The sequence below is a fragment of the Ursus americanus genome, chromosome 18 (genome assembly GCF_024610735.1).
Source record: "Ursus americanus isolate L20-20 chromosome 18, mUrsAme1.1.p, whole genome shotgun sequence".
In the NCBI taxonomy this organism is placed as follows: domain Eukaryota; kingdom Metazoa; phylum Chordata; class Mammalia; order Carnivora; family Ursidae; genus Ursus; species Ursus americanus.
In genome coordinates, this window is record NC_142144.1 from 31,119,304 (window position 1) to 31,407,661 (window position 288,358).

Below are 288,358 nucleotides of genomic sequence, written 5' to 3' on the forward strand. Positions count from 1 at the left end.
ACATACACAGCAGACAACTCATTTATCCGGAGTTCTCTGAGGTGTACGTGTGCTTGCCTTCGTAGAGGAGAGTGGTGAAGCAGCTTACCTGTGTCACTCAGCCTGGTGGGTGGGCCGTCTCGAAGCTCCAGTTCCAAGTCCAACCACTGCACCACTGCGTTGGCCTTCGCCCTAACCAATCTCCTGTGGCATTTCTTCCGGGAAACCCCCCACCGCGCTGCAGGTGGGCCTGTTGAGGTCCTCAGGGTGAGAAAGGTGTTGCCCGTCGTTTCCCCCCTTCGGCTTCAGAGCAGTCTTGTAAGACGGATGTTTTATCCCCCTTCTCATCAGCAAAGAAGCTCCAGGAGATGAAAGCCGTGCCGGAGGGCACACGGCTGAAAAGTGGGCCAGCCAGGACTCAACAGTAGTGACCCCGTCCACCCAGGACAGCTCGTACCAGGATCTCAGCCTGCTGCCCTTCGGTAACTGTAAACATCGCAGCCTCCGAGTTCGCCGAGCTCTTTCCAGGTGATCTCATTGCTCTTCACGGGATCTTTGCAGGTGGTTCTTGTAGCTGAGCTCACAGGGGGACTCTGAGGCTTCTAGCAGGGAAGCCCGGGAGCCCCGCTCAACTCCAGCCAGCGGATGCCCGATCAGCAGTTGCATCCGTTGTCCAACAGATGCCTCTTCAGGGATGCTTCGCCACCTCCAACCTGCCCAGTTCCCAGCTGCCCCTCGCTGCCTTGCTCCACCTCTTCTGACATCAGGAAGAGAGCCAGCAGCTCACCGCCCTGCTCTCTGCTCGCCTCCCGCAGTATCACCGACTATCCCGTGACCTCCTCTCTTTGCATTCCCAACTCCCAGCATCCAACCCACTCCGAGCTGAATAGGACCCCAGACATCACGAAGCCCAATTCACTCTTACACAGGTGGGAAAACAGAGGCCCCAAAACCCAAAGGGACCTGCTTGAGGTCATCCAGGGTCATTGTAGCTCTCCTGAACTTAAGAAAGCCCCCCACAACCCCTGCACTTTGATCAATACCCCTCATCTCCTGCCACTTCCTTTGAACCCCATAATTCTTCATCCCTCAGCGCAGCCCCTGCAGCTCCATCCCAGAAGCTGGGGAGGGTGCCGGCACCCAGACACCAGCGCCGTGTCCGCGAGCCGGGGGTGGGGACTTTGCAAATGACAGACTCTGCTTCCAACCCACCCTCTGATCAAACAGCAGCCCTCCGGAGGGAGGAAAGGGAGGGATTTTACCATCCTGACTCCTGAGCCCAGGGGCTACAGAGCTGGCACTCCGTCCTTGTCCTTGTCAGGAGGATCCGAGGATTGGGTGGGGCTCACAATAAGGGCGAAGTGTCCTTGTGACCCAGAGATGTGAACATGAGCAAATGCTGGAGTATCTTGTAGGAAGCACTATCACTAGGCCAGCAGCCCCTGACGTCATTTCAGACAAATACAGAAGATTCTCTCAGGGTGCGTTTGTGTTGGGTTTTGGGGGGTGGGGGTAAGGGGCACAGGTGTAGCATAGATCTGACTTGCCTTTGTGACCTGCCACTCACCCGAGAAGATGGCAGGCACGATTAGAACAGACTGCTAAGGGGCGCCCGGGTGGCTCAGTCGGTTAAGCGTCTCCCTTTGGCTCAGGTCATGCCCCGGGGTTCTGGGATTGAACCCCGCGTTAGGCTCCTTGCTTAGCAGGGAGTCTGCTTTTCCCTCTGCCCCTTCCCACTGCTCATGCTCTCTCTCACACACACACACTCTCTCCCTCTCTCTAATAAATAAAATATATATTTTTTAATCCTCAAAAAAGAACACACTGCTAAAATGTTGAAGTCTCGTTGGCTTTTGCTTTTCGGGGTTAAATATAGAATTTCAGGATTCCAACTGTTGAGGAGGTGTCCTGACGATGATAATCCTAAAGTCTGTGTTTGCTTATTTGTAAAGTGGCGTGATGGGATCTAAGTAGCTTGCCACACAGGGTGCTCGTGGAGAAGGGCAGATAAAAGAGGGGGGGGGCGGTGGTGGCACCTGGGTGGCTCTGTTGTTAGGCGTCTGACTTGATTTTGGCTCAGGTCATGATCTCAGGGTCATTTTGCCAAACATGCTGAAGTAATTCAATGGGGAAAGGATAATCTTTTCAAGAAACAGTGCTGGGACAATTGGGTATCTGTATGGGGAGAAAAATCGAGTCTCAACCTTTACTTCACATTATATATAAAAATACACCTGAGGGGGATTATAGGCCTACACATAAAAGCTAGACTGCAGAACTTAGAGAAGAAAACAAAAGAAAATCTCCATAACCTTGGGGTAAGCAAAGATTTCTTAGATAGGACACAAAAAGCACAAAGCCTAAAAAGGGAAAAATTGATAAGTTGAATTTCATCAAAATTAAAAACTGCTGCTCTTCAAAAGACACTGTTTAAAGAAAAAAAAAATGAAAAGACAAGCCACAGACTGGGAGGAAATATTCATAGTTAATACATCTGATAGAGCTCTGCAGCCAGGATATGTAAAGAATGTACAGCTCAAAAGTAAGAGGACAAATAACCCACATGTTTTAATGAGCAGCAGATTTGAAAGGCTGCTTCAGAGAAAATACACACATACCCAAAACGCACGTGGTAAGATGCTCAACATCACTGGTCACCGAGGAAACGCCAGTTAAAACCACAGTGAGATCCCAGCACACACCCATAAAATGGAAGATTCCGAGGAAGAACGCTGACAAGACTATGGAGCACCTGGGGCGCCTGGGTGGCTCAGTTGTTAAGTGTCTGCCTTTGGCTCAGGTCATGATCCCAGGATCCTGGGATCAACCCCTGCATCAAGCTCCCTGCTCAGTGGGAAGCCTGCTTCTCCCTCTGCCTCCCCCCTGCTCGAGCTCACTCTCTCTCTGACAAATAAATTAATTTAATTTAAAAAAAAGAACATGGAACACCTAGAGTTTCTCACCCACTGCTGGTGGGCACATGAAAAACTACAAACACTTTGGAAAGCAGGTTGGCAGTTTCTCATGAAGTTAAACATGACACCTAGCCTCCAAACCGGCAAGTCCACTTTAGGTTTTTTTCTTTTTTCTTTTTTCTTTTTTCTTTCTTTCTTTCTTTCTTTCTTTCTTTCTTTCTTTCTTTCTTTTCTTTCTTTCTTTCTTCCTTTCACAGAGAGAGAGAGCCAGCGAGAGAGGGAACACAAGCAGGGGGAGTGGGAGAGGAAGAAGCAGGCTCCCAGCTGAGGAGCCCGATATGAGGCTCGATCCCAGGACTCTGGGATCACGCCCTGAGCCGAAGGCAGACACTTAACAACTGAGCCACCCACGCGCCCCTCAGGTATTTTTCTTAAAATCAGTGAACACATATACCTGAACAAAGACTTTTATTCAAATAGTCACAGCAACTTTTTTCATAAGTAGTCAAAAGCTGAGGGGCGCCTGGGCGGCTCAGTTGGTTGAGTGTCTGCCTTCGGCTCAGGTCACGATCTCGGGGTCCTGGGATCAAGCCCTGTGTTGGGCTCCCTGCTCAGCGAGGAGTCTGCTTCTCCCTCTCTCTCTGCCTCTCCCCACCTGCTCGTGTTCTCTCTCTCTCTCTCAAAAATAAATTTAAAAAAATTTTTAAATAAGCAGAGAAACCTTGGATTTAGGGTTTTTTTCCCCTCACATCTAGGAGTATTGGCCTTTAATGATTAATGAAAGATTACTGGAGTTGCTCTCACTATACCTTTATATAGATAGAGATAGTTAGATAGATACCTTTTTCTACCTACCTTTTTTTTTCTTAAAAAAATCACTTTGTTTTTCTTTTGCCTTCCTCGTTGTCTTGATCTGCATTGTTATATGCTGTTATCCCATGATTTTTTTAAAGGTTTTTTTTTTTTTAAGATTTTATTTATTTATTTGACAGAGAGAGAGGCAGCCAGCGAGAGAGGGAACACAAGCAGGGGGAGTGGGAAAGGAAGAAGCAGGCTCATAGCGGAGGAGCCTGATGCGGGGCTCGATCCCAGAGCGCTGGGATCACGCCCTGAGCCAAAGGCAGACGCTTAACGACTGAGCCACCCAGGTGCCCCTATCCCATGATTTTAATAGAAATAATTTCTTTCAAATATTTTAATCTTTTGATGTCAGTTTGACAAGATATTCGCTACCATTGGTCAGACTTATTTCAATGCAATCAAGTGGTCTCACTGCTTCCTATAAGTTCTTATCTGCCATCCTTACATTTCCTCCCTATGGGACACCTCTTTGGAGGACTTATTTTTCAGAGAGAATACATGCATTTGTGTAATTAATTCCCATGGCCTGCACATATAAATAGTTTGATTGTATATAAAATTCTTGAATCCCATGTTTTTCTTTCAAAGCTTTGCAAATGTTGTATTATATTCTAGGCATAGAATATTTTTATTTTCCTATATTTTTCCTTATAGTATGTTCTGGGGAAAATAAACTGTAAAAGATGCTTCAGGGGAAAAGATTCTGTGATCACATAACTATGGGAAATGTTCCATACACTTGGAATTGTGCCAGACAAAGCAGCATAGTAAAGGCCAGGAGACACCCTGAGGTAATGAAGATGGTCTAACTTTATTTTCAGTGTATCCAAGCTATTTGACCATAGTAATATCAAGAAAAAAACACATGACCAATAATACGGTAATAGCTAAGATTTGTTGAGAGCATCCTATGAGCCAGGCCCTGTTCTAGGACTTAGTCTATGTATATCAGCTCCTTGGATTCTCACAGCAGCTCTATGTGGCTGATCGAACTTTTCAACCCATTCTAACAGATGAGCAGACTGAGGCAAAATGAGCTTAAGCAAATAAGCTAGAACATGGTGAATTCAAACCCAACCGGTCAGCTCTACGTTACAGCCTTAAGAGTCGTCAAGTAAGGGCACAATCAAGGCAACTTCTCTACCTTGTCCAAGTCTGAAACACACAACAAAACGTCTCATTGCACCAAAAAGAAGAGGAAACTTTCCACCCACCAGCCTCTAACAGAATTTGCCGCTGCCTTTCAGCAAAGGTACTTCGGAGGGTAATCTGATTATCGTCAGCGCAAGTACTCAAACTCGGCTGTTGGCCCCCATCCAGGACCCATCACTGAATACTCGTCACCTCATCAATTCAGCCTCCTCGACTGACGGGCAAAACAACATCCAAATATTCATCGCACATCTGTGCCGGCAGATTATACATTAGCAATTCAAATCTGGCCGGCGCCCCGGCCATTCCTGCAAATGCGTCTGTTTGGGTGAGATGCCTCGTTGTCTGGGACGGATAATAAGGCAACTCGGTCTAATCTTGAAGAACAATCAACCCATCTTGCGAAGGTGACCGGCCGTGTGTGTGCTTGCCCTGGCAGCGTCGGAACAATGGCCCCCCAACGCACTCGACTCAGCTGGCGATGAAGTCCCGTCCTGATTAGTAGCCGTGGCTGGTGTCAATCATCACGGGCTGCACCATTGTCCTCTGGTCCCCAACACAGTTTATTTACAGGAAAACAAAGGCTTTGGGGGGCTATGGCTGCTTCCCAGAGATTGCAAAATAGATTGAGCTGTCAAGCGCACAAAGTAGATGAAGATTAATGAGTCGTGTGGACAATAAGTGGGACGAGATGACCATGAATATGCTAATGGGCATTATCCAGATACACCGTAATTGCTACCAAAATTAAAAGGTGGCAGGAAGACGATGGGTCATGAGGTGACAGGGAGATAATCTTGGATGCTCGAGACACTCACCCCAGATAAGATTCTCCACAGGTTTCCTTCCCCCGATTAAACCATCCCGGAGCATCATTGTTCACAAGCCGTCTGAATAGGCTCCTTTTAAACAGGATGTAAGGGGTGGGGTAAGGGGTGAAGCTGCAAAAGTTACTTTTGGGAAAGGTGTCATTAGAAGGAAGGTGCTGATCAAAGGTGAGAAGCGATCAGCGGCCGGGCTCCCTCCTCCTCTCCCAGGGACAGAATGAGGGACACCACTTCAAACTTGGGAAACCCCCCCCCCAGCCAGAGCCGCAGGGATTATTACAACTATAAGAATGCTATTTAGATCACCTTTCAGGGAGGAGTGGGTGAGTTTTCAAAGTATTCCAATACTTCCATGATTTTTTTGGAAATAAACATGATAGAGAAATTTGAAGAATATAACGTGTAAAAAGCAAGTGAAATCTTGTTTCCATGAATGATTTGATTTTGGAAAATCCTTATCCTGTAGAATGGTGGCATGACTGATTCCCAGCCAGCCCTGCAGCATAGCCCACAGTCTGCCACGTGGCGGGCTGCTGTTGTCTGTCTCTATTCACCCCTTCCTTCTTTTCCATCCTCACGTCTGTGGATTGCAAGTTTGAAAAATAACATACTGAAGCAATGCTCTGAGAGGCCGTGAAAGCTAGGAAGAGAAAAATTTTCTTGTTTCATAGTTTCTATCCTCCGGGGGACCTGGGACCCTGAGCCTCATTCCCGGGAGGTCTATGGAGCACACCCCTTGACTGTTCAGAACTCCCTTTGCTCCTTCAGGGTAGAGACGAAGCCCGTACTCCCTGGTCTACCCCAGGGAAAGGGCTGGCAGGAGGAAAGCAGGTTTTGGGAAGAAGGCAGAGGGTAGAAGAGAGGAAGCGAGGTCAGGAGAAAGAAGGGGCCCGGGCACTATCTCAGGCTGACTCCGTATGGGCTGAAATCTGCCTCACATTGGGAAGAAAAGGGATTTTGCACAAATGTACGAAGCAACCTCACCAAGAGGGGGTGGAGAAGAAGGCGCCGCCTGAAGTCACTTTGGAAATTCGTGGTTTCTGTAACACTAAAGGCAAAAGGAATGACACGGAAGCCTTTCACTCTAGTTGACAGAGTGGTTTCCCATGGGGTGAAGGTTAGTTCTGAAACTACTCTGTGTGCACTGGAATCGGACAGTTACGTAAGCGGGCAACAGATGGTGGGAGGAGGTTTCTCACTGTGGGCGTGGGGGTCGCAGGTGAGCCTGAGGAGGGCGGAAGGGATCGAGGCTGGAGATAACAGTATGAACTCCTGTTTCACTTAATATAGACACAGACAGTCACACAGAGAAATACGTATAGGGCCGCCTGGGTGGCTTGGTCGGTTGAGCATTGGACTCTTGATTTCTGCTGGGGTTATGAGCTCAGGGTCGTGGGATCGAGCCCCACCTTGGGCTCTGCGCTCAGCAGGGAGTCTGCTTAAGATTCTCTCCCTCTCCCTCTGTCCCTCCCCTGGCTCTCTCTCTCAAATACATAAATAAAATCTTTTTAAAAGTTGTTTTAAAAATGAAGACATACATATAGACATGCATATACACACAGGTTGATATACACACTGCGTGTCCTTGTCTTCTCAGCGGAGAGGCCTCGAAAACGGCCAGAACACTTTGGCAGCAACAAGCCCACAGAGCACCTGAACCATGATGTCTAATTCCATCCACCAATAGAAGGAACCAAAGCTCCATAGAATAATGGCTGATCCCAGGATGGCACAGAAAATACGCGAGCTGAGCCTAGGGCAACGAGTAACGCCAAAAACGAAGAAAGTGCTAAAAAAAAAAAAAAAGTTTAAAATCCACATTGACGGAGTGGGAGCTAGGTCATTGAGACACAGGAGCGACAAAATAAATAAAATAGTACCAGATTATAATCCAAAATATAAAGTAAATATCCATGAGTCCATAGTGATCGAATATTGACAAACAAATAAATGGAGGCAGGAAACCAATTTTTCTGGCAGAAGATATCCCCACGTCAAGGAGGTGAATCATAACTCCCTATTTGTTAATTTGGGGGCTATGCATGGTGACTTCCTTCCAAAGGCGACACTATGGAGAGAGGGAACAAGAGTTACTTGATAGTGGGGCAATCTGACCGACACCACTTGGGCCAACTGACCAAGGTCAACAGCAACAGTGACCAGGCATGTTGACGGGATGTATCTTTGATATGCTCCATCCTCCCCCAAACCCAGAACCCCAATCTCATCAAGAGGAATAGATTGGAAAGTCCCAAAAGAAAGACATTCTACAAAACCTCTGATGAACACTCCTCCAAACTAATCTTCGAACATGGGGCGAGTCTGAGGAACTGTCCCGGACAAGAGGAGCCCAAGGAGCCGTGACGACTAGATGTAATGTATCATGGATGGGGTCCTGGGACAGAAGACGGACATGGAGTAAAACAGGTAAAAACAAAGAAATCCAAATAATGTTTGGGCTTTAGTTAATTATAACATATCACCAATGGCTTATTAACTGTGACAACGGAACCACACTAACAGCAGAAGTTAATCGCAGAGATAACGGTGAGGAGTACACAAGAACACTCTATCATCTTAGCAAGTTTTCTGTGTGTCTAAAATTGTTCTAAGATAAAAAGTCTATTTGGAAAAAGAAGTTTGCAGCATCGTTTGTGCTTAGTCATAAGCTAATAGCAAGGCTATTCCTTTCAGTTTTTTAAAAAATATTTTCCTTATTTATTTCAGAGAGAGAGAGAGAGCATGGGGGAGAGGGGAAGCAGATGCCCTGCTGAGCAGAGAGCCGGACGCGGGGCTCGAGCCCAGGACGCTGGGATCATGACCCAAGCCAAAGGCAGATACTTAACCAACTGAGCCACCCAGGCGCCCCAAGGCTACTCCTTGTAGTAATGGGTTGTGCTTGCATGGCCTTCCAAAGGTCAAGCAGGAAGCAGCCCGAGTTCCTAGCTGCAAGTGACAGAAATCTACTCCGGGTGACTGACGCAGACGAGGACTTTGCTGTAGAACATTGGGGAGCAGGGGCGCCTGGGTGGCACAGCGGTTAAGCGCCTGCCTTCGGCTCAGGGCGTGATCTCGGCGTTATGGGATCGAGCCCTACATCAGGCTCTTCAGCTATGAGCCTGCTTCTTCTCTCCCACTCCCCCTGCTTGTGTTCCCTCTCTCGCTGGCTGTCTCTATCTCTGTCAAATAAATAAATAAATAAATAAATAAATAAATAAATAAATAAATAAAAGAACATTGGGGAGCACGCAGAGTATGCGAGACGGCCTCAGAGGCCATGCAGCTGGGACAGGGTTGGAAACCACATTCAGAACGGGCCCCGTGGAGACCCCACTGCTGCTGCCATGCCCCCTCCCAGGAGTTCACACTGCGTAGTTTACACTGTCGGCCCTCGGATGCAGCCCCCAGCCCTGCCCCCTCAGGGACACTGTGGAGCTGCTGTTGCTGCCGCGACCTTGCCAGCAGGGCTTCTGCAGGGTCCCTCCTCCGCTTCAGTAGCTCGCAGTTCAAATCAGGGGTACGAGTCTGCCTTGGCCAAGCCGCGGTCACGGTCCCGCTTGATGCAAGGGAGCCGCGGCCATGAGTGTTTGGCATTTTCAGTTCCTACAGTGGGAGGCTGTGAGGAGAAGCCTTCAAGAGGAAACTGAGGGCTGAGCTGGGTTTTACTACCAGGCGCGATAAATTGGCGTTTCCTTTCCCTGGGTCTACGGGCAAAGCCAAGGGCAACCAGATAAGATGAGGAAACGGTCACCAATGAAAAGAAGTAAGGACCTCGGCTCTAGACGACCCTGATGGCCCGCCACACCTCGCTAAATGCAACTGAGGTGGGACCAGAATACTTGTGTTTAGTCAAAGCACTGAACAGGTGTTATGGACTGCGTTGTATTCCCCCAAATCCACATGTTGAAGCCCTAAGCTCTAACTATATTTGGAGACAGGGCCTTTAAGGAGGTAATTGAGGTTAACTGAGGCTGTAGCAGTCAGGCCCTAATCCAATAAGGACTGTGTCCTTATCAGAAGAGGAAGAGACACAATAGCTCGCTCTCTCTCTCAGTGCGCATAGAGGAAAGGCCATGTGAGGACACAACAAGAAGCAGATGTCTATAAGCCAAAAAGAAAAGTCTCACCAGGAACCAACGCTGTTGGCACCTTGACCATGGACTTCCAGCCCCCGGAACTTTGAGAGAGTAGATGGCTGTTGTCTGAGCCCCCCATCTTTGTGTTTGTTAGGGCAGCCCGAGCTAAGGCAACAGGTGTTCAGGGGGAGTTATCCTAGAGCTGGCCGTGCTCTTGTTTTCTTGAAGCTCTCATCATGGGTTCTGCAGAATGCTATGAGGAGAATCCCCGTTGTACAGACATCGCCTCCACTGAGCAGAGTCCACTTCCTGCCTCGGTGTCAGCGTTGTTCTCTCCAGTGGTCCCTGCACACAGCAGAAGGGGCAAGGGCAGGGGGCAGAGCTCTTGCTATGTAGTTAGACAACTCAGATCCAGAGTCCCTGCTCTGCCACTTCCCAGGTGGTGACATTGGGCGAGGTACGTCTCTGAGCCTTTGCTCTGGGGTGAGAGCCTGAGCTCCTCCTGGTGCGGCTGGAAAGGGGAGTCCAAAGGGGCCAGCTTTTCTTACAAAACACGGTATTTGTTCCCACATAAAGGCGAGCCCCGCAGAGCCTGTGACTTCCTTTCAAACAGGACCTTGAGACGCCAGCAAATGTTATAGGAAGAACACAGTGCCATTGGCTATCCTGAGCAAAGGTCATCTTCACTCCAGGCAATTAAAAATACAGCATCAGGGCAGATTACAACAAAACAGCTTTAAAAAGGAGAGAGAGAGAGAGACATTTGAATATAGACAATATTAGACATTTTAGAATTTTTATTGATTTTCTTAGTAATAACAGTATACGGTGATACAGAACTATGTTCTTACCCTTGGAGATTTACGCTGAAGTATATAGGGATAAGGAGTCGTGATGTCTGGAAATTGCTTTCAAATGGTTTTGCAAAACAATTTTAAAAGAAGTAGAAGGCGAGATAGAGCAAATATGGGGAAATGTTAAAGTCGATAATGAGCTCATAGAAATTGGTGACCTTGACTGATCCGTTTTTCTTCCTCCAATCACCATCTCCTCTCCACTCACTGCCCAGATCCGTTCTCCAGTCTACCGGGCACATGGTGGGCACTCGATACATTTGGTGAATTCATATTAAAAATAAAATTCGCTTTACCTGCTAACATTTGCACAGCTAAGCAAAGACGCAGTTTCAAGCCATTTGCAAAGAAATACCCACAACTAATGACTTTCATAAGTAAACATAATCTCCTTAAAATCACAATCGAACATTGATTTTTCCTCCCAGAGTCTAGTGTCAAGCAAGAGCCCACTTGTCCTCTGTCCGAGGATGCTCCCGCTGGACCCCACATTCTCAGGAGACCCGGATTCCAGCACCCCACGCACTTCTCCCAGTGCTGCACGCCCCACTAGGGTCCCTTCCGCGGCAAGGTCTTGGGAGCAAACCATGTGGGCAAAAGCAGTCCCATGGAAAAATGTGCACGTGCAGTACATTTTTTAAAAAATTATTTAAACCAACTGGCATTGGAAAACATTTATTTGCAACCAGCTTGTAAAAATTAAAGTAATGGAAACATTACCCAAGAGGCAATGAACTCTATCTAGTTTCTTGTTTGAGAATGAATCAGACATTTAAAAAAAACAACAATTTTCAGATTCTTTCATTGTTTCAATTCACCTTCTATTGCTCTTTCTTTTGTTCCAAAGGAAATTTTGTGCATGATAGAAAAATTGGAAATCAAGGGCAAGAAAAATAAAGTCATCCTCACCTTGAGATGACTGTCACATTGTTGTAGGTCCTTTTGTGTCATCGTCATAGTAATAATAATAATGGTAATAATAATAATAATAATAGATATTACCATGTAGTGGGTGCTTACTGTGCACTGGGCATATTTCAGTTCCCACAGCAGGAATATGAGAATGGTGTATTAGTCAGCTGTTGCCACACTCTTGCTGCCTAACGAACCACAGAACTCGGTGGCATCCAATGATAAGCATCGATTTTTTTTCACTTACACGTCTGTGCTTGGGCTGGGGCACAGGAGGGCGGCTAGGGTTGGCTCCAGGTTCCAGCTGAATTCACATTTGCTCCACAAGACTCCATATTCTCCTCAGAACAGCAGCTGTCAGAGACACATTCTTCCTGTCGAACATCAAAGAAGCACCAGAGAACATGAAAACACATCGTCTCTTAAGGCCTTAGCTCTGCTGTTCACATTCCCACTGGTTTAATCAAGCCTCTTGGCCAAGTCCAACACCAGTGAGGTGGGGAAATCTGTTCTGTCATTCTGGGAAGAGCAAGGTCATAAGATGTTCCAGGTTTAGGAGAAACTGGAAAGAGGGAGAAACTACCTCTTCCCAGGAGCCTTTAAGAAGGCGTCAAAGATGACCTTCACGAAGTTTTGTAAAAATTGCAGTTTTTTGGGGCACCTGGGTGGCACAGCGGTTAAGCATCTGCCTTCGGCTCAGGGCGTGATCCCAGCGTTATGGGATCGAGCCCCACATCGGGCTCCCTGCTCCGCTGGGAGCCTGCTTCTTCCTCTCCCACTCCCCCTGCTTGTGTTCCCTCTCTCGCTGGCTGTCTCTCTCTCTCTGTCAAATAAACAAATAAAATCTTTAAAAAAAAATAGCAGTTTTTTACCAAATGGCTCACAGAGGAGGGATATTCTGGGTAGAAGTTGCAGGTTAAGGGACCAAGGCGTGGGGAGAACATACTGAGTCCTGAAAGCCTGGTATGAGGGGAAGAGAGCCAGGAGGGAGGGGCAGAGTCAAATCTCAGAGGATTTTATGAGCCAGGCTAGGGATTCTGAGGGTTGCACTTTGTTCTAGAAGCCATGAGGAGTCCGTGATGGGTTTTAAACAAAGAAGAGGCCTGACCAGCCCCGCACAAGGGCCAACAAGGGGCGGGGAGGTTCATGTGGGTCTCCTCACTCCCAAAGCAGCAGTCTTCCCAGGAGGACCCCTACTTCCGGTCACCCAAGGCCCCAAATGCTGGTGTGGCTTCCTCGCCCCCACACCCCCACACTGAGCAGCACCACCAGGGCCTCACCCTCACGGTGAAAGAGGGCTGACGAGGATCTTTCAGTGATCCTAGGAACGGGCACTGCCCTGTTTCACGTGACCTACGTACGAAACTTGGATGGCTGTAGACCACTGATATAAATTCCCAGTCTCTATAATATTTATTTTAGTTGGTGACTAGGAATGTTTGAACAGCATACAAATTTACGGTCAGAAAATATTAGCTCCTAAACATGCAACCCTGCACCCCAAATCACGTCTTTAAATTCAGATTGTTTTCCCATTCCATCATTTGCAATCAGTGTTCATCTTGGACAGATTTTTACAGGTCAGCCCTACACCAGGGATTTATTTACGCCCATAAACAAAACCCCGATATTAATCGCAAACTATTTCTGATTCTCGGTTAACATTCTTAAACATCTTGTGTCCCAGGGGACTCTTTGCCCTGTCATATGAAGATGATGTTTCAAGATTTATATTTCCCCAAAGAAGCGAGGAGATCATAAAACCTAATGTATTCCGTGGTGCGGAATGATAATTTCGCGAAGAGGTGAGGGAATATTTCACCGCGGATCATTACAACATCCATGTAAGTTGTTAATATACTACTTACTACTTCCCTTTAAATATTCATCCAGCTCCTGTTTACGGACTAGCTCCTAAGCCCCCAGTGTGGGCTGTGGGTGGCTCGGGCACCGGGGACGGGGACGATTAGGACAAAGCTGCAGACTCTGGGTAGGAGGGTTGTGGATGGACATCGAAGGGAAGAAGCTGCCGGAGACAGAATGACCAGTTGTAAAGGCTGGAGAGCAAGAGGGGAGAGAGTTTTGGCAAGGAGAAGGGGCTGGGGTGGGGGAACATCAGGGTCTAGGACTGACACTGTACGTGGCCGTGGGACATGGCCAGGGTGGGCAAAGGAGCATGTGTGTTTGTTTCGTGGAACCAGAATTAGGACGTTTTAGCACCAATATGGACTTTGTATTTGTTGAGACAGGGTGAGGAGGAGACAATGGTTAGAGATCACCTAGTCCGACCTGCCCATTCCACAGATGAGAAAATCAAGGCCCCAGGAGTGTCCCCAGGTTCCAGGTGCATCAGAGGCTCTTCTTCAACCCGCCCCCCCAACCATCACAGCTGTGATCTTTCCCTCTCAGAACCGCTCAGAGGACCACAGGCTGGGAGACGCCCCGAGAGATCCCAACTCCTGACCACTGGACAGACAGCGAGACGCACCTGAGGTCACACCGTGAGGCCGTGTTAGAACAGGGCCAGAGCCCTCACCCCGTGATCTACCACCTATCCTCTCCCAGCTGCCCTGAGCTCTCAGATGTAGGGACGTGGCTCTGTGCCCCTGACCACAAAGCAGCCACCTGCTGTGATACCCCAAGCACGCGGTGGGCTCCTCGGTCCCCCCTCCCTCTCCACTACCAGCAGGGTCCTGGCACAGCCACCAGCAGGAGAAGCTGTGATCAGAACCTCTTGTCTGCACGCATCATGTCCTTTAGAGCCCCCTCACTTCCTTCCCTCCTGTCACGTGAGCCACCCCATTTTACAGACCAGACCACTGAGGCTGGGGAGTGTCAGAGCCCATGTGAGAACCAGTCTTCTGGTCTCCCCAGATCAAGTGCCCGGCTTCCTAAGGTACTATCCCTAAACTAGACTGCTCGCTGGGATTGGAATACACCTCTTTGAAAGCGTTTAAAAGCTCAGGGAGTTGGGCCCGGGGAGGGGGTCCCCACCAACTTTCCTTGACAAAGGCATCTTCCACAGCCTCCCAGATGCACAGGGGATGCCCCGTGTCCCTGCGGAAATATCCCATGTGTGGGCGACTGTCGCCCTCTGGTGGCTGAAGGGCAAAGTGCTTCATCGCCGACTGGGAGAACAAAGACGCCATCTCCATGCCTCCTTCACTGGCCTCGGGAGAGTGGGGGGGACAGGTTTTTATCCTGGGGGCCCCGGCCTTTGCTGCCGTGGCTCCACTGACAGAGGAGATGGACATCAGCTCAGGAGAGAGCCGCTGAGGCCTGGCTGCGGGGCTGAGTCTGGGGACTGACGAGAAGACGTGGCTTGCCTGTTGCTTGGGCAGGTGCTCGTCTGGGGGGGTGCTCCAGTGCTCGCCAGGTGTCAGTCCCCCTCAGAACCCAACCTGCCTGCCCCTCATTTGCCACTGAAACCCGACCTGAAGGCCCAGCTCTTGCCGTCCCCTGCAGGAAGCCTCCCCCCCTCCCCCCACACTCTCCCAGAGCAGGTGACAGCTGGTGACACCTCTGTTTCCACCTCTGCCACGGGTCAGGGTGAGCAGGGACTGTAGCTGATGTCTGCTCAACTTTAAACTTCTGACGGCAGGGAGTCGTCTTATTTGGCTCCCAGAATGAGGCCAGGCCCAGCTTGGGGTGAGCGAGCATGTTTGCTGAAAGAGAAAATACCAGCCCAGTCCCGCTCTGCTACAGGTTTGAGGATGAGGCCACAGAGAGAATATCTGGGGAGGGTGGGGAGGACTGAACAAGCCACCTGCCCTGCATGTCCCCCCACTTCTCCAAGGAGTCCTCAGAGCCGCGTATTTGGCAGGTGTCCTCCGGGCCAGCCTCGGGAGAGCGAGTCGGCAGGCCCCGGGATGGATTTGGGGGGTTAGCTCTGTGCCTGTCTTCTCGTCTATACAATAGGAGCAGCTCATACCAACTGACCGTTTCCAAACCTTAAGTGAGACAACGGATGGAAACCCACTGACGGCACGGTCAGTCTTGCTGATAACCACCGGGTTCTGGGCCCTGGGTAGGCCTTTCCCACCTACTCGCTCCCTCGCTGCAACTACGCAGCATGGTGGGCCCGAGTCTGGGCGCGGGAACCAGGCTGCCCCCATCTGAGTTCTTGCTCTGACACTCGCCAGCTCTGGCGCTTTAAACGTGTTATGCCATTTCTCTGTGTCTCCAACAGCCCGTCCAGAAAAGGGTGATGACACCGGCGCTCCCATCACAGGGTTGTTTTGCGGACCCAGTAACCTATGAAGGGGCGAGAACAGTGGCTGGCATGTAGGAACGTAGGAACGGTTTGGAAAAGCGAGCTCTTCCCGCATCACTATGTATAAGTACTTGTCGGGAGCCTGGCTCGGCCCAGAATCGTGTCTCTCAAAGACGGAGCTGAGCTGCCTTTTACATAAAGATTGATCTTTCTAATGCACGCACTGGGGATAAGCTTCTTCAGCCCGCAGCCAGCATGCCATTGGTGTGGGAGGAAAAATATTGTAGGCCTTAAAGACATTTGTGGCTCAACGTGTATTGAATTAATCAATGAATTAAGAGATTCTTTTTTCCTCTACATAGATGCGCCCTCCCTGCGTGGACTGGTAAAGGCGGCAATAATCTATAACAGCAACACTGGTCGTGATCGCCAAGGTCTGCCGGCACCAAGGAGAGACCAGTGGCAGTCAGAGGAGCCGTCCATCTCCTGAGAACCCTGAACACCGCCGTGTTAACCCAGCACCATTTAATATTTTCATTAATGACTTGAAGGATGGAATCGAGACCCAGCTAATCAGATGTCCGCACGATACAAAGCTGGAAGGGATCTTAGCTACTTTGGAGGACAAGATTAAAATACGATCCAAGCTTGACGAATTGCAGAGATGGGCCTAAATCAATAAGGAGAACGGCAATAAAGACAAATGCGAGCTGCCGCGCACAGAGCCGAGGAAATTATCCAGGTACCAAAGGGCGACGAGAGAAATGAGTCGGGAGGGGGCCGGGAGGAGCTAGCTGGAGGGAAAGTCATCAAGTCATAGCATTTGTAAAGTGGAGGCTCAGCTCTGTCATCTAGTGGCCCTCAAACATCCATGAGTTTTGAGAATCACCGGGAGAGCTTGGAAAAAGGCAGAGGTCCAAGCCAGGGCCCAAGATTATGGCTCAGTAGGCCTGGAGTGGGGCGAAGATGATTCTGGTGCGGGCCGTCCCCGGGAGGCCAGAGCCTGGCGGGTAAGCAGGCAGCTTCTGACCACCCTGCTGCTTCCCAAATGTTTACTCTGGAACACTTGTCCCATAGGTGCTCTGCAAGAAGCAGCTCCCGTGATCCCATCAGCTTGGAAAAACTCCCTTTTAGAAAGAAAAACAAAAAAGCACAAAGTAAGTACAGCATGTTTATGATGCCAAATTTTTCTGCAATTAATTGGCTTAAACCAGAGTCTCCCAAGCTTGTGACCAGGGAGCCATATCTTCATGTGACATGGGGCAACGGCTTGTGGAACACTCTTCAGAAAATGGGATTCCCATTAGAGACCCTCCCTCGTCAAATTCTCCAGGATGTCTCGGTCCTTTTCACTGCCCTGCACTGAAACATATCCAGGGGGCTGGAGCTTGAAATCATTTTGACCGCTGCTCTGTCAGACTTCCCTGGGTCCTCTAACGTTTAAGGGGAGGGTGAAAAAAAACTTGCTAGAGGTTTCTATTGCCTATTAACAGTGCGCCATATCCCAAATTAAAGGGAGGGAAGGAGCTTTTCCTTGTTTGTTCATTGTCTTCCTTGAGCTTGCTAGTTCAGAAACTGCTAGTTGCCTCCCCATGGCCTAGTCTCTTTGCTGTCTTAGTAACAGAATCCCCATAGTGTTGAATGAGGCCATGTGTCTCACTATAAAACCACATTTCTCAGCCTCCTTTGCAAATGAAGTGGTCAATCAGATACACGCAGAAGTCACTGGGGAGATTTCTGGGGAATTACTTTAAAAGGAACTTACACATTTGGAAGGCACCCTTTTTGCTCTCCTCACTTCCTCTTCTTCCTGCCTGGAACACAGATATAGTAGGAGCACTGGCAGCCATCTTGGGCCATGAGGTGAAATCATGGATGGAAGCCACTCAGTAAGTGAGGATGGTATTGCAGAAGGCAGATTTGGATGGCATTGTGAAGCGACCAGAGCAGCTCTGTGCTACCTAAGAGAAAAAGATGCTCCCCTCTTTGGTTTAAGCCATTGCTTTTCAAGTCTCTTATTACTAGCCATTAAATGCAATTTTGAATTCACAGAGAGCAGAACCATCAAAACCTTTATGCCGTTTTCACAAATCTCAGCCATGCTGGGCGGCCATCCTGACCATGTCTCTACGTGTCCTTGCTGTGCCTGCGTGTGTGTGTGTGTGTGTGTGTGTGTGTGTGTGTGTGTGTGTGTGTGTTCTTACCCCATCTTTGGCCGAGGCGGTTAAGTGGCTTGGCCTCAGCTGTCTCCTGTGCAGCCATGCCTGTGTCTTTGTCTGCCTCTCCCTTTTCTCCACCATTGAAATTAAGTACAGAATGGAATCAACTCAGAATGACATTTCTGAGAGCTTCACATCGTTCTGAACCAAACTTCCCTTTTGGAATCTCTGTCTTTAGAACACCTTTTTCTAGAGTTTTGTAAACTTCATTCCTGTGTAAAACCAGGTGAGTGGCTCCTGAGACGAGGGGGGCTACATAGAAACTCCATCTCAAGCATTCCCTTGTATCACCAATGGGACTTGCTGAAAAGGCAAGGAAAATCAGACAATTGTAAAGAAAATCTAGAGCTGAGCAAACTCAAGAGTCAGATACACAGGCTTCACTCCAGGGATGGATCAGACAGCAGAAGGGTCCCCTCTGCAACCTATGTCCTCTCTCCCACTTAGCTGCCTCCCAGGGCCAGGAGCCCATGGAGCTTCTGGGCTGGGCTGCTCAGCTGTTAGCACCCCCCGGGCCCTACCACGTGGAGCAGGCTCCCGTTGGCCATATAGGCACCTGCCTAGAGAGAAAGGGAGATCCACTGGAGTTCCCCTTTGCCTCTGGCCACGTGACCTCACACAAAAAAAGGTCTTTACTTTTCCTGTCTTGTTCTTTGAAAGTCCATTTGCAAGGAACTTTCTTCAGGATCAGACCTGGTGAGGCTGTTGCACTCTCCAAGAGACGCACATGGGAGACTCCTGAGAGAAGGGACTCGAGTCTGGTGAGTGCCTGGTGGCCGACAGGTGCACACATCACCAGTCGCCTGCACTCCTGCCTGTTCTCCTCCTCTTCCTGAGCCGGCCTCACTAACTTCGCCGCAAGGCCTCTTCACTGTTCACTGTGTGACCCCAACGTACATTCCAAACCCACACAGAAAGTCTATTTTCTCCCAATAATACAGGCCACCTGCTCGCCCCTAAAGACAGGCAGGAGCCTGGTGTCACACATTCCACATTCCCAGTGGCTCCTGGTGATTGAGGAAATGCACGGACACGTGAATGCACGCTGAATGAACACTGAACACATTAAGTACTTAGAAACCTGGACCAACGGGTTACTGCTGCGGGGAAGTTGAAGGCAAATCTCACAAGGTTTTACTCAAGGATAATCAGAATCTTATCCCTGATACTCGACACCACAGTGGACCCCACTCTTTCTGCACAGCCCCCAGACGGTAGCCTCTCCTTATCAATAAGCATGGCGCCCCATGCTTCGTCTTCGGCCTCCTTTGGCCAAATAAACCAGTCAGGGCTCAATTCTCCAATTGACTGCATGGCTCAGGGAACAAACCCTCAAATCTGATTACAGGAAAATTCATTACTTGAAGTCTTCCCTCAGGGTTCAGAGCTCATAAAAGAAACCTCCAGAGGCCCTGGCTTAAGGGAAAAGAGGCCCCCCTCGCTGCTGCGAGGGTACAGATTGGCAATAATTAAGCTGAACTAATTATGGTCAGGCCCCCCCGGTCAGTCCTCCCAGAGCAGGGCTGCCTCCGGACGAGCTGGTTTGCAGAGCAAGAACTTTTCACTCACACACAGAAGGAACATCCAGTCGATCTTGGTATTAAAGAGCACCACCCAGATAGGGTCCTCCCGCAGGCAAAGCAGGGACAGGTTGCAGGTGCACCCGCAGGGACGCGGTTAGAGTCCCCGTGAGGCGAATGCGCAAGGACGCTCTCCCGGGGAATCTGCCGCTGCCGGATCCATAAGGATTTCAAGGCAAACACGACCACAAATATCAACACATAAAGACAGACAGCAAGCTAGGATCGATATGCACATTTGATTTAATATGTTAACAGATGACACGGAAAATCAGGGACAAAATGAGCACCCCAAAAGCAAAAATAGTCAATTGTAAGGCAAGATTGTTGGCCGCAGAAACAGCAGCTAGCCAGCGTCATCAACGTGGTCTTTGCAATGCTCAACCTCACTCTAGAAATAAAACATGGGAAAATATATCACACACTCAGAGAATGTCTTGTCTTTTGAGATGGGTAGAGCGGTGTCTGATGGTAAAGCACATATTCACAAGGGGGGTGAATCGGGCACCCCCATCCCCTGTTGGTGAGAATAAATCGTGCAACTTTCGAAGGCAAGTTGTCAGCAGATAACAAAAGTCTTAAAATATGCATGTCCTTTAACCTTGTCACTTTATCCCGGGGGCAGTGGTTCTCAAGCAGGGGCTGTTTTGTCACCCAGGGGCACTTAGCAATCTGTGGATATTACTTGTCAGGATACGGGGGCGGGGGGCAGCTACTGCCTCTCGTGCATAGAGGCCAAGGATGCTGATCAGCCCAACAGGAATGACTGGTCCCTTCCAGAAGCCCTGCCTTAGGGAACAAGCTCAGGTAAGTACACAGGAACATACATCCAAGGCTATTCGATGCAATACTTTATACAAAGTTAAAAGATTCAAAACGGTGCATGTCAATAGGGGACTCGCTCAATAAATCGTGCTTGGTGCTTGGTGCACACCAGAACGCCACATGGAAATAGAAACATTCGTCGTATACTGCTAAATGAGAATATCTGGGTTCAAAATCACATACCAGGTAGAACACTGCTTTCTTGCATCTAGAGGCACAGAAAACAGTCTGAAGGCTTGAAACCGGCATGTCACGTTCGACAGTGGTTTTCTCCAGGTGGAAACGGGATCGGTGATTTCAATTGTTGCTTTTAGCCCATCAGTGTTTTCTGTTTTTCTTCCAACAGCATGGCCGAGGGGGGCCTTGCCGTGCAGCATTTGAGACCATTTGAGAGTCCGACGCTGACGGTCCTGGCTGGGTCCTCTCCCAGCCCTGGGAAGACCCGACAGACCTGGTACTGGTAAGCCTCATTCCCAAACGCCCGCACACAGCTGGGCTGTCCCCGGAGACAGGCGCACCCGCAGTCCCCATGAAGTCACCTCAGGGCATAGCAATATTTCCCTTTTCTCTTCCTGGAAACCACCCAAAGCAACAATTTTTATTAAACCTGGAGACATTTAAAATTCTGGAACCAAAATTGTTTGTAAGGGCTGCCCAAAGCGGGGAAATAAGGTGGGAAACTGAACAGGAAGAATGCATGAGGAAGTGGAGAGAAGGCCACCAAATAGAATTCTGCAAACGAGAAACACCCCCACATGCAAAACTGGAGTGGCTTATTTATAGCAGTGGGAAAGAGGGGTCACCGGCTAGCAAAAGGTCGTTTTCTGGACATGGCTGGGTTTGAAGAAACGGAGCAGGTGAGCAAAATGAGAAGTCACCCAAACTCGAGTATGTGCAGGAAGCAGTTTTCCTCTGAAGCAGCCCAGGAGATTAAATTTTGCATGGCAAGAACAAACACCACTCCCCCCAGCGAAAGAAACACAAACAAAAACCAGCTTCTTACCTCCACGGGCTGGGGAGCGGTCAAGGCTTAAACAAAGTCATGTAGCATGCCCTGCATTATTTTTTACAACCTCCTTGTCCTGGGGACCTAGTGGTGAAGCGGTCAGCCATGCTCCCTGCCTCTGCAGAGCTCCCAGTCTGGTGGGGGAGTCAGAGTCAGCCACATAATTCCACAAATTCCAAAGCACTATGGGGGGCGGGGGGGGGGTAGGAGCCGGGGCTTTGGAGGCAGACAAACCCAGGATCTAGCCTCTACTACTCCATGAACCGTCTCAGAGACTGTCTGCTTACCTGCCCAACGCGGGGAGTACCACAGCCCCTAGCTCGTAGGACTGTGGGGTCTACCGAAGCTAACGGGGCGTGTAAGTCAGCCTGCCTGCGGCCAGCACGGAGCAGGTGCTTACTAGGTGCTTGCTGCTTGCATTAACCTGGCTGACAGCAGCAGTGCGAGTATTATGACGGGCAAGCAGAAGTTGTAGGAGGAGGACTCCTTTAGATGGCCAGTCCTGAAAGCCCGAGGAAACGGAACAGGAGTCTCTGGGAATCCACAAAATCCTGGGGGGTGATTGGGATTCCAGCAGCGTGAGCGCGTGGCCTAGCTGGATCTCAGGGGCCAGGAGACCCCTGCTGACATCTGCACCTATTATAAAGCAGAAGGCCCCCACCGCCACCCCATCCTGCCTCTCCTGTCAGCAGGTGCGAGCAGCCTGGCAGGAGCTAATGAAATGTTTACTGAAAAGATCAGCTTGTCAGTGGAGCCTGGACAGATGGCTATTGATCCTCCGCTCGTCTGTCACCCCTGTGCCATCTGAGACCACGTGTGGGAGCAGGTTCTCTTGGACCCAGAGCCCAGGGCGGGGGCTCAGGCCCCAGGTACAGTGGCACACAGGAGAAGAGGCTCGCAATGTGAGAAGGTCTCCGACATCTAGGGCATGGTCAGAGTGGTCTCTGAGCCCCTGGAAGCCCCCTCCTCTGGGGTCACGGAAAGAGCACAGGAAATCGCAGACCGGTGTTCAAATCCTGCCTTGATTATTTTGTGACCTTGGGCTGTGTGAGGTGCGATGATTCTCATCTGTAAAACGGGAACAATAACACCTGCCTCATGGAGGTGTTTCAAGACCTAAATCAGGAAGTAGATATCAAAGTTCTAAGAACTAACATTGTTGAAGGGATGTTTGAGCTTAAAACGGTGAGAAGTGAGCCCACAATGAGAACTCTTGTCCTAGTCCCTGAATTCTCCTAACATGAAACTCCATTTGGTGGTCTTGGGGAGTCTGGCTTGTAGGATGTTCTGAAGAATTTGACCTTTGACCTGAGGGCGTTGCTGAGCCACTGAGGGGTGTGACTTGATAAACTATGGGTTTAGCAAGATCATTCTGGCAGTAGGGGAACAAGGCTGGAATTTGTCACCGCTAAAGTAATGGCAGTAGGAATACAGAGGCCCCTTGGAGATCAAAGGTATAGGCCTTGATGATTAATTGACTGGCTGATTGGACGTGAGAGATGAGGGGATGGATGACTCCCATGTGCATGGTGACCCTTTCAATGAGACGGGAAGCCCCAGGAAGAAGCAGACAAGGGGAAAACAATGAGCTTATCTGGAACGCTGTGAGCGCGAGATGCCTATAAGACTCCCAAGTAAGATGGTCTCCCAAGTGGTTGGACGGGAGCCTGATGCTCAGGAGTAGATCTGGACTCCAAAGGGTTCGGAAGTCCTCGCCATCATCGTCATCACCATCGCTTAGTTGGTAATGGAAGCCACCAGAGTGGACAGGGCTCCCAGGAGGATGCCTGATGAGGAGAGAAAGGGCCGGAGGGGACAGGCAGAAGGGAACGCCTGTAAAGGGAAGAGAGGTTTCATGGAAGCCAAGGGAGAGTGAGTTTCAGGAAGCAGGGAGGCAGTGATCAACAGTAGAAAATTATATAGAAAGATCCTATTTTTTTTAAAAGCCCTAAAACGTGTCTTCTGAATTTAGGAACAAGGAGGTTATTTTGAACTTGGGAAAGCGTTTCTGTGGGGCGAATAGGAGTGGGTGGAAGGCGAGACTCTGCATAGAGGGTGCAGACGGCACAGCCAGGGAGACGGAGAGGGGGGCTGGCCCTGCAGGGCGCTGCGGGGCACTTAAGACCAGGACCAGGTCTCCTGGATCATTGGGAGTATTGCAAAGTGGGGGAAGAAACCAGGACAGAGAGAGAGGGTTGAGACAGAGGAGTAAGGAAGGAGATCCCCGAGGGCACGCAGACCCTGGGCCCAGGGAGGGGCCTCAGGACCCCTCTACAACTACAGTGCAGCCTTCAGTTAACAGGGAGGGCAGCTGAGCCCCAGCAGGAGGAAGAGACGCTAAGCAGAAGCCGCACCCCTCCCTGTCTATCCTCTTGGGGCGGGAGGTGAGGCCCTCTGATAAGGACATGGAGGGATGGGGTAGGGAATTAACGCAAGGCAGGAACTTGTAAACAGTCGCTGTGAAGAGGCAGGAGGAAGGGGGGCGCAGGAAAGGCCTGCCAGGCCGGTGGAGGACCCCCTGCATAGAATCCTCCGAAGTGAGCGGTGAGCCGGAAAGAAGAGCTGGGATGGAGAGAGGCTGAGGATTCAGACAGGCGGTACCTGGGAGCTGACGGCGGAGATTTTGGGGAGGAAGGTCTGCAAGGACCCCCACCCCCCCCCCCAAGATTGCCGGGCCAGGGAGGCAGGGAGAACAGGCTGTCTGCGGACACTGGCGCTGCCGTCCACCGAAGCTTCTCGCTCTGCAGGAACGGTGACACAGCTCGCTCTGTGAACGGTGACACGGCTGGCCCCCAGGCTCAGAGAGGGCGCGGCTGGGCACTTCAGACCGCAGGTGCACCTGGCAGGTGGACCGAGGGGCAGGGCAGGCCGGGGAGCGGCTCACTGTTGACCCCGCGGAGCCACGCAGCCCTCTGCTTTCGTCTCAGCCTCAGTTTCCCCACCCAGCCAATATGCAGAGCGTTTCCAGGAATCCCTTAGGCCCCGGATCACGGCGGGCGTTCTGTTGGAGCGGGGCTCACAGGCTGCGGGCGGTGCCGGCGAGGGGAGGGCAAAGAGGCCAGCCCCGAACACCAGCGCCGTCGCGCCGCGTCCGGTTAATTAACGACAGCGGGTCCTGTTAATTAATAGCTTCTTTCGAGCTTAAGTTAGGCGGGGGAGGTGTGAGGCCTTTCTTTCTACTGCCCTTCCCATTAACCGGCGCTTGGCTCGGTAAATGTGAATTTGGAGGATGGAGGAAGCCAGGCCGGGGTAACAATGCTGCCTGGAATGCAGGCTAATTGCTGTTAAGTGTTGAGCCAGCAGCCCTGGCCCCTGACGATTAAGGGCTTTGGAGTCCTGGCTGAAACCACGGAGGGTCAGCTGAGGCTTAACCCCTTGGTGACCGGCAGGAGGGCGGAGAAAAACCCCAGGGGGTCCTCCTGGGTTTATGAGCACGTGTGTGTGCTCAAGGTGCCCTGCTCGCCTGTGAGCCGGTTGGAGCCCTTCCACAAGTTTGTCCTGAGGGTCAGGTATCCGTCAAGAGAACGCTGGCAAAAATGTTTCGTGCCTCCATAGCACCAGCTAGGCCCTCCCGTGACTATCATTTCCTTATGCGGTGAGAAAGGTTAAGACTTACTCTCGTAGCGGCTTTCAAGTACGTCCTACAGTATTACTAGATGTATCACCATGCTGTACGTTAGACCCTCCAATCCGGAAGTTATGAGATCAATATCTTCCTTTGACAAGTATCTTCCATCCTCCTTTCCCACCCCCTCCACTACCATTCTTGGCTTCTATGAATTTGGTTTTTTAAAATTCCACATACATATGATTTACATATGAAATACATACCATGCAGAATTTGTCTTTCTCTGTCTGGCTTATGTCTCTTAGCATAATGCCCTCAAGTTTCATCCAAGTTTTTGGGAATGGCAGGGTTTCCTCATTTCTCATGGCTGGATAATATAACTCATCAATCTTACATACATATATCATATGTATGTCTCACATCTTCTTTACCCATTCATCTGTTGAAGGACATTCAGGGTGTGTCCACATCTTGCTTATTGTGAATAATGCTGCAATGAATATGGCAGATATCCCCTCGAGAAGAGAGAGAGAGCAAGAGAGCATGAGCAGGGGGAGAGGGAGAAGCAGGCTCCCGGCTGAGCAGGACCCTGGGATCATGACCTGAGCCGAAGGCAGACACTTAACCGACTGAGCCACCTAGGTGCCCCCATTTTCTTCTGATACATACCCAGAAGTGGGGTTGCTGGATCACATGGCAGTTCTAGTTTTAATTTTTTGAGGAAACTCCATGCTGTCTCCCATAGTTGCTGTACTATTTGTGGATTCTTTCAGTGTATTACCTATTTGAAAAATAAAATTTTAAAAAGGATATCCAATCCACAAGAAGTTCCTATACTCCTAAGCGTCCCTTGTGAGTGGAGGGTGTAGTTGTGAGCTGGGCAGGGTCAGACAGAAGGTGTGAGGAAAAAGAGGAAGACACAAATTTGACAGTTCCGTGGTGGCCAAGGCTGCACAGGAAGCAGCCCCTGCTCTGAGACTGATCCTGTCCACCTCACCCCCCAACCCACAAACCTTTTCTCTTTCCCACCAACCTTGGTGGATTCCTGGCTTCTTCCTTCTTTTCAGAAAGGGTAGAAGTAGAAAGTTCAGAGTGGATGCTGTCCCATTTCCAGTGCTTTCTCTCACAAGATGGATTCGGAGCACTGGAACCCAGCACACGAGTGGCAGTGGGGGAGGGGAAGATGGATGGAGGGAAAAGAGCTTTCGAGCAGGCCTTCAAGAGTCAGCTCATTCTTCAGCTGAATCATCGACACTCGGAGCTGCCGTAGGCAGCACCAGGGCTGGGATCACAGGTGGGCCCGCTGGGTGGCCACCGGAGCAACAACTCCTACCACGCAGACTCCAGAAAGACGCAAGATGGGGGAAAACGAATTTACTGGAACTTCTCACAAAGATTATTCTGTGTGGTTACAAGATTTCAATAAACCTCTTTTTTTAGAGCGGAAGGAGTCATGAGTCACCTGAGGGACATGCTTGGGTAAGAAACGGTCTCAGAGTGGGCTGGGTTTGGGTTTCACCAGGGAGGCAGTGTGCACGTTCGCAGGCAGAGAGCTCATTTTGCCAGCACAGAAGAGAAGCCGGGCTGGCGGCGGTCACCAGCAATCCTCCTTCTCAAATGGGGCTCAGCCTCTTCAAAAAGTAGCTGTCTGGGGGACACCTGGGTGGCTCAGTCAGTTGAGTGTCTGACTCTTGGTTTTGGCTCAGGTTGTGATCTCAGGGTCCTGGGATCAAGCCCCGCAGTGGGCTTCATGCTCAGCAAGGAGTCTGCTTGAGATTCTCTCTCTCTCCCTCTTGCATGCCCCCCCCCAAATAAATAAATAAATCCTTTTCAAAAAATCAGCTGTTTGGTACAATATCCTTTATATAAAAAAGGACAAGGGGCTATATATACGTATGTCTGTGTGTATGTGTGTGTATACATGCATGCATGTATGTATATACATGTTAGTCCACGCATGAAATATCCCTAGAAGGATCCAGCAATGTGTCCACACTGGGTGCCTCCAGGGGGACCTGAGAAGCCCAGAGACTGTCTCAGTTAGGAGATAGGATAGGCGGTTTTAAGAAGTGACCCCAGGATACAAGGCTTAAACAAAACAGCATTTCATTTCCCTCCCACGAACCAGGGCTGGTCTAATGGCAATGAAGTGTAGGGACTCCCAGGCTCCTTCTGTTTTGTTGTCCTGCCATCCCAAGGGTGTTGCCCAGCTCCACACAGACAAGGACCTCTGCACTCCGGCCATCAGGAAAGGGGGAGTCAAAGAATCAGCAGGCATAGGCACGTCCTTCAGAGGGGCCCGGCGATGTTAAGCACGCTGCTCCACTCACCCGTCGTTGGCCAGAACTCAGTCACTTGGTCACATGAGGCAGTGTCCTCGGCTGAGCCGTCAGAGCCTGGCTAAAATTTGGGGCTTTATTTTTAACAGAAGAAGGAAAGCATAGACAGAAGGGAACAACTAGGGGTCTTTTTTGCACTAGGATGAAGAAGACATTTTCTCTTTATATATCCATCTTCTACCCTTCGAACCATGTGCATTAAGAAAACCTTTCGGTTGGAACAGTACGGCACACTGGAAGTCACAAATTGAGCACATGCATCCACCTCTCCACGGTGCCACGGACTCATTAGATGAAAACAGAAGGTATTTTTAAGAGAATGAAATCGTAGCAATACTAGAAAACAAGACAGCATGGCAGCAGATCAGAAAGTCTGAGAAAACACAGGAAGCTGGAAGCAGATGCAAATGGGTTAACTGAGAAAGAGTAAAGGTAAACCATAGCCCCAAACTCCAGGACCAAGAACTTCCTTCTCAAGGGAGTTCCAGAGAAACTCCCAACTCAGACCCAAGAACTCAAAACCAGAAATGCAGGGCATCATCAGAATAATTGAGCAAGGGACTGAACTCAGTAGGGGCCCCCACCTTTCTCCCTTGCCCCTACCCCCAACCCCTAAGGAGAAACCATGTTTCTTGGGTCCCTAAGACTCAAAACTTACTTTCCAAAAACTGTGGGTGCTCTATCCAGGAAGGGATCCTAACATGGGTGTCAAAACTCAGAAGTAGAATAGAGCCTAAAGTCTCTAGATACTCACCAGGGACATTTTTGTCAGGGGAAAAGGGTATTGCTTGGTCCAAAAGGAAAACATAGTGAAGTGCTCCCGTCCATTACTGAAAACTCTTCTTACAGTGGCAAGTATGGGCATCCCCAGCTTGCAACCTAGAGGTAAGCCTGCTGACCACACAGCCCAACCGCTGCTAGGAGCCTGTAGCCCGCCCTCCCCTACAAGCAAAAGGCCACCTGGGAAATGGGCCTTGCCAGCTACTTAAGCAGATTAATCCAGTCCTTCATTTATGAAAGTGAATGGACACCAAACGTTTGAGGAAAACCCATAGCAGGAAAGCTAAACAAAGAAAACTAAAAGGAGCCACCTTGGAAAAAAACAAGACACAGTAGGGAATGTTCAGGAAGAAAACTCTAAGTACCTTTGGACAGATTTGAATGTTAAATCCCTAAAACAAGAGCTAGCTGCCATTAAAAGGGGAGCCACCAAGAGAACAAGAAATCAATTCTGTACATTTAAAGGGATTATCAAAATTTAAAAATCCAGCAAACAGAAGGAATAATATGGCCAAGACTGAAAACCAAACCAGTTATCTGGAAGTCAATGAAATCTACAACACAGGAAAAAAAACACAAAGCAATGAAAAATGAAAGAGAAGTCCATAGACAGAGGAAAGACCCAGAAGGTTCACATCCATTCATTCAATAGGAGTTTGAGGAAGAAAGAACCGCCCCCCCCCCACACACACAAAATAAAGAAAGAAAAAAAGAAGAAAAGAAAAAAAAAGAAAAAGGAAGGGGGGAGATCAAAGACACAACAGAAAATTTTTCTTAGCTCGGGGAAAACACAAATCTTCAGATTGAAAGAGCCCATCAAGTACCAAGCAGGATAAATAAAAACAAGATTCAGACTTAGATACCTACTGCAATTTCAGAACCCCAAGAACAATGATAAAAATCTCAAAGTCTTCCAGAAAGAAAAAAAAAAAAATAGGTCAGCTACAAAGGAGTGCAAAAGTGACTAACATCAGACTTCACATCAGAAATACTTTTAAACAGGTCTTTAAAATTCTAATGACCTATGAATTTGAGCCTAAATTATACTTTCAGCCAAACCAGCAGTCAGCTGTGCTGGGAAATCTTATGATGGCGGCACTCAAATTCACAAATTACTCAAGGGGGTACTGCAGCAAAGCAAAAGGAATGCAAGAGTGAGATTTCAAGGAACGTGAGATTAAAACAAACTAGTAAAGAGCAGTGATAGCTGAGTAAAAGTGAGGAAAGTAAAAATGAAATTAAATGGCAGCTTTGACATAGGAACTATAATAAATAATATGGTAACAACTCTGTATGGTGACAGTTGGTAAGCAGACCTACCACGGTGATCACGTCATCATGTATACAGATATCGAATCACTACGTTGTACACCCGCAACCCATAGGATATTGCACGTCAATTCTAATTCAATTCAATTAACTTTAAAAATAAAGTGGGAAATTCCATTAAAAAAAAAAGACAGATTTGAACCTTGACAATTTTGTGGTTGTCGTTAAGTACAAGGGATTTTCTTTATTTCACTGTAGATCTGATTTCATTTTGTTCTGCTGTGATTGATATTTACATAACCACAGTATGGTAAATGCTATTTTTATTGGGTTTAAGTATTCAGAAGTTCAAGCCTGGAAGACTTGACTATGGTTCTGGAACAGAATGTAAATGTTATAAACCTTCACAGTGGGAAGAATGACGATGGTATGTATTGATGTGGAAGAACGCACACTCTGTGAGGAAGCAAATGTAAGTTGCAGAGTAATACGAATAGTGTGACCCCACTGATGTTTATACACATTGTTATAGACGTATTCTACATGCCCAGTCGAACACCTGGAAAACCTTCACTCACTTTTACTTTCTACACGTCTGTATCTTTTTGAATTTATACAGGCAGGCATAGATTCAAAAAATTTTAAATAGAAATATTAATTTGAAGATTGCTTAATTATTAGCCTGCCCGAGGGACTTAGGGTTTTTGGTAAGGCCCAGATAAAAACCCCTCAGTTAAAGAACGACATGTTGTGGAACTCGCAATCTAAAGCCAGGCAGAAATGTTGGCTGTTCTAAATTTGTAAAAACAAAACAAAAAAAACTGTCTGCAGACCAAAAACCAGTGAAAGATCAACACTGCCATCTGCTGAGGACTTCTTGGAGAGTAGGCTGAGCTGAGAAGGCTTTCTGTTTTAGTAAATGACGGTACCCCCTGAGACCAGCACAATCCTGAAAGCTGGTTTATCTTCTCCCGGGAGCAAGGACTACTAGCAGGATCATACAGAGAGACGCTCGGGAGGGCATGGGCAACAGTTTCAGAAATGGGGTGTGTTCAACCTAGCAAGCACTGGCCCAAGGGACAACAGGGTCTCCAATATCCGACACGGCTACACTGGGGCAAAGGTTTGGTGTGTGGGACCAACGATGAGGTGGGATAGCATACCCGAAAGGACCTTTTCATAAGTATTCCTCTCCAAAAATAACTTATACTGTCCTGTGAACTAGTGAATGCATCCCTGGTCACTAAAAATGGGTAGAGAGGCAGGGTAACCCTCCATCCTGAGGTTACAGAAAGAATGTCTGTCTGCATTTCTGAGATGTTAGCTTACATGGCCTTGGTGCTCGGGCGTTTGACAAATCCCTACTGGGTGCCTACTATATGTCAAGTAGTGTGCAAGTCCCCTTACAGCCAGAGACACAGATCCATAGACTGGCTTTTGGAATGACGCCAACAGAGCCAAGGCACCAAAGAGTCCAGAAGGAGTCAAACTAGATCTGGTGAGGCGTCTGCCAAACCCAACTCGTGTTTAGCAAGCACTGGATTTCCATATCGCACTCACCCCGCTTAGGACACATTCCTTAAAAACCTAGGCCCTACAATCTAATAAACAAAAGTCTTGTTCCTTTTTAAAGTGAAGTTTGAAAATATCGACATCCCAATAAGATCAAAGCAGACTTCATTCATTGATTTAAAAAGAAACATAAAGAAAAAACTACATCAGGATCACAAAATATTAGAACTGGAAAGACTTTTCTAAAATCATCCGGTTCACTACATTTATAAGCTGGGCTGAGTTCTGGAACGCTGTAAGTAAGCATTCTGAGTGTTTTTTTAATCTGAAGGACAGTGCAAGAATAATAGACATGAATGATATGTACAGAATCTGCTATATTGTCAATGCTCAATAACCATTTAAGTATAAAAAATATTCTTTCACTTTAAATAATTTAAATCAAAAAGCCCCAAACTTCATCGTACTAAAAGGTACTGGGTTCTAAAGACAGCCCACTGTCTTAGGGGAAAAAAAAAAATCAAGTGTGAGAAAAATACGAAGAAAAGGACATGGGAGTAGCTGATGGAAGAAGTGAACAGAACAGCAAGAGGGAAGCCAGGGATTAGTGGGACCACAAGGAAGGACGAAGGAAGGGAGGCTGCAGGCTGCAATGCCTGTATGAAGAGCTCACAGGCCCTCCATTTGGGGAGCCCCAGGGTGGAAGACTTTGCTTCTGGAAAGTAAATACACAGCTCCATAGCTGCATTCTGTCAGGTCAGTTCAGATCCATCCCGAATTCCTGAAACTGGATGTTCATTCATTCAACAAGCTCTTCGTGGGGCCTGCTCGGAGCCAAACCCCGCTCTGGGTAAGAGGGTCACAGTGAACCACCTGGTCCTTGCTGCGGGGAGGCTCATTTCCAGCTACAGAGGCCAGTCTTGCAGCCGTTCAAGGACAAGGCCTTAGAGGGAAGCGTGCATACACTGGGATGTGGCTTCATAAACAGAACGTGGCTTGGAGGTCTGCAGAGAAGACAACCCTAACCAGTGGAACTGGGTTTCTGACAGGACACCCCAATCACACCATGCTCCTGAGAATCCAAGGACCCAGCAGAGTGAGCCTCCAAATAATCACTGAACCCGCTACTGCTCAGGTGCTAGGAAAGGGAAATGTATGCGAGCCGTCTGCTTCCTTCAAGGCGAAGAGGGAGAGAAAAGTCCTAAAAATCCTACGGGGGTTAAAATGGGAATGAAACACAATGAGAGGTTGTACCAATGACTGGGAAATGTTGCAGGGATCTGTGGTCTCCCAACATGTTGCAGTATATACCGGTAGTCCGTCCCTTTTTATTTTTGAATAGTAAACCACTTCATAAATAGAACACCTTTTTTAAAAAAATCAATCCACCAGTTGGGTGGACATCTCGATTGCTTCAATTTTGGGCTATGATGCTGCTATGAACATTCACCCACAATTCTTTGTGTGGATGTTTTCATTTTTCTTGGATAAGGGTTGCCAGATATAGCAAGTTAAAATGCAGGACACCCAGTTAAATTCAAATTTCAGGTGATTTTTTTTAGTATGTCTCAAGCAATATTTGAGATATTCTTATATAAAAAAATTATTTGTTGTTTACCTGAAATCCGTCTTGTATTTTATTTGCCAATCCCATTCTGTGTAGAGATGTAAAAAATGGAATTGTTGGCTCATATAGTAGGTTCATATTTGACTGTCTTAAGAAACTGCCCATCTGGTTTCCAAAGGGACTATACCACTTTACATTCCAGCAATATCGGAGTCTAGTTTTTTCTCATCCTCACCAACACTTGGTGTTTTGTTTGATTATAGCCATTCTAGCGGGTATGGAGTGGTTTTCATTATGGTTCTAATCTCATCAACAGTCTTCAAGAAATTGTGTTTATTAGCCATTCGTAGATTTTCTTGGGAAAATGTCTATCAGACTTTTGACCAATTTTTAATAGGGTCATTTGTCTTCTTGAGTTCTAAGATTTCTTTATGTATTCTGCATACAAGTCCTTTATCAGATGCGTAATTTGTAAATTCTCTCTCTCCATCTTTTGGCTCATCTTTTCATTGACAGAGATTTTTTAAGCCCAAAAGATTTTAATTTTGATGATGTCCAACTTACGGTTCTGCTTTTTTAATGGCTTTTGCTTATGTCAGTTTAAATCTTTGCCTAACCCAAGTTCATAAAGAGCTTCTCCCGTTTTTTTCTAGAAGTTATATAGCCTTTTACCTTTATCTGTTCGCTTTTATTTTTAGGTCTACAATGAAGTTAGGGCCCAAATAACTTTCTTTCTCCCTTCCTTCCTCTCGTTTTTAATATGGGTGTCCAATTGTTCCAGCGCCATTTATTGAAAAGACCGTCCTTTCTCCAATTGAATTGTCTTGGCACATATGTCAAAGATCACTTGGTCATACATGCAAGAGTTTATTTCTGGATTCTCAATACTGTTCCATTGGTCCATATTGCCTATCTTCACGTCAATAAAACACTGTCTTCATTGCAGCTTCATAGTAAGTTTTGAAATTGGGTAAGTCCTCTAATATTCTTTTTCTGTTCTTTTCAAAAATGATTCTGTTTTAGATACTTTGTATTTCCATGTTTTAGGATCAGTTTGTCAATTTCTAAACAAAGCATTTTGCTGGAATATTGATAGGGATTGAGTTGAACATATGGAATAATTTGGGGAGAACTGCCATTACAATAGTACTGAACCCTCTAATCCACAAACATGGAATATTTCTTTCTGGGTTCTCTTTGTGCTACTGTGAGTGGATTTTTTTTTTTAATTTGGGGGGGATTGTTCTTTGCTAATATAGAGGATTTCACTAGATCTTTTGTGTGTGTATTGAACTTGTATTCTATAACCTTGCTAAATTTACTAGTTCTGGTTGGGTTTTTTTGTTTGTTTGTTTTGTGGGTTCCATAAAATCTTACAGGGCCATGTCATTTGTGAATAAAGATGGTTTTACTTTTTTTTCCTACTTTAAATGACTCCTTCTTTTGGCGAAGGACAGCAGGAGCTGGATAGAACCTCCATTACAAGGTTGAATAGAAATAATGAGAGCGGTATTCTTGACTTGTTCCTGATTTCAGGAGAAAAGCACTTTCCCCCCATTAACGTTAGACGTGGTTTTTCATAGATTGAAAAGTCCTTCATTAGGTTGAAGAAGTTGCCTTCTATTCCTACTTTGTTGAGTATTTATCACGAATGGGTGCTGAATTCTGTCTCATGCTTTTCCTGTTGTCTATTTAGTTGATCATATGGGTTTTATCCTTTCTTTTATTAATAAGGTGTAAAAGATTGATTTGGGGATGGTAAATCAAGCTTGCAGCACTTGGATACACTCCATTTGGTCCTGGTGTTTTTTTTTGTTGCTGGATTCAGTTTGCTAATGTTAAGGATTTTGTATCTATCTTCGTGGGATTTAAATTACTTTTCAAATATAGGTATTTAAAAGTACAAATTTCCCTTTCAGCACCACTTTAGCTGTATATCATGAATTTGGATGTTTTCATTTTCACTTAGTTAAAATTATTTTCTAATTTCCCTTGTGATTTCCTCAATATGAGTTATTTAGAAAATGTGTAAATTTGCATATATTTGGGGATTTCTTTCTGTTGGTGACTTCTAATTTAATTTCAACATGGTTAGAGAAGATACTTCCTATGATTTCATTTTGTTATTGTTGAGACTTGTTTCATAGCACAGCATATGGTCTTCCCCGGAGAACGTTCCATGGGGACTTGAAAAGAATGTGTGTTCTGCTGCTGGTGGGTGGTGTTCTGCAAATGTCAGGACAAGTTGACTAACAGCGTTCTTTTATATGATTTTTGTCAAGTTGTCCTATCAATTATTGAGAGTAGGATATTGAAATCTCCAAATATTATTGTTGAATTGTCTATTTCTCCTTCCAAAACTGTCACTTTTTCTTCATGTATTTTGGGGCTCTGTTGTTAGGTGCATATACATTAATAGTTGTTATATCTCCCTGATATACTGACCCTTTTTTAAAAAAAAGATTTTATTTATTTATGAGAAAGAGAGGTAGAGAGAGAGAAAAAGCACAAGCAAGGGGCGGGAGAGGGAGAAGCAGACTCCCCCTGTTGAGCAGGGAGCCCAACAGAGGACTCCATCCCACGACCTAGAGATCATGACCCAAGCCGAAGGCAGACACTTTAACCGACTGAGCCACCCAGATGCCTCATATATATTGACCCTTTTTAAAATCATTTGGAATGTCCTCTATTTCTATTTCTTGTCTCAAAGCCCACTTTGCCTGATATTAATACATATATACATATGTATTAACATGAATTATATATATGTGATATATATATGTGATATATGTGATTATATATATCACATATATATAATACATATTAATTCCAGCTTTCTTCTTTTGTATACCATTTTAATTTCTCTTGATTTTTCAACTCTTTTTTTTTGAGCATTGTGTTAGTGCTTGGTCTAGGGACTACAATAATATGCATTTCAATTTATCACAGTCTTCTTCAAATTAATACTAACATAATTCCAATAAAACATAGAAGTTTGTTTCAATACAGCACCATTTCCTACTCCCTCCTTTGTGCTATTATTATAATATACATTGCATCTATGTTAGAGTGTTACCATTATTGCTTTATACCATAACATGCCATTTAAAAAAGAAAAAAATATATTTATTGTGTATGCAAATGTTTCCCCAAGATTCCCATCCTTTGGTTATTCAAAGTACTGCCATGAAAGGACTTTGCAAATGAAATTAAGGTTACTAAATGGGGAAATGATCCTAGATTATCCAGATGGGCCCAATGTAATCACACTGTAATCACATGTAATCTATGAACAATACAAGAGGGAGGTAGAAGAATCCATCAGAGAGAAATGCAGTGGAAGAGAGAACCAAGATGGGGCAGGAGAGGAGATCAAAGAGATAAAGTATGAAAAGGACCCACATTACTGTTCCTGGCTTTGAAGATGGGAGGAAAGGAACCAATAGCCAAGAATTGTGAGTGGCTTCCAGAGGCTGAGAACAACTCCTCTGACAGTCAGCAAGGATATGGGAGCCTCAGTCTTACAACCGTATGGAGCCGAATTTTACCAAAACTTGAACAAGCCTGGAAGTGAATTTATCCTAAGCCTCCCAAAGGAATGCAGTACAGCCAACACCTTGATTTTGACCTTCTAAAACATGGAGCAGAGAACCAACTCAGGCACATTATGCTTGGACTTCTGAACTACAGAAGTGTGCGATCACAAATGGGTATTGTTGTAAGCCAGTACATTTGTGGCAATTTGTTATGTCAGCAATATATTTATATAATCCTTTATATTTACTCACGTATTTACCATTTCCAGTAGTCTTCCTTCCATCCTGTGGATTCAAGTGACCATCTGGTGTTATTTATTTTCATTCTGAAAGGTTTCTTTAAAAGCAGATCCACAGGCAACAAATGGAGTCTTTTTATCTCTTTAGTTTATTGCCCTCATTTTTGAAAGCCAGTAGTATCCAAATCCTCCCAGCCAAAAATCCCTGGAGCTTCCTGAAAGTGCAAGCATCACCCATGAACCCACAGTCCCTCCGCTGGTCTTGAGTCAGAGATTCCCAAGGGGACTGTTATCCTAAGCAGGCTTTACGATTAGATGTAGAAATACCAGACACTCTGGGGCCTACTGGGGAGAGTGGCAACTTAATTGGAATCTGCAGGCCCTAAATCTGAGTCATAACCACAGGATGGATGTCCAGCCCTTCTGAGCTGGCTAGAGGGGTTCAGGGTAGCAGGAGTCACCTTCCCTACACTCTTTTGATTCCAAGAGTTGGGAAAGGAAGGAAAGATCTGAGCTTGGTGTACAAAAGTCTACTCCGTTGTACCCAGTGCCCTCCCTGAGCCTCCCCTACTCAGGAACCAGAGAGAGTGTGCCTGTAGGCCCTCCATGGCATATTTTGCCTGTACTGTTTATAACTGCTGTAGCCTGTTCAAATCTAGGTAGGTTCGCTACATATTGAGAACATCTAGAATGTTCAGCTTTCTAAGTTTGGGGGGGGGGTTGTTGTTGCTTTTATGAGAGATTTTTGAGGCCTCTCTCTCCTTGAGACTGAGGTGAGCACTAAGGCTGGCTCTGGGGCTTGCCCAGCTGCCACTGGGCCTCCCAAGCTACAAGGCTTTGAACTCCCAAATCAGACTCCCAGGGAACAAACCAGGATTGAAAGAAGCTCACAAAGTGGAAGGCCTGTGAAGGAGAGATGGCTACTCCTGAGCCTCTTACACATTAGCTGCCCTCTCTGGCCTCACCCCTAGAAATCCACACCCAGTTCACCTTCACGCATTCCCTAAAGGCTCCTTCCAGCCCTCTGTCCCCTCCTTAGGATACTCAGTTAGCCACCATCTGTCCTAGTTGCAAAAATCAGGTGAGATCATACATATGAAAGCACTTGGAAAAACTCAAACACTAGGTAATGACAAGTGCAATCATCTCTTCATGTCTGGAATTAAGTCTCAAAACTGTATTTAATCCATCCCTGAGTGCCCACATCTATTTCAGCTTATGAATCCAATGACCACCTGACTCCTCCTGTGAGTACCATGGGTGCCAAGCAACAGTTCTACTGTTATTTTATGGTTGGCAATGTCCATAACCTTTCCCACATAGCTTTTCCTTTTAAAATGTCTACCACTGGGGCGCCTGGGTGGCTCAAGCAGTTGAGTGTCTGACTCTTAGTTTTGGCTCAGGTCATGATCTCATAAGTCAGTGGATGGAGCCCCCAAGAGAGGCACCTTGCTCAGGCTCAGGAGGGGAGCTGCTTGAAGATTCTCTCCCTCTGCCCCCCCCCCCACTTGTGCACACACTCTCTAAAATAAATCTTTAAAAAAAAATAAAAATGCCTAACATTGCCAAATAGTTTCTCAATCACACCTCCCTTTAAACAAAGAAACAGACCTCCCTGTACACCATCTACTACATTCAGATCCCAAGTGTTTTGGTGCTGCCTACCACAGCGCGTGCACATTTTATTATCGGTCTACACCAATACTCCCTTAACTTCCAGTTTTTCTTACCCTCTCTCAATAGATTCTTTCCCCTTTGAAATACTTAAGTTGCCAATCCCCCTTTATGATTCTATTCTTTCTAATAGAAAATAGTTAATTTCTTACCTTTTCCATTTCTCTTTAGCTCTCATAAAGTATCCTTTATTTCTGTAATGATTTCGTGTTCTTTCTTTCCCAATTCTTAAAAATTATGCATGGCTGAACCATGCACGACTGAGCCTTAGCTTTTATAACATCAAGTTTTTCTACTCATCTTTCAGAATAGCTCCATTGTTTTGTAAATCCTCAACTGTAAAACAAACAAAAAGTGCAGAGTTGCAAGATATGCCCATAAGACCACATATGTAAAAACATTTTTTCTAAATTCGAAGAGACCAGTATATAAAGCTGGTTCTGCTGTTTCTCTGAATCTATGTGTTAAAAATAATTTCACTTTTTTTCCATCTTTCAACAAAAGCTCTATATCCTGGTTATGTGTCTTATTATGGAGGAAGGGGAAAAAAAATCCCTAAGTCCAGTCTTTGAATTGAAGTGACAGTCTGTAACGCAAGAGCAAGCCAATCCACAAAACCACTCCCGACTGTTAGTCAAGAGTTTGGGGGCCACACCTCCTTATCCACTATCTGCTCAGTTTTCTCATGAGCCAAGTTCCCACTCCCAGCATACTAACTGTTCAAATCTACTTAAAAAAAAAAAGCAAAGCCTATTTCTACAAATTATGCCAATTCTCATAAATCCTTAAATTAGGAAAGATGAAAACACTCTAAATTTCTTTTGAAAATAACTGCAAAACTTTGAGAATCAAAATAATAACATCACTTTAACACAACCTTAGCAAATCTGCTGAGCAAGAGGCAACATAGTTCACAGGCAGGCAGGTCCCAGCCTGCCCACTGACAGATCAGCAACCCCTGCACACATGGGAAGAAGCTATGACGCCCACGGAGGCACCTTGGGGCAGGTGGGCACTTCTCAACCACGTTACAATGTAACTTGTACTGGGGAATAACTTAAAAATTCTAATGTCTATCTACAGCAACTACTTTTCATAACAGCATGGCTCGGGATCCAATATACACACTTTATTTTAAATTACGCCACTAGCACTTGGGAAAAAAGTCATTTATTTGCATTGCTTCCATTTTTCTACTGTAGTGTTAGGACTTCACGTAAGCATCGCTCTTCTACTTCCTATTTACAACTCATTCAGAATTTTACCACAAATACAATATACACCTTTTAAAAACTTATGGGGAACTGCACTTTTTGTTTTTCTTTCCTCTTTACAGGTTTCTCAAAATCATTCAACTTAAATGGAAATTTATATGGACATTCTCTGTACACATCTGAAAGGGCAGAGATCACACTGATAAAGCCAAAAGAATTTTGCACAAATACAATAAAATACAGAAAACAAAAACTATAGAAGATGTTATTTGGGGTACAAATATAAACAATACAGTACCATTTGAGTAATTTAGCAACATAACACTCATACTTTATAGAAATAAAACTGCAAACCTGGAGAATGCTCTGACAAATATTAAACATTATATATACAATGAGGTAAATGTACCTTGGTCTCTTGAGAGGTAATTTAAGTTTAAAGCAATTGACATTTTGAAGCATCTCCTTGACATATAAAGAAATATCAAACACCCCATTCCATTGGCACAATGTGAAAAAGGGATATCAAAACACGGTTCATGATATTCAATTCACAAATCTTGTTAAAAAATAAAAACAAATTCACTTAAGTTCTTTTTTTAAGCTTTAAGAAACAGGTTGAATGTTATTAAATACATTCTTTAAAGTCTACAATTACAAATAAGATTGCATAATGGTGTTGAAAAGTTTAAATGTACTGACAATCCTCAGAATGTCTTAGAATTCCAGCATTTCCAGAGAGAGGGCCCATTGGTAGTCCAGCATTCCAAAACAGACACTAGGAGCTACAGATTACATGTCCAGACCTATTCTTTAGGATCTCAGAAATATCTGAACTGCTGTTTCCTGCCAAGCTGTAACAGAATCTCCACCATTTGGAGCCAGAACACTGCCACAGTCAAGAAACAAAAATCAACAGTTGACTTACAATCCCTCTTTCAGCGCAAGGATAAAAATAAACTCTAGATAGGACATGTCTAATGGGATACGGGTTTTGTTCTGCATTTTAATTAGCACTATGCCATCTTGTTTTATAAAATACTCTATGTGGGACAGTTCTCAGATGTAGCGGCGGAACTAACGGTAGCTCATGCATGAGCTGCAAAATGGCCAAGTGACCACTTAAATTTTGTAACGAGAACTGAAACGTGGAATTCTTGATGTTATTAACCATGTCACTGTGCACGGACTCAAGGCACTTCTTGAGCACTATCACTACGGCAGAATTACAGGCTCAGCTCTCCGGACCGCACCCTGTCCTCTAGAGGGTGGGATGTGCCGCTGCTTCTGGCACAGCTCCTACTGCCATAGCTGCTGCCTTGCTGCCTTCCCACTCCTTGGCCATAGCTTAAGTCACAACAGGGCAGCCAGCAGGGCCATCATCCACCCCACCTCCAAACTCAGAGAACCCTCCCAGCAACATCCAGTGACTCAAGGAAATGGAAGCATGTCCCCCACTTCCATCAACCATTTTACTATAGATTTCAAAAGCAGCTATTCAGTCAAAAGGCTGCTGAGGGGAGATGGGCGGGGAAGCATGGCGGCAAGGCAACTAGTCTCTGAGGCAGAGACCAGCAGGAAGGCAGGTTGAGAGAAACTTAAGGTGAAGTTAGGAAGGAAGGACCAGGGATTCCTGTGCCCCACTGGGTCATACCTCCCTCATCCCCATTCCTCCGGGGAACTGAAAAAATGGATGTGGACAGGTAATTGGTCTGAAGGTATATTTTAAACCAAGTTTAATTTTGGAAGGTGAGCATCTGAAGATAGGCAGTATAAACAAAGGCTTGTGTATCTAAATGACAAAATTAATACTCTAGTCAAACGTATCTGCAGTTATGGCCATAGTAATAATGATCTATTTCATTTTTAAGTGACTTTCATTTTCAATATTAACTAATTGGGGTTTATCAAACTGTCATTAGCCAAAAAAGGAATTTGCTGCAGTAATATGTAAACCGAATTTAGAACTAAACTCCAACTTTTAAAAAAATTCCCTGACTCACCAAAAGTACATTTTAACCACTTAGGCAAAAATAGTATAATTGCAACTCAATCTTTGATTTAATAAAGAGTATCTTCAGTAAAAGTTGATTACCCTACATGAAAGTGAGAAATCATGTATCTCAATTTTAAATCAGACAAGAACTTTTGGTATGTTCTTAAAATTATATAAAAATAGTTTTAGCATTGGTCCCCTGGATTTCATAAAGCAGATCTGGTAGGCTTAGAAATGGCCAAAAAAAAAAAAAAAAAAAAAAAAAAAAAAAAAAACCATATATATATACCTAATCACAGAGCTAGAGATTATTAAACAGGAAATACAACACAATTATAAAACAAACCCCTCAAACTCATTCATTTGCTTTGACAAAATCATGGTAGCTACAAAAAAAAGCCCTCAAATTTGGAGTCAAAATATTAACCTCTAAGCACATTTTCCCCATGATGTTTTTAAACACATGAAATTGACACTAAATTCCTATGCATATGTCATTCATTCTAAAATTACTTTGGCTTTAAGACCAAATAGTCTTTCAAATTTATTCTATGTTTAACAGGTAAGACATAATCAGAATGCAGCTCAGTCAGAGTAAATGGCCACTATCTCTTACCAAATACTATAAAGGTTATTCTGACCCTTTCATTTGGAAATTGATAGCACTATAAAGTCAATGTCTTGCCTCATTGCTATGATAGTTTTTCTCCCATCAGAATAAGATCACAGTGATAAAGAGAGCTCTGAAAACTGTAAAAGCCCTAAAAGACTTTTAACACTGGAAGTAAAAACCAGTTATTATAAGCTAGTTTCGACTTAGTGTGAAGACCCTGACGAGTTTGCTTTAAACACTGAATTTGACTGAAAACATCTGTAAATGGAGAACCTATACTCAGAATGTTCTTTAGCTACCATTCTCCCAAATATCAAGGGTGTACTAAACTTATTACCTAATCATATAAATTAAGCAGTGGCAGTATCTGCACACAGAAGGAAAGACTGAATTAGAAGCTGCCTTCCTCAAAGTGTAGTGAGACCTCAGAACCACGCTAACTCTAACCTTAGTTACAAAGACAGAAAGTCCACTGAACACGGACTCCTACATAACAAATGTGACTCTCTTGCACACCTGTTACCTACTCAAATGATTAACTACCTTTACCTCTAGAAAAGGCCTATTATTTAACATTAACCATACCCTAATTTTAAATGTAATTCATTTCTTAAAAAAATAACACTGTCTTTGATCAGATAAAGAAAAAAATGGCTTATAGAATGCCACAAAACTTTTCACAAGCAGCTAGACAAATTTTCCCTTTTAGAAAAATTAGTCTGTATGCTACAAGTTTTAAATTATTAGAGTACTATAAGCATCTACAGTGCCACTTGAATTTTTTAAGGTATACTGAGACAACACAATTTAGATGCAAAAGCTTGATGTGAGAATATTCAAAAATGACCATAACATTTACCAATTAATGCCACTTCATTTCTTTAGTGGTTTAAGCACATTTTGGTAGGAGAAAGGCATTTTCAAAATGGAATACCAAATGACATACTACAAAAAAACCTTCTAATAAACAAAACAGAAAAAGTCTGGGTTACCCAGATAAATAAACTTTTTGAATTAAAATACTACACCTTTTAAGACACACAGACTGTAAGCAATTCTACTCATTTCCATTAGAAAGACATAGAAGCGGCACTTACTGGTATAGTACAATCCCATTTTGAAGGCATGTAATGTTCTGAATATGTGAAAGAACAGTAATAGTATACAAAATACAATTGCATAAATTATGTTCCTCACTACTATATGAGGTCATTTTTAGACTCAAGATAAGAGTTTTATAAGTATTAGTTTTAAGATCCTGAAAATTATAGAACAGTACATTCAAAGTCTGAATCAAGGAAACTCTTTAGTGGTTCAGAATCCTCTGAGAATGTACTAACCAGGAATAAATCACTTTCTTTAAAAATAAGAAATGTTTCGTATAACTCAACAATCCAGCTCCTTTACCCTTAAAGATGATCTTCAGCACAGCAGAGTTAACCTAAAGTTAAGACCAGCAATCATCTTTAAAAAAAAAAAAAAACCCAAGTTTTGTGTTAATAAAAAATAAAGGTAGACTACACAACATTTTGTAACTGTCCTGGGAAAGAAGTGTTCATAGTGCACAGAAAGGACCCACACTGTTGTTTCCTGGGTCCAAAGAAATCCTGGGAAGTTTCTTGTTGACCTTATTACACTGTTGCAAAAGGAAGCAACATCCTTCTATTCCCTCTCAGTGAGGTAGAACAATTGACCTCCCAAATTAAAACCCAGGAGCAGATCTGAAGGAAAAGTAGAGTTCAGGCAAAGCTGCAGAACTACATTTTGATGCCTTCCTGTTGACTGAGTTGTGACAATGTTTTCTTAATCCGCAAAGCCGTAAGCCTCGCCGCTCCGTTGGCATACCAACATTCTCTCATAATTTTAGCCATTACCCTCAAGGCCTGCAAAAAAAATAGAATAAAAATAATTAATGAGTGCCAACGAGTGCTTGCCATTCATCTGAATAAGATGTTTACTCTGTACATCTTCTTTCCAAGTGACATATGTCCACGTTTTTTGTTTTGTTATATTTCCACATTATTTGTAATAGCAAATGAATAGAAATGACTTCAATTCCCATCAGGGGGATACTGGTGTCAGCAGCTGGAAAGCAGATGGATGAGGGCCAACTTACTTAGCAGACCTGAAAAAGCTGCATCCTAAACCAGAGCTGTCAAGGCAAAAAAGAACCTGACTCACACAGAAACTCCCCTAGAACCAAGGAATTAACTGCATTGAGTTCCTCTGATGTGAAGTTCAAGCTAAAAACAGGAGGATCAGCCAAAAGAGCTGGAACCCCAGATACCTACCCCACCCCAACCTTCACACGGTTGAGCGCCTGGCCCACTCCCACCCCAGCAAAAGACTAGAGGCTGTATCTGAGAGGGTAAAACAGACTTCTGACTTGGGGAACATGCGGGCAAAGTTCCATGTTGACAACTCACTAAATGATAAGACCATAGGTTTTCTCCCCAAAACACAGGCAGCAACTTGTAGATACTCCTCCAGGCAAGAGACTGAGAGAGTCTTCTCTGGGAAATGTGAGCCCAAGAGGAAAGACCTGAAGATACCGACACATCAGTGGCTCCCAACCACTGATGGAAGCAACCCAGTTAGGTCACCCTAAAGGTCACAGTGGATAAGCTCCGTTCACACGCACAAAGCTTCCATCAGCTTCCAGTGTTCTGTCATTAAACATGAAGAGAAGAGGAGTTTGATCAGACATCAGAGAAAGCAGTATGAATGCAGAAGCTGATACAAAGAGACCAAAGTAACTTGGACAAAACAGTTGTACAGAGAAGAAAATATCAACAATTTATTATTAATATCCTCAAAGAGATAAAGAAAATACTCAGATTCATCACTGACAGTTTTTTCTTCTTGTTTGACTTTGGAAAAATATGACAGAAGAATTGGAAAATAAACCTGATTAAAAAAAGATAAAAGTTGATAAACCTAGCAGAAAGTTTAGAAAAAATCAGGGACAGATAAGAGGGAAAAGATAAGAAAATAGGAAGGCCTCTTCAAGAGGTCTAACATTCAAAACTAAAGTGGGAGAAAGAGAACGAAGGAAAACAGAAAGGAACAAAATCAAAGAAATACTTAAGGGACATTTCCTAGAAATGAACATTGGTTTCCATATAAAAATGACCAAATGTATGTGATATACATATACTCATTCCACAAAATTATAAATTTATGGAGAGCCTACCATTTACCACATACCATCCTAGGTACTGGGGATACAAAAGAGAACACACAGACAAAATCCCTATCCTCATAAAGCCCATGCTGTAGGGAGCCAAAGCATATCATTAATAAACAAGTGAAATACATGGACTGTCAGTGGTAAGTGCTAAGGAGAAACATCATTTAGGGAAGGAGATAAATACGCCAAGAAAAGAAGGTGATATTTTAAATGGGTATAATGTCTACTAACAAGGTAACATCTGAGCAGAGACTTAAAAGATGGGGGAAGTTGAATTAACCAAGAAACAGGAAGTCATGAGGTCCAGGAAGGAAGATTCATTGTAACAGAGGCAAAGGGAATCCCAGGACAAAAGGTGAGGGATATCCCAAGATGAAAGCTGCACAGTTGGCCTAGGGAGCTACATGTCCAGACTGGAAAAGACCAGAAGGTTCTGGAAGATACTTCTTCAGTTATTCTATTCGTTTCATGTTCTTAATGTGTTTCAACTACTGAGAGGAGATTTATAAAACCACAGAAAAGTGAAAGACTGTATTAGTTAAAGTGAAATAGAGAACTAACCAAATGGAGAAAAAACAAAAATGACAACAATGGCATTAATTCAGCAAGATGTGACAGTAACTGCAAATTGCATCTGTGCTCTTCATATTTTCTATTAACTTTCCTCATGCTTAAAAAGCCATCTGTTTAATAATGTGCTCTATTTATTTAATGAATGCATGAATACTTTGAGTTTGCACTTTGTAATATCAAGATCAAATTTGTAAAAGACAAAATCTAGCCCAATTTCATTTGTTAAACGTGCAAATTCTCTGAGCACGCTAAGACATATTTTTATCTGGGCCTGGATATTTGATTTTGTTGGAGGTAGCTACGGAGCTCTATTGATGTCTTGACTATTGATGCCTACATTATTTTAAGATGTAAAATCAACTACCTAAGTCACCAGCTTTTTATTCCTCTTAAGCTATAAAACTTCACATCTGGAGGAAAATGCTCTGCCTTGTCAATATTATAATAATGACAGCTAGCAATTACTATAGATTAAATAAAATTTGTCTTACGAATTCTTTAAATTTACAAGTACAAAAACATTTCTAAAATTTTTTTTAAGAGCTGGGGTTGAGAATCTCAGACACTGCTAGAAAGCATTTTCCCCATATTCCTGGTGAATGGTCACACAGGCAATCAGATGAGTAAGGTGTCAAATCATCGGAACCATCCTCCCGATCACCTTATCCAACTTCCTCCTTTTAAAAGGCATGTTAGGGTCTGGAAAACTGCAACGATTTGCCCAAACTCTGAAACTGGTGGCCAGGCTGGTTTAGAATACAGGCTTCCTAATTTCCATCCAGCATCCATTCTACTGTTCTGGGCTGCCCTGATGAAAAGGACACATTCATTTAAAATGCAAGTGACTTCTATTTGCAGAAGAAGTGATACTATATATAGAAAACCCTAGAGCCTCCACCAAAAACACTACTGGAACTGATAAATGAATTCAGTAAAGTTGGAGGACACAAAATCAATGTACAGAAATCTGTTGCATTCCTATACACTAATAATGAAACCGCGGAAGTGAAATTAAGAATACAATCCCATTTACTATTGTACCCAAAACAACAAAGTATCTAGGAATAAACTTAACCAAAGAGGTAAAAGATCTGTACTCCAGAAATTATAAAACACCGCTGAAAGAAGTTCAAGACGCTGCAAAGAAACGGAAAGACATTCATTCTATGCTCATGGGTTAGAAGAACAAATATTATGAAAATGTCTATACTACCCAAAGCAATCTACACTTTTAAAGCAATCCCTATCAAAATACCAGCAGCATTTTTCATAGAACTAAAACAATCCTAAAATTTGTATGGAACCACAAAAAGAACCAAAGGAATCTTGGAAAAACAAAACAACAAAACTGGAGGTATCACAACTCCAGACTGTCATACTACCAAGCTGTAGTAATTAAAACAGTATGATACTGGCATAAAAATAGACAAAGAGATCAACAGAACAGAACAGAAAACCCAGAAATGAACCCACGATTACATGGTCAATTAATCTTCAACAAAGGAGGAAGATTAATGGGAAAAAGTCTCTTCAACAAATGGTGCTGGGAAAACTGGACAGCTACATGCAAAAGAGCGAAACAGAACCACTTTCTTACACCACACACAAAAATAAACTCAAAATGGATTAAAGACCTAAATGTAAGACCTGAAACCATAAAAATCCTAGAAGAGAGCACAGGCAGTAATTTCTTTGACATCAGCTATAGCAACATTTTCTAGATATGTCTCTCCAGGCAAGGGAAATAAAAGCAAAAATAAACTATTGGGACTACATCAAAATAAAAAGCTTCTGCACAGCAAAGGAAACCATCAACAAAACTAAAAGCAACATACTGCATGGGAGAAGATTTTTCTAGAGAAAGAGAGAGAGAGTGGGGGAAGGGGCAGAGGGAGCAGAGAGTCTTAAGCAGACTCCGCACTGAGTGCAGAGCTTGACAGGGGGCTCGATCTCACCACTGTGAGATCATGACCTGAGCCGAAACCAAGAGTGGGATGCTTAACTGAGCTGCACCACCCAGGCGCCCAGAGAAGATATTTTTAAATGACATAGCTGGTAAAGGGTTAGTATCCAAAATACATAAAGAACTGATACAATTCAATACCCAAAAAAACAAAGAATCCAATTAAAAAATGGGCAGAAGATGGGGCGCCTGGGTGGCACAACGATTGGGCATCTGCCTTCGGCTCAGGGCGTGATCCTGGCGTTGTGGGATCGAGCCCCGCATCAGGCTCCTCTGCTATGAGCCTGCTTCTTCCTCTCCCACTCCCCCTGCTTGTGTTCCCTCTCTCGCTGACTGTCTCTATCTCTGTCGAATAAATAAATAAAATCTTTAAAAAAAAAAAAATGGGCAGAAGACACGAACAGACATTTCTTCAAAGAAGACATCCAAACGGCCAAGAGACACATAAAAAGATGCTCAGCATCGTGCAACATCAGGGAAATGCAAATCAAAACTACAATATCACTTCATACCTGTCAGAACGGCTAAAATCAAAAACACAAGAAACAATAAATGTTGGCAACCACGTGGAGAAAAAAAGAACCCTCTTACACTGTTAGTGGGAATGCAAACTGGTGCAGCCATTGTGGAAAACAGTATGGAGGTTCCTCAAAAAATTAAGAGAACTACTCTATGATCCTGGAATCACACTACTGGGTATTTACCCCCCCAAAATACAAAAACATTGAAAGGTTTACGTGCACCCCTATGTTCTCTGCAGCATTATTTTACAATAGTCAAACTATGGAAGCAACTGTGTCCACTGATAGATGAATGGATAAAGAAGATGTGATACATACACAACGGAATATTAGCCATAAAAAAGAATGAAATCTTGCCATTGGCAACAACATGCATGAAGCTAGAGGGTAAAATGCTAAGCGAAGTTAGTAAGAGAAAGACAAATACCATATGATCTCACTCATATGTGTAATTTAAGAAACAAAACAAACGAGCAAAGAAAGTGAGAGAGAAAGACACAAACCAAGAAACAGACTCAAAACTACAAAGAACAAACTGATGATTACCAAAGGGGAGATGCATGGGGGATGGGTTAAATAGCTGATGGGGATTAGGGAGCGCACTTATTTAAAAAAAAAAAAAAAAAAAGATGGTGAACCTAAATCCATCCATACTGATAAGTGAATTAAATGTAAATGGATTGAACATTCCATGTAAAAGACAGATAAAATGAAAATGCAGGTGCCTTCTTCATTGGTAGATTTAAATACTATTCTGATAAACTGATGGCCACTGCCAATGCTCCATGGCCCTTTTGATGTCCTTGAGTTTGAACATGAAAACCAAATTATTCTGTTTTTCACTCACTGGTTTAACTGCCATGGGAAAAAAAAAAAAAAAGAAGAAAAGAGAAAGGAAAGGAAAAGAAAAGAAGCAAATTTTCCACATACTAAGCAGAAGCAGTTTAGAAAATTGTGTAGTATCCAAAATAAATACTCACTTCACAACTCTGCCATCTGTTTGGAATATTTGGCCTTAACTTCTGTTCACAAACAACTTTTCTCATTTCTTCAACTGACGGATCAGAAGGTACAAGATCATAATAAGGCAGCTGGTAATCTTCATGAATTCCTATATTGGTCAAAAAAAATTTCTTTAGAAGAATTTACTTAGATAATGCCAGACCATTCTTCGTCCAGGAACACCCAAGAGTTCTATTTCAGGGTTCCATTAATTAATTAGCTTAGTGGAACAGGGCTTATAGCTTGCCCTATCTCATCCACATCTGCATCAACCCATCTCTCTGAGTTGGTACTGGGCCCACACCTTGAAACTAAATATCACTATGGGATCAGCAAAGGTTATTTTAATGATGGTTAACTATGAGCTGTAATGACCTGATTGATATTTTCCCAAAGAACCCTCATGTGCAAGAAATGAGAGTTTTTATTCTGTGAGTTCTCAGCCTTGGTACAGGGATGTACACTCTACCATGGAGATGTAAAACCTACAAGCAAATCTGAGGTGCAAGTTCTTTACCTCTACTTGGATCTGCCCTTTTTGCTATAATACAGAGACACGCTCTCCCTCTTACTGCCACATAAACCTGAGACCCTAGTCTCAACCAAGCCTGGGCCCGCAAGATGAGAAAGTATTGCTCAAGTAAATATCCACACTGCTCAATCTAAAATAAACTTAAAATAAATTTAGCTTAAAAAGTAGTGTAATGGCAATGTAACTGTATTCTGTATATGTAACTTCCAGCTAAGAAGTTAGACAAAATAACCACACTCTCGGGAGTGGGGGGAGTGGCAGTGGGGGAATGAGTTTGACCCAGGTACATGCTAGAAACAGCTTCCTGGGTGGCCTCTCAAGTAGTCATCCATTCTAAATAACTATATTCCAAGATAACAAGGCCTTGGTTCCCGATGCTTCCCAAGATTCAAATGGAAATAGAAAAAGAATACACTAGAATAAGCGTGTCATGTCATTTCCCCTTACTGCAGGTTTTATCTCCTTTATTTTCTTTGGCACTCTCAGTGATCACCTGGTGAACATAATTTTGGACTGTTGGTGTGTGTAATTTCATTCAATTAAAAAAAAAAAGGCTATTCTGAAACAGCTTCTGTTCATGACAAACTGTTGGGGGAGGGGGAGAAATTTACCACCAATGGAACATCGTCGAGCTATTTCCCAGAATACTAAGCCCATTGCATAGATGTCGGCACGTTTGAAGGATTCAAAGTGTTTCATATTTATGGAATCATCTAAAACTTCAGGGGCCATGTACCTAAAAAAGAAGTCAGCAATTTACTTTATGAAATGGTGGTCACATTACTTTTGAACTGTTTCATATATTTGCTTTTTCTCCTGAGAATTTTTAAAAAAATCGGTATGAAGACTTCTCTTTCCTTTCAGCATGGTTCTGTTACTTTTTAAAATGATTCATACTTCGTGGGGCGCCTGGGTGGCACAGCGGTTGTTAAAGCGTCTGCCTTCAGCTCAGGGCGTGATCCCGGTGTTCTGGGATCGAGCCCCACATCAGGCTCCTCCACTATGAGCCTGCTTCTTCCTCTCCCACTCCCCCTGCTTGTGTTCCCTCTCTCGCTGGCTGTCTCTACCTCTGTCAAATAAATAAATAAAATCTTTAAAAAAATATATTTATAAAAAAAATAAAATAAAATGATTCATACTTCTTAATTTTCCCAAAGTTCATAAAGTACAAAGTGAAAAATCACTCTATTACTACTACCCAGTGTTAACACTTTGATCAACATTCAGATACCTCTATACATATATAGACATATATACACAATATTATATAACTAAGATCATATTAAACTCAAGAAAAATATTAAATATCCAAACTGATTTGAAAATTAATGGTATCAACTAAATAAATGCCATGAAAAGCTGAAACAGCAATTTCATGCTATTTACCTGCCTTAGGATCTTAGTTTCCAATGAAAGACACATCTGTAACAATCATGACTATTATAAATGTCTCAACATACACCACCTACTTTGTCAAGTACTATGCAGGGACCATATATTTTAATCTGGAAGTCTTCTCACTAAAACAGGATGAAAGGAAGGATGAGGACATAATCCAGGGAACAAAATAATAGATAAAAAATGAATGCCAGTCCTCCTCCTGATGCTACATTTTAGGGTTCTGAAGTTTTAAAAACCCTACTGAAGTTATGGATCAGGATTCATGAAGACCTACAGCAACCACTGTCCTGGGTCCCTAAGTCAAGAGTTCTGAGAGTCCTTGCGGTATCCAGAAATCATAAATACAACTGAGATAGAATGAAGCTTGGTTCTATCCAAGGCCGAGGCAGTAACGTGAAGATATGCTGTAGCAACATGCTGTGATAATACACAGAGTAACGCCTTTTGGGTCAGAAAGGCCTAGGTTCAAATCTCAGCTCTTCAGGTTACCATCTGTATGAGGCTGACCCCATTACTTAACTTCTATGGGGCTGTTTCCTCATCTGTGAAATGAGGGCAATGTCACCTATCTAGTCATGTTCTTTAGAAAACTCATGAATTCAAAAATATTTACTGAGGATCTACTGTAATGGATTCTGGGAATACAAGGCTGCTCTCAAGCAGCTTGCAATCCAATGGAATATATCCACAAATAAATGGAGAGTTATAATGTGCTAAGAGCCTGAACGGTCCAGGTTTAGCCTGCTATGAGAGCCCTTGGTAAGGGCACCTCAGTCCAGAAAGAGCTTCCTCTGAGAAAGGAAGGGTGAGTACAAATCGGGAAACAGCAGGGCAAAGTCTGTTCTAGGATACAGTACATGCAGAAATTCTAAGGAAGAAAGAAAGGCGCATTTCCAGACACTAAAAATCAGAAAATAGTTCAGCTACAGTATAGCATTTGAAGAGAGCATTAACTGAGATTACACACACACACACACACACACGACACATTAAAATGATTGGCACATACTGGGCACCCTATAAACATCAGCTACTATTGTTCTTATAATTAATATAACGAATGATAATATTTTCTGGAAGGGCCACCTTTCATCAGCAGGCATCTTTAAAAGTCAGGTAACCTTGGCTTCAGAACAGGCAAGACCATGAGATCTTCTACCTGTGGGCAATCTAATGAAGTACAGGTTTGAGTTTCAGAATATATGTACATACAAACGAGAAGGAAATGAAAAAGAAGTTGATTTCAGAAGATACTGAACACTATTCACAAGCATACCTTTTTGTTCCCACTCTGTGATTTGGAGCAATATCAATCGTATCTGTGGCTGAATCATGTCTCACTGCCAGTCCTAAGTCTGCAATACAGCAAGTTCCGTTCTTCTTTACCAAGATATTCTTGGATTTCAAATCTCTATGAGCAATGGCTGGTTTCCCTAAAGAAACAAAAAGTAAATGCAATTGCTTAAAAGGTGATACCAATCACTACTCTCCCCTTTAGGTTCAAAGCCTCTACTCCTGTCCCAGGGTCAGAGCATTTCAGCCCACATCGCCCACAATACCTGGACAATTACTAAACAACCTCAAGTGAATCGGTATACCAAAAGTTGCTGAAATCACATTTCTTCATAGAAAATAGAGAAAATAAGATGCTCCAAAAAATGGTGCTCAAAAAAATGTAAGTCTAACAACTCAAAGACTGGGTGTTAAAGATGTTTGTTTGTTGATATCTCATGAATTATTTATGGAACTCTTGTCACAGACTGAATTTCAGTCCAAGGACCAAGCATCGACACCGCTTCCTTTACCTACCAACTGTAATGTACTCCGTATTAAATTCACAATCTTTAATACTAACAGTGGAAACCCTGAGTCCTCCTACATTGCTGGTAGGAATGTAAAATGGTGCAGCCACTTTGGAAAAAAGAGTCACAGTCCGGTAGTGCCTCAAAACCATTAATTACTGTATAATCCAGTAATTTCACTGTATAAGAGAACTGAAAACACATACCCCCCCCACACACAAAGAGTGTACACCAATGTTCATAGCAGCATTATCCACAAAAGCCCAAAGTGGAAACAACCCAAGTGTCCATCAACTTGATGGGCAAATGTGGTCTATCCACACAGTGGAATATTACTCAGCCATAAAAAGGAAAGAAGTACTGACACATCCTATAACATGGATGAACCCTGAAAACACGCCAAGAGAAAGAAGCCAGTCACAAAAGACCACATGTGATACAATTCCATTTGGAGGAAATGTCCAGAAGAAGCAAATCTATAGAGCCAGAAAGTAGATTAGTGGTTGCCCAGGATTAAGGAGTTTGGGAGGAAATGGGGAGTGACTGCTATGGGCACAGTGTTTCTTCCTGGAGTGATGAAAACATTCTAAAATGGACTGTGGTGATGCACAACTCTGTGAATACACTAAAAGCCAGTGGACTGTACACTTAAAATGGGTGAATTGTATGGTATGTGAATTATAACGCAATACAACTGTTATTATCAACAACAGTAACAATAACAAGATGAGGGAGGCTAAGATGTGAAAGAGCACATGTGTGTAGTAAAGTGGGGAGTGAGGGAGCCACCAGGTGGCAAGGGAATAATCACTAGAGGAGAAAGATATATTGGCACAAAAATCATACTGTTAACAATTTCATAACTAAAATTTAGTATATAATTTTTCAACTATAAAATGATCTCATGCAGTCTCCTTATCTCAGGGTCAAATATAATTATCAGATGGCCAGACAACAATAGGTGGCATGTTGATTTTTAAAAAGGATTTTTCACATTACATTTGATAGTATACATAAAAACACACATTCTTTCAGACTTGAATTCTAAAATCGAGACCCTCAAAAATCACAAGACTAGATGCTACTTTTAAGAACTCACACACATATCAGTATTATTACAATGACTAGAGAATCTCTAAACAAATTCCCATATTCCTAACTCCACCTGAGATTTCCAACAGAAAGATAAAATAATTTCATTAAAAACCTCACCTTTCAAACATCTTCATTTAGGCTGACTTCTTGCAAAAATTTTCTAACAGACATTAGATTCATGGGAATTTAAAGCTTAAATAACATAAGTACTTTGAGTTACCTTGGGTACCAACGATCTCCATGTGGAGATGGGCAAGTCCACTTGCTGTGGACAAAGCAAGTTTTATCATTCCTTCCACAGTAACTGTGTATCTGTTCAAATAATCAAAAAGGGATCCATGCTCATGATAATCTGACACCAACCAGAGCTGAGTCCATGTACCATTGTCTGTAGAGTAGAATAACATGTTTCAGATGGGTTGCAGAACATCGATTTATCTATTCAAAAGTTACCACTTTTTACTCTCAATCCTGAATTCCACAACTGCAACATGACGACGGTACCTTAGGTTTGTATATTATTTCTTTCACATTTTCACTTTGTCTTACACTTTCACCTACGTATCTTTTAGATCCTCTGAGTAAGCCCCCTATTCTTGAGATAAGGCAAAGATAACTAATCCCATTTAAGAGATAAGGAATCATAGTTCAAAGATGGTGATTTTGAAACTACACAGACGGTAGCAGAGCTGGTACTCCTGAGTGGCTAGAGAAATGTCTGGTTCAGGTTGGGTGGTCAGTGGTTGTTTTTGGAAGGAGGAAGGGAAAGCGGAGCGGGAGGAAGATGAGAAGTATCTGGAGCCTAGTGTGGCCACAGTAGGAATGGAATAGTATAGGACAAAACTGAAAGTGAGCTTAAATGAAGAAATGCAAGCTTTAATCAACAGACTATACATTCAGTTCACAAAGAAGCCAGATAAGAGGATTATGATTCCAAGGTTTCTAGCTTAGAAAAAATATAAAAATAGTGGTATCATTGACACATGGGAAAACCGGGACAGGAACTAAAATGTCAAAGAGGAAAAAAAGCTAGGGCTGAACCCAGTTTTACACAAGGTGATTCTGAACCTCGACAACTAGGAGTATGTATTCCAAAATTTGTAAACTAATACGTGGATTTGAAAAGTGTTTTCCTATGGGAATCATGGTATAGATTCCGGCCAGGCTGCTAGTTGAGGCTGGTCCACAAAAGCCTATTTAACCGAGGAGTAGCAAGAAAACCACATGCTAGGAAGCAGCACAATTCAGTAAAAGATACACATTTGGAGTCATTCTGACCTGGGGTGAAATCCAGGGCCCAGTTATTATTGACTATGTGACCTCAGATAAACTTCTTAACCAATGAGGCTCTGTTTCTTCTTTTACACAGCAAGAACATCTTACTTTTGCAAAACTGTTAAGAAGATTTAAAAAACAGGACAACTAATTAAGCATTTAGTGGAATGCATGGCTCATAAGAATTTAAATGGGCTGTCTCCTTCCCTATTGGTTGTAAAAACAAAACAAAAAGACTCCACAAGAACAAAAACCCACCCCAATTCACATAAAACAGATTCTTTATTTTGAAGGTTGTTACTTGAAGGAAAGCAACTCTGATTAGATGAGATTAAGAAAGGTATTTTCAGAAGATTCGGGAGGGGATTTCTGGGTACTTTCAAAGAATTTAGATACTCATGACACTAGTCCTTTATAAACTTTATATATAAACAAAGTTTATTCTTCACAAACTTTATAAACTGATTCTATTCAAACTTGTACCTTTTCTTTTCCCTGATACAAATGCATTACCATTTTTATCTGCATGCTTATTAATCATGACTGAATTCTGAAAGGCTGACAGATAAAGAGGAACACAGGCAGATGGAAGAAAAGGAGGTTTTCTGAGGTAATTAACAAGAGAGGCAGAAGAAGGATATGTAAAAGGCTGTCTGATATAAAGGGCCGTCTGAGGTGGAATTAACTAAATCAGGAGAATAAAGATAAAGGAGAAGGGAACTAGGGTGGATGGGCTAGGTTCTGGGAAAAGTCCATTAACCCCTGAAAAAGAAGAAAGAAGAGGGTAGAGAAGACCCAAGAGGGTTGGTCAGCCAGTTCTCATGGTGACCACCAGATGACAGCACCAGCTTGTCTGTTGCCTGAGCAAATGGGAAAAGAAAGTTCAGGGCAGAGCAGCAAGGGCATTTTGTGCCAGGGTGAGGTTTGAGCCCCAAAAGACAGATTTAAAAGCAACCACCACAGTGGAGTTTGAATTATGCACGTGGCTAAGTCCTTCAAGGGAACTATTACTGTTTGTAGACTTAGAGCCTTCATACAAATCAGTAAAAAGACTTTTAGAAAACAAACACAACTACTAAGAAATAATAAATGAACGCAGAAAATCTAGAGTCACAGAACATTGTAAGATTTAACAGTTGGGAGGAAGCCAAATGGTGCCAAAGGCAGAAAAAAATGAAAACTAAGGACTTGGTCAAACTATGGTCACTGCTTTTGTTTATTTGTTTTGTTTTTACATTAAGTAATACTGAATTGGTAATAGCCACTGATAAATCACTGACTATATCCATCACATCCATCACTGCCCCTAAGTCACAAAAAAGAGATAATCAAGGGGCCCCTGGTGGCTCAGTCGGTTAAGTGTCCAACCCTTCCTTTTCGGCTCAGGTCATGATCTCAGGGTTGTGAGATCAAGTCCCAGGTAGGGCTCTGTGCTCAGCAGGGATTCTGCTTGAGATTCTTTTCCCTTCCCCCTCCCTCTCTCTCCTTATCTGCTCCTCCCCCTGCTCATGCTCTCTCTCTAAAACAAAATCTTTAAAAAAGAGAGAGAAATAATAAAATATTATATGGCTCCTAATGTAATATTGATATATACAGATATATCAATATATATATCAATATGTATCAATATATAATATACAACATGTTGTATACAACATACAAGTATATAATACAAAGTATACAATATATAGGAAGGAATACAATATTTTCAGGAAATCAATAAAATTACTCAGATTTAATCTCTAATCCTAACTACCAGTTTTTAAATACAAGGAGCAAGTTCAGAGATACGAGAGAAATTCAATCAACACAATCCAGAATGTGATAAGCCCTACAGGACAAACAATCCAGTTTTAAGACACTGCAAGAAGAAAAAAAAATGAAGAGGAACAAAGGAATTTTAAGGGATTTAAGATAAATATCAACCAAATGCCATGTGTGGACTTTGCATCCTAAAGTGGGTAACAAATTGTTTAAAAAAAAAGACTATTCAGAGGGGAGAGGGTGGGGGAATGGGCTAGGCCGGTGATGGGTAGTAAGGAGGGCACGTATTGCATGGAGCACTGGGTGTTATATGCAAACAATGAATCATGGAACACCACATCAAAAACTAAGGATGTACTGTATGGTGACTAACATAACATAATAAAAAATTAAAAAAAAAAAAAGAATACACAACTGCAGAAATAGGAAACTGACAGGATACTGATGACATTTCAAAAATTGGCAACAGTAGTGTGGTCACATTGCATTAAGATTCCTTAATCTAAAGATACAAATGAAAAGTGTTTATGGATAAAAAGATATGCTATCATATCTTTGGCTTCAAATAATTCAGACAGAGCAGAGGAGGCGGAATCCGATCAAATATGATTGGCAATAAGCTAATCACTGTTGAAGCTGGGTGACAGGTGTTCATTATAATCTACTCACTCTACTTTTCTAAATATTGGAAATTTTCTGGAAATAAACTCTAAAAAAAAAAAGTAATACATGCTAGTGGGAATAAATTTGAAAATACAGAAAAGCGAAGGGGAAAATCATTAAACAATATTCTGAAGAAATAAATTTTGTTGAGAAAAATGGGAAGGGAGAAGAGGAAAAAGAGGACCATGGTTCTGGCCAATCTCAAAGAGAAAATGATAAAATTTTTTAAAAGTAGGAAAGCTGGGAAATGCAAGTGATTGCAGGCAGGGATGATGAGAGTTCTTTTTTTTTTTTTTTTTTTTTTAAAGATTTTATTTATTTATTTGACAGAGATAGAGACAGCCAGCGAGAGAGGGAACACAAGCAGGGGGAGTGGGAGAGGAAGAAGCAGGCTCATAGTGGAAGAGCCTGATGTGGGGCTCGATCCCAGATCGCCAGGATCACGCCCTGAGCCGAAGGCAGACGCTTAACCGCTGTGCCACCCAGGCGCCCCGGGATGATGAGAGTTCTAACACGAGTCTCTGATGAAGCCACAAAAGCAGGAACTGTGGGCACAACCGTAGGAGCCGAAGCCAAGACAGCAGATGAAGTACAGCGTGAAGCCACTGCTCCTCGTCAGTGCTCATTCTGACTCTCCACTGACATGGCTTCCGCGCTTCCTGCAGCATCGGACTGAGCCAGGGCCCCAGGCACCTGTACCACAGGCAAGAAAGTGTCTAGACGGTTGGTTATCAATGGGCACAGTGGTCCTAGAGAAATTATTGCTCTATTTAATGGAATTGATTTAAAAGTTTATTTATTTAAAAGACTACTTAAACCCTGCCAACTTAAAACAGAATACACTGAGAAGTTATTTTTGCTCTTCCTATAAATAAGGTCATTAGTATCTATTAGAATGCCCTAATGGTCATGAAGAAATTTAAAGGAAACAGGGCTCTAACTCTGGGCTCTAACTTATCTCAAAATTTTGAGCAACTGGAGTTTATAAAAATTCTACTTTTTCTATGCTATGACTATACTCAAATAACTGCCTAAAACCAAAATAACAAAAGCACATCACTTTTAAATTTAAATACAGCTCTTTTATAAAACAATTAGAGATTTAGAAACTTAGACTCTTGTCAAGAGTCAAGAAAATCTTTTAAGTTCCTGTTTGTAAAGGTTTCTAATATATTCTATTTCACTTAATGGGTCTAATCTATATGACAAACATTTATTTTTCATCAAATCTGACAATGTTTAGTAGCCATATTTGTAGAAAAGCTCAAGTAGATTTCATTATACTCACAGGAGAAGCAGATGTTACTGACCTTTATTGTCTGCTGCTATAAATCCCAAGATGTTTTCATGACGTAACATTACGGTCTGATAAATCTCTGCCTCACGGAACCATGAGCGCTCTTCTCTAGAGGAGAATATTTTAACAGCAACTTCTTCTCCTCTCCACTTTCCTCGCCAAACTTCTCCAAATCGACCTTTGCCAATACTTTCTTGTAACACAATAGTTCTTGCAATTGTTCTCTGAACAAGCAATGGTAAACCTAAAAATAAAAATAGGCATTAAACAGTGACAGAATAACTCCAAAAGCTCTGTCTTTAAGGAACTGAACAATCTCAAGAGCGACAGACTACATTTGCAAAAATAGTAATTCATATAAAATGAAAATAAGATAACAAATATAATAAAAGAATCTAGAAACTCCTGCTAGAGGGTCCAGGTAGGCTTTACAAAGTAAATTGAATTTGACTGTCCTTTACAGAAGGGATAGGATCACAGGAGAAGAGGAGAGAAGGTTTTCAGGTAGGAGGAATATTAAAGCACAGGTAGAAGAGGGAAATGAATGGATGTTTATAGAACCAGCTCAGTTAAACAGAAGGCGATGTGTGTGGTAAAGCAGTGGAAGAGAAGGGAAGCTGTCATCAGACTATGAAGAGTACTGATTGCGGAGCTCAAGATGACTAATGAGAGGGGCGCCTGGGTGGCTCGGTCAGTTAAGTGTGTGCCTTCAGCTCAGATCATGATCCCAGGGTCCTGGAATCAAGCCCTGCATCAGGCTCCCTGTTCAGTGGGGAGCCTGCTTCTCCCTCTGCCTCTGCCTGCCACTCCCCCTGCTTGTGCTCTCTCGCTCTCTCTGTCAAATAAATAAAATCATAAAAAAAAAAAGATGACCAATGAGAGCTGTGGATGAAACAGGAACTATTAAAAATGTCTAAAAAGAGTTCATGAATGAGGAGAAGCAATTTAAAAATCTTGTTTTAGGAGGATGAATCTGGTAACGGTTTTATTGATGGGAGGAGAAAAGTATGTGAACACAAGAAACATAAAATCAGTATGTACAGACCACACTGATTTTAATAAATCAGTAAAAATTATCACAGAAACCATTTCAAGACAAGCAATTTACATGCTAGGAACTGGCTGCGTAGGCAACATTAGTATCTTAAAGAATGATGCCAAGTAACTTAACGTTGGTGTGATGGGACACTGGCATTATTTCACTATCTGAACATGCCCTACTCTAAAATATGTATTTTTAAAATATTGCCACACTCACTTGTTTACAGAAAAGGATTTATCACTACCTACAACATTTAAGTATCACTATATGTGGGACTATTCCAATTCACTTAATATCATATCCCCTTATGAACTAAGTAAGCGTCATCTCAAATTATCCTGACCCTGACAATAAAAATACCAGTATAAACCATGTTCTACACTAGCATTTTTTTCATACAATCTATACACATAAATTTGTGTAACTTATAATTTATATTCAGAGTTCCTTGCTAGACCAAATTAACCCAATGCTAGTAAATAAAATTATGTGCTCTTTGGTTTCCTGATGTGAAATGCTTCTATATTCAATCCAACCTCTCGCTGCCTCCCTGCTCACCATGGTCTCAGGGGTCCCTGAAGGCTCCCTTGAGAGACCTGGCTTCCAGTGCAAGCCTGTATGTGTCCTACTGTCATAGACAGAAGTCACTTACTGAATATACATGGCCAAAGTCAACAGATGACTTCAGGCCAAGAAGTCAGTTTCTTCATGCTTACAGGACTCAACAGATACACATATAAATCAATATATATTCATTTCCTTAAAATAAACAGACATTTGTCATTGTGAACTTTATGCACTATCAGATGGGATTTCATGCTTCAGTCATATTCTTCTTCCAGTCACAACTTCTGCTTTAATGTTCGTTTAGTCACTTGATTAAAAAATTAGTGAAATTTTAATTATGTGTATTTTCAAATCTTCATTTTATCCATGAACCTAGGCTTTCTTTGAAGCTGATTTATATTTTTCAAAAGACAGTATATCTCAGTCTCTGTTCCATATCTGTGATGAGGAACCAGAAGCCCAAAAGAAGAAACATGGTTTAACCAAGGTCAGAGCCAACCAATGACAAAACTTGCACTGGAATCTAGATCTCTTGACTCCTAGCCCAGTGTCAAATTACAATATTGTAGAGGACAGGGGTCTTCCTCTCTTAGCATCCTTTCAAAGCACATGTAAGTGAAAAAATAAATCCCTTTCAGTTTAAACATGAAGCACTGCTATATCAAAATCCACTTCGAGGGACGACTCTGGCAATTAGCCAGTCTATTTCTGAAACCACAAGAATCAGCAAATGGAACTGAGAAAAGCAAACATCACAGAGGCCATGGATCCATAAAGCTATATTAAATAACAAGGTGGTTAGACATTTTTCTAAAGTGAGAAAATCATTAGTTTAACAAAAAAAACTGGGTCTGAGCTTAAGACAGCAATTTCATATGTTAAAAAAGCAAATAACCTTCACAATTTCAAACATGTTTTCTGTCATGATTGCTTTCAAATATAAAAATAAAGCTGCTGAACAATCCTGAATAGAACGGGTAGTCATAGATCATTTGAATATCTATGAACTTCAGCCTCATTAAGAAAATAATTATCCTTATTCTTTCTATCTCATGGAATCATAAGAAGGTGAGAAAGCTTTGAAATTTATACAAACATGAAGCTGACTTACAAGTACATTCTAATTTGTCTATGCTAAACTAGTCATAGTCAGACCTTTATTGGGCTTAAAGTTGGAATTAGTATTCACACTATCCCAAGTTTTAAACGCACTAAGCCAAAATGGCTTAGCCAAATAATAAAATAAATACTACAGTTAACTTTTAAAAGACTTCTTAGGAAAAAGGAAAAATAATTCCATTACCTGATCCAGAACCTGATGTCGTCATATCATAAATTAAATCTTTTAATGTAGTGCCCTCTGAAATAAAAGGACGATCTAAGGAAGGATCCTCTTCATTTGGTACTCGATGGTGAATGACAGTACGGTTATGGCAGATATAAACCATCAACATGAGCGAGATGCAGACAAAGCAGACCGGTCCAGCAATGACAGCTGCCAATTCGACGGGACCAAGGCCAGATGATGGCTTTCCTGAAAAAGGGCCTCAAATGAAATAAACATCAACAATAGCAAAAACACTGAAGGTGGGAACCACAATTTCCTAATCCTCCACATTTCCTATACTTGGCCACTACTCCCATTAGTCAGAGAGCCTCGTTCCAGAAGCTCATAGGGCTCAAATCCAGAACAAGTGAATCATCCAGTCTTTACCCACTGGCCCCTCTTTCATGATCACCAGCTCAGTCAACATCCACTTACTCTTCCTCTGCTCTTCAGCCTTCATCTAAGGAAGTTTAACTTTCCCATTCTTGAGATCTTAATTTGGATTTCTTACGACAGAATCCTAATTCTAGTAATTTCTTTTAAGAAGAGTACATGGGTCCTTATACACTGAATACTTAATTATCTACATATGGCTATTGCTTTTATATATGGAAAATCTTGGCTGACCTAAAGAATTTTGGGTAACAATAAACGTTCCACCGCCTTTAGGTATTTAAAAAAAGAAGAAAAATCTGAACTTTTTCTTTTAGAGGTAAGCAGTGTTACCTTGTGCTAAATGCATAAACAATTTTTTTCTTTATTCCTGAAATTGACACTTTTTTATTGTATGTAGTTGGCTAAGTATTTTTCAATAACTTCATTAATTTTGCTAGCATATTCTTTTCTGTCTGCTTGTATGTCATTTTCTGGAATTTTTGTAGTAAGCATATTGGATCACTTAGATTTATCCTCTATATCTCTTCATTTGCTCACTGTTTTTTCTCCCTGAATTGTAACACAATTTCTCAAGGTTGTCTTGCCTTAAGCTTGTCTCACACTAGGCTATAAAATCTTGGTCTCCACTCTGCTACTCACTTTCAATATTACATTTTTAAGAATAATTCATCAATTTAGCTTTTCACCTAAAAGTGATCTTTAACTGAAAATGGACTGTGGACTGTCTGAAAGTTCTTCTTTATCATGAGGTAAGTCTTTTTCATTGGACGACATCTACTCTGATTTACCCAGTTCAGTTCACTTCTTTTGAACCACCAAATCTTTCATTTGGTAATTTTTTTGCTGTTTGCTTAACAGAGACCTGGGAATGAGGGACTTATGTATGTTTAGCATTAGAAATGAAGTAAGTTCTTCACAAGGCTTTATGAGCCTTCATTTAGATACTTCAAGCCCAAACAATGGAAATGGGAAATTCTGGAATTGTAATTTTCTTTGTCATATTAGAATTGCAGATACCCTAAACAGAAGTCAGAAAAATTATAGTCTGATAGAAACTTGCCCTGGGGAAGCTTCCCTATAATGCTGAAGATCTGGTTTTACTTTGCTGTTACCACTTGAATGGAGGACTGCCTCCCTCTGTAACCTACAGAACTGGCCCTTTTCTGCTGGGCCACAGTGGTGCTTCCTACTTCAGTTAGCATGATGCCTGGACCAACTGTGAGTGGAGAGTGAGCACTGTGGTCTGCCTCCCTGAGCAATGAAACCAGGTGCTTCCTCCTGAAGGAGAACTGAGTGTTTACTCCTGTAACCTCCTCACCCCAAACCGCTCAGCTTAAGGTTTGGTGGGATTTTGTAAGAGGTCCTTTCACTTACTTCTTTTCATATGGGTAGTCAATCTTCACTAGTCTGAAGTTATCTGCACTATAAATTATAGAAGTTTCTCATAAGTGCAGGCATGAGGGTGGTATTCTTCCATCAATTTGGCTAGCATGAATATGGGTTTCCTGCATTTTTATATTCCTTTGAGTATGACAGTAGAAATGTGGGATATGAGGAAGGTGATGAGGAGTTAAATACATGTGCTCAGACCAACATCTCAAACCAGAACCTGAAAATTAAACTAATCCTAAGAGTATATAAAGCCTTCAAATTCCTAGCTCTGCCAGGACATTGTAAAATGTAAACTATGGCAAAGGACCAAAAACCTAGAAATCACATATAATGATTTATACATAAAGATCACAAAGCAAGGTTAAATTGCAAAATGAAGGCATCTGAACTATTTAGTGCTGCTCTCAATTCCTGCCCATTAGCAATTGCTTTAAGAGCCTGAAGCATTATACTAGGAAAAGAAATCCACTCTGAGGACAAAGTAGGGACCCCCTGAGGACGTACTGCTATGGCAGCTTTGTCAGAATTCGCCTTTAAGAGGCTAGCCTTTTAGGCCTAACAGACCTCAGAGAAAGTCTATTATTGGAACCACGTTGTCAAACAACACACAACCAGAAGTCGGGATCTTGACTACTCCTGTGACTCTACAACTATGGACAAGTTCCTTCTTGCCTCAGAACTGAATAAGCTGACAAAGTCTACAGTTAGACAAAGTTCTATAAGACCTCTTTCAGCTCTAAAACATTAGTCGGAATCAGCTTTTCTTGTAGTATTAAGAAAAAAAATCTTATACGACAACTTACCAACAGTTGGGAGTTCTATTTTATTGCAATGGTCCTGGTTGCAGCAATAGGTTGTAGTAACAGACCCAGTTTTTGAAGATGGTGCACATACAAATGGTCTGTCTCGAGGAATTAGGTCAATTTCAGCTATACACATGCTATTGTGTATAACTTTGTCTGTGGTCTCTGTGACAGAGACAAAGCAGAGCCCATCTGTCACACAAGTAAAATTATCTTTTGTACAAAGGTGGCAGAAACACTGTAATGCTGGAAAAAGAGAACAAGATTCTATTAGAAAAAAATTCTCCAGGTTAACAATGTGAAATTATCCCATATTCACTAAAACAATACATTCCTGATCCTATTATAATCATACAATTTATTTGCACTGTTCAAAAAACAAAACTCTTATTACTCTCAGAAGTTCCAAATTCTGTGAGAACCACACATACGTAGGAGCCAGTATGATAAAATCTGGACCCACGTTTTTTTTCTAAAACTTTTTTGCTTCCAAGTATAGAAAATTCTTATAAGTAATTTCATTAAGTTAAGGCAAGCATAAGCCCTCCTATTTGAAACACAGTACATTTAAATTTTTAATGGTTATACTTATTCTTACCAGTTCAAAACTATGTATTCACATACCCCCGTTGGGAACCAACATGTGAAAATACTTCTACCTACTCATGGTAGGTTGGAAACGCCATTTGGGTGGATTTATGGCAATGGAATAAAAAGGAAATAGATTTGTACTAAGCCAGATACTCTCTCCTCTTGTGCAAACCCTAAGAAAGACAAATATCTTCTAGCTAGGATTAGTGTACTTGCTCAGTAAGCCAAGGAGACTGCACCAGTAATAGATGAATGTTCCAATCACACACCCAACCATAGACTGGAGAAACACTAGCTCTATGCCCACTTGTATCTTTTGATCTTTATGACTCAATTCAAGAGGTGACTCCTTTAGGGAAGTCTTCCCCTAATTACCAACACCTTCCATATACACAGACACACACACACTCCACCATGCTCTCCAATGAGGTTAAATGCTGCCCAAAGCACACACTGCTTACCAGAATTGCTAATTTTTTCTCTCCCCTATGAAACTATAAGCTCACTGAGGGCAGAGATACACAGTAATCATTTCTGTAAATCTGTATTTAACACTACGCCTGGTACATACCAGCATTCAAAAAAATTTTTTTGAATGATAGAACGGGTACTTACATTCCACTACAATCTCATGAAACTGCAAAACACAGATATGTCCTTAAATCCGAACAAACTTGCCTATTACTTGTTGGAGAGGAAAAAGTTACAGTCCAGATATGTAGTACATAGAATGGCTACTTATGATAAGACCAAAGAGGTCCACAGAAACTGTATATCTAGAAAAAGAATAGCTAGGCAGGCAGGATTAACTCAGCAGGCTTGAGTTGCTCAAACCCTGCACATTCCCAAGAAAGGCCTCTCTTCAGGCCTGGCCCCTGGCCTGGCCCTAGGAAATGAGCTCTGAGCCCTTGAAATATTCTCCCTGATAAGAATGCTACAAGCCTGTGTGACTGAGCCCCAATAACAACTCTGGACACCACGACTCTGCTGCACTTCCCAGACTGGCAACACTGAGCACATGCTGTCACACTGCTGCTGAGCTACAGCACGCACCTGTGCTACTGCACTGGCCGAGGACACCTGGAAGCTGGCATCTGGTTTCTCCTAGGATTTGCCCCATGTGCCTTTTCCTTTTGATAATTTAATATATATCTTTCCCACTGTAATAAACCATAACCATGAGTACAGTAGCTTTTCTGAGTCCTATGAGTCCTTCTAGCAAATCACTCAGCCTGAAGGTGGTCTTGAGGACCTCAACTCACTTGCTAAACCCAAACTCAGGAATGTCAGGATCCCCTCAAGCAAGTGCTTCTTGGTTGCTGGCTTAATTAATATACTTGTTTATTACCTTTACAAACCAGCAAAGTTTTACCTTAATCATTATTAAAAAAAAATGTGTTCTTCTTAAACTACTTGGTTTAACTCCTTCCAACCATAAGAACTCAAAAAGACTATTTAAAGAGACACAATCATACCCTAACATTTAAAAATTATTTTTAAAAGTTTTTAAATTTGTTATTTAAATTACATTTAGTTAACATATAGTATTATTAGTTTCTGAGGTAAAATTTAGTGATTCAGGGTGGCTCAGTCGTTAAGCGTCTGCCTTTGGCTTGGGTCATGATCCCAGTGTTCTGGGATCGAGCCCCACATCGGGCTCCCTGCTCAGCGGGAGGCCTGCTTCTCCCTCTCCCACTCCCTTGTTTGTGTTCCCTCTCTCGCTGCCTCTCTGTCAAATGAATAAATCTTTTAAAAAAAAATTTAGTGATTCATCAGTTGCATATAACACCCAGTGCTCACTATCAAGTGCCCTCCTTAATGCCCATCACTCAATTACCCCAGCCCCCCACCTATCTCTCCTCCAGCAACCCTCAGTTTTTCTCCCAGAGTTAAGAGACTCTTATGGTTTCCCTCCATTTTCACCTTATTTTTCCTTCCCTTCCCCTATGTTCATCTGTTTTGTTTGTTAAATTCCACATGAGTGAAATCATTCTAACATTTAAAGATAATTAAAAGAGATGGTGGTTATTCATGGTGAGGTTTAGGGGTGATTATAGGTTCAATTTCCTAAAGAGGAATTCTGAATAAGAAACCCATGGACTGGTTTCAGGGATACATGAATGCCATGAAACTATCAAATGTTGTATGTATTTACATTTTGGAGGTCATAGCTTTCAATAGAATCACAAAGGGGTCTACCACCCACAAAAGATTAAAACCACCACCATCGGAGATTATCATCATTCTCTCCTGAATCTCCTTTACTCATGGTTAGTTAGTCAACCAATATTTTCTAACCATTAGCTTTATCAGTTACTGTGCCAAAGCGTAGTGTACAAAGATTGATAATTCATAGTCACAGCCCTTGAAGAGTTCCAAGGCCTATAGAAAGAGAACACCATAATACAATGTGGTAATTGTATATATAAAAAATATTGCCATGAATACTATCTCAGTTCTAAGACCTTCACCTTCTCCCTTAGCATATAAGAAATGAGACCTAAACACTTGGTCTAACATTAAGACTTTTACTTTGGGGGCCCAATTGACCACTCACATTACAAACGCAATCTAGGGCCACATGCTTCTCACAACAATCATGTCTTTCATGACCCTGGTCTTTACAGATGCTATCTCTCTGCCTAGTTTAAACCACCTCTCATCCTTTAAGATGCTATTCAAACAAAATCTTTTCCATGACAGGCTCTCTAAACTCTCCCCTACTCTTAAGTGGGCAGGTCCTTATAATATGTTCCCAGAGTCTTCTTTGTATACCTTTAAGATAGAACAAATCAATCAATTTATAGTTTGTTGTAAAAGTGTCTCTCATTACACTAAGAAGGGCCAAGGTTTTTTTTAATTTATTTTCCCACCAGTGAATCCTGGACTCTTAGTGATCACAAAAATATATGCTAAAACAGTGTTTCCTAAAGAGGAGGTCACAAGAATATTGGGAGAAGAAGGGGAGTCTAAGAATTGTGTACAAAATTTCGTTAATGTTTTCATTTAAAAGATAAACTAAAACGAATGATAAAAATGCTGAACCATAAGTAACCACAATGTAAATAAGTACTGTCAGTAGGCTTTCACTGATGCTTCTTCAGTTGCGTTAAAATCTCCTTCAGGTGAAATGTCCTGATGGCACACTGTAAAAGCAAAGCTCTCATAGTAACTAACCAACAGTGAAAAATACAGGAAACTAGAATCATCAGAGCATATGACAAAACAGGTATGGTATATTCAAAGCCAAAAGTCTAACAGCTAATACCATATATATGCTACAAGTATTAATGGATCCTATCTTTGTAGTACAACTGCAAAAGCTCATTAGCAGTAAATGTGATTGGAAGTATCCAATGACATTTTTCCATTCTCACTTCCAGCATGAGCTAGTGTAGACAGCCATTTAATAAAGATTTCAGTAATGACATAACATTAACCTCATCTTCAAATGAACACCACAGCTGACATCTCATTAAAATTGGTATTTGAGGAATGTTTGCTGGCAAGTGTTTTGGTTAGATTATGAGGTCTGACTATCCTGAACTTACGAACAAACCTTGAAGTCATTAATAGCACCTTGCACAATATTACTTATGGAGAATGGGTACTTGCAGCTTTTAGTATCACTGAAGATAAAATACAGAAACAGATCTAAAATGGAATGAGACCTAAGGCTATTGTTTTTCTACTGTGAAACCTAAACATCACCTGTCACACTGAATAATTTTATTAATTTGAAATTTGTTAGTTTTGTAGTGTCTTTGTATTTAATTTGCAGGCTTGGTTTATAGTTGTAAATGAGCCAAAAACAAAAATTTTATATCTAGTTTCATAGCTATACAATTTAAGTAACATGAAAAATACATTCTGTATGTTTCCTTCCAAAGGGGTCATTACTTATGGCAAGTTTGAGAAAGTCAGTGCTAAAGGGCTTCTCTTAACAAGAGTCTTTCAGTAGGAACAGGTAACTGGACAAATATAAACATTACTTAACATAAAGCTTAACCAGGTAAGGGTTTATTTCTTGAGGAAATTTTAAAATTCTATTTTACCACTTTAAATCAGAGTTGAGATGGAATACAAGATTGCTGTTAAATGTATGAGATGCAGCAATATAGTTTAGGGAAAAAATAAGACAATTTAAAAATTCCCAGAATTCATGAACTTTAATTCCCATTTTTAAAAAATTCCAATTTATCTTATCAATAGATAGCTCTGACCCCTAGTTATCTCCCTTTCTTAATTAGGTTGTTGTTTTGTTGATTTTTAAATGCACTTACAGGGCAAAATTTCTACCTAACAAAGGTATACAATGATGTCTTCTTCCCACCCCACAGCTCAAATTTCATGCCCCACCCTGCAGCATCCTTTAACACCTCGTCAACTTCACTCTTTCATTTAATTCTGCCATTTTTCGTTGAGCCTATCCATATGCCAGATGCTGCGCAGGACTGAGAGTTCACTAGGGTGGAAGAGTACGCCATTAAACAGATCACTGAAATCCAGAGTCTGGAAGAGAATGATCAAAGTGCTTCGAACTCTGCCAAGGTAGAAGGGAAGGCAAGAAAAGCTTCACAGGACATCCAAGTCAGAACTTGGAGAATATGTAAATCTGATCAATAGTTTAAGGTGAGAAAGTTGTCCTGACAGGGTTTTCTTTTCTCAGTGGCAGGATTTCATCTTGGTGGCTATTATCCCAAGTGTTAATGAGACCATCACATTTAAATAAGTATTCAAGATACTAACCGTAACGGTTTCATTTCATCAACAAAATGAACATAATACCTTCCTGACCTATTTCATCATCTCAATAAGATCGTCAAATGAGATACTGTACATTAGCACATTTTGGAACTACTAATATAAATCGTATGTGACCATACAGAATTATCAAATATAATAAATGGCAGTGTTTATTTGTAGGCCACTAGAGAAACACATCTTCCCAAAAGTAACATGTAAAATTCCACTCTACAATCCTAGACAGACAGGGCCATAGGAAACCTCAAGATCATCTCATTTTAATTCAGTTCTATCATTTTACTAATGAAAAAACCCAAACCTAAGAGTATCAAAATAAGTTATAACAATATTCTACCCATATTACAGGTCGATGTGAATTCCCACTACATTATCATCACAAATGTGATGGTGTTGGTATCTGTATGTTTTTTTTAATAATAATTTTTTATAATGTTATGTTAGTCACCATACAGTGTATCCTTAGTTTTTCATGTAATGTTCCATGATTCATTATCTGCATATAACACCCAGTGCACCATGCAGTACGTGCCCTCCTTAATACCCATCACCGGCCTATCCCAATACCTCCCCCCCAATCTGTATGTTTCTGTGTTGGTATCCATATGTTAAATAACTCAAACCTTTCAAGACTCCCCAGTGGTTCAATAGTACGGCTTCCTGTTCAGACCTCTAGAGTTTGGCTCTTTTGCCTGACACCAAAGATAAGAATCAAACTCCCTGTTCAGGACCTTTCTCCTACCCTGGCCACCTTTTGCTTCTGTGCCCTAGTATCTACCAGCAGCCACAGCTTCTCCATTCTAAAACGCACATTTTCCCACACTTTAACTTCTGAAATCTGCATCTGCATTATAATCAAGGTAAAAAGAAAACTCCAGTTTCTGGACAGAAAGTTAAGACACGACACAACTGTTGGAACCTCTGCACGTGCAAACGTGGCCATGTACGGAAGGGATTATTCACTTAATCACCACTTTACTCATTTGCATTGGTAGCCCTCCTAAAACTAAAATTTAGCTTAACCTTAATCCCTATTAAAGTCTTCATAAAGATTTCACTATGGCTCAGCACTACAATGAAAAACGGCTGTATTCACAGAAAATTGTCAATCCCGTGCCAGAAAATACAATTACTAGCAATAGAAATTTCCAAAGATTGTAGAATAAATCACAGAATTTTCAAAATTTGAAGATGTTGGTGTGATGTGAAAGACTGTCAGAAACCAAATATCTAGCTATCATCAAAGAAAGTGACAACAGTAACGAGAGAGAGCAGGATCCTTATCATCTTCAGTGATGGTGATAAATCCCAAGTTGAGATTCTGGCTCTTGGTCCCACCTATAAAGGAAATTTCCATCACTGCCTCATTTCAGTGTTTCTGGAGGTCAGTCACACATCAAAACACTATTACTTCTACCTAGTGCTTGGGCCACCAAGGGCTGATTCACAAGCCTACATATCTGGCTAGACAAACGGAAAAGTAGACAGCCTGTGAAGAGTATATGGATCAGACATATATGACCTCTGCTGATTAAATGAAAACTAGTACCAGAAACCTTGTCTTCCCAGGCCAAGAGTGATAGTGTCTATAAAACTTATCCCCCTTTTTATGTATATACTTCAATACTCTTTCCTTTTTCAATGCTTATTTGGTCTCTCAATCCTTCTTCCACTCCATCAAGAACTTGACTGAAACATCTGATGAAATTCACTAGTGAATTCACAATATTTTTTTCTACAATTCTTTAGGATATGAGATGCACTGACACATCTTTATTAGTTTACATGACATCACACTTCCCTAACTCACGTCCACAGTCAGCCTTTTGCTGCATTTCAGATCTACATCTTTACACTTCTTGACCTTATACTTGAGTTCCAGACTCATATTTTTTTTTTAAGATTTTTATTTATTTATTCGACAGAGAGACAGCCAGTGAGAGAGGGAACACAAGCAGGGGGAGTGGGAGAGGAAGAAACAGGCTTCCAGCGGAGGAGCCTGATGTGGGGCTCGATCCTATAACGCCGGGACCACGCCCTGAGCTGACGCAGACGCTTAACGACTGAGCCACCCAGGCGCCCCCAGACTCATATTTTAACTGCCTTCCAAGAAATGCTCTGCCTGGCTTGCTTTTTAGTGCAAAGTCAACACATTTAAAACCAAATACAATATTATTCCTCTAATAGTGGTATTTGTGATAAAAGGGCCTCTGAAAGGACCCCTAGATTCTTTCTTGCTGAGACAGTTCAGCAGTTAAAAAGGAACAGAGGGATGACGATTTCTCTCACCAGAGACTGAATTCCAATTTTTTCACCACTCTGACTTTGCTGGTCATGACCCTTCTTTTCCTTCCCCTTCCCATTATAACACAATTATACTCTACTACATAGTGAGAGTATTTCCAAATATTACAAATATGCGCCAATGGGCAGGTGAAGGACATGCACAGTGCCTTTTATTCAGTCTGCTTAGCAACTGTTAAAAACAGAAGCTTATGGGGCGCCTGGGTGGCACAGAGGTTAAGCGTCTGCCTTCGGCTCAGAGCGTGATCCCGCCGTTGTGGGATCGAGCCCCACATCAGGCTCTTCCACTACGAGCCTGCTTCTTCCTCTCCCACTCCCCCTGCTTGTGTTCCCTCTCTCGCTGGCTGTCTCTATCTCTGTCGAATAAATAAATAAAATCTTAAAAAAAAAAAAAAAAAAACAGAAGCTCATACCACTGTTGGCAAAGATGAAGGCAAAAGTTAGAAGTTGTAACAAATCCTTTCAGATACTAATGGCAACCCCATTACAAGCTAGTCTATATCTCTACTCCAGTTCTTCTGCCTTCCCCTCTTCCCACTGCGCCCAATGCCATGCCCTCTCTCAAGGGGACTTGTCCTCTTCTACCTGGTTCCAGCTCTGGGGGAGGCATATGTATGTTCTCTTCCTCTTTAAAAATATGCTGCAAATCTCTGTAAACAAGGCTAAAACCCTGGCCACCAACTGAGTTTTGTTCTGCAAAGCACTCAGTGGTTCTTCTCAACTTCACCCCTAACTTTAAAGTTACCTGGCAGCAGTAATGTCAAAGTCAGCTTGTCAAAACACCAAGTACCATACGATGTGAAAGTGAATTCTCTAGTCTAGTCCAGGTAACACTGGACTCTCAAATTAAGGGCTTCAAAACAAAAATATGATTTATCCAGACATTTCTCCAGAAAGTCCAAGCACTTAAGAAACATCATTTCTGATTCAACATACAATTCCAACCTGGAAGACTAGAGGCACACCTAAATTCTCAATCACTTGTTTTTCCACAATAATTTCATTTTCTAGTCTCCTGAGCTCCAAGGAATTAGTTGATATAACGTTAACTGATATCAGAGAAAAGCACACTAAGAACAGGCTGCCTAAACAGCAAGATGAGATTTAATAGGGGCAATTAATACAAAGGCTTTCATTTAGGCTCAAAATAACATAAACTGCGCAATACAGGATAAAGATTTGCTTAGCAGATTTGGGGAATCTGCTTAACAACAGATTTTAAAAAGAGTCAACAGCACTTACTGTTAACTGTAGCCATGGTGATGGGGGAGATAGAGGGAGAACTGGGCACAAAATTCCACAAATGTCCAAATAATAAGTAATCAGTTAAGTGTTACTTGAATATCAATCTGCCGTGTAAATATGAGTCAGAAAATCAAAGAACGAATTCAACAAAGTTCGATCTGAAAGGTGTCCTAGCTGTGGAGACAATCACCTCATTTTATAGATGTAGTGCCAATTTACATTACTCCAATATTAAATCAAATCATGAGCTCAGGATGTGGCAAATTTTGTTTCATAAAAATCACTTCCTAACTACAGCTCCTCCCTACAATGAACCGACTGCCTCACAGAAGATTATGCATTCTCTGTCATTAGCGGTATTTAAGCAGAGGCTTAATAACCAATAGTCAGAATTTGTGAAGTAGGGATCTCCTACACTAAGTAAAAGGTTAATCTAAAACTCTACAATTCTTTTTTTTTTTTTTTTTTTAAGTAGACTCCAAGCCCAGAGTGAGGCCCAGCATGGGCCCAACATGGGGCTTGAACTCACGACCCTTCAATCAAGACCTGAGAGCTGAGATCAAGAGTCGAACACTTAACTGACTGAGCCACCCAAAGGCGCCTCTACAGTTCTATAAGTAGTAAGATTCTATTATTTTACAAGTTACATCAAATATTAAACATTGATGTTTTCATTTTTTTTTGACTAATTGAACTTAAGTTGACATCTTCAATGTACAGCGATTACGGCAGTGCATCTCATTTTATGATTGGTTTGTTCATCTATTTCCTTCATTAAACTGTGAACTTCTTTGGACCAGGGCCTGGGTTAGTATTTTATGAGTACTTTATGCATCTCTACATTCCTAGATCCTGGCACATGGGAAAGGATCTAGTAATTTCCTTGAATAAACGTCCCAGGAGTGTCTCTTTAGTATGTGGATGGTCGCTACCACCAAGGTCCTCAATAAAATGGCCAAGCAAGCAAATTTTCTCTTTTACCCTTTACCACCCTCATCTTTGAAGTCCTTTTCCCATCTCTCAATGCTCTCTTTTCAACTGTCAAAAATTCGCACTTAGGTAGCTCCCTTGAGCCCATTTGATGTATCCAGAATAACCTCTTCCTCCATATAAATGGAAGGCAAGCTGACACTTTCAAAATGACACAGGAACATACCCTCTGACCCAGAAGGAATGTACCCTATAGATACACTTTACGTGTGTAAAGTGCCTTACATACATGTTTATTAATTTCCTAAGAGTTTATACTAGATTGTTTCTAATCTTGGCTATGAATCTATCAATAAAACCAGTAAAATAACATGATGATATCACTATAAAATAAAAGACCATAACATCAAAAAAATTGATGTTCTCTACGTATTAATGTAGACTGACCCCTACGATGTATTAAGTAAAAATCTGCATCGTGTAGAATAGTGTGTTTGATATAGCAACATCCGTGCTAAACAGCAAAGGAAGGAAGGAAAGAATGAAGGAAAATGCACACACACAGATACTACAAAGTACCTCTCTGGAAAAACAAAAGAAATAGGTAACACTGGCCTCCAAGGAAGGGAACTGGGTACCCAGAAGACAGGGGTGGGTGGAGACTTTTCACTATGCCTCATTTTTTCCTTTTGAATTTAGAAAAATGTGAGTGTATTAGATCTATTCAAAGTTACAAAAAAATTAAAAATGCCTTTCATGATCCATCCCTCTCCCCTATACTATCTTCAAAACTCCAACTCAGGGTATTTACTCTATGGAGTATAGACACTTGATGCTGATTTCGAAACTTTAACGTTTTTTCTAGAAAACAATTTGCCAAGATATAGTAAGAGCCTTTAAAGCCTAGTTCTTTTTAATCTAGTAATTCTACTTCTACTTGTTCCTTAGTCTAAAGGAATAACAGGAGATAAGAGCAAAGATAAAAGCACACAGATGTTTGTTACGGTATTTTATGGTTGAAAACAACCTGTATGAATGACAATATGGCAGTGACAAATTATGATACAATCATAAATGGGATACTATAGAGGCATTTAAGCTGATATTTTAGAAGCATTTCTAAGGACAAGGAAATGGTCATACTATTAGGACTATATACAATGTGATTACAATTTCATCGCTATCGAGTGATCATCTTGTTTTATTCAACGACGAGTTGAGGGGGTATGTTGGTATATATAACAGATGTATGCACTGTGCCTTACCCTAGCCTTTAAAAAGAAATGGAGAAACTTTCATTTCTGACAGTTAATGCTAAAACAATAACTGAGTATCTTGTTTTTCCTCAATCTAAACACACTTCTATAGTTTCTCATTATATTTTATGTTGACTAGTGGGTATTACAAGAGTATAGTAGTTAATATAACGGAACTCAGAGACAAAAAGACTTCAGTTCAAATCCTATCTCTGCCAGACAGCCTCTAAGTAATCTTGGGGAAACTGCTTAACTTCTTTGAGTCTGTTTTCTAAATTTATTACAACAGCAATCTCAGAAGGTGAGGAATGAAATAACATATACAGATACAAGAATACTTAGAATAGTACCTGGCACATAAAATGCTCAACAATTCATTTATGCACTCATTCAACAGGTGTTTAATAGCACGCTTACCACATGCCAGTCCCTGCTATATATGCTGGACAGAGAATCAGAGCAAACCTTTACACAACCTTAGAAGACAACACTGACACACAATATACAGTGTGCACATAAAGCAGTGAACACTACGAAGCTATTTCTGTATCTCTCTCCACTCACAGATACCATTACAGAGTTTTCAGCAATATGACTGTTTGAACAGGGTTAGGCCCAAGAGCTTCACTATAGTAGCATGAGATGTACCTACAAGAAAGTTTATCTTCAGTTCCAACCCAAATTAACAAACTGTTGGAACACATCCAGTGTGCACATATCCCTAACTAATAAAGAATCATAACTAGCGGCACCTGGGTGGCTCAGTCGTTTAAGTGTCCAACTCTTGATCTCAGCTCAGGTCTTGATCTTGGGGTCGTGAGCTCAAGCTCCATGTTGGAGCCTACTTTGGAAAAAAAAAAAAAACTCATAAAATGTTCATGCTAAGAGCACCCTGATAATTTCTGATCTTAACCTTGTATTTTACAGATGAGGAAACAGAAGTGCCCAAAAAGTTACATCAACATAATGTAGATATATTCTAAAAGCAGAGGAAAAAAAAGATTGTTAGAAAATCTATGGTGATTTCCCCCAAGTAGGATAAGATGGAGGACTCAAGCCTTTCCCTCCGGAAAGCAAGAGTGGCTATAGGTGATGTGACTTGGTTGCACAGGTACTGAGGCACAATGATGAACCTAAATGAAAGCGGCAAATCATTCCGGGCTTGAATGAAGTTGAAACAGCACTGTGGTAAGAGAAGGAAGTGGCAACCACCCACGAGCTGCCTTTGAATTAAAGGAAGAGGAGAGTCACACCTGGGCCTGCAAACAGCAAAAGGCCTACTGGAGCCATCGTTGAAGAAACAAGTTGGGGGCACTATGCAGTTCATAATTTTAGAAGCACAGGGTAAGGCCTACTCATCTTTTACCAGAAAAGAACAGTGTACGCAACCTGTGTGGGAACAAAGAATACAACTTGAGGAGGACAGAGATACCTAGGATGAGATTCCTGCTCTCGAGGAATTCACAATGTAAGGTAGAGAGCAACATGTTACGGACAGAGGGTAACACACACAAAGTGCTGAGAGAGCAGAGAAGGGAAACTTCTCTCAAAGATGGCACCTCCCCTGTGGCTTACAGAAGGCTAAAGAAGAAAGGAAATTCGTCCCAGGGAGAAGCTGTACAAAGACATTGTATATAGACTCAGAAATAAGAGACTTAAGTAGTTTAGAAAAATGTAAATAGATCATATAATCATGACATAAACAAAACAAAAAAAATTAACAAAATTCAGCACCTGTTCATGATAAAATACAAAAGTCACTATATAAAAAAGTCAGCTTTTCTTAAACCATCAATAACTAGAAAACAAAAATTCGGGACACCTGGGTGGCTCAGTTGGTTAAGTATCTGCCTTCGGCTCAGGTCATGATCCCAGGGTCCTGGGATCGAGTCCCACATCGGGCTTCTCACTCAGCAGGGAGCCTGCTTCTCCCACTGCCTGCCACTCCTCCTGCTTGTGCTCTCTCTCTGACAAATAAATAAAAATCTTAAAAAAAAAAAAGAAGGAAAATATATCATTTACAAAAGCACCCAAAATCAAATATCTAGGAATAAATCTAAGAATATGTAAGACCTGACCTCTAAAGGGAAAGCTTCAAAGCGTTACTTATTTGACATAAATTACAAAGGATATAAAATGAAATTTATGTATTTATACATGGAGGAACATGCCAGCCTCCTCACTGTAAGATTCAATACTATAAGGTATCAATATTCTGCAAAGTGATCTATCTGTAGATTTTAAAAAATCAAGTCAAAATCCTACAGAGAGTGTGTGTGTGTGTGTGTGTGTGTGTGTGTGTGTGTATGAATTCACAAGCTGATTCTAAAATCTGTATGGAAAAACATCCCAAGAACAGCGAAAGCAATAGTGGAAAACAATGATTTTGGAAGACTTACACTATAAGATATCAAGACCCATCATAACATCATAATAATTAAGACAGTGTGGTATTGGCAAAAGAACAAATAGACCAAAGGAAAAGAACAGATTCCAGAAACAGATTCTCACATATAAAACTACTTGATTTATAACAGTGACACTGCAGTGCACTGGGAAAAGGAAGGTATTACCAACAAATAGTGCTAGATTAACCAGACATACATATTTTAAAAATAATAAAATACACACACACACACACACATATACACACAGAGGAATATTACTCAGCCATAAAAAAGAATGAAATCTTGCCACTTGCAACAACGTAGATGGAGCTAAAGAATATCATGCTAAGTGAAATAAGTCAGAGAAACACAAATACCGTATGATTTCACTCACATGTGGAATTTAAGAAACAGAACAAACGAGCAAAGGGGAAAAGAGAGTGAGGCAAACCAAGAAACAGACTCTTAACTACAGAGAACCAACTACGGTTACCAGAGGGGAGGTGGGGTTGGGAGATGGGCTAGATGGGGGATGGGGGCTTAAGGACTGCACTTGTTGTGATGTGCACCAGGTGCTGCATTTAAGTGCTGAATAACTAAATTCTAAACGTGAAACTATTATTACACTGTATGTTAACTAACTGGAATTTAAGTAAAACTTAAATTAAGAAATTATACACTGGGGCACCTGGGTGGCTCAGTCGTTAAGCGTCTGCCTTCGGCTCAGGGCGTGATCCCAGGGTCCTGGAATCGAGTCCCGCATCGGGCTCCCTGCTCCGCTGGGAGCCTGCTTCTTCCTCTCCCACTCCCTCTGTTTGTGTTCCCTCTCTCACTGCCTGACTCTCTCTCCCTGTCAAATAAATAAATAAAATCCTTTTTAAAAAATTATACACTGATTGATATATATATATATACATATCATCCCATAATGAAAAATCAACTCCAGATGGGCTTTACATCTCAGCATTAAAGTTACAGCAAGAAGCCTTTTACATGAAAACACAGGAAACATTTTCAAGACATTAGGTTGAGAAAAAGTAATCAAATAGGATTCAAAAAGCCCTAACCTTTAAGAAAAAATAACAGATGTTGGATTACCACTACTTTAAAATGCATTAAATTTTGTCAAAAAGACACCATTCTCCTTTACCACTTTTCTATTTGTATCTTTTTCTTTTTTAGATTTATCAAGTATTTGTCTATTTTGGTAATGTGCTTAAAAAGAACCAATTTGGTATTTTATAGATCAAATCTATTTTTCCTTTTTTTCTAAATCCTTATTTCCTTTATACACACTTAGTTGTTCCTTCTCCGGGTTGATTTGTATTTAGTTCCTTCTCCAGCTTGCAATGTTCTTGCTTCCAAATTTCCCTTTGGGTACTGCTTTAGCAAAACTCCCACTAGTTTGGATACATAGAGCTCCTGTTGTTGTTCATTTCTAAATGGTTTGTAATTACAACTCTAACTTCTTCTTTACCCCAGGGATTAGTTAGAAGAATAATTTTATATTTTCAAGTGGATATATTATTTTTACTTTTAGTTGTTGTGAATTTCTAATTTGGGTATTTTTTGTAGACCTTCATATCATCAATTTCCTGAAAAACTCAAGAAGTATTTTAAAAGAATACTGTTCATCATTACAAAATTGGAATGCATGAAATCTTTATTATGTTATTCAAAAATTATTTTCTTCATCTATGCTGAATTTATCAATTTCCTCTTGGATTTTTAACAGTTTTGACCTTATATATTTTGACACTCTTAGTTGCATAAAGATTCATGACATGTCTTGAGAGATAGTACTTCATCAATAGAAAATACACACCTCTTTCTTCCCTTTAATGCTTTTGTAGCTTGGATTTTGTCGGGTATTAATCTTAACTGTATTTACCTTTTTGGGGTCAGATTTGCCTTTTTCTATTCTACTATTTTCAACATTTTCACATCATTTTAGGTGTCTTTTAAAAAAAAAAAAAAAGCTAAGTTTGAAGGCCTCTGTGTACATATTAATCCAACCAACGAATGTGACTTTTCCAACAGGGAAATTCAACTCTTTATTTTTATTAAGCATTAATGGACTTATAACTGCCATACACTTACCACTAATTTTTAAAACTTAGGTTTTATTTTTATTAAAGTTATGTATGTATAGAGTTTAAGGTGTCAAATAGCTCTACAAGACTCTTGCCCCACCCAACAAAAGAAGATAGCAGCTCCCCAACACCCAGCCCTTCCTATTTCCTGCTCCACAGAAGCAATCACACTTTCTATACTTAATTGAGTCTCTTGGTATTTAGCTTTATGTCATTCCCATACCTTTTCAGGACAAAAACTTACTGAATTTAGCTAAAATAGGGATGGTAGACACACTGCTGGAAATTTCAGAAACTTGATGAACCACACATATAGTTACACAAGTTTTAATTTCTTGACTTCCTTAGTCTGCAATGTTCGTCTCCCTTGTCAAACAAAATATCAAAGCAAGCAGCAGTTCAATTCTGGTTGCAGTCTCCTAAAGGAATATGGCTAAATTAAACCACGCAAGGACAGAAAAGGCCAGCCAAAATGGAGGGACTTTTATAATATTTTACAATATTCATGTTTTTATAATATTTTATAATATTTCTAACCATTAAATCCACTACCTCTTTTGGGGCATGAGGATGTGAGCACTAGTGTTGTCTGAGCTCCTTTTAGAAGAACCAACCAAAGTTTTCAGATATCACAATACAAACATCCAGAGGCTTAGCACTGTGAATATGGGTTTCAAACTGCTGTTAGCATTGATGCTACCTAGCATTTTGACTACTGAAGAAGTCCTCTAGTAGGGGGTTGGTTATTAAAAGATAAGGGTTTGCCAGGGCTTGATGATATTTAGCCTTTGGAGAACTGAAGATAACAACCTAGAATTATGCTGTATAGAATTATGCAGCATATGTATAGAATTGATGGCATCTCTATAGAAGTCAATCATTACTAGGCCCTAGCAATGGTTTAGAATGGTTCATAGGTGATTGTACCCATTTGCTCCATGAGACTTCTCCAATTCCAGGATCTCTAAGCTAAATTAGATGCAAGCACCCAATTGCTTAGAACAGCTATTTCCTTAGGGTATACCATCTGTTTGCAATGCCCAGCTAATTCTGAGTCTGTTGCTCCTTGAAAACTATCCCCTACAGTTCCTGCCTGACTCCTAAATCCAGATTTATTGAAACTCCTCCCTCCTTCCTCTTTTCCCACCATAAGGCAAGGGAAGGCTAGATCTGACAAAACTTAAATGATCAGTAAGTAAGGGTGGAAAGTCCGTAGCTAAAAGAATATGTGGCCTTGTTTTTTGGGTTTTTTTTGTTTTGTTTTGTTTTTAAAGAATAAAGTGGAAGAAACAATTGTGATCTTGGAAGAAAGACTACATGAGGGCAGAGAGAGAACCAAGCTTATAAATGCATTATAAATAAGGAAGAGAACAAAAGTTAAAATTTACCATGGGTAAGGTGAAAGCAAAACAATGGAAAGAAAAAAAATACAGCATTTGTTCACAGGAAAGTGATCTACAGTAGTAACTGTGTTAATTGGTTTGTTTTTTGGTGATTAGGGAATTTCAAATTTGCAACGCACAACTATCCTTTGTAATTTAAAAAAAAAAGAGAGAGAGAAAAGAAAGAAAAGGAAAAGAAAAAGTCATGACAGATCTGTGCTTCTCAATCCTTTAAGAATGTCAAAGAAAAGGCCTAGAATGTGTATCCCAGAGGTGCAGGACCCTGGTTGTTTTCTTTCCTTTGGCTATATCAAATACTGATTTGTCTATATTTAGAGAGATCAATGACAGAAACACATCTGGGATGAGGAGCTATTACAGATTTTTTTTTCAATTAACCTCCACCAACTTTTTATTATGAAGATTTTCAAAACATTCAGAAAAACCGACAACTGCGAACACCTACATACCTACCACCTAAATTCTGTAGTTGTTACTGTTTTGCTATATAGACTTTATCATTATTTATCCATCTATGTATCCATCTGTGGAGGTCTGATTTGATAGCACTTAAAGAGATCTTGCATAAATTTAGTCAATTAAAAAAAAATCCTTCTCCCTATCGGAGACATGGGTCAGAAAACGGATGCTAAGTGAACTTCTAAGTGAGGAAGATGCTGGATTCCTGTTTAGTCATTAGCTGAATTATTATCCTGGAATTATCCTGACTATCCTGAAATACTAAATACCTTCTGAGCCCCCGTTTCCTCATCTGTAAAATAAAGTGAGACAAAATGATAATCATGACCCCTTTAGTTATGATCCTTTCTAGCCTAAAAATTCTGTTTCTGTGAAAAACAATTTTCTTAATAACTGCCATTTACTTTGTGTTTTTTATGTGGCAGGAAGTATGCTATTATCTCATTTAATCTTCACAGGTCCCTTAAAATTTTTGAGATACCACATTCATGAAAACTACCAACTGTTTTTAGTAGCACATAGCCACTCTGACCTATTTCCAGGTGCACTTCCCTTTCACATTTTCAGTACTTTTTACTAGCATCAATTCTGTACTGCTTTGGTGGAACTAGCTGGAACCAGCAAACAGAAATTATCTTTGCTCACTGAGAAACATGAGCAACTCTAGTTCCTGGTTTGCAATCTTTTTTTCCAAATGTAAAATGAGATAAAACAGCTAAAACTACTTTAACTTGTTTATTTTGGTAAAATAATTACGTATAATTATTGTTGAAGAAAATCTACAATACACAATCTTGGTGTTTTTATTTAAATCTGTTGCACATTGAAAAACAAAATTAAAATGTCAGTTTTTCAATTGCAGAAAGTACTCAAATCAACAGCCATGTGCTAAACAAAGAGACTCAATTAGAGCACATTACGGTTTGATCTGGGAATGAATACATCAAGTAAAAAAAAAACAACAAAGACCATACATATATTGTCGTGTCTGTATAAATGAAAAGCCATAGTTAACTGACTTTCTACATTCCTCTTCAGGTTTAACTATCTCCTCCATGTTCATTACTCTCAAATATATATATTAGTTCTCCCTTCTAAAAGAAAAAAACATTTGTTTTTGCTTTTTTCCATGGGAGCTATTTGTATTTCAATGCATATTTAAAGATCTTATATTGTAGAAATGTAACAGGATGCCTGCACAAGGTGTCCTAGAACTATAAATACACACTATTATGTAATCAGTGAGGTTCACACCTAGGAAATCTGGATGGAATGGTTATCCTGAAGCAAATGAACAAAAATAAGGAGTTCAGCCCTGTTGATTAGAAGAAAGAAACACTGGAACTGCAGAATAAGGAAAGTGAATCTACTCAAGTCATGGACAGTGATAAACCCAAACTCTTCACTTGATTTCCCATGCCCCTTATACAAAGAGTTCTATGATAGATTCTGCTCAAGAGCAGGAAGGAACTTGTTTTTCCCAATGAAATCGGCATGTCTCTAATTAAAGAATACCCTTCATGATGACATATGTGGGTATCTTTGATATGAATATTGGGGTTACTATGCAACCTATACGTGTAGGGACACACTCTCTGAGTAAGTGTGGTCTCTCCAAAAGGAAGCCATCATTCCCAACATCCATCACCCAGAAAGGAGGCAGCTCTTCAAATAGGAAACCCAAGCAAAGACAGTCTCTGGACCTTGCTGTTTTGGCCCTGTTTGAAGAAAGATAAATGCCTGGTGGCAGCACTCAGATGATGTCTGCCAAATGGAGACAGGCCAAAAGATAAGGACATGAGGAAAATGTCTTTGTAAGCCAGCTTGAACAGTTTCATGTTGCTTTCTCTATTCATTATCCTCCAGCTTTTAGCAAAGCTTGATTTAAACACTGCAGCCTTACGTCAGCTGTTCAGTGGCATTAGGCTAAGACCAGTGTGTCCATACTCGGATCACAGCCTTAGCATGAAGAAGAAAAATGGTAGCATGCTCCTCTATACATGTTGAAGAGGAAACCTGAGAAGGAGAACCAGAGCTGAGGTCCAGCAATCCCTTACCACTTAGAGATTCTCCCTGCATTGCATCTTTGTGTCTGGGCTCCTTATTATTAAGGAAGGTGGCAGCCTCCCATAAATGCTCAATAATAGGCAATGAGATGCAAACTATCAGGTTCCCTTATTGCTCCCATTGCTGGAAAACTCAGAGCTGACTATTGTGTTCAACTACAAAAGCTTTCCTCAGCTAAAAGTTATGGATAATTGTTCTTTCTTTTCCCCTTTTATTCATTGGTTCTTATCTTTCTGATCATTAGTTCTGGTCTTAATGCATATGTTTTTATTTCAAGTTTCCTAAATCCTTTTTCGGAAAACAGCCAGAGTACACAAGCCAATCAGCGAATAAATTTTTCCCATACAAGAAAGTTACAAAATAGGAGCGCCTGGGTGGCGCAGTCATTAAGCGTCTGCCTTCGGCTCAGGGCGTGATCCCAGCGCTCTGGGATCCAGCCCCACATCAGGCTCCTCCGCTGGTAGCCTGCTTCTTCCTCTCCCACTCCCCCTGCTTGTGTTCCCTCTCTCGCTGGCTCTCTCTCTCTCTCTGTCAAATAAATAAATAAAATCTTAAAAAAAAAAAAAAGAAAGAAAGTTACAAAATAGTGTTCATCTCAAAGCTATGAATGCTAGAGAGGTTGAGAGCCTGTTTGCTGGACTCTCTTCTACCCCACCCAGGAACCAGAGCAGATTCCCAAGAGGTCAAAGAGAGCCTGAAGGCTAATGTCAGTACAATCAGATCACAAATAACTCTGAATACATACTTCTTTGGCGTAGGAAAGGGTAAAGGGAACAAATCATGGATCTGCCATCCAGGAGAGAATATATCAGTGAATGGAGCAAGGCTCCATATCTAAGCTAGGAGTTCAGTGTCAAAATAAATACTCCACTTAAGGTGGCTTTTTAGGGCACCAGAAACAAACAGAGAGAGAGAGAGAATGAGATGGAAAGCAAATGTTGATAACTGGTTCTTTGCCCAAGATTCTCTCCCATTTCCAACCATGTTCCAGTCTTACATCTTTGCTGCCTACTCCTTTTGACTATGCTACCTCTACCTCAAAATCAACATGTTCAAACCAGATTTCATTTCCCCTTAATCTTTCTTTCAGCAAATTAATTACTAGTTAAAGGTATTATCCGGGTGTAAAAATCCTGGTCATTCTTTTTTTATTTCATGCAGTCCTTAATTTTTGTACTTCAACTTTCTACAACTAAGATCTACTGCCATTCAACAAGTATTTACTGAGAGCCTAAGATGCACCAGGTACTTTCTATGCACTATACACTGGTGAACAAAACAAAAATATCCATTATCATAGAGCTCATATTCTAGAAGGAAGGAGGAGACAACAGACATAGTAAATAAGTAAATATGGGTAAGTAAATAAAGGACTTCAGAAGGTAGTAAATGTTACAAAAAAGAAAAAGTAGAGTAAGATAATGACAATTTTTAAAAGGGTGGTCAGGATAAGCCTCATTGAGCAAGAGGTAACATCTGAGCAAAGATGTGGAAGAGGTGAGGAAGGAGGCTGTGCAGGTATGTAGGGAAGAGCATGGAGGCAAAGCGACAGCCATGCAAAGGCCCTACTACCAGCTCCTCCAATTTCTTCGAAATGTCATAGAACCAGCCTTCTACTCCATTCCCAGTGCCATCACACAAAGTCCAAAATCTCCTAGGTAGTCACCCTGCTCCATTTCCTGTGTGGTGCAGTTAGACATTCATTTCGATTATTAAAACTATTCACCTGATTTTCATGGTCCATAATTCTTTGAAGCCACCCCTTATATCATGAACCTCCACTCCTTCCTCTTAAAATTCTTGAAACTTAGCATGTTCCTTCTTCATATGCATCATCCTCCCCTGCCTAGGAGAGCTCTCTCTCTGCCCCTCACCCACTCTAAACTCTATCCATCCCACAAGGCAGGAGATCAATTCCTACCGCTTGTATAAAGCAGTGCCTGTGGTTGCTATTATTGAATCTGTATTTATCATATTTCCCAAGCATCCTATTTCTTGAAAGCAAGTCATCCTCTTTTCTCTACTTCCCATTGTATTGGTCACTACTAAATATTCGTTAAGATTAAATGAGCTATTTCTCCTACAAAGAAGCTCTTTGCCAACTTAAAAACACTTTTTTAGAGGCGCGCCTGGGTGGCTCAGTGTTAAGTGTCTGCCTTCGGCTCAGGGCATGATCCCGGTGTTCTGAGATCGAGCCCCGCATCAGGCTCCTCTGCTGGGAGCCTGCTTCTTCCTCTCTCACTCCCCTGCTTGTGTTCCCTCTCTCGCTGGCTGTCTCTCTCTCTCCCTGTCAAATAAATAAATAAATAATCTAAAAAAACAAACAAACAAAACACTTTTTTTAAAAGATTTTATTTATTTATTTGACAGACAGAGAGAGAGCACCAGCGAGGTGAGCGGCAAGGGGAGAAGCAGGCTCCCCACTGAGCAGTGAATCCAACATGGGGCTAGATCTGGAACTCCAGGATCATGACCTGAGCTGAAGGCAGATGCTTAATAAACTGAGCCACCCAGGAGCCCCTTAAAAACACTCTTATTAGTGGGGTGCGCCTGGGTGGCTCAGTCCATTGAACATCTGCCTTCAGCTCAGGTTATGATCCTGAAGTCCTGGGATGGAGACCACATCGGGCTCCCTGCTCAGTGGGGAGTCTGCTTGTCTCTCTCCCTCCCCCTCTGCCTCTGCCCCTCCCCGCTGCTTGTGCCCTCTCTCACTTGCTCCCTCTCAAGTAAATAAATAAAATCTTAAAAAAAAAAAAAACACTTTTACTAGCTTTGATAAACTACTGAAAGAGAGAGAATCATTAAAAAATGGTTTTACCATATTAAAAAAATGCATGGGGGGGTAGAACAAGCCAAAGTGTTCATGATAGACAGTGATAGCTTTTTTCTTTTCTCAATTCAAATTTCCAGTTACTTTCAGGTCTGTGCTCATGCTACTTTGAAAAGCAAAGAGTTTGCTATGAAAATATATTAATCAATACAAATAGAGAATGATCAACTACCATTAGACTCATCAGAGAGATTCAAATTACCTAAAAATATAATTCAAAGACTGTAAGCATCTGAGTAACCTGCAGTTGTGAGGAGGCAAACTATAATTTAAACAAGCTGAAGCAAATTCTCATGGTTAAAAAAAAGAAGAAAAAAACCTTCCTCATGGAGTGACCAAAACAAGGTATTTAATGTATATGAAAGCAGCATGATGTACAGGAAAGAATACATCCTCTGAAATGCTCAAGTGCAGGGTCCACCATTTATTAACATCATGACCTCAATTTCTTGGTCTGTAAAGTGGAAACACAGAAGCTCTTCTTTTCACAAACTTTCATAGTTACAAACTAAGTTCCAACCTGAGCAAAACTCCAGTTAACTCTGCCTACCCAAGCAGATGGAGTTAATGGAAATGCACAATCATTTGAACCTCGGTGGTTAGACTACTGTTAGTCTACAGACCTCTATTCTATCCGAAGCAGTGTCTTTTTTAATAAATATATTTATTATTAAAAGATGAAAGAATATTAACATCTTTGGATAACATCTAAGAGAGCTGAAAAGAATCTTGGGTTGGAACCAATGTCATCAAACCTACAGTTACCTCTTGAGCATTGGTCAGCTGGACCTAGTAACAAATGGACTTAAAAAAAAAAATCTTTTGGAATGGGGCACCTGGGTGATGCAGTCATTTGAGAAGCAACTCTTGGTTTTGGTTCAGATGGTGATCTCCATCCAGTCACAAGATGGAGCCCCACGATGGGCTCCACACTTAGTGAGGAGTCTGCTTGGGATTCTCTCTCTCCTCCTCCTCTGCCCCTCCTGCTTGTGCTCTCTCACATGTGCTCTCTCTCTCTCTCGCTCTAAAATAAATACATCTTTTAAAAATTTTTTTGGAAATTAACTGGCACATAAGTAAGAAGATTTTGTGCTTTTATACAACTACCATCCAGGGTTGGTTATGAAAATTAAATGACATTTATTTATTTATTTATTTATTTATTTATTTATGAGCACAAAGCAGGGGGAGTAGCAGACAGGGAGGGAGAGAGAATCCCAAGCAGACTCCGCACTGAGTGTGGAGCCCTACGAGGTGCTCCTGCTTCATCTCACAACCCGGACATCATGACCTGAGCCCAAACCAAGAGTCGAGGCTTAACCCACTGAGCCACCCAAGTGCCCCTAGCATGTTTTTATAATATATTCTTTTCAGATTGATAAAATGGTACATGGACCACTGAATCTTCAAGAAATGTCAAAGCAACCTGTGTGTAATATTTTTTTTTAAGTTAGAAATCATTCTTTATAATGTGTATTCTCTTGGAATGCCAAAGTAAGAGAGTGGCTTTACAAAAGGCCAGATCTGATCTATAAAATTGGACCCATACAAATGGAATCCAGACTTACTCCACTTTCACTCTTCATAGTGTTTGAGAAAGTGTTTGTCTAAGGCAAAAAGCCTACAAATCAACCAATCATAAGTCCATATAAAAAAAAAGGTAACCGTAAGAAACCTACCTGCATTACCTGGGTCAAAACTATACAGCTAAAACTGGATCTATTGCAAAGTAGCAACAAATCTTAATGTTTATGAATAATGCTTGGATTTGATACTGAGGAAATTCAGTTAAGAAAGGCATTAATTATCCTAAGTATTGGAGTTAGGCTGGGTCAAAATAGACCGTAATTTTTAAGAAAATTCCGAAAGTTTTCTCAAGCCAGTTCTATGGGACAAAGCATGAAAATCCCTGAGAAACATGCCAGCATCTGCCCTCAATTCCAGAAGCAGGAAGCAAAGATGTGACCCAATCACATGATAATAAACCACAGTCCATCTGTTCAGAGAACTTGCATTATGTAAGCCACAACCAAGAAAGAACAGCAAAAGGCAGGCAGTTTGTTGACATGTGCAGAGGGCTCTGTGGTTAGGAAAGACATATTCTCACATCAGAAGGGCCATCCATAAAATAATGGCAAAACCCAAGGCATTAGAAATGAACATATCTGATGCACTACAAAGGTACTACCAGAATCTGAGTTCAGATTAACTGTTTCAACAGGCCTAGAAGAACCTTGCAGCAAAGGTCTTCTCCACATAAGCAGCCCTCCCCAGAGGAACAGATTTATCTCCCTCTCGATTACTTTGATCATGTCAGTTCCCTACTTAATTTCAACAACAAAGGAGATCTAAAATTCTAAACCTAGACCATTGAACTGCAAGGCCTTTCAATTACATCCATTTTAATTAAACCCCAAACCATTTTACCATCTTTTAAACTACTAAAGCCTACTCTTCTCAGTCAATAAGCTCTACACCAGGTCTTTTTATCAACAATATAAAAAAAGATACTGACCTTCTCTTGAGGACTTTTTAACCACCACCACCACCACCCCTCCTCGCCCAGTCCATCAAAAGTCACTTTTCATAAATTCTGTGAAATTCAAGATAACTTCATTTAGGTAAGTCACTCCATTAACCCTGCCCTTCCCCCTCCAAGTCCTTCATACTTTAAAGAACACAGATTTGGAATGAGATAATCTAAATTCTTGTCTTAGTTCTGCCTGACCCTGAGAAATTCACCTAATCTCGATGTCATTTTTTTCCCTTGTAAACTGAAGTGACTTAGAACTTTCACCAATCGAACGCTTACCCCTGGTGGGCAGCCCATAATACTATTTCCCTTATTCACCCCACTTAGATTACCTTTTTATTTTGTTTCCAGTCACATACTATAGAGTTTTCAGAATCGGGAGAAAGAAATAGTGGTTAATACATCCAAACCCCACAGTACACAATAAGGAACTTAACTCTAAAGAGGAACTTGCCAGCCAGTCAATAAAAGTTTTGGTTCTGCCTTGGAGTAGGCCCCAGGACAGCTTACCACTCATCAAATCCTCCTCTGCCCATTTGAATTCGAGCTACCCTTCAAAGTCAGTTTGAGTCCTAAAGTGTCCAGAAAGCCTCCCTCAATCACATCAGCCTGCATTAATCATTTCCCTCTTTGGCTGCTGGTGCCTCTCTGTAAGGGTGATATTAAAAATACTTAACAACTGACTCCACAATGGTACCAACCAATCAGAAAGGATGTCAATCAATCAAAACACACGTGGCCCAGTGGAAAACTGCTGGTTAAACATCAGCCTTACCTATTACTATCAATATAAAATAGCAACCTCAACCTCCAATACAACTTTCTCATTTGGTCTTCAAGACCTCTTGAAAAAGTAGGTACCATCTAGATTTTCTGCATAACTAGAGGTGAGGTTGGGACTAATAATCGAATCTAATAACCAACTGCTTCTTTCTTCAACATCACACAATTTTCCCATATTATATACACAGAATTGTCAATTAAAATTGCATAAACTGTACTTACATAAAACAGTATAAATACTAAAGGAATGCTCAGTCAAATGAAATTCATTTAATCAACAAGCATGTAAGTGGAACAGAATATAAACACAGTGCTAGGTTCTGAGAGCATAAAGGAAAGAAAAGGCCTATCTTTGCCCTGTGGGGACCTATAACACATTCAAACGTAGAGATAAATAGCAGCGCACGACGGCAGAAATAAACAACACAAACTATAACCCTAAGTGCTACACAGTTCGGAGAAATAAAGAATTCAGGAACTAAACCAGTACATGAAGCCAGAACTGAGAACTTCTCTCCTCATACTCCCAAAAGGGGCAAAATTAAGTATATAGTTAAAAGGCTAAAAAAAATCAGGAGTCAGTGGAAAAACAAAAATCCCTGGAATTGAGGGTTTACAGTAGTAGCAAGAAGCGAGATCTTTGGTTGAATACTCAGAGATGGCTCTAATAAGCCTCTAAGCACCGAATACAAATGGAAAATCTTGTAAACCCTTTGTGAGGATGGCTGAGGAAGATTAGCTTGGCAGTAGCCTATAAAAAAAATCTAGATGAGAGAAACTGGAAAGCAACTAGATTCAAGGCATAACAGGTAGGACTAAACTGACGGCTGCATACAAAGAAAGGAAGAGACATTCAAGAGGCATCTATATAAAGAAGAGTTGGGCTCTAGGTCTGTTTTCAAAGAAAAAACTTACGTGATGGCAGAAAGGAAACAGGATTCTCACATGGGATATATATGTAGACATACTGGTACAGTACTAGCCTGTGTACTAGGGACAGGGGACCAACTTCCCTAGAGAAATCAATATTAGAGGAGAAGCCGGGCAGAGAAACACAAAACTGATACCCAGACAATAAGGAAAAACTGCAAGGTCTTAAAAAGGAAGCCAAATTATAAATTTAAAAGTGCATTTGAGCTTCTTCAGAATGTATGAAAGATCATCATCAACATCACCAACAAGCGTGGGCAGACCAGCTGAGGTAGTCTAGACTTAAGAATAATAGCACCTGGATCAGCTTTGTATTGTATGCATGCCAGTGTAGTCTGTAAGCTTCTCCCCAGCATGGACTGAGCAATGTTCCTTATGTCAATTAAGCCTATTATTGTTACTTCAATACATGAACACTTAGTGTGCCAGGCTAAGTGGAAAAGAGTGAACTATGCTATTCGAATTAAGAGTGGTGCAGAAATGTTACTTTTTGCTTGATACATAACTACTGACTCTCCCAATTGTCCACATATTTATCTTGCCCCCACTCCCTAGGCCAATGTCAAAAATTCAGTTTCCTCTAATGTAGGCCCAATATGAAGGGACTCCAGGAATATACTAGGAGTCAGAAGGAAGCTAACATGACTTTCATATTGTGAGGGTAAAATAAAAAAATGAATAATAAAGACCAAGTGCTCATTAGTGAACTGAAAAGAAATATGAGCTGTGCCAGACAGGGTGTATGTGTATTCACACATATTGGTGTGTGTGTGTGTGTGTGTGTATACATATATATATATATATATATATATATATATATATATATGCCATATATATAAAAGCGTGCGGATTTTGGAAACACTGAACTCTGGGTGCAATCCTAACTCCAATCCTTAGTAATCGAGTACTTAACCTGTTCGAAATTCAGTTTTCTCATCTATAAATGGGGCAAAATGCCAGTAACCCTGAGGGTTTCATCGTGAGCATTAGATAATGTACTTTGGTGTACTTTACGCATCTACATCATAGTAAGCTCTTAACAGACAGTAGCTATTGGCACTCCCATTCTTGAGTTTTTTGCTTTTTAAAACATTTGGTATTCAATTTTAGAGACAGAAATGTACTTTCACTGTAATTTAGCTTCTAACACTAAGTAAGGATCTATATTTCAGTTTCTAGTATTTTAGTCTCTATGTTAACAAAGTTTTTCACTGTTCTTTCCACGGAGATTGGTTATGACCACGTACCCCATCCTGACTTCATATTTTGGAAAACGGAGCAAACATTCTTCCTTGAAAACCAACTACACAGAGACTACTGATTCAAACTATTGTCACTCAAGAAAAGGAACAACACTAGTAATAGTCCTTCGAAGAAATAAAGTGTTTGATCAATTCACAGAGTCATTCCCATTCAAACATTCCAAACCCCGCAGAGTGAGCAAACGTTCAAGTTTCTACTACGAAAACAATCTGTAGCCTTCTGGTTACTGGATTCACTTCAACAGTTCCCAGACGCACGAAAGAAGAAACATTCCGCACATCTTCATGCCTCCTTCTTCTCACACAAAGCTTCCCGGTTCCCCTTCCAAAGCCACCCCTGGCTGGAGAAGCAACCCCTCTTGGCAGGGTCGGGCCGGCGCCCACAGCCAGGGCGGCCCTGTGACCCGGGGGTCTCCGCCACACGTCACCCCCTCCCACCGTCCGGCAGGCTCAGAGTTCCTACCCGGCCCGGGAAGCCCCCCGCGACCCCAACCCCGCCCCGGGCCCCGGGAGCCTCGGGCACCCTCCCGCTCCGGGTGGGGTGCTCAAACAACGCCACACGCCGCCCCAGCTCCGCCAGGCCCGGCCAGCCGCACACCCCCTGGCCCTCGGTCCGCGCCCCCTCGCTCCCCAGAAGGCAGCCCGGCCCTCGGACCGCTCCGCCCGACGCCACCTCCCCGCTGGGAGCCGGGAGCAGGAGCCGCCGCCGGCTGCTGAGCACGTCCACCCGCGCTCGGACACACGCCCCCGCCCCGCCCCGCCCGCGCTCCCCGCCCGGCGTTCGCGTGGCGGCAGCCAGGCCAGGCCAGCCCGGCCCCGGCTCGGCGCCGCCACCTGCGCCCCCGGCCCCGCGCCATGTTTGAGAAAGAGAGGGAGCGAGCCAGAGGCCGGGCCCGGCCCGCGCGCCCCGCAGCCGCCCGCCAGCCCCGCCGCGCCGCCGCTCACCCGTCGTCCCCGGGACTAGCGTCGCCGCCGCCGCCAGCACGAGGAGGAGCAGCCGGGGACGCGGAGCAGCGGCCGCCGCCTCCATGGTCCCGCCGCCACCGCCTGTGGCCCGGTCCGGCCCGGCCGCCGCCTCGCCTCACCAAGCCTCGCCTCGCCCCACCTCCCGCCGCCGCGGCGGCCTCGCTCCGGCCCTTTGTAACTGCTCGGGGGCTGCGCGTCCATTGGCTGCCGGGCTCCCGCCGGCCCCGCCTCCCGGCTGTCTGCGAGCGGCCGAGCGGGACCCAGCCTGGAGCCCCGCCTACAGGCCCTCTGGGCAGCCAATCCGCAGCTGCAGGCGCCGGCCTCTGGCCACGCCCCCAGACTCCCCAGGGGCAGTGCAGCCAGACCCCTGCCCCAGCCAGAGCCGTTCCCCTCTAGGAGGAGGCCGGATGGGGGCACGGTCTAGCGCACCCCGGCCTGACCTAGCCACCGGCCCCGGAGGGCTAGGGTCACTCTAGGGGTGTGTCTGGGTGTGAGTCGCTTTCGGAAAAAGGCTGTGGCCGCCCTACGCTCTTTTTTTGTAGCCTTCTCCAAGCACCTAGGATCTAGTACTGACCCCAATCCCAAACCGACCCCCATTCACAGCCCTGCACCATCAATCCCCAACATGTTCACCCGGATCCGCGGTATCGTCACGCAGCCTTCAACTTCCACTTCCCGGATCCACGCCTCAACTTTCAACATCCCCCCAAAATCTTTCCTCAGTGCCTTCCATATACGACTCAGTCTTCTGTTTCCTCCCGCTGTCAGTGTCTAACCCCCACCAAATTCCAGGCCCCGAAAGTCCTGAAATCCTGGCCTCAGACTTCATTCAGATCCTGAGCTCCGACACGCCCCCGAATAGCCTCTCTCCCTCTGGAACAAAGAGCAGACCCAGAACGGGGCTCCAAACCACATTCCTTCCTTCTGACCTCTTCCTGATCCAGGTGGGAAAGGGAAGGTGCCCACCCCCACCTCCAAAAGAGTAGGACCCCCCTTCTTAGCTCGCAGCACTCCTCCTTTGGCGAAGGGGGGGCAGTCAATACTTCGACTTGCCTCTGACACGCCTGCACAATAATTCTGAGGTGTCACTAGAAACCCAAATAAACTCAGCTACGTTTTCATTCTGAATTCGTAATTTACTGTGAGACGCTCCACCCACCTTCCCTCTGGGACACCAAAATGAGCTCCAGATTTGTAATTCTTCCTGTCAGACTAGTTCCTCTCTTCAGACACAAACACAGCCGAGGAGGCTGTTACATAGAACAGAGAACATTTTTCCACAGAACCTTTTAAGGAGAAAATTTTATTTTCTGTGTGATCTGAGGTTGAAATTAAATAAACCTCGGTAGCGGGAGTCAGAATCACCCTCTAGCATCGATTTGTAAATCACTTCAGCGCTGCTCCTCCGTGAGCGCTTGACCTGCCTGCGAAGACTTCCCGGCCCGAGCTGTAAAAGGGCAGCGTGGGGGTGTAGGAGCTGGGATCGGACACCTGCCTTGTTCCCCTCCCGGGTAGGACCTTTACTTGAACAAGTCCGTTAACCTTTCTGGGTCTCCATGTCTTCTTCTGTAAAATGGAAATAGTATCTACCTCCCAAGGTCAGTGAGAGGACATAAGATTGGGGGTTCCCCTCCCCCTCTCAAGTTCTACTTCTAGGCCCTCCCTCCAGACACCTCATCAGCTCTTCCCTGGACAGGTAAGGGGGGGCGGGGGTATACACTGAACTGCCTACCTAGGGTTGCCGCTACTACCGAAAACACCGCCTGGCCTGCGCTCCTGGGCGCCCTTGGCCGCTGGAGACCATCGGCAACAGGCTCTCGTCTTGCCCCCCGCCTAGGGCCGCCCGAGCAGGCGGAGACTGCTTCCGGCTGGCTCCAGTCCCGATCTGCTCTCTCAGTTCCAGTGTTTTCACTGAGATGTGGAGGGTAAGTCAGGGTCTTACGATACCTGAGGTCTGTAGACTGTTTTTTCACTGCTCTATTCTCAGTGTCTTCCATGAGAGCTCAGGAGGTATTTATTGTATGTCTGAATGAATGAATGAATGAATGAATGAATGAATGAATGAATGAATCACTTCAGATGAGTGAAGTGACCTTCTCTCGTTAGATTCTTCATCGCTAAATGAAATATTATACCTACCCTATTTATAAATAAAAGGGATTGAATTACACGTCTTGGGCCCCTTAGATGAGGTAATGTGTCTGGAACAGCGTTTAAAACATAGTAAATACATTTTTTTTAGAACATGGTAAATATTTAGTTAATGCCATTTCCTTTGCCCAGCCCCTTCAGGCTCTGTGTGATTCTAATCAGCATTTATGTTCTGTTCACCTGTGCCTCCGCCTTGCAGAGCCTCAGTTAATCAGTGTTAGATTATCTTCTATGACACACTTCCAGTTCCCTAACATTTTCCATGGAATTGAGTGTCTTCATTAGAACACTGAGGAACGGGAAGGAGAAAGAGACTATTTTTAAATTTTATTTTTCCTGATATTAGGAAGAAATTTCCATGAGCCATGGATCCATAAATAAACTACATTGGAATGGAACGATAAATTATAAGTTTAAAATCATGGTTCTCAAACTTTAAAATGTCTCCAAATTAGCTGGAGAACTTTTTAAAATGCAGATTCCTGGGTGTTAGCCCTAGAGGGTCTGCATCAGTTCATCTGAAGGAGGTTCAGGACTCTGCATGTGTAAGAGACCCCACGTGATTCTGCTGCGGTGTCACCAGGCCACACTTCTAAAGACACTGGTTTAGAACGTGTTACCTTGAAATTCAGTAAATAAAAATGCATGTACTCATTTCACCTTTTGAGAAAGGAGGGCAATGGAAAGAAGCCTCTGACTTTGGAGGCCTAGCTGGAATTCTGGCTCTACCATTTACCGGAAGTAGGATCTGTGCACACTCTTGATTTTTCTGAGACTTCACATCCCCCAGTGTGAAATGGGATAATGACACTGACTCATCTATTTGTTGTAAGGTCTAAATGAGCTATTGCACATGAAGAATCTATCATAAATGTTAATTCCCTTCACAGTCTCTATAGGTTCTGAAAAAGGCTTGTTTACTCTGTCTTGATTTAATGGGGAAGAAACTGAGGCAAGTCAGCTTCAGAGCCAAGACTAAGAGACTCTCACTCCAGTGCCTTGTCCTCTGCACAATGCTACTTCTCAGTCTTCATGCCAAGAACGTTGTTTGCTTTTCCTTTGGGATTATTCCCTCAGGTAAAATGTTTTCTCCCAAATGGAGAGCAGAGACGGTTAGCTGTCTAAACTATAGTCATTCCTACATACACTTTATGAACAGAATTCTCATTTCCTTTGGGAAAGCAGTTCACCTAGCTAAAAATCTCAATTTCCCAGGCACCTGGCACCTAGATATGACCACGTGACAGAGTTCTGGCCACTAAAATATAAGAAGTCTACCCGGTAGAGCTTGTCTGGAAGATACTGTTTTCCCTATAAAGAAGAGATAGACTTGTCACATTGTCACCTTCTTTCTGTCTGGAACAAAGTTGCAACAGCTGGAGGTACAGCAGCCATTTTGTGAGCATAAGGATGGTAGCCATAACCAGGGCTAGTAGAGAGAAACTAGGAATGGATAGAGTAGATAACTAGGAATGGAGAGAGTCTGGGTCCTTGATAAATTCCTTGAGCAACTGTACCAGCTCGAAATGCTTACCACTGAAGTTCATATTATATGAGAAAAATAAACATCTCCTTTTTTTTTAACCTTGAAACACTTAAATTCTGGTCAATGCTATCTATCATGTATTTTGTCTCTATCTTATTTTTTAACCTACAAGCTAGTATTGATTTATACCATAATAATGGTATCTATTACTAACTTCTTACTTACTAACTTCTGGGCTCCTAACTAAATAACAAATCACCTCAAAACTTAGTGGCTTAGAATAATAACCATATATTATTTCTCATGAGATTGTGGGTAGGCTGGGCTGTTTTTCTTGGTCTAGGCCAATTTAAGCTGATCTCAGCTGACCTCACATATGAGTCTGCTATTGGGTGGCAGGTCAACTGGGAGCTGAAAAGATCTATAATTGTGTAGTGCAGCTCCTTTATGTGGGTTTTCACTCTCTAGCAGGCTAGCCTAGGTTTGTTAACATGACAGTTCAGGGATCCAAGATAATGAATGGCAGTGTACAAGTGGCACATCATTTCTGCCACCTCCCATTAGTTTGGACATGAATTAGGCCAAGCCCAAATTCGAAGGGTAGGGAAATAGATTCCACCTCTTGATAAAAGAAACTGCAAAATCACATTGTAAAGGGGCATAGATACCAAGAGAGACATAAGTGTGGCCATTTTTTGCAAACACTTTTTACCGCTTTTTCTGATCTTTTTTTTCCCTTATCCCTAGACTTTCCATCTCAAATCACTTTAACCCCAGCTGAAGTATATCCTTTCGAATTCCCGTTAGAGGGAGCTGATTCGGTAGCAAAAAATTTTAGTTTTTGTTTGACTGAAATGACTATATTTAATCCTTATCTTTGGACAGTGTTTTCACCGGCTACAGAATTCTAGATTGGCAATTGTTTTTTCTCAACAATCGAAGCTATCATTCCACTGTCTCCAGCTTCCATTGTTGTTTATGTGAAATCAAGTATTAGTCCATTTCTCCTTTGTAGGGAATTGGTCTTTTCTGTCTACTTTTTTAAAATAGACTTTATTTTTTATAAATAAAAATATTTATAAATGTTATAAATAATAAATAAAACATTCATTTTTTAGGTTCATGGCAAAATTGAGCATAAATTACATAGAGTTCCCATATATTCCCTGTCCCTACCCAGGCACAGTCTCTGGCACTGTTAATATCCCCTATCAGAGTGGTACATTTGTTATTATCAATGAACCTGCCCTGACACATCATTATTACCCAAAGTCCATAACTTACTTTAGACTTCACTCTTTGTGTTGTATATGCTATGGGTTTTAACAAATGTTTAATGACGTGTATCTCCCACTCCAGTGTCATACACAGCAATTTCACTGCCCTGAAAATCCTCTGTGCTCAGCCTACTCATGCCTCCCTCCCCCGAACCCTTGGCACCCACCGATTTTTTGCTGTCACCACAATTTTGCCTTTTCCAGAATGTCACATAGTCAAAATCATACTGTAGCCTTTTAAGATTGGCTTCTTTCACTTAGTAATATGCATTTAAGTTTCCTCCCTATCTTTTCGTGGCTTGATGGTTCATTTCTTTTTAGCGCTGAATAATATTCCGTTGTATAGATTTACTAGAGTTTATTTATCCATTCATGCCCTGAAGGATATCTTGGTTGCTTCCAAGTTTGGGCAATTATGGATGAAATGCTATAAACATCCCTGTGCAGGTTTTTGTGTGGACATAAGTTTTCAACTCATTTGGGTAAATACCAAAGAGCATGATTGCTGGATCATATGATAAGAGTATGTTTAGCTTGTAAGAAACTGCCAAACTATCTTCCGAAGCGGCTGTACCATTTTGCATTCCCACTAGCAGTGAATGAAAGTCCTGTTGCTCCATAGCTGGCTGCTTTTATTTGATTGAATTTTTCATCTCTAGAAGTTTCATTTGGTTCTTTTAAAAATCTTCATTTCTCCTCTCGTTATGTCTCCATTTTTTTCTTTATATCCCTAAACATATGAAGCATATTTATAATAGCTGTTTTAATGTACTCGTGGGATAATTCCGTCTACTCTGTCATTTCTGGGTCTGTTTCTGTTTACTGATATTTTAGGCTCACATTTTCCTGCTGCTTCTTCCGTCTAGTGACTTTTTACTGGATGCCAGACGTTGTAAATTTTAGGGTATGGAATGCCTTATTTTCCTGAAGAGTCTTGAACTTTTTCTGACAGTGAGTTAAGTTACTTACAGATTAATTTCACCCTTTTGAGGCTAATTTTAAAACTCCTTTGGGACAAGTCCAAAATAACCATTATCCTAAGACTAATTCTGCATCACTTGTACGATATGTTCTTTCTGGAGTCTCTGTTAAATGCTCTATAGAGTCCACAAGGTCTCTCTGCTCTGCCTGGAGAGGACTCAAATGGTTCCTGAGCTGGTCTGAACTCTGAGAACCTGTTTTATAGCTTCTCGGTATTTTTTCTTTCCTCCAAAGTTGTTCTTACCGCCCTTGTGGGGTTTCACTCTCTGCACGCACGGATTAGTATTCCGACAAAGGATCCAGAGGCCCCTGATGCGGAGTTCTCAAACTCCCTGCAGAGCTCCTTCCTCTCCCGAACTCGGCCTTGCGCATCTAGCAGCGCAGGGTCCCTGAGCACTGATCCCGAGCTCCTCAAATCAGAAGAAACGCCGAGCATCTGTGCTTGTTGTTTATTTGCATATCATCTTCTGCGACGAGCCTGCCCGAGCTTTTTGCTCCAGTCTCATATTAATGATTCATAGGAGTTACCTATATAACCTGGATATGAGTCTGTTGCCAAATGTGTGTATGGTGGATCTTTTGTTCTGTTATTTTATTAATGTTATTTTTTAAGGAGTAGTAGTTTTAATTGTTTTTCTTTTTAGTTAGTTCTTTTTGTGTTCTGCCTAGAAAAAATTGCCTATCCTCAACCACACAGATATTCCTCTATGTGTCCCTCCGGTTGCTTTAAAGTTTTAGCTTTTCCATTTAAGTCTTTAAGCCCCCTTGAATTAACTCTTGTAGAAGATGTGAGGTATGAGTCAAGGTTTAATTTTTTCCTGTACTGACATTCGGTTGATCCAGTATGATTTGCTGAAAAAACTTTTCTTTCCCTTTGAAACTACGCTGGTAACTTCTTAAAAATTATTTGTATGTTTGCAGGCTTATTTCTGGACTCTCTTTTCTCTTACATTGTTCTAATTGTCTATCTTAGTGCCAGTATCACTGTCTTGATGACCGTACTTTATGGCAAGTTTTAAAATCATGTAGAGTTTGCCTCCCAAATTTGTTCTTCTTCTTCAACATTGTTTTGCCTGTTGTAAGAAGTAAATTATAATGATAGTTTGTCAATATCTACCCAGAAAAAGCCTGCTAGAATTTTTACTGGGAATTGCACTGAATCCGTAAATCAATTTTGGGAGAACTGACATCTTTACGATATTGATTATTCTAATCTACAAGCATGGTATCTTTTTCCATCTATTCAGGTCTTTAATATCTCTCAACAATGTTTTATAGTTTTTATTGGGAGAAGTCACTCATAACATTGTTAAATTTATTTCTAGCTAAACTTTTATGTTACGGTAAATGGGATTCATTTTTAAATTTCATTTTCTAATTGTCATTTCCATTGTTTTCTAAAATTTTAAGTTTTAATTCTACTGTAGTTAACAGTGTTACATTAGTTTCAGGTGTGCAATATAATGATGCAACAATTCTCTACATGACTCAGTGCTCATCATGATAAGTGTCCTCTTAATCCCCTTCACCTATTTCACCCATCCCCCACCCACCTACCCTCTGGTGACTAGTTTGTTCTCTAGAGTTAAGGGCCTGTTTCTTGGTTTGTCTCTCTCTTTCTTTTCTCTGCTCACTTGTTTTGTTTCTTAAATTCCACATGTGAGTGAAATCATATGATATTTGTCTTTCTCTGACTGACTTATTTCACTTAGCGTTATACTTTCTAGCTCCACCCATGTTGTTGCAAAAAAAGATTTCATTCTTTTCTGTGATCGAGTGATAGTCCATCACACACACACACACACACACACACACACACACACACACACACTTCTTCTTTATCCATTCATCTATCAGCGGACACTTGGGCTGCTTGCATAATTTGGCTATTGTAAATAATGCTGCAATAAATTTAGCGGCGCATGTATCCCTTTGAATTAGTGTTTTTGTATTTTGGGGGCAAATACCCAGTAGTGCAATTACTAGGTCATAGGGGAGTTCTATTTTTAACTTTTTGAGGAAACTCTATACTATTTTCCACAGTGACTGCACGAATTTGCATTCCCACCAGCAGTGCATGAGGGTTCCTTTTTCTCCACATCCTCACCAACACCTGTTGTTTTCTTGTGTTGTTGATTTTAGCCATTCTGACAGGTGTGAGGCGATAGCTCACTGTGATTTTGATTTGCACTTCCCTGATCAGGAGTGATGTTGAGCATGTTTTCATGTGTCTGTTGGCCATCTGGATGTCTTGTTTGGAGAAATGTCTGTTCGTGTCTTCTGCCCATTTTTAATTGAATTATTTATGGGGATGTTGAGTTGTATAAGTTCTTAAATATTTTGGATATTAACCCTTTATCCAATATGTGATTTCCAAATATCTTCTCCCATTCTGTAGGTTGTTTTCTAGTTTAGTTGATTGTTTCCTTTGCTGTGCAGAAGCTCTTTATTTTGATGTAGTTCCAGTAATTTATTTTTACTTTTGTTTCCCTTGCCTCAGGGGTATCTAGAAAAATGTTGCTGCAGCTGATGTCAGAGAAATTACTTCCTGTGCTCTCTTCTGGATTTTTATGGTTTCAGGTTAGATCCTTAATCCATTTTGAGTTTGTTTTTGTGTATGGTGTGAAAAAGTGGTCCAGTTTCTTTCTTTTACATATGACTGTCCAGTTTTCCCAATGCCATTTGTTGAAGAGACTGTCTTTGTCCCAATGAGTATTCTTACCTTCTTTGTTGAAGATTGATTGTTCATATATTCATCGGTTTATTTCTTTTTTTTTTTTTTAAGATTTTACTTATTTTATTTGACAGAGATAGAGACAGTCAGCGAGAGACGGAACACAAGCAGGGGGAGTGGGAGAGGAAGAAGCAGGCTCATAGCGGAGGAGCCTGATGTGGGGCTCGATCCCATAACGCCGGGATCATGCCCTGAGCCAAAGGCAGACGCTTAACCGCTGTGCCACCCAGGCGCCCCCATCGGTTTATTTCTAAGCTCTCTATCCTGTTCTGTTGATCTATGTGTCTCTGTGCCAGTACCATACTGTTTTGATTATTACAGCTTTGTAGTATATCTTGATACCTGGAATTATGATACCTCCAGTTTTGTTCTTTTTATTATTTTATCTTATTCTTTTAAACAGTTTTGTTCTTTTTTAAAGATTGCTTTGGCTATTCAGGGTCTTTTGTAGTTCCATACAAAATTTGGAATTGCTTTTTCTAGTTCTGTGTAAAATGATATAGGTATTTTGATAGGGATTGCATTAAATGTGTAGATTGCTTTGGGTAGTATGGACATTTTAACAATATGTGTTCTTCCAGTCCATGAGCATAGAATGTCTTTCCATTTGTTTGTGTCATCTTCAGTATCTTCCACCAATGTTTTATAGTTTTCAGAGTACAGGTCCTTGGTTAACTTTATTCCTAGGATATCTTATTATTTTGGGTGCAATTATAAATGAGATTGATTTCTCAATTTCTCTTTTTGCTGCTTCATTATTAGTGTATAGAAATGCAATGGATTTCTGGGGCGCCTGGGTGGCACGGCGGTTGGGCGTCTGCCTTCAGGTCAGGGCATGATCCCGGTGTTCTGGGATCGAGCCCCACATCAGGCTCTTCCGCTGTGAGCCTGCTTCTTCCTCTCCCACTCCCCCTGCTTGTGTTCCCTCTCTCGCTGGCTGTCTCTGTCTCTGTCGGGTGGATAGATAGAATCTTTAAAAAAAAAAAAAGAAATGCAATGGATTTCTGTATATCGATTTTGTATCCTGTCAACTTACTGAATTTATTTATCAGTTCTAATAGTTTTTTGGTGGAGTCTTTAGGTTTTCTATATATAATACCATGTCATGTGCAATAGTGAAAGTTTTACTTCTTCCTTGCCAAATTGAATACCTTTTATTTCTTTTTCTTGTCCGATTGCTGTGGCTAGGACTTCCAATACTATGTTGAATGAAAGTGGGAAGAGTAGACATCTTGTCCTTTCCTGAACTTAAGGGAAAATCTCTCAGTTTTTCACCATTGAGTATGATGTTACCTTGTGGGTTCTTCATATATGGCCTTTACTGTGTTGACGTATGTTTCCTCTAAATCTACTTTGTTGAGGGTTTTTGTCATGAGCGGATGTTGTACTTTGTCAAGTTCTTTTTCTGCATCTATTGAAATGATCATTTGATTTTTATCCTTTCTCTTGTTGATATGTGTATCAGGTTGATTGATTTGTGAATATTGAACAACCTTGCGGGCCAGAAATAAATCCCACTTGATTGTGGTGAATGGTTTTTTTAAGGTATTGCTGGATTCAGTTTGCTAATATTTTGTTGATGATTTTTGCATCTATGGTCCTCAGAGATATTGGCCTACCGTTCTTGTTGTTGTTGTCGTTGTTGTTGTTGTTGTTGTGTCTTTATCTGGTTTTTTTATCAGGGTAAATCTAGTCTCATAAAATTAATTTGGAAGCTTTCTTTCCTCTTCTATTTTTTGGAACAGTTTGAGAAGAATAGGTATTAGCTTTTCTTTAAATGTTTGGTAGAATTCACTTGTGAAGATGTCTGGTCCTGGGGCTTTTGTTTATTGGGAGTTTTTCGATTATTAATAAATTTCATTGCTAGCAATTGGTCTGTTCAAATGTTCTATTTATTCCTGATTCAGTTTTGGGAGGTTATATGTCTCTAGGAATTTATCCATTTTTTTCTAGGTTGTCTAATTTGTTGGCATATAATTTTTCATAATATTCTGTTATAATTATATTTTGTGATTGATTATACAATTTTATATTGTAATTGTTATTTCTTCTCTTTCATTTATGACTTTATTTGAGTCCTTTCTCTCTCAATGAATCTGACTAAAGGTTTGTCAATGTAGTTGATCTTTTCAAAGAGCCAGCTCCTGGGTTCATTGATCTGTTCTATTGTTTTTTTAAGTTTCTATTTCATTTATTTCTGCTCTAATCTTTATTTCTTTCCTTCTACTTGTTTTGTTTATTCTGCTTTTCCTAATCCTTCAGGTGTAAGGTTGTATTGTTTATTTGAGATTTTTCTTGCTTCTTGAGGCAGGTCTGTATTGCTATAAACTTCCCTCTTAGAATAGCTTTTACTGCATCCCAAAGATTTTGGACCATTCTGTTTTCATTTGCATTTGTCTCCATGTATTTTTTCATTTCCTCTTTGATTTCTTGGTTGACCCACTCACTGTTTATTAGCATGCCAGTTAACCTCCATGCATTTCCATTAAGTTTTAATTTTTTTTTCATTTGTAGAAGCTATATTTGGATCTTTTCCAAATCTGTTTGGCCTTCCCTTACTGTTCCTTGTTTCCAATGTGTGTTTTTCAATTTGATCTTTTTTTTTTTAAGCATTTAAAGCATTGGTGTTTTTTAAAAACATTGCAATCACAGGTATTTCATAATTGTGTCTGTATATGATAATGCCAGTACTCGAACTCTCGGGGGCCTATTTCTGCGTCTGTTCCTCATTCACAGTGCATTTGTATACATGTTGTTCCTTTTCATTGAAAGCAGTACATGTTCCTTGGGATTTTATTTGCAGAAATTCTTTAAGGTCTGAGGTAAAGGTTGGGTTCTCTGTGGAGGATTTACATTTGTTCTTGCAACGCACACCACGAGCAGTCTTGAATTTTGGGGGGTTTTAATGTGTTTACTGTTTAGAACACATAGGTAATATGAATTGGGGCTTTAGAATGCATGAGGGACAGCTTATGCGTCCAGATTCTCAGTGAAGACATTATTTTCCTTTTTTTGCGCAGCACCCATGTTCTTGCAACTCCCTGGTGGTTGATGAGATTAATCGCTATTTCTGGTTCACCTTTTCGCTGGGAGTGTAGACCTCTGGGGTCTCATCTTTATGCAGGAGGTGTCAGAGGCCTTGCATGGCCCCTGATCTTTGTGCTCTGTGATTCCCAGAACTCTGTGAGACCAGACATCAGAAAGTCAAGTTCATCCGGTTCAGTAAGCGCCCTCGGAGCCACAGCCAGCGGCAGTGCTCCAGTTACCATGATGAGCCCCTTCGTTCACTTAGTATTTTGGCCCAAGAATCTCCTTACTTTCTTGCCAGCCGATGAATGCATTTTGGAAGATATATTTCCCCAGCATTTTTAGGTTTATTCCATGGGAGGGTCAATTCACCAATTGTCAGGAATGAAATTCCTACTGCCTAACCTCCTCTGACACAGACATTTTAAAAATCACTATCCAATTTTCTGCTGCCGCGTACCACGGTTGTGACTGTTACAGGTATCAGAGGGGATTCAAACAAAAGCTATTTTGCCAATACAGTGCAAAAGAAATTCGGCTTCTGGCGTTGTCTCTGCTGCTTTTCAAACATTAAAAATATGCTCACAGGCTGTCTACCCCACTCGCCTCTGTCAAGCTGGCTTCCCCAAATGCTTGGGTTGCTTTAAGAAAATGTTTTGTTTTGTGTTTTGTATTGTTTTGTTTTCATTTAGACTTTTGTTATGGATGTCTCCTTTTAAACACACTGTGGATAAAGAATTTGTCCTCTGGACACTTTCTCTGCTTTGGGGACTTTATTTATTTGTTAATTTTTGATTAATTTTATAAACGCCCCATGGATAGTGGGAAACAGAAGTGGGCTCTTTTGTGCACGTGAATTTTGGTGTGTGTATATGTGAGTATTTTTAATCCTGGTAGTTAATCTTTGCTTAATTTTGACTGCTTGATCTGCAAAGAACAGATGTGCATTAAGCTCTCCCCACTGCCTTCCCTGTCTCCCCAGAGACACATCCTCTGGCCTTTACCACCCTCCTTACCTTGTCATAAAACTGTAAAGCAATGCCAACTTCCTGGCCCCTGTGATTTAGGGCTGAGGGCTTGCAGGCTTGAACCGTCTTCTCTCTGACCCTGAGAAGCAGTCCCACGGCTGTATGCCACGGCTCTGTTTGTACCAGTCTTGCCCTCAGGGGGCCGGATGGTAAGCAGTCCCAGCCTCCCTCTCCAGGACCTCACCTCCAGTGGGAAGACAGCGAGGTTTCTGCCTGTGCCCATGTCTAAGCTGAGCTGAGTGGGTGCGGCATGCAGCCGCAGGGGCCAGGCTCTCAGAAGCATCTCACTTGCATCAAAAGCTATGACCAGGACAGACTTTTAGGAGAGATTTCGAAGAGCCTGAGCATTGGATGAGCACTGCTCAGGTAGGGGTGCACCATGCCAGCATCACCAACTCTGGCCCCCAGAGTACAGGTCTCCATTCCTCCTTCGGGCCCCAGAATGCAACTGAAACTCTTTCCTCATTTCTGGTAAGACGGTGGAGACGACGAGGTACTTTCCAAAGGAATTTAATTGTGAAGCTTAAGGAAATGAAAGAAGAAAATGTCGTAAACCATCAAGCTTATAGAATCTATGTGATTCTGTTTCTGGAAGGTTCTGCTCCACACTGTATTTGAGAGTTCCATTTATGTATGACTTCATATTATTTGAGATGGGCTCCTTCCTCCCAATCCCAACAAAAAGCCAGTGTGGGGGGAGAGGGGTCAGGCTTCCTGGATGCACTGCTTTCTGTCTTCCAGCCCTCACGGGCCGGGTTGAATGGGGAAGGGCAAGGGGCCCCTGGAAGGACAGGACTAAAGCATGAGGTCTTTCCATGCAACTGTTCTTCTTTCCTCTCTTAAACATGGATAGGTCACCTCCTTCCAGCCCAGCCCTTGTTTTCCTGCTAGGAGCTCACAGTTAAGTGAGGGAGAGGGCTGCATACAATTAACTTATTGTAGGGTCCTAACTTCAGTTATCTCCAGACCACCTCCCAGATCCTGCATCAGGTTTCATCGAAGAAACAACAGTCTGACTTCCCAAAGCACACACACAAAAAGTCATTTACATTTTTATTGAAAATGAAATTTTTAATGGTGCCAGAAAGATTACATTTAAGTGACCAAATGTGGCCTATGCCACCCCATCCCCTCCCTCCCTCCCTCCCTCCCTCCCTCCCTCCCTCCCTCCCGGCCCTCCGCTCATGCTAACGTCTACCCAGTTAGGCTTCTCCCTCCGCTTCTCCCACTACCTAGATCTCTATCATAAAAGCCCTGGGCGTCTGGTGGGCAAATGGACAACAGGTCTTGGAAGGCTGCCAGAGAGGGCAGGCGGGACAACTGCTGCTGTTTGTGTCCCCTGCGGGACGGCGGGACAGGTGTGGCGACGGTGGCGGTCTTCCCTCTTACCATTTTCTCTGTCCATCCCCAAGCACTATTGCTCCCTAGGATCTGTGCCGGGTCTTTCCACTTCGACTCAATTCACACCTCTTCCTGGACAACCTCAGATGCTCCCCCGGCTTCCCCTGGCGCGGACATGCGGATGACTCCCAAATCCCCATTTCCCCAGGAATTCAGCCTCTAAGTGCCCAGGTCCTTCCAACGTGTAAACTCCTCCCTGGGGGAACCTGGAGCTTGAGAGGGACCCGTCTGTGGTCACCTACCACACTCTCTTTAGGACAGCAAAACCATGGCTTTTATAAGTAGGTTATTGATGGTGTAGCTTGGAAATCACCCTGTGTCTTGTTTGCTTTTTGGTCTTTCTTTCCTCCCTGGCAAGTTCTGGACTGGGATGGGGGTGGAGTGGAGAGTGAATAGCCTTTTTGTGTTTCAGACCAGATTGGGCATCTCCAAAGCATTTATTTGTAATGTTTCCGGGCCCATCAAAGGATTCGGTTGGATTTCCTAAGAGACAGATCCCTGGATTAATTGGGTCATGTGTCCCCTCACTGTGGCCATGGAGTGACATATCTTAATCTTGGCCTGGGACTACTGCCCACCCAATGGACCAATCACAGTGGCAACTGATTGAGATTACAGTAATTGGTTTACGTCAGTCGATGGATACTCCCAGAGCTCGCCCAAACCACACGGCTACCCCACTGTGGAGAAAGAGAGAAGAGGTAGCAGGTGAGTAAGCAATCAGTGTTCTCTGCAACGTTCCTCTTGAGCAATGGCTTGCAAACACTTTTTTGTACGTGATCCGTAGTAAGAAATACACTTTACATTGTGACCCAGTACCCACCCCCACCGGACCCCCACACAGCTGTAACTGAACCTCCACAAACCGATATTTACCCTTTGCTTGCTGCTGGGACTACCTGCTGACATTCTGTAGTCCTGGCTTCTTGACCAGGTAACACTCAATTCTATCTCAGTTTTTTTAAACTCCTGGTCGCCATGCACTGGATTGATTTCACAACTCACTAGTGGTTCACAGCCCACAGTTTGAAAAATGCTCTTCGTAAGGTTGCATGAACCGCTTGCATTGTTTAAATAGTTGTTAAAATGTGTCATAAATTTTCCAGGAACGTAACAGGGAAGTGTGTGAGGAAGCGGGAGTTGAATTAACGGAGAGTACAAGGTTGGGAAGCATAGAGGGGTGGTGCTTGCCACTTCTGACTCGCAAAGCAGGCCTTGGGAGCGGAGAGTTTTGAGTTCCAAAGTGGGACTCCAGCTTCAAGAAGCAAGCAGTCGACAGGACTTAAGCCTGGAATAGATCTGACTGTGGCCACAAAGGCCTTTTCTGGAGGCGGCGTGGGTATGCAGTACAGCTGGGTGCCCCAAGATGTTTTGTTGCGTGATTTTTGTTACCCAGAACCCAACTCCAACCTCTGACCCAACTCTTTAACCCCTTGGTGACTGGATTATTGTGAGGAGACAGACGCTTTTTGATCATGCTAAGGCCAGGCTAGCCCAGGCATGTGTCTGTGTATGATGTGGAGACCGTGTGCGGGTGGTGAAGATAAATGGGCCGTGTTACCCATTTATATAACGTTACATGACATACACAAGTAAATAATATATTTTTAAGGATACATTAACATGATAAAATAATTCAGAATAGTAGTTTAGTAGATGGAGAGAGAGAGATACAGGGAAAGGACACAGAAGGGCCTTCAACAGGGATGGTAAAACATTTTATTTCCTAATCTAAGTGGTAGATATGTGGCTGGTTGTTTCATCATTCATTAAACACTAGAGACGCAATGTACGCACACATACATACGCACACACAGCTACTGGCGTATATGACAAGAATATAATAAGCCACGGACCCTGTGTTACATGAGCTCACAGACTCAAGCGGAAGACAAACGTAATCACGACTACTATATTACACAATGAGATCATAAGAGACATAAAGAAGGAATTTTTTCTGGCTATTTATATGACCTTGGGTAAGTCATTTTATTTCTTGAAGCCTGAGGCTCTTCTGATACATTTGATACATACACGGATAGACAGACAGACATATACCATAGGTTTACTGCGAGACCCAGTCGATATGTACTGCATGAGAAAATGTCTGACGAACTGTAAAACATGTGAGATAATATTATCACTCTGGGCATCTTTGCAACTGCTTATTTCTTCTGTGAAACTGCTATCCCACACAGTTTTGTGCTCAAGTGGCAGTCTGAGGAAGCAGGTTGTAAGTGACTGTAAATTATTCTCAATCGCACATATTTTGCGTCTAGCACAATGAGGGACAGAAAGAAAGGCAGCACGGACTACTACTGAATGGCTCGAGATTGCCAGAACAGGGACTTGAAGCTTCAGAGACCCCGGGGAGGACTAGTCTAGGGGGACCAGGACTTTGAACTTGTGGGCTACGGGGGGTTAGTGCTGAGGGGAGAGGACTGTGCCTCCCCTTCCCCAGGGGCTCTTTCAGTCCAGCTGGCAGACCCCCACTGTCATTGTCACACGAGGCCCTGGCAGGTGCTGCTCCTTCTTCGTGCCCAGGCGGAAACATGGACACAGATCCCTTCCCCCGGCTCTTAGCAGCCTAAGAAAGTGCAGGAGCACTCCGGCTTCCACCGCTTGCAGGGTAAGCTCTCCGTCAGGATTCCCAGCCCAGTTCCTGCCCCTCTGCCATGTGACACACCTGGCACCGTCCAGACAGCAGCACAGCTCAGCGGGCTCCTCACTCAAGCTCCTGATTTCTGGCTCTTTGCCATCTCCACGTGAGGAGTTCCACCCCAGAGTTTGGAGGTTTGTTCTTGGGCATAAAGTGAGAATTCATTATAAAGACTTAGGAGTCTCGGTTCAAGGCCGCTCCAGGCAAACTGACTCCTGAACTTAGGCTCCAGACATTATCTCTCTTGGGATAGAGTATGTCCGAGAGATGATGGGAGACTGAAGTCCCGGGTTGGAGTTAGGTCGTTGATCAGTCCGAGGCCCAGCCGAACAGGTGGCACATGCAGATGGGGTAATTTGAAAAACGTTTAATAAAAGGACTGTTTTCAAAGGGGTGGCAGGCGACGGAGAAACCACGAGGGAGAATGCGGAAGCCCACAGTGCTCCTTGAGGCCCCAGTAGCAGCAGGTGCTGGTACCAGCCCAGGCCTGAACAGGTGCAGGAAGAAGGAGCTCCGGGCACCTGGAGAGAGAGGCCTGCACAGGATGCCCCTTGACAGGAGTTGCGCAGTTCGATGGAGGGATGCAGCCAGACCATGGAGAGCCCAAAGACGGGAAACTGGCAGATAAATCCCCAGACCTTGCACTCCTCCCTCCCCCCATCTCTAGCCAGTTGGCCTAACCTACCTGGGAGTACAAGGAAACCCACTGCTGTGTTCCAGGTGATCAGAATGCAGGGCACAGAGCCAGGTGGGTCTGGAGGAGCAAGGGATGCACACGGCCTCACTGTGCAAGTGGGGGGGCAGGTCGAGGGGGGCCAGTCTGAGCAGCACGGCCCACCAGTCAGGATGGGGGAAACCAGACGGTATCAGAGATGACAAAATCACTGTCAAGCAGTTGATTCAGGAAGACCACCTTCAGACCACAGGAATTCAGAGACCCAGAAGGCCCCTGGGAGGCCGGGGCATGTCCTTGATGGCTGAATTCAAGTGTCCCTGTGTTTAAGCAAGGATAGAGGCACATCTTTGCGGAGATATTTTTGGCATGCAAGAATCGAATTCATCTAGCAATTTCCCTTGCAGCAGCAGGTTGAATTTCCCATCAACTGTTTTCAAGGACATTTAGAACCAACGCTGTAGCAGACGCTCGTGATTGACTTTATGAAGCAATCTGGAGTGACTTAGTGGCATGAATCAGGTGCAGCGATGCAGAGGACCTGGGTGTGAGACTTCACCTTGCCTCGAACTCGCTATGGTTGTTTCAATTACTCTCTTCCCCTCTCTGGGCCTTAGTTTCCTTTTCTGCTGTGTGACAAGGTTGGCTGTGATCTGTAAGACCCCTTCTGATTCCAGCATGCTGACTTGCACAGAAACTATACGACCAGACCAAGCCTTGACACACTGGTCTTGGCGATGATTTTTGGGGATAGGAAACCAGAAGCCAAGCACCAAAAGCAAAAATAAACAAGTGGAGCCACGTTAAACTAAAAAGCTTCTGCTCAGCAAAGGAAACCATCAACACAGTGAAGGGGCAACCTACAGAACAGGAGGAGATATTTGCAAATCATATATCTGAGAAGGGGTTAATATCCAAAATATATAAAGAACTCATACAGCTCAACAGCAACAAACACACAAAAGAGAACCCTGATTTTAAAAATGGGAAAGGACCAGAATGGACATTTTCCCAAAGAAGACATCCACATGGCCAGGAGATACATGAAAAGATGCTTGATATCACTTATCATCAGGGAAACGTATATCAAAACTACAACGAGATATCACCTCACACCCGTTAGGATGGCTATTATCAAAATGACAAAAGATAACTAGTATCGGAGAGGATGTGGGGAAAAGGGAACTCTTGTACGCTGTTGGTAGGAATGTGAATTGCTACAGTCATTACGCCAAATAGTATGGAGGTTCCTTGGAAAATTAAAACTAGAACCACCATATGTTCCAGCAACCCCTCTTCTGGGTACATATCCAAAGGAAATGAAATCAGTACCTTGAAGATCTCTCTGTGCTCCCATGTTCACTGCTGCATGATTCACGATAGCCAAGATATGGAAACAACCTAAACACACACACACGCACACGCACGCACACACCAGAAGAATATTATCCAGCCTTAAAAAAGAAGATAATGCCATTTATGACAACATGGATGAACCCGGAGGGCATTATGTGGAGTGGAATATGACAGACATAGAAAGAAAAATCCTGCATGATCTCACTTATGTGTGGAATCTAAAAAAAGTCGAATTCACAGAAGCTGAGAGTAGAAGGGTGGTTACCAGAGGTGGGGAGGCAGAGGAAATGGGGAGATGTTGGGCAAGGGGTACAAAGTTGTAATTATGTGGTATGAATAAGTTCTAGAGATCTAATGTACAGGGCGGTGACTACAGTTAATAATATTGTATTATAGGGACGCCTGGGGGGCTCAGTCGGTTGAACGTCTGCCTTTGGCTCAGGTCATGATCCCAGGGTCCTGGAATCGAGTCCCGCATCAGGTTCCTTGCTCAGCAGGGAGCCTGCTTCTCCCTCTGCCTGCCGCTCCCCTGCTTGTGCTCTCTTTCTGACAAATAAATAAATAAAATCTTTAAAAAAGTACTATTGTATATTGGAAATTTGCTAAGGCAGTAGATCTCAGGTGCTCTCACCACACACACACAAATACACACAAATGGTAACTATGTGGAGAGATGGATATGTTAATTAGCTCAACTGTAGTAATCTTCACTATGTATATGTATGTCAAAATGTTGTACACTTTAAATATACACAGTTTTATTTTTTTTTTTTTAAAAGAGCCAGTCCTGACATACGAGCACAGCCAACTTGGCAGTCACTCTGCGATTCCATTTTGTAAGTTACAAAATTGTTTCTTTGAAATCTCTCCTTAAAATTGCTCCATTTCTCTGATGCAGCAAGAAGGCAAGAGAAAATAATTGCTTTCCAGTGGACTCATGCCCATGAAAACAAACCCAAGTGTACTGCTGCTAAAAAGAATCCAGTCTGCCACACTTCCTATTTATTTGGCTTTGGGGAATTGCGCAGAGCCGAACCGAGGAAGGCACGATACACCGCACTGAGTCATCACCTGAAGCGGCCTCCTCCTCCCAGAGCCTCCTGCCGGCTGGTGCGAAGGCAGGACCTCCTCTCCCCGCGAACCGCTCGGTCCTACGTGTCTCCACCGAGGAAGCCCCGGCGCTCACTTCCTCATTACAATTGCTGCCCGCAACGTGCGCTTCTGGTTGAAGTTAGCAAACAACACAAAGCCAGCCCGAGTGAGCACTCTTTCTTCGGTTCCTGGACTGCAGTCAATCCGATTTCTGTTGTGTTTGCCTGCCTAGCGCCTTTTCCCGACTTTCTCAACAGACACCGCAGTCTCACCTCCTTCTCTTCAAAATCTGCCGGGGTTTGGCGGGGCTGCCGGGCGCGGATTCCCGACCCCCTCCGGGTGATGACGCAACCGAAGCCTGACCAATCACAGAGCCCCGTCCCGCGGCCTGGAGACTGGGGGCGGAGACCGGCGGAGGCTGGTTGACGCCGCAGCTGGGACTTAGATCTGGTTAAGCACGGGGAGGAGAGAGCAGCCTTCTTCTTACTGTTAGCTAAAGAACAGGTCAGGAGCTTCTGGTGCCCTATCCTCGCCAGGATGAAGCCATCCCAAGTAAGAGAAAATGGGGCATGAGCACACAGAAGAGTCAAGATGAGTGATGCAGGGAGAGGCATGGGAGTTGAGGGCAAAAAACTTGACAATACAATTTGTTTACTTGGACACAGGGATCCCAATGCCAGGCCCCCCACTTTGTACAAGCATCAGTAACTCTCCTGTCCTAGGTAAGCGAGAGTTAGCTGGATTTCTGCCCCACAACCAAGGAAGCCTGAATAATACAACAATTGGTCCCTGCAAATGGAGATTTGTAAGAGACCCTAAAAGGTGGGACTGGCTCAGGCAAGGTGGTGCAGATTCACAAGGATTCCTCTTTCCTTGGGGGAGAAGCTGGCATTCCAGGCCTTGGGCTGTCACTGGCTGTTACAAGAAGTCTAGGTCTTGTCAGGATGTTGGACCGGGTCGTCCATGCACTACAAAAAGGATGCTTCCATCAAAGCCAGGCTGTTTGAAAGTGGAGGGGAATTGGCAGGCAGATAAAAGAGAAGCAGCCTAGGGCCTGCGTAGACCTTCCTCATCTCTTGGAGCTTCAAGCCAGCTCAGGCCAGGAAGCTGAGTCCCCAGGAGATGGACCCTCCTCCAGACCTGTGGCCAAGAGAAGAAATCCCTCCACTATGGGTTCTGGGTCTGGTTTGCTCAGTGAAATTCTCCCAAGTCCCCCAAGAGGCAGGGCCAAGAGAAGAGCAGGGGAATTTGTTCCTCTACCAGAGAGGGAGTTTTTGCCATCCCTGTCCAGAAGGATGGGATATAGGTAGTTGGCTGATGACAGCCAGAATTGCTTCCCCGTTCCATTTTTTAAAAACAGAATTTTGCAAACATATCTGGAGTGGTTTCATGCATCCTTTAGTCAAAGATGGCAAGACTCATCGGCCTCTCAATAATAACCTGATCCAACTATTGCTTTTTCAATTATTCTACACATATTTATTGAGCACCTACTAACTGGCAGATCTCTTTTAGATCCTGGGGATACAACAAGGAAGAAAACCACCAACCAGCCATGACTTCTGACTTGGGGAGTCAGCCATTTGCCTCCAGCGTTACCCCACAGTCCATTCAGCTCACAGAAGTCACAGTGGTCTTTGCAAAACAAAAAAATCAGTTCATACACTGTCAAACCTAATGGATCTGTTGAGAGAAAACATCTAGATCATTGTATCCATGTCAATAATAAAATGAATGCTCGCAGCAGGAGGCGAGTACACTTGTGACTCTATGTATAGGAAGAGTCAATGCTGGTTTTGTGTTCTCTGGCAGCGGAAAATATCATAATGATACATTCAATTGTATAATCTGCTGCCTCCAAAAAATAAATAAAACCAGTTTGTGTCCCTCTCCTGCTTAAAACCCTCCAGTAGCTTCTCAGAGGGACCAGACAGAAAATCCAAGCGCCTTACCTTCGTCAGCGGGAGCCGCGGTGATCGGCAGCTGCCTACGGTCCTCCCTCGGTGGGCGCCGGCTTCCCCCTCACTGCCTCTTGCTTCAGCTCTACCAGCGTCTCTCTGCCCCTGGGACATGCCAACCGAGCTTGCATCTCAAGGCCTGTACCTTTGCTGTTCCTCCTTCTTGGGACACTCTTCCCCCAGATCTTTGCAAGCCCATCCCCTCTGCATTGTTCAAAGGTAACAGGATACTCAGTGGGACTTTTCTCATTGTCCAGGAATTCCAGCTAAAGCCCAGAGATGAGGACAAAGAGGTTCTAAACATCCACCGGTTCAAGAGAGCTGCCTCTCCACACACACCCCCCCCCCCCACCCCGTAGCACCAGTTTCCCCTGCTGGGGCTTACTGAAAGATGTCAGAATGTCCCTATCAGCTGTCCTCCATGCCTCCTTTCCGATCTTCACGAGATGACTGGGACAGAGAAAATCAAGTGGGCTAGAGCCAGAATCCTCTGCTTTGTGGGGAGAGCAGTGTTCGTGATGAGAGCTGACGCTCCCCCTAAGCCAAATACTAGGGAGGCGCCAAGGAATCAGCCATAGAGAGGGGGTCCCCGGGAGACTGCTGTTCCCAAGCTGAGGATCATTTTCTAATCTGCCCCTAGACTTCTGTGAGGAAGGTAGGAAGGCGGGCGTAGTTTCCAGCTGGAGGTAGGGGCAGAAGAGGAGCTACTTGTACTCCCACTGCTGTCTGGCAAGACGGTGGGGCGAAATGGACACTAAGAAAGGGGGCTGGGCTTAGGTCCTCCGGAGGACTCAGCACCATTTGAACACCTGCCACAGAGAGGGCGTCCGTGGCCACTGAGGAAGGAAGCAGGAGAAGCCAACTTAGAAAGAACAGCAGCTGTGGCCAGGTGAGTAAAGACACTCTTGCCCAGTTTCCTCTCCCTCTGCCCCACCCCCCCGCACACACACTGGGACAGCAGGGCCTTGCAGAAGGATGGGGGGGATAACCTGACTGTACTCGGTCCCCATCTTCACTCCCAGCCGTCAGCATCCGAGCTCAGGAGGGGCAGGGCAGATTTAAACCACTTGAGATTGAAGCGTAAAGGCAGACTGGACTTGTAATCAATCACCCAGGAGGTCATGCAATCTTCCCGGGTCCGTCCTGGGCCCATGTGCCCTCAAGGTACATTTCTCCCCCTTTCTTTTGTTTTCACTTGCCAATGTACGTTTTCTTTCTTCAAGGAATTGCTCTCTATCCTGGTCATACTATCTCAGAATGCAGAATTTGGAAGAGATGACCAGATTTGTATAATCTTTTAAATTTCCCTTGTGGTTAGAATATGGAGGCTTTCTATTTATTTTTGCATCAGGTTTGCTTTTACATTTTCACAGCACATTATCCATTATATCTATGTTTTAAAATTCATACCCGTAGATTGTATGTAGGATCTTTTAATTTTTAAAATGACTTCTAGGTCAGTGGTTTATAGACTTTTTCGTTATAATCCTGTGATTCAGTGAACCACTTCAATCCATAGATAAAACTCTTTCAGCTCAGGAAATTTTCTCTCATTATTTTGTTAATTAATATTTCACTTCTGGGGCGCCTGGCTGGCTCAGTTGGAAGAGCATGTGAGTCTTGATCTTGGGGCCGTGAGTTCAAGCCTCATGGTTGGGTGTAGAGATTACTTAAAAAAAACTCAAAAAAACTATCCATTCTTCTTCCTGATTCTAAGACTCCTGTTACGTAAATATTGGAACATTATTTCTATCTTCCTCTCTCTTATTTTTCATCTGACGGATTTTTCTTTTTGTCTGTGTTTTGAGGGGATCGTGGTAATTCTTATGAGTTTATCTGATAACTCACTAAGTCAGTTTTCTATAGTCTGTATGCTACAGTTCTACTTTATTTGGGGGCACATACAATTATTTTGTCTTCAGGGATTGTTTCTTGTTCTCCCAGTATTCTGTTTCGTGCTTCCTCTGCCCTCTGTCTTTTCACCGAAATGCAAATTTGAATTGCTTCAAAAGTTACCTCCTGCTTTCTATAATGATTCTTCTTAATTGGCTCCGATCGATCTTCTGGTTCCATTTTGAGGCCACTTAGTCTCCTCAGATGACTAACAGATGCTTGTTATTCGCCGGTATTTATAAATATGAAAGTCTGTACTGAAAAGGCCTGACGGGTCTTCCGAGCGCGGGGAGCAACCACGCAGGTCGCTGTGAGCTCTCCTAGCTGCTCCCGGAGCACGTGTGCCTCCAGCCCCTGCCGGCACCGTCCTGCCGAAATCAGCAGCCGGACAGACTCACAGGCAGACACTGCCTTTGTGGTGCTTGTCAGATACCTGCTCAGGCCAGGTTTCCATCTCCCAGAAAGTTCTCGAGGTTTCTGCCTGGTTGGCGTTGTTCTGGAAACAAAACCCATTAGACGGAGCGTGATTTAGCAGGTTTTGCGGGGCCCAGCCTAGAGACCTCCAACTTGCGATTGCAAGAGTCTCCCTAAGAGCTTTCTCAAAAGTACTGGAACTTAGTGCACCCCTGCCTTTCAGTGACTGATGGGGTCTAGTTACCACAGCTCCCTTGTCCCTCAGGCGGTGCCTATTGATTGCGTACTGGCTCCCGGAGTTCCTAAGAGGAGAGCGTGACCTGGCCATCCACAGTAGCGGCTAGATGCCCCCTTTATAGCCTGCCTTCCCTTCTCTGTCTCACCTCCCCACTTCCCTGTCGGGTGTGTCCTAGGGTCAGCCCCCACATAAACTACTTGCAAATGAATGCTCATCTAACCGTGACCCCAAATGACAGAGTGTGGCAGGCTCTTTAGAAAGTTCTCTCTCCTGGTGTGGAGAATGAACCAGAGAGGGAAGCTGGAAGCCAGGAGATCAGCCTGGAGGTGTGAGCAGCAGTCCCACAGAAGGTAAGAGAGGAGCCAACACCCCAGTGTGTCTCAAGGACCAACACCTGCAGCAGAGCAGAGAGCCCCAAGATATTGGTTAAATATTGTGACATTCAGAAGAATAGAAATAGCCATCGTGGAACTATCTAGACTTTGTTGAACATCCTAGCACTTACCTTTATGTTTTTTAAATTGTTGTTGTTGCTGCTGTTATTACTACTACTTCTAAGGAAACATTCGGTCCATATTTGTTGAATGATGAGGGAATGAAGAGATAAATGACTCCTTGGCTGCTGGCGGGGTGGCAGCGCAGTCACTGAGAGAAGGCCCGGGGGGAAAGGAGCAAGTCTGGGAGGAGGGGTGGGGCAGGCAATCTCCTCGACAAACAGATCAGATAACAGGCCACTCTGGGTACTTTTTGGAACTCAGGGTGCCGGGCAGGCGGAGGCAGGGCAAGCCTAAGTCTGTTCATAGTCATTGCAGCACGTGCTCCTGTCCATCAGGAGGACTCCAGCCCCGGCGCCGAGCGGAAGCCTGGAGCCCTACAGAGCCAGATGATAGCACTTTCCTTGTTGGATTTCAGGGAGGAGGAGCAGAGGGCGAGGGCAGGCGGAAGCGTAGGCCTTTCACCCACTTTAGGGCTTGGGGCAGTGGATCGTCACCCACAGGTGTAACTGCAGCAATGTGGACGGGCTGAGCCTGAGCCCTGGCTTGAGTCAGGTGGATTAGAAGACATCACCCAGCAAGGCAAGCTCCCCAGCTCCTCCTTCCTGAGACACATCAGGGCAGGCAAAAGACAGTGAGCACTTATGGACACTTACTCAGTGTGAGAAGACCCTTTCTAGAGCTTTCAACAACTTAATAGTAGTTCTCGTTACTATCTCTTTTTTATGGGTGAAGAAACGGAGCTGCAGGGAAAGGTTGAGTGTAGGCGACGATTTTCTGTAACTTGCCTATGGTGACAAGGCTCTTCGGGGACAGAGACCAAATTCAAACCCATACGAAGGCCTGCCTATGCGAGACTGCTCTGTCGGTGGGAGTACAAGGTGGAAAGCAGAGGGGAAGTCAGCCAACGGGGATCAAAGGGCTGCGAGGAGCTCAGCGGTGTCTCGGTGACCCGGGAGCTCAAGGAGTAATCAGAAAAGTACTTCTCCAGCGGCTGGGGGGGCAGAGGCTGCACACACACGCTCGCCTCAGCTGGTGAGGTCTGTGGAATTGGGGGAGAAGGAGATACATGCGAGGTCTGCAAGGGTCTGTGGCACGAGAATGCCTTCGGCGAGTTTAAAAAATGGGGAGCATCATCTGTCTTCGTACTTCCAAATCCGAACATAGTCCTGGGTACAAGGTCATCATTCAAAAAGTACTTCTGAACGGATGAATGAACAAACAAAAGACCTACCTGATTTTTCTCAAAGACTTGAGCCCATATCTCATCTTCTTAAAATCTTCCCAACACGTGCCACCAATCGCGGGATCAAGTTCAAATGCCTTATCCTAGAATTCAAGGCCAACATGATCTCACCTCCATCTATCATCCACCACCACATCCTCCACGCTCAGCCCTTCCCTGTGTGTGCTGGAATTTTCGTTTGTGTGCTTGTTTTTTCTCAACTTCCTGAGTCCTCGTTTTCTGGTCATTGTAAACCTCACATTTTGGGGGCAGGAACCGTTCCTTCCGCACAGCTCATCCTGGGTGGAGCTGCCAATCCCAGTTACAGGCACACAGCACAGGTGGGACGGATCAAATCCTTTCCAGGAATTAATATAATCCCAGAAGGGAGACGTCTCTTTCCTCAGGCCAGTCTCTGCGGTGGTGGGGCAATGTAAGCCTGGGGCTGTCTGAGCAACCCCCGCTGTGCGAAGAACTCTTATTCCTCCCTGGAGGGAAGGAGGCCAAATACAGAGAAAAGCAGAAGCAAGAGAGCAGACAGACAGTCAAACACACACACACACACACACACACACACACACACACACACACACACAGAACAAAGTGACCACATCACTTGAGTCTCTTGCAATCCCCGTCCTTCCTCCTGATTTCCAGAGCCAATACACTCCTTTTTGTGTGTTTGTTGTTTTGTGTTTTTGGCTTATGAATTTGGCTTGTGTCTCCCTTACTGACTAGTATTCAGTTGTACTGGATTGCTGACAGGTCCCTGAAGAGCACGCTGTCTCCTTCTGGCACTCTCCACAGGTTCAGACAAGGTAGTGCGCGCCATAACGAAGTCCAGAGGGTGCAGGACATGTGAGAGTGGCTCTTGTGATCCATCCTCCTTGTTTCCTCGGTTCCCCTTCCGGCACCAGCACGCGGCCACACTCAGGTTGGCAGACAATATCACCCTGGACCTTCTCCTTCATGCTTGTGTCCACCGCCGCCCATACCTTCCCAGTCTCTCGGCTCCTCTGGGGCCTCCAACGTCTGCCTTTTCGGGGGGCCCAGCCCCTCATGTATGTTGACAGCTGCTTCTGTCATTCTGGTTCTGCTTCTAGGTGGGGGACCTTGGACGCTGTGGGCTTCAGACCTTGAAAGTCTACAATACAGACTCAGATCAAGTACCCAAAGCCCTCCAGCACTGTAAGGATGAACTCTTGGTGGCATACTCCTTCCCTTAGTGTGCCTCCGAGCATCGGTCTGTTTCTTGGCCTGAGGTCCATTCAGGAGCAGAGCGAAGGCTTAGAGACCTTTCAGCCTCTGTGTTTCAATTGTGTGATGAGAACACCAGGTGTTCAGAGGAGGAAGAACGACAAGAGGTGGACAGGTTCAGGGGACTGGGGGATGTTGGGGACGAAGCAGTCTGCACTGGCTATCAGCAAACAGTGGTGACAGTTGTCCCGACATGGGGTGGGACACGAGCCACAGCCTGGCAGAGGAGCCTATGTGACTCATTTAAGTCTCCATGAGGACACTGAGCTGGTGGCCTTTGGCAAGCGACAGGAAAGCTGATGTCCAGTGAAGGGTCTGGAATGCCCAGGATTTTGACCTTCGTTGTCAGACACTGAAAGGGCTCAGGTTGCTTCAGGGCCTCTACCGGGAGGACCAGTGGTTATATCTATTCCAGGGCACAAGGAGGACGGAGAAGCCAGGGCAGGAACCTCAGTCTCCCTTCCTGCGGTTAGCAGAAGGAGTCGCTCCTCCTTCTGGCTGTCCCCGAACTCCCCATCTTGCCCTGCCCACTTTGTGACCCGTGGCCGTGGTGGGCTCTGACTAAGATGGATGGCATCTTCACTCTGTGACCTCAGGAGCCTCCTGCCCCCCTCCTCTCTAGTTCCTGTCCATGCCAGGCAGCTCCCAGCCCCCCATCACTCGGTAGGTGGGCCGGTCCTCAACAATGCACTTCTGGGGCTTTCCAACCTATAACTGCCTTATTTATTCTATGACTCATTAGAGATTCTCATCACTCTTCCATTTAGGAAGCCCCTAAGTGGAGGTTCTGGGCTGTGCGTGCTTTTGTTTTGTCCTCAATTTCCTTCCTACCTCAAGGACTATTTGGGTGGATTCACTTTGCCGAGTTTCTGGGCCAGCCCCGCTGAATGGGAGGAAGCGTCCCGGCATGCCCCTTGCCTGGTGATTCTGTTTCTCCTGCAGGCTCAAGCCAAGAGCCAGAGCATCACAGACTCGGAGCCGCAGGGAGCAGACAGGCAGCCTCGTGCACGGGCTCCTTGCAAGGAGCTGACACAGACCGAGTCTGAAAGGAGCTCTACCGCTCCCCAGATAGGCGACCTGGAACAAGTGAGTTCCTGGGCCTTGACTTTTTTCTTTTTTTCATTTGTAAAGTGGAGGTGAAAATACCTACCTTGCAGGGTTATTAAGTAAGGTAAATGGGCCTTATAATAAGGCTGATGTTTAATAACCGGGAGCTGATATTAGGGTTCTTTTGTCCCCACCTCCTTGAAAAAACAAGGCAGGCTTGCCCAAGGTCATGCGTGGCACAGGCACAGTTCACCGTGGTTCTCCTGCCCACCCCACGCTGCCCCACCAAGGGCGAGACAATAGGCAGGCACGCAGGAGCATGACGGGAAAGCCTCCTGTTCTCCGATCATCTCCGAGGGCTGTGTCGCAGCGGCAGCGTGAGCACACCCGCCCCCGGGCCGCGTCCACATCAGTGGTGGAGAATAAAGGAACCAGGGGCAAAGAGTCAAACATTAGAAAATGCCTGGAAAAGATGTTTTTATGTTCACTTACATGGAAAAAAAAATCAAAGTATACAGCACGAAGATATATGTGTCTCAGAAAACTCATCCTCATGAACCTGTTGGTTCAACGGCAGTTGGAGTTCGAGAGTTGCCCCATGGAAGTCGTAAAATCAGGGGGTGGGGGTGGGGGGAAGGGCCGCCAAGGGAAAGGTAGCCATTAGGCGCTATTTCTTGTCTAGCTTCAGACCATTTGGAGCTTAAACTTTTCCAGCAAGTCAGTTATATAAACAGATGCCATACTAAACTATGATCGTGTAAAAATATCAAACTCCTAAAGCACGATGGCAGTAATATTTTAGGAAATACACATTAAAGTCTGGTAATATCAGAAAATACGAATGGGATCATTTGAGCAGTTCTGTCTCTCTGTATGAACAGCCAAGGACGGGTGTGTGTTATGGATGCATGAAGAATAAAGCATTCGGTCGGCACATAACTTAGATAGGGGAACATGTCTAAACACTGACTTTGTGAGAAAACATGAAGGACATCTTACACTCAGCAACAATGGTTAAAGGAGGAAATCACTTTCTGAAGGAGGCAGTGGGCAGAATGCCAAGGCCTTTGTTTTCAGCTCGCTCTTAACCGTGCTGGGATGCGTTCACACTGCACGGGGTCTCCTGCAGAATCTAGCACCAAGAGATGGATCAGATTTTATTTGTGATCTGAGTCCTTTATGTCTTCAGTTCTGAGTGTATTGAGGTATGTTTTCTTTGGTTGCTGTTGTGACGAATGTGTAATAAAAAACTAATATTTACAACATTTAAACCTTTTAGATTTCAGTGTCAACTCTTCACATAAGAAAAACTGGAAAACTCTTAAGAATCATTGGAAGGTCATTACTTCCTGGCATCTGTCATGAAACTGTTTTCGATACACAGAACAATGAGCCTATTAGCACAGCCGTAAGTTTTCTGGTCCAGAATCTTCCCTGCGCTCAGTGGGGAGGCCTGTCCCGTGACCGCCATGTCAGCGGTCCGCCACGCTTCACAGTAGTTATCCACAAGACGCACTCCGTGGGGGCTGGAGCCGTGCCAAATGACCTTCTGGGGCCTGCAAATGAATTGTGCCACATTACTTTCGAGATCTCACTTCTTCGTGGCGTACCTCATTGAAGAACAGATTGACATAAGTCATGAATCAGGTGCAACTCCTGAGCCGTTCATGGCCTGACCCCACCACTGGGAACGTCACCCTTTCCAACTGGCTGAACGCCCTGTCTTCCAACCCCACCCAGCTCGTAGCTGTTCTCAGACCATACTCTCTGCTTTCGTGAATCTGAGCCTTTGCTCACAAGGTCCCTTAGTCTGGAGTGGCTTCTCTTTCATTTTCAGACCAGGGATTCCTTCTGGTCTTTCAAAGTCCATTAAATGCCTCTTCTTACAGGCAGCCTTCTTGACTGTCAGCCCCAAATAAAGATAAATCCTTCCTTTGTGCTCCCATCATCATTATCTGTTTCTCCATTTTACAATTACAGTGTTCTGTCTAGAACTGTAGCTAGTTGGTGACTGTCCTCAGTGAGCCTTGTAAAGGTTTGGGGTGATGTAGCTTATTATTATGGCTTCTGGGTGGGCATCGGGCCTGACATAGGATAGACATTGAGGAAAGCTTTGCCAAGTCGTTCTAATCTTTTATTTATTTATTTTATTTTTTTAAGTAGGCTCCATGCCCAGCATGGAGCCCAATGAAGGCCTTGAACTCATGACCCTGAGATAAAGACCTGAGCCAAAATCAAGAGTCAGACACTCAACTGCCTGAGCCACCCAGGCACCCCAACCAAGCTGTCTTGATCTTAATAGCACGTACCATTTCCACAGAATTAGAGCACAGCTCACAGCACAGAGTTACAGGGTCACCAAGAACAGCACTCCTTGCCACTTGCCGAGTGCCTACTGCGTGCTAGATGTTCTCACACCTGTCATTTTACGCTCCCAGCAATCCTGTGTACAGAGATGGTTATCTTGCCCATTTCACAGTGAGGCAGCTGAGGCTCAAAGAGTGGAGGAGGCGTGAAAGGTCCCTTATTAAGGTTCTGGCCTCAGGTCTCCTGGCTGCAAAGCTGGGGCTCTCTCATGGCCCTCAGCTGCCTCGCTGAGGCTCCGGGCCAGCAGCAGCCCAGAGGGGCAGCTGGTAAGAGCATCCCATTGTTAGAACGTCTCCTAAAACTGTCTATCACACCACCTGCTTTGAGGGCTTACCCCCTGCTTACCAGGAGGGATCCGTCATCACGTCTCGGCCATCAAAGGAGTATATCGGAACATGCGTATCGAACTGACCTCCGTGGCCAGAAAAAATTGAGTCCCAGTTGTTGAAAAGTACTTGGCCCTGTGGAGATAGAAATGCCGCATTGAAGTCACTGTGCTATGGGCCTGCGAGTGACTATTTATTCATTCTTCAAGGCCGACAGGCTACCCCATGTCAGAGCCACCAGCCCCCATCCCAGGGCCTGGACAGAGCGGGAACTCAGGAAATGTTTGTGGTTTGATTTTACAATCCATCCTTGAACACTTTTGGTTTTATAGCTTATTTCTTGAGGTAATTTCTCTTATTCTAGGTATATAAAGGCTCCTGTCCATCAAAAGTATGTTTTAATCTTTACTAACTTTTATTTTTATTGATTTATTTTTTTTTAAAGATTTTATTTATTTATTTGACAGAGAGAGACATCCAGCGAGAGAGGGAACACAAGCAGGGGGAGTGGGAGAAGAAGAAGCAGGCTCCTAGCGGAGGAGCCTGATGTGGGGCTCGATCCTAGAACACTGGAATCACGCCCTGAGCTGAAGGCAGATGCTTAACGACTGCGCCACCCAGGCGCCCCTAATTCTTATTTTTAAAAATTTTCTACATATATACCAAACTTCAAATTCGTGCCAGGGCATGTGCCGCTCTGTACTGTAGGTGAGAGGGAGACGTCTCTCTCACTCCTTCTCCTGAAGGAGCCCAGTTCCCTTCAGTTATTTGTATTCCAAGAATACCAGTCATGTGAGTGGGTGAATGTGGCAGAACGGAACCTTAGGGAAAGAGACAGAAAGGGCCAGGTGTGGGGTCCAGATGGAACTTGCTAGCCTCGAGGTACCAAATTGGAGCACGGGGGTCACAGGAACTTAAGGGTCTCGAAGTATCCGTGAGATATGGTGAGAGGTCAGGATCCAGGATGTGTGTGAGCAGTGACAGAGCTGTCCCTCTGTGCCTTAAAGGAGCCGGCTATTTCCATGGCGGAACAGGGGTCCTACAAGGCCCTGCCTTGCCAGCGAAAGGGGGCAGAGAAATATCTGCCAGGTTTTAGCAGCTTAGATGTGCCGAGAGGACCAAAGTAGGGGGCAGGACAATGTGGCTCTGCTCTGGGACCAGTGCTCACCAGTTCTTCTCTGGTGCCGTCTAGCCAATGCCCTATTGAGAGCAGCCTCCGGTGGAACTGAGAGTCTCGGACTGGGCATCAAGAACCTGACTTCTGTTTTCTAGTGGCTTCCGGCAAACTCCTTTCTCCCTCTGTGCCTCAGTTCCCACACTGACAATCTGAGGAAAGGATAACTCCCTCTTTTATTGGAAGTGTCTGTGAAGATAATGCATATAAAGCACTTTGTACTTGTCTGCTCTAAGGGTCCTACTGTCCAAGCAGGAAGGGCCATGGTAAATATCAGGAAACTGAGGCACAGAGAGGTTCAACTGACCCACCCAGCCACAGAGCTAATCAGGGACAGGCCGGGGCTGGAACCAGCACGCTTCTGATGATGTCAGGGAGTGGCAGCTGCCTACTGTCCCTGCGGAGACCAGTGCCTCCAGGAGACAATGGGAACACTGTTTTTTATGTTTACCTTGAGGTTCACGATCGGAAGGCTGTATCTCTCTGCTTTCCTCACAACCGTGGAGAGGTCTTGCAGATGGGAGGATAAGAAGGCCCGGTAGGTGGACAACAGCCCCGCAGCCCGGGCCTGCTGGAAGCACTCAAAATCAGCTCGAAGATCCCCAGAAAATGGCGTGTTCAGAGCAACCAAGTGCAGCTAAGAAAAGTACGTTAAAAGAGTTAGAGGCAAACTCCGGCCAGCATACTCATCTCAGGTTGCTAGTAAGACCCCGGACTTCCTGGGCCGGAAGGCGCTACAGGTGGTCTCCTTCGTCTCTGGGCAGGAGAGCTCGGAGCCCAAGCAGCGGGCTGAACCACTCTCGACGGTGGCAGTGTCTTCCGTGCAGGAGAAAACAAAACAAAGCACTTCAGAGATCTGAATCCAGTGTGCGGGCCATTTGCTGGAGACTCCTGGGTCTGCCCTGGTTCAGCTTCCAAGAGGTTTTAAGCCAGCTTTGGTCCTGGATCCCAGAGCTACAGAAAGCTATCTGGCCTTGCCCTTTCCTCTACTGCCCGAGTAGGCCTGGGGCCGATCATGAGGGGCCAGAGGGAAAGGCACTAAAAGGAGAAGGTCATGACATTTCTTGCTAAGACTGCCGGGTAGACCCTTTTAGAAACTAGGGGTCACACAGTAACTCGAGCCTCACATTCCTGCCACCTTGGGCGGCAGCCAGAATAAAAGTCCTTCCATAGTCTGTTTTCTCCCACACGTTCTCTCCCCAAACCCATCCCTCTCTCCCGGCCTTCATGCTGTGCCGTGTAGAATGCATTCTGTGGCATGTGTCCAGGAGTAGCCCTCTCCCTCCTCGACGTCACCTCAGGAGTGACTTTGCCCTCACCAGCAGAAAGCTGGGGAGGGCTGGTGCAGACCCTAGGTCCAAGTCTCCAGAAAAAAAATATTTCAAGATATCTTAAACCAAAAGATGTGAAATGAGCCCTGTGGGGTGAGGCAGGAGGTGGTCTGCGCTGCCTCTCTGGTCTGAATGTCCCCGGCACCAAGCTTCGGTATGGCTCCACACCGAAGGTCGCCATATTGGCATTCTCCAGCTCATCAAGGGTCCGGCCAGGTGGGCAGAGCTCACCATGAACCACAATATCCAGACCGCCCCATGCAGTCACTGCACTTCTCGGGACATTCTTCTCCATCTCACCACCCCTTTCCTTCCCCATTTTGAAGAGAAGAGACCCCATGCATGCCATACCTCCCAGTCTCCTCCTGTTTATTCATTCCTGGTTCTGCCTGTATCGCCACACTAGCTAGAGGTCCAGCTCAAGCACACCCCCTGCTCCCCAGCTGAGACAGGGCTTCCCCTGCAGCCCTCCCAGCAGCAGCCTGAGGAGGGGGAGGCGGCTGCCCCACACTGCTCCCTCACCCAACCACTTTCAGGCCACCGGACTTCCAGCCCCACACACCAGCTCTGTCTTCCTCTCTCCCATGGAGCTGCAGACAGCACCCGAGGGACGAGACCCTGTGGTCTCCTCACCCTCCAACCAGCAAGCTTCTGGTGGCTACACCCAAGGGTGTTCACCAGAGGATGGCATCCCCATACCAGGGGACACCTAGGGAGGGTGACAGGTACATGCAGGGCTTCCCCGCCGGGCCTCCAATCCCACCCATCTCCACCTCTCCTTTTTTACAAAGATCCATAAAGAGATGTCTGGAATGATGGCTGTTTCCGAATGGTGAGACTGGGGGCTTTGTGCTCTCACGTCTGTATGTCTCTAAGGGCCGGGACATTTTTAATAACGAATATGCTACCATTTTTATGAAGACAATACTGTTTCAACAATCAAATGTTAAAAGAGTGATCCGGGGGATGGTTGTAGTTTTGGTAAACTTATCAGGGATTTACTGTTTGCTTCTCCATTCTTTTTATTTACTGTCCAAGTTTTCTACAAAATACTTATGACTTTAGAATTTGTAAGATACTATTTTAAAAATCCTTCAGCTGCTGCCCTAACTTCTCCCTTCATGGCTGAGCTTTTGGAAGGGTTATCTCCACATGCTTCTCTCTTTCCTCATCTCACCTCCATTTATTCCTCAAGCACCTGGAATCTCGTTTGCACCCCTCCACGCCCCAGATATGCTCTTCTCTGGCTTCTAAATTTGGAGGCCGCCATTTTGTTCTTTTGATGGACCTCTCGGCAGCGTCTGACACTGCTGGCTTCTGCCTTGTTTGGCATTCTTTCTTCCTCTTGGGCTATGGCTTCTATTCATTCTCGTGGTTCTTCCATCGGTTCCTTTCTGCTTTTGCTTCTTGGACTCCAATCTCTGCTCAGGGTGCAGACTCTCTTTTGGGAGTCCTGCCACCCCCTCACCCTTACCATGGCTCGGCGGAAGACTCCCAGGTCTGCATCTGAGGACCAGGCCCCCAATCCGACTCCCCGCGGGCGGCCTCCACTCACATACCCTACGGGTACCCCAGACTCACTGTGGCCCGGATAAGGTCCTGCCTAACGAGTGGCAAAACCACAGAAAACACATTTGTGGTGCGAGCCCAGGCTTGTTCTTTGAAAATGCCCCCAAGACACTCGCCCGAAAGAGTGGCCTTAGGCCATTCAGTCTCACTCTCTTGGCTACGTTTGATTTGGCTGGGAGTAGGCGGTGAGCCCAAGATGACCCATGTAGATGACCTCTCCCCAGACCCCAAACTGAGCCAGGTAGTACTGGGCTCTGCAGCCGTAAGATCACCTGCAGTTAGGGCCACGATCAGTGCCACGGCAACCCAAAGTGGCGTGCGAGCTTTGTGGACATGACCTATGTGTGTGTGTGTTGGGATGGAGGCGGAGGGAAGGAGGCAGGAAGAAAGAGCTTTGCAGAAGCTGCCCTGCACTGGAGCAGACGAGGAGCAGGGACGGGAGTCCCACAGGCCCCGTGGGACATCCTGCTAGTAAGTGTCAGGAGGTTCCTGCGATTATCCGAACAAGATCTTCACTTAAGCTAGCAAAGGAAAAGAGTCAAGAGTTTTAATTCTGGCAACAAAATGACCCTCAGGAAGGAAACCAGCACCACTCAATTACCCAAGCAGAAACTTGGGCATCGCTCCTGACCGCCCTCGCCTCACGGCCCCATATCCACACCACAGACCAAATCTGTCACTCCTGCCTTTTTATTTTCTCTCCAATCTTAGTTTTCTACACGTTCAACGCCAATCTTAGAGACTCTTTTCTTATTTAAGACCCTTCAGTGGCTCTTCATTGTCAGCTGGAACAGGTGAAAGCCCTTAGCTTGGCTTACAGGCCCTTGCCCTCTGCCAACTAAACTTCTCCCTTCTCGGCCTCAACACCTGCCTCTTCAGCCAGACGAAGTACCTGCCGTCACACGAAACCCCAGTGCTTCCCCTTGCCTCCCTCTGTTCCACATCCCTTCTGCCTCGAATATGCCCACTGTCTCCCTCCCACCGGGCTCTCTCCTGCTCTCAACTCTCCTTTAGGTCTGAGTTCAGAGGCTCCCTCCTCTAAAGAAGAGAGGATTCTTTGACGTTCCTCGCACCGCCAGCACCCCAGCACCGCGAGCGCCTCGCCCCGATGACTTAGCAGCTATTGTAACGACCTGTTGTTTTGGTTTGCCCTTCTTGCTGGTCTATGGCTCTCGGGGGGAGGGACCGTGCTCCAAGCACGGGGCGAGCACACGGTAGACACGCATGCGGCATTTGCAGGGAAAATGCATGAACCATACTTACCGCAGGCCTCTCGTAACTGACACTTGAAAGAGGCATCAGCGGAGGCGGAGGGAGATGTGGCTGTTACATAAAAGAGGAAAACAAACGGTCCTGAATAAGCATCCAGTCTGTTCCTCAGGGTACACCGAGGAGCAAGTGTGATACTTCAAGTCGTCTGCCCCCCCACCCCCCACAAAGACATGATGCTCAGGAAGGGAGGGGACAGTCCCCAATCTTTTACAGAGAGCCACTGAACCGACGAAGCGTGAGACCCGTGTCTTAGAGCCAACTCATTCACTTCATAGAGCAGTCAGCAACTCAGAGCCTCAGTTTCCCGAACGGCAGGGTGCAGATGGCAAGACCTGCCTCAAAGGGTTGCTGTAGGGCCGAAAAATGGACAAGGGAAGTTGCCAATGTTCTTATCAGGCAAAGAAGTCTCAGAGTGCAAAAAGTAAAGGGCTCTTCCAGATCTCGTATGCCGACCGTGATTTCACAGGGAGTAAACTGAGGCCGAGGGGTTGGAAGCCCATTGCCCAAGAGGATTCAGCTACAACATGGGATTAGCAAGTCTCCAGCCTCTGGGCCCAGTTCCTCCTCTGCTCTCCTGTGAGAACATTCTGCTGGCACTGGGCCATTTCTGGCCCTCCGCCAGACCTTAAACCATGCAGAGTTGGCTGGCCAGAGTTTGGAGAGCTCGGTTCTGGACACCAAGGGGGACTTCACGGATGCTGACGAGGGAAGGAGCGAGAAGTAAGGCAGGGCAGCTACTCACGTTGCTGGAGAGCGCGGGGGGCGGCGGGCTGTCGGCGGGAATGGGGATCAGTTCTCCCAGCTGAACGGAAATAATATGTTGAAAGTGAAACATCAGCTAGAGATTGTTAGCCTATTTTCCAAACAGAAAAATGGCATTTCCAGGGGTAGATTATAATTTTTTAGAGGGTCTTTGGAGGCCGTTTGTTAAAAAGAAGCTTAAGGATTAACCTGTAGTTTCTTCCAACCATCGCGGACCCGAATGAAGAACTCGGTGCTGTCCCTCAGGTAGATGAACGTCCCTTCAATAACCAAATGTGCTTTCTGCAACATGTCATCCATGGTGCTAAATGCCGTCACCTGTCAGAAGATTTGCCATCCCCGGCAGTGCCGTTATCGGTAGAGCGGCGGCATGATTTGAAACACCGGCCGCCGCGCATGCAGGCGGGAGCCATCCCCGACAGCCCGTGAAGAGGCTCTTTGTGCGTTAGAGCCATATGTAACGTCACTACTAGCCAAAGGACATTCTTTATGAGGAAACAAACACACCAATTAGCTTGGAGCACAAATCTGAACTGTAATAAACGAGAACAGGAAGATGATCTCCCAGGAGCACAGAGCCAGTCAGAAACTGCACACAGAGTTGTCTTTCTTGGGTCTTGGTATTAGCAAAACCATGGGGACGTTTTGCCGCGTGCATCTGTGTGGCCGCTCGGTGGCCCTGACATAGGTACGTGTATTTAACTCCTGCCGTTCCTTAAAGAGTTTTGTGTCTGTTTTCATTTGGAATAAGAAACGCAAGCCGGTGAGCAATTGTACTTAGGTTTTGAATCTGTGTTGCCCAGTTGGGTAGTCATAATACTAAATACGCGAGAGGCAGTGGGGGTCTGTCATTTCTCGGTCTAGAAAATGGCCACACATTAGCCATCCAGCTTGGCGCATCTGCAAAGCTACCAAAATCTACGGAAAAGCATCACACCTCCGAGAAATACCGGCCAAGAGAGCTTTTAATGTTCATCTCAACTGAGAAAGATCATGAAAAGTTAATTTTCACCTAGCCTTGAAAATAATGACTTTGTGCACTGAAATGGCCTTAGACATGCCCCGAAGGTGCCAGGTATCAACATTCCGTCAGCTGCTGGATGGTTTTTGCCCTTGGCAGCCACATTTTCCAGCTAAAATCCAGCCAAGCTCCCAGAGCGTTCCCAGGACTCCTGACATCCTTGTGAGGTGTTAGTCCCTCTTCCTGTGCATCGTCATAATCTCGAGGGCTACACTCTGTGCCCATGGTGTGCAGGGCAACGAATGTACGAGAGATATCCCTGCGCAGGAGAGAGAAGGCAGAACGCGCAGGGGAGATCTGACCAGCACCGGGCCTGCTGTGATCCTGTTGACCCTCTGGGGCTTCTGTTTTCGGATGTAATCGAATCGGGTCTTGTGACAGCTTAGTCAATTAAGAATTAGAAGGGTGGAGCCGAAGTCAGAAATGCTTTTGTAGGGGCACCTGGGTGGCACAGCTGTTAAGCGTCTGCCTTCGGCTCAGGGCGTGATCCCGGCGTTATGGGATCGAGCCCCACATCAGGCTCCTCTGCTATGAGCCTGCTTCTTCCTCTCCCACTCCCCCTGCTTGTGTTCCCTCTCTCGCTGGCTGTCTGTCTGTCCAATAAATAAATAAAATCTTTAAAAAAAAAAAAAAGAAATGCTTTTGTATTCTGTATCTTTTTACTGGGTAAATCACCTAAAGAGATCATAAATAGCCTCTGTATGTGGAATTTGTTCCAATTCTACGGCCATGGAGGCCTAATTCTTACCTAAAAGGTGGGCCAGCCCGTACACACTATGGCTGACGTTCTAAGGAAACCCACCCAGAGCAGAAGGAGGACCGCACACGGATAATAACACTGACCAGGTTTCTGGATCCGGGAAGCCCGGGCTGTCCTGGAGGGCCGGGTGGGCCTGGAAGCGCCACAGCTAAGACAAAGCAGAAAAGAAGAGTTACAAAAAGGCACACTCTCTGCAAAAGGCCTCAGATGTCAGCTGGCCACCGAGGGGAGCATTCACAGCCCCGTTCAGAAGGCCGCAGAGCACTGCACCTTGCAACTGTACCGGGGGGGCGGGGGTTGTGGGCCCGGGCAGGGACTCAGCCACATTGACAGGCTTGGGAAAGAGCTGGGATTCTTGACCACAGCCCTGGATGAAGCCACACTAGGACTCTGCAGTTTTGTAAGTAAAGGAATTCCTGTTGTTTCTGCTGTTTGTACAGGTCAGTCTGATGGAGTTTCCCAAAATGTCCCGACTCATGCATGTTACCTCAGCCTAGAGACAAGCAGGGAACTACTGGACAGAGGAAGCAGGCTCAGAAAGAGGAAGAGAAGATGCTGGGCTGCAGCAGCAGGGCAAGGTAGTGCGGTAACAGCAACGGGAGCCTCGGCCTTGGGGCCGGGAGACATGGACTGCAGCCCCCGAGCTGTCGTGTCTCAGCCGTGTGATCTCGGGGAAACAACAAGCTCCCTGCACCCCTGCGTCCTCACCTGTGAGATGTAAACCAGCCTTTCCTCTTTCCTGGGCTGTGGTGAGAACAGAGAACAGATCGAAACTAGGGGTGTGCCTTGCACAAACTGCACGGCATCCAGCCAGAGGTTCGCAGTGTTTGAAGGCTCAGTGCCCTCCTCCCCAGAAAAATGCACGTGCCCGTGCTCTCCTTCTATGTCTCCAACCCCCGTACCCTCCCCCCCACGTCTGCAAAGCTCTTGGCAGTTCAGGATGTTTTTGCATGTTGCAGTAAAATTTTTCTATGAGATTTTTCAGGTGCAAGTAAGTCCGCAATTCTGACATAGGACTTGAAAATCGTTACATAGGTGCCGAATGTCTGGTGACGAGACGGTTGGAGGACTTGGATTTGGACCCCAGCCAAGCCTTTACTAGTATTTGTGACCTTGAGCAAGTCTCCCAACCTCTCTGAGCCTCAGTGTCTTCATCCATGAAATGAGTTGTACAGTAATATCCCTTTCCTCTCCCTCCCAGGGTCACTGTGAAGATTAAATGGGCTAATTGATAGGAGAACATTGTGTAAGCTGTGGATGGCCACGCACTAGGGGAGGGCAGCCCTTAGTCAGTGGAGCGAGGAGCCCTGGGCGGCATCTCACGTGGAGATGCTACGAACGGCAGATTCCCTGCACCCTGCAATGCCCTTCCTCCTCCTGCAACTCCTGCTTATCCCCCAAGGTTATGTTGGCACCTACGGTTTTATCTGCCTGGCACCTTCTTTCTTTGTGGGACCAGGATCCTCACCTTCTCTTGAGAGCTTCCCCTCCCCTCTACTTGGATTCAGAAGGCCCGGTCGTGTGCTCATGAGATCCCACCTTCTGGCCACAGGTGACTGGCCCAAGGTCAGGCATCTGGGCCGGGACACGTTCGTCAGAATTCTTCCCTAGGACTTCTCCACCCCAGGACCTTTCAAACTAAAACCAAGAAAGAAGGCCAAGATTTCTAGCTGGCTGTGGAAAGTCTGAGTTGTCAGTAACCATATTTCCCACCGTGCAAGGGATGTGGTCTGTGGTGAAGAAACGTGAAGCTGGTGCACAGAGAGAAGCCGAAACAGGAGCTGGCCAGAGATTCCTCACAGGGGTCGAGTCCCCAGTTCTGGCTGTGTCTGAGGTCCTGCTGTAGGCCGGTCCCTCCCACAAAGAATGACTCACCTCCTTCTTCACATCCAATATATTTCTCTCTGCTTAAGCTTGTTTGAGTTACATTTCTATCGCTTGCAGCCAAAAAAATCCAAGACTAAGTGAAAGGCCCAATCCCTAAGTCACCTCTTGTAAAGTCCTCCCCGATGCCCCCGACACTTTCCTTCCCAGGGGTCCTTCCACTACACACGACTCGTGCCAGTGCAAGCAACAAAAGTGACACGTTCATGCTACAATGCCTGCTTTTCTACCAGGGGCCCAGTAGGAAGAACACAGGCTTCGGAGCTACGCCGATCTGGGTCCGCACCCTGTCGGTGCCCCTGGTTAGGCGTGCGACCTTGGAAACGTCTGTGGGTCTCACTTTCCTCATCTGTAAAATAGAGATGCTAATACTTTCCTTGAAGGGCTTTGTGAGACTTCCATGAAATGATGTAGGAGAATGACGAGCCGAGTGCCCGGCACTTGGTAAATGTTCAGTAAAAGGAGATTCTCTTCTGCTTCACCCACTTTAGTTTGAGGGAGTGAGGCAGCTACGGGTAGGGAGACTTTTATAGAGGGTTAGAATCAACGCTGGTCCTCAAGTCCCCTCAGGGCCAGGCGTGGACAAAGCAGCCAAGAAGTTCCCACCCACACATGAAAAGACGTTCCACGTCATTAGACTTTGGGCAAAGGCACATGAAAACCACCGCGAGCTAGCACTTCCCGGGAACAGGTGCTGGCTGGACTAAAAGGGGTAGAATAATAACAAGGGTGGGTGAAAGCGAGCAGACACCGGAGCCTGCCCATGCTGCTGGAGGGGATGCAAAAATGGGGTAGCCACTTTGGAAAGCAGGTTAGCAGGTCCTCCAAAAGCGAAACAGAGTGAACATGTGTCTCTGCCACTGGGCAAGGCCACGCCTAGGAGCACAGACCCGGGAGAAAACCTATGTCCACACAAAAACATGCACGAGAATGTTCCCAGCAGCATTATTCCCACCAGCTGAGAAACGGAAACAACCCGGGTGTCCGTCAGGCGCCGAGTGCATCAACAGAAGCTAGTGTGTTCACACCATGGACAATTACTCAGCCGGAACACGGAAGGACGTGCTGACACACGCTACGGCACGGATAGGCCTGGAACACGTTATGCTGAGGGGAAGAAGCCAGACACAGAAGGCCACATACAGTGCGATTCCACGGATAGGACAGGCCCAGGCTAGGCAAAGCCAGAGACATAGAAAGTACATCTTTGCGGACCCTGGTCTGGCGGGGAGAGGAGGGAAAGAATGACGGCTCATTGGTGCAGGGTATCTTTTGGGGATGATGAAAATGTTCTGGAATTAGGGAGAGGAGATGGCTGGACGACCTTGTGAATATATTAAGATCCACTGAACTGTACACTTGGAATGGGTACATTTTATGGCATGTAAATTATATATCAATTAAAAAAAAAGAAAAGAAAGCAAGCTCTGTGCAGGAAATAGCTCTCTGTCACATAATGTGGCTCGGACATGCCACTCAGATGTGGTGACTGAACCTGAGCACAACAGCAAGGACAGGATAAATGACCACCATTCACAGTACTGACCTGCTCCAAGGATCGCTGGGGGTCCTGGTGGCCCTGGGGGTCCTGGTGGCCCAGGGGATCCAGGTCTTCCAAAGCCAGGAGGCCCAGGCAGACCAGGAGCCCCCGGGGGTCCCTGGGGCCCGACGACACTCTCCCCTTTCTGGCCCTGTCAAGGCAAGAGCACAGTAACAGAAGAGAGAACGCAGCCTCGATCTCTAGAAGTCCCAGCTCTTCTCTACAGGAGGGTCTTGGTTAAAAGGCAGTAACTACCAGCTGTGGCTATCGCTATCCTCCATGCCGGGCACAGTTCAGGTGGGATAAGACCCAGAGAACAGTAGCCCGGTCATTATGCTTAATGTCACTACGTCCAAAACAGAAAGCCCTGGAGTCAGAAGGGCCCCGACTCTGCATTTCACAGATTAGGAAACACACACACAGAGGGGAGGCGGCTTGTTCAAAGTGTCACAGCCAATTCGCAGCAGAGGTGGAAGTGGACCCCTGGTCTCCTGGCTCTGCTGGGCCCACCCTCACGGTGAGCTCTGGGACCACAGTTTGCTTAGGGTGCCTGCGGGTCATGATCTGGTCATAATCTCATTGGAGGCATAACCTGAATTTGTCTCTTGTGAGCTGGAGAAACTTGGCATCCTAAGAAGACCAAGCCTACCCAGGGGCTCCTTCTTTGATGAAATTTCAGAAGAATCAAACAGTCCCTCTAAAAATATCTCCCTCATCTTCCACTCAGCCTTCATTATCTGATATGTTCACCATCAGTAACTCCATGGGTTGAGCGAATTTTCCACCACAGACATGAATAAGGCAGTGGGGTTAGCGACCTGGAAGTTACCTGGATGCATATGGCCACGGCCAGCAACCTTTCCTCCGTGGGCCTCAGCCAACCTCCCCATCAGTAAATAAATATGAGGGAGAGAGGCCCATGCGCAGTCCTGCCTCCAGCTTGTGGTGCTGAGACAGACCCTGGCCTCTCCAGCTGCCTAGTCCCGCTGGGGGGGCTTCAGGGAAGGCTGTGACTCACTGAGGCAGATGGTGAGGAGAAGTCACTACTCACAACCACGCCAGGACTTCCTGGCAGGCCTGGAGGCCCTGACACAGAGAAGTCACCATGAGAGTCTCCTTTTTCTCCTTTGATCCCCCGGTCTCCATTCTCTCCCTGCAAGCGGAGAACATTCGGTAAGAGTAAGATGAAGCAGTCTATGACGTAAGCCCAAGCACTTGGAAACACAGGCCAAATGTCTGATAGAGAAAAACTCACTTTCAAGCTGTTCAGAAAGTGTCTCAGGTAGGCTGGGTCCACTGGAGGGCCTGAAAAAGAAATGCTGTGTAAAATTCACAACTATAACCTCAGAAATTCAAAAATATAAGTCTCCAGGGGCGCCTGGGTGGCTCAGTCAGTTGAGTGTCCGGCTCTTGATTTCAGCTCAGGTCGTGGTTTCGGGGTTGTGAGATGAAGCTCCACACTGGGCTCCATGCTCATTGGGGTGTCTGGTTGACAATTCTCTCTCTCCTTCTCTCTCTGTCCCTTCCCCTGCTAGTGCACACACTCTCTCTCTCAAATAAATAATCTTTAAAAAAATAAATATATAAAAGTCTCCAAGTTGGCAACCATCATTATTCCCCAGTGGAAGTGACCTCACAACGGTTTAGCCCACAGAGTGGGCACTGGACGTGGAGACAGAAATGAGTCCTAGGCTGGCCCCCCACAACCCAGACACTGTGGGATCCTGGGCATTTCCCCGGAACTCTTTGGGCCTCGTTTTTCACAGGTAGCACGAATGACCGGAACTGGTCTTTCTTGACAATGTCCCATCTCAAGTATGTGTGGCCCATGACTGGGTCTCTAGAACTCTGTGGAGCTTGTGGTCACAGTGGTAATAGAATGCGTCTCACTTTCCGGTTCAGTTGGCTTTCTCAGGAGCAAAAATCAAAGGCAAGATCCAGAACAGTAGTTGGAATACCTGGTGGTCCCTGGGCCCCCTGGTCGCCTTTTTCTCCTTTTGAGCCGGGAAGACCCCAGGATCCTTTTTCTCCTTTAACACCTGCCACCAAACACATATATGTTAAAAAAGGAAACAAAAACAATGGAAAATCACCTTCATTCTATATAAAATGTTTCTGAGACAAGTTTCACACTGCGCCCCTTTAGCAAAGGCCACTCAATACACGAAGGCCTAGTGAAGGTATGAAATCCTTTGCTAAATGATGGGGAGAGCAGAGGTGGATACATCAGACACAGTTCCTCATCTTGCAAAGCTCTGCCCCCTGGGGGGGCAGACAGAGTTAGGGATAACTGGAGGCAGGACGCAGTGAGTGCTAACCTTCAGGTGCCAGCAGTGCATGGTGGGGGCCCCAGCACAGGCTGCGTTAACCCTCTCCCGGACAGCTGAATGCACGCAGCCTCATACGCTCAACACCTGGTCAAGCTCCCCGTCCCATCTCACCTCTGCCTGTGCACCACGGTGGTGCAGGGGAGGAGAGGACGCTCCCAGGAGTGCCCTCAGAGGACACCAACGCTGCTAAGCAGTCCATGTACAAAGTTGGAAGGACGCCAACCGTGTCCCCCACCACCAGCCCTCAAGGCTTATCAGAAGCACCCCCTCTCTCCAACTCTTTATATGGAGGAGAGGCATGGCGGGAGCCTTCTGGGACTTCAGCAATGGGAAGGGAAGCAATCCCCTGTATCACTTTGACGGGTGGGGAAGACACTAGATCTCTGCATTCCTAGTTCCCACGAGGTGTGACAGATCAACCAAGCAGCACCCTGGAGCCTAGAGACGGGGCTGGGGGTTCAGGCTTCGGAGCATGGGGGAAGGGGCTGAGAACCAGAGGCACGATGCCGCCAGCTGGGGGTCAGCGGGGAGATCAATCGCAGGGCCGGGGTGGCGACACCTCCACCCACCCACAGTGAGCTCAGCGGTGAAGCCCGGAGAAGGGGATACCGAGCTCACCACCACCAGTGAGGCTGCTCACCCCACGGGCAGGAGCAACAACCACAAGTGAGCAGCGGGACACAGGCTCACCAGGGATTGTCCTGTTCCCTCCCCCGCCCCCAGAGTGGCCTGTGAGGACGGGGAACCACTGAGGGTCTGAAACGGCAAATCCAGTTCTACTCTGCCTCCCCAAGGTCCACCTTGCACCAGCGGCAGGGGGAGAGCCTTGAACTGCATCTGAGCATAGAGGGTGAAAGCCGTCTGGACCCTGTAACCAAAAGCAACAGAAAAACCACGGGGCCAGATATCATCAGGGAGACCACTGCCTGGCGGGCCACGGACAACAGAGCAGGGCCAGACGTCAGTCGTGGGACAAAAACAACCTTCGCCTGTTTCAGCGGCAAGTGTTCAGACCTCTCAGTCAAAAGGGGGACAAAGAGAGTGACGGGGGTGTGGGGACAGGGACCCAGAGTGAGTGCCTCCCCTGCAGGCTCCTGTCTCCTGACCTATGCCCTCTGTGGATACTTACTAATCAGATGCCCAGAGCCAGCGCCTCTCACACTTCACTGTGCACACGTCTCAGCGAGGAGCTTAAAGCGCGGCCTCGGACTCGGAAGGCCCGTGGTGCTGCTTGACATGCTGCATTTCTAACATGCTCCCAGCAGATGCTGCTGCTGCTGGTCCAAAACACTCTGAAGCAAAGGTCTTCTGAAACCCCCGGCCCTTCCCTCTATTCGGTCTTGGCACGTTGCATTATCATGATTTTTAAAATAGTTCCATCTCATGGAGTCTAAGGGCCTGGGTGGCAGGAACGGTGTAGGATTCAACTGCCTCAGCCCAATGCATGGGATGCTACCATGAACTGTGGTCTCAGTGGATGCTTTCTGAACAAATTAACAAACGAATGGACACATGGAGTACCTCCTGCCAGCTGGAAGTCCCAGCCAAGATGACAGAACGTACAGATGTGTGACAAAACCAGAAAGAGGTGCCCAGCCCCACAGCGCTGGCCCAGCAACCCCTGCTCCCACCGCATGCAGCAGATCTTCCCATCCGTGAGTCTTAGGCCCAGCACTGGGAGTGCGGACCACCTTCTGCAGAGCTACGAGAGTCTGGAAATTCCCACAGAACCATAAGGTAAAGAAGGGAAACTGTACCATGAAAGGTGATGAGTTCTGAATTCCCAGCATGAGTGGTGTCAACCTGGAGAGGAAGAGAGCCAAGGTCACAAAGGGTAAACCCTGTCCTGGGGTGCCACTGTCCCCTATCCTGGAGGCATGTGGCAGGAGGCACGGTGTCATGAAGTCAGCCCTTCTTTGGCTCTAGAGCCCCCAAAGCCCTGAGCTCCCCAGTGGCCCTCATTGCACAGGCCAAACCAGGCCTTCAACTGGGCGGAGGCGGGCGGCATTACGCAGCCAGGCCAGGAGGAGACTTACTGGCCGAACAACTCTGCAAAGGGCTAGCGCAAAGCTTCAAGATAACAAATCGTGGCCAACTCTGAGCGTTCTTAGCCTCCTTTCTCATGACTTAGGACTGATTAATGTGAGAGGTCAAGCATCCAAGGGAGTGATGTACCCAGCCACGAGGCTGGGCCAGACGTGAGTTCTAGTGCCACATAGAATCAAGGACGCATGTAATCAACGGGAGCTGATGATGGTAGTGGTAATTAACAAGGGGGGTTAGCATTTGGTTGAAGGGCTATTCTAGACTCCCCATTACAAGTCGAGGGTCTGGCACCCAAGTTATCCTAGATAAAACTCCTTCCTAGTTCATTCCCAGATTCCTGCATTTTCTTATCTATAAAACAGAGCCACCTGCAACCCTGCTTTTAATAGCCAACTTCACTCTCTGCCCGTTGATATGTGGAATCAAAATGACCCTCTGGCACCAGGATCTTCCTGCTTTTGGGTAGAGGGTCACGAGTTGCTCAGGGGTCACCAAGGGAATTGGGGGGACACGGATAGGAATCCCCAGGAACAACATTTCAATGCTACAGATGAAGGCTGCAGTGCCAAGCTGATATCTTGTGGCTATGCTGATAGGGTTCCTGCACTCCCGACATGGGCTGACATCGTGGTGGTGTCAGAAAGGGGCTGAAAGTAGAAGGGGCTTATGGCATGATGGATACGACAGAAAGCAGTTCTTTTTCAAGTGTCCATTTTGAGAGCTGGTCCAGAAATGTCCCTGGTGTCTGGCCAGGCAATGTGAAATGAAAAACTCATCAAAAATGCTCTGAGCTCATCTTTGGTTTCTTTTCCAGAACCTCAGGACCCCAGAGGCCGTGGCTACAGCAAAGGGTGCTAGCACAGGCTCGTGATGACTACAGTAGCGTTTTTACAACAATCTCAAGTTTGTCGAGTGCTGCCCCATGCTGGTCCATTGACACCTGGAACCGTGTTATTGGAGGGGGGCTTCGGGCACAAACTCATGGGGGCCCTAGAGCAGACAGTCTCTCCTTCTGTATGAGAAGGAGATGGAATGCAGCCATCTCTCAGAGGTGTCCCTTCAGGCCATCGACATAACATGATCTGGCTTGCTGTGGTCCGCATGGAGATCTGGGAGCCAGTAGGCCCCTTGGTCGTCTTAGTGGGTCCTGGCATTCTAGGCCAGAGTTCCCGGGCCCTGGGCTGCAGACTTGGGTGCCTCAAAATTTCAACACGGAGAGATGTCCAGGCAAATACTCAGCCAGACTGCGTCATTTAAAAGCTTCTGACCCAACCCTCACCACCACACCCAATAAGCATCAATTATGAGCCCACTTCAAAGAATCTTTGTAAACTGTCATTTGCAACTCCTGAGAAGGGAGGCCACGCCTGTCTAGTTTATCCCTGTGTCTCCAGGGTCCAGCAGAGTACTTGGCTCTCAGCAAGTCCTCAAGAAATACTTGTTGAATGAATGAGAAAGTGATCACACATCGTTCCATGACTAATGCCTGTGCACGGGGACAGGCCCTCTCTCCCTAGCCTTCCCCACAGAAACAGGACCCTCCCAATAGAGGGAAGACCTCAGTGACATTGCCGCTGCCTAGCTGGGTGACCAGGCATGTGCCTGACCCCTGGGAATCACAGTGCCCGCACCTGCTGCCTGGTGGCCAGGGGACCTGTGAAGACCCTGGCTCTGTCAGGACCATGACCCTGGACAAGTCAGTGAGCTTGTCTGAGTCACAGTTTGCTTGCTCATTATAAAGTGGGTGGGAGGGCGCTGGCCTCTCAGGGTTGTGTGCTGTGCAACACACCAGTTGGGAAGGGACAGCACACACTCAGTTGTAGGTCTGAGCCCACAGTTCCTAATGCACAGAACACTGACTGGAATTGCTTTATTTTCCCATTGATACTTTTAAGGGGGTTGTAATCCTTCTTACGATACAGCTCCATGCATGAAGCTAATGTGCTTACAATAACGAGACACTGCTCTCCTGATGCATTAAAAGAAACACTCTGACAGCACGTGCACCTTTAGAAGACCCAGTATGTTTCATTGCCATGGCGTGTTTTCTAGAAGCTTCTAGCTACTTACTTCAGGGTCTATATGTAGGTGATAGGAGACATCAAAGAGGACATTGACGGACTGCAGGGGCTCAAGACAAAGACTGATCACCTTCTCTAGGTTGCTTTCTATGCCAAAGTCTGGTCTGTAAGGCAGTGACTGCACACTACTTACCGGCGTTTTACAGTGTGGCCGGACTGGTATGGGGAAGACAGCCTGTGTGAAGTGAGAACAAGAGAAGTGAGGCCATCAGGAGCCCCCATTCCAGCTTAGGCCAGTCTGGGGCCCGTTCCCTGCTGTTCCCTGAAGATCTCCCTCCCCCGCCCCAACCAACTTACTCCTTTGATGTTAATCACAGCTCCAGGAGGTCCTGGGGGGCCTGGAGGACCAGGTAAGCCAGGTGGGCCCTGAAGGGAGAAGAAAGACCATTCCTGGGTTCAGGTTATTGTGAGGGCAGAGGCACCATGGGATATTTTCTCCAGGATTTGAGGACACAATGCAAAAAGAAGAGTCCTCTGAAGTTGACTAACTTCTCCCACAGGTAGACCTGACACTTCTCAAGACACAGCTATATCCGGGACCCCATGGCGTCTTCACAGCAACCCGTGGGGGAGGCAGCAGAGCAAGCAGTCTCCCCAGTTAACAAATGGAGACAGAGGCCCAGAGAGGGGAAGTGACCCGCTCAAGGCCACACAGTCGGAACTCCGATTCTGACTCCCACAGCACGCTCAGCCAACCCAGAACCCACCACCTCTCCACCAGCACATCCCTAGTATGGAGGGGCTGGTGGGGCGGGGAGGGCCCTTCAACGGACACAGTACCTGGGAGAATGTCTCATAAATGCAAAAATAAATGCAAAACTCTTGCTCAATAGCAGAGCTATTTTCAAAGCCAGGTCAGCCTGGCCTTAATACCACACACTGTTTTCTTCTCCAAGCCTGGATCTGAAGCAGGACCTCGCAGCAGGAGGGGTGAGGCTCTGACCACAGGCATGAGGAGTCTGGCCTGCTCGGAAGCTGCACTCGTCATCCTAAGTGAGGGCATGAGTGCCTGCTTTCCCTAGCAGCTGCAGTGGGCGTGACGGGTGTGAGCCAGGCCCCACAAGCCTCAGGAAAAGTGCATTTCTGGTTTCTGGACATACAAAGGAGAGACAGTGTGGTACAAACAAAAGTAGACTTTGTGGAGGCTGGCACAGAGTAGGTGCTCAATAAATGCTGGCTTCCTGATTGTAGGCTCTGGACCCTGCTGAGGCCCCCAGCGTCCGCCATCCTGTGAGGCTCTGCCCGAGCGGCTGACCCACCTTCGAGATGCGCTCTCAAACAGCTCCTGAGCCCTAGGGATGTGCGAAATCCCTGGGACTGGGTACGGAGGGAAGACGGGATATTACCCCAGGCTCACAGGACTAGGATTTGAGACCAGATTTCCTGACTACACCCGGATTGCTTTCTCCCATCCTCCCTCTTGGGTCTGGACAAGGAAGCTGATGTTCCACGAAGGTGCTTTCAGTGACAGGGACCCTCCTGAGAGTGAGCTGGAGGACGGGCTGGGCTGGAGGGTCTCTGGAAGTGGCAACGGAGGAAGGAGAAAAACATTCCTCAAGACTCTGTCTGCAAGCCCCACTCGCTGGACGTGGCACTCTCTCGGTCCTCCTCTGTACGCTGGACTCAGGGCTCTGTCCCCAGGGGGCACGGGGTTGAGACAGAGGTCATGTCACTCACCGGCATCATGATCCCTCGGTCTCCTTTGGCGCCTTTGAGGCCATTCAGTCCCGGACGACCCTGAAACCCACAGGCGACGCCTTAGTAAACCCACTGCCCAGCCCCTAGCCCACGTGTCCGCCCTTCAATCCAGTCTGAGGAATACCGACACCTACAGGTCTTCCAGGAAGGCCAAACTCTCCTTTGTGTCCTGGCGGTCCTTTGGGCCCCTAGAGGCAAAACAAATATCAAATTAGAAAAGAACAGAAAGTCAAGGGCCAGGGAGATGGGGGGCACTGGCCTGCCTTTGTGAGCAGGGTAAGGATGAATCACTGAGGGGAGGAAGGAGGACAACGGCAATTATGAAGTATCCACCTGCCAGGCACCATGTCTCCCAACCTCTCTGCTCTCAGCTGGGACCAACTGTTCCACCCCTTACCTCCCCAGGTGCTCCTGCAGGCTCTGCCCCACCCCAGACTCCGGACCCCACCCTCTCAGTCGGGGCTACCAAAGGAGCCGGAGATCAGTAGCAGCTCAGGGCCTCAGCCCCCAGGTAGCTGGGTGCTGGCGTAACTTAGAAGCTAGACGTTTGGGGCGCCCAGGTGACTCAGCGGGTTAAGCGTCTGCCTTTGGCTCAGGTCATGATCCCAGGGTCCTAGGATCGAGTCCCGCATCGGGTTCCTTGCTCAGCAGGGAGCCTGCTGCTCCCTCTGCCTGCCGCTCCCCCTGCTTGTGCTCTCTTTCTCTCTCTCTGACAAATAAATAAATAAAAATCATAAAAAAAAAAAAAAAAAAAGAAACCGGACCTTTGCTCTAGGTCTATGTCCCAGCTGTCCCATGTCTCCGACTGGAATAATGCTACCCTGCCTCACCCTCATGCCAGCCCAGCCTGAGGACCTGCTCCAGGACTGGGCTTCTGCCTTGCTCCTACCTGTCTCTCAGGACCAGAGTCTAGGGCTGGCACCCCACTTCTCCAGAGGAGTCCTTGACCTTTGGACCCTTACTCATTCCAGTGCTGGCTTTCTCCGTCTTCATGCTTCTAGAAACACTGCCCTGTTCCAATCTCCTGCAGGAACCCTCACACCTTCTGGCATCCAGAATACATACAATGCCCACGACCTCTTCCCAGAAAAGCTCTACCTGCAGTCTGCACTTCCCAGCTTCTGTAGCTGGGTCTGCCCTGTCTCCCCGGGGAATGACTAGTTCAAGCCAAGTCCCTTCTTCCCGCTGACATTAACATGTATAGCCACGCCCAGGAAAATGGCAAAGCTGAGAGGAAACAGGCTCTGGATGTAAAGGACCCAGCCCACATTACTCCTAATGAAAGAAAAGCAAGAACAGAAGGAATCACAGGGCACAGGCCACTTGGTGGAATGTTCTAGTGCAGAGCTTCTCAAACATTAGTGTGCATAGGCATCACCTGGGATCGTGTCAAAATGCAAACGCAAGAGGTCTGGGGTGGGGCCTAAGGCTCTGCATTTCTAACAAGCTCCCAGGTGATGCTGATGATCCATGAGCCACGAGTAGGGAATTTGCAAAGGAAGTGTAAGCTGTACTAGTCATGCGGGCCACAGCTGCCCTATTGGTACCTTTATGCAAATCAGAAGAAGGCGCTCCCTTCTATCTGCATGTGGCAAGCAGAGCGCACACCGGACTTCGGTCGGAACAACCGACGCACCACCTGCAGCAGCCAGCTGGCCACCATTGCTAACTACCGCTGTTTCCCATGGTACTGGACGCTAGTAAGTGGTTAACCAGTGGTTAACACAATACTCCCCCAGTCTGCCTTAACCTACAGTTTCTCCTCTGCACGGCATCCATGCTGCCTGACTTAAGGGACCAAAGGCCTCAGAACGTCCTTTGAAGGATGCACCTTGGAGGTTATGAGCCATTCATTCACCAAAGACATGTGTCTGTGAGGTCCTTTCTCTCCAGGCCTGCGGTCCAGCTTCGGCCAAACCAACCCCATGTGCAAATCTCCAGGCCAAAATGCTTCCGAAGAAATGCTTCCTGGAGGCAGTGGGAGAAACCCGGACACAGAGTCTGACAGGCTTGGTTGAAATCCCCAGTGTACCACTTACAAGCTGTGTGACAGAGGACGACCTCCTCACTCTCTTTGACCTCAGTGTCCTGGTCTCTAAAGTGGGGATTCTGATATTCGCCTCTCAGGGTGCTGAGGATGAAATGCAATGGCGGGAAGCCTCGGCGCGTCTGGCCCACAGTGGGGCTCCTACACCTGAATTTTCTTGTTCTTTGTGGGGGGGACGATAGGACAGAGAGGTTTGTAGCTCATTCTGGAGAGAACTGGTAGCTTACAAAACCATTCCGCAGCCCAACTGGGTTACAGATTCCTAGAGCAAGTAAGGCGAGAAGGGCCCTATCACATCATCTAGTACTAATTCAACACCTCCCCTTACAGCTGGGAAGGCAGAAGCCCAGAGAAAAATGGACTCGCTCGAGGCCTCATGGCAAAGGAGCTGTGGTCCCCCAACTAGAATCCAAAAAGCAGAGAGACTCTCTGGGATTCCTCCGAGGGGCCCCCGGGGCAATGGCGCCTCAACTGGTGCACGTGGGCGGCACCATCCGGGGCTCCTCACCTTCCCCGGCACACAGCTCAACCACACCCCTGCCCCAAGGCACCTGAGTTCTTTCTGGCCAGTAGAATGTGCTACAGGTGATATTCACCACCTTCCACGACCTCGTTCCCCTCCCCAGCCTCAGCCCGCCCCCTGGAAGATGCCAGTGTGGCCTCGAAGGCACCAGATGGTGGAGTCACAGGACGGAAGCATCCTGGGTCCCTGAGTCACTGCTGGGAGGGGAGAGGCTCCTCGGCGGGCCTCTGCCCACTGCTGTGGGCTTGGCGGGAATGAGAGACAAGCAGCTGCTGTTAAACCCGTGAGACCCTTACTTCATCACAATTAGCCTGCCCTATTTCACACGCATCTTGCCACCTGCCCTATTTCACACGCATCTTGCCACCTGCCCTATTCCACACGCATCTTGCCACCTGCCCTAATCCACACGCATCTTGCCACCTGCCCTAATCCACACGCATCTTGACCCCTGCCCTATTCCACACGCATCTTGCCACCTGCCCTAATCCACACGCATCTTGCCACATCCTTCCTATTTTCACAACCGGGACAACTCAGTCTAATGGAGCCAAAGTATGACAAACCCTTCAGCCCTCAGGCCAGACCCAGCTGAGAGGTGCTCTGGCTTACCATTGGTCCCGGGGCTCCGTGCACTCCAGGTTCACCCTAAAGCAGGGAGATACGAACTTGTCATTCAGAGAACACAGTCTGTGGCGGGAACAAACATGGGATGCTGGCATAGATGTGTGCCTTCGGGGTCTGATGACACGATTACCTTTTTCCCCTGCAGCCGTTCCAGAGGAATGTCCCCTGTCAGGATGGCACCTGGCTCTCCCTTCTCGCCCTGCAATTCAGAGAACCTTTCGATGAAGTGGGGCCTCCTCCTCACTGCCTCATCCTGAGGCTCCCTCACCCCCCAAGTCCTCCAGCCCCGCCCCCGCCCCTCCCGCCCCACCGCTTTGACATAACCTGTCACTGGGGAGAGAACGGCAGCAGCCTCTCAGGGGTGCTCTCTGGATTATTCCCCCCATACAGCCCAGGACCAGGCTGGGGTCCTGCAAGCCCCCCGCCCTCCAGGGCTCCCACTGCTGCCGGATCTGCATCCTCACCCCCTACCCTCCAGGACCGTCCTGGTGAGGTCCTCCCCACCTCTTGCTACACGGCACCCCTCTGAAAACCTCTGACTCCTAATTTATTTGGTGGTTTGCTTTCCTAACAATCTTTATTCTTGCGAAAACATCTGCAATTGGAAAAGAGACAAAGGTATGAACACCAGAAGCCTCTCTCAACATAGAGGTCTTGTGTCACCATGTGGAACTTTGTCCCCTAACTCCGGGATCCTGTGCAAACCTGATCAGGGCAAAGTTATCTCAGATGCTGGGGAGCTGGGGAGACCGGAGGCAAATCCTGCCCCAAATCCTGTCCTCAGCAGAGCCACCTACTTCTCCCAGGAGGCTTCCAAGAAGATATTGTGCACAGAGAAGCCCGGGGGGACGAACTCTCTATATCACTCTGAGGCTTTGGCCCCAAACTTCAACACTGGCCCCTGGGGGGCTGGGCTGGACCCCACGAAAGTCTCCCTTCCACGGGGCCAGAAACAGCCAGGACAGTGGTGCCAAAGCAAGCAGAGCAGCCTCTTCCCTCCGTCCCCGAGCCCACACCTCATATTCGGATCTTACCACTCCACTGGTGAGGGAAGGCAGTCCTGAGCACGGCAGCAGTGAGAAGGACAAGCACAAAAGTGTTAGAGGCAGAGCAAGAGAAAGCGCATTTGCCGTGAGGGCTGGAGCACAGCTGGCTGGGCGCCATCCCAGTTTTCAAGATGGCAGGAGATTAGGGGCGGCGATGGCATGTAGGTCCCTCTAGAAACTGTGTTTAAGGCAAGAACCATTCTTGCTTGCCAAAGACCCACGGCAGCGAAAAGCATCGCAAGACATCGAAAAGCATCCCAAGACATCACCCCATGTGGCACCAAACTTAGACCCCTTTGCCCAGCACACTGCACCCCCTCCTCTCTAAGATTATGGTTCAACAGACACAAGAGGTCCTATTGGGAGGCTGGGGTGGAATGGTGGGGGGAGAAAGAGAGAAGCTTAGTGCTCCCTCCTTTTGGAGACATACCCACCCTCTGTGACTCTCAAGGCAGGCTCCAGGGCTGCTCCTACTGGCTTTGCACAGACCTCCAGCACAGCAACAGCCATACTTTCTGTTAGCTGATTGCACGTCTGCTCCTCATGTCTTACTTCTATGTCCCTAGTGCCTACTATGGGAAACCGGCTGGCACACCCCAGGGGACGGATATGCGACGGATGAGTACACGAATGCATAGATGAATTAATGACCCAGTCCCCAGTCATTGCAAGCTGTGGAGGGATGTCACTCTCCACCTTATCTATAAAAACCAATTGGGGAGTTCATTCTAAGAGGCAAATGTGGAAGGGTATAAAGGTCCGTTCAGTGTCCTGGGAGCTCCAAGGACATGCTTTGCATGCTAAATATTTATTCCAAAGATTTTGGACCAAGACTGCCGTACAAATGCAGAACGCCCAGCTTATAATTTCTAAATATTAGCCTTCATTGTACTCATTAATTATATATTCTTTTATCTAATAAATGTCTTGGGTGCCATCTGGGTACCGGGACCTATGCTAAGCACTGGAACCATAGAAAAGAAATTGGCATGTGGCCTGCCCTCGGGGAGCGCACACTCTAATGGGTGCTCCCCACAGGTTGTTAGACAAAGCACAGCACACGCGACAACAACATTCAAAGGCGTGTTGCGTTCTTTTCCCAAACTGTGATGAGAATCCATTTCTCCACCCACGACCCACCTACACCTTGGAGGACCATGGAGATTAGAAGAGTTAATAGCTGGGGAGTGACTGCTAATAAATAGGGAGTTTCTTCTTGGCATGAAAATGTCCAAGAATTGGGTAGTGATGGTTGCACAATCTTGTGAATATACTAAGAATCACTGAACTTCACAATCCTTTAAGGAGTGGATTTTGTCGTATGTGAATTATATCTCGAAAAGTTTTTAAAAGTGAACAGCTGCTTTCAGCCAATTGGAAATGCTTAGCAAATTCTGGAGCGTGAGCTTACTAAATACCTGGCTCCCTCTTACCTGTTCTCCTTTCAGTCCTGGAAATCCGGGCACGCCAGTATCCCCTTTTGGTCCTCGAGGGCCCTGGAAGGAATCATCAGAGGCTATTTTGTAGTTTGTTAAGATTAAACTGCTTTAACCAAATGGAAGTGTTTTTTCAAAAAGTAGAAGAATAGAGAGTGTCATTCTGCTGGTGGGAGGAAGTCACCATGAGCCATGATATTTTCTTAATTTTAAGTGCTGCAGGAATGGTGGTCTGGTGGAAAGAAGACAAAGCTGAGCGTAAATAGGCCTGGAGGCTTCCTCCGATGGGCACTGTTGAAACAGCCTGGTCCTGCTGCCTCAGCTGGCCCCATGGGTCCTTTCAGGCCATCCTGTAGCCGGCCTCCACCCACCATTCACCTTCCATGACTTCTACTTCTTCTGTGGCTCCCTACCACCTATGGGATGGGATCCAACCATCCCAGCCCGACATCCAAACCCAGCCCAGCCAGCCTCAGCACCTCATCCCCCACTCCCCGTCACCCCACTAGGGTGAGCCTTTCCCCTTCCCCTCTGCGTCTCCGCCCATACCCTTCCCCCTGCAGGAACGCCCATCCGCCCCTCTGCAGAGCCAAGTTCTGCACACCAGGCAGAGGTGACCTCTTCTCAACTCCAACAGATGCTGAATACCTGTGACGATGACTCATAGCCAGACGTCTGCCCCAAAAAGGCTTACACACTTTACTGCCATGGAGCTTTGCACAAGTCCCTGTCTTCTCTGCTGGGTTAAAGGGGGAGTTACCCACGAGAGCAGTGGCTTTCAAATATTTATTATTATTTTTTAGCAGTGAAGCTCTTTTCAGTCCTTTTTTCTCAAACAAGACTTCAATGAAAACCCAATATATAAAATATGTCAAATGGAGCTTCTTTATTAGAGGTCGGGGGCCCGGAACCTGCCTTAATGGCCCCCTCTTTACTCCCTAAATTGGCCCTGGAGGCTCCCGCAGGAACACAGAACTACTCATCTAGAGGAAAACGTGTTCTGGAACATGCCACCAGTTTGAAGCAGCCAAGCCACGGCCGGAGCTCAGAGGTGTGGCCTCTTTCTCTCTTAACAAAGAGGCGCCCTCCACGGCTGCCACTCTCTCTCCTGTGTCTAAGGTCTAGTTCATAGGTATTTTCAGTGTCATCACTGAATATGCTCCTTTAACAAAATGTAAAAAGTTCAGAAAAGTAGAAAGAAACAGAAAAAGAAATCACTTGTAATTCCACCATCAAGAATTAATTTATGTCACAGTGTTGATAAATTTCCTTCATTTATCCGGAGACAGTGCATAGGCCTGTTGGCACTGGGACCTTCCAGAGCTGGAGTGTCTTGGAGAAATCATGTAGCTTTCACGCTGGAGCCCTGAGCTTCAGCACAAGGCTCAACGGTTGAGACAGAACTGATCACTTTCTACACAGAAATGCATATTTGCCTTCCATGGTGGAAACCGCAATCGTGTGCACACAGACTATGAATTATTGGACTTCCGGTCTGTGATTCCCCTTCCCCATTCTCCATCGCTACTACCTCCTCGCTTTAGGAAACTGATCTGCTGGGACTGTATCGACCGTATCTATCTATCTATTGACCGAAATGCTTGACTCATCCACTTGCATTCATAGAAAGCCAACCACCGGCTCTGGTTTCCGCTGGTACCGTGGGAGAGAGAGATAAGACCCAGCCATCATGAGCTGTTCACAGTAAAATCGAGAAAAAAAAAAAAAAGACAAGGACACAAATAACTGTTATTCAGGGCAGAAAAGAATCACAGCAGAGCCGAAAATAAAGCCTATGGGACTCAGAGGAGGAAAGGATCACTCCAGGTGGGGGTCAACGAGGACAGGTTACACGAACAAGATGGCCACAGAGCTTGGTCATGCAGAAAGAGAACGGCATTCTAGGTGGAAGGAACAGAATGAACACAGCCCCAGGGCACAGAGGGAAGAGGGCTACTGTGGTACTTACTGGAAATCCTGGCAGCCCGGGTATGCCCTCCGGACCCTGAGACGTACCAAAAACCAAACAGGCGGGTTAGGAGTAGCATTTCCAGAGCCAGCACGACCACTGTGCCTCAGGCGCCCACCCCTCCCAGCACCTCCCAAAAGCCCAAGCGTGTTCCTACGGGGGGATCTCATGATCCATTTGTAGAGGAGGGTGCCGAGGCCCGGGAGGGAAAGGAACTGTGCAGAGTCACAAGGCTAGTTAGTGACCGAGCCAGAAACTGTGCCCGGAGCCTAGAGGCCCCACACCCACCCCATCCCCAGGCAGGACTCTGCATTTCAAGTGGCTGACTCCTGCTCTATGAAACCACTCAGCGTGGACCTCAACACATGTTCTTGGAGAATAAGCCCTTCATTTCTGAGGAGTGGGCCCAAAGAGTGCCCTGAAGTATTTGGGGGTGGAAGTGGGGGCATGTTGGTGACACGCAGTTCTTCTCCCTCGGAGAAGAATAGACAGAGAGTCTGTGGTTCACTCCACATTGGCCAGGGCTCTGCCTGCTGGCTCAGGTAGCCACATACTCATTAAAGGTCCGTGAGTTTGGCAGAATACATAAAGAGAGAGACAACTGGATAGTAACACATTTCTCAATACCCTGTATATACAGTGGGGTGGGAGAGCATGAGGGTGCTGGCAGGGACTTGAGTCCCTTCAGGGAGGAAAGGGCACCTGAGTAGGAAAATCTTGGCCCTTCGTTAGGACTGAAAAGGACCCTTGAGGGCCTGGATTTGCTAAGGGGAGGACAGGGATTGGCGGGGAAGGTGGATTCTAGAGGTGGGGAGAGGGAGAAGGGGTGGGGGCAGACAAGACCCAGGGACTCTTAGAACAGAGAGGCCAAATCGTTGATTTGAGCCTGTACGTTGCTTTAGTAATAATCCCTCTAATACCCCAAACCTCCAATAGTTTGGGAAATACCAAGACCCTCTGTGAGAGCACTTTTGCCTGATAGCTGGCTTGCTTTAGGGGTTGATTACTGGGGTGTTTTGAATGTTCCAGATATCAAGGAAAGGGAGCCCCAGTGGATATAGTGCAGAAGAGACAGTGGAAGGACCCACCACCAGGTCTCCCAGCAGGAGAGACTGGTTCTAGAAGAGCCTCCCAGATATCTGCAGAAGTCTTGGGGAGAGCACCAAGGTCCCCCAAGACATGGGTGGTGGGGGTTCAGGCCAACCTCAGTGGGGACCACAGGAGTGGGTGACCCCCCGAAAACATCTGGGCTGCCCAGCTGTGGAAGCATAAGCCTCAGTCTCCATGTGGGCTTGCACAAAGTGCGCCATTTGCAAAGGAGGTCCACATGCGCCAACCTCTCACGAGCTGCCCCAAAGCTGGTGAGCTATTATCAGAGAACGGGCTCAGAGGCTCAGGGTGGTGTGTGGCAGGTGGGCTGGGACCCCAAGGCTCCTCAGAGCTCTTTCCTCTCTCCCCAGTTGTCACCAGCAGATGCTGGGAGGTGCCATGGGAGTGTGTGGCCCAGACCTCAGGAAGAAGCTTCCTTTCTCTTAGGTCCTGCTGTGGCCATAGACCAACTCTGTGGACTTGCAGAAATACTGTAGCTTCACTGAGTGTTCCTGATCTCTAACAGGGGGCTAGAAAGTCCGAAGCAAGTCATGTTTCTCCTTGTGTGCTGGTTTTCCCATTAGCACAAGGTTTGGTCTCTCTAGGCTCTTCCCGTTCTGTGAAATGAGATCATGTTAAGAAAAGCAGGCCAAAGCCATCACATGGACATCAATGGGTTTGTTACTTATGATTCTCTGATTTCCATGACACATACTTCTGAGACATGAGACTGGAAGCTTCCACTGCATTGGACAAAACTCCCTGAACAATCAAATTAGTGTGATAGCAGTTTCTCAGAAATGCAAAATTCTTTTCCCCTTCTATTCTGACATATTCTAGCTCCACGCTTCAGGGGCTAAAAGGGTTCCAAACCAACCCAACTTCATTTCCGCAGGGGCATCTGGGTAGGACCCTCACTCTAGGACAGCTATGGATACGCACCGGAGGCCCCATGAGCTCAGGGATGTCCGAGAGATTCATGAATCCGTGGGTGATGTTGGTCAAAGACTGAAAAGAAAAGAAACAGACAGTGAGACAGAGGGTAGCACATGTCCCACCCTGCTCCTGGCGGCGAGGCTTTAACTGAAGTCACCGCAGCGTGACAGAACACAGGCAGACATGAGAACACCCTAAACTCACTGCCAACACATCCATCCCCTCCCCCACTTCTTCCAAAACAGCCCTGCGCTGCTGTAGCACTTTCTTCTTTCAGTTAACCTTAAGCTTGCACAATACATGAATGCCTGCTTGCTTTTAAAATTTTAAACACACATCTATATTTTTAAGCATATATATCTCTATCTATCTCTATCTATCTATCTATATATGTGTATATATATATATATATATATATATATATATATATATATATATATATATATATATATATATCTTCACAGAAAGCTTGCAGTGCTGGTGGTGTGTGTGTGTCCATGTGCCTGTTTTACATAAATGGCATCAGGCTGTCTGTATTACTTTTCCACTTGCTTTCTCCAACCATACACTATAGTTCCACGAGGAACTGGGGGTATGGGCATTTTTGGTTTTAACGGATTGCTAAAGAGCTGTCTAAAGGGGCCATACAATTTACACTGTCGCTAAAGCGTATGAGATTAACTATTTCACCACACCCTTACTCATGCTTGACATTTTTAAACCCCCCCCCCTTTTTTAAACTCTAGTCATCCTTTTTTTCCAGTTATTTGGGACTTTTTGTCTTTCTGTCATCTACCAGTAGGACATCATTTGTCTCCAAACGGCCACAGTCTTCACCAATGTGATGCCCTAACATGAAGGGTCCCTTGCTCTGGTCCCAACCCCATCCCAGCCTTCTCTACAAATTTCCATCACTCTCCACGCCCTTCACAGCCATCAGCTCCCTGTGCCTTGGACACGCCCACGTCGTTCTATTCTGAGATGTGGCTCAGAGTGTCCCTGCCAACTGACTTCTGGAAGTCCTGTCCCTCACACTTATCTGGTAAGATCCTTCTCAGCTCTCGAGTCTCTGCTCAAAGACACCTCCTCCAGAAAGTCTTCCTTAATTTCTCATCTCCCAAAAACAACTTCCTCACTTGTTCCCCCACTTACGTTCCTCTACCTCTCTGTTACAGCTCTGTTACAGCCATTCTTTTGACTGCAAATGCTGCCAACCAGAGGAGTGTTCTGGAAGTGCCATGAGAGAGAACGGTGGTAACTGGGGGTAGGAACAGACATGCAGGGCGTGCTGGCAGGTGGAAACTCCAATGCCAGATGCCTGCTGTGTGCCCTCTGTGTAACCACCAGCCCCGAAGGCCCTGAACTGGTGGACAACCTTCTCTCCCCTTTAGCAAAGGCAGAAAATACACAGCCATGCTCCAACCTGGATGATACTCACACTGGACAAGACCTCGATGCGACCTGGTGGCCCCCTGGGTCCAGGGGGTCCCACAATGCTGGCTCCATCCATGCCTCTGTCACCCTGGATACAGCAGTTATATGGGGGAAAAATTCATTGTACATGGATAACGCGCCTAGAACCTGGCTGGAAATTTCCCCCAGCTCCACCTCAGATCTGTGACCTCACCTTGGGTCCCTGGTCTCCTTTTTCTCCTTTGGGACCCTGGTAAAACAAACAAACATTCTTTGGTTTTCTTCTCTTCACTTCGCTTACTCCCCATCTATCCTCCCATATTGCCGTCTCTCCCTAAGCGCCCATATGGATTTTGCCCCCAGATAATGGGAGCAAAAGATGATGGGCCAATTCCCCTTCCAGAGTCAGAAAGAAGAAACACCCACAGAAGCTCTCTCCCAGAACAGGGTGAGTGTCCCTTTAACCCTGAATCTCAGAGCCCACTGCATCAGGAGGATAGGGAAGGGTCTTCTTTAACCACGGAGGGGCTATGCTGCTTGCCCCTATGAGGCTCTTTCTCCTGGACTGGTACGCTCAGCTCTGGGTCCCATCTGACAAAGATAGTGAGATCGGGGGTTGGTCCTCTGGAGAGCAGGAATCATTGCAGAAGATGGACCACACCTCCCTGGGGCTTGATGCAGGGGGGAGGAGCACCTGTCAGGAGCCCCGGGTTCTGAAATGAGGAAAGTATGAGTACTGAAGGGGGCAGCAGGTAGGAGGCAAAGAAGCAGAGATGCTTGATGGTAAGGGACGAGAGAGAGACAGAGAGAGACAGAGAGAGAGAGATCTTTCAAGTCTTCCCCTATGATGTTTTGTACAAAACGTCTGTGCTGCTCCTCAAAGCAACAAGCTATAAAGAGCACTTGGTCTCCCCCGTGCACAGCTGGACGCTGAAGGCACAGAGAGGGAGAATTACTGAAAATAGCAGAGCTGGGATGGCCCCCCACCGCTTCCTCATTCCAGCACAACAGTCCTCCAGATGAAGGCTCCCCGACTCAACCTACACTCGGAGCCACTGGTCCGGAGATTCTGGGCTCGTGCAACAGCCTGCTGCTTCCAGACCCTTCGGTAATCTGGGGAAGGAAAGAGAATGAGAATTCCATATCCAGTTCCTGAGCACCTGCTGGTACCAGGTGTGGAGCTGGGCCCTGGGGCTGGGCTCGGTGGGGGAGTCACCACCGTCTCTGCCATTGGGCCAGCGTTCTGTTAACTGGTTTTCCCAACAGTCCCTAATGCACATTGTTTTTTCACCACAGAAGGGGGGGGGGAAGTACCTCAAACCCAAGTCCCGCTGCACATCCAGGACCTGGGGGCCCTGGGGGTCCAGGAGGCCCCGGGGGTCCCATGACCCCAGGAGAGCCAGCTTGTCCATTTTTCCCTGGAGGTCCGGGTAAGCCTCTGCTGCCAGGGTCACCCTATAAGGAAGAGGACAGGTTTATTGCGCAGCTCTGGGTTCACTCGTGAAAGGGGTAACAAACATGCCTGGGTCCGAAAATCATTCTTTGAATTTAATGAGGTGGATGGATTCTCTGCTGGGCACTGCTTTGAGGTACAGAAACTGCTGTCTTGCTAACTGACACTTCACTTGAAGACAAGCTGATCCACTCTGTGCGTGTGAGCATTTGTGTGGAGGGCGTGGGAGGGGGACAGACACCGCCGCTTGTCCCCCGCCTCCATCTCCAGCTGTTCTGCTTTCCCTGAGCAGTTTCTGAGATCCGTCTCTCTCTGCTGCCTGACACGCAGACGCGCAGCACTCCAGCCCAACAGCCCAATCACAGTAAACCCGGAGAAAGGACAAGAGGGAAAAGAAAGCTTTTTTTTTTCTTTTACCTTTTCACCGACTGAGCCATTAGGCCCTCTTGCACCCTGGAAAACACACACACACACACACACACACACACAAAACACAACACAAGAAAAAAGGCCAATTAATATACATCTCATTTGGTATAATCAAAAGAAAAGAAAACACAGAATTACTGACTCTTAAGTAACAGGACCTGAAAATGGGCTGACATCTCCAAACCGAGTGCATTATAGCCATCACTTCACTAGGCAAGTTAGACTGAAAGCTTCAGAAATCCATTTTCCAACTATTAGCTCATTACCTACCTCAAGACTGAAAAGGAGAAGTTGAAGATTAACCAGTAAGAGATTGGAGGGGAAGAATTCCCTTGGAGAATTGTCCGTGTCCTGGCCGGTCCCTTACCCCACCCTCCCCTGACGCAAGTAAAGGGATATGTCTCCTACTTGAAGCCAAGAAAGGGGCTTCAAGAACTTGATGTGTATTCCCCAGACTTTGGGAGATTTGTGGACCGATGACTGACTTTCTTCTGGATATATCTAAAGACCAGAAGCTGGCTGGGGTGGCCCCAGAATGGAGTCGGGGGGTATCACTCTAAAGTAGGTTGCATATCCATCCCCAGTGGGGACCACAGTATAGGTTTAGATGGGGGGGGGGGTTAGATGTGGATCTCATAGACTAGAGCCAGCTGTGAGCTCCGAGCAGAGGGGAGAACCAATGGGGAGCTGGTGGCCACAAGGGGTCAACCATAAGAAACATGGCCCTGTATCGGGGGACTGTGGGCGGCAGGCCCCTAGTGGGAGACTCGCTCAGGATCCACAAAAGAAGGACCCAGGAAAAGGTCCTGACACCTGATGGGGATGTACGCACCATCTGTGGCTGTGCCCTTCTCCCCAGTCCCCTATTTCCCTGGGCTGGATCGCCCTTCTATATCAAATCTATAGAGAGGACAGAACGGGCAGTTCCAAAATAATAGACTCAAAAGTAAGATGGCAAATGACACTGAACCTGAAAATAGCGAGGAACGCCACAGGGAAAACACAGGAAGCTGAAGCCAGAGGTTTCAGTGGTGGAGGGAAAGCGCAAGGGAAAAAGTACCCTGCAGAGCGGTGGCAGAAGCCAGGAGCAGGGTGTGGCTCTCATGGGCAGATAGGTTGAAATTCTGGAGCAAGAAGGCCTACAAGCCCTGCCCATCCCCCTCACCCCTCAGTCCCCGCTCCTACAAGAACAATAAGCGTTGTTTACTGGAGTCAGCACACATCAGAGGGAAGGCAACACTGTGAAGGGGAGGCGGCAGTGCCAGCAACGGGACGTACGCCCGGGGAAGGAGCGTGAAGAACACAAGCCCATCAGGACTCCCAGTGTATACAATACATATTCTCAGGGAGAAAGGGGAGGGTATTCCAGCCACGAAACACGCACAAACGATCATGAAATAAGCACAGTGGTTATACAAAAGAAACAATTAGAGATCTGAGAAACAAAAATACGTAACTGTTGAAAGGAAGTGCTCTATAAGGGCTGAATCACACAGATGTACATGAGGAGGGAGTTACAGAGTCAGGCTGCCGCCCCCCCGCCGCCCCCCCCCTCGCCGCCCCCCCCCCCTCGCCGCCGGGACATAAAGGGGTGTTGGAGGGGGAAGGGGTGCTGGAAGAAGGAAGCGGTGGTGGCCGGGCTCAGAGGCTTCTCTGCCTACTAGCCTGACCGGAGAGAAACCTCATGGGACTTTTCACTGTGGGCAGAAACAAAAAGAACTGCGTTCGGGTTCCGCGGCCTTATCTGGAGGCTACGGTTTTCGCGCCTGCTTTTCTTGGATGTGACCAGCCGCGCTGTCCTCTGCGGCCTGTCGCCATCTGTCCTTGAAGGAAGAGCCAACCTTGTGCACCTTTCCAGGAACAAGTCACATCGCAGTCAGGGATATCGTGAAACAGAAGTTAAATTAGCCTGCTCTCTTGACTTCTGGACTCTATCCTCTGAAAAACTTATTGTGTTGCCAGCTGAGCGTGTTAAAGAAAATTATGATCAGAAAGTGAAAAACGGTCTTTCTTAAGTTACGTTCCCAGCTCTTCAAGTCAAGAGTACATCTTGTAGCAGTTTCAAAGGAAGTTCTGGAAGATATTTCGGACCTTGAGTTATCGGTCTCAGAAACAGATGATTTTATCCAGCTTGTACATGCAAAAAGGCAGTATTTGGACCCATTCCATCAGCTCACAGATTCGGTGGCCACCATTTTGGAATCTGAGCAGATCGGCTTGGGGCCCGGAAGAGCTCATCTTATTGGAATTTACATCAACGGGTACACTGAAAACCGGGAACTCCAATTACGAGAGTCAGCAAAGACTCCCTGCTCCCCAAATGATGGTGGTAGAGCTATACTTCATTGCTCAGTGTGAGACATGAGGACCTTGGAATTCCAACCAGCCAAGCTGTGGGGCTGGCTGTGGCGGTGAAGTATGGAGAGGCCAGTTCCGCAACAGAAATACTGCAAAAGACCGAGGTGCAGGAGTGCTACAAAATCATGCTTCAGAATTCAGTAGAAATTTCCACTCGTTACGGTAATTGGATTTGGTAAGAACTTTATTAGACTTCAACGTACAGGAACATCAAAGAACCTAATAAATACATCGATTTTTTTTTCCCTGCTGTGGTATCTGAGATGGCACAACTTCCTGCCTGGTGCGTGTCTATCAGCGGAGTCGTGGTGTTTGTTATACTGATAACTTCAACTTGTTACAATTACAATTGACCATGGTCGATTTGGTTTGGTGGAGACCTATCGTCCTGATTTTGTACCAAACACTTCTGATGGTTAAAGAAGATATGAAATAGGAAATCGGGCCAATATTGGAACATTCAAGCGAAAGAAGCTGTTATCGGCTCCAAACCCATCACCGGATCTCTGTTAAACGTGGCTCGCCGCTTGGCTCTTGAGGGGCACCCTGTTCTGTAGTGTGTAAAATTTAGAGAATTGCTCAAAGCCCAAGAGGGGCGCAGTGGAGAAAGGAAAGTTGATGATGATTTACTTGCATTTCCCCTCTTCTCACCGGCAAGACAGAAGCTACTACACAAGGCCCAGCAGTGACATTTCGGCAGCTCAGTAAGATCACTCGAAGCCCGTTACTGGGAGCTCAACGCCCCTCAGCAATCCTGGGCACTGAAGAAAACTTCAAAACACAAACTCTTTCCTGCCTGGCTGTCCCAGCACCTTCTGACACCAAAGAATACCGTGAATGATTCAGATTATAAAAGGAGGACAAGAGTGGTGACTGTAAACACTACACGTGTACTGACGATCTGGGTGGCACAGTGTGTGGGGCACAAAGCAGGAAGGCATTTTCCAGAGATCCATCTCCAGCATGTTCCAGAAGCATCCTTTCCAGAAGCATTCTGTAGCAGGGAAAGCAGGCGACTCTTCGCCTATTTCTTCATGGGCTAAAGATCCCAGAGTAGCTGCTCATCTTAATTAGGGGAAAATAAATTGAGGAGTATGCCTGTCATCGAACTCAACATAAAACAGCCTATTTCATAAATTCTTAATGACCGTTCACATTTTGATGACAATCCAATTTGAAAATGATGTATAGGATTATATATATATATTATATAATATATATTAATATATATATATTTTTGCCAGACAAATAAGCCGGACCTTATTCTTTGGGGGAAAACTCCCCTTTAGACAACTGCCCAGACGAGTCTCCATGCCCTGCGAGCAAGAAGAGAGGCTGTTTTCTGAGCAGCGTGAGGAACGATCCCCCTACACGTGTCCACGCGCTGCCTGGCAGGGAATGAGTCCCTTGTCACAGGAGGTGTGCAAGCTGAAGAACAGATATCATGGAGGGGAGTCAAGGATCAAATGTGTCACTGGATCCTATGTTGTGTGATGTCCCAGAGACTGCTCATTTTCTCTAGCACCTTCTGTTATTTGATATCCATACCATGCTCCTTGGTTTACTTTTGGCTTTTAAGAAATTTTTTTTAGGTAAATGTTATCTGCAAGGTTTCATTCAAGCTTTCTAGATGCAAAATCCCAAGTCCTTCTAGAGTCTGCTTTCACTTGACCAGAAAGCGTCTTATGCACATGGTGTAACAAATTAGGACTCATGGCAAATTCAGGGGAGAAAACTGTAATTTCTCTCCAACAGTGATCCTGGGCGAGCCTGCTGCCCTGAGCAGTGCCCGCCCCGTGTCACTGTGCGGATGTGGGCATGGGTATTTTTAAATACCAGACGAGCATGGGAGGGGTGTGTGGGGGCGGGTAGGGGAGAGCTGGTAAGAAGGACAGGGAAGAACAGTGTAGGTCTGTGATGTTTCCTGCAAAATCTAATTTCTTATGAAATAGTTGGTACATGTAAAATGAGTCCTATAAAGCTTGACAACTAGTTTCTTTCTTCTTTTTCTGAGAAATGAGTTTTCCACGAAAATCGAGTTACTGTTTTAATTAAAATAAACACACTTGAGAGCTGACGGAAACTGGAAATTCAGTTCAGCAAAGATGGTGGTGTCTGGGGAGTTAGCATTTTCCACAACTTCATGCAGTGGAGTCCACAGAAGGCCTTGCTCCCTATCCCAGCTGGGAGGGAGTCTCCTTCCTCTGAACCCTGGTGAAACTCATGACTCCATCACAGCAAGGAGGTTTACCTTATGTTTTTTTTTTTTAGTGTTCTATGATTTATTATCTGCGTATACACCTTATCTTGATTGCTCTCCTTTGGGGGGCATGGCTTATCTCATCAAAGAGGCTGGGAACTGTTGTAGGGGCAGGAACCCCACCCCTGCAGCACCATGTAGGGTGTGCAGACAGAGGACAACGCAGGCTGACAGAGAATGAAGAGAGTGAAGGGAATGGCCAGTTTGCTGATCAAACCCTACTGGAGGCCTGAGCTGGAGTCTAAGGACACACAGACCGTGTAGAGCTGCTTGTCACGACAAGCTAACATGGGCTCAGAGGGGTCCTGGCAGAACCAATGCTGTGCTAATGGGAAGTGCAGGAAGGAAGGCTGCTTTCTGCTCATAGGGAGTCTGAAAGGGCTTCTCAGAGGATATACCAGAACTGGCCCTTGGAGGACGAGGAAAGGAAAAGTCACCTGAGATGGAGAAAAAGCATGCGCAAAGGTCAGGGGGCCATCCAGGAGGAGCATGCCCAGAGCACTGCAGCAGGGCTGCTGGCTGACCCAGAGCCGTGTGAGGAACAGCCGAAGACAGAGCTGGGAAGGCAGGTCTGGGCACTGTCAGCGTTTGGTCCTGCAAGCAGCGGCAAGCCTCGATACTTCTCAGCAGAGACCAGAGGGAGCCTGCTGCAGGAGGATGGACAGGTAGGGCAGGTGGGTGGAAGCTAGATGGCTGGTGGGAAGAACGGGACACTGGCGAGAAGCCTGAAGCTGTGGTGCTGGCGAGGAGAGATGAACCTCAGATCAGGGCGGAGAGAGGCAAGGGATGTGGATGGCAGACGCATCAGTCCTGGCAACAGGTGCAGCACGGCAGGAAAGGGAGAGGAAGGAGGGCTTAGAGAAGATTCTGCCTTTGGGTCCTCGTGACTGGGTAGATGGCGGCACCATTCACTGAAGCTAGACACGCTGAGCTCAGGTTTGGGCATCGAGAGCCCTGGGATGGAGACATGCAGCGGAGAGACGATTAGGAGGGGATTAGAAAGGGTCATTCATTCACCTACGAAGCACGGACAGGCCTAGAGGTCAGAGGGGGGCAGTGTGGGCCTGGTGGCCCCCAAGTGTTGGACCCCTCCCACCCTGTCCGTACCTTCTCTCCCTTCATCCCAGGAAGGCCGGAGGCTCCATCGGCTCCAGGCTGTCCCTCAGGGCCCTGGGAACATCAATGACAATCAGCCCACAACATCTCTGATAAGAACCAAGTATGACCCTTTCCTAGAGAAGGAGGCCATGGCTGGGAGGACTGAGCAGGTGCTGAGGTCAGTGGGCCCAGGAGCCTTGTGTCAGTCTAGGGTGAACTGCCGGTCCCTGGCCCCAGCATGGCCACTGCTGACCGTGCACCTGGGGATGAGTGTCCTTCACTCTGGCGGGGAGCTGGGGGCAGGGCCGGACCAGATGGTCTCTGAGGGCCTCGTGCTACAGACTCAGCACTTCGATGTCCTAAGATTCCAAGATTCCATATGAGTCTGCATCTCCTATACTAAGATAAAGCAGCAAAGCAGTGTGCAGGATGGTTATTTCTTGGCTTCTGCTTCTTAGGAATCTTAGCAATGACTCAGCTGAGAACTTTTTGTTTACAAATGTTAGCGAGCTGCATGCTCTCTGTTAGTAGCCTTCGAGCTGGGGTCTGGGCTCTGTATGCCCCTCCTTGGCTAGAAGAAGCCTCATGGCCATGGAGAAGGGGAGACGACCCCAGTGGCTCACCGGGGGCCCAGGTTCACCAGCAGCTCCATCCTCTCCAGGCGATCCAGGGGGTCCCATGAAAACATCAGTCCCTGGTTTTCCTGGAATCCCAGGTGAGCCAGGTGGGCCCGGGGGGCCTGGGGGACCCTAAAAAACAGATATCTGTTAAGAAACAGCAGGGGAGGGGATAAACCTATATGAAGCATGTATATTCCATCCATTCTCTCTGTTCCTCACTCTAACACTGCAAGTAGAGACCGATGGGGGAAACTGAGGCTCAGTGAGATAATGTGAGTTGGTCTGGGCTCACACACTCACAGCTAATTATTAGAAGAGCTGGGATTTGAACCCAGGTCTTTCTGAGCCCATCATACCATGTTTTCTCCCCAGATGTGTGTATAAAATAAAAATTCAGTTAGAATTTTCAGAAGTGTTCTAATTTAGTTTTCTGATTACCTGACAGAGCAGTCAAAAACTGCCTATTGCGAACCCGTATTAAATCTCTCCCTGAAGCGTACCAGCCTCTTGAGCCTCCAGCTGGGTTGGCTGATCCCACCAGCCTGGAAGACGCATGTGGCTCTCACCGCCCCTATCCAGTGAGTCCAGAATCCTTCTGGCCTCACCCTAAGGAGTGGGCCGAGGGGCAACTGAGTGGAGTCTTCTAGGTGGGGATTCAGCACAGGGGTTCACAGTGAGGTTGGGGGCCTCAGGACAAAGCCCCCAGCTGCAGCTGGAGCAGGGAGGTGCTCCCCAGGAACCAGTGAGGGCCCTGCCTTGGGCAGGAGGCTGAGGGAGCAAGAGCAAAGAGGAAGAAGTAGTGGTTGAAGAGGTAGGAGGGGTTGCCTCAGGGTAGGGAGGATTTCCAGAAGGGTCTGGAAGCCCAAGTGTGAAATACCCCCTAGAGAAGAGTCCAGCAGTTCTCTGGAATGGGTAAACGGGATGGGGGCAAAGCCAAGTAAGAGGTGAAGATCATGGACATACTTGCTGTGGGACAGCCCTAGATGCCAGGGAAAGGGGACAAGTGGCAAAGTAGAGGTCCTGAATAGAAACTAAGGCTCATATTCACTTAGAACAAAACTGATCCAAGTGGAAAATGCCAAATATAGACACATGTGGAGGGGAAAAAAGAATCCTCCCAATTATTGAGAAGGCAATCCCAGACAGCAGGTTGTGCCACCCTCACACTTACTCTTAACAGCTCCTCACTGAGCACCAGGTCCCCAGAGCCAGAGCCAACGTCCAAGCCCCAGCCCAGGCCGGAGCCCTCGGCCTCAGCTCCCACCTGGAGAGAGAAGAAATTCCCACCACTTGGTTTCACCTGCCACTCCCTAAGGACAGCCATGTCACCAAGTCTTCCCTTACTCTGTAGCCCTGTAACTGCTGCTGCCAACCTTCCTTCTGGCCTTTTCTCCCACTCCCCTCTACCCCTCTCTTCCTCCCCCACCACCTCCCGCTGCACAGCCAACGGGCAGCCGGTCCTCAAACATACTATGGTCTTTCACATCTTCTCAGCCTCCCTTCCTGCCTTTCAAACTCCTACTCATTCTTCAAGGCCTAGTTCCAGTGTCATCACATCCAGGAAGCCCTCCCACCCCATTTCCGGGTGGAGATGGAATTTATCTCTCCCTACTCTCTGTTCCTCACCAACCTCTGCTGAGGTCTCGATTTGGTGGTAGGACCACCTGACTCAAAGCTCAGTTGTGTGTATGTCTGGCAGCCCCTCTAGACTAGGACCCCTCCATGGTTGGCCCATCCTGAGGTACCTCTGGATGCCCAGTATCTTAGCACAAGATCTGGTACCAAGAAGGTATTCAGTGCATACTTGTTGAATGCCATCAAATTCCTCCAAAGAACAAAAGGGAATTAAAAAAAACCCTTTCTGGGACTTCATTCCTAAGCATAAGAACCAGGTGAAGTGGAATTCAATCACGGAATGTGCATGGAGCACACGCTCCGAGGCCCCAAGAAGGAGCTGGGCTGGAGGTCAGGGCTGGGTTGAGAAGGGTAGCAGTGACGTGTACATGCGGGTGGGAGAAGGCAGGTGGGGACGGGGGGCTGCTGCCACCGTCTGAGGAACCAGGTAGACTCGGGGCTTGGAGACTGACTGGATGGGGCATGAGAGGCAAGAAGGGCCACTGGAGGAGGTTTCCTGATTTCTGTCTTGGTATCCAGGAAGACGGAGTGCCACTCCCAGAAATGGGGAGTCCTGAGGGAGGAGCAGGTCTGAGGCATGGTGAGGAGTTGTTTGGGATGTGGTTGAGAGACACATGGGCCATTCTGGGCACAGGATATAAACGGGATGTAAACAGACTCTGGTCCGGAGCAAACTGAGGGTTCTGATAGAGGAGAAGGCCCGACGTCTCACTGGAAGGCACCCTGAACCTTCGCCTGTGCCCATCTCTCAGCATCCCAGCCCCTGCATGCTGTGTGTGTGTTGAGCCTGGAGAGGGGGTCTCACCGTGGGTCCAGTAGGCCTGGCAGGTTCAGGGTGGCCAAGAAGCCCCTCCCCAGCTTCACCCTAAAGAGAACAAGCTGGTCAGTGGAGCACTGGGCACCCCCCCACACACACACATACTGTCCCCTCTCTTCCCTGTAGACACCACTCATCTTTAAGATGAGGCTTATGCAGGGGGGAAGGCTTTGTTCAGGAGCCAGCCCAAGGGGCACTCGGCCCACGCTGGGCTCAGGAGCCCTTCGTTTCTGCATCACACGCATAGCGTGGATGGGACTGATGGAAGGAAGGAGGCAGTAGGGACCCTCCCCATCCCACCATCTAGGGTCCCGCCGCCCCACGCCCCGGTTCAGGTCCTGCGAGAGCATGGTAGCCAGGCCCAGTGTGCCTCCCTCTGAGGTAGGTCCTGGCCACCCTGCTCCTTCCGCCAGCCCCGTAGCCTGTCCAGAGCCTTTATTGCTCGTAGGCCTGCCTCCCCGGGACCGTAAGCTCCTGGAGGGCAGGCATGGTGCCTGAATCCCCTCCAGGCCCCAGTGCCCGGCCCTTGGCCAGAGCTCAGGGAATGCTTTCAGAGTGACAGGAACACCCACTTGGAAAGGAGAAGGAGAAAAGAAAAATGAAGCAGAAAATGGGAAAGGGCAGCATCCCAGGGGGCATTTAGCTGTCACAAAGGGTCCAGAGAAATGGCTGCTCTGACAAAAAAAGGTGACAGAATGGCCTCAGCCACCAAAAGGAATGGAAACATGAATAGTAAATTCGCATGAAACCTGTGTGGTGTGATGCCCTCCTAGACTCCCTGACTGCTCCCCGGAACCCTGCTGGCATCTGAAGTCCACTGAGGAGGCCGGCTCAAAGTGAGGACACCACCCTCCCCAGACCCCAAGCCCTCCCTCCCCTCCAACCCCACCGGCAGCCTCATGAGCATTCTCCTGGGGTAGGTGGGGGGTGGGCAGAGAACCGGGACCAGCACGCAGACGGATAGGGTCCCCAGAGACAGCCACGTTGCTGCCTCTGGCCCGAGCAGGCTCTGTGGGTGGGACCTCCGCAGGCTGTGGGGCTCCCAGGAGCCCTGGCCCTGGTTGCTGTGGGCACAGCCCCGTGGTGACAGTTAAATGTCACTGCTGCTTCAGAAGAAGTCCATTATCCTGTGGTGACAGACACCAGACAAGGCATTCCCATCAACGTCACCTCATTTCATTCTGACAATGTCCTCGAGGGGTAGTCATCACCACCCCCATTTTACAGATGGAGAAACTGGAGCACAGAAGTACTGAAGACCTCTCTGGAAACCCTACAACTACCAAGAAGCAAACCCAGGTCTCTAAAGCTCCCATGTGCCCAAGCTTTCCCAGGAAGAAAATCAAAGGCAGAGCCTGGAGCCCAGCCACAGAACACCAGAATTGGAAGGACCCTCTGATTATAAATGGGGAAACTGAGGCCTGCAGAGGCCAAGGTCACCAGTCGGTGAGGAGAGGTGGCCAGAACTAAGCCCCACGCCTTTTTTTTGGTTCTCCCAGACTCCCAATTCGGTCTCTTTGGGCCTCGGTCCTCTTACTGCTTCTGCCCTCTCCTTGATCAGAGCTGCCTATGTCAACCCCAAACAACACGCTCCAGGCACCTGACCAGAGCCAACGCGTTCTCCAGAATGGTCCCAGCACCAGCCTTTTCTGCTTGGGGCCCAACCTGCCCTCTCCTTCCCACATGGCCTCTCTGAGCCAAGACAAGAAGATGTTTCATGGTTGTTAATATGTGTTTGCAAAGAGCTTCTCAGAAGTAGTAAGAGCATCACACGGCCACCAACATGGCTGGTTTAACTAGACAACCGTACGGGGTTCGTCCTGGAGCGCTGTGATGGGTCACATGGGTCACATGCCTGTAGCTTGAGTCAAGCCTTTGAAAGTGCAAGTGACCAGGTAACTCTGGTCACCAGATTGTCCCTCAAAATATTCACATCTGAAGAGCAGCTTCATTCAGATTCACACTCGCCCATGCTGAGAATCAGTTCTGGGGTTCCCAATTCTAAGACACAAAGTCACAGCCCTTAACGGGTGACAATGCCGGGCATGCATACGGAGCTTTCCAAACATTCCCAGACCTGCATCCTCGACTTGACCTCACAGCTATCCTCCTATAAAGAGGAGGAAATGAGGCCCAAAGAAAAGAAAGGGTTTGCGTGAGGTCTCACAAGTACAGCCCAGAATTACAGAAATGCATGGGGGAAGGGACATGGAGGTCACCCACACACACCTCTGAGTCCCTGCTGAATCTTACAAGCTTCCCTGAGTCGGAGATGGGACTCTCGTGACATCTGAGATGGGGTCTAGGCATCTTTGGCTAGCTCTGCCTGTTACAAAGTTCTCATTTGAATCTGGGGACAATTTGGGTCATGAAGCCAGGTGCCCTACCTTTTTACCTCTTGCTTTTCCCTCTGCACCCTGCAGCCTCCTTGTGTGTTCCCAGGTTGCATAGCCCTCAAATGCCCAAATCTGGAACTTGATGAGCCAAAATGGACCCCGGCTCTAAGCAAGCCAGGGGCGGGTCCCTCCCAGGACTCTGGCCTTTCTTTTTCTTCTCCGTTAAGACAGGCCACGCCAAATCCTTGCCCCTCCACGCCACTTACCAGAGTAACCCCTCTTTCAGAAGCCACTGTGGGTATGGGCAGTGGGGGCCTCTCAGGAGGGCTGCTGTCCAGCTCTTCTGCCACAGTCACGGGCAGGGGCTCCTCCGTTGCGGCTGCTGCTAGGTCTTCCTCATCACCAGAACCCTGAAAAGCAAAACCAACAAGAGGAATCACCCCACCTGGCCTGTGACGCAAGGCACAGCAGGCTGCCGGAGAGTCTGGGTGACCGTCATTCCTACGGTGTTAGTCCAGTTTCACCACACTTGTTTACCCTCAACTGTCCTTACGTGCGACACAGTCACAGAAGCACAGACTCATAATCCCCCTCCCATATACGCATCTCCTCCGGCGATGGGGCGCTCCTTCCCCTCTCCCCCTAGCAACCTTTCCCCTGCCCACTTGGCAGCACTCCGAGAAAATTCTTGGACAAAGCTAGAAGCAGCAGGGTTGGGCACCTGATTCCCTGACCTGCTCTGTCATGCTCCTTCCAGGCACCCTGCCTCCCTCCAGTGGCCCTGACCCAGATCTGCGCTCTCCTGAAGCTGAGTGTTGCATTTGCCTCTGGGAAAGCCAGTGACTGTTCCTGTCTCAGGACGCTGACCCCTCTCCCTGCTGTGAGCCAGACAGAAAACGCTAGGAGACACTTACAGAAGCGGCTGCTTGCTCAGGGGCCGCTGTGGGTATAGGGGGAACCAGGCCGCCTGTGGGGACCCCGTGAGTCTCCTCTTCCTCAGGAGTGCTGGGGTGCACTTCTGCTGCAGCTGCTGGTGTTGTGAACATTCCTTCACTGACTGCACCCTGAAACAAAAAAGGCATGAAAATCGGCCACTTCTTGTACCCCCCTGGTTCAGCAGGTGTGTGACTGCAGGGAGGAAGCCGCAGGGTGACCAGATAGATAACTAACGTGGCCATAGGTTTGTTCATGCAAGACCCGGCTTGGCCCACAGAGCCCCAGAACCCCAGGCTGGAGAGCACCTCTCAGGTCAGTGCACCCATCCCCTGGGCGCCCCTATGGCACATCGCTGCCAAGTGCTTTGGCCGGTTAAGTGTCCGATGAGCCACCCAGGCACTCTGGGATGGTGCTTCCTTGACAAAGTGGTATTTGAGCTGAACTCTAAAGGATAAGCCAGGATTAAAGGCAGGGCAGAGGGAAGAAAAGGTTCTAAGCAGAGAGGAGAGGGTCTGGGCACATTCAAGAAACTGAAGGAAGGTCAGTGAGGTGGGAGAACTGAGAGCCAGGGAGACAGTGACCCAAGACGTGGTCACCGAGGCTGGCCAGGCCAGACCCTGAAGGGCCTTGTGGTCAGGTGGGGGAGCAGGGTCTGTAGCGAGGGTGATGGGAAGCTCCAAGCAGAGGGCTGCCCCAGCAGGAGAGTCGGGGGAGAGGACGGAGGAAGCGAGGCAGGGGCCTCAGCCATTGTCTGCACTGGAGATATGCTGTCTCGGTCCACAGGATAGTACTGGGAAAGGGGAGAAGCGTGCAGGTGCGTAGTGGGTTTAGGTAGAAAAACCAACAAGACTGGATGCTTGACAGGATATGGGGAGTAAGGAAGACAGAAGAGAATTCTGGATTGGCCAACTGGGGGGTGATGGTCCCAATCTTTTGAGGTGGGAACACAACAGTGGACACGAGGAGTCCAGGTTTCGGTCTGAGTCTGAAGAACTTGCAGGACAGCCACTGTAATGACATCTTAGGGACAGACCTGCCAGGTGTCCTGAAATATCTGCATCCCACCTCCACGAGCTGGGAACACTGTCTCCATGCTGCCTAAGGAGAGGGTGAGGAGGCTTGGCGCTGCCCTTGACCCTGATCTTCCCCTGCCCTCTGACAGCCCATGCTTGTGCCCAGAAATTGGCCATGGCTGTGCCCACCATCACCTCTTCTGCTCACATCCAGGCTCCTCCACCCTGGCTCCTGCCCCACTGCTGGTGGAGGTAGTGGGCCCCCGGGACTACCCCACCTCACTGGCTCTCCACCTCCCCCCAGCCTGGCTCCCCACTGGCCTGCTGGGGCTGCCAGCATGTGCAGTGTCCGAGCCAACAGAATTCCAGCACACATGTACCCAGGCCTTGGCCAGCTCCCCTTCAGAGAAGTGCCCCATTCAGGCTCCTTTGGATGCGCTGAGCAAAATGAAGACGGGTCCTCTGAGAAGGTCAGGACCTGCTCCAGCTATGACCTCAACCCTGCGGCACTCCACACTCCTTACCCATGTGACCCCTTCCCCAGAGTCCTGGATGGCCGTGGAGAGGGTCGCTCCCCCCGTGGGTGCACCGCTGGCCTCCGCGTCCCCGGAGGTGGTGACAGGCACCTCAGCCTCCCCAGCTGCGGTGGTCGCCGAGCCTTCTTCAGCATCTGCACCCTGAGCAGGAAGACGCCACGAGGGAGCCGTCAGCAGTCTGCTGTGGTCAGTGTGGCCGGAGGCAGCAGACAGCCCGGGCCCCTCGGGCGCCTGCATGCCATCGCTTCCTCGCCTTCAAGGCACCGGCACATCCCAGATGTCACCTTGCGCTGACGCTGCGAACGTGGCACCCAACCAGAAACCCACGCCTCACACACCACTTGAGGCCTGAGCCCCTGGCCGGGATGCCACCTGCGTGATTCAGCCTGCTCCTTCCTGCCACCCTCGGTGCCGGCCACCTCAGTCCCTGCCGTCTCCCTTCCGCTACTCCCGGGAGGGAGGCTTTCACCGATGCCCCGGTCATGGTGCTGGGGCAAAACCCAGGGTCTCGCAATGCACAGCCTTTGTCCTCGTTAGAGGAGTTGGCTGCCTTCACTGATGGCTTGCTCATCTCACTCTCCTTCCAGCCCTCCGGCATCCCTAACCCTATCCTCCCCATGGTCACCACCAGTCATGGTGGCAGATCCACAGGGCGCCTTCCAAGCCTCTACTCACTGAGACTTTTGGCAGAATATGACATCACTGACCAAACCCAGAGCAAGCCAATACCACCTGTTGCCCGGACCACAACACAGCCTCTGATCCCAGCCCCCGGCCTCCAGGCTTGCTTCTCCCACCCTTTCTCTTTCTAGCCTGGCTAGAAAGAGACTCTGACTGGCCCACTAGCCCTTCAGTGATTCCCTACTTCTGAACACACTCCAGCTCCAACGCGTGGCTCCCAGGGTCTCAGGGGCCTCTCTAGCCACATTCCCTGCCCCCCACCCCCGCTCACATATGACCCTCTTTCCATGTTTCTGTTGATGCCTCCAGGCCTCTGCTCCTGCTGGCCTACCTCCTGGAATACCTGTCTCTCTCCCACCTGCCAGGCTCCTGACAGGAGTCCCCATATTCTCGCCTTCCGCATCCTTTCCCCAGGAAGGCTTCCAGGACCCCCACATCTGGGTTCTGGGCCCCTTTTGGTGCTTCTCCTATTGCACCTCTTATGGCTCTGTCCCCAGGAACTGGTCTATCCTAGTTACCTGTGCCCAGCATAACACATCACTCCACAAACATCCGCTGAATGAGGCAACAGACCCCTCAGCCTCCGAATCAGTGTCTACTCAGACTTGATCCCACAAGGCCATTGCCCTGCATTCTGCAGACCGATAAGGAAGACCAGTGACTGCACCCACCTGAGATGCCCACCTCTCCCGGAAACAGCATATGCTCTGAGCTACTTACCGGAGTGACCCCTTCCCCCATGTCCTCAGTAAACAAGGAGAGGGCTGGCCTCCCAGTGGGCACACTGCTGGCCTCTGCTTCCCCAGTGGTGCTGGTAGGCCCCTCAGCCTCCCTGACTGTTGCCGTGGCTGCCAAACCTTCTTCAGCATGCAGACTCTGAAACAAAAGCATCATGAGGGACCATGTCACTGGGCCCATGGCTCTGATCGGTGTGCCTGTGGCTGTACAGAACAGACAGCCCACACCTCTCTCTCTATCAGCTTGCATTTCTGTAGCTTCCTTCTCTTAAAGCATTTTCTTATCTGTGACATCACCCCAGTCCCACGACAGTCCTAGAATCACAGAACGCCAGGGACAGGAGAGATTGCAAGGCAACCGTATCTCCTGTTTGATTCCAAGCACCTGTTTGCACACGCCCCATGACCAGGAGGTCCCTGTCTCCCGAGTCAGCCTGCTCCAGCTCCAGACACTTCTATCTAGACACGTCTGTCTCTCTGTGACCTCCCCCATGTGCCCGTCCAGAAGCCATAAAAACAAGTCGAATGCCTTTGCCCCTGACGGAGATTCAGAGATATACAGGCAACAACGCTGTCCTCCCCAGCCTTCTCCAGACTGAACCCCATGATTCTTCTCTCCCTGGGTCTCAGTTTCCTCGGGAAATGCATAACCTTCTCTGGAGGTTAACACAGCAGATGCATGAAATGGAAAGAGCAGTTTGGCTGCTAGTGTCATCAAACTATGTTTTATCTCACTTTCCAAACGTTTCTTTTTCTTTTAAATTTGGGGGGTGTGGGGGTCGTTCTGTTTTATTTTGTTTGGTTTGCAAAAAGTAGCTCTTTTGGATACTAAAACCACTAAGCTGATCAAAGTTAGATTTCCTTGCTGCAGGACTTTTAAGGAGTCTATAATAGGAGGATATAAAGTGGAGTATTTCCCAAACGTATTTGACCACAGAACCTTTTTCCTACAACATGAATCCCTGCAGAATTATTGTCCTCCCCCCAAAAAAGAGAGAAAAGATGATGTCACAGATTTTAAAATGAGACTCTTTCTGCCTCAAATTCAGCTGAAGTCACAAAGAGCTTACACGAAAGTACAATTAAGAACAATTAATTCATTGTGAAATAAGTACACTTCACATGCTAGAAGCAGGAACTAGACCACTTGCGTGGGATGTACTAAGAGACAAGAAAGGAAATCAGTTCTATCGGGCTTAGCCTGCCACCTGCCTCTGGGCTATACAGGAAAAGGTAAAGAATTCCTTTGGAGACAATCGTCAGTGTGCTGGGACTTTCTCCTACCTTCTCCCCACTATAAACCATTTGCGAGCTGTGTTCCTTGGAATTTGGGAAACAAAGGGACTGAATTTTGATGTTATGCTGGACTGGACTTTGGAAATAGCTGTGAAAATAGGTTATTATCAGGTCGTGACTGGGAGAGCCTGAGAAGTGTCTTGAGTTTTAACCCAGGATAGCAGAAAGAATGAGCTGAACCTGTGGGATTTTAGCAGAGGTTGTTGTGAGAAGACATTTGCTTTAATTTCACACCTTACTGTGTCTAGCATTTAAAAAACTGGCTTTACAGGTGCAAAAGCCAATTACACAACAATGGGATGGACAGGCACAGGTGCAATCAGCCCGATCTGTCTTGAAGGGGCTCCAAAGGGAAAGGCTGTGTGTCTTCACAAATGAGCAGGAGGGAGGTGGGTACCGAGGTGAGGACCCGGCACGCATCCCCCAGGGAAGGTGTGAGGTGCTGCATCTCCTCCCCCTGTCCTGGGGCTTCCCTGGAGAGCCTCCTGGGCCCTGGGTCTCCTCTCCTCTGTACCGTGACATTCAGTGAAAACCCTCTTGATTCTTCACCGTGCCCAATACAAGTCACCATCAAGTCTGAAATGAGCAAACAGATTGACTACTGACTTAGCACATGAAATTCACCATTCACTCACCTCTTCAGTGACCTGTATGAAGGACCCATCCCCCGAGCCAACATCTGTAACGGGGGCACCGTCCATGCTATGAATTCCCTCCACTGTGTCATTCAGGACCTCACCGGACCCTACGGAAACAGGCATTCTGTAATTAATAACTGCATTTTGTAATCTTGGAAAAGAATGAAGTGTATCTTTACCTATTAACTTGAAAAGATGCCCATAATACAGGATGAAGAGGGAGAAAAACTGATGTTGAATGCAGTATCACCCCTGCTTCCATCACAGGCTCCACACCACCTGCAGGGTGGGAACCCGGCTCTGCCGCTTACTAGGAATGTGACATTCAACTGGGGCCTCAGGTTCCTCGTCCATAAATTAGGAGCGATTCCTATTTTGCAAGGTTGTTTGGAAGGTTACATGCTACAAGGATTAAATAAGCTAATACAAAAAAAGCACTGAGGATAGCCCCTAAATCGAGTTTGCAATTTAGTTAGCAATTCATAAATGTTCACTGTCAGTGCGGTTCTAAGTGTATAAAGGGGAAAAAACTATGGGAGTATACATGTTTTTTTTAAAGATTTTATTTTTTATTATTTATGAGAGAGAGAGAGAGAGAGAGATTGGGAGAGCATGAATAGGGGGCCAGAAGACAGAGAAGCAGGCTCCCCGCTGAGCAGGGAGCCTGATATGGGTCTTCATCCCAGGACCCTGGGACTGTGGCCTGAACTGAAGGCAGGTGCTTAAGCGACTGAGCCACCCAGGTGCCCTGTTAGTATATATGTTTTATCATCATTATATATATATATATATATATATATATATATATATATATATATATATATATACATCATTATATAATTAATACGATTATTAAACAACATATGTAATATACAGATACTTATGTGTATGCAGACAGACCACACAAAGTTGGCTAATCCACAATGCTTAATACTGGTTTCCTCCAGAGGATAGGAAAGGAAACTACTATCTTGGAGGGTTCATACAACTCTGCATTGATTGAACTGTTACCGCAAACACATTATCTCTTTTGCAACTTAAACAAGTGAGGGGCACCTGGGTGGCTCAGTCAGTTAAGCGTCTGCATGTCCCATGCAGTACCTCATTTAATCCTCGTGCTAGCTCATCCGTCCTACCCACAAGGACCTTCCCACCACCTGACAGCTGGGGGAGCAGAGCCAGGACAGGAATCCCACGTTTTCAGTCTGCCCACTATCACCCCATGGCACGCATGTGCTGCTCTGACGTGCGCATTAGCACCTTATTATGATTAACCCCATTTTGCGGCTGAGGAACAGGGTCCCACAGAAAGTAAGTGACTGGGAGGGGCCCTGAGCCAGGTCAGCCTGTCCCGGCGTCAGGCCATGTCCACGCGTGCTGTGCTCATGCATGTCCCACGGTAAGAACAGTGTGGGCCGAGGAAGGTGCCGAAGGATCTCCAGCAGGCATCGTCACTCTCTCTTGTCCTCCCGGATCTTGCCACCAGGGGGTGCTGTGCAAGCAGCAGGCCAGAACCCAAACCTCCGAGTCCCCACTCCTTGGAGGATGTTAAATTGGGGGGTGGAGGGAGGGGTGCCCTGGGCCAAGATGGTGTCAGGAAACTTGGAATAAAACTACTAGGTGGCTCTCCCGAGACGGGGACAGGGTTCAGGTTTCAGGCCCCTTTCTCCTCACCATCTGGGCTGTCTACCCAACAGGAAGAGCAGGAACACTTCCGCAAGCTTTGTCGCTTCTGTTTGGCCTTTTCTCTGCCGGTGAAGGAGTCTGGCTGATCCCAGGGAACAGACGAGTGGTGCCTGGACCTGCGTCCCAGTCCGCATTTGGCTCCCACCTCCTTTGCACTGACCCTCCAGTCTAGGAGAGGCTCTTGCCTGGCCCTGCTGCCTCTGCCTCCCCCTTTCCCTCCTCCGAGATCCTAATTCCACCCAGGAGAAGAGCATTCGCAATTCCTAAACCACATCCCTGGCTGGGTTCAATCCTCTAAACTACCTGGGAGGCAGGGATCGTGAACACTCCCAGGGGGCAGTTAAAGAATCTGAAGCTTGGGACCCCTGGGTGGCTCCGTCGGTTAAGCATCTGCCTTCGGCTCAGGTCATGATCCCGGGGTCCTGGGATCGAGCCCTGCATCAGGCTCCCTGCTCAGCGGGGAGCCTGCTTCTCCCTCTCCCCTGCCCCTGCTCATGCACTCTCTCTGTCTCTTCTCTCAAATTAATAAATAAAATCTTAAGAAAAAAAAAAGACTCTGAAGCTTGGAAATATTAAGCAACGTGCCCCAGGCACAAGAGCAAATAGGTGGCTGAGCAGGGCTTCTGTCCAAACTATCTTCTCTGTCCCCGTCTTCGCCAGCAACACCCCGACTCTGTGCGTGTATTATGACCGTATTAAATGATGATACAAATTTTTTCCTATTCAGTACTGTACACCTTCTCTCACCCAGAGACTTCCCAATTGAGTTGTTAAAATAACACACAGTTACTGATGGCAGGAGTGAAAAGAAGAATGATACATATGATTACAGAAGGCTTGTTAAACACAGAAGTAAAGAAAGAAAAGCCACCCACAATTCCACCACAGAGATAACCACTCAGAACATTTTGTTGTCTATTACTCTGACACACACACACACACACACACACACACACTGCTCTACGTGGCTATATATAAAAAGATAGAAATAATATATTCAAAGTTGGGGTTACAACACACATAGAGTTTTGAAATCTGCTTTTCTCGTGAAGTATAGCATGAGTCCGTCCCTGGGTCATCACATCTTCTGCATCCCCAATATCAGGGCAGTATATATACGTGAAAGACAACTTCCCCACCAATCTTTTCTGCAGGCAACATGGGTTTCTGCCCTTGTTTTCTGCCCTACATGTGGGCACCTTGGCACGGGCAGTAACCTCAGTCTGAAGCAGATGCCCCTCTGATAAAGGGTGGGAAGTGCAGACCCGTCTCAGGCCTTGGACACGTATCACGCTGCTGCCAGGGGGGTCACAACAGATCTTTGGTTTTGACCAGTGTCCTCTGTATACATCGGGGGACAAGGGTCAGCGGTGAGGCCCTGGATGGGTTGCCAGGAGGCCAGCACTCGCCCAGGCCTGCTGCTGACCGGTGAGTGCCTGCCTGTCTCTCTCTGGCCACCAGTTTCCCACGTGTGCCCCACAGGAATTCTGATGACCTGAGCCTATCCTCTGAGAGTCAGGAGTTTGCACCCGAAGCTGGAAAGGGTGGGGCTTCTGGAGTCGGGCCTGGGCAGAGGGTCCGTCTTACCACTCACTAGCTGTGTGACTGTGGGCATGTCACTTACCTTTCCAAGCATCAGTTTTTCCACCCATAATATACTAGCCAATAATACCAAGCGGGAGATGGACTGTCAGGGTTGGAGATGAAGTATGTGAACACTCGGCACACAGTAGGTACTTAATTAACAGCAACAATTACTGCAAGCTTTTCTGTTGGAACTCAAGCCCTTCCAGAGTCTGGGGGTTAAAAGTTCAAGTATCAGGGGCGCCTGGGTGGCTCAGTCGGTTAAGGGCCTGACTTTGGCTCAGGTCATGATCTCAGGGTCCTGGGATCCAGCCCCACATCAGGCTCCCCGCTCAACAGGGAGTCTGCTTCTCCCTCTGCCTCTGCCCCTCCCCCCTCTTGCACGCACACACACACTCTCTCTCTCTCTCAAATAAATAAATAACATCTTTAAAAAAAATGTGCAAGTATCCAAGTTCAAATGCAGCTCTGCCATTTACAAGCCAAAGAGCCCCAGCTAGGTAACCTAACTTCTCTGTGACTTGATTTCCCCATCTTGTCTATAAAACAAGGATGGTTATAATTCCTCCCTCGACGGACCAAGGGGAAGGTTAAATGGCATGCATAGCACGGGTGGGCGCACAGGAATCCCTTCATAAAAGAGCACTGGGGGTGATGGCGCATTGGGGACTTGCCTTGCTCGGGGCTGCCGTGCACGGTGACACTCAGGTTGGTGGTTTCCGGAGTCCCCTCGGGTACAGGCTCACCAGAAAGCTCTGTATCCTCGGAAGGAGGTGATGGAGTTGGAGGTGTGTTTATGGGTTCAACTTTTGCTTCTTTAGACTGATGGGAGGAAAAACGAGAGCCAAAAGGATTTACTTGGGAGGAAAGCAGAAAAAACGGCGGTGGTTTTCATTGGAGGAGATAACACATCCACGACATGCTGAACAAAGCCAGGAAAACGTGTGGACCTGTCTATTATATACGTAGGCCATCACTGAACCTCCCAGCCCCTGAGAAAGGCACATGATGGGCTAATGAAATTCTGCTCTGTGTACAGGAAGATTCTGCTCATCTTGGCAGAAGCTTGAGCACAAGGACCCTGCATCCCAGCCCAGCCCAGGCGAGGTGCCCAATAAAGACCTCTTAGATGAGGGAATGAATGAGTAAACAAATGAATGAGCCAGGTTGTCCCCAGTAAAAACTATACAAATCCAATCCCAGATGTGTACTGCATGCCCATGAAATATAAGACGGGTGTGACTTCCAAGGAAACTTCAGGATCTGGGCAGCTTTTCCAAAAGCAGTCGGTGTCTTAACTAACTTTACCGAGTAGAGAAAAATGAACAGACAAAACGCCCCAATAGCTGGAAACATAGAGCAGCTTCAAGATCTAGGCAGAAATCCAGGGGCGCCTGGGTGGCACAGCGGTTAAGCGTCTGCCTTCAGCTCAGGGCGTGATCCCGGCATTATGGGATCGAGCCCCACATCAGGCTCTTCTGCTATGAGACTGCTTCTTCCTCTCCCACTCCCCCTGCTTGTGTTCCCTCTCTCGCTGGCTGTCTCTATCTCTATCGAATAAATAAATAAAATCTTTATATAAAAAAAAAAGATCTAGGCAGAAATCCTGATGGGGGGGCCACAAAGGTCATGACACCATCCCTAGACCCAGGATCAGGTAGCAGTTCCTAAGCCCAGGGCTTGGGGATGTTCAGACAGTCTCATCCCTTTCTGAGCTCAAGGAGTCGTGGTGAATGGAAGGATCTGCTGACCAGTGTTGGACCTGTGGTATGAATAAGAAACAACTCAGCCACTGAGACTTTTAGGGCTGATCTGTTATGGTAGCATGACTTGCCTATCCTGATTAATAACAGAAGGTTGTTTCCTTAATGTCAGAATCTAGTGTACGAACGGTGAATCTCTGGTCCATCAGAACGAAGGGGATTCTTACAGGCACCATGACTTCAGATTCAATGGTTCAGTTCTTAAATCAAATTTAGGTCAAATCTCTGTGCTCCACTTACTGGCTACGTTTCGTTGGGCAAGTCACATAACCTTCCTCCTTTGTACAATGGGACAAGAGTGACTACTCACAGGGCAGAAAGCACGTGGAGGTGCTTGGCACAGAGCCAGGCCCACAGTATGACCCCATGCATGGTAGCTATTATCTATATCACTGGAATTTTAAATGTTTGAGAAAGAACAACCCCTCAATGGTGCCTTTCTCTGGGTGTTGGTATTAAAGGTGATTGCTTTATCTTATCTGCAATTGCAGTTTTTCCAATAACGAGTATGGAATATTTATGTATCAAAAATAAAATATAGGTTATCGTACTGTAAAATCTCCAGGGTAGAAGCAGGAGTGGAATCCTCCAAGAAGTTGGGCCTTAAAGACTGAGGAGAGTTACAGTACAGAAGGCAGGGATGCAGGGAGGCACCAGCTAAGAAGGGACACAGCACTGTCAGGGCCTGGCTCCCTGCACCTGGCGAGGGTTCGAGGGCTTGGGGAGGGAAGCAGGGGGACGCAGCCAGGGGAGGCAGAGAGCGGGGAGGCCGGTTCTTGGGTGAGAAGTCTGGCCTTGGACCTGGGGCCTTCATGGGTATCAGGCTCAAGAGAAGTGTATGCTTTGGGGAGTTCACTCTGGCACTAATATGAGTATGGATTTGAGGGTTGGGAGTTGAGGTTTTGGTCCGGAGACCAGGAGGCTGCACTACAGAGGCCCGGGGAGGCTGGAACCAGGGTGGGCAGTGGGAGCAGAGAGCCAGCGCTGCCACCACCAGGAAGCTGTGAAGAACTCCACGGGGGCTTTCCCGCTCCTCCCCAGCAGGGTGGTAAGAGCTCCCCCCAGGCAGCTCCTCTCCTCCCCCTCTGAGGAGCAGGGGCGCTCTGCCGTGGCGCTCTGAGGCTGTCCCTGCTGGTAGCAGGAAGCCAGGTTGCTCTGTAAGGGACTTGAGCTTCGGGACAAGGCAGGCAGGGCAGGCAGGGGTATGGGAAATGGGAAAGCCAGGTAACATGGGCTGAGCTCGGTTCAAGACGGCAAAGGTTCTGTTACATGAAATCACTGACTCCAGCCTGTCCGCCAAAACCCTCTTTTGTCAAACTCCCAAGAAGTCCGCTACAAACCCCTATTCAAGGCACAGCGTGAATCTGGTAAGGTGACCCGTGGTGGTTCAGGCCAGGGGTCCTGCCTCCAACAGGTGGCCGTTGGTTTTCAGGGGTTAGTGTGGATGCGGAACCTGCGTGGCCGATGACGAAATGGGACTGTCGAGTCTCAGGACTTTGTATTAAAAACGTAGAGGTTTGCTGAGTCTCTGTCTCATTCACAGAGTTATTCATTCCACATGTATTTCCTGAGGCCCTATTACGTGCCAGGTCCTTAGCTGACGCCCAGGGATACAGAAATGAAGAAATAAGACAGGGTGTCTACCCTTACATTGTTGGACTACAGGGACACCCAGACTCAGATATAGTGTGGTTGAAGGTGACACGTGGGACAGCAGAGGTGAGAGCAGAGTGCAGCATCCTGAAGGAGAAGTTAGGAATTGGCCAGGTAGGGTGGGGGGTGCAGGCAGGGCCCTCCAGGCGAACAGACCACCGGGACCAAGGCCTGGACGAACAGGTTACAAATGTTTACAGAGCCTGGGAAAACTGTGAGCATTTAGGTGTGGCTGGAAGAGAGGTCCTGCCTGTGGATCAGAATCACCTGCAGAGCTCTCATAACTACACTGTCTTGGACCTCACTCCAGACCCCCAGAATCTGAATGTCCAGGTATGCAGCCCAGAGGCAACTGTCCCCCCACCACTGCCCCACCACCACCCGCCAAGACACACTCGCAATTTTGATGCACAGCCAGGGCTGAGAACCACAGGAACATTAATTCTAACTAAGCATGATAGAACTTTCCAGAAATGGAAAGGTGTGTCAGCAGAAGCTGACTTAGGGGGAAGCGTGGGGTAGCAGGGACTCCTGCCCTAAATGGGGAAGGAGGTGAGGAGGGCTGGCTTTTTAAGTCCCTGACGGCTCAGGCAGCCCATGATTCAGTCTGCTGGTCATGGCTTGTGTCTTGTGGGGTGGCAGGTTGGAAGGGGTGAGGACAGGGAAGTGAGATTCATTCCAAGAGAGAAGCCAGACAGAGATGGGAGGGGAACATCTGTGAGAAGAGGCAAATTCCCCCATGCTGGAGGGGTGGCCATGGAGGGGAGCCATGGAGCTCTTCCAGGAGATGGTGACGTGACTGACAGCTCCCTAGACCTGAGCTGGAGACCTGGCTCGGCCACCTCCAGGCTGGGCAGCCCTGGGGACAAAGCTCTTCCCTCCTCTGTGCCTCAGTGCCTCCTCTGAGGAATGACTGGAAAAGCACACCCAGTAAACAGCAAAGGAAGTGCATGCTCCGTAGGAGCCAAGCCGGCAGCCTGCGGACAGGGACAGGACTCCGATACCAGGAACAGACCAGTTCGCATCAGGACCCACAGCCCAGAGAGAATTCTGTTAAGGACTAAGGGCAACCACAGCGGTTTGGCATGTCCTGCAGCCCCAGTCACCAGCCAACCAGGAAGCAGGTGGTGGGAAGGGGGTCCCAAGAAGAACGGGGCACTCTAGCACAATAAACTTATCAGTTAAGAGCGACACCCGCCACCACGCACCGAGGGCTGCCGTGGTCCCAGGGCCATGTAACTCACACCAGTCTGGGATGTAGGCATGCTCATGGCCAACAGCCAGTAAGGGGCGGAGTTGAGCCACCCTGGTGGGACTCTGGTGTGCTCCAGTTCTCTTAATACCACTGAGGACAGGGGGGCTGGGAAGTCTAGGAAGGAAAGTGTTCGGCAGGGCCCCAGGGGCCACTGAGTCCCTCAAATGACTTTTCTCTTCTCCAGACCCTTGAGGCATGTATTCCTTACTTCCTCCCAGCTGCAGCGTGCTTGCATACCACCTACCCCGCGCCTGCGGCACTATGGCCCGAGGTCCTGACATCACCACTGCCTGACCTGGCAAAGCCACCCTGTTCCCTGAGCGTCTGCCACCACCTCCCATGCAAGGTTGTTGCAAGGATTAAATCAAGTCACGTATACACAAGCACCAGGCCCACAGCGGGTATCGAGAAATGCCGGTCCTCTTCCACCCCTTCCCTTTTTTGACACCTGTCCACAGCTGCGCAGCTTCAAGGCCTCTTCCACCAGAAAGCCCTCCCTGACCAGTCTCTGCCGCCATGATCATCTCATGCTCTCAAAACTCACTCCCCGCTCCCGCCCCTCTCGCAAGGCCACCACATGTTACTGACATCTCTGCCTGGGCTGGCCTCATGCCTAGCTGTGAACTAGTGCACTGGGGGGCAGCATCAGGCAAGAAGGCCCAAGGGACCACTGCTCTGTGCCCCGCTGCAGGTGCCCTGGACACACCAACCAGCAGGGGGGTGTGGGGGGGACCAGAGCTGTGGCACACAGGGTTACAACACTGCCCAGAGCAGCCAGCATCCCCATCACTGCCCAGGCCACCTTGAACCCTTGCCTCTTCCATCTCGGCTGCCCCAGAACTGGCTGTGATCCTAGGGATGAGCCTCTGCAGCATGGCCCAGGCCAGAAGCACAGGGCTGTGGCCTGAACCCTGAACCCGTGCTCTAGCCTCGCTCTGCCCAGGCACCCAAGGGCCAGACTCCTCCCCGGTCTGGACCTCAGTTTGCCCATCTGTACAAAGGGCAGTTTTCCATATACCTCTGTACAGAGAGAGGAGAACTTTAAGCGCCCCTCCCCTCTGCCCGGCACTAACAGACTGCGGTTCTATTCTGCCCCACCCAAACCTCTTGTCACCAGGGGTCTATAGCCTCTGCCTTATCCCCATCTCCTTGCTTTCTTTTATCAGAGATGAGTCTGTAAAATGTGCTAGACTGGTCGACGAGATTGCTGGGCTTCTGTGTTCAATGACTCAGACACTGCTGGCTGTTTTCATTAAAAATGGGCTCCTGCTGTCCCCACAGTCTGACTCAGTGTTTTCAAAACCACTTCCTTGTCTGGGCCACAGAGTACATTCCCAGGAGGGAGGAGGATACCCGCTGCAAGGATAGCCGCCTTTCCCATGGGGCCAGAAGGGAGCTCCTGGGAAGACTCTGCATCTCCCAGGAGTGGGGGCCCTGGCTTCTTTCCCAGAGCCCACAATCCAGAGCAAATGTGACACCAGCCACCATTCAGGGCCACTTCCCTCATGCCAGACACCGGCTGAGCCCTGACTCTGCACTGCTTCATGTGACCCTCCCAACACCCCCTCGAGACAGGACTCTGATTTGCATTTTATGGAGGAGTCGCTGAGGCTCGGAGAGGCTGAGTATGCTACCTAAGCCCACAGAGCCTGGAGGCAGGAGAGCACAACGTTTGCCTTGGACAGTCCTCTTGTGGCCACAGCACAAGGTGGCCCGGAGATAACAGGCATTCCAGGGCACTGGGGCTGTGGCCAAATGCCCCTGGCCAGGACTTTCCTGACCCCCCCACGTGAGCCCACAGTTGAAGCTGCAGATCTAAGAACAGAGATGTCAGGCCCGGGCACGCTCCATTAACTCTGGGCCCCTAAAAGCCGGCGAGCAGGTAGACTGCGGCAGCCAGTACTCACTGGGGCTTGAGTGTAGGTGACAGCTTCCAGGGTCTCAGCGACTCCCTCTGTCTCCTGAAGCCCGCTGGCCTCTCCTGACGCCTGTGTGGAGACAAATCATGCCAGCAGAGGGGAAATCACAGACGGTCACTCCTTTGGAGAAACTGCGTGTGTGTGTGTGTGTGTGTGTGTGTGTGTGTGTGTGTGTAAGAGAGAAAGAGATGGACAAAGCCAGAGAGAGGAACTGAGAGAGAACACATCTACAGTGGCTATTCTTTTTGCTGTTCCTTCCATACTTTATTGTGCATGTGGACAAAAAACTACAGTCAACATACAGTCTCTCTACCATGCCTACTTTCATTTTGTCCAGGTCCCTTCAATCTCTGCCAAAGGCACTGCCATGTGCATGGCTGTTATAGGAATGTTACGCTGGAGAACCGTGATGTTTGGAGAATGTCTTCCTATTGCTACCTTATCTTCATAATAAGCTGTCTGATGTCAGCCAGGGAGCCTGGGGGCCATCATTTTGTAAATAATACCTTATTCTAGGACTCTCGGGCAGCTTCTACTTTTCCAGTACCAACAGCAATGCAGAGGGAAGGGAATGAATATACGTAAGGTTTCCCTTTCTCCCAGCTTCATAGGACATGGCCTCAGGGAGAGCAAACATTCTTACAGAGCCAAATTCCATCTCTGAAGGGCGTTCCCACTAAATGGGCAGCATTTTTTTTCTAAATAAATGAAATCAATTTACTCTTTGCTTTGGGATTGACACCCCCCGAAAGAGAAACAGATGTGCTAGGAATATGGCAAGCTATGCTCACCTCTGACTTGTTGCATCAAGCTAAGGCTTCTGCCTGAAAGGCCTTTTCTTCCTCACCTGGCTGATACTGGCTTGTCATTGGTCAGGTATCAGCTCCTCCCTCACCTAACTCTGGTTCCTCTTCTTTCACCCTTGTGCCCCCACCCAACCCAGAGAGCTTGGGTTTGAAGACCTCCCAAGTTCCAGTCACCCCTGGCTCTGTCACTGCCTCTGGGCGTGTAGGTGTGCGTGAACAGCTTGAGGGCAGAGACAGTTGCCAAAGTATCTGATTATGTCCAGCATCCTCCAGGACTGTCACCTAGCAGGGATTCAGTAGATCCTGGGGGGAGGGAGGGAGGCAGAAGGGAAGGGGGGCGTGGAAGGACCCATCTTTCTTCCCTGCCTACCACTCCATCCCCAACTTAGGAACAGATTCCTTTGCCAAGCCTAAAAGCTAAATTTAGGTTCGTTTTTATAGGAATTTACACTCATGTCTTAGAGTTTTAACTTTGATTTTAGAATCCTGACACCCTTTCTTGGCAGGAAGTCTGGAAACCAGGCCACTGACTGCCACAGCCACAGAAGAACCTAACACCTTAGAAGAAACGCCACCCACCCCCAACCCCCACCCCCCACAAAAGAGATGACTGGAGCTCTTAAAAAAAAAAAAATTAAGCCAAAAAGCCCAAAATAGGACTTGAGGCAGCGCTTGACAAGTTGAGAAATTTTAGAGACTCTGTGACGTTGGGGAAGAGGAAATGCCTGGGCGTCCAGCCCTCCCTGGCCGAGGGCAGGGGAGATGGGGGCTCACCGAGGCTTCTTCGGCTTCACACATCTCCTCGGGGATCCTGGGGTCAGGGTGGACCATGAGCTGCTGTATGGAGCCCTGGGGAAAAGCACAGGGTCAGAAGCCACCACTTGCTCGTCCCCGGCACAACCACTAGTGGCAAGCATGATTGTTCTTGTCCCGGAGACCACACCACCAAGTGAGAGGGCAGGTATGAGAATGTGCTGCCTGTGGCCACGACAGTGGAACAAGCCAGCTCCTGGACCGCTCTCGTTTCGGGGGACTCTCCCCAGGCCACTGTAATGTGAGCTCTGCTAGCTGGAGAAGCCCCTGGAGACAGACTCCCAGCGGCCTCTAACCGGTCCCACGTCCCCAGCCTGTCAGTGGCAGGCCCTAGGATGCCCGTCTCCCCTCTCCCAGAAAGTGTCTTTCCCCTGTAGCTCGAAGCTCCTTGGCTGGCAGGCCTCGTGTGAAGAAGAGCGGCCAGCCAGCCTCCCCGCCTCCCCTCCCGCCCCCTCTCTCCACCCCTGACAGTTCATTCTCCATGACGCTCCCAAAGTGAGTGTGGAAAAATTGTAACTGGATTTTAACTTCAGATTCACGCACGGTCTCCCACTGTACTACAAGCAAACCAAACTCTGCCCCAGGGTACCATCTTGTATCAGCTAGCTAAGGTATCAGTAAGTATGTGTGCTGACGAGATGCATAACCACAGTAACAGGGATGTTCTTAGAATGGCTTAAACATGCATAAAAGCCTGTTTTGACAGGAAAGTTAGTTTTCTGCTGTTTTTTTTAGGGCACATCGTCCAAAAGGAGAGAGAGAAACGACTTCTCCCTCTGGCCTTCTAGCGTCCTCCACCTTTGCAGAAATTACTTGTATGCACGTGGCACTCCTCTCCAAAGGTAAACAATTGCTGAAGAAATAATAACCCTTCCTCTCTTTATAATGTCTTAAAATGCACACAGAGCTTTCACTCAGACCATCCCACTTGACTCTACCACTCCATGGCCTAGGTTTTCTCATCCTCACGTACAGATAAGAAGACCCAGAAAGGATCAGAGAATCCACGCTCTGACGTCATCAGGCTCAATTGGAAACAGGACTGGAATCTAGGTTTTGGGCTCCAGGACTAGTGCTCTTCCCACCCCACACACATGCCTCTTTGAGCTATAAGAACAAAATAATAAAAACAATTGCTTGTGTTGATTGCCCGGCGTCCAGGGGCCTCCCCGAACTGCAGGGCTTGGACTCACGGTGAATCTCTCCAGCCCCGTGGCTCCTGCATTGCCCACGAAGATTCCCGCACTGGGCTCAAAAGCCAAGGCCCGGGAGGAGCGCTGGAAGGGGACGTGGCTGTGCTCCTCGCAGTCCACGAGGAGGGTCACCTCCTCGCCCTGGATGATCACCGAAAAGCGGTTCCACCTGTGGGTCATCACGGGCACCAGGAAGGCAGCAGCCTCGTGGGACACGTGGGAGCCTGGTTCTGTGTAATAGAGGATGACCCGCTGGCGGCCATCCTCCACGCCTGAGAGCCGCAGGCCCAGATAGATGACCTTCTGGAAGGCATCAGTGATAGCAAAAAGCACACCGCCTCTGTCGCTGCTGGGCTTCACCGTGACGCTGATGGCAAAGTCTCTGAAGAAGGTGGGTGGGATGAGGGTCCTGGCTGGGCGGCCGACGTTGGCACCAGGCCCGAAGCTGTAGGCTGGGAAGCCACCATAGCCCGTGACGAAGGACACGGAGGAGGGCAATGGGACACCGATGAGCTCCGTGAGGTCCAGGTGGCCGTGGGAAGCCGACTCTGCAGAGAGGGAGACAGAGGCCACGGCTCACACATGTATTCTACTATGCTTGGAAATGGGAAAGAAAGAAAAAGTCCCGAGTGAAATGGGATCCCTTGGAAATCCCACCGTAATTCCTTAATTACTGGTTTTCAAGCTTTTTTGACAATGACCCACAATGAGAAACGCATTTATATTGCAGCCCAACATGCCCATTTCAATAAACATGCATCTGTAACACCAAGACAATGTTCCATAAAACATTATTTACTTTCAATACTCACCAGGCACTCTGATATTTTCCTTCTGGGAATTCTTTTCCTCTTTTATTTTACTAAAAGCATGCCGGAGGGGCGCCTGGGTGGCTCAGTCAGTTAAGCGTCAGACTCTTGGTTTTGGCTCAGGTCATGACCTCAGCATCGTGAGACTGAGCCCCCGATTGGGTTCCATGCTCGGCAGGGAGTCTGCTTAGGATTCTCTCCCTCTCCTTCTGTCCACTCCCCTCAAATGAACGAACAGAATCTTTAAAAGCCTGCTGGCAATGATCCATTAAATTGATTTCATTACCCACTAAAAAGTCCTGACCTGCAGTTTGGAAAACATTTTTAAGTATGTCCTAGAATGTTCGCAGACTATATAACGTTCTCCCACCCATTTACAGATTGTTCCCCGTTTCTTTCTATAAAACTGGGTAGGTTTGTTTTGTTTGTTTTAAATGAGGTCTACTGTTGAAGTGCCCCAGGGTATGGGGGAAAGCTGGGACAAGGTGAAATGTTCCCAGACCTCAGGGCAGTTGAAATTCACATCATCATCATGATGGACTTTCCCTGAGTTCTTCTGTGCAGGGCTCTGCTCTAAACTTTTCACATACATTAGCTCATCTAATCCTTACAACAACTCTGTACCCTTAGCCTCATTTTACTTCAAGGAGAAGTGAAGAAATTTGCCCTGGTTCAAAGCCAGAGCATTGACCCCAGAGTCTGAGCTCTTATCTGGCTGAAATCCTAGGGCTCCTTTGTGGAGGCCTAGAAAGGCACCCAGGCTCGGTAGCCTTGATCTGCCCAACCCTGGTGCCCTGGGAGCAGGCTTTGGGCTCGCTTGCTGTGATGGGCACACATTCCCAAGGAAATGCCCACGATGCCAGCAGTGAGACAGGAAGGCAGCTCTTGGGGACAGGTGGACAGGACCCCTGCAGGCAGAACAATGGATACACAGGACACCTTGGCCTCAGAAGTGAAGCCAGATTCTGAGGACTCAGCCCAATGAGGAGGGCTGGAGTCAGTGAGGGTCAGAATTGATCAGGGTCCTTCCCCAGAGACCAAGGAGCAGAGCAGACCCCTGGGGACTGCCTGGGCTACAGCCAAAGGCCAGAGGACCCTGAGAGCCTGAGTGACCGCAGGGGACTTGGGTTTGTCTCCAGAGAAGACCCAAGCCATTCAAGGGCACTGCGAGTAAAGCCCCATCTGACAAATCCAGACTGCCTTTCAGTTTACCAACTTGTCCCTGTCTGATAACTAATTAGCCGTGTGACCTTGGGTGAGTCATTTCACTGCTCCAAGGCTGTGTCTCCCCCTATGATATGGGCCCCATGAAAATGAGTAAAGGAGACCATCCGTATAACCCTGGTAAATATGGTGGTGATGCAATAACCATTCACTACTCTTCCCTTTGATTACATCCACTCAGCAAGCCCAAGAGTTTGACGGACAGGGGTCGCTGACCACACTGTGCTGACAAGGAGAGAGAGGCCTGGACACCCTGCCTCTGTGTTCTGAGCCCCCCACACAGAATAAAAATGTCCAGGTTTTTCATACATGATTTTACTTAGTTCTCACTGCAGCCCCGGGATTAACTGCCACTCTCCCATCCTACAGATGAAGAATGAATGCTCGGGAAGATGGAGTGACTCCCTGAGGTGACACAGTAAATGGCAGATGTTTTCAAGCCATGACTGGTCTGACCTCAGGCTGGTTCACTGCCTCAGTCTCTTAAGACGGGGGCTCCCTCCCAGGGGTTCTGGAGGGAGCTCGACCCGTCAGTCTGCCGTGCCAATGCCCCTTTAGCAGTGCGAGCGTACAACTGAATTCTGGGTGGCCCAGCAACTCAAACTTCCCTGGAGGATGGGAGAGAGAGAGATGCCCTGACTCCAGTGCCCCACCCCCGGTCCCCCAGAGAAGGCTGCACAACGTCAGCAGCCAGCCTGCGTGTGTATGTGTGTGTCACAAAATTAGTACAAAATATTTAGGACCTACCAAAAAGCATAAATGATAATAGGAGGCACATATTAAATGTTAAAATGGTCAATTTTAAGTATTTATATTTTGCCATGATTTTATTCCATTTTTTAAAAGATGTTATTGATTTATTTGAGAGAGAGAGCGAGCACAAGCAGGGGAGAGAGGGAGAAGCAGGCTCCCCACTGAGCAGGGAGCCCAACATGAGGCTCCATCCCAGGATCTTGGGATCATGACCTGAGCCAAAGGCAGACACTTACCCGACCCAGGCACCCCTATATTTTGCCATGATTTTAGACAGGAGTAATTAAATGAGAGGATTAAATGAAATAGTAGGAGATGCAGCATTGCTCAATCATGGTGGGAACCATCACCATCATCATCACCATCTTTGACGTTCAGGTTCTGAAAGGAATCTCAGAGGGCCCCTGATACAATCCCTACCCGAGATGTGTTCACCCCACCCTGTCCAGCACAGCAGCCACTAGCCAAGCATGGCTGTCGAGCACTTGAAATGTGGGTCGTCCCACCCGAGCTGGGCCACAAGTGTAACATACGAACTGGATTTCAAAGCCTTCCTTTGGACAAAGGAATGGAAGATATCTCATTAATCATGGTATATGGGTTACACGTGGAAATGATAATTGGGGGAAATACTGGGTTAAACAGAATATATTTTTCACTAATTTCTGAGGAATACGATGAAGAACAGGCACGTGTCCACCCCTCTGCTGGAGAAAGTACTGATGTGGCAGAAGCTCTCTGACGCTCTCCAGTCCTACTCCCCCGGCCACGTCCCAAAGGTGGCCTCTCTGAGGCCTGTGGTATGCACACGCCCATGCATGACTTCATATGTTTACTACATGAGCACGGACATGCCTGTCACAGAACGTGCCACCACCGTGCATGTCTCTAAACCTCGGATCAGTGTTGGTGTGCTGCGTCGACTCGTCTGACACTTTTTTTAAAATATTACAATGTGTCGATTGGATATATTGCTAAATTGCAATCTGATCACCACCACAGCTTTAGCTAGCACCTCCCTCAACATCACATAACTATCTTTATTTTTTGGTGGTGGTAAGAACATTTCAGAGGCCACTGTGCCCACCAGCAGCATATTCTTACCAACATTCAGGGGAGGCAGGGAGAGGAGCTATGGGAGCAGGCTGTGGGGCTTTTCAACTAGAGCGATAATGTTTACTTCTTAAACTAAGCAATATTGAGAAGTATTCATTGCAGTACTGTTTATAAAACATGTCATGGAAAATATTTCACATTTTCGCAAAAAAATTACCCATCCTCAACAAAAGAGCAAATCTGATCAAGTCACCACTCTGCTGAGTAGCCTTCTATGGCCGTGCAGCCAGGGCCCTGGGTCTGGTCTGGTCTGCAGTCAGCGTCTAGGGCTGGGATGCTGCCTCCTGGCTTGAGAAGCCTTTGTGGTCCAGACGCAGCTGCACTCCCTGCTCCCGGGCATGCCCTGAGGCAGTCCCTGGAGAGCGCCAGGCTGTGGCAGGCCCTTCCCCTTCCATAGAAAGTATGTTCCCCTCTGCCGCCCACCCCATCTCACCCCACCCAGTTACTCTGTCAGAAGAACTCCTCATCCTTCAAGACTCAGCCCCGGCCTCACCTCCCCTGAAATCTCTTGCTTCACCTCCTGCACCCACATCCTCGTCCCCTCTGGAGGCTGCATTAGACACCCTCTCCGTACACATTGGGACCCTCTGTCATAGCCCTCAGCACACTGTTGGGTCACTCGGCTCTCTCCCCATTAGACGAGGAGGACAAGGACCACACCATTCATCTCTGCGTTCCCAGTATCCAGCCTAGTTCTGATGTATGAATGAATGAATGAATGAATGAATGAGTGAATAAATGAATGCATGACTAAAGTCAACCCCCTCATTTTACAAAAAGGGTGAAAGGGAGATTAAAAGAGGGAGGGGATTGCTGGCTAGGAACTCAGAGCTGATTCTCCATCCAATGCTTTTCCTCTCCAGTTTGCAACTTGCATTAAAACAGGAATTAATTTTAAGTATGAGAAACCCCAGAAGGCATACATGAAAAGGTTGATAAATCTGGTTAAATTTAACTGCACCGAAATTTTTCAAGTTCTGCATAGCAACAAAAATTCCCAAACTGGTGTCAAATAAAATCCCAAACTGGGCAAAAATATTTGCTACATATATCACAGACAACAAACTAATTACCTTACATAGAAAACAGGAGAGCAATAGCCCCATGGAAAAATGGGAGAAGAATAGGGAAATTCTTTCCACCATAAAAAAAATTAAAATTGCTCTTAAACATGTGAAAATATACGCCACCTCTCTCAGGAGAGAAATACAAGTTAAGGCTACGAAGAGATACCATTTTCCCTCTCAGATTGGCACACATCAGAATGTCAGATAGTACGCTAGACTGGCAAGGGTGCAGGGAAACAGACCATCTCATGTGTTGCTGGTGGGACCATACCCTGGTCCAATGTCTGTGGGAGGCACTTTGACAATATTTATCAAAATTACAAGTGTACATGGGCTCTTTGATCCAGGAATTTACTTCTATGGATTTTTTAACAGATAAAGTTACATATGTGAAATATAAAGCACGTACAAGCATATACATTGCAGCATTGTTGAAAATGTATCTAACTGTCCATCTCTGGGAATGGTTAAATAAATAGTAGTTTTGATATACCACGTAGCCTTTAAAAAGAGTGATTCCTTAGGTACTAATACAAAATAATCAACAAGATGTATTAGGTAAAAACAGACCAAAAAAGAGGGTACAGAGCAGAATCATTATCAGTTAGAAATACATATATTAATACATATTTATATATATTTAAAATATATTTATATATATTTAAAAATATATGTTAGAATATTTCTAGAAGGATACACAAGAAACTGGGACTAGAGATTGTCTCCAGGGAAGGGAGCTGGTGGGTGGGGAACAAGAGACTTTCTTTTCTCTAGATACTCTTTTGTACTTCTTGAAATTTTATACCATATACATGGTGTGAAAAAGACATTTCCATATTTTAAAGACATTAACTCCTTCCATCCCCTTTTAGAAATTATAAAACCTTCTCTCCTTGTTTGTCCTCAGATATGGCCTGTCTCTGGAAAGAAAGGGGAGAGAAAGAGTGAAAAGACAAGAAACAGAAATAAAAGCAAACACCCCACTGAGATGCCTCTTCTCCCCTCCCGGTTTAAAGATAAAAACAAAATCAAACCAACAGCACCCTGCTGACAGCCCTGCTCTCTTCTTCCCTGAAGCTCTTCCTCCAGGTCCACTGTCCCCCCTCCTGAGAAGAAGGGAAGCCCCTTTCTGGTGGGCTGCTCCAGCTTTGGAGAATGTGCCCTTCCAGGGGGACTAAATGGGCGGAGCTCTCACGCAGCCAGTGGCTGGCTTCCAAGTGGTGTCCCCACGGTTTCGGGGACAGGTGGGGGTTCAGGGGACCTGGAGGCAGAGGCCAAGAGGCCGGGAAGCCGGTTTAAACCAACCCAGGGCTGCCATGGCTGGTCCAGCCCAGGCTTCCACGTGGCAATTCTGGGAATCCTTCAGTCCTCAAAGAATTCTGCTTTAAAAAAAAAATCGCAAATCTATCCAACCGCCTTGTTTTATAGATAGGAAAATAGATGGTCAGAGGAAGTTCCATGACTATAAGCCACAGGCAGGAAGTGGCAGATGAGCCCCGGGCAAAGATGGACAGAGGGGAGGTGTGATTCTGCCATGCTGCCCCAGCCCCTCCGGGCACTGGTGGTGGGTCGGCCATCTGGAGAGTGGGCAGAGGAAGCCACCTGCAGAGGAGAATTCTTGGCACTGGACGGAGCTGGGTTCGGATCCAGACTTTGCCATTTACCAAGTGGGCAGTCTTTGGGTGGATGACTTAGCGGGATGTGGGATATTCAGCCCATCTCACATGTGGGAAGCAAATGAAACGAGGGGTGGGAAGTGCCAATGCTCGGCAAATGGTAGTGACTGGTATTCTATTTGACTGAAAGGTATAAGCTTAGCAAAAAGCAAAGTCGGCAAGGAGAACCCTCCCTAACCGCCCCCTGCCCTCCTGCCGCCCAGGCCCCAACTGTGTGAGGGAAGACAAGTGCGCAGGAGCCTGGCCACTGGCCTTGTTTCCGCTGGGCTGGCCACACAGAGAGCCAAACTACAATCTGCAGGAAGCCCAAGTCATCCCAGCTCTGCTCTCAGCAACCCCTACCTCCCTCCAAACGCAGTGTCCCCTGGCGTGGCGTGGTGGGGAGCGACCCCTGGCCTGGAGTGACCCATGCTCGGGGCTGCGCCCGGGCCTGCTGGCTCATTTCCCCTTGGCTTCTGCAGGAGGGCCACCTGCTTGGGCGGCCACCAGGGAAGGGAGAGAAGCCAGGGAGCCAAGACAAACAGGCCCAGCAACTTGGTCCATAGGCTTGTCCTGGGATGGCTCTGTGCTGGGTGGGAAGTGGGAGGGTGGGGATCACAGCTGGTGGGAAGACGGAGGGGGCAGTGCTGATGGGGGCTGGAACTCTGGAACTCTCTGGCCTCAGGAACCTCGGAGCCCTTCGTGGGAGGGGGCCACACTTCTCCACAGATAATAACACCTATTCTCATAGGACAGCCGTGTAACTTGAGTGAAGTAATATATCTAAAATGCCTAGCACAGGAAGTGCCAGGCTCAGAATCTGAGGCCCCAGTGAAGGTGCGCGAGAGCAGACTCAGGCTCCACATCTAGCAGGGACCTCAGTGCGTGCTCGTCCACCACCTGGAGTTAGGTCTAAGCTCCCTCCCATTCCCACGATGCTAGGTCCACCAGCCCAGGGGGCCCTCCAGGCACGGACACAGCCATGGGGCAATGAGAGAGGCCCGGGGTGGGGCGGGGGGTGCAGGACCCTTCAGTTGAGTCCCAGCTCTGCCACTGACTCCATCTGTGCTCGTGAGCAAGCTGTTCTCCATCCCTGACCTCAGTTTTCCCACATGCACATCAAGGAGTCAGACAACATGGACCCTCAGAGCCATAGCCATATAGACATATTCTAGGCATCTTCACTGCCTTCCAAATACCTCCTGGAACTGACTCTGACTTCGGTCTTCATCTCTCACTTCATTAATACATAATGATAGCTTCAGCTCCAATGGGGATTTCTCAACCCACTTTTCCAATCCATGAATTGATAACGTTGATAAAGTCGCCATATTCTGCCTGTGTGACGCTGGGGATACGATGCTGAATCTAGAATGCAGGCACTCAAGAAGCTCATGATCTAGGTGTCTTGGTTAGCAGTCATCCATTCATGCTACTTACAAGCTCCAAAGCCTTCCATGGCTCCCTAGTGCCCACAGGATCAAGTCAAAATTCCAGTGAAGACACCCTCTGCTTCATCTCTTCATTCTCCCCCCGCCCCCATCTCTGTCTCTGCGCATGCTGTTCCTTCTATTCCCATCTTCTCAGAGTGGAATCATCTAAGAAGAGACCCACCCTCCCACTTCCTGCCCTTGCTCAACTGTGCTCCGAGACCCCAGAGCCCTCCTCCCCCCTATATACAGAGCCACAGCATCAATCCCTCCTCTAAATACTCAATACCAGTGCCGTGGCCTGAGGAAAGGGGCCAGATAGAGGCCCCTGTGCTGCAAGTCCTTGGTCCAGGCTCCTAAGCACAGCTCTGGGCAGCCCCTCCCGAGGGCACAGGGAGGTGGCATCAGACGGCTTTAGAGATGGACCAGGCAGAGGAAAATCTGAACAGTCGGTCACTGCAGGGTGCAACTTTCCTCCCAGGTGTCCAAAACCAGTTTCCATGGAAACTAGGGCAGATTCCTAGCGATGAAGAAACAAACAGGGCAGGGTTCAGGTTTTCCTTCAACAGAGATGACAGCAACCTGGCCAGAGGAGGTGAAGCACAGGAACCCTTCCCTCTCCTCTTCGCAGCCACAGACTCCAGGACATCTGGCATCTCTCTTCCCCAGCCAAGCCTCGGTTTCTCCTTCTGTGTAATGGGCTGGTTCAGCCCTTCCATCTGTGGGGTGCTGAGGCAGTGCCCAGGGCTAGTCCAGGCTTTGGAGCCTTGCCTCCCTAGGGAACTGTATTTGGCTTCGCAAAGCTCCATCTCACAGATGATCATCTGGGACCTGCGCCCAGTGCTCGCGCTTGTTAGCATTTAAGGCCGGAAGGAGCTAAGGAGCGTTCCTCTGGCTCTAGGTCAACTAGGGCTGCAGAGAAGCCAGACAGGGAGGGAGGCTGAGGACACCCCAGGATGATGCGTGCAGCGGCCCCTGGTGGCCAGAGGGAGACCTGCGCTTCCATGAAACCCAAGGAAGGTTTCCCAAGCTGCAGTTGGGAGGGACACTCACTGCCTGTGCCTGGGGAAACTGGGAGGACAGGGATTGCAACAACAGAACCAGAGTCAGAGGTCTGGGAGGGTCCCAAGAGAGCAGGCCTGAGGTCAGGCAGGCTGCTGTGGCCAAGCCAGGCTTAGAACTTAGATGCCTACCTCCTATCCTTTTCACTTTTCCTGTTCTGGCTGCCTGGGAAAGCAAAAGGTGCCCCGCCCCACATCTCTCATTCCACTTGTGGCTGTGAAGACCCATGGGACACTTTCGTCAGCTTAAAAGGGGACCCAGGACTTTTTTAAGCTGGTTAGTATATTCCACTGGAGACAAGGCTCAGGGGGTCCAGAGGACCCCAAGTTGCTGTGGCCTGGGGTTGGAGCCAGTAGGCTAAGGGAGTGTAGGTAAAGTGGGGGTGACTACCCTGAAAGTCCCAGCAGGGCCCTCTGCACTTAGGCTCTCGGGAGAAAGGAGTTCCCCAATACCTCTTTTGCTCCAGCAGCATAAACTGGGGAGCCTCAGAGAACCAAGTGTCCCTCCTCTTGCTCCTTCTCAGGCCATCCTGCCTGGGAGGGAGACATTTGTTCATCTTCTTAGGACTACTCTTTCCTTTCCCTTTGGATACCCCTACAGGGACATGGCCCCTGAGGACTCTGGGTTATCAAATCAGACCTCCTGGCCCGTGGCTTCCCTTCCTCTCACTTCCCCACAGAGACAGGAAGCTGGGAGTGCAGCAAGCCACAGACTATGCAGGAAGAGTACAGCTCACCATCTGGAGAAGGAGTTTCCTCCACCTCATACCCATCAAAAGGCCATGTTCAAGGGTTCTGTGTGCACATGTCTGCTGCTGGGGAGTCTGACCCTCTCATGACAACTCTGACCACTGCTAGCCAGTCTTTAGTCTTTAGACCTCTTTCTCCTGATGGACTGAGGTGGTCTCCCTTAGCTCGACCCCGCCAGGCTGAGCCCTTCTCTGCACTCTGGGACCACACACAAGTCGGCCTTGACTTTTGCATCATGGCCTCTCAGAAACATGGGGTGGAGGAAAGGGCCAGCCTGGGAGGCAGACTGCCACTAGCTCAATATATGATCTTGAGCAATCCCTTCTCTTCTCTGAGCCTCAGGATGACGGTTTCCGGAGGCCCCTGCCAGGCCTGGGAGTCTCCAATCCTGCGTCCTTCTCGTCTCCGTCTATTTTCCAGTTTCTCCAACCACTCTTCACCGTCCGTTCCTCCAGCCCACAGCCTTCAGGCCTGGAAGGAATGACTCCAACAGGGAGCAAGACAAACCCAGCCCTCCCTAACAGACTTCCTCGTCTTTGGGCAGCACAGCCTGGCCAGAGGCATGGAGTGCTGTGCCCAGGAAAATGTCTCAACACTGCCTGTGAGGAAGCATCGCCCCACCCAGGCTGGAGCCCGCAGAGGCTCCCGGCTCTACCGGACTCCCTTCCTGAGGAAAAGGAACACAACAGAATTCATGCTGCATGGGATCCAACTGCACCCAGCAAAGATGCAAGAGGTTCTTAGAAAAACCTGTCACCCAATGCATTTCTTAGAAAAAGAACCATTTTCCTGCCAGGGGGAAAAAAATCCTGGATCAACTTAGAAAGGAGACCTGGGCTTGGCAACAATCAAAGACCTCATTTTTCTGAATTACAGAAGAGCATTTTTCTACATGTAAACTTAGAACGCCTCCTTCCCTTTTCCGGTTTTCATATATAGCATAGGAATTTCATGCTCAATGAAGTTACTGTGTGAGCCCTCCTCCCTCTCTTTCTCTCTCTCGCTCTCTTGCTCTCTCAGACCTTTGGCCTAAACCGAGAGAAGGATGGCTTTGAAGGTGCCTGGATGTGGGTGGAGTCAGACCAGGTGTGGGCACTGTGGCCTGTCTGCCCCATCCACCCGGCGGGAAGGAGAAGTCATCCCCCACCCAGCACCCTTTCTGGCTTCCAGAGCATCCCCTCACCTGAGCACCCCCCCCCCCACAAGAGGGGAGGCAAGGCATGATCATTCTCTCATTCTCTCATTTCAAAGAGGAGGAAATCAAGCCCCAACCTACCTTCAGGAGCACTGAAGACTCAACACTGGGCTCTGCCCATTACAAGCCACGGCCTCCTATGCTGCCCTTGGGACTCCTCCAGGTATAGCTGCATACCTCTCTGTCCCCACGGTCCCCACCCATCCCTCCACCCAAACACCCTCATCTCTCTGCATTCTGCTGGTGGCCCCTTCCCTCCCTGATATAATGACACATGGGCTTCTAAGCATAGACCATGCAGACCCATCTTAGACTCCAGTGCTGGCAGAGCCTGGCAAGGATGGCCTATGAATGAAGACAAGAAAGAAGGACGTCGGGGCGCCTGGGTGGCACAGTGGTTAAGCGTCTGCCTTCAGCTCAGGGCGTGATCCCGGCGTTATGGGATCGAGCCCCACATCAGGCTCCTCCACTATGAGCCTGCTTCTTCCTCTCCCACTCCCCCTGCTTGTGTTCCCTCTCTCGCTGGCTGTCTCTATCTCTGTCAAATAAATAAATAAAATCTTTAAAAAAAAAAAAAGAAAGAAAGAAGGACGTCAGCAGCAAAGATTTACTGTGGGCTTGCTGCATGACAGGCATGGTTCAACGAGCTTTCCATGCATCATTTCACCTTCCTACCGACTCTCTATGAGGTAGATAATATTATTATCCCCACTTTATAGGTTAGAAAACTGAGGCTTAGAGAAGATCATGACCACTCTAAGGCCATGAGGATAATTAACGGTTAAAGTCAGGATTCAAATCAGAATGGGTGGTACAGCACAGCGTGAAGGTTCTAGCCCTAGCCATACATCAGAGTCATGCAGGGAGCTTCTAAAAAGACAGAGGTCTGCCCCTCCTGCCCCTCCCGCCTGGCCCTGGGGACCCCAGTGTCTTCCAGGGTCTAGTCTGGGTAAGTCTAATGCCCTCTCCCAGCAGGCAGCCACAGGTAAGTGTTACCCCTCTCCCCCAACCCCAAGCTTGGCTATCAGACAGAGCTGGGCTTGAGTCCTGAGTCTGCCACTAACCCGTGCATGGTCTTGGGAAAGCCACTTCACTCCTCTGAGCTGTACGGAGGGGCAGCAACAGAACAGAGTCAACGTGAGAACAGCCAACACAACGAGGGCCGTGCTCAGCAGAGGGCTGGCACATCTGAAAACTCAGGACCCACCGTGGGTCCTAGCTAACTCGACTGGGCCATCTCTGGGCCCAGGGCTCCCATGCTCTCCTCAGCCAGACTCCACTGTTAGCCAGTAAAGAATTAATAATATAATTGGATAAGTCGGCCCAGCAACTAAGGAACTGAAGAGTTTAGCCTGGAGAGAATATATATGATGACTCCCTCATTCTGTGACCCAGGTCTGCTCACACACACACACACACACACACACACACACACACACTAACCCCTTGGACTAGGCAGAAACCGGCTCCGGTGCAAGAGCCATGTGCAAGCCTCAGGGAGCACGCAGTGGGTCCTGCTGTCTTGCTGCGGTGAAGGTCTTTCACAAAATTGTTCCAGAAATCTAGGGTACACAGCCACCTCAGGGACCATGTGCACCAGGTGGCACGTGAAGGCCAGCAGGTGTGGGCAGGCAGGAGCAACTGGGAAGAGTTTTCTAATCAGCTCTTCTCGATGTATGGACCTTCCTTTTCCATTTGGGGAACAAAGACTCTTTGAGTGTGATGAGGGCCTTGAATCCCGAGGATGACATCAACTGCAATGAGTCATCACTCCCGGCAGGCTGCTCTGGAGGACACAGCTCAGGGCACCGTGAGGAAAACTCATGGAAAACGGGCACGGAGGGGACGGGGCCTGTCGGGGCACCTGAGGGGCACCAGATAGGAGCATGCAGCTGCCTGCTAGCAGTGGGCCCCGGCAACCGCAGCTCCTGAACACCGCAGGGCTCGGCGCCAGATGGGGACAAAAAACCAAGAGCCGGAGGCCAGGCAGGGTCAGTGTAGACATCTGGCCCAGAGGGTTTCAAACTGCATTCCCAGGAGCCAGGGGTGGGGCTCAGGGGAGGGAGCTGCACCGAGGAGGCTGGCAGCAGGAGGAGGCAGATGAAGGAGGAGAAGGCCTGCCCGTGGGGCCCCCAACACACGCACACAGCCACACGGACGCTCACACACAGATGCAGGTAGCGGTACACACACATTCACACACGCACACATACACCCACGCTGACAGCTTCACCCACACTCATCCCCAATACAGAGTCACATGCACACTCGTCTGCTCACACACTCACACACTCACGCACACTCACACATTCATTTGTGGATACTCTCTCACACTCTAACGCACACTCACACACACTCACCTACCCTCATACACACACTCGCACCAAAGCAACTCAGACTTCATTCGTTTCATATATCCGGTTCCAATCACAGCCTCATTTGAAGAAAGGGTTCTGTAGCTAAAAACCAAGCAACCAACCAAGAACCCCATCGTCAAAAGCCTTCCATGTTACTGATGTTCACAGGGGGCGCTGCACGGGAAGACACCGGCCCAGGGGCCCACGAGAGTCTGCAGCCCACTCTTTCTTCACCAGCTACCTCTTTAAGGGTGTGGAGGTCTTTGCCTACATCCTACACACAGGGCTTCAGCGGCTCCCATGTGGGTCCATTTTCCGAATTTCCCCCTCGTCAGTAAAACCTTCTCAGAATGTCAGATTTGGGTCATGTCTTCACAAAGCATGGAACCCAACGGACTCATTTTCTTAGAAGCAATGCTAGAAACGGTTGATCGATGAACAGCTGACCTGTAACAGGTGATACTCGGCACAGAGCCTGGCACAGGTAGGTGCCCCATAAAGGGCGGTTTCAGGAACATTCAAGTGCATTTCTGCACAACGATAGCTCACGTGTGTTGAGCCCTCCCTGTGTCCTGGGTACAAGTGCTTTCCCTGCGGCGACGGTTCTCAGCTCTGGCTGCACAGCAGAATCACACTGGGGAGATTTTCAAAAATACCACTGCCCATGCCTCTCTCCCAGAGGTTTTGATCAGATGGTCCGAGCACGGCCGGGGCTAGTGAAGTGGCATAAGGTGATACTCATTCACAGCCCCTGAGGTTTGTTGTTGTTGTTGTTAAGATTTTATTTATTTGAGAGAGAGAGCACGCACGCACAGGGGGAACAGAGAGAGAGAGGGAGAGAGACAGAGAGAGAGGGAGAGAGAGAGAGACTCTCAAGCAGACTCCATGCTGAGCACGGAGGCCGACATGGGGCTCGATCCCAGGACGCTGAGATCATGACCTGAGCCGAAATCAAGAGCCAGACACTTAACCAACGGAGTCACCCAGGCGCCCCGACACAGCCCTTGAGTTCATCACAACAGCCCCACTCTTATTGTTCCCAATCTACAGATGTGGGAACAGAGGCACAGAGCAGTTACACAACTTGCCCAAGGGCACACAGCTATCAGGTCCCAGAACTGACGACTTTAAACCTTCATCTGTCAGATGTGAGGAGCTGAGTCTCTATCTGCTCCTTTTGAGGAATGTCACTTCTATCCAAGGCTGCCCCACTCCAGGGAGCACCCCCTGTTTAGCCCTCAGCGGCCTTGGGCCCGTCTGCCTCTCTATCCCCATTGCCCTGACAGCCCCTCCCCATCACTTTTAGGATCAACACAGCTTCTCCCCACCAGCTACCAGGGAGAGGGCTCTGCTGCCAGCCAGAGACGGTCTCTCCTGGGCTTCACCTTCTGAGCAGATCCAGGAAGGCCAGAGACTCCAGTCCTGCTGGCCGCTGGGTACCTACATCTCTTATCTTGGCTGACCGGCCATATTTTCAGAGCTGGGAGAAGGATCTCCAAGCAGAATGGTGTTGGGGAGAAAGACTGCTCTGGCTTCAAATCCCAGCTCTGCATTTAAAAGCTGTGCAACTTTGGACAAAACACTTCCCCTCTCTGAGCCTCAGGTTCTAAACCTGTAACATAGGAATAATGTCACCTACTGTAGGAGAGGGTTTCGAGAATGACCTGAGATAGATAACAGATATAAAATACTGAGCCGAAGGCCTGGCAAACACAGACATTTAGTAGCGCACACTGGTCGTGAGTATTGCTATTATTATCAATGACATAAGCTTTCCTTCCTCTCCCCTGAACTACTGTAATTGCCATGAAAGGCAGCGTTGAGCAACTTTCCCTCTGGGTCTCAGTTTTCTCACCTGCAGATAGGGTGATAACTACCGCCTCCCCTAGGGTGCAGAGAGGGCCACAGGTGGTTCTGAATGGGAAAATGCTTTGTCAAGCACAGCCTACTCAAGTGTAAGGAACAATTTATAAGGACAGAGGGCTCCAAACAGGTGTCTTCTAGCTGAGAGTGCTGTTTTTCTCTGATTAGCGAAATCTGAACACACACACACACACACACACACACACAGAGGCTGTAATGTGGCCAGCGTCACTCCATAAGCAGAACTCCCTGCCCCAGCCTGGGAATGGCTTGAGGAACATGGGGCCGGCACAGAGGAGCCGGAACCTGGAAACTGGTTTAGCACCCCACTCAATCCCAGCCCCACCCCAGGGCAAGAAGCTGGGGTCAGGCCTAACTGCAGCTGCTGGAGGAAACAACAACTAAACAATAATAATAATAATGACCATGCTCGCGCAGTGGATGGAATGATGGCTCTCCAAAAAGATATGTCCACGTCCTAGTCCCTGGAACCTATGAATGTGACCTTATTTGGAAGAAGGGTCTTTTGCTGATATATTTAAATTAAGGAACTAGAAATGAAGAGATCATCCTAGATTACCCAGGTATGCCTTAAATCCAATGGCAAGTGTCCTTATAAGAGACACATGGCGGAGATCGGACAGGCGAAAGGGGAGACACTGTGACCATGGAGGCAGAGCCTGGAGGGAGGCCCCAGCAAGTCGAGGATTGCCAGCAGAAGCTGGAGGAGGCCAGGAAGGATCCTCCCCTAGGGCCTCCAGAGGGGGTGCAACCCTGCCGACACCTTGATTTTGGACTTCCCGCCTCCAGAACTTTACAAGAATAAATGTCTGTGGTTTGAAGCCACCCAATTTGCAGTATTCTGTGACAGCAGCCAAGGAAATGAATATATTCTCTGAATTCTTACTGTATGCCAAGTGGGACCCGGACTGGGTCATTCCATGCTCACGGTAGCCCGGATTATAGATGAGGCGACTGGAATGCAGAGGCAGGGGTTCACACAGATGGTAAAGTGACAGAGACAAGATCTGGACCCAGATAGCCTAGGTTCAAGCCCCATAGCCCATCTGCTTAACCACAACACCAATGGTTCTCAAAGTGTGGTTCCTGGGCCAGCAGCAACGGCATCACCTGGGAACCGAGCTACCATTTCGCAGGCTCTCCTCCAGACCTACTGAATCAGAAACTCTGCAGCAAAGACCAGCATCTGTGTTTGGACTAGTCCTCCCGGTGACGATCACCCTCAGGTTGGTGACACCTGTCATACACAGTGCTGGTGGAGGCTAAGGTCACCGCGTAAGGCCAGAACAGAGGCCAGTGGTAGGGAAGCATACAGCAGCAGGTGTGAGCAGACAGCCGGCAGCACAGAAGTCTGCTGCAGGGCTAGGACCCAGGCATCAGATTGGGCAGGACTCCAGCCACTTCCGCCAGGGGACGGACCCAGGCAGGGCCCCAGCCAGCCATGATGAGCTGCAAATGAGTGACTTCCTAGCCAGGCCAATGCCATGCTGAGTCCCCTGTGTGACTAGATCCCACTGATTGACAACAGGAGGGCCTCAGGGCCTGGAGTGAGGTGGCCAAGTAGCCCCAGGCTGGAGGTAAATGGATACAGGGAGGCTTGGGAGCCCCAGCCCAAGGGCCTGGGCCTGTTGGGTGAGGGTTCTGCAGCCAGGAGTAAGCTGATGGCCTCCAAGGGAGCTACTAACCAGGGAAAGCCTGTCCTGAGCAGAAGCAGCCCATGCCTTCCAGAGGCGGTGGCGACAGCTACCTCCCTTGCCTCTCCCAGCTTCTCCGTGCCCTGCACTCAGCTTAAGGGGCCTGAAGACTTCCAGGGAAGTCCACTTCAGCCACACTGGGAAGCTGGGCCTCAGGGCCCACTCCTTCTAGATGACTACAAATGAGTCACCCCGTCTTGCCAAGAAATCCTCCCTGGGTGAGTTTCCCAGGAAGCTCCAATTTCTCACTACTCTGTTATTATCTGTTTACTTGCCTGTGTCTCCCACCGGCTTATGAGCCCTTTGGGGTACAGACATCATGTCCTAGCTTTATTTCTGTATCTTCCAACTTCACCGACCCTTCTAGCATGGGACCTTGCCTGGGGTAAGTGAAAACTGAGCATGAATGGATGCATGGACAGATGGACAAATAATGCACATGTGAGTGAATGAATGAGCTCCGTAGATTCTGGACAAGAGTGATTGCAGGCTGGCCCTAATATCTCATATTTATTGTCATCAATCAAAAGAATTCAATCAATGCTAGCTGTTGCCATCATAATCCCATCAGCACCATTAACTCAATATATACCTCATAGCCTAGCTCTCATCTGATCCCCACGGTTGAGATATAATAGAATTTTATTATTATTATATTACAAAGGCTTGATGTTAACTTTTGTGAGGGCTGCAGTCTTCTATCCTTTTGGCTGACCCCTAAGTAAGAGGGCTTTGAATGACCAGTCTTCTGCAAAATTCCTGCCCTTGGCTCTCACCCACTGACTGAGTTGGGAGTGCCTCCCTTAAACACACTGGCCTCTCAGACTTCAGACTAAATTCCAGCCGCCCCCATCTTCCCCCTCCCTGAAATGAGGGTCTGGGTGGAGGATGTGAGCAACACATGCCTACCTTCTCCCTTACATACTGTTAGGGTCTTGAAGTTCAGCTAGAGGCCTTGGGGAAGCTGCTCATAGCCTGTCTGGGTATCAGGCATGACCTGGGGGCACTGGACAAGTGGGAAGGGATGGGACAGGCCAGCCTTCCAGGTCCTGGGGGAGAAGGGAAAAATTCCTGCTCCTGGTTGCATCCCCCACCCTCACCCCTACCCGGACCCAGGAAATAAGGCACTGAGTGGGAGGGGCATCAAATGGTGGGAGGAGCTTGAAAAACTTCACAATTCTGGAGCTTTCTAAGTCTTTCTCTAAGTAAGGCATATCCTCTGGTGTCTCTTAAATTTTTTGGCATGGTGACACCACCTGGTCAGTAAAATCTCTTAAAGAGTTGCTATCCACGTGCCTCAATTCAGCCATCATTTACATTATCCCAGCCCCAGCACAGCCACAAGGGGAGTATGGATCCTGGAAGGATCTTTCCTTTTGCTCTATCCCGGTTCCAGTCAAGGGTTCTGGCCTTGTCTACAACCAGCGTCTACAACCAGTGTCCTGTGGCTGACCCGGTCCAAACTTGGCTCTGGGCTAGACTCTGGGAGAGTAGATGGTCCCCAAGTAGCTCTCAGCCTAGGAGAGGGGACAAGACACCAACGCAGAGCCCCGCTACAGGTGGCCTGAACTGGAATGCTTGGCGCAGGTGAACGTGGTGGAGGGAGCAGAGCACAGGCTAACCCACTGTAAGAAAAACAAGGGGTATGTGAGTGGTTCTGGGGAGTGGAGCAAGGGACCCTTAGGTAACCTCCAGTATTAGAGCAGAAAGGAGAGACTTACAAATCCAGGGAAATACAGACTTAGAAGTGTTAAAGTGACATGTGGTAGTTCGCCTAATCTCAGGCCAATTTGGTAGGTGAGGACTACTGCTCTCTCATTCTGCAGATGAAAGCCTCAGGGCTGGTGAGCAGGTAGCTGGGACTCGCAGGGGGTCACCTGAGGTCCTCCCTAGCTCTTTCTAGTCTTACCATTTTTTCACATAGGAGACAAGAGCCAGGTTGCAGAAAGCCTTGAAAGCCAAGGAGACTAAAATGTATCCAACAGGCCACAGGGAGCCTCAGCAGGCTTCTGGGGAAAGCCACTGCTGACCATTTTAGGAGGCGTCGCCATCTCACCCCAAGCTGCTGCCCCTGGCAGCAGGGCCCCCTTCCTTCCCTTGCCAAGGAGAGGGTGGAATTGGCGAATTGGAATGTGGAGCGAAGGCGGTAGTTTGGCAAGAGCAGGAGACATACTTTCCTGCAGCCTCTCGGGGCACTTGGCATGCTATGCCCCAGGCGAATCAAGCTGCCCTGGGAACAGCCCGGGGTGTCCCAACAGACAAGTTTGTGTGAGTTGAGCCAGGACAGAGAAGCAGCCGGGCAGAATGAGCTCACGGCTTCAGCAGGCACTGTGAAAACTCGTCTACACAGACCAAGGCTGGTGGAGGCCTTCAGAGCTGGGGAGGACCTCAGGAAACACCAGTCCAATGTTCCAAAGACGAGAAAACCGGAGCCCAGATGGACAGTGTGAGTCGCCCAAGTGCCCATGGCATGTTCCCACAGCTATCTACTCCCCAGGCCACTCTCCCCCAAAACCCTAAAGAAGGCGTGGCGTGGGGAAGCGCCTCCGCCCATGCTTGGCACACAGTAGGGGCCCAACGTGGGAATGAATGCATCCGTGCTGTAGTGGGGGCCTGCAGCCCACACAGACAATGACTTGGGTGCTGATGTGCAGGCAGAAACAAATCAGCTAAGCAATCTGTCCTACAGCTGCTACCAAACACACTGCTTCTTCCTACAGATTGTCCTGCTCAACTGTGCAAAGACCGGCTCCCTGCTGGACACTGGAGCCCATTTGGCTCTGCAGTGGGATCTGAGTTTCAGCGAACAGCTGGAACAGATGGTGACCCTAAAGTCATATTTTGCAACAGGCTGACTCTTGTTTAATCTAGATGAAAGTACAGCTCGACAATCTCCACATGTTCGCTGGAGGGAGAGTGGTGCAGTGAGCTGGGGGAGGGGGCTCAGAGCTTCCAAGATGAGTACATGGGAGATGCCCCTACCTGGAAACCTGAAACTCAGGGTGACATCAGGGGAATCCCAGGAGGACCACTATCACCCCATGGGTGCAGGAGAAAGGATGTGGAATTTGGCGCCAGACAGACCCTTGTGCAAGTCCTTGCTCCACTACTTACTAGCCAGTGACCTCGGGCCAGTTCTTTAGCATTTCTGAGCCTTAGTTTCTTTCTCTGGACATAGAGATGGCAATAACTAGCTCTCAGGGTGGTGGTGCAGGGCAATGTCAGGTGCCAAGCACATCCTGTCCATCGTTTGTTCATTCATCCATCCATCCATCTATTCACCCATCCACTCACTCACTCATAAATAGTATCAGCACCAATCACCACATGCCTGGCAGCTAGTCTTGCAGAGTCACCAGTCTTCATGGTCTGTGTGGTCTAGAACTGAGTTCCTCATCCCTGGCAGAACCACCACCAGGGGTTTAGAACATTGATGCCTGGCGGCAGCCCTAACCAAAATCTCTAGGGATAAGGCCAGGGATGCCACTGCGCCGCAGCGTGAGGTTCATGATTTAGGGGAAACGTCCCATCCACTGAAGGCCTTCTGCCTCTGGCTCTCTCCAAGCACTCCCCCAGCATTACTTGCTGAATGCCTCACACAGCCCTGGAGGCAGGACCTCTACCCACCCCTACCCCACATCCAGGTGAGGAAACCATCACTCCTTCTGAGCGACCTGCCCAAGCCAGAAAAGAAAGAACTGGGATTTGAAGTACATCTGATGTTTCCAAAGCTCAGTTCCAACCACACGCTGCCACATATAAAAGGGACCTCAGCACCTGTGAATGCCTGCCCTCGGCTCTCCTCCCATGTCCCTGGGCATGGAACAGACCAACCATGCATCTACAGTCACGCTGCACTGGGGAATTTCAGGGTGGTGCAATGCCCCTACCTGGACATCAGAAGACCCAAATCCAGGCCTTCTGTATTCCATCTGTGGCTCTCATCTTTCTGTCTCTAATTTAGAACTAGAATAGATGATCCTGAAAGTCCCAAATGTTACAGGTCCTCAGGTTCCCAAGGGGTTTTGATGGAGGTGAGGTATTTGGGGGACCTCCAGGCCCTTTCAGAGGGGCACCCTAGGAGCCCAGCTCTCCAAGGTGCATGAACGGTGAGCTGTGCCTTCTCCCACAGGAGCCACTATGTGGTACAGACCACACTGGGTAGGAGGCTGCCTCCAAAGGGCGGTTCTTAGAAACCCTGAACTTGAGTGGGACTAGCCAGTCTCCCGCCTGCATACGCATGAGCAGCATTTCTCACATTCCACTCAACCTTCCCATGCTAATGCTGCCCCCACACACTCATTCCTGGAAAGGTAAATGCAGATTGAGAGGGGAAAGCTTCTTGTAGCCATGAATACACGCACACGCGCGCACACACACACACATCTATTCATTCAACCAGCATTCACTGGACTCCTGCTGCCTGGCAGGCACTATTCAAGGTGCTGGGGATAGAGCAGTGACAGACAGACAAGTTCCATCCCCCATGGAATTGACACTTCTAGTATAAGAGCTGCGGATAGCAATGATCTTCATTTTGTCAACAACAACAAAAAATGTTAATAACCCCTTCCACACACAAGCGCATTAGATATCTGCAGACGGAGAAAATGTTTATACAAGAGTGGGTTCTGGCACCCACTGCCACGATTCTGAACCTCCCCCACAAGTTGGGGACCTCAAATCTATATACATCATCTCCACTTAGCATCCTACCATCAGGGAGAGGGGACCCTATGCCTGAGGACCAGGCTCTAGACAAAGAGCCCCCCAGAGCTTAGAGAATTAAAGCCTCCTGCTTTAACTCTAAAAGCACTCAACTTTTGCATTCTACCCCATAACATGTGTGCTGTTCCTTTTAGTATAAAATGCTCTAAATTATTTCCCAGTTATTACTGGACTCCCCATCCCACCCCAAGTTGCCAATATCTGAGTAAAATGGATGCAGGAAATAAACAACGTGACTTTGCGTGCCACGGTCACACAGCCACAAGCCAGGAGCCCAGCCAAGGTGAGAAGGTCTCTAAAGGAATGGCCCGGACAGGAGGAGGTAATGCACCATCTGTATCCCACCATTTCTAAAGAAGTTGCTCTCCTATGTAAACACATCTAAAAGCTTCCCACCAGAGTTATTAGCCACAAGATCTGGTTTCTGTTCCGTGGCGAGAGAATCCTGCATTGTGTTGATGGATGCACATTCCGAATACCGAGATCCAGAGAGAGACAAAAATCAAAAGGAGAGTATCAGATCTGGATGGGCCTGAGAGCTGGTCCAACCCCTTCATTTGATAGACAGGAAGAAGCTTTTCAAACCCAAGACTAACTGGAGTCTAACTGCAGAGGGCAATTCTTAGAATCCTTTCCCCATGTGACATTCATGGGCTCTTGGTGAGGCAGCTGGGACAGGCTCTGGGTGGCTGAGGCTCTAGGTGGCTCTCACTCAGCCCTGCTCCCCTATCATGTTGCTGCAAGACTCTTAAATGCACTTCTGTGCAACACAGAGGTGGAGACGCTGTACCCTCTCCCTGAAGCAATTCACTCTCTGCAAGTAGAGGCATGAGCAGGGCAGGAGGCAGGACCCGGAGGCCCCCAGCCCGTGGGTCCTGGACTGTGAGCACTGCAAGGGACCCACGGGACAGAAGGAAGCCAAGATGCTCACCCAGGGCTGGGCTTGGGAAAGCAGCTCCTGGATGGAAGTTCTGCATTCGACCTGAGACCTGCATCCTTCCCTCCCACACCATGCTCAGGCTGCACGCAGGCTGCCGTTTCCACCCTCTCTTCATTCTGCTCCCTTGATCTGGAACATTCTATCCCTCTTCCAACCTACCACCCCCACCCCCTTTCCTGGCTAAATCAATTCACCCCTCTCATCTCACCTTAAATGTCACTCCTCATGGAGACTTTCCCGACAACCCAGTGCTGATCAGAATGGCCAGGGCTGTGCTTTCAGAGCTCCCTGCACTTCTTCATAACATTTGTTAGCCACATACAAATATTTGGGGTTTTTCGTACAATTATTTATTTAGTGTCTATGTCCCCCACAGAACCATGCCTCTCTTGTTCATCATTTGATGCCGAGCACACACCACATTGCCTTGTACCAAGTAGGCAGTCAGTGAATATTTATTCAGTAACAGTGAGTGAACAAATGAATGAATAAAAAACCTGGGGTGCCTGGGTGGCTCCATTGGTTAAGCGCCCGACTCTTGATTTTGGCTCAGGTCATGATCTCAATGTTGTGGGATCGAGCCCCAAGCTGGGCTCTGTGCTGGGAGTGGAACTTGCTTGGGATTCTCTCTCTCCCTCTACCCCTCCCCCCTCTTTCTCTCTCTTAAAAAAAAAAAAAAAAAAAGAACGAAAACCCTACCAGGTGTGACAGGCAGGATGGCAAAGTCTACTGAGGCCAGAAACGTTAGCATTCATTCTATCCCACCCCTCATCCACCCTTGCAAAGTCCCCGTTCAGCTATATTTCACTTTTTCCACAACAAAGTATGGCTTTTTACGTTCCCTCCGCTCTAAGGTCAGTGATTCCAAAGATGAATGACCTCATCCCAGCCCTCCTCATCCTTGGCAAGGTGGACCCGCCCAGGAATTCTGAGCCCAGATGGACTGAAGCGGGTAAGCACTGTGCTAATAGCTGTGGGGATAGGAGTTCATGGCCTCATCACAAGAACTCTGAGATGGGCACGATTATTATCTCCCACACTACAAACGAGGAAACTGAGGCTAGAAGAGGATTAGTAAACCATCCAGAATCACCAGCCCGGAACTGCAAAGCCCGGAACTGAACCAGCTCTGTGCGGCTCCACAGCCCCGACACTTAACCACCATGCTACAAAGGCCATGCGCGCACCCGCATCCCCGAGGGGCCTGGGCGATGCTGACCCGGGACCCTGCACTTCTCACAAGCTCCCAGCTGATGCCCATGTGCTGGTACAAGCACCAGTTCGAATAGTAAGACTCTAGAGGAGAAAAGGCGAACGAGGGTTTCCATAGGGCAGGCAGAGTATTCCAGCCTGCAGGCAGGCATGAGCGAAGGCTGAGTGCAGGGAACATACTGTGAAGTTCAGGGCCCAGCAAATAGTTCAGCGTGGCTGAAGCCAGGGCATGAGGAGGGATGGGAGGGGACAAGCAGCCTTGAGCTCCAGCCCAAAGAGAGTGGAATCTAAGGTGTAATGGAAAGCACGGAAGGGTTTTAAGAGGGGGCGTGACGTGATGGGACCTGTGTTTCAACGAGCCACTCTGCCTGCAGGGCGTGCTTGGGAACGGAGACATGGAGGTCCCACCAGCAAGGAAGCTGCTACAACAGTCCATTAGAGGACCCGACACAGGCCTGATCCAGGGGTGGGGGATGGCCAGAGGGATGGAAGAAGGACGTTGGATGCAACAGACATTGCAGGGTAAGACCGTTTTCTTTCCAACAAAGCGGCAGTACTCTTTCCAGGTACTAACGATTTCTCAGCCCCTCCACACACTGGGGCCACAGTGCAGAGCTGGCGGCCAACGTAAAGTCAGGTGCATACGATTCCAAAGGAGTCTCAAACAGAATGACTCTTAGAAATGGGGCCGACCAACCACTCCTTCCAGTCCGGCCACACAGTCTCCACAGGGAGCTGCCTCCAAAGGACAGCCTTTTCCTGCCCTTGCTCCGCAAGCATCTGAGTCCCCGAGTGGCAGTGACTTGGTCAAGCTTCCACAGCCAGGCCCTGCATCGAGGAATCCAACCACTAGGCTAGTGCCGTGCATTTCAGAGAATTTCCCCCGGCAGAGAAAACGAAGACATTCAGCTGTAATTTGGTGTCAGCCCACACTTGCAAATATTAAACAAGCAAAAACATTCCATTTCTTAAACTGGAAGTTTACATTCTAAAAGAAGAGGGGGGAGACCCTGAAACAGAGCCATCTACTCTAGACAGTTAAACCTGAAGTAAAATTAGAAAATGTGTCACATGGAAAAACTCTGCAGTGAGAAATAGTTTCTCCCCCCCCCCTTTTTTTCTTTCTGTGGGAGAGTGAGTAATTTGGCATTTTAACTAGACAGGGGGAGAGGGCAGCTGTGGTCTCTGTTTTATGCCAAATGCACAGTTGTCGGGCACAGTTTTGTATCCTGTCTTGTGGACGGGGATGCAATGAGGCATTTGCCTAGCAACCAGAGGAACAGGGATGAGAGCTGCGGGGTTCAATCACTTCCCCCGAGTGCCACAGCGTCTGGCCAAGCTGAACTCAGGCATGCTAGAATGTTCATGCTAACAGTGCTTTTAGGGTTCACCTGGTCCAACCCCTTCGCTTCTCAGATGGGAAAACGAGGCCCCAAAAGAGGCAGAGACCTGTCCAAAAGAAAAACAGGGGAACATCAAAACTGAGCCTCTGGGCAAGTGTCTACCATGCTTCTCCCCATCATTGCCATCTTTGCCTCCTGAAGATAGGGGAACCCCTCCATAGCTGATGGTCACCTGAACGTACCAGGTTTCCACCAGGTTATTCATTTCACAAGCATTGCCTGAGTACCTGCCAGGGGCCAGGCATGATGCTAGGTGCTGGGGGTAAAGGAGAGAATGTCCCCAGTTTAGACTCTTGAGGTGGCCCTCCCCCAGATTTCAACCACTTTGGAGGCCGTGTGGTTTGAGATCAGGCTGTGAGCAGGCATATTCTGGGAGACAAGACAAGAACAGCACACTGGTGGGATGTCAAGGGTCTCAAGTGCCATGCTAAGAAGTGTTGTCATTGTTGTCTAACGGCTGCTGTAACAAGTCACCACAAATTTAGTGACTTATATATATTAAAAAAACAACTTATAATCTTAGAGTTCTGTAGGTTAGAAGTCTAATACAGGTCTTCCTTGGATAAAAAGTAAGGTATCAACAGACTGTGCTCCTTTCTGGAAGCTTTAACAGAAAATCCATTTCGTGCCTTTTCCAGCTTCTAGAGGCCACCTGTGTGTGTGCTTTGGCTCATGGTCCCTTCCTGCGTCTTCAACGCCAGCAAAGAAGGCCAGTCAAGTTCTTCCCATGTTGCATCTCTCTGACCTCCTCTCCTGCCCTCACATCTACTCTTAAGGACCCTTGTGATTATGCTGAGCCCACCTGCGTCATCTGGGGTCCTCACCTTCTTTTAAGGTCAGCTGATTAACCACCTGAATTCCATCTACAACCTTAGTTCTCCTACACCATGTGACCAAACATAGTCACAGGCTCTGGAGAGGGCGATGCGGACACCTTTGGAGGGCCATGACCACCTACCACAGGTGGTTAGCACAGGAAGATGACAAAAGGTTTTAAGCAGGGTGACATGATCAGAGTCAGTGTTCCAGAAAATGCACATTCTGATTTACTGGGTCTGTGGTTGGGACTGGAGATATTGCTGATGTTGCTGGTCTGCGGACCACATCTGAGCAGCAAGAAGCAAGAAGACTACTGCTGGCCGCAGGCGGGGAGGCACTGAATGGTGGAGCGAGACAGACCTGTGTGCTGAAAATAAAGATGGAAGAAGCCAGTTGCTGAGATGTACGTCTGGGAGGGGAGAAGCAGCTGGCTGACCCAACTGCAGGTGGAGTTGTGTGTGTGATGCTGCAGAAATCACAGGAATTTAGGTTCAGTTTGTCCACCAGTGTTTGGGCTCTCTGGACTTCTATTCTAGAATGGTTATAACTTTCCAGCACCCAAAAAGCATACCTTCATTTTCCTTTGGTGACATGTATTCATCCCCGACCTAGCTATTACTTCCAGGGCCCTGCTCTACCCCCGCTCTGGTCCCCATACCATCCATCGTAGCAGATGGCTGTGGGTGGTCTCCCAGCAGGGCTGGAGGCACACACAGACTTTGCTGCGGTCAAGGGTTCATAATGCTGGGTTTTCACTCAGATCTCCACAGTCTCAGGCTCTGAATGATTCATTCATCAATGTATTCAAATGCTCATTGTGTCCGTTTGGTGCCATGTCAGATGCGGAGGAAACATGGATAAATAAAATAGGGTTCCTGCCCTCAGGGAACCCGCAGTGATGTGGGAGCAGGGAAGGAAGGAGGTACTGAACAGGTCACCAATCACAGGCCCAATGCTCACCTCCTTACTCTTCATAGTAGGAACTATTGGCCAATCTACAGATAAGGAGGATAAGGCAAAAAGAGGTCACTCGGTGGGAAGTGGCAGAGCTGAGATCTGAACCCAAGACCCAAGCTCCCGGAGCTCATCTGGCTGAACTATAGCCCCTGAAGCTCTGTCTGGGATCCAGTGCCAGCCTGCCCCTCCTCTGTGTTGCAACCATGGGCAGTACTTCCCTCTCTGGGGCTCAGGATCGCCACGTCGGAAAGGAGGCCTTTGGGCCACAACAGTTGTTCTCAACCCTGTTGTTCTCAACCCTGGGTGTACCTTAAAATCACCCGGGAGCTTTTAAAACTGTGCCTAGACGTCACCCCTGATGAGTTCAGCATCTTGGAAGTGGGGAAGGCTGGGCATCAGGTTCATTCTGAATTTCCAAGTGATTCTCCAAGCAGCCAAGGTTGAGAACCACCAAGGACCTTATCACATGACCTGTGGAACTCCAATTTCCTGAAAGATCCTCTTCTCTTCCAGCCCTTACAGGACATGTGTAACATGAACAAATGAATGAACAAAGTGGGAAGGGAAAAGGGAGGAAGGATTCACAACTAAGGACATTCAACTAAGGACATTATAGGGCAGTCAGGCAGCACTGTCCCTACACCTGCTGTCACTTTCTCCCTTTGTTTTATTTTGTTTTAAAGATTTTATTTATTTGAGACACAGAGAGAGTAAGAGAGAGCGCATGAGTAGGGGTGGGGGAGGGCAGAGGGAGAGGAAGAAGCAGGCTCCCTGCTGAGCAGGAACCCCGACAAGGGGCACAATCCTAGGACCCGAGATCATGACCTGAGCCAAAGGCAGACGCTTAACCAACTGAGCCACCCAGATACCCCATCTCCCTTTGGAGAAATAGGAGCAGCAGAGAAAGGCAGAGTGAGCTAGTCTAGTACGCTGTTGCAGGGAGTAGAAATCACTATTGCCTTTCCAGAGAATGCAACAGAAGCTTTAAAAATGGGCATGCACTAGAGCCAACAATTTGCTTCAGGAATTTGTGCTAGGGAATAATTGCAGAAAAGGCCAAATACAGAGCTACAAGAATGGGTTCATCACGATAGTGTTTATAGTAGCAAACAACCAGAAACCGTCTAAGAGCATAAAAGGGGACTAGTTTAATTACGGGACGTACATACAATTAAATATTATTTCAATTACAAAAGATGTTAGGCAACAATAGTTAATGCTCCAGAGGAAGTGTTTAGATGTTTATTAAGAGAAAAAAATGCCAAGCCACAAAACACAATGTATAGAATGATCTATTCTTTTTATAACGTATGTGCATATTTAGGCAAATAACTGAAAAATTGTCCACCAAATGTTAGCAGCATTTATTTCTGAGTCATGAGATAATATGTGTCATTTGTAAACTCCTTCCCCCACCCTAGATTTTTACAATGACTGTTACTTTTACTATCAAATTTTTAATGTAATTGAAAAAATAAAGCTCCTTTTTCAAAGCCTGCTTCCCTCCACCTGCCCGCCCCATCTTCTGGTGGAAATAGACATCCCTACTTTGCTAGTGCAGAGGCTTGCTTGCACCTGCGTAAGGACACACAGGATAAGCTCCCCAGCTGTTAAGCCGGCTGTTGCACACTGGTCTCCACTACTGAACTACAAGGCATCTAGGATGAGCACTCGGTCCAGTGCATCTTCTTAGTCACCCACCACCCATCCCAGAGGGCCTCCACTAGAGCAGGCAATCAAGAAGTATGGGAAGAAGACAAAAATGTTATAAATTTATACATCTATATAGTAGTCAGAACACAGAACAGGGCAGACAGTTTTTCGAAGACTTCAACAGATGTTCACGTTGTGGAAAGACTAGTTGAAAAAGCCCTCCTAGGGGCGCCTGGGTGGCTCAGTCATTAAGTGTCTTTTTTGGCCCAGGGCGTGATCCCAAGGTTCTGGGATCGAGCCCTGCGTCGGGCTCCCTTTTCTGCTGGGAGCCTGCTTCTTCCTCTCCCACTCCCCCTGCTTGTGTTCCCTCTCTTGCTGGCTGTGTCTCTCTCTGTCAAATAAATAAATAAAATCTTAAAAAGAAAAGAAAAGAAAAGAAAGGAAAAGAAAAGAAAAAAGAAAGGAAAAGAAAAGAAAGGAAAAGAAAAGAAAAGAAAAGAAAAGAAAAGAAAAGAAAAGAAAAGAAAAAGCCCTCCTAGTGGTAGAGGGGGCTTTCAAGCTGGGCCCCATTTAAGTCCCTCGGTGATGGAAGGGTGACTCCCGGAGATGTTGAAGGCAAGGCTGCTCCCTGCAAATCAGACTCTAGCCAAGTCCCTCAAACCCAGGATGGGACTCTCCTAATACCTGAAGTCGGGGATCCTGCTCATTTGAGGGAGATACCAGGACCCTCAGAAGAGTTTTCTTCCCTGTCCAATCCTTCAAGTCATCCATGCTACGTAACAAGTGCAAAATGAATTGGATTGGATAAAATTGGGTTGGCTTGGGTTGGCTTGGGTTGGGTTGGGTTGTATTAGATTAGGTTGGGTTCAGTTGAGTTCTAATGGGGATAAGGGGTGGGATGCACTCATTAGGTGACTCCAGTCTCATACCTCCCTCATTAAAGCTTGCCCAATAATAGGTCCGGACGTTCGTCCAAGTTCCGCTCTAACCCTAGACTTTTTCTCTCTTGAATTGGGGTGAAGCAGAGGAAGGGGGTCAGTCAGCAAACCTGCTCCTCCCAACACTTCTGAAGCATCTCTACTCCCCTGTGCTCTCTGTCGACAGTAGTAGCTCAGGCCCCATGACCTGCTGCTCTGACTTCGAAACCTTATTTGCTCATCCATTCTCCTTATTGCACATTAGTGTCTTCAACTGAATCTTATTATAAGATTTCCTCCCTTTTGATAACCCTCACTCGCCCATCACCACTCCAACACTCCCACTACCCAATCATATCATGTGAAAATTCTGTGATAAATCAATCTGTACCAAAAAATATATGGCCTAATGAACGAGACAGGGGTGACTTCCCTTACCAGATTTTAAAACATATTACAATGCAGTGATAATCAAGACCATGTGAGATTTTAAAATAGTAGAGATAGGCACATAAGCACAAGAAGGGACCAATAGTAGAGATTTGAGAAAAAAATTTTCATCATTAAAGAAAAAAAATTATACGATACCCCAGAAGCAATACAACAATGGGTAAATCATTCACATCTTAATTAGTATTTTGGGGAATCCTGGGTACCGCTTTGAAAAAAAACTGACTTTAAATTACATACTATGTAATCTACGTAATTAACTTAATTTATGGTCCATTTTAAGTAGGTCAAGCTGTAGACATTCAAAGAAACCTTGAAAATAAACTCAATATTTAGTGAATAGAGAAAAGACAAATGTACAACTTTTGACAAATGGAGGACATCAGGAATAAGATGAGTAGGCATAAACTAGACAACAAATTGTTTATGCAATTACATATAATGAAAAAAGATAAAGAGCAAAATAACATTAGCATAAATTCTTAACTAGTTATTAAAGTTACTAAAGGAAAAAAACCTAAAAGCCCCATAATGTACCCTTATTACTCAGCCATGATCACCCCACAGTTGGCAGAGCTGCAGAAGAATGGAGATGAATTACAATTACAATTGACATGGTAAATTGGCACACACTCTCCAGGCAACAAGCTGGACCTACCCATTCATTCCCTCTTTGAGTCACTGACAGAGTTTGCTGAGTGCTCACTCGGCCAGGCCCTGAGCTAGGTTCTAGGATTCAGAGTTGGAAAGGCCCAGTCCCTGCCTCTTGGAGATTCCTGCGTAGTAGGGAAGGCAGACGAATCATCAGTGGTCACCGTCCGTCTGAGAAGCCCTGTGACTGAGGGATGGGTTGATAGACAGTGTCAGCCCAGAGGAAAGACATCCAACCTGCCTGGTGGAGGAGGGCCTCTCAGAGAAGATGGGTAAAGGATGAATGGTGGGCTGCCAGGCAGACAAGAAGAAAGGTATCCTCAAAGAGCTACCGGCCTAGGCAGAGACACAGAGGTGAGTCATCACATATCTTATTCCACAAGTTACCAGTGGTTTGGTGTGAGCCCAAGCCAGTAGGGGCTCTGTGTGACCGGAGAGACTGGGAGGCCACAAAGGGCCCTCTGCAGCAAGGGGCATGACCCCCTCTTAGGTATAGTAAGAACCCAGTGAGAGCAATCAAAGTAGGAAGGAGAATGGTTAAATCTCTATCTAAGACAGATCCATCTAAATACATAAGAATTATGCAACTACTTCTGTTCTTTGATGGGCAAGTCTGTTTAGGGAAATCTAGTAAAAAAAAAACAACAACAACAACAATCAAAAGGAAAACAAAGGCCATTTGTCCGAAGATGGTCCCAGCAGCACTGTTCATAATAATGACAAAATAATGACAAAAGTCCAAGTGGCCAACTCTGGACAAACGAGGCATGACCCATACCCTCAAAATGCTCCCACGGAAAAGAGAAATAAACAAACATACTGATTCCTAGAGGGGGGACAGTGGCTGGCGCCGGGAGAGACAGACGCAGGTCATGGGGAGTTCAGCGATGAGAGCGCTCACCTAGAGAGGTCTCTCCCAGGGTGCCCTGTAAGCTGGTAGGGAGCATTAGGCCTTAAAGAGAAACAGAGGGCAAGGCAGTGTGCTCTAGACAGGGAGAGAAGTTCACATCTTGTGCAAAGTCAAAGAGGCTATAAAACCCCAACACGACATGGGAAGCTGTGAGGGGCTCCGCGTGCCAGTTCTCAGCCCACGCTCTGCCGTAAAACACGCGGGCAGCACGGGATGCTGGTTGGGCACTCCCCACTTGCTACAGAACCGAGAAGTTCAGCCCGTCATTAAAACACTACAATCATTTATCTTCATCACAACTCCCGATGGTACATGAGCAACGGTAGCTCGCTACAGGCCACGGCACGGGGAAGGCAAAGGGCCAGAGACAGGAAATCTCAGGTGTGACCCCTCCCCACTCCTCTCTCCTTCAGGAAAGCACATCAGACGGCCATGAGCGAGAGTGAGATGGCTGGAGGAAAATCCCAAACTGGCTCCAATTAGCATTCAGATTGGCCTCCAAGAAGATCTGCAGATGGCCAATAAGCCCATGAAAAAATGCTCGACGTCATTAGTCATTAGGAAAATGCAAATCAAAACAACAAGGAGGGACCACTTCACACCCACTAAGATAACTGTAATTAAAACTCGGAAAATTAGGGGCGCCTGGGTGGCACAGCGGTTAAGTGTCTGCCTTCGGCTCAGGGCGTGATCCCGGCGATCTGGGATCGAGCCCCACATCAGGCTCTTCTGCTATGAGCCTGCTTCTTCCTCTCCCACTCCCCCTGCTTGTGTTCCCTCTCTCACTGGCTGTCTCTATCTCTGTCAAATAAATAAATAAAATCTTTAAAAAAAAAAAACAAACTCGGAAAATAAGAAGTGTTGGCGAGGTTGTGGAAAAATCAGAGTTCTTGCACACTGCTGGTGGGACTGTGGAATGGTACGGCCCCTGTGAAAAGGGTTTGGGAATTTCTACAAAACCTCAGCATGGAATGACCACATGACCCAGCAGTTCTAGGTATATACCCAAAATAATTAAAGCAAGTACTCAAATTCTTGTACACAAACGTTCACAACAGCACTATTCATGATAGCTAAAAGGAGCAAACAGCCCAAATGTCCCCATCAATCGATGGTCTATCCATGCATTGGAATATTGCTCAGTCATAAAAAGCAATGAAGTCCTGACACCTGCTCCAACATGGATGACCCCCAGAAATATTACGCTAAATGAAAGAAGCCAGACACAAAAGGCACAGGTTATATGATGCCATTTATATGAAATAGTCAGAACAGGCAAATCCATAGAGACAGAAAGCAGATCAGTGGTTGCCAGGGGCTGGTGGGGTGAGCACGGGGGTAATGGTGGGTGACCACTTAATGGAAATAAGGCTTTTTGCTCTTTGGAGTGATGAAAATGTTTTGGAACTTGACAGAGGAAATAGCTATACAACAGTATGAATGTACGAGCTGCCACCAAATTGTACACATGAAAGTGGCTAGTTTCCTGTTATGTGAATTTCACCGCAGTAAAAAAAAAGAAAAGAAAAGAAAAGACAAGAAAAGAAAAATCAACCAGGGTAACCAGAGGTCCAATAAATACATGAAAAGGCAATCAACTTAATAATCAGGAAAACATAAATTAAGACTACAGTCAGATTTTACTATGTACTCATTAGAACGGCGGAAATTCAGCCCAGGGACAAGACCAAGTGCTGGTGGGGATTTGAAGATGTGGGAGCTCTTGTACCAGGCTGGCGACCGTGTGCCTCATACAACCATGGAGTAAGACGGGCTGGGGCTGTCTGTTCAGCTGGAAGAGCTGCCACCCCCCGCCCCGCCCGTTACCCAGCACTCCACCCCTAGATAGGGAACCGACAGGACTACATGCCGATGTGCACCAAGACACACATACGACAATGTTCAGAGACACCCCACTGTATCTGCCAAAATAGAAATGCCCCAAATGTCATTGGAGAAAAATGGACAGATAATGCACAGCATATTAATACAGCGGGAAATTATACAGCGACAAAGATGAGTTCACTACAGCCACATACAACAGCATAAATGAAGCTCAGAACTTAATAATATTCAGTGAAAGACACCATGTATAAAGTTCAAAGTCAAGTCAAATGCAACTGTAGAAATTGGAAATACATGCTTAGGTACTAAAGTTATTTCTAAAAAGTAAGGAAGCAATCACCATAAAAGTCAAGGTGATGGTGACCTCTGAGGGCAGGGAGGGAATAATCACATCCAAGGGGCACAAGAGAGCATCTGGGGCTATCCTATTTCTTGACCCGGGATATATGGTTGTTTGCTCCCTGATAAATCATTGGGCTGTACTTTCTGTGTGCACTTTTCTGCATGGATGTTATATTTCATGGTAAAACAGTTTAAAGAAATGTAAATAATTTGCACGTATAAGGATTTTATTAGCAGGAACAAATTACTTGTGGAGCCCCTGCCCCTGCCCCCAAAACCACCTCCCTATCTGCTAAAATAGCAGGTATTCCAATGGCACTGGAACTTTACTGGCTCGGCCATGATGCGTTAGGAGCACAAGGATCGGTGTGGGGGACAGGGTCTCATTGACCAGGGTCTCTTTAAACAGGGCAGGCCAGGAAACCCTCAGGAGCTGGGAAGCCTTGAGACTTTGGGCCTTGGTTTCCTTATTAAAGCCCGGAGATAATAACAGTCCCAGTCCCTGCCTCTTGGAGTGATTCTGAGAACGGATGAAGGTAACCCAGACCTGTTCACACGTCCACCCGAAAGTATAAAGTGGTTTGTAAGTTTTAGCCTGGTTAAAGTGCATGCAAAATTTGGTTTGCAGGACCATATTTCACACATCTAGGAAGAGTCTCTGCAGAGGCCCAGAGGGACCCTGAATACCCATCAGTGGCAAATGGCCCTTTCGTTGCCCTTTTCAACTCCTGAGGGTTTCCTGGCACTCCCTTTTTACGTTATGGATGGGAACAGGACTTCCTCTGTGTTGTTTCTAACAACTGACTGGACATCAAGGGGTCCGGCCTTCAAACACAGGAGAAGAAAGAAACATCGAAGCCTCTTTCCCCAGAATCGTCTTCCTTTTTGGAGGTGGGGTTACAGCAAAATTCACAAACGACCATGAAACACGAAGCTGCCCTCTGCCGCTGAGCTGGCAGTACCCTCTATCACATGCAAAATTGCAACGTTTCGACATGGGCCACGGTGCTGAGAAGCCAAAACTGTGCTCCAGCTGCCCTTTGATCTGCAAGAAAGGCCAGGCTGGAGGCTCTGGCAGGAAAAAGTGGCCTCTGACTTTGGGTCTTGCTCCCAAGGAGACAATGGTCTAGGCTGTCCGAGGCTTCCTCTGGCACACAAAGAGTTAACCCAGGCCACCCTCAATCATCAGTTTCCTTCAAAGGGACAGAGGTTGTTGCCCTTTCTCACACACTTATTCTATTGAGGCTAAGTACTGATTTTCTCAATCCAAAAGGGGTGGGAGGCTACTGTGGAGTCAACGTAGTTCCGCAACCCGGCAAGGAGAAAGAGCTGAGGGAGGAAGGATGGGAGCCCAGGGATCTGGGCTCAAGTCCCGCCTTTGGGACAGGCCACTTCCTAAGCCTCTCTCATCCTCAGTATCCTCTTCTGTCAACTGCCTGCATTGCTTGCTCACACGGTTGTTTCAAGGGTCAACACAAAAGTTCTATCACTTTGTGCCTAGTATGGGCCACAGTGCAAAAAGCATATTATTTCTAATACCTCTTTTAATCTTCACAGCATCCTAAGGAGGAAAGGTGGTCTAATTATTCCCGTTTAGGGGAAACTGAGGCACAGAGAGGTGAAATTCATTGTCCTGAGCTGGGTCACGTAACTCAGCCACAATTCAAGCACAGGCAGCCTGAACACACACCTTAACCAAAATCTGTTTTAACTTAGACCCTACCAGTCATCCACCCGCCTCTGGATTCTGGTGGGGAAGCTGAGGCTCAGGGAACAGAAGAGACCAGATCCCCTGGCTCCCCGCCCCTAGCTCTCTCATCACCCATGGCGCCACTGCCCAGGATGGATGGGACTCCCCTAGGTAACTTAGGACTAAGTTAGGCATCGAGGTAATTCAGTCCCGTTATTTCTTGCGCGGCAAAGGCGCCAGGTGTCCCCGCTGGTGGTCACGCTCCCGCACCTGTGTACAGAGAGGGCACCAGACTTGTCCTTAAAATGAACCAGCCAGCTCGCACGACCTGCGCGCGGGCGCCGGGTGAGCTGGAGCTAACTGTCCCCGCAGAGCCGCTGGCGCTGTCACTGTACTTCCAAAGTCCCTCTGTGCCCAGGATCCGAGGGGCCGCGCCTAGCTCCACAGTGCCCAAACGGCGCGCCGCCCGCCCGGCGGGGCAGGGGCTCCCGGTCGCCCCTCGCATCCCCTGCACCGCCCGGGGAAGCTGCGGGATCGCCAGTGCGCACGGAGCCGCGAGGACTCCCTTTTAAGTCCAGGAATGAGGAGCGCACCGCAGGCACGCCCGCCGCCAAAACCAACTTCCCCGGGGCGCGGACGCAGCCGGTGCCACCGTCAGGCCAGGTCGCTTACCTGTCGCGGAGCGGGTCCGGGTAACAGCGGGGAGAAGCGCGGAGACCGAAAGTAGCAACAGCAGGCGCCAGCCGCGCGCGTTCCTCCTGCAAGAAGTGGCGGGGGGCGAGAAGGTGAGGCGGGCGGGAGGGCCGAGGGGCCGGGGCGCGGGGAAGCGAGTCCTACCTTGGCGCCATCTCGCAGGCCTGCCGAGCCCCCGAAGGCACTGTGCGCCCGGCTGCGCTCTGGCCGCCGCTCGCCCTTCCTGCGGCGAACAAAGGCGGCGCTGGGCAGCGGCGGCGGCGGGCAGCCTCGCGGCTCCCCTGAGTCACTCGCGCTCTGAAACCCGACTCCGCCGCGCCCTGCGCTTGCCCGCGCGCCGCGCCGCGCCCACCTCGGCCCGCGGCGCGGCACTCACGCCCCGGGGGTCCCCTCCGCCGCCGCCGTCCCCACGCCCCTTTCCCTCTTCGACGGACGTGCGCTCCCGGCCGCGGCCACCACCCCGAGGGTCTTATGTAACCTTCCAGAAAAGCCCCGCGCCCGCGCTCCTCTGGGTAAACCGGACGCGTCTCCCTCCCGCCCTAACGTCTGTCCCAGTCGGGGCTGCCCCGCAGACGAAGCGCTCTCCTTTCATGGGCCAATGGAATTCTCTCAACGGCCTAGGGAGGCTGGAGTCATTGTGATTTCCTTAAATGACTAAGAAACTGAGGCTCAGAGAGATGGAGCGAATGTCCAAGATCACACAGCAGGGCTGCGTTCCTGACTGCTCTGCCTGCCCTGCACGCCTGACACACGAACCCCACAGAAGTGACCCCATTTTGAGGGGTACAGTGATACATATAAACACATGCAGCAAAAATAATCCTAACAAAAAATTTAAATGTATCGAGTATTTCCAAGGTTTCCCTCTCTATAACTTGCCTTCCCCTTCTACCCCCTGCCGGGAATGTAAGTTTCAGGAGGGTGAGAATTTATATTTATTTTGTTATCTGGCTAACAAAATAGTAAGTGGAAGGAAGTGCCAATAAACTTTGGGTGAATGAAGGAGCACAGTCTCAGGCGAGACCACTCCAGGCACTGGGATGATGTAGGAGAGGTGAACCAGGCTCAGCCTCCCAAAGCTATCCCGGGTGTGTGACTATATCCCACGTGTACAGAGCTTAGCACAGGGCCTGGCACGGGCTAAACCCTCAAATGACGGCTTTTTTTATTATGATTACTAGCAGACACAATAGGGCAAGATTTGGGGGTGCGAGGAGGCACCACAGAGGTCCACGGAGACCTGCACAGTTCTGAAACCTGGCAAGTCCCAGGGGCCTCTCTTCCTGATGCACCAAGTGGCCACAGTGGGCTATGGCACGGTGCTCAGTTCCTGGTTTGCATTTCTAGTAATTTGAGTTAGGCGCCCAGAGATGGGATGGGGATGGACATGGTAGCTAACATTTACTGAGTGCTGATTATCTCCCAGGCCCTGTGCTAAATAAATGCTTTACAGGTTTCCCCCAACGTCGGAAAGTAGAGCGTTCCTACAAAATCTTTGAGGAGCCAAAATGGTGTAAAGCAAAGAAGCAATTACCATTAATTTATATGGAAAAATGTTTGAGAGTTCCCAGACCCCAAAAAATAACCCCTCTTAGGCTTTTCTAATACCATAGGACACATCTTGCTAACGATACCCAAAATAAATTGAGATAAAGCACAGATGCTCACAGACACAGTCCAAAGTGGGGGGCAGCTTGATGCTGAGATGTTTGCGGGGGCCGATCCCACTGCTTGCATCTATAACAGTTTGCCTGCAAAACACTGAACACTATTTTCACTTTGCCCCTTTTCTCTGCAAAAGTGAAAATCCTCTTCGGATTTCTTTCAGTTACAGAGAACAGGTATTCCCATAGGTCTTTCATAAAAGCAAAGCAGCAAAACATGAACCTTTGAAAAGCAGGGGATACCTATACCTGTGTTATCTTGCTTAATCCCCGCCACAGCCCTGGAAAGGCAGGACTGCAATGATCCTCATTTCATACATGAGGAAGCCGAGGTTTAAAACATGCCCAGCCTATGCGGGACAGGTGCCGACACCTGTGCTCTGCACCACTCAGTCACACTACGGGCCCAAGGACAAGGCGGTTAGACCCACTGGAGACACGCAGCACCCTGGCATGAAAGGGTTAATGCCTGCATGGCCAATGAGGGCTCCAGCCAGTGGTCAGGAGCTCAGTTTCCAGTCCAGTTCTGGCCTGGGCTGCAGAGTAAAGCTGGGCGGATCCTGTCGTTTTCTGGTTTTTTAATTTCTTCATCTGTATAGTGGACATGATGGTCCTGACGTGGGCAAGTAAGTGGCTGTGAGTCTGTCAATAAGAAAACTTGCACTCCACAATGCTCTGTCCCCTGTCAAAGGCTGCATATCCGGGATCTATACTTAGCTGGGATTCATGTGAACAGTCTTCGGAATGGGAAGAGAGCAGCATGGCCTGGAGATGAAAGTGAACTTCACCCAGCCTCTGAGTCCAAGGAGAGTTTGCAGGGGATTCAGAGGAGGGAAAAGGCCCTAATCCTAGAGATGCACACTCAAGCAGCAAATGGCTAAAGACTTCCTGGGTTGGAGAGTGGAATGGCAGGCAGGGTAATGCTACAGAGCCAAGACCTTCAATGACATGCCAATTGATGGGTATGCATGTGGCCTTGAAATCACTGGTATTCTCTGAGCATTTGGAATCCTGGAACATTTACAGTGGATAGAACCCTGAGAAATCTGATGCAGCCATCTCCCTCCTGTCCCCATTTTATTGATGGAGAAATTGAGGCTCAGAAAGGCCATGCAATTTACCAAGTCAACTATCCAGTAAGTGACAGATTGACAAGTCCCAGAGCCAAGGAGGAAGATGCATAAGAGGAGAGAATGGGAAAGGTCTTCCAGTGTTGCAGAAGATCCTTAAAGGTGGTGAATTCCCTATCACTAGAGAAGCAGATCCCTTAACAAACAAGAGGTCCCAGAGAAGGCAGGAATTACGAACTGGGGCTCTAGAATCATGCCGCCTGGTGAATCCTGGCTCTGTTACTAATGAGCTATATGAAATGTGGGAAAATCTGTAAAACGAAGATGACAGAGAGCTTTTCCTATAAGTTGCTGGAGGATGAAGATGTTTCTGAGATCCGCAGCATTTAGTAGCATGTCTGATGCAAGATAATGCTCATTTGCATGTTCGCTTCTATAAATGATGGTGGTGAGATTCTGGCAAGGGTGTGATGCAAGAGAGACGACATCCGAAACCCAGCCTTCAAGAGGCTGCAGCACCAGCAGCCAAAGTAGCTCTGGAGCTAGGATGGCCCCACGTGGAATTAATACACAAAGCAAAGTGCGTTCTAACAAAATCGTCTGCTTCATGGTTTCTTTCTTCATCTGTTCGTACTCTCTGTGAATATGAATCCTCTCCCACTAGCAGCCGTTCTGTGCTGGAATACTTTATTTTAGTACGAATTTCTAACCATAGGGAATTTGCTTTCTTAGTTCTCTATTTCTCTATTGCTTGTAAAGTATCACATCGACTGGAGATGTAATTGACCTCCTTTGAACTCAAACTTAGAATTTATTTCTACATTGCTTAGAAAGAGCTATGTCAACTACAATGGTCTGATAGGTCTGTGGTTCTATTTGAGTGTTAAAACCACAGGTTGTGAACTGGTGGCCACTGGCTCAATTTGGCCTACGGGTATGTTTTTTTCAACTTGTCTTGTGCCAAGCTCAAAATTAAAGTAGCTAGCAGTATTGGATAATAAGGTGATTTTACATTAAAGTCTAGATTTCTGGCTTCTTTTTAAATTTTTGGAAAACCTGGCAGCATGGGGCCTGTATTCCCTGTGCCAACAGTTGATTGGCATTGAAAAGGGGTTGCTGCCTTCAGTTAAGGCTGTGCTCTCCACTTTGCCATAGTCCCCGCCACTCTCTATTGTTCCTCAACACAAAGGCTATGAATCATTTGTCATTACATGCACTTTGTCTTTCTTATAAAAAAAGAGAAAAGTGGGGAATGACTGGGTGGCTCAATCTTGATTTTGGCTCAGGTCATGATCTCAGGGTTGTGAGATGGAGCCCCACATTGGGCTACACGCTGGGCATGGAATCTGCTTAAGATTCTCTCTCCCCACCTCCCATTGCCCCTCCCCACCTCTCCCTCTCTAAAGAAGGAGAAGGAGAAGGAGAAGGAGAAGGAGAAGGAGAAGGAGAAGGAGAAGGAGAAGGAGAAGGAGAAGGAGAGGAGAGAAAGAAAGAAAAGAAAGAAAGAAAGAAAGAAAGAAAGAAAGAAAGAAAGAAAGAAAGAAAGAAAAGTGGAATAGATTGAGTGCTCATGTTTCTGTTAAAAATGGGTAAAAAATAAAAAGATGTATAGATACATAAAATCAGGTTTCAAGAAAGATGTGGAAGAACATATTTCTGCATGTTTAATATATAAAGTATATCTACCTTGAAGAAAAAAAAAAGAAAACTAAGATGGTATTGTGAAACAAGTCTTGTCCCCCTCAGTTATGTACACTCCCGGCAGGAAGAAGGCATGGCTGCATTTTGCCTGGTGGGCTTTAACTGTGGTCCCATTTATAATTCAAGGTACATACAGATGGTCACAGGCTTACGCAGGTTTGACTTACAACTTTTCGACTCTACAATGGTATGAAATCGATATGTGGTCAGTACAATAGAAACCGTACTTCAAATTTTGAATTTTGATCTTTCCTGGGCTAGATGTACGCGGGATGATACGCTCTCGGGATGTGAGGCAGTGGCAGCCAGCTGCAGCTCCCAGTCAGCCATCCGATCGTGAGGGTAAACAGTCGATACACTTACAATCATTCTGTACCCATGCAACCGGTCTGTTTTTCACTTTCGGTAAGTATTCAATAAGTTACATGCAGTATTCAATGCTTTATTATAAACTAGACTTTATATGTTAGATGATCTTGCCCAACCATAGGCTAATATAAGTGCTTTGAGCACGTTTAAGGGAGGCCAGGCTAAGCTACAATGTTCTGTAGGTTCGATGCATTAACTCAGGGTATTTCCAAACGACCATGGGTTTATCGGGACTTAACCCCACTGTAAGTAGCAGAAGATCTGTATGCTAACAGCAGTAGGTTCCACTATTACTCTGGCAGGGAGATCCCATGTGCACATTCCATATTTTGCTGCCTCTGTGTACATACCAGATAATACCCAGTTCACTGGAACCTACAGATGAAAGTCTCCAAAGCACATTTCTTCTGTACAAATGCCTGGAAACAAATGCATGTGAATGTTGTTAATTTTGTACCTACTTCACCTGGGAGACCCAGCCATGTAAGGCTGTAGGAGGGCTCTCATTTTGGAGTTGGGCCCAGAGTGGGAACTGTGAGCTCAGGCTGACGGAAGACGGGGAGGGTGCAGGGCATCCAAATGGTCCCAGCTGCAGGTGTGGGAGGGATGGGGGCAGGATGCCAAGCCAGGCATTTCACCTCCTGCCAGACTGTGTTTTGAGGGTTTCAGCGATTTCCTTCCATTCAATATGAAGTGGTAGAAACAGCCAAGAGGAAGCCTCATGTCATACCCAAGAAGGTCTTAAACTGTTTACCACAGCTTCAGTACAATCTGAGAGATTAGGACATGTGGAGACGTGGGGATCTTATGTCCCTGCTCTTCCAGGACTCAGCTAAATTAATGTGCTGTTCCATTTTCCCATAATCCACCCAAGTGTCCCAGAAAACACAGTCTCCAAAAACATTCTCCAGACTGTCTCCCACAGCTGGAAGGGGTACAAAAATCAGTGAGAAGCATTCTGAATTTTGATTTGGGAAGAAGTTACCAAGCTCATAGCTTCTCCGAGACCTGCTTCTCCTGGACACAGGGATAATACCTCCCTTGTGGAGTTGTGGTGACAGAGTTCCCACAGGCACCCAAAGCTTGCATCCTCATCTGATTCCAGGGGCAGAAAAAGGGGAATAAACTTAGCTAGCTGACTAGAAAAGAATCTACTAGAATAGCCAAAGAGGGCTGCCTTTTGGGTAACAAGAGAAAACAATGACCTTTTAAGCCCCCAACTGCTTTCCAGCGAGGAGCCTTGTTCTGATGACCACCTTGATGTGTTCGGAGGTGCAAAATGGGAACAGAGGGCTGCATAAGAGAAAAAGATGAATTTGAAAACCTGACAATCCTGAAGGGAAGAGGACGAGGAGGGGGAGTGTGACAGACCCTCTTCAGTGCCCCTGCCAGTGTCTGGTCCTTGAACCCCCTGCCTTGGTCATTCATGTGTATTATAGGCAAAGGCTTCCAACTGCCAGCCCCTGCTTCCCTCTCCCTGAGCGCTTTCTCTGGCTGCTGGAGTCGGCTCTGCCCACACGGACCTGAAGGGCTGGGGAGTCACTGCTGACCCAGCAGCTCTTAACCAACGACTGGCAGTCAGCTCCCTCTCCCACTTGGTGGGAGCGCATAGAGGCACCCAGAGTCCCTGTCCCCCGTGCCCCCCCGCTCATGCGGAACGCCTCTGGCTTCCTGCCCCAGAGCTCCCTGTCGGTGCTGCCACATGCATGACCCACTCAGCATGAGCAACCTGGAAGTGATGTGCAAGCAACTCCCTGGGAAGCAAACTTCTCCCCAGTGGAAGCCAACAGATACCTGTTTCTCCCTACTTCTCGCAGATGCACTGTCCAAGAAAGCCGTGTACAAGGCATCTCAGAAGATGGTCTCACGAGACCGACATCTATCATCTGATGCATCGTATGGGCTCCTCCTCCCTCCCCACCTCACTACCCTTTCCTTCACTTCTGCTTCCTGGGACCGTACTCTCTAATGCCAGAGCGACACCAAAAGCTGCTGAGAACCTAGGGTAAGGTGGGGGCAGAGCTTACCTCTCAATCTCTCAGCCTCGTGTGTCATAACAGAGTCTCTAGGTGCTTGTCCATTTCCCTCTCGCCAGGTCCAATCAGCATGATGCCATCAACGGAGGGGACAAGCATCATGACCTGTGGCATATCAGGAGGACAGAGTCCCCGCAGGCTATATTATAACAGAGAACAGGAGAGTTAACACCATCCTGGGGCAAAAAAGAGTAAACATGTCATACTCTCCTCGCCATATGGAAGCAAATTGCTTTCAGTGTTCCCCGCTGATAGGGATTGTGGCTGCACTTGCCAGATCATGGTGCGTCCCAAGTGCCAAAGGCTGTGTTGACATATTCCAATAAAGACACTGCATCTGGCATGGCAGCTGCAAGTGAGGCTACCATCTGGCCAAGTTTATGACAATCCACTATTTTCCATCACAATCTATTTGGCTTTTGCAAGGGCCATGGAAGTGAATTAGTGGAAATATAGCGGGACTCACCACCCCTGTACCAATGAAATCTTAATAGCGGCTCTAATATCTGCAGTGCTTCCAGGGAAGTGGTATTGCTTCTTATTTACTCTTGGAGATGGAGAAGGAGAGGTAGTTTTAAGGATTTCCACTTGACCTTTCCCACCAGGCTCCATAAGTCAGGTAGTTTAATGTAAGTGTTCTGCCAGGAGCTAAGTATATCTATCCCAATTAGATGTTTGAGAAAAGGCCTAAACAGATCTAGAAGGCACAGGTGAATTATGTGAACAGGTAGCCCAGATTCCCATGTCACCTACCACTTTGCACTAATATCCCTCCTTCAACGCACATCTATGGCTCCTGGGTGGCTTCCTATGACCCGTAAATAGAGAAGGAAAGAACTCAGGCTCCTTCACAGATGAGTCCGTGTGATGTGTTGATGCTAGTTTAAAAAATGGACTGTCTCTGTATTGCAACCATTTCAAGGATGGTCCTAAAGGATAATCATGAAGAGAATTTCTTCCAGTGGGTAGAACTATGAATAGTAGGCTTGGTCAACCACTCTGATCAAGAGAGAAGTGGTCTGAATTACCCACGTACAAACATGGCCGAGCAGTGTGCAAATGTCTCGGATGTTGGCCAGGGGCCTGAAAGAGAAGACTGGATTATCAAGGACAAGGAGATCTAGGAAAATGTTATTATGTATTGACTGATGGGAGTGGGCACAAAATGTGTGGGTCTTTGTATTTCACAACATTCACCATAGAATATCCACCACAGAGGAGACAGTCAACATCCAGGTGGACAGAGTGACTTGTGTGGATGTCAGCCAGCCTCTCTCCTTGGCTACCCCAGGGCAGACATGGTGGAGCCTTGAACAGAGTGACAATGATGGCAGGGGTAAATGTTAAGCAAAGACCCAACAACATGGGCCCCATCCCTCTCAGGCAGATCTGGCTACTGACCCTACAGCATGCCCAACCTGCCAGCTAACGAAACTAACCATGACCCCTCAATATGGCACCATTTCTCAAAGAGAGCAGCCGGTCACTTGGTGTCAAGTCGAGTTCTTCAGACCCTTTCTTGAGCAATTCTCCCATACCAGCATCAATACCTATCTGGATATAGGTTTGCTTTCCCCGACCAAATACCTTTACCAGCACCAAGGATGCTTGATTTATCAATATGGGGGCCCATACAACATTGCCTCGGATGAAGGGACCCATTTTATGGCAAAAGAAGCACGACAAAGGGTGAATGACCAAGGAGCCCACTGGTTTTAGCATGCACCACTGGTTTTAGCATGCACCACTGGTTTTAGCATGCACCACTGGTTTTAGCAGCTAGTTTAATACAACGTCGGAAGGGCCCGTTAAAGGCTCAGCTAAGGCACCAGCTTAGGGACAACACAGTGCAAGGTTGTGGCACTCTCCTCCAGAGTGGTCAGCACATGGTGCTGTGTCCTCAGTAGCTAGATCTAGAAGCCAAGACTTGGCTGTAGAAGCCAAGAGATAGTAGTAAGATTGAGCCCTTTTATCCTCTCTCCTAGTGCTCCACTGAAACCCTAGGCCCTTCCAGAGGAGAGGCTGGTTTCCAGGGAAAAATTATTTCAGAGGATACAGTAAAGCTGCCAAACTTGAAGCTGAGACCCCTGGTCACTTTAAGGTGCTCATGCCAGCGAGCCAGCGGACAAGGGAAAGAGTGGTTGTATTGGTGGGGATAAAGAGCCTGATTTCCATGACAAGTGTGACAGCAACTACCTTATGAGGGTAGAGAGGAACTCCGGTAATTTCATGGGGATTTCTTGGTGCCTCCATATTCCATACTGATGGCAAATGAGACAATTAAGGCAATGAACAGATCAGATTCTTTTTTTTTTAAGATTTATTTATTTGAGAGAGAGAGCACCTGCACACAAGTAGGGGGGGGCAGAGGGAGACACAGAGAGAATCTCAAGCAGATTCCCCACTAAGCACGGAGCCCCATGCAGAACTCAATTTCACAACCCTGAGATAGTGACCTGAGCCAAAATCAAGAGTCAGACGCTTAACCGACTGAGCCAGCCAGGTGCCCCCAGATCAGATTCTTAAAGGATAAACGTCCAGGTCACCTCACTGGGTGAGCAACTCAGAACAAAGTCTGGGCCAAAACTAAAGGAAATCGAGAATGGGCAATGGAGAAGGTAAGTGGCACCGGCTACAGCTGGGGGATTGTAGCATGTTTCACTAGCTCTCCTGCCTAAAATCTTCCAGATCTGAGTTGGCTATGACCCTGAAAGGAACTTTTTGACTAGCTGGACTTGCCCTTGAAGAGAACATCTTGTTCTCACAACATCAGGGCCCCACATCCTAGTATGGGAGCTGGATCTATTGGGAGGGCATGTGCAAACCTAAGAGGTACAGGGGTGGACTGGATTAGACATCCCTAGCACACCACTTCCAATCCTCCCACATCACCTGACTCAACATGGCCGTGCATTCTAGTCACAGCCTTCGCTGCAGCCATCACCTCTGTATGGATTCCAGTCAACCATGGGCACAGCCTGGCAGCCTTACACCCAGACTGGGTACCACCCTCCTCCCTCTTTGGGGCTTCTCCTTCGATACTGAAGCCTGAGATGCCACAGGATTTACTTACTGTCCAACCGTAAGCAACTTGGAAATGCAAAGAAAATACTGTGTGGCCGACTTCTCAACAATGGGAGGTAGAAACCGGTGAATAGATATTTCTCCCTTCCTCTCTCAGAAGAATGACCCTACAGATCAGCTTCTTAAAAGAAAATCCCACAAGACAGAGCAATCATCCACTTGATGCCTCTTATGTATCTTCTTGCTCCTTGACTCATTCCCACTTCCCTCATTCCCTGGATTGTACTCTGTAACAAAGTAGCCTAGAAGTCTCTGCCTCAAGCTCTGCTTTCTGAAACCCAGGTCAAGACAGAGAGTAAGAGCTTATAAGCAGCATCAACACAGAGGCCAGAAAGTCTGTAGATGATGCAGCCAGAGAAACATTTGTAGCAGGCGTGGCCCCAGACCACTGGAGAAACTATAAAGCTAAGGTACAGTTTGTAGCTGTTTGCTTTCCAGCAATGGAAACTCCTCCTGCCAGTCCCCCTCCTGAAGCCACAACATCAGAAGCCTTCAATCAAGTTTACCAAATACATAAACGCCTTGTGAAAATGGGGTTTTATGGATGTCAACTGAGAGATGAATTCCATATCTTGGTCAAAGCAACAGGAGAGAGGCAGCACACACGGGGTGCACTGAGGAGCCATCATGGGAACTTAGTAGGAACGAGAGTTCAGCATCAGAGGTAAGCATAAGAACTTCAGCTTTCTGAGAATTTGCTTAGATATTGAGGATGACTCTGAGCTTCCAAAAGGCACAGAATGGCAGAGGCAAAGGTCGTTTTCAAGGGGCAGAAGGACTCCATCCAACATCTGACATATGAGTAGCAAAGAGTATCCAAAATCAGACTGTATAGGTTTAAATTCGTGGACTCTTACTGACTGTGTGACCTTAGAAAAGTCACTTAATGTCTCAAGTGTCATGAATTGAAAAAATAGTTATAGTAGGGTGCCTGGATGGCTCAGTCAGTGAAGTGTCTACCTTTGGCTCAGGTCATGATCTCAGGGTCCTGGGATCGAGCTCCATGTCGGGCTCCCCATTCAGCAGACAGTCTGCTTCTCCTTCTCCCTCTGCCCCTCCCCCCAACTTGTACTCTTTCTCTATCTCTCAAATAAATAAATAAAATCTTTTAAAAAGAAAAATAGTTATAGTAATATAGAGTGGGCACATGGTAGTCACTAAGAATTTTTCTATTTTATTATTTAGTGCCTTTGTCTTTTCAATATAAATAAAAGCCCATACTTATAGAGTATCAGATCTAGAAGGGGCACCTGGGTGGCTCAGTTGGTTAAGCATCTGCCTTTGGCTCAGGTCATGATCCCAGGGTCCTGGGATCAAACCCCACATTGGGCTCTCTGCTTGGGGGGAGCCTGCTTCTCCCTCTCCCTGCCACTGCCCCTGCGTGTACTCTCTCTCTGTCAAATAAATAAATAAGACCAAAAAAAAAAAAAAAAAGAATATCAGATCTAGAAGAGTGCTCAGAGATCATCAAGCCAGTCTCCACTCCTGCCCAGACAGAGGAAGGGGCTTGCCCAGGACCCCAGTTAATCCAGGGCAAAGCCAGAGCCAAGTGCCCTAATGGCTGTCCAGGGATCTTCTCTCTGCCTTGTGGGGCTCCTATCAAGTTCTCCATATACCCAGAATCAAGACCATTATAAGTCAGAAAGGCAATAAGAAATGCATGCTTTATTCTCATGGCATGAGCACTTTGCTACGTGCCGTCCTAGAGCATTTCACTCTGCTGATCTGCATTAGTCAGCCTTGGTTGAGACCAGAGTTTTTTTTAACCTGTAGCCCATCAGAATTGCATCAGAATTATTTTGTGGGAGAATGCTAAAAATGCAGATTCTGCATTTTCTACCTAACACCTTCCTAACACCTACCTAATGCCTTCCAAATCAGAATGTCTGCAGGCAGACCCTGGGAACTGGAATTTAAAGAAGCTCCTCTGAACCCCCTTCCACACACTGAAGTCTCATTGCCCTTGGCCTGAAGTTTCAGCATCTCCGTTTCTCACAGAACCTCGTTCCTGAACTTTACCTTGGCATTTTGTGCATTAGGATTCTTTGCAGTTGAAATATAATCCCATACAACAATGCATTTGCAATTGCTAGCTCTGACAGACTGCCAAGACCTCTCTTGGATGGACTTCCCCACTCACCACACCCTTGAAAGAGCAAGAGATCATATGTTCTGTTGAGTTAAGGCCTTTAGAATCCAAGATTTTGGAGACAACACAGCTCAGAGCTAGAAGGGACCTCGCACCTGATTCCAAAGCCAATCCAATTAGGCTCTCATGCGCAGCTTTAAAGAAATAAGACAGCCCGGGGATGGCCTGGGTATCATTTGGCCAAAGAAGAGAGGTCTATGCAACAGGATATAGGCAAACCCCACACCCAAGGGCTGCCTGCCTTCCACCTTAGCCCAATACTCTCATCAACACACCAGATAATACCTGTCACTTCCCCAGTATCTGTAAAGAAGGCAATAGCAAATATGGAAGCAACTACAGTTCACAGCTATTTTGGGTTCAAGGAGGAAGAGAATTGATAAATGTGTCCTTGCAATAAGCTGGAGAGGGCAAGATATGAAATCTGTCCAAAGTGACAGGACCTTTATCACTGATTAAGGACTGATGTCCCCAGATGGCAGGGCCACACCTTGCTCCTGAGAGTGGCCAGGGGAACAGCTAATGAAAAACAGAGACATTCTCTCTCCCCCTTCCATGCCACTCTGCCTCCTGCCCCAGCTCTGCTGGGCTTAGGGTTGCTGCTTCCTCTTTCCTCAATCCTATAGGTTCGGGATCTGGTCAGGGGCACCCCTAGGAGGTGTTCAGAAATGTATGGGGAGGGAAGTTCCTTTGTCACAATGAATGGGGATGCTCCTGGCATCTGGCAGCCAGGGGCCAGGCGGCTAAATTCTGCAATGCGAGAGGCAACAAAGAAATATCTAGGCAACAGTGCCAATTGTGTCCCACTAAGAAATTCTGGCGGACTGTGGCTTTCCAACTTTTTTGAACAAGACCCTCAGTCCACAATCCCATAAACACACACTTTTTTTTTTTTTAAGATCATTTATTTATTTATTTGAGACACAGAGAGAGAGAGAACACAAGTGGGGAGGAAGGGGCAGAGGGAGAAGGAGGAGCAGACTCCCTGATGAGCAGGGAGCCCAACATGGGATTCGATCCCAGGACCCAGGACCTGAGCCGAAGGCAGACACTAACCGACTGAGCCACTCAGGCACCCCAATAAACACACACTTCACGTGGAAATATTTGCCCTTACTACATGTAACGAGCTCAGGTAGTTTCTACTCTGTTCTGTTCCTCTGGATTAAAGAAAAAAAGACAGATTGATCAAAACCTACTAAATAGATTTTATAACCTATAACTTGGCCATAACCCATATTAGGGTGTGACCATTTCAAAATTCTTAGCACCAGTGAGTGCAAATACGAAACATGGAGTGAATCTCTCTGTAAGCATTAGTCATCTGCCCTCAGCCTCACTACTTGACTTACAAAGTCTCAGGGCTAAAGAGAAAGCCCCAGTGACTTCTGATGAGCTAAACTAGTCTTGCTCTGTCTCCCAAAACCAGATGCCCAAAGAGAGACAAACAATTGTCCATTGCCGAGGCCTGCGGTTTTCACAGGGCCCTGCTCTGAGGCTGGTGGCCCATGTGTTTTGCATTTCCCCTCTGGGTGGGGGAAGAGACGGATCGTAGCCATTCAAAGGTTTCACATCACAGTGGACAATGGAACCAGCCACAGTGGGAGTGCAGTGTGGGGCTGAGGGCTCTGACTCAAGCTGAGGGGGCTTAAGGGAGTATTTCTCACCTTCTGGAACCACAGCCTGGCACCTCCATCAGATGGACAGCCTGGTTCTCCGAATCAGTTCCACACTTCCCGGCCACTGCGTGCAAAAAGGCCAGGTTCTAACATGCGGGAAGAAGTGCAAGGAGAGACGCCAACCATAAGGCCAAGGGCAGGGCCACGCTCGAGGAGTAGTGCCTGTGACACAGGTTGGCGGGACCGCCAACCACCCTTTAACCATCCCCCTGACCACTAAATTCCGTCGCGAACTGAATAATCAGATCCTTCCCTCCCACTGCGTCCTCTAACATTTTTTTTTCTTCATTATTATTTTTTTAATAATTTTTATTATGTTATGTTAGTCACCATACAGTACATCCTTTGTTTTTGATGTAGTGTTCCAGAATTCACTGTTTGCGTATAATGCCCAGTGCACCATGCAATACGTGCCCTCCTTAATACCCATCACTGGCCTATCCCAGTCCCCCACCCCCCTCCCCTCTGAAGCCCTCAGTTTGTTTCCCAGAGTCCATAGTCTCTTGTGGTTCATTCCCCCTTCTCTTTACCCCCCCTTCATTCTTCCCTTCCTTCTCCTACCGATCTTCCTGCTATTACTTATTTCCATAAATGAGTGAAACCGTATGATAATTGTCTTTCTCTGCTTGACTTATTTCACTTAGCATAATCTCCTCCAGTCCAGTCCATGTTGCAGCAAATGTTGAGAAATCGTTCTTTTTGATGGCTGAGTAATGTTCCATTGTATATATGGACCACATCTTAATCCAGTCATCTGTTGAAAGGCATCTCGGCTCCTTCCACAATTTAGCTATTGTGGACATTGCTGCTATGAACATTGGGGTGCATATGGCCCTTCTCTTCACTACATCTGTATCTTAGGGGTAAATACCAATTGCTGGATCATAGGGTAGCTCAATTTTTAACTTTTAAGGGACCTCTAATAGTCTTACCACACTCTTAACTATCATATCAACATATTCCTTTAAAATGGTTGAAAAGACACCATTTTCAGAAAAAGTGGCCTCCCCCTCTCTGTGGACAGTCCCTTCTTATCTTGGTTTATGCTTTCCCCGCTTCCTGGATTTAGTGACTCAGTGTTCTCGCATGTAGATTCATTGCGTAAGGCACCACACACTCTCCGTGCAGGACCCTGGTGCCACCCAGGTCTGGAAGCCCCCTCCCTGGCTCCCTGGCTCCCAGCACTGCTCCAGGATCTGGGGTGGGGAAGACCCAACCCTTCCAGTGCTCCCATTCCTAAGGACATGCGAGATTCCAGGTTTCACTACCCAAAAGCAGGCAAAATAAAATGTTGGCTGGCACCGGCCTGAGCCGGTCTGTGTTCTTACAATCTAAACAAGGCTATGATGCCCCACCGAGGCAGGGGCCTTCATGGCTCCCTCGCCACTTCTCTCACATGATCCTCATGGGAACCCTGGAGGTGGCAGGGCACCTCTTCTTCTCCCCGCCTCAGAGAGGAGAAGACCGAAACAGCAGGGTAAGCAGCTCGCTTTCTCAAGGTCAGTGGGTTAAGAAAGGGCAGAGCTGAAATTCGAGCCTGGGTCTCCTGGCCTCTCTTCCCACTTCACTCCAGCCCCTCAGCGAGGCACCTGGGCTTTCCTCCCAACCCCGGCCACACCCTGGCTCTCCAGGTGACCCCTGGCAAGACAGCTGAGAGATTCTCACCTTCGCAGGAGAGGTTGCAGGAGCCTCACGGGACTTCCGCGGGCGACGCCAGTTTCTCATAGCCACGTGTGTCCAAGGAAATCCCAACACGCGTTGTTCACCACCTTAACATGACGCTTCACAAATAACGTTTGCCAAGAGGGACTGTGGCTGATGTGGGTACCTCGCTGTTTGCTTGGGGTGGGCCCATGGGACCCCCGATTCCAAGAGCTGCCTGTGGTCTGCGGGTCAGGAGGAGGAATCCAAGCTGGTGTTGACATCTTCAGCCCAAGGAGGCAGCAGCACACTAGAGGTAGCCTGAAACTGGAAGGCGGGGCCCTGAACCCAGAGACGGGGTGGGGGAGACCTCCGTAAGAGCCCCTCATCTGTGGCTGTTTTGTGAGGGAGCAAATAGCCTCTCCACTGCAGAAATTCCTGGAAGTACTCGGGTATTACGCCCAGAGAAAATAGCTGATGGGTATGCTGATCACATGAGCCTCAAGAGAAAGGTTCCACAGTGCTGTGTGGGCTCTTTTTAGAAAAGCTCAGCAGTGCAGAACATCTCAGAAAAGACTCTCATCGAAAACAAATTAAAAAAAAAAAAAGCAACTTTTTAATTATTTTCATTTAAAAGGGCAAGTTTTTAATGACTTAGCAAATGATCAGAACCTCCCTTTGCCCAAAGTTTTACATACATGTGTTACAAGGGATTTTCTTGAAGCCAAATTTCCTTTTTTTAATGTTTGTGAACCTCGTGAAATGGAACACCTACCTTCTTCAAAAGATACTTTAAAGCCATAAAAATGTTCATACACTTTGACTCAATAATCCCCTCCTGGGAAGCTAGCCTAAGAAAATACCCTGAAATATGGAAAAAGCCATATGCAGAAAAATATTCATCAAAGAGTTGCTTAGTGAAAAACTGGAAGCAGCCCAAATATTCAAAAAAGGAAAGAGAGGATGGTAAATTATGGTATAAGCCTTGAAGAAATCTTCTATAACCATTAAAAATGATGGGTATGGAGTTTATGAAGGATCAGAGAAAATACTTATGATAAAGTATTGGGTGTGGAAAGTCCAGAACAATATTTGCACACACGTGACTTGCAAAAACAGGAAGGGAACATAAAAATATAGTTGTGGGGGCGCCTGCGTAGCGCAGTCGTTGAGCATCTGCCTTCGGCTCAGGGCGTGATCTCGGCGTTCCGGAATCGAGTCCCACATCAGGCTCCTCCGCTGGGATCCTGCTTCTTCCTCTTCCACTCCCCTGCTGTGGTCCTTCTCTCGCTGGCTCTCTCTCTCTCTGTCAAATAAAAAAATAAAATCTTTAAAAAAAATATATAGTTGTGACTATGTCAAAGTGGTAGGCATATAGATTTTTCCTGGTTTTCAAATTTCTCTAATATTATATCTGTTTTTTAAAAGAAGTTCAATCCCTAAAAAAAAAAAGTGGGGAGGGTTTGGGGGGACAGTAGATGCTGTTCATGCTTTAAGTAGGAAGAAACATTAGTAGAGGTCAGGGATAATTAAGATGGGAAACTACCCATCTTAGTGGCCAACTTATTGTTTTTAGAATGCTTTCATGTTTTAGGAAATAAATATATAATACATGCAAAAGGCAGTTTTGTTCAAGGCTCAAACCACCCAAATTATATTACTGCAGAAAGCATTCAGGGTTTACAGTTTCTTATTTCTGTGTTTTTAGGTTGCTATGGATCCACTTACAAGGGGCTTCTTGTCAAGGAGCCTGGAAATGATGCTTCATATCTCTCTACATTTTTATTTCATCTGTAGCACTCACTATGCCATGGATATGAGTGTTGGACTCAGAAAACAAATCTCATTTTCTCCCTCCGCCATCCAGGACACTTAGAATAATGGAAGAATTGAAAGGAATTCAAGGTCATTCATGTACAAATCTCCTTGGCAGGAGCCCATGTCACAGCAATGTGGGTGGGGAGTTGACATTCAGGGTCCCGGGATTACTTGGACGTGTGAATCTGGAGCCAAAGCCCTACCTGGGGACAAGACAAGGCCCATGTGCAAAGGTGAAAACAAACCACAAATCCAAATCCAAATCCCTAGGAAAATACAAACTGGAAATATAAATCAAAGGAACATAGTTCTTAATGCAACTGGGAAAAAAAAAAGGAAACATAAAGACACCTGTTCCAGCTATCTATTATTGCACAACGAACTATCCTAAAACTTAGTAACTTGAAACAAACACCATTTTATAGTATTTCACAATTTTATGGGTCAAGAATTTAGGTACGGCTCAGCTGAGAAATGCTTTTGCTCTTCATGGCCTCTGAGGGCACTCAGTGGTACCTGGCTGGAAAATGAATCTAGAGGATCCAAGTGTCCCCTCATGTGCCTGATGCCTGGAGTGGCTGACAGGATGGGCTCGGCTGCAGGTGTCGACCACAGCTCCTACACTGAGCCTCTCTAGTATGCAGTCTCTTTGGCAAGGCTGGAGCTCTTACGGGTAGGTGGCATCTCTCAGAGCAAAGATACCTAGCCAAAAGCTGCAAGACCTCTTGCAACTTAGCTCAAAAGTTCCAGAATATCCCTTCTGTCACAAACTGTCAACACATCACTAAGGGCAGCCCAGGTTCAAAGGCAGGGAATTAGACCCCATCTCTCAATGGAAGAGATAGCAAAGAACTGTGTTCATCCCTGGTCTACCACAGCATCATTCTACATGGATTAAATCAGGAGGGAAATTGCAGAAAGGAAGCCATGCAGACAAAGGCATCGAGATGAAGTTCATGCTTCATATATTCATGGTGATGGTGTAGATGGGTACCGCACTTTGAGAAGGCACCTTGTCAATAAAATCAGAGGAAGGCTATGGGGATTCACCAAGAATTCACTCACCCTAAAGCTGGGCTTTCTCAGTGCTGGCTGTCACTGGCCTCACCTGGGGGCTTTCAAAAACACTCTTGCCTGATCCCACTCCCAGAGATTCTGAAGTGCTGGGTCTGAGGCACAGCCAGAGGCAAAACGATTCCTAGAAGCTCCCCCAAGTGACTCCAGTGTGCAGCCAAGACTGTGAATTCCTGCCATGAGGGCTTGTAATCGTCCTCATAAACATCAAGTGAATGAATAAAATCAGCTTTTTCCTTATTGCACTTTAGGGCCAAATGCCACTGGATGGGGTCTCAGGGTCCAAAGATTTGGGAGCTTAAAGAAAAATTTAAGTCCTCGGACACTAGGGTCAACTCTGGAATGTTGTCACATGTTCAGAGCTTGGAGATTTTGCCAAGACGGGTTTAAGTTTGCTTTTTTTTTTTCTTTTAAATAACGTGAATAGCTCTGTGTTGATTCCCCCTTCCTCATATTATTTTGCAATGGCTCTAGTTCAAAGACTTGAAAAATTGAATGTACCATGTCCCCCTGATATAGATGTCTAAGAATAAGTTAGAAAACATTTGAAATATATTTAGAAAAAAATACCATTTTGTACTACAAGGATTGAGGGTCTATAGAAAGACGCCTTTCAGAATAAATGTCAGGCATTCTTTTAGGATGAATAAGTCCCTACAGAGGTTCCATGGCGACCGGTCAGTTCATCCTCCAATTCGACTCATAACTGCTCATTGATTCTGTGAGAGGCCTTCTGGAATGGGGTCGGGGCTCCAACACACGCGTGGATGACATGGAAACTCTTGGTCCAATCCCGGGAAATTGATGCTTTCTTTCCTTTCACAAACCAGAGAGACCTAGCAGTGTTTGCTCAGACTTCTCTTTTTCACTCTCCAAATCTTCATGCCCCCTGGGATCTGATGAGCAAGGGTTATAAAGGAAGAAGTATGACAAATAGTACTGTGGTTCTCAAAGCGTGGTCCCTGAACCAGTAGCATGCGTGTTACTGGGGAACTCGTTAGAAATGCAAACTCTCCTGCCCACACAGCAGACCTACTAAATCAGCGATCGTGAAGTGGAGCCCAGCCACCAGTGTTTTCACCAATCTTCCAGGAGATTCTGGCCCACTAGAGCTGGGAACCACTGATTAAGCACACAGACGGAACATGAACAGACTTTGCTTCAAATGCCAGCTCTCCGACTTACTATTTGGGTAAGTCACTTCACCTCTCTCATCCTGTTTCCTCATCTGTAAACTCAGAATACTAGCACATTCCACTGTAGGGTTATTTGAGGATTCAGGGAGTGGATGCAAGCAGACTATAGAGCACTGTTTTTCACAGGGCCAGGATGAAGGTGAGACAGGTGAGACACCTGCCACGTTGTGGGTACCTCTGTAAATTCTGCCCCCATGAGGGGTTCACTCACCTCACCCTAGTCTCAGCTCTGGATTATCAAGATAATCCAAAAGTGCTCAGTGAGTGGCTGCTACTATTATATTATTGAGGAATCTGAGGTTTCATCCATTTTCGGGACCTTCGTCAGGCAGAGTTCCAGGGTCAAAGTCTTTAAACAGTTTGGTGTAGAGGAAAGAGCACTGGCTTTGGAGTCCACAGGTCTGAACTCTAGGACTATCAGCCAAGGAGCAAGGTGCAGACCAGAAGAGCAGAGCAAGGTGCAGAGTAGCAGCAGAAGAAGAGAAAGCCTAGTTGCCCAAGACAGGCTCCTTTCACTGGGCAGGGCTCTTTCTTCCCCTCTCCTTCTTTCTGGGAGAAGGCAGAGGCCACTCCTGAGTTTGGACTCAGCCATCCATGATCGCTGGACTTTCTGTATCCATAGATACCGACAACATCCAAGATCCATTCCTGATTGAAAGTCTCAGCAAACTAGGAGTAGAGGGGGAATAGAAGGAGGCCTCCTCTATCTGTCCAACGGTAGCCACAGAAGAAAGCACCCACTGGTGACCTCTTCCTTAATGCTCAAAACTGGCCCCTCCCCACCTAGGATCAGGAACAAGGTGAGCACATCTCACCACTCCTCTCTAAGGTACCAGAGGTTCTAGTTAGTTCCTTAAAGCAAGAAAAAGAAATGAAAGGCATCTAGATTGGAAAAGAAGAAGTAAAATTGCTTTTATGCACAGTTGCCATGATTGTCTGTAGAGAGTCTGACGGAATCTTCTGTAAAGCTACTGCAACGAAGAAGTGTGCTCGGCAAGGTTGCAGGATACCGGATCGATACACAAAAATCAACTGTATTTCTATACACTAGCAACAAAAAACTAGAATTTGACATTTAAAACAACGTGATTTCCATAGCATAAAAAGTACAAAATGCGTAGGCACAAATCTGGCAAAAGATGTGAAAGGCCTATATTGCAAACTATAGAACACTGCTGATGAAATTAAACGAGACCTAAATCAGTGGAGAGATAGCCCATGACCTCATCCAAGGTCACAAAGACTTACCCCTATGTTTTCTTCTCAGTCTTCTAGTTTCAGCTCTTACATTTGGATCTTTGATTCATTTTGAGTTAGTTTTTTTTACATTAATTTATTTATTTGAGAGAGAAAGACTGCATGCGTTGGCATGCATGCAAGTGGGAAGGAGCAGAGGGAGAGAATCTCCAAGTAGACTCCCGCTGAGTGTGGAGCTGGACACAGGGCTCGATCTTACGACCCTGGGGTCATGACCAGAACTGAAACCAAGAGTCAGATACTTAATCGACTGAGCCACCCAGGTGCCCCTTGAGTTAGTTTTTGTATCTAGCATGAGGGAGGGGACAAATTCATTCTTTTGCTTGTGGATATCCAGTCATCCCAGTACCATTTGTTGAAGACCCTGTTTTCCCCCGGTTGAGCAGTCTTGGCATCACTGCAGAAAATCGATTGATCATCAAAGTGAGGGCTTCTTTCTGGATGCTCAAATTCTGTTCCACTGCATGTATCTTTATGATAGTACTGCACTGTCTCGATTGCGGTAGATTTGTAGTAAGTTTTGAAATTGTGATGTTACTCTTTTTCAAGATTGTTTTGGCTGTTCTACATTTGGACAACTGATTTTTGACAAAGACATAAAGGTAGTTCAGTGGAGAAAGCATAGTCTTTCCAACAAATAGAGTTCTGGAACAATTAGACATCCATATGTCCTTGGTTTTCACTCTCTTCTTCCTGTTACCCTTGTTTTTGGCTCAACCCCTGTTTTCTAAAATGCTTCTGTTCTTCCAGAAGTCGTTTCCTTATGTCTTTTCAAAAACACAAATTTAATTAAATTTAATTCAATTTAAGTCCTCTCAGTCTGTGCTTTCTCTTTTTGCAAGCTGTGACTGATCTCCCCATTCATAGATTATTTCAGAAATCTGGGAGCGTGAGCAGCTTAAAGAGGAAGACTGCTGGGAGTGGGGGGCAGCCTGTGAATCTGTCCTCGGTGCCTTCCCCAGACAAATGCCCCTCCCTCTCCTGGCTGGCCCTGGGAAGTGTCCGGGGGACCACAGCTACAAGGACTCGGGTACCTGCAGGACCATCGGTCACGTGGCAGCTGCTCTCATTTGGTTTCTGAAGGAGTAAAGGCCTCCTCAGCCACTTTCTCCATTAGCATAATGTATGTCTACACGACATAATCAAGAATCTGGTGCACATGGATGTCCAGCAAAGCTGTGCAAACAGGCCTCAGAAGGCCCAGACTTGGCCTGCGGTGGGGTGGGAGTTACCAGGAGAGTTCCGTGTAGCACAGAGTTCTCATGGTGTGGCCCCCCTCCCCGTCCAGCAGCATCTGTCTCACCTGAGAAAGAAATCAAAGAATTACCTTGTTAGAAATCAAATTCTCAGGCCCCACCCCAAAGCTGTTGAGTCAGAAACTCTGGGGTGGGGCCCAGCAATCCATGTTTTTTCGTTTATTTGTTTTGCTTTGTTTTATTTTATGTGCCCCTGTTCTTTTTTTTTTTTTAATTCAGTTAGCCAACATAGAGCACATCATTGTTTTTGATGTAATGTTCAATGATTCATTAGTTGTGTGTAACACCCACTGCTCATCACATCATGTGCCCTCCTTAATGCCCATCACCCGGTTAACCCAACCCCCCACCCACCTTCCTCTCCCTAACCCTCAGTTTGTTTCCCTGAGTCAAGAGTCTCTCATGGTTTGTCTCCCTCTCTGATTTCTTCCCATTTAGTTTTCCCTCCCTTCCCCTATGATCCTCTGTGCTATTTCTTACGTTCCACAAATGAGTGAAGCCATATGATAATTGTCTTTCTCTGCTCGACTTATTTCACTCGGCATAATCCCCTCCAGTTCCACCCAGGTCTATATAAATGGTGGGGATTCATCCTTTCTGATGGCTGAGTCGTATTCCACTGAAGACATGAACCACAGCTTCTTTATCCACTCATCTGTTGAGGCACACCTCGGTTCCTTCCACAGTTTGGCTCCCAGCACTGCATGTCTTTTCCAGGCCTTCAGGTGATTCTGATGCCCCTGGGCAGTTAAAGCCCTTATCCGCTTGGCACTAAATTACCAAAATTTCATATCCTGCTTCTGCCATTTGCTACCTGTTACTTATACTTAAAATCTCTGGGGCTCAGTGCCCCTATCTATGCAGTGAGGATGATAATATCATATCAGGTTCCTAAAGGCTCTTGTTCACATTAATGGAACAGTTCATATAAATTACTTAGGAAGCACTTAATAATCACTAGCTTATACATTGAACTTCCCCTGCCTTCCCTGTTTCTGAAAATTCATTGTCACACGTAATCATCATATAACGCTTCTCAAAATCTCTCAACAGAAATGCCTATGGTGGCCTTACTCATGTTTCTAAGAAGCAAGGTAGGTAGTGTCATCATCTTTGTTGTCCACGTGTAGAAACAGAGGCCCAGATGGTGAACTGCCTTTCCAGGGTCACAGTAATAAGGTCATGGATCTGAGACATAAGCCACTTCCGACTGGAACATCTGTGTCTTTTGTCACAGCGTGAGTTCTCAGAGTGCAGGCCTGAAATCTCAGGCGACACAGGTTTAACTGTTTTACTCAGCTACTTGTATTTATCCCTCACAGGAAGAAATATGTGGTTAATAGTGATGCAGTTAGTCATATATTAAGTTCTCTGCAGGGGGTGCCTGCGTGACTCAGTCGGTTAAGCGTCTGCCTTCAGCTCAGGTCATGATCCCAGGTGGGATCTAGCCCCACGTCGGGCTCCCTGTTCAGCAGGGAGTCTGCTTCTCCCTCTCCTTCTGCTGCTTCCCCTGCTTGTGCACGCTCTCTCTCTGGGTCAAATAAAAAAATAGAATCTTTAAAAAATAAAAATAAAAAAAATAAAGTTCTTTGCAGGACCCAGCCCAGCACCTTAGTCACTGTTCTCCAAGAGTCCTCACTCCTGAAAAGGGAGACGCTGTCCCGTGAGGTGGAACAGGCCTACTCTGCTCCACCTTCTGGCTCCAACATCTCCTAGCTGCGCACATGACCTTGAACAAGGCACCTTGCCTCTTAGAACTTCCTTTTCCTCTTCTGTAAAAGGGGGTGTTATCCTCCCCCCCGGCCTAGCTCCCAGAACAGCCTTGGGTCTCAAATGAAATGGTAGATGTGGAGGACTTTGCAAACTGTAAAGTTCATGCACAAGTATGGAATTAGAAGTTGCAGAGGTGAGGAAGGAAGAGTTTGCTGAAGACCAATACTGCCCCCCCCACCCCAGCCCTCAGCAGCTCTGTGGTCTGGCAAAGCCAAAGCCCCGTGCAGCTGGTGGGAGGTAAGTGGGGACTGGGGGAGAATTCTCAGGGTGTGTGGTCTGACCCTTGCTGGGAGCGGCCTGCGGGGCAAAGGGAGCTCCAAGACCCTGCCAGGCAGAGCCACGGGCATATGCCATCACCGGTGGGAGCCATTGGCTTGAGGAACCCCTTTGCTGATCTGGCTTGCTGACTGGCCAGAGGTGCTCTGGGATCCCCGGAAGTGGAACAAGCTCTCGTCCCAACTGCCAGTTCACAAGAAGACCCTGGGCGAGACCCTCACTTCTTCAGCCTTAGTTCTACAACACAAGTGGCTGGTTCTCAGCCATCCCACCGCCCCTCTGATTATGCCTCCTACATCTAGTACATGCATCTGAAAGTTTTCTCTACCAGTAGCCTTCCCGGAGTAAGGACGAAGTGTTTGCCCTTTTGCAATTCTGATAAGCACACAACTGAGCTCCAGGAGATGGTCTAGCGGCTGAAGGCTGGAGCCAGGGAATCAGTCTGCATGGATTGGAATCCTGGCTGACTGTGTATGTGTGGCCTCAGGCAACTTGGGCCCTCAGTTTCTCCATCCGCAAAACAGAGATCATAAAGCATTCCACCTTACTGAGTTGGGGATTAGTGAGCTGTGTGCAAGGGCTTTGTCCAGCTCCTGGCAGAGGATAAGCTCAGTGAAAAGCTGTTTCTATATCTAGCAACACCAGAGTATAGAGGACCACCCTGAGCTGATGTCAGGAAAACACAGAGACACCTCACATTGTGCGGAGCCTGAAAGCACACACAGAGGCTATCTGCTGTGTCTTCTGGGCTTGTGGAAAAGCTGGAAATAGTGTGAGGACCCCCAGCACCCAGGGCCCCTAGTCTGGGAACTCCTGACTGAAAGAGTCTTCCAGCTTCTTCCAGCTCTGAGAGCATCTCAGTTATGCTGAAAGTCAGCCAAACCTCTTAAAAGCAATCCATGTGGTCAGTGGCAGCTGGGCAGCGGTGAGTCCAAGGCGGACCCCAAGAGAAGCTGCCGCAACCCAGAGTACTGTCTCTGGGGCCAGGGCCCTGGAGAAATGTCACACATCAGAGGGAAGCTTGGAGCCTCCTGTTCAGCTCATCCAGGAACTGAATCTCCACACCCACCTCCCACCTCTCTGATCTGAAAAGGCCAAGAGAGAGGAAGTGTTATTTCAAAGGCTGGGTGAGCCCCCTTTGCAAAGGGATTAGAAAGCCCGAGCCTTGAGTCCCCCAAGGAATTGCTGAATAGAGAACTTTGCCTGTTTCCTTCTCTTTGTGTCCTCTCCTTGCAGGCTTGTTTTAAATATATATCTTAGAGGTCGAGATACAGGATGGCAAGGAACAAGAACCTAGCCACCAAAGGTAGAGAGAAAACTCAGGAGCTGAGCAGAGTCAGAGTCATGGGGGGTGGTCAGCCATGACAGTGAGATCGTCCAGGCCAAAGGCCAGAGCTGATGGGAATGCTGCACAAACCTCCCGTCTGTGACGCCTTCACACCCTTCTCTCTCTGGGTGCTCCCACCACCCAAGCAAGACAGCCAAGGCAGGGCTTCTTATTCCCTTTGCACGGAGGAAGAAACTGAGAGCTGGAAAGGAGGCAAAAGCCCTAAAATCAGAGCTCACTTTCATTGAGCGCTTACTCATTTGCCAATAGGTACTAAGAACTTTGTACGTGTTAGCTAACACGTTAGAATGTACTTGATCCCCTTAAGAATCCTATGAGGGAGGTACTATTATTATTGAACCCTATTACAGATAAAGAAAGTAAGGTACAGAGATGTCAAGTATCTTCTGTTCCGTCCAACAGCAGAGCCCACACTTGCGTAATCACCGGCTATGCCAGCCTTGCCCAAGGACCACAGGAGTCAGTGGAAGGGCCAAGAGCCAAGCCAAGTTCAGTGCTATGTCTCTGCCACTCCTCTGTGGTCAACATAAAGATGGGCTATTCTAGCCATCAGATCTATACCAAAAAAAAGGACCAGCTGTGGGAAATCTTGGGAGCGAGGGAGCTCTCCATCACTAAGGGGCATCCTATCCCAAACTACACAATCACTCAGGGGGGTGTTATGGAGGTGATGGGGGTTAGACCTAAGATTCTTCCCAGACACGAGCATCTACAGTTCCAGGCTAGAAGGAGCCAATCACTGAAGTTGCTGAGCAAATCTCCAAAACCCATTTCTAGGTCCCATTTTTACGTTCCATCTCGTGTCATTCATTCACTCTCCTATGCTACAATTCCCTAAGGGCCTCCTGTGTGCCAGATGCTGTGTCATAGAAGATGGACCAGACAGACACAGCCCCTGTCCTCCTGGGGCTTCTACCCAGTGACCCACACAACCCAGTGGCCTTCCTGGAACTTCGTCTACTAAACCAAGATTTCCCACTTTGGACCTTAGCTCACTCTGCTTCCCTGCCACCAACGCCTGCAGCTGAAATGAAACCCAGCTCAGAGGCCCTTCCTGGTCTTCCCCACAACGGCGCCACTCCTGCCAGGCTCCTGGACCACCGCAAGGTGCTTATGGACCTCATGGGCCATGCTGACCTGCTCTGAATTTCTGGTAGATGGCGTGGGGATGGCCAGTTCTTGCACAAGACCACAAGCTCATGGACAGCAGGGATTGTGTCCTACCTTGGCTTTTCAATGCTGGGCATCCTGGCAAAGAGAAGATAACTCATTTGCTCCCTCATTCATCCAACAAGTACTCACTGAGCACCAAGGATGGGGCAGGCTCTGCTCTGCCCCTGGGTTTACAACAGCAAACAAAACGGGCCCAAAGCCCTGTCCTCACTGACGTTCTAGCAGCAACTGCTAAGTGGACAAATCGATGATTGAATGACTAGGCACTGAATCCTAAAAACTCAACCTTTGAGATCCTACACCTAGAAAAAGGTACATTTTAGGACCGTTCGTATGGTCACAGGCCACGTATTTATCTAAACTAAGTGCGCTCGTGAAGGAAGCCTACCTTCCTCTGTAGTGTGAGTGTTTAAAAATCACCGGAAAGAGACTGTTGGAATTAGTCTTTGCAAGAGGACCCAGCGTGGGGGATCCAAAGCCTTGAGGTACTAGTTGGAGGCCCAGATTTTAAAAAAATAAACTAAGCTTTAGAATCACAGAAATAATTCAATTTGAGGAAACACCAGGCTGAGGGACAGTAATAACAAAAATAATCACAATGAACACTTACACAGCACAGACTGTGTGCCAGGCCTGGGAGAAGCCCCTGGTTCCCGACAGATGACGAGGCTCTGTTGGAAGGAAGGGGAGGCCATGAGAGGGGCGACCCTGACTGGAGCCATCCCTCGAGATTGGACCATTGTTCATTTGGGCTCCTACTGTCCCATGATTCACAGCAAGCTTGCCAGCCAGGGCCTTTGAAATTCCCAGGACTTCAATAGCAGAAGAGACAGGTCTTTGCAAGTGAAAGGAAACTTGATTCCCTAAAATAGAAAAATTGTGCTCAGGGAAGGAAATTCCCTGGAACTTTGGAGGCATCTTTATTCCCTGAAAAGAAGATGAAAAAGAAACATTGGTCGAGTACCTATTATAGGCCAGGCATGGTGCTTGGGCCTGAGGTGAACTATCATTTACTCGCTGCTGGGTGCTATTCTAATGTGAGGCCATGGCCAGGAATGAATGAAATAGATACTGCCAGTCCCTGGGGCTGACATGCAGCCAGGCTGTCCCTATGTAACTGTCCCACTTATTAAAGCATTTACATGTTTCTGTTCTAGCCAGTACAGACCAGCTGCTCCAAGCCCCTGGGTGCCCCACTCCCTGCCCCAGCTGCCTGAGGCCTTTCCCATCCTGCCCGCCCTTCCCTATGATTCAACTACTCAAGCGTTGACTCTAGCACAACTGAGAGCGCAGAAGACCTGGCTTCCATCAGTGGCCCAGCCTGATCTGATTGTCCAGTGCCTGTTAAATGTTCTGCTTATCACCCCTTGTCCGGCCCTCGTGGATCTCCCAAGCCAGTGCGTATCTCACTTAACCCCTAGCAGCCCTGTAAGGGGGAACCGTTGACCCTTCCAGCTCATCAAATGCCTTTGCCCCCCAAGCTTCCTTCCATATCCACTGCCTTCTTATTCCTCACCATGTCCTCTAGTGATTTGGCTCCAGTGATCTGGTTTCCTACCTACTCACACCCCCTGAATTTGTTTCTCTGGCCTGGACCTCTCTCCTGAGCTCGCCCTCTGGCCGGCCAACTGCCTCCTGGCTATCTCCTGGGAAGTCCCACTGCCACCTCAAGCCCAAGGTCTCCTCAAATAACTGAGGTCAACTTCTTTCCCAGACTCTCCCCCCCCCCCATTCTGCAGCATTCCCTGGTTCTCTCATTCACGTAGGCACATATTCATGGCAGAAACTCCCACTGAGCGTCCCTGATGTTCCAGGCACGGTGCCTGACGTTGAAGATGAGGAAAGAACCAAGATAAACCTTCAAGGAGTCTGCAGTCCCTCAGGTGCCCCAGCTAGAAACCTGAGCATCACCTCCAACTCCTCCTTCCCTCACCCCTGCAGGAATGTGAAACAAGTCCCACAGTTTGCCTCTTTCCCTCCATCTCCACTGCCAAAGCCTGAGCCCGGCTCCTCACCTCCCACACTGGGGCGACCACCAGCCCCCTCATCCTCCCTCCTGCGGGGCACTCTCCAGTTCTCTGTAAATAGCCAGAGGGGTATCTCTAGCACACATCGAAATCTGCCCTCTCCTTAGCTTAGAGCCTCCCATGGCTCCTCATTGCCCTCAAGAGAAAGTCCATGCTCCCTGGCCTGGCATTCAAGGCCCATCCTGACTTCTCTTGCTCCAACAGGGCTGGCCTAGCAGGAAATGAGCTGTGGGTGGTGAGGCCATTTATTCCCAACGACTTGCTGACTCCTTATCAGCCAGGATAAACGGGCACACAGACCCCCTACACACACAGAAACACATAGGTACAGACTCATACACACACTCATGTGCACCCTGAGGCAGGAGCAAGTCTATCCTGACACACATGCATAACAATGTAGTTGTCAGACTTAGCCAACAAAAACACAAGGTGCCCAATTGAACAACAAATTACTTTTTAGTATATTTGGGACACACTTAGGCTAAAAAATAATTTGTCATTCATCTGAAATTCAAATTTAACTGGGCATCTGGTATTGTACTGGGTGACTCCATAAATCGAAAAAGACTTACAGAAACATCAACCCCACACAGAACACGGCTTACACACTGAGACATATTACACACTTAGAGTTCAGTTCATGTGTGAATGTCACTCCTCCACAACTAATGGGCATCTCACCACCTGAGATTGAACCATGCAGGGCCACGACATTGGCCGGCTGTGAAGAGCTCTTCAGGGAAGTGTTTGTTCCATGAATAAATGCTTAATTAACAGGAATTCCTGGACGTCCAGCTCCAGGAATGCTGTGTGCCCAGAGGAATCCCTGCGAAAGCTGGGCTTCCATTGAGCACAATGCCCTGTAGGGATAACAGTAGGGAGAGGGGTCCATGGGACCTGAGCCTCTAAACCTGACTTCAACACAGCTGTACTGTCTTTTGGCAAATCACCTCATGTGTCTTAGCCTCTATTAGCTCATCAGTATAATGGAAATGTTCCCCTAATAACCAACTCCTTAGGGTTAGAGTGAGAATCACTTAATGACATAATGTGTATGAAAGACTTTTTTTTAGAGTTTGGGATAAAAATTAGTATTTGTACTGGGTGTTATATACAAATAACGAATCATGGAACATTGCATCAAAAACTGGGGATGTACTGTATGGTGACTAATAGAACAAAATAAAAATTATTTTTAAAAAATTAGTATTTGTAAACTCTTTTTGTCAAGGCACAAAATCAAACAAATGCTAAGAGCAAATGGATTCAGGAATAGAGTGGCCCCTCAGGTTTTAAGTGAAGAACAGAAGAGGAAAGGGGATAAAACGTAGTAACAATTAAATTCATGCAATTAAAGATGGTGGGAGGAAACTTTTGGGGGTGAAGGATATGTTTATGGCATAGATGACGGTGATAGTTTCCTGGATGTATACTTCTCTCTAAATTCATCAGATTGTATACATTAAACATGGACAGCTTTTTGTATGTCAATCATACCTCAATAAAGTAGTTTTACAAAATAATAAAGTCAGGCATTAGTATGAATTAATTACTGCAGAGTCACATTTTAAATAGGTTAGGTTCTAAATTTAGCACATATGGGGAAAAACTGCGCATGTTCAAGACACTTTAAAACCATCTAGGATTGCATATACGATGTTGTCCAATGTCAAATAATTTTTATGCACACCAGAAATTGAGGACCCCTGAAATAGAATGAAGGCAGGGATGAAAGGAGCTTTTATATGCAAATGTCTGGGCATTTTCTGGTTTTAAAATGACTAGCAAATCTCTAGTGAATGGTGGGGGTGGAGAATTTCAGAATTTCTGCTTGCCTACTCTCTATTCTTTTGAAAACATTGAGTTTCTATATGGTCAACATTAGCATTGTCCAGCAATAGTTCTGAGTTTTTTTCCATCTGCGAACACATCGGAGTTGGATGTCCTTGCTTCCTTGAGCGTAGGCGAGGCCACGGGACCTGCTTGGGCCAATGAAATGTGAACTGACATGTGTTACTATGGGACAGAAGCATTAAATGCTGGTAAGCAATTCTTCATCTTCTCCTGCTCCTGCTGCAGTGACCAACATTCCAGATGGTGAGCTCTGAGAATCCAAGAGAGGCCAGTGTGCAGCAGACACCCCACCAACCCACAATGGATGGGTAGCATGAGTGAGAAATGACCATTGGCTGTTTTAAGCCATTCATATTTGGGAGCTGGGTGTTTCTGCAGCAAACCCCAACTCAACCAGACTAAAACGCTTCATAATCTTAGTACACATAAATAGATTTGTTTGTTGTTGTGAAGATTTTTTTTAAGTGGCATTACATCTTATAGGGGGAGGAAAGTTCTAAGTCAGTTTGTAAGGTAAATGAGCCTGGTACAATGTCAGCACACTTATGCACTGCCTGTGTTCCTTCCAAACAGAATCTGTGCAGCTACCAAGTCAAAATATATATTGGCAAACAGAGTAGCTAATACAACAATGGAGAAGAGATGGGAATCCATTCAGAGAAAACGGGAGAGGATTGCACCTGGAAACTTTGCCAAAAGGCAGGAATGAAATACTGTATCATGGATCAGTGAAAGCATTTAGGAGTGGGTAATAGAAGAAATTAGTACCAGAAGGCTCTGGACCAGAGGGCTGGGAGGGAACCATGTTTCCTGAATGCCTGCTGTGTGCCAGATAGTGTGTTACATTCAGTGAAAATATAATTTCTTTACTCATTACTCTCACTAAAGCTCGATGAAGCAGAAACTGAGGCTCAGAGAGGTCACATAAGTTCCCGGAGGTCACACAGTGGCAGAACAAGGCTTCAAATCCATGTTGGCCTTGCTCTTACACAGATGTTCTTATTGGAGCCATAGGGAGGCTGAGTTTGGCAGGATACACTGGCCATGGCAACAGGCTAACATTCAGCTTCCCAATAGCTCAGATGTGAAGGTCGATCAGAGGGGACCCAGGTGTCCAAAGAGCCAGCCCCACACAGGGAAGCTCTGCTTACAACCTCCTGCTCGGCACCCATAAGGGTCCCAGGCTTCTTGGGAGTGTCCTCTGAGGAAGAAGCAGCATTCCAGGCCCAGATGCAGACAGCTGCGTGCTTCCTGCAGCCTCGGGTGACTCATGCTGGGACAAGAAAGCCGCTTCTTTCCTGGATTCCCTGTCCCCAAATCCTAATCTGGGGAAAGCTCCCTTAAGCTCCCTGAACACAAGACTCTGTCTGGGTGGCTGGCGCACGAGAGGGGTGGAGGCCAATGACATCCAGAACAAAGAGGAAATTCAGGGCAGGAGATCATTTTCTCTCCCTGGCACGCCTCCTGCAGCCATCTGGCTGAGGGGGCTGTTATTCAAACCTCTGGATCGTGGACTGTTTGTTTTTTAGGAGTTTGCAGCTGATTATTTTCATCAGATTCCCTACAACCCACTGCGCTGGCTCCCTTCACAGGCAAACCTGTGCAGCCAGCGCGTCCTCTCTGCTGGGTTCACGGTCCCCTCGCCGAGAAGCAGCAGCCGTGCTCTTCCCTAACCCAAGAGAGGCCTCTGGGCCAGGATGGGGCCTTCGCCTCTGGATGTCTGGGCCAGCCCGCCAGATGTTCCAGCTGATGTCAACTGGAGAGACTGGCGTGAGAGATGCATTTGAGAGATCAGAAAGCCCCTGGTGGCCCTCCCAGCTCCAGTGGCCATCCCAGCTCTGAAAAAGCAGCATCAACCTTTTCTGGGCATCTCCAGAGAGGCGGAATGTGAAGATCTCAGAGAGGTCCGTTACTCTCACTGTATGGTAGCCGGGCCTCTGATGCCTCCTCTGGGGGTTGGGGGGTTGGGGACAGTAGAGCTTTATGTCCCTGGGCTGTTGCATGCAAATGCATACACATGTAATGATATATGTAAAAGGCCCAAGACCATGTCTATACATAGCAGGTTCTCAGTAAATACCATGAGTTCCCTTCTTTCATCTCTTCAAAGATATGATGCCCTGGCCTTTCTCCTCCACTGCTTCATGAACAAGCAAGAGGGCCGTGGGCCTCACTGTGGGGGACTTCCCTTCCAGACATGATAAGAACTGTCCATGTCTTCAAAGTAACTGGGTGATAACTCTTCACCCAGAAAATCGAATTCAAATGGTTTGGTAAGATGTGACCTCGGTTACTCAATATGCCTTCTGGACGTCAGCCTGTCCGTGGGGATCAGAGAGATGGACCCAGGCGGCGGGGCGGGGGCAGAAACTGGTTGTTCTGCGTGAGGCAAGACACGTGTCCTCTTCTGCAGGAATCACAGAAAGCTCTGTGTGAAAGTCGGGCAGCCCCTAACCTCAGAATCCAGGCTGTAGCAATTTCTAAACCAAACACTGTTTTTCATTCTTTGTATCTTAACTTCTCAGAATTCCATGCTTCTGCCTTTTGGTAGTAAGAGAAATGGGGATTCCAATAATGCCTTGCCTGGCTCCCCACTCCCAGCTCTCTCTCCTCCCCGCAGCTGAGGCGGCCCCAGCTCTGCAGCGTCGCCTTCCCTTGGGTGCTCAGAGGACTCAGCTGGGGTGGGCCTGGCAGCTGGGCCAGCAGGGAAGGGCTTCCAACCCCTTCCTGATGCCAGTCCTGGCCTTGCAGCTCGTTTCCTCAGGATCACAGGAGTCCCTAACCCAAAGACTCGAATCCTGACTCCAAGCCTCAGGCCTACGGCTCCCAGACTTCCTCAGAAGCCACCCACCTCCCTAGAACCTCCACAGTCCGCTCCTCAGCCCCTGGTCATTGCTCCGCTGTGGCCACTGCAGGCCTCTCTCTGGACGTCCAGACACCATTGCTTCCAGCCCAGCCCCAGACGGAGCCCCGTGTATGCCGCTGAGCTGCCCCACACCAGCTTGCCAGCAGTGGCACCTCACTGCCTATGGCTATGGTGCCCCAGGGGTCCTTCCTGACCTGGGAACCCACTGTGCACAGGACAAGAAAGTTATAGAAACAAGCAAATGACAGTGTAGTGCGAGAACTGCAGTGGAGATGCACAGAGCACGGAAAGGTCATCTTAGACGAGGAGAACCCACTCTACCCCAAGGTGTGGGAAGGGAGCTCTGGGGAGGAAATGTGGTCCAACTAGGAGTTTAAAAGCAGAAAAGGAGACCAGACTGGGACAGCCAACTTCTCCTTGATTCAATGGTCACTTCTATCTTCGGCATAATTTGTCCCTTTTGTGGCTGTCTTCTTCCAATTCACTTAGTTTCGCCTCTGAACTACAAATTCAGGGCAGAATCTTGTCCCAAGTTAAAAACTCAGGATTTTCTTTAGTAGAATAGCTAGTAAGGGAGCCCTGGGTGTGGAATCAGAAGCCCCTAGGGGAAGCCTTGCATCTCTTGATCTTTAGAAGTGACTCTGACCACTCTAAACCTCAGTTCACTCATCAGAAAAGCAGAGAAAATAATAATTCCATCCAGGCCAGTTGCACGGTTCAGACGAAGTAATGTATGTGAGGCTACTTCATGAATGGGCAGACCCTCTGCCCATAGGAGAAATTTGTCATGGCATCAAGACCTTCCCATGGGCTGATCCAACAGCTTCCCAAGACATGGAGGTAGCTACAAGAAAATCCTAAATCTTCATTTCCCCTGTTTGCATGCCTACAATTGCTGGGTTTGCTGGTCAACATGTACCTTACAAATGAGTTCTTAGCAGGCCTGGCATTTTGTACCCGTGTGCTCCTGCAACTGTTCCTCAGCAGAGAAATCCCACCTGAGCAACAAGGATACACACTCGAGGTCCGTCAGATTAAGCTTCTGTGTGTGCCAGATCGGTGAGTCCAATGGCAAGGTGTGGGTGGTTGGGGTGTCATTTAAGAAAAAGGCAGGAGGGAGGGAGGAAGGAGGGAGCTCTGTCTGAGGGGAAGGGAAATGTTCACACGTGCTCATAGCTGAAGAAAGCTTGGTGAAGGTAGCAGGTGTGTATGTACACACTGCTGACCTGCTCCTGACCTCTCCAAGGGAGGCCCAGGGAAGGAAAGCTCTGGAAGGGAAACCAGAGCTGGAAGTGGCTTTCAATTACTTTTCAACTACTGGCCATGGAAAAACAGGAAGACAGCATTCAAAGCAGGGAGCTCTCGTAGGTTGAGGTTCTCAGAGCTGGTGGGAGCCCCACTGACTTTGGTGGGGTGGGGACACCTGTAGGGAGACATGCCAACCCCAAACCTGCTGACAGAGGAGCTTGGCCTGAACTGAGGGGACAGAAGAAGTGTTGGATCTGAGTCTGGGAAGCTCACCCCCGAAGTCTTGTGTCTGGCCCCGGACGAGTCCCTTCCACCCTGCAAGCCTCAGTTTCCCCTTGTGTGTAGCTGGAGGATGAGACTGTTCCATCTCAAGGCATCCTTCCCAAACTGACTGTGCAGTCTCTGATGCAAATATCCAGTGAAGAAACTCAGGGACCGGAGGAGGGTGACTGGTCACTGAACTCCACACCCCTCCTCTCTGTCCGCAGATTTCCCATCAGCATCCATGCTTGTTTATTTATTGAGTTCCTAACAAAAGAATGCTGCTCGCCAACACTGACACAGGTCTACAGAGTCCATCCATCATGTCATCCTGTTCACTCCTCCCAACGGCCCCATGACAAAATAACCATAGGTAGCTACAGCTGATTGATATTCCGTGCCAAGCAGTATTCTCAGCCCTTTATGTATTTCATCTCACTTAATCCTCACAGTCATAGAAGCATAGATATTATTGTTCCCATTTTACTGATGTCCCCTTGCCCTGCCACACATGAGCCAGTCCACAGGGCTCTTCTAGATGCCCATGGACCCAGAGTCTCCAAGCCTGACCTGTGTGCTCTCCACTGGAGCTCTAGCCCCTGGACCAGCTCCCGCTGTTTGCCTTGGGCCCATATTTCCTCCCAGCTGTCCTTGGCTCTGGTCTCGCTCCTACCAGAGGACAGTCTTGAGAAATCATTCTCCTGCTGCAGCAGGAAGAGGCCACTCGGGTGGGCTGGGTGCTGAGGGAGATGCTGAACTACTTTCCACAGGTCTACTCCTCCCCAGAGGAGGGCTGGCTCCCAGGGCAGCCTGACAAATGTCTGTTCTAGAAACTTGGCCAAATGTTCTTCCTTCCTCGCTGGCTCAGAGGATCTGGGGTCATGTCTGCTGGGCTCGGCCCTCCACCTGTGTCCTAGATCCCAGGACTGCCCTCTCCTGCACAGCCTCCCCTCCCCCCCGCCCCCCCCCCCTCACTGGCTCCTTCCCACCCACTGCAGCTGAGGTGCAGCAGAGAAAGCCCGGACACAGAGTCTGAAGACGGAACCAAATCCAGCCCTGCCATTTATCAAACGCATGACTCTAGATAGGACAAGCCACCAGCTGAGCCTCAATTTCCCTAAGGGAAGTTGGGGCTATGAAGGCGATGGGATAGTACATCCTCTCCAGTCTGATTTCAACTACTCCCATCTTGCTGCCTCTGCTCCATCCCATGGATTATTGAACAAATTCACTCAGTAGATAGCCCGGGCACAGAGGACATAGGCCCTGCTGTCAAGGTGTCCACAGTCTGGTGGGGCAGGGAGACAACAAACAGATGACTGATTATAAGACTATGTCCTGAAAACTGTGATGTCAGAGGCAAGAGTGCTGAGGCAATGGGATAACAGGTGTCTAACTCAAGGCTTCAGTGCCTGCAGAGGCTTCCCAGAGGAGGAGACATCAGTCTGGGAGCCGAGGGCTGGTAGCAATCAGCTCTCTGAAGGAGGGAAAGGGTATTCGAGGCAGAGGCAACAGCTTCACCAAGGCCCAAAGACAACAGAGGGTGAGCAGGATAGGGGACATGAATGTGATTTGATTTGGTTGGACCATAGAATATATGCATGCATGTGTGTGTGTGTGCCTGTGTGTGTACATGCCTACATGTTGGAATAGAAGAGGACAGAGAGGTGAGCCTGGAGAGGGGGGCACACACTGGCTCCTGCAGAACAAGACTCTAAGTATTATACCAAGAGCAATGGGGCCCATTGGAGGGATTTTAAATAGGGAAGGGACATGATCAGGGTATTTTTAAAAGATCCACCTGTCTGCCATGAGCAAAGGAGGGCCCGATTGAAAAAAAGCAAAGATTAATAATAGCAAGTGTCTGTGAGGATGTGGAGCCCCTGGAATGCCCATACCCAGATACACTGAGAAACACACGTGTAACCTGCCCCACCCTGTAAGAAACCATTTGCAAAACCTAGTAAAGTAGAAGATCTGTTTACTCTCCACCCAGCAACTCTGTTTCTTGGGAGCCACGTGTGAGGATATTCACCACAGCACCACTCGTAATAGTGAAAATAGAAATGACCTAACCAGGCGTCTTGCAGAGGAGCAGCTCTGTAAACTATGACTAATTCCTACCACAGAATCTACACGATGGTGAAACGAATGAACTAGACCTCCACGTAGCAAGGACAAATCCGAATCTACACGATGGTGAAACGAATGAACTAGACCTCCACGTAGCAAGGACAAATCCGAATCCACACGATGGTGAAACGAATGAACTAGACCTCCACGTAGCAAGGACAAATCCGAATCCACACGATGGTGAAACGAATGAACTAGACCTCCACGTAGCAAGGACAAATCCGAATCCACACGATGGTGAAACGAATGAACTAGACCTCCACGTAGCAAGGACAAATCCGAATCTACACGATGGTGAAACGAATGAACTAGACCTCCACGTAGCAAGGACAAATCCGAATCCACACGATGGTGAAACGAATGAACTAGACCTCCACGTAGCAAAGACAAATCCGAATCTACACGATGGTGAAACGAATGAACTAGACCTCCACGTAGCAAGGACAAATCCGAATCCACACGATGGTGAAACGAATGAACTAGACCTCCACGTAGCAAGGACAAATCCGAATCTACACGATGGTGAAACGAATGAACTAGACCTCCACGTAGCAAGGACAAATCCGAACATATGATGTGCAGTGGAGGGAAAAAGGCAACTTTCAAAAGAACATGAACCTAATACCGTATGATTGGTGGGTCATCAGTAGAAAAGAAAAACACATGTGGGAATAAATCATATCCTTTTTAGGATAATGTTTACTCTGTGACACACTATTAAAGGATAGGGTGGGAATGTAGCTGAGATGATGTTTTGTTTCTGTAAAAGACAGAGCTAGAGTAAATATGGTGAAATGTTATCTACTGAATCAAAATGTATTATTTGCTGTACTTTCTTATGTGTTTGAGATGTTTTTTTTTTCCAATTAAATTGACAATGGATTGGCGGAGAACAAGACAAGGAGGGGACAGACCTACTAGGGAGGCTTAAGCTGTGTCTAGGGGAGGGGTGCCAGTGAGCTGGACCAGGGGTGGGCCCAGAGGGGATGGAGAGAAGTGAATGTCAGCGAACAATGCTCAGGAAGTCGAATGGGCACGACTCCCTGCCCACTGCGGTGTCTTCCTTCCTTCCTTCTCTCTCTATCCTTGGGCGCTAACCAGAGTTCTGCCTCCAGGAGGTTCCTCAGCTACTCCACTTCTTGGAGATCTCTCTACTCTGACATCCTGAAGCCCTTACCATCTTGGTTCACTCCAGGAATCATTTCATGCAACAATGCCTGAACTTGTGGTATCCATATGTCTCATGTCTCCAGTAAAACCAGAAGGGCACGAACCGCCTCTCATATTCTTGATGGCTGTCCCTCAAGGCATGTCTGTGTGGCTAATTACTGAACCCCGGGGCCTTACATAATGCCAGACCCATGGGCAGTGCAGGAAAAATTCTAGTTGAATGAATAAATGAACAGATAAGTGAGTGACTAAATGAGTTCCAGAAAGAATTATTGATGAAACACCAAGAGGCAATGTGGCAGCCCTGAATTCAAACCACGACTTTGCTATTAATAAGCAGTAACTTTGGGTAAGTCACTTCATCTCTCTGAATCCATTTACTGAGCTATGAAATGGAGAAAACACCCATCTTTCAGGATTAATGCTTATGGAGATTATATACTGCTTATATATACCTATGGACATTATACATTATGGAGATTATATCCATAATATATCTCTAAGAATGCCTACCATTTCCTCCCCAACCACACCCATGTTTCATAGACTCTTCCTTGTTCCTAGCCCAGAAAATGTAGCCTTTTATAATACTAGGTGACCCAGCCCCTTCTGTAGACAGCTGATGAAGCTCCAACCCAAGCTGGGCCAATCAGACCGTCCCTCCCAGGAATATGGACTACAGAGACCTAGTCAATTGGCATGTCTTCACCAAAGATTTGATGAGCAGCCTCCTCTAACCATGCCCTGAGCTCACACAGCTGTATATTTTAGCCAATGTGCTGCAATGCAAGATGAGAGCCTGGGAACTGGGAGTGGGGGTGAGGTGGAGTGGGGACTAGGACGCCATCCCTCTCTTCTGCCCCACCTTATAGGGCTTTTGGGGCCAAGGCTTCTCTCTTTCACAAAGCAAGTCCTGACTTGCTCTTCCCCACAGCACCTGGTCTAGTGCCTGGCACTGAGAAGGTGCTCCAGTAACATGAATGAAAATGAATTGTGTTGGATTTGAATGGAATTAGACCAGGACTCATGAGGGAGAGAAAGGAGGCTGGTTGAGTGCAGAAAAATCCAAATCCTAGGAGGCATGTCTTGAGCAATTACAGACATTTAACTTGTTGCAGAAAAAGCTTGTGGACAGCAAACAGGAAAAGGGACCTGATGTTCTTTGTGACTAAGAGAATCAAATGTGGCATCATACTAAGAAAAACTGTGTCAGACCGGCCCATAGATAAACTGGGTTGTTTTGTAAGGCTCCGTGTTTGGGAGGTGTGCAAGCAGAGACCAGGGGCCATGCAGCCCCTACTCAGGCACCGTGTGAGGGGGTTGGGCTAGATGACCTGCAAAGCTCCTTGCAGCTGGAAGTGTCTAAGTTTATGCTGTTATTTATTGGTGCACCCTGGATGAAACTGTTTGCCAAAGTTCTAGTTATTAATGAGACCTCTCGGAAACCTTGGCCATGTGTTCTGAAATAAATATCACAAAGAGCATCCATGGAATAACTGTTATGAATTATCATTTCAGTTTTTATTATACAGTTTTATTAATGTTGGATAGAGTTTTAAGAAAAGCTTTTTTTTTTTGTCCTAAAAATGTTAATGGCTGCCTCTCAGCTTCAAAAGAAGGAAAATTGCTAACAAGAAAATTGTGTAGTTAGAGTATTAACCTGGAAGTGGAAAGAAGCAGCAAAGTTCCAGCAGAGGGTCTGGCATGTGCTCAACACATAGACATGTCCTGTTCTTTCCTGTTTTACAGCCCACCCTAAGTCACCAAGAGGACAAAATCAAGACGAGACCAGGCCAGCTTGCAGAATCCAGTGGGAGTTTACTGTCTGTGTGATAGCAGCTGACTGAAGAGAGAGAGACAATTTTCCAAAGTTGTATGTGGAATAAGAAGTCCCCCCGCCTCATAATGATGCCTCCACTGGTCCCCTTCCAGTGCTCCTGCCCCCAACAGCAATCCACTCCCTGAATAATCAGGCCACTCTCAGAAGAGGCAGAAGAAAGTAGAGAGCTGAAGGGGCTCTTTGAGGGCTCCATCCTGCTCCTATCTTCTTCTTGGGCCCTTAGCATCTTGGTGTTTGCCAATAAGCCAACCCCAGGTAGACCCAGCCATCAAGCAGGCATGTAATTCCATGCATCCAGCTTCCAGGGTCCACACATCAAAGCCAGAGAAGCACCTACATGGCAAACAGCAACAACGAAGGATCCTATCACTAGACAAATACCTACAACCATAGTTTTTTTGGACCTTGGCTGTGGGAGCTTTTAAAAACCCAATACCCTACATCTAAAACCATAATATAAGAATCTCTGTGGGTGGGACACAGATATTAGCATTTTTACCTTTAAAAAATGAGATATACTTGACATATCTCTGAAATTTATAGATCCTAACTACACATCTTAATGTATTTCAACAAATGCATAGACCCATGTAGCTTATACCCCTATCAAGACATGGAACACTTCTATCACCTCAGAAAGTTCCCTCCTGTCCCTTCCTAATCAATCCCCATCCTCAGACCTCAAGATGCAACCATTGTTCTGATTTTCCTACCTTGGATTACTTTTTGCTTGTTCCAGTGGAATTCTATATTAATATAAATATATATAAAATACGTTCTATATATATTATATATAGAGAGATGTGTTCTATATTTTATATAGAACATATATATACATGGTATATATTTTATATATAACATTTTATATAGAATATTTTATATTCTATATTTTACATAGAATATTTTTATATATAATATTTATATAGAACACATACATATATGGTGTATATATTCTAGAATATATTCTAGAATTGGAATCATCTATAAATAGAATGATACAGTATGAACTCCTTTGTGTCTGGCTTCTTTTACTTAGCATATGCTTTTTAGATTTACCCACATTTTGTATGTATCAGTAGTGTATTCCTCTGTCCTTGCTTACTTATATTCCATTGTATAGAGTAATACAATTCATTGCTCCATTCAGCAGTTGATTTTGGTTGTTTCCAATTTGTGATGATTCTGAATAAAGCCTCCATAAACATTCACATACAAGTCTCTGTGACGACATATGTTTTTCTTCCTCTTGGTTAAGTACTCAGGAGTGAGATTGCTGGGTTATATCACAAGTACATGTTTAACTTCATAAAAAACTTGCAAACTGTTTTCCAAGGTATGCCATTTTACACTCCCACCAGCAATGGAAGAGAGTTCCAGTTGCTCCACATCCATGCTGGCACTTGTTATGTCAGTCTTCTTAGTAATCTTTTTACTTTAGAACATTTTTAGATTTACAGAAAAATTGCAAAGGTAGTAAAAGACAAGTCTTGTGTATCCTGCACCCAGTTTCCCTTATTATTAACATCTTACATTCATATGGTATATTTATTACAATGAGTAAACCATTATCGGTACATTTTTTATTAACTAAAGTCCATTCTTTACTAAGATTTCTTTAGTTTTTACTACTGTCTTTCTTCTGTTCCAGGATTCCGCCCATGATACCACATTACACCTAGTCATCATGTCTTCTTAGGCTCCCCTTGGCTGTGATGAGTCAGACAGTTTTGAGAACTATGAGTTTCTAAGATGTCCTCGGTTGGGATTTGTATATTTTCCTCAATATTAGACTGGAGTTAAGGATTTTGAAAAGGAAGACCACAGAGGTAAAGCATCACTCCCATCACATCATACCCAGGGTACATACTGTCACCATGATTTATGACTGTTGATGACCTCAAGCATCTGGCTGAAGTACAGAGAAAAAAGTATTCAACATGCCCACATACTTATTTACCTTTTCCAATTCCTTTTGGAATTGTCCAAATCTGCTTTATCCAATCTGCTTTATCCAATCCAGTGAATTTTTAACATTTCCGATGTTAGGTTTTTTAGTTCTAGAATTTCTGTTTGGTTCTTTTCTGTCATTTCCATTTCTCTGCTGAGATTCTCCTATCTGTTCACTCATTATGTCCCTCTCGTCCTCTTTTTTTATATCTACAAACTTATTGATAATAGCTGCGTAAAGCTTTTATCTACTAATCCCATCATTTTATCATCTCTGGCCCTGTTTTTACTAACTGTTCTTCCTTCTAGTTTGGTGTGCATTTTGTGTTTCCAGTAATTTTCGTTTATCTGCTGGACACTGTTGATACTATGTTGACAGGCTGGATCGTTATCTTCCTTTAAAGAGTGTCATGTTTTTGTTTTGTTTTGTTTTGTTTTGTTTTGTTTTGTTTTGCTTTGTTTTTGTTTTTGTTTTGTCTGACGGGCAGTTAGCTTTATTCTAAAGAGAGAAAGGTACAGATTTCCTGGGGTCTCAACTGACTGTCCAGGGTATTGAGTGACGGCTTTCTAATACAGCTAGTCAGAAATCCAGTATCCATCAGCACTGTGAGACTATTTCCTGTTTCCTGCCAGGTTTCTCAGCGTCTCAGTGCACGTATAGCTTACTACTTAGCAAATGACTTAAGAGGACTCCATGAAAATTTCACATCAGTATTTTTTAAAGCTCCTTTAGTGATTACAATGCACAGCCAAGGTTAAGAATGTTGACCGTTAATTCCCTAATTGTGAAAGAGCTGGAAAAAAATGCTCTGGTACCAAAGAAAATAGCTGGAGGTGAAACGGTCTGGGAAAAAGTCATGAAAAGACGTTGGTAAAGGAGCTCTACTCTAAAATGACTCTAATCTGGGAGACATACAGGAACAGAATCTAAGATAAATCAATGAGAGAAGTTTAGTGCACTTCCTGCTTTAATATGACGAGCTATGATACTCTTGCTCTGCTTGAGTAGTCCCCTTTAGGACTTTCCTATCACTGAAAATGCAGACACTAAAGTGCTATCTGGTTAAAAAGAATTCCTGATGCACTAAAGCCATCAAGTAGAGGAATTTAGATCCACCCTTAGTGAATTCCTATCAGTTGTCGGGTTCCAAGCTCAGAGGATACAGAGAAGTTTAAGAGGTCATTCCTGCCACCCAAGTAGCTCCCAATCTAGTTGAAATCCCAGTATATAGAGTGCTAAATGAAATACATTTCAGACTATGATACATCCATGGTATGGCAGGGATGCAGTCAAAGTGCTTTTAGGAGTGTAGGTCTCTAGCTTTGGGTCTGAAAGCCTTCACAAAGGAAAAGCTTTGAAGCCGAGTTCCATTAAGGACAAGATGGGTGAAGAAGGTGGGGAAGCAAGGAAGGGAAGGATATTCTAGGCAAAGAGAACATATTCAAGGGAGAATAAATAGAACATTTGGGGAAATTTGGGAAGTTCAGAGTAGAAGCATAGTTTATAGAAAGGCAGACAGAAGATGCCATCACCCTCCCCATTGAGTGAAATGATTCAAATATAGGAAGTCAAAAGTAACTTAAAACCAGTTCCTGCTGATTTATAATGAATCATACCTCACTTAGTAGGTCCTTAGCAGAAGTTTAACAAAGGTTTGTTATAGTGGGGGACATCTAAACAGACAGCGTACATAGAACCAGAGATGTCTGACCCTGTGAATCCAATCTGAAGAATGTAACCTCACTGAAGGCACACATTGCTTTTTAGCATAAAACTGTGGCGAGTGATCTTTACACATGGGTGGTGATCCTTCCCTTGTTATGTATTGGCACAGGCAAAATCTCTGGGTGGACTGGGAGGCCTAAGGATCAAAGACACTTGGTCAAATGTGTCTTGGAGGCCTCCCATGGTCAGCAAATGTGAGTCTGAGGCCTGTGGCTCCCTATTACCGCCAACTGTTAAGTCCTGTCATTCCTCCAACCCTCAGTCCCCGCCTCTGTGAAATGGGCACATTAATGCCTGCTTGCTCTACAGTCTCATGGAATTCTCAGGAAAGACCAAATGACCTACTTTGTGTGGAAAAGCCTTGTAAGGTTTAGAGCCCAATTGTGATGCAAAGGGTTATTATTACTAATAATAAACAAGAAGAATGTGTGACAATGACCAGAACTTCCTGTTGAGACAACAACTCCATGAAACCATTAAGAGAGGTAGGATGTTTGTCAATTCTACAATGAGAGTTATGCGCTGGTATTGTCTCAACATCTCCAGGGAATAAAGGGTTTGACAGCAATAAAGAATGAACCACTTTGTCCTAAAGATTCTTGTTCTCTTTAGAATCATTTCAATAGCTTTCTATGCCTCCCCCAGGCTTTTCCTGCCTATTCTGCCATGACTGATGAGAACTGAGCATTATTCAGTTAATTTTTTCCTTAAAAGAATTTGTCTCTCCTTGTGCTAATACTCTCATAATTCAAGTCTGTAAATACGCCCCCACCCCCTCTACCCCAGGCAGCCTCAGGCACAATGCTGGGGCCCTGCAGAGCTTCATTTCCTCAATGACCTCACAAGCTGCTTCTACTTACCAAGAAGAGGGAAATGCGTGCCTGACACCAAACCAGTCAGCCAGAACCTCTTCATTCCCTTCTATCAGCTCAGGAGGAGAGGCCTTCCTGGGGATACCAGTTGGCATTTTTAATCTGCTAAAGAAAAGCCAAGCCTTCTGGGGGATACACACTGCCCTCAGAAATGCAACAAGGATTCTTCCTTGTTGGTCTAATGATGCCTGGTGGTGATTTTGATGACCTTTGGGATGTCGCTTTCATGTCCTGACTTCATACACAACAGCCGACTACCCCTCTCCCCCATATCCTGTCACAAAGAGCCTGTGGGTTCTGGTCCCACATGGTTGATGTGGGAAATAAAGGCAGAAGGAAATGTAGATAAAAGTAAATGTCCTTATAACCTGCAGCCCATTGACAAATACTTGAAGCAGGCAGAGTATAATGTTCCTCCAGGAAGCTCCCAACTGTCTTAATGTTACTGCCTTGCTAGAGGGAAAACAACCTTGGTTTGACAGAAGCCGGGCCTCTGGTATCCTGTGAGTCTTCTTCAGCAGATGAAAATCCTCTTGAAACTTCCCTTATCTTTACCTCTCCCAACCCCAAAGTATATAATCAGCTGCCCCTCACAATCCCGGGGCAGCATCTCCTTCTGCACATGGGTCTTGTCCCAGTGCTTTAATAAAACCACCTTTTTGCACCGAAGACATGTCAAGAATTCTTTCTTGGCCATCAGCTCTGGACCTCACCCCACCAACACCAACATTCAAAATCTACATCATAGTAATCCAAAGCTTTTTCTTGAACTTCTTCCAAATTGACACATTTAAACTCCTACAATAATGGGGAAAGTCTGCATCACCACCAAAAACCCGAAAAGGGTTCCCTCCAGCTAGCATTTTACAGCACTTCTAAAATTTTAATGGGCCTGCAAATCATCTGGGTATCTTATTAAAATGCAGCTTCTGGGGCGCCTGGGTGGCACAGCGGTTAAGCGCCTGCCTTCGGCTCAGGGCGTGATCCTGGTGTTCCGGGATCGAGCCCCACATCAGGCTCCTCCGCTATGAGCCTGCTTCTTCCTCTCCCACTCCCCCTGCTTGTGTTCCCTCTCTAGCTGGCTGTCTCTATCTCTTTGAAATAAATAAATAAAATCTTTAAAAAAAATAATAAAATAAAATAAAATGCAGCTTCTGCCGGTGCCTGGGTGGCTCAGTCAGTTAAGTGTGTACCTTCAGCTCAGGTCATGATCTCGCAGGGTCCTGCGATCAAGTCCCACATCAGGCTCTCTGCTCAGCAGGGATTCTGCTTCTCCCTCTCTTTCTGTGTTCTCTCTCTCAAATTAATAAATAAAATCTTAAAAAAAAAAAAAAAAAAAGCAGATTCTGATTCAGTAGTCCTGGGATGGGGCCAAGAATTTGCATTTCTAACAAACTCCTGGATGATGCTCATACCTCTGGGCCCCGGACCACGCTTTGAAGAGCCAGAAATCAGAAGACAAAATCTGAACAGCTCTCTCAGAACTCAGAGGAAGTGGTTAAAGAGATACACATGGTGAAAGAAAAGTTGAAAAGGGAGCCAAGAGCTACAATGGAGCTTCTACATGTAGAAAAGAACAGAGGAGTTAGAGAAAAAGGACGGAAGTTGCACGTATGCTTCCACTGCAGAAAAGCTCATTTGTCTAATTCAGCGTATTACTCTCGCAAAGCAGAAAGACCACACGATTATTTTGATAGATGACCAAAATCATTTGAGAATATTCGACACTCCATTCTCTTCCTCCTCCTCCTCCTCCTCACTGCCATCAGGTGAGAGCAGAATATTTTCTTAAAGTGACAAATGTACTCTAGGTAAAAACAAGGCCAGCGGGATGCTTTCTGGGGAGATCCTAGAGCTGCTCCCATTCCCATCAGTAACCAAAGAGATGGCCATGCCCATCCGTGTGATTAACCCTGTCCTGTAAATCCTAATCCAGACAGCCAGATACGAGACTGAAATTAGGGGTGATATTAGTGGGGGGTGATGTTCAACTTCACGTCATCATGGCTTGAACAAAATAGAAGTGTCTTCCACTCTTGCCTGAATTGGAGGGAGCAGAGCAGGCTGGTGTAGCCACAATCCCATGACTCCGGAGACCCAGGCCTTCCTGGTTCTCTGTTCAGTCTTCACAGAAGAGCCTCTCCTGCAGCAGCTCTGTGCTGGCTGGCACACATATTTGATATCGCAGAGCTCGTGAATATTTAGTGCTTCCTTGGTCCTTCCAGCTCACAGATGCTCTGCTTACTTTATCTAGAATGTCTCACACAGCTACTTGCTTCTATTGTTCTCTAAGACAGAACATAAATTTTTAAATAATATAGCAATACACGTGACATGAAAGCTATTACCCTAACCAATAAAGCTAAACAAAAACAATGAACATGTAATAGTAACTCGGCATTTTTTAAATGAGTGATAATATAAACTGATCCTAACAAATATGAAATTGTGTCATCAAAGGGCAAGAAAGTTAACAGAAAGCCGTGCTAGCAGCTGAAAAGAAGACAGACAGCTCCATGCAGAAAAGAAAGGTCAGAAATAGTCCTGACTATTTATAGAAAGTAGTAGATGCTTAGGCTATTGTTTTCAAATCAATGAGAAAAAGACGCATTGTGATACAATTTGCTAACTACATGGAAAAGAATAAAATTAGGTGCCTACCTCGCACCATTTACAGATTCCAGATGAATGAAAGCTATAAATGTAAAAATGAGGGTGCCTGGGTGGCTCAGCTTGTTAAGTGTCTGCCTTTGGCTTAGGTCATGATTCCGGAGACCAGAGATCAAGTCCCGCCTGGGGCTCCCTGCTCAGCGGGGAGCCTGCTTCTCCCTCTGCCCTTCACCCTGCTCCTGCTCTCTCTCACTCTCTCTCTCTCAAATAAATAAATAAAATCTTTAAAAAAATGTAAAAATGAAACCATGAAAATATGAGGAAAGCTGTATGTCTTTAAATATTAATCTTGGTTGGAAAATGACTTTTAAACCTGCCAGCAAAGACAGAAGAAACAATGAAAATGCCAATCAATTTGATTCTTGATTTTCTTTTTTTAAGATTTTATTTTTAAGTTATCTCCACACGCATTGTGGGGCTTGAACTCATGACCCTGAGATGAAGAGTGCATGTTCTACCCACTGAATCAGCCAGGCACCCCAATTCTTTTTTTTTTTTTAAGATTTTATTTATATATTCGAGACAGAGAGAGAGCTTAAGCAGGGGGAAGGGCAGAGGGAGAGGCAGAAGCAGACTCCCCACTGAGCAGGAAGCCCTATAAGGGGCTCCATCCCAGGACCCTGAGATCATGACCTGAGCTGAAGGCAGATGCTTAACCGACTGAGTCACCCAGGTGTCCCTATTCTTAATTTTAAAGGTCTGTGTGGGGGCGCCTGGGTAGCGCAGTCGTTAAGCGTCTGCCTTCGGCTCAGGGCGTGATCCTGGCGTTCCGGGATCAAGTCCCACATCGGGCTCCTCGGCTGGGAGCCTGCTTCTTCCTCTCCCTCTCCCCTGCTGTGTTCCCTCTCTCACTGGCTGTCTCCCTCTCTGTTAAATAAATAAATAAAATCTTTAAAATAAATAAATAAAGGTCTGTGTGATTCTTGTAAAAGGCCAAAATTGAACTGGAGTAAGGATAAAAAGGATCTGAAACAGGCCTAGCTAGACTAGCCTCGTTCTTCATCAGGTCCATGAAGAAGCATTAGTAGGTCACACCAAATGGACACTACGGTTTTGCCTGTAGGCTAGCTGAAAGTTGACACACATATATAATTTTTAATTGTTAAAGTATATGATCAATATTGGTGAACCTTGAAAACAGTATTCTAAATGAAAGTCAGACCTGACGGGCCACGTGTCATGGGATTCTTTTTTGATGAAAATTCCAGAATAAACAGAACCACAGAGACAGAAAGTAGATTAGTAGTTGCCAAGCCTGAGAAAAGCGGGGGATGGGGCGTGATGCTAATGTATATGGGGCGTCTTTTGGGGATGATGAAAACGTTCTGGAATTACTGGTGATGATTATATAACTTTGTGAATATACTAAAAACTATGAATTGTACACTTTAAAAGGGCACATTTTATGGTATGAGAATCGTATCTCAATAAAAAAGAAAAGAAAAGAAAAAAGAAAAAGAAAGCGTATGCTACAGTTCACTACCAAGATTGGATTTAGTTCTTCTCAACTGGTCCTGTGGCCTCTGTAACACAGTGAGTTGAAAGAACTCCCTCAGGTTCATTAAGACTTGGTGCCTGAGCAAGGCTCACAGAAGGGAGCTTTTTGGCCTGATGGCCAGGGTGGGCTAGCTGGGGACATGCCTTCTCACTCAATGATGCAGGCCTCATACAGGATGAGTCAATCCATAAACCCACTACCAGGTTAGATCTAGCCATGCATCCTCTGAACAACTCAAAAAACTCTGCTTTTAGTTTACAAATCAGAGTAAGTATGTCTGAACTTCCACCGGGTGGGTTTGGCCATCTGTGGTTTCAGAGCATTTCTGAGCTTTTGGTTCCAAAACCATGGCCTTGAACTCATGAGGATTGGGATTCTCTCCCAGAACTCCATCCACATCACTTTCCAGCAACTCTGTGTCAGTGAGCCTTTTGTCCATCGGATATTGTGTAAGTTACAGACATGGCTTATCAGAGCCGGAAGGAAACTCAGACATAATCAGTCTGACTACCCTAACTCCTGCCTCCTACAATCACATCTAATGGATGAGGTCCAGAAAGGAGAAGGAGCCATCCACAGTTTACCCCCACATATAAGTGAAGAAACTGGAATTAAATTAAATTTCTGTGTCCCAGTCCCCAAAGCCCATGTGGTTGTATATCCAGTTATTTCTGTTGCAATATTGGCCTTAGTAACTCCAGTCGCAATTAAACAGTCTCCCACACAGTGAAAAGCAAATGGAATGGCAGAAGCCCAGCATCAGCACAAGGGTTTTAACCCTTTCAGGATGCTCCTGACAATATAGCGATTTGAAAGCCCAGGCTCAGGACAGGCCCCTTAGGCAGACACTGTGAGAACACATACCTTCTCCAAATTTCCTAGGATTCAATAAAATTATCCTTGTTCATAGCTACAGATGGAATTAATAGGAGGGACCCAAGTACCTGCAAAGCAAATCTGATAGTCTCATTAAATCCTACAGCAGAAAGGAAGCATCTGTCCTCCTCATCTCCCGTCAATGAAGCAGTTTCTCCTACTATGCCAGATACCCATTCATTCATCCATTCCACCAACAAACACTTGCTAAACATCAACAGCATGCCTGGCCCTGTGTTGGACACTGAGGAAATGGATCAAGCAGAATCCTGCCTTCAGGGAACTCCCAATCTATTGGGAGATGCTCCTTATATGACCAGCCCTGACACAAGGGAAAGATAAGTCAGAGACTTTACACAAAGCACCATGGAGAGACAGGAGACGTCATGATTCTGGCTTATGGGTCTTTCCAATGTTGATGACATTAAAGCTGCATCTTGAAAGTCTTCAAATGGCAGAGTGGGGGGAAAGCTCTTATGGCACAGGGAACAGATGAGCAAAGGCACAAAGCATGAGGAACATGGCATGTTCAGGAAAAGGGAGGAGACCGGGGTCCCTGGAGCTGTGTTATGTTGACCTGTTCCCCATGTTTCTCCATAACTAAAATATGGGTTTCTTGGGGCCAGCTAGGGACTGTGTATTATCCCCTTCCGAATCTTCATCACCTAGCACAGTGCCTAGCACCTAGTCAGAACTCAGCAAACTCCAAGTGAACGAATAAGAGAAAAGAAGAGTTAACATGCATTAGGCACTAACTCCATGGGAGGCATTGTAATAAGTGCTTTACATACATGAAATAAACCTTATGGATTTGGTATTATTATTATTATTATTCCTGTTGTTATAAACACCGCCCCCCCCACCTTTAACAGAGGAGATGATGAAGACACAGAGGATTCCAACGACTGGCAAGAGGACTATCTGGTCTTCAGACCCAGGTCTCTGCCAGATGAATGTCCTCTCCTGCTTCGGGTCTGTCTCGCCACAGCCCTAGGGGCTAAGGCTACGTCTAGTTCCTGGACTTTGCTCTCTTAAATGCTGCTGTCTCACTGTAGTGGGGATGAATGCTGGGAGAGGGAGGCAGGAGCCAGGTTGTATTGAACCTTGGCTGCTAGGCATGGGGTCCTGGCCTGGACCTTAGAGACGGTGGAAGGTTCAACACAGGCCAGCACACATGCCCAATCCTTTTAGTACCTAGCATGAGCCTTGCCATGGACTCTGAAGCCAGCACAGATTTCCTAGGAAGAGGGAAATGGAACCCTAAATTCCTTTGTTCTGTGTCAACACAGTACAACCAGTTATCTGAGAAGTGGTGAGTGGGACAAAAGCCCCCATGGGTTAAGGCTTTCTCCGTGTGATAGTCTCAAACATCTGGCTCTTTCCTATGCTCTAAATTTAGAACAACTAGATACCGACTTCCTCTTAATCAAGATAAGCCCAGGGCCGAGAATCCAGACAATTGTGCTAGGTCATTTAATTGCCTTCCTTTTGGAAACCTTGAGCCAGCCATAGGGAAATTCTTCAGCCAAGGCAAAGAATAAAGGTCAACACCATGTCGTATCCTGATGCCTTTTACAGACCCCAGGAGCCACAGGAGAAATCAATTCCAGTCAAAGGAGTAGTGAATTTTTTTTTTTTTTTTTGAGCAGAGCCAATATTTTAAGATTCTCCAGGTCATGGAAAAATATACACTAAGAACATGAAAACAACACTCAGTGTTTTCAACAGCACAAAACTTACTTCTCATTGTTGTCTAAATAAAACCAGGCCAACTCCATCAGGGGGCTGTGTTCCGTAACCCACCATAAAATGATGTGTTATGAAATATTAATGGAAAAAATAGCATTACAAGTTATTTCTACTTTTCCTGGCTGTCCACAATTTTGTTATTAACCATGCTTTCTTTCTTAAAGGTTTTGTTTGTTTTTTTTCTGACTGTGAAAGTAATAGATACTCGTTATTGAAATTCGGGCAAATAGAGAGAAAAAAAAAGAAATAAAAATCACCGCAACCCACTATTAACAAGTGATTTTTCAAACAAAAATTGAGGTCAGGACGCCTGGGTAGCGCAGTCGTTAAGTGTCTGCCTTCGGCTCAGGGCGTGATCCCGGCGTTCCGGGATCGAGTCCCACGTCGGGCTCCTCTGCTGGGAGCCTGCTTCTTCCTCTCCCACTCCCCTGCTTGTGTTCCCTCTCTCGCTGGCTGTCTCTCTGTCACATAAATAAATAAAATCTTAAAAAAACAATTGAGGTCACCCTGTATATAAAATCTGGTTTCTTTTTCATTCATCATTTATAAGAAGCTAACGTATATACCCAGTCTTCTTCAAATACGCCATTTTGATCAGTTACATGAGATTGCTCAGGGCAGAAGTGCCGTAATTAATTTAACTAATTACCAGCCAAGGGATACTCAGGTTGCTGCCAGTCTTTTGATTTTAGAAATAAATGTGTAAATGTTCTTATACAAATGTCTTTATCCTTATCTCTAAGGGTTTCTTTAGGAGGTAGAATTACTAAACCACGGGGTATGAAAAACTTAAGGTCCTTGATAAATATTGCCAAACTGCCTTCCATTTGTGCGACAAATATCCCACTGAGTGCCTACGTGCCAAGCGTGGTTCTGATGCCGTGATGGGAGACAAACTTTCTGTCCTCTGGAGCTATATCCTAGTGATAGTACCAACTTAGCCCCCCCCCCAGCCATATACGAGCACGCCTGGCTCCTCAGCCCCTCACCCATGTGATGATCTGATCCTGAGTAAAGCTGGGGTCATCTGAGAGTCTACAAATGTTCTTTTTTTAGCGATGGATGGAATCTGCTAGTTTTTGGTTAACATGCTCTTCCATCTAGATAGCGATCATCTCCATTTGTATGTGTGAATTGTGTGCTCACGTTCATTTTTGTATGAAGATGTTTGCCTCCCGCCATCGGCCAAAGCTTGTCCTACATTTTAGATGTTCATTTGTGCCTGCCATCTTGTACAAATACTCTTCACCTGCATTCTGGATATTTATGGTGCTAATTTTCATTCATTTGGCAAATCCTGAGCACCTACCAGCATGGGGGATGGAGAGGTGGACAGAAACAGACATAGTCTCCGTGGGGAAGACAAAGCTGCTTCATGAGAGAATAAGGTGCAGGACTGAGGGCTGGCACACAAGGGTCCCTCTTATGACTGAGGGCATGAGGCTTGGGGACAACTCCTGAGGAGCAGAAGCTGAGACGGGGAAGTATGCAGGGAGCGCTCTTCGGGAAAAACCTCCAGGGAGTGAGGGAAGAGGAAAGGGAAGAGGAAGCACTGGCAGGAGAATGCATTCTCCCACGAAGTCTCTCTTGGTCCTGATCCCTGCCGGTTCCGTAGCATAACTTGCACAACAGAGATTCTCTCCCTGAGGCCAGGGTGGGTGGTCTCTTGTGAACCCAGTCACCAAGGCAGACACTGGCCATGAGATGCTTCTGAAGGGAGGGGAACGTGGCCTCCCGGGTAGGTAGCTGCCCAGAAGAGGCAGCTACGAGTGTCAGCAGTCAATCCTGCTGCAGCTGGAGATGGGTGCGGGGCACCTGGCAAGGGGGATCTGGGTGGGGCACCCTGGTGTGTTCCACATGTGTCAGAGGGGCTGAAAGGCTGGGGTGGCAGGAGGGGTGTGAGGGGGGCAACACGACCAGCATTGCAGTTTGCAGAGATCAGTTTGGCCTCATGTGGAGAACAGTCAATGGGCAGGGAGAGAGGGCAGAGACAGGCTGCAGGATGCAGTGAGTTTGGGCTGTGCACAATACCCGACCCCCCCACCTCCGCTGGAGTCACTGGGCCCATGATTAGCATGCCAAAGCCTCTGAGAAACCCATAGTATGGAAATTTCACTTTGCTCAAACCCCCAATTCTCAAGAAATCCCAGAGGAAGAGAGGAACAGAAAGAAAGGCACGACGATACAAAGGGTCAACCCCAATGTAAGGAGAGACCGGGGCCTGGACTCCAGTAGTCCAGAACTGTGGGGAAGTGGGTGTGGTGACAGCATATCTAGGAATTCAAGACCACAGGACTTAAGTGAAGATTGGATATGGAACGAGAGGGAGGGAAATGTCAAGGACGACTCCTATGTTTCTAATTTGAGCATCTGGATGGTGACGCATCACTCTTGGAGAAGGATCGGGTCTGAAATCAAGTGGTGGGGGGAGGACCATGCGTTTGCAAATAGATGTTACCCTTAATATTTTGAGTTAGTAAACACCAGCAAAATGTGGCACATGGGCAGTGTCCTGGATGAAAGACCTGGGTTTTCCATCTAGCTCTACCAACAAGTGACTCCATAACCCTGAGCAGGTCCCTTCACCCCCCTGAGCCTCAGTTTCCCCACCTGAAAAATGGAGATGATAAGTCCTATACTAACTACCTCATCTTGCTGTCATTTTGATAAATAAAATAACAGAAATAAAAATACCTCCTAAATTGTAGAAAGCAACCCAAACACAAGAGTGGTGTTACGATTACTACTAGCAGTCTTTAGAGGTCACCCCAGCCGTTAACACCCCAAGGAATCAAGTCCGAGCAAACCATGAGGTCAACAGAGCCAGAAACATAAATCTAGGAGGTGGCTATGTTATAAAACTAATTACACAGAGTGACTTAGAATCATCCCAATATTTTTTCAGGCAGGAAACAATTTTCTTCTCTGTCATGAACGTCTCTCCCTCTCTCAGTCTCACTCAACCAGGCCTTTCAAACAGGGTTACCCCCACCCCATCAAAACCTGCTGTCAAGGAATCTCCCCCAACTGGCATTCAAGAGATAGTGCCAGTAAACCCCAAGGCGTGTTCCCTCGGGATGCTTGCCCCTCTTCAGCAGAGAAGCAAATTCTTTGACAAAGGCAGGATTCTGAATGGCAGCATGGGGCCCCGCCGGGCAGCACACACAGATGTTCTGAGAGTGCGGGAAGCTGGCCACAAAGGACAACCGCTGGAGGAGTCCCCTTCTATGACACACCTGGAGCAATCAGATTCGCAGAGACAGAAGTCGAAGGGGGGATGTCAGGGCGGGGAATGGGAAGAATGGAGGGTCGGTGTTTAACGGGGACAGGGTTCTGGAGAAGGATGGTGGTGACGGTTGCACAGTAATGCGAATGTACCTCATACCGCTGAGCTGTGCACTTAAAAATGGTTAGGACGGTAAATTTCACGTGTATTTTACCATAATAATAATAGTGTACTGAGGAGATTCAGGGTCACATCATTATAAAGTTGTCAAACCCGTAGAATGTGCAATAGCAAGAGAGAAGCCTCATGGGAACTATGGACTTTGGGTGGTGATGCCCCCATGGAGGTCTCTCGGTTGTAACAAATGTCGCACTGCAGTGCAGGATAGTGGGGGAGGCTGGGCACGCGTGGAGGCAGGAGGTCTCTGGGAAATCTCTAGACCTTCTGCTCAATTGGCTCTGAATCTAAAACTGCTCTAAAAAATAAAAAGTATTTTTAAAATAATAACAAAGAGGTACTGAGGAGGTTTGTCCTAGTACTCAAGCAATCGTGAGGCAGAGGGAGCCCATTCCCACACACGCACGCCCTCGTCCATACACGCACACAGCCTGCCCAGCCTTCTCCCTCAGCCGGGCGAGGAGAGCTGGTCGCAGTCATTTGGACTCCTTTGGGGTTCACTCTGCAACTTTCAATATTCAAAGGAATCTTTGTTCTCACTGGGAGCCGTTTCTCACCCCATTTAGCACTTACATAAGACATGCTTTGGATCTGATGTATGGGGGGAAAAACATTACCCATTTTACTCATTTTGAATAAACTAAAAATAACGATCCTCCCCATTTCCTGGAGCCAATAAAGACTGCTTGGAAAGAACGGAGGAAAGAAAGACATGGAATACGAAAAAGAACCCAAGCCTGGGCATACAGAAGCCTGGGTTCAAAACGTGGCTGTGCCCCTCCTCTGTTGTGTGACTCGGGCACATCCCTGCCCCTCTCCGGGCCTCGGACACCTCATCTACCAAGCGAGGGGGTTGTGCTGGAACCTCTGGCCTTTGAGGTTCCTTCGGTTCTGACATCCTCTCTTCTGTGAAAAGTAAGACGGGCACTTGAGGCATCTTATTTTGCTAGCCATCCAGTAGATGAATCATTTTTATTATTCAGAACTTTTCCAAATTAATTTTGACATGATCCTGTGTGGTAAGAAACAGCTAATGTCATCTCTCCTCCCATTCCTGTTCTAGTGTCTAGAAATAGTCATTAATACTCACAGTCTCCACTTCCTCGACTCCTGCTACCCACCCTGCAGTCCAGCTTCTGACTCCACAGTCCTTTGTAACTGTTCTTGTCAAGGTCACCACAACCTCCTGTGGTGGAATCAACAGGCATGTGTCCCAGTCCTTCGCTTCCTCCCTCGACTTCTCAGAAACATTTCACCATAAGGGTCCATCCTCTCTTTCTTGAGATACTCTCCTCCCTGGCGCCGAGAGGGAAAATGACTTTGCCCTCCCAGGGCCCTGAGTGCCAACGCCAGGGTTGGTACCCATGATGTTAGTGCCAAAGCCTGGGCCTCAGTGGGGTAGGTACCACATCAGCATCCGTAGGGATTTGCTTTCCCACTGGGATCATTTTACCACCAGATTCTAGATTCTCTAGATCGATCATTCATTCATTCATTCATTCATTCATCAATTACTCATCAAGAGCCAACTCTTTACCAGCCACTGTATAATGCAATGGGGGCAGAGCAAGACCAGCACGACCCCCTCTCAGCATTTATAACACAGTGGAAGAGTCAGGCATTAAACAGCTAAGTACACGGGACATGTATAATTCCAAACATGAGGACTTCTCTGAAGGAAAATGGGAGGTGCTGTGAGAGATGGGAACAAGGGGGACCAACAGGATGTAGGCAAGTGCCACTGGGAGAGAGTGACATTGACAGAAAAAGCTGGCAGAAAGAGTAAAGAGGGTAGGAGTACTCCAGGCAGAGGAAATAGCACACCCCCCCCCACTGGGGTCTATTTGGGGGTGGCCTCTTGAAAGGGGGACCCAGGGGACTTGGCCTTGTCATGTACCAACAGCCTCCTCCTTTTACTTAGATGGAGGTTTTTGGAGTGGTTTGGGGAAACAGATGAAGACTCTGGAGGACTCAAACCTCCATCCCCACCCCCACCCCTTGGTACTGCCGCTGGGGCCAGGTGTAAAGGAGGCTGCGGCTGGACCATTTCAGGGCCTACAAGGGGCCAGAGTGGCTGAGAGAGCAGAACAATGGGCAGGGGGTCAGGCAGGGCTGGATCCCGCAAGGCTCAGAGGACACCCTAAGGAGGCATCCAGTTGGTGCTTCAGAAAAGATACTCTGCTGATCTGTGGAGACTGGGGGGGGGGGGGGCAGTGGACACAGAAGGGTAACTGTGGAGGCCAGTTCTTTTATCCTAATCCTGCTTATTTCCAACAGGTATAGAATCAGCAATTTTTTTTAAAGATATTATTTATTTATTTGAGAGACAGAATGAGCAAGGGGGAAGAGCAGAGGGAGAGGGAGAAGCAGACTCCCCACCCAGCAGGGGCTGGATCTCAGGACCCTGGGATTACGACCTGAGCCGAAAGCAGACACTTAACCCACTGAGCCACCCAGGTGCCTCAGAATCAGCAATATTTTGCCACAAAGGAAGGAATAAAACCCTTTTCCTCACTTCCTTGCGGAGGCAAGCACTCGTATCTTTCAGAAGCCCACAGGGCCCTGGGGCTGGGCTGGTCCCCTGCTCAGCGCACAGCTAAGGAAGCCGAGGCTAGCCAGCTGCAGGACTCCCAGGCGGGACCGTGCAGCCAGCAAGCAGCGCAGGCACAACTGCAACTTCGTCTGCCTGTCTCCAAAGTCCTCACCTTGCCCATGCATCACCTTCGGATGCCACCAGGGCCAGCTGGCCTTGCCTTACCGACGAGGAAGTGGACACTCGAGGGCTGGAACCCGACCCCTAGAAGCCTGCCGCTGCTGCTTCCCGGGCTCCAAGCTGCCTCCTTTTGGGTGGCAGAAGAGAAAGTGTCCCCGGAATAAAGGCCATAACCACACGGCTGTGAACGAAACAGCGTCCCAAACAGCTGCCTGTGGCGGGAGCACACGAGGCCCACGCGAGGACGGCCGCCTTCCCGGAGCAGCTGGTGTGGGCGCTGCCGCCGCCCCCTCCGCCAGGAACCGAAAACCCGGGAGCGCGCGCTGCGCAGGAGCCCGTGGGAACCGTCCTGCGCTCTCCTCTCGGAGGCCAGCCCGGCGGATTAGCTCTGCGCCAAGTGCGGCCACCAGGGGCTCACCGCGCGTCCCCGCGGCGGGGGCCGCCACCTCTCGCCCCGGGGAGACCGCGTCGCCCCGGAGCCACGTTCCGCCCCTGGAAGTCGGCCGCGTGTTGGGGGAATTTGGACAGATGTTGCTCTCCCCGGTTTCCTGTGGACATGCAGCGAGCCCAGCAGGCATCTCGCTCAGGGGAGGAGATGAGCTATGTGAGGAAAACGAAGGAAATAAATACAGGAGGCGTTTGTTTGCAAAGCAGTTGTCCCTCCCTTGCTGGGGGCTCCTCGGAAGGAAGTTCAGCCCCGGCAGGGCACTGGGCAGCGAGCCCCTGGCCAGCCCCAGCTTCCAGCCCCGGCCTCGGGCGCCCAGAGCGGGGGCCTGGCTCCGCACACGTGGTGCTGGCAGCTTCGGAGCCTTTCCGGAGGCCGCTCCTCCGTGGGCAGTGCCCTCCCCCACCTTCTCTGTCTGGAGAACCTCTACTCAACCCTCAGGTGCCAGCCGGGCTCCCCGCCTCCGACCTCGCCAGGCCCCAGCGGTGGCTCCTCCTCTTCCACCCTTCACCCTGGAAACATCCCCGCAGCGGCCATCTTGTTGCGCTACGTGGGTGTGGAAGCCGAGTCGTCATTGCACCTGTCTCCCCCCACGGGAGCCTTCGGCAGGTGCTCCTCCTCAACCCTGTCGTATCCACAGGGCCAAGCAGAGGGCCTGGTGCAGAAGCATCTTGGAGGCTAGATGGGGGGAGAGAGAAGTGGAAGGACGGAAAGAAAGCCGCAGGAAGAAGAAAGGAGAAAATATGGATTTCTTCAGGATATTTGCAAATCCCTAACGCTTCCTGATCGACTTGAGCCAACACCTGCCTCTCAGAACGAACACAGCTCCCGCCATGCCTCCAGAAATCCCTCCATGCGGCTGGACTAAGGCTGAGCTGAGCACCACAAACCTAGAGGCTTCAAGGAGACAGGAGAGCCTGCCTCACTCACGTGAAAGTCGTGCTGAGCATGGAGAGGCTGCTCTTTGAAGTCCTCATGGGCCCAAGCCCCTCCGTCTTGTGGCTCCGCCGTTCCAGGGGTGTTGTCCTCATACCGGTGGTCAAGGCGGTGCACCAGCCCGGCCCCAGTGGTGGGAGGGGCACAGGGCGAGGAAGGCCCGCTCCTGCCTCGCGGAGCGTGGCTGGATCTTGAAAGCGCCGCTCCCCTCGCTGCCCGGGGCCACGCCCAGCGCAAGGGAGGCTGGGGTTTGTGGTCTTGAGCGAGCCTCTGTGTGCCACGGTGAAAGTTCTATTTCAACGTCAGGGAGGGGAAATGGATTTTGGAAACAACCAGAAATCTTTTCCAAGATAAGGACTGACAGAAAGGGGTTTTTTTTACACATTTCAAAAAATGCCGCACCATGTTCATTGTATGTTTGTCCATCCGGACAAACCTGGGAAGAAACTGAAGCTTAGGCACAGACATGCCTTTGGGAGAGGACACAATGAGCCCTGAAGGAATGGCACAGAAACCCGAATACCTGGTCTAGTATGGCATTTCAGTTTGAAACCGCCCGAATACTAGAAAGAAGACAAGGAAGTTATGGCTGGGCAGTTGTTTATAAGAAGATCTGGGGGTCTGAAGTGAACCCCACTTCAGTGTATCCACTGTTATATGTCTGTCCCCAGAGCTACCTTAATTGAGGCTAATGTCCAGAACAAATGGCTGAGTGGTCCTCCTTCCCCGAGCTGGTCGAACCGTACCTGGAATGCTGTGTTCTGGAGGCCAGCCCTTAACGGGAACACTGAGTAACAGAAAGATGTCTGGGGACTAGATAGGCTGGGAAGGGTCTGGACACCCTGTCCTGTGAAGAAAGAATCACAGCTGAACACCATGGAGAAGGACAAAATCTGGGGGATGTAATTCCTTATCTTCTCATCTCTGTCACAGTGAGGACTAAGTGATCTCTTCTGGGTGGCTCTGAGGAGCAGGACTAGGACCAGTGGGAGAAAGTCACTGGGAGGCAGAGCCAGTGTAAAGAAAAGGAGGCAAAGAGAGTGGAGCAATGATGCTGGTGTGGCAGGTGTGGTAGGTGTGGCCAATGTGGCAGGTGTGGCTGGTGTGGCCGGTGTGGCAAGTGTGGTAGATGTGGTCGGTGTGGCAGGTGTGGCCGATGTGGTAGGTGTGGCAGGAGGTGAGCTCTCACTGTCAGAGAGCTCTCAACCAGGGATGGAGATGCTGCAGAAAGGATTCTTCTAGGACAGAAGTTTCTACCTGGAAGCTCTGGAGGCGGGTGTAGTCAGGTGTGTGGGGCCACAGCTTCCTTGAGATTCTCTAGTCTGTGACCCAAGCAAGATTCAGTGGGCTGGACCACGGGGCACCTCCAGGGTCCCTGCCACTCTAAGATCCCCCCGCCCTCATGTAGGTGCACAAACATCCCCCGTGAGGAGGGATAAAGAAGAATTCAGTGACAGAAGGAAATAGGGGCTCTCTAGGACTGAAGATGGCACTGTGAGTCCCCCTCCCCCGCCAGGAGATGCCATGAAATCCAACTACGCAAACCTCCGCTTGGCAAACTTGGAGCAGACATTCTACCCACCCAGGGCAGTTCCATGCTACGCTCGGCTGATGGCACAGGGGTGAGAGACAGCACCAAGAAGAGGGAAGGAGACCCCAAAGACAGGCTCTGGCAACCTCACGATTTCACACCCACTCTGCCCAGAGCCACCGGTAGCAGTCAGAGCCAGGTCATTCTTTACATGACCCAACAGAGCCTGGGGAGTGGTTAAACACTGTCCCGGTCAGATCTGCTTTTAGAAAGACCACACTGCCAAGTGGGGAGAAGAGGAATTGAGACGGGAAGTCTGGAGAGGCCACTTGATGGGCAATGCTGTGGGTCAGGGAAGAGAGGATATGGGTTCGAACTGAGACAACAGACATGGGGAGGGCAGGGAGGAAACTGGCCTGGGAGATGGCCGGCAGGACTGAGGGCCTTTCAGTACTCCCTGGCTGTGGGGAGTGAGCCTGGAGGTGACCCCCGTTTTTCTGGCTTAAGTGGCTGAATAAACAGTACTGCCATTCAGGGAGACAGGTGTAGCAGAACACTTGGTTACAACGGGCTGACCTTGGTGACAATCAAACTGACCTTTACGAAAAGGAATAGGGGAGTGTGCTGGCTCCCGCAACTGAGCAGTGTGAGGGTGGATTTCACTCACTTCAGTCACACCTGGATCCAGAGCCCAACCCATATCATCAGTATATGCGCTCCCCTTCTCTTGCCTCGGGTACTCTGTGCTGACTCCTCCTGATGCCTCTTCTTGAACTGTCACAGGACGGCCACCAGCCTCATGGTCACAAGATGGCTGCCAAGACCTCTCTGGGCTATATCGTTCTAGGTTTAAATCAAATAGAAATAAACACCCGTGTCGTAGCATCTCCGTGAAAGTGCTGAGATTCACTCTGGTTGGACCAGCTTAGGTCACATGCTCACCCCTCTACCAGTCCCTGTGGTTGTGCTCATTGGCTTAGACCTGGTCCATGAGCTCTCGTAGAGCCATGTGAACCACAGAGACCAAGAGGGGAAGGAGTGGATCCCAAAGAAACACTGTGGCTCTTGCCAGAGTAAAGGGAAACAAATGCCAAGGAGATGCACCACACCTCCCAGCTTCGCGGACAGCGCGGTTAGAATAGCAGGCTGGAGGAAGACAAGACCCGAGTCCGAGCTCGAATGAGTTGTGTAGCAGCACTGGCACAACCAGAGGGAAATGCTCAGCAGGCAGCAGGGTGGTGGAAAACCCGGGCTGCAGAGACCTGCACGTTGCCGGTATGTAGGGGGTGAGAGACAAGCTTAAGAGGGCCAATAATGCTGTGGACTGTGCAGTCATTCTGGACTCCCTGCCTCGGGAGCAGCAAGTCCAGCCGAGTGAGAGCCTCTTCCTCCCTTTTCGCGCCAGGATTTGGCCGTGGAGCAGCCCCTGCCATCCTCCCCTGAGCAACACCCCAGCTCTGTCTTCCGACACTAGATTGCTTTGCACCTTCCTCTCCCTTCGTTGTTACCAGGACATGAATATATCTGACAGTGATATGAGCCACTGGTGCTGCAAAGGAACAAGGTCCACACCAGGCCTTGGTGCCGGCCACGACGAGACAGAGCCAGGGTCCTTCAGGGCTGATGGGTGCGTGCTGGGAATCACAGGCCAACACCCCACTAAGAGTCAGAGACACAACTCCAAAGGCAGACAGTGTTGGTGACTTCTCTTGCCTCCCTTCAGCTGGCAGGTCTGTTGCTCTGGACCTTTCTCCTTCTCCTTGAATGAAGACAAACAGAATGCTTGTGGGGGAAGGGGGGCAGCCATCTTGCAACCACCGTGTGACAAGAACCTACAGAAAGACGGAATGAGCCTCCTTCCCTCATGGCACCGTGAAGCCTCCGTATCAGCCCTGAAATGCCTAACTCTGGACATTCTCTTACGTAAGAAAAATAAAGCCTTTAATTTTGTCACGTCACTGTTTTTCAGCTTGCAGCTGAATACAAATCCTAACTAATAGACCCAAGTCACTGTTGGCATGAAAGCCATGCCTGTGTTTGAGGTCTCCCCGGGAGAACAGGAAGGACTGCGAGAGGGGCCCACGGGATCCTGGGAAACGTGGCTCAAGAAGGCAGAGAGAAAGCCCATAGAAGTGATTGAGATGAGCCTGGGGTGGGTGGGGAACTAAGAATCATGGTGGTGTGGCCAGAACCACCGAGGGGAGAATTCCGACGGGAGACAGGGCTAGAGCAGGCCAAACGTGGTGGTGAGAGGCAGGGACACGCGGAGGAGTTTTCAAGGGATTTCACATATGAGAGGCCCTTGACCTTGGCAGGAGAGGTTCAGTGCAGGGCTGGGGACAGAAGCCAAACCACACAGTGTGATAGATTCCCAGCCCTCTCAGCTCACTCGTGGGGGATGGGTGTTTAGGGAAGGATGATGCAATGTGAGGAAGTGGCTCCTCGGCCAGATGCTGTCCTGTCCTGCCTGCAAAGACCATTTCCCCTCCTTGCCTCCAGGACGAAGTCTAAACTCCTCAGCTTAGCATCCAAGCCCTCCGAGAGAGGGACCCAGCCAGCACGTGGCTCGCCCTCCCAGCCTCCCTTCCCCAGGTTCCGCCAACACTACCACCCACTCTTGCTGGCCCTGCCACCCTCCCTTCGGACCACCTTCCCCTGCCAATCCATGGCCTGCTTAGCCTTTCAAGATGGCACAGAAGTCACCCTTCTATGATGACGACGATGAGCTCAATCCCTTTTTTTTAGGCTCCTTCCATCTCTCTGTGTCCATCTTGAATCATAATTGCCTGGGTCCAAGTGAGTTTTGCTCCCTGGGGTGGGGGGGACAGTGTCTGGTTGTCTGGTATGTGTGGAAGCCAGCAGCCTTGGTGAGTGGTCCTGGGCCGGTGACAGTATGCCTCCCGGGGAGTTCCCAGGTTCAAGGGGAATATGTGGGCATTCTCAGGTCCACATCTGTCCCTTCCACTCCCACACAGCTGGCTTTGGAGAGCTCGGGCAGGAAGCGGAACAATCAGCAGAGAAGCACGAGGCCCTTCTTCCCTTCTCCTCTGGAGATGTCCCAGAGGGCAGCTGCATCCTCTCTCTCGTTTTAGAACAAGAAGACGCGATGGTGACCAAATTTAGAAAATAACCAAAAATTAAAATAAAATACAACCCATATTTTAAAATCCATTCCGACAGCTCCACCCGCTCAAAGGAGTGTCTCTTCGGAGCCACATGGGTGAGGGATCAGCAGCAGAAGCCGCAGCAGGGCGGGCTGGGATGCCCCGGGCTTGGAGGCTGCTGGGGAGCGGAGGGGTCTTCCCACACAGGCCTGCCCCACCAGCACACAGGTGGGATGGGGAGACCCCCGAGGAAGGTGGGGCCGGGCATGGGGCAGAAGCGCCCCAACTCAAGGAAGCATCATCTTGGCTTCTTATTTCTGCCAATAGCTGGGGAGGAAGGATGCTTCTGGAAGCCACCTCAGAGACCAACCACAGTGGATGGGCCCCTCCTTAGCACAAGGCTACTTTTAGCACATTCTTCTGCTGTGTTTTGTGGGGAACAGAGGGAAACCCGGGGAACCAAACAAACAGTGTCACCCACCTCATATAATAACCATAGCAACCAGGTGCTGGGGGAGGACTGTGTGCTAGGAGCTGAGCGAGGAGGTTGGTTGACTGTTTTTTGTTTTTAAACGTTGTTGCCAGGACTTCTACAGGAGTTATGTTGCCTCAGAGTGATTGCTATAAGGAAAAAAAGGTCTTTGTGAGACAGAATGAAGGAGATGAATTTGTCAGGAACAACTAGAAAGGCTTGCTTTGCATGTACAGCATTCAATAGCGGCTTTAGTAAGGTTGTCAGGAATGCTAGTGTGTCCTCTGGATATATTAATAAAGATAAAGAGGCCAGATGAAGGGAGGTGATAACCTTCTGAACTCAGTTCCCATCAGCCCAAATGAGACCCATAATCTGTGAGCCTCAGTTTCTTCCCCTATAAATTAGAGCTAGAAGATATGTCCTTAGAAAGGTTGTTGTAAAGATTAAATGAAGGAAAGTATGAAAAACAACAAGTGCAAAGCCTTGCAAACAGTGCACACTTAATAAATGGCGATGATGATACTTGTAATGATAAACCCTGGCATTTAAAAATGGAGTTTAGGTTGTCTCCCAGATGTGGGAAGAATCTGGATACATCTTGTCTTCACACATCTGAACCCTGGTGTGGACAGCGGAGGGAGACTTTCCCCAAAGGACAGAACCACGTTCACTTGGCAAAAGTGAATATTGAGCCAATTCCAACCTAGTAAAAGGGATGGTGGTAACAAAAAAAAAGAACTGGAAGGAAAGAATTCCAAATGGTGCTCTCTCTGGGTAGTGAGAATTTAAGTGATTTCTTTCGATTCTTGCATAGTTTCTAAATTTTCAGCTAAGCATCTATCTTTCTAATAACCTTGGAAAAAGGAAGTGTTGGAGGGAAGAGACGAAGTAAGTCAGGTATACGACAGTACAGAGGGAGTCTAGACTTCATTTGAGATCCTGCCAAGTATGAATCTCACTTCCAAGCCAATGAAACCTGAAGTTCTCTCCCGGCCAAGGCCATGAGCCAGGGGAGCGTCCTGTGCACGGGCCACCCCTGCCCGCACCCTCAGGGACAGGGACAAAACGGACGGCTGGGCAACTGCCACTGAGTCCGGCTCCGGGAGCGCAAGGACCAGTGGCTCTAAGGGAAGGTCTCAGAGGCCCGTGAGGTGGGGAGGGAGCTCTTTACCCCAGCATTAGGGTCAGCCAGGTCTCTCTCGGGGTAAATCACCATCAGAGTGTGGCCGGGTGGAGCCATCCCTCAACTTGCAATTCAGAAAACGGCTGGAGTTGGGATCTCAAAGGTGAGCAAGCGCTGGTGATGGGACAGACATCGGAACCAGCAGCCACAGATGTGGGTTCTGGCCCCGGTCTCATCTCCCCTCACTATGTGATGCAGGGTAAGCCCCTTCCCTCCCTGGACTTTGGGGTTTCAAGAGGTTGGACACAAAGGGGTCTAAGCTGTTTTCCAGCTCAGGATCGGCAGCTGGAAGCCGCAGGCTCTTGGCCATACTTTCTTGAAGTCTCCACGGTCCAATGGACCTCAGAAAGTCTTTCAACCCCACTGTTCTATCCCTGCCTTTAATAAAGCCACATCTGGAGTGTATCTCCTCCGATCCCTGTTTTGTACAGTTCTTCACAGCTGGATCCCCATAAATCAATTTGTTCTGCAGATGAGTTCCCAGAACTGTCCAGAATCTTACCCAGAAAGGGCAGGTTTATTTCCCTTCAGCTTCTGGTTCCAAAAGGAGTTTGCTGAGCCCATTCCATGTCAGGACAGGCTCCCCAGGTCTCCACAATCCCATGGCCTGCTGGGGTTTTGCAAAGTGGCCCAGGCTCGCACTTCCATCCCCTACCTGTGGGCGCAGAGGATGAACCAGCCTGGGGGCCCCTTCCCAGCCCCTCTTAGGAAGCGGGGCTCTCGCTGTACAGTGAAAAGACTGGACTAAAATGACCCCCCACGTCCCCCGCAG

The 288,358-nt window shown here is 47.0% G+C and overlaps 2 protein-coding genes and 1 long non-coding RNA gene across 6 annotated transcripts; 1 reads left to right on the forward strand and 2 right to left on the reverse strand.

Annotated features, from left to right (window-relative positions):
- Positions 1 to 39,057: 39,057 nt before the first annotated feature.
- TGFBR1 (transforming growth factor beta receptor 1) lies at positions 39,058 to 93,289 on the reverse strand. 2 transcript variants are annotated; one of them, XM_045780368.2, is made up of 9 exons: positions 93,114 to 93,289; positions 64,332 to 64,577; positions 61,717 to 61,959; positions 58,818 to 59,048; positions 54,026 to 54,193; positions 52,185 to 52,341; positions 50,119 to 50,243; positions 48,954 to 49,084; positions 39,058 to 43,609 (listed from the first exon to the last, which is right to left on the reverse strand). In XM_045780368.2, exons 1-9 carry the CDS (start codon positions 93,196 to 93,198, stop codon positions 43,484 to 43,486), a joined length of 1,512 nt encoding a protein of 503 aa, XP_045636324.1. In that variant the 5' UTR covers positions 93,199 to 93,289; the 3' UTR covers positions 39,058 to 43,483. The 2 variants fall into 2 exon arrangements, with proteins under 2 accessions (XP_045636324.1, XP_045636325.1); XM_045780369.2 differs by having other exon boundaries at positions 61,717 to 61,947; positions 93,114 to 93,288.
- Positions 93,290 to 121,985: 28,696 nt separating this feature from the next.
- Positions 121,986 to 223,028, reverse strand: COL15A1 (collagen type XV alpha 1 chain). 3 transcript variants are annotated; one of them, XM_045780200.2, is made up of 41 exons: positions 222,637 to 223,028; positions 222,472 to 222,557; positions 186,288 to 186,835; positions 185,056 to 185,130; positions 183,464 to 183,544; positions 177,560 to 177,707; positions 173,613 to 173,722; positions 171,665 to 171,820; positions 170,252 to 170,404; positions 168,693 to 168,842; positions 168,045 to 168,188; positions 165,431 to 165,490; positions 164,162 to 164,254; positions 162,994 to 163,119; positions 162,380 to 162,442; positions 156,643 to 156,678; positions 156,087 to 156,227; positions 155,817 to 155,885; positions 154,987 to 155,022; positions 154,798 to 154,881; positions 153,366 to 153,431; positions 151,335 to 151,370; positions 149,363 to 149,425; positions 147,014 to 147,082; positions 146,869 to 146,904; positions 143,821 to 143,874; positions 143,666 to 143,725; positions 142,286 to 142,354; positions 142,122 to 142,163; positions 139,619 to 139,664; positions 137,490 to 137,570; positions 136,787 to 136,836; positions 136,583 to 136,684; positions 135,538 to 135,682; positions 132,191 to 132,255; positions 130,516 to 130,644; positions 130,307 to 130,366; positions 129,556 to 129,615; positions 125,844 to 126,029; positions 124,238 to 124,353; positions 121,986 to 123,081 (listed from the first exon to the last, which is right to left on the reverse strand). In XM_045780200.2, the coding sequence occupies exons 1-41, from the start codon at positions 222,645 to 222,647 to the stop codon at positions 122,868 to 122,870; spliced, it is 4,119 nt and encodes a 1,372-aa protein (XP_045636156.2). In that variant the 5' UTR covers positions 222,648 to 223,028; the 3' UTR covers positions 121,986 to 122,867. The 3 variants fall into 3 exon arrangements, with proteins under 3 accessions (XP_045636156.2, XP_045636159.2, XP_045636157.2); XM_045780203.2 differs by lacking the exon at positions 183,464 to 183,544; XM_045780201.2 differs by lacking the exon at positions 156,643 to 156,678.
- LOC148108578 (uncharacterized) lies at positions 222,449 to 229,862 on the forward strand. The gene is made up of 4 exons (XR_015727386.1): positions 222,449 to 222,584; positions 227,189 to 227,332; positions 229,114 to 229,301; positions 229,392 to 229,862. It is a non-coding gene; the product is annotated as an uncharacterized LOC148108578 (long non-coding RNA).
- The last annotated feature ends 58,496 nt before the right edge of the window (positions 229,863 to 288,358 follow it).

Excerpts from the sequence above, each read along its gene's own strand:
- COL15A1 (XM_045780200.2), bottom strand. Across the intron at positions 149,426-151,334 it reads CCGGGCTGCCAGGATTTCCA|GGCCCTCGAGGACCAAAAGG; the intron begins GTAAGTACCACA and ends GATTCCTTCCAG. Across the intron at positions 130,367-130,515 it reads ATGGTTGGAAGAAACTACAG|CTGGGAGAACTGATCCCCAT; the intron begins GTTAATCCTTAA and ends ATTTCCGTTCAG.
- TGFBR1 (XM_045780368.2), bottom strand. The coding sequence starts at position 93,198 with ATGGAGGCGGCGGCCGCTGCTCCGCGTCCCCGGCTGCTCCTCCTCGTG. Across the intron at positions 64,578-93,113 it reads GCTAGTCCCGGGGACGACGG|CATTACAGTGTTTCTGCCAC; the intron begins GTGAGCGGCGGC and ends CTCTTTTTCCAG. Across the intron at positions 61,960-64,331 it reads AATAGAACTCCCAACTGTTG|GCCCTTTTTCAGGAAAGCCA; the intron begins GTAAGTTGTCGT and ends ATTTCATTTGAG.